Source organism: Teleopsis dalmanni, chromosome 2, assembly GCF_002237135.1.
Source record: "Teleopsis dalmanni isolate 2A chromosome 2, ASM223713v2, whole genome shotgun sequence".
Classification (NCBI taxonomy): Eukaryota; Metazoa; Arthropoda; class Insecta; order Diptera; family Diopsidae; genus Teleopsis; species Teleopsis dalmanni.
Genome location: NC_051847.1, coordinates 159,620,709 through 159,859,654, shown reverse-complemented (window position 1 = coordinate 159,859,654; position 238,946 = coordinate 159,620,709). Strand labels below are relative to the sequence as shown.

The following is a 238,946-nucleotide window of genomic DNA, read 5'->3' as shown; positions in this document are numbered from 1 at the left end:
CCAAAAATGGCAGTCACTACCCGTACGGGCGGTGAGCAGATCTTAGATCAGTCATCGAATAATCAGCGAAGCTTGTGAAGAATACATAAACTAGTCAAACAGAAGGAAGGGAATCTGTATAATTCCCCTAGCTAACAAAAAGTAAAAGTGCCCAGTTGCACTAACTTGAAAAATCTAAACCAAAGACAATAAAAATAAGAGACAAAATTAAAATTTTCAGCCTTACAAAAAAAAAATTACAATTATGCTATATGAATAGAATATTATGACACACTTAAACTAAATTGAACCGCTTTTATATTGTATAATCTACAAAAAGAACGAATTTTAGAAATGATAGTATAATATAACATTTATTATATTGTTGTGAATATACAATTTAAGTAACTTTTAATAATTTCTTATTATGTCAGTTTATTTAGAAAATAAGTTTTGGATATATATGGGATTTTTAGAATATATACTGTGTGTGTGTTTGATAAAAATACAGAGATAATAAACAGTTGCACTAAACTCAAATTACAATTTATATATCAGAATCCAGTGATCGCGAACGACCACGTAAATAGGGGAGACGCAACAATATAATAATTTTTCACATAATTGAATGTATACGAACATATTATATGATATATAAGAAATAAATAATTCATGCATAAGAGAAAACAAATATATATATATATATGTATATAAATTTATATATGTAAAATATATATATATAAAATATATATATATAAAATATATATATATAAAATATATATATATATAAATATATATATATACTAGCTGACCCGGCGAACGTTGTTTCCCCTTGCAATTAATTTTCCTAGTTCAGCTGAGTTATAATATTTGTTGTTATTCAACTTAACCTTTAGCATTTTAATGCTAAAATTATTTTGAATTGATTTTTTCTTTTGAACTACAAAAAGTCCACATGCATTACTTATGTTACAAATATTTTCATGTTACTTCAAATCCTTATAAGCACTACATTTTACATGAAAAAAGGTTTTTTAATATTATATTAACAGTTTTATTATGGGCTATAATGTTAATTTAAAGCTAAATCATGAACAATATTTTTTGTTAGGCCATTTTGTACGTATATATATAGATCAGAAGGCTTAGCTTGAATTTTGAAATTGATTTCATCGACATCTAAGTTCTTGGCAGCCAGAATCGCTCTACTTTGAAGCCATTGATGGTTCTGATAATTTTGATATATGTTAGGAAATACGTTTTCTATTAACTCCTCTTCCGAATTAACAATTTTATAAACATTTTTTGGCAATTTAGTAAAGTGCGTATTTTCATGAAAACTTACGTTTCCGTTACCAATATCCAGCAATTGTTTGGCAAACAGTTCTGCAGCTAAATCGCTCTATAGTCCAACACGCATATTTTCGCTAAGTCGCAATATATGGACACTTCGCCACAAAATGGATGATTTTAGGCAAGCATTGATTTTCAATTAAAGCGCCTCCAAAAAGTCTATAGTTGGCATTTAAATCTTTAAGTGTTCATTTAATGCTTCCAATGAATATTTATGTGACATTGTGCATTCATCCCAAACAATGATGTGACATTTTTGAAGTACTTGAGCATTATTTAAATGTTTTTTAATATTGCATACCCCATTTTCACATGAATGTATGTTTAGTGGCAAATTTAGTGTCGAATGGGCTGTTCTACTACCATCTAACAATGTCGCAACGATTCCAGATGATGCAAGTGCTAAAGCGATATTTCCTTGCATTGTAACCTTTGCAAGAATGACTGAAATTAAGAAAGTTTTTCCAGTTCCACCTGGTGCATACAAGAAAAAAAGCCGCCTTCTTTTGCCGCAATTGCGTTCGAAATCCGATCATAAATGACCTTTTGTTGATGCGTTAAGATTTGTTCGGTTCTTGTAACAAATTCAACCAAATCTTCAGAGCTATACTGAAATTCGCGCTGCATATCATTGTTTAATAGATCGGTTGCCAAACGATTTATAATGCGGAATTTAAATGCACTTAAGCTATGTAACGGCAGTTTTACGATTCATTTTAGAGATTTTAAACTTTTTAAACAAATCAAAGTAAGCATGAATAAATTTTAAATTTCTAATATAAAAGTATATGGATACCAAAAAATACAAAATTAATTAAAAAGACATTACCCAGTAGACCAAATTGTGAATCTAAACCTTCCTTGAATCCACTTGAACACACACAAAAAATTTCATCAAAATCGGTTCAGCCGTTTAGAAGGAGTTTACTGTCAACACACGTACAGAAGAATTATATATATAAGATATCGTATCCATAAATGTATATATATAGATATATAGATAAAAAGAAAAATAGAAGTTTTTTAGTTTAATACCAAATTAGTGAATCATTCACTTGTTGTATAATATATATAATACTAATTATGTATTATTATAAAATATACAAATATGTTGATATATAATACTTTTATACATCAAAAATATTTTATATGATATATAAAAAATATTTAATATTTATGCTATAATAGCATTGGGACCCAATGATGTGACGTTTTAAAGTTAAATTATATATTTTCTTTAAACCTAAGAAAGATTACTCTATGCTAAAAGAGTCTTTATCTAATGAAGAGTTCCTATGTTACAAATTTAATGAAATAGTGGTAGCTCTATGTAACATATGATAATGTTATGTTTCATATTCATTTCGTTTCGGGTTCTAACTCGAATAATTAATATAGAAATTGAATCAGTTCACAAATAATTTTTGGCCGTGGATTCAATTTCGAGTTGAGTTTTAAATTAATAAAAAACTGAAATTTGGGCACAATTATTATCAACATAAAAAAATTGCAAATTTTCACTTAAAAAAAATTAACAGTCGAGTGTTTTTGCATATATAAGTATCAATAATTGTGTTATTTTATATATACCACACATAAAATCATATAAAACAAGTAAGTCCTGTTACTAATATCTTAATTAAATCATATGCATATTATTTTTATTTTAATTATAATAAAACTTGTTTATGCTTACGTAAAGTACACATCCACCAATAATGCTCATATGTAAATCATATATTCATATTTTTCTCTTCATTCAATTTGCGTTGATTTCATAATGCATATTTAGTAGCTTCTAATGTTTTCTATAAAACATTTAATCAAAAAATTACTAATATAAAAATTACCTCAATTAAATATGGGTACATGCACACATGACTTAAAACTACGAAGTAATAAAATCAATATTAAAGTACTCATAATCATAAAGTAGCGATAAATGTTATTTTAAATGTTTCAATCATTGAAAAAAGTTTATAATATAATATAATAAACTATAATATAATATGCATTTCTATAAAACAAAAATTTTAAATATAAATAATTTACTTGTTATTATCTGTGTTTAAGTAAGAATGAACTTACTGGGTCGAGAACTACTATCCCCTTCTGAAATTGGGAGGTTCTCAACGGCCGACATTCTGGCTGTCATTCGAAGGCTGAATGTCTTCTGTTCGGTTAGGGGCTGTTGCAGTACATGGTTGCAGAGCAACCATGGTCACAGTGCTCCGCTTCGTTGGGAGCTAGTACCCCGTTTATTCCTATTCCTAAGAATGAATTTATTTCCAAATCTGTTATACACATAACCAAAGTATGTGAATGTAAAAAAACTCATTTTCGATATCAAAAAATAAATTAAAATTAAGCCTATTTATAAAAATTAATATTTACTATATGCTACAAATATATCCTTACTGAACTATACCATATGTAGATAAATATGGAACGCCGGCAAAAAACTATTTGTTTATTATCAAAACAAACTATTCGAAAAATAAAACTTTTTAGCAGATTTTAGTATATATTGATCCATCTATGAGCTATATATGTACATACATATATTTCTGATCAACTTATTACATATAAATATTTTAATTTCTGATGTTATCTAATATAACTATGTGTATAAACTTTGAACATTTGTCGGAATTGATGAAATAAAATGGTTATAATATAACGATTACACACAAATACTCAAATATATTTTTATTTAAAAGCCATGTTATCTGTTAGTTAGTTGCATTTAATATCTATATAATGGCTGTGTTAACGGTTCCAGATAAAACTTTTATTTATTTATTTATGTGAAATGTAACTGAAGTTAATATGTATGCAATATTTTGAGCTTCGACAGAGTTATAGCTAACTATTATCTTGTGATATTAGAAATTACCCAATAGCATTAATCTTATCTTATAATTATATTCATTCATTACCCAACAGATACCAGGTAGGTGCGAGGAAAAGATTTTAGCAGAACTGATTATATGTTACGTTTAGTAATTAGCTAATAAAAACTGTAATTTTTAAATTGCTAAACAAGGTAAAAACGAGTTGGATTTGTATAGATTTCTTCCTTGCAATTAATACTGGCAATGATGACTATGGTCATATAAAGAATTTAATGGGCACAAAATGGGTTTTGGCATTCAACAAGTTCATTGTAATAAAAGATTTCAATTCTTATAACAAATATATTTAAAGGTTTGATATGAAATCGGCTTTTGCAATTAATCTTACCACAGACAGTAAAATGCCAGGAAGATGGTCGTTATATCTTATTGGCGATTGATGGAACTATGAGGGAAGTAGACCTTCTTTTATGTTGACTACTGTTTGTCGATTTTTTTTCAATTTTAACATTTTATTAGATTAATTTTTTAGTTTGATGTGTCGAATCTTTGTTTTTATATTATTTAAAAATTAAATTGTAATTTTAAGATAAATTTCCTTAATATTAAAACATTAATAATGTTATAAATAATATTAAGGTCGTGTGCGAGTTAGGCTAAGTTGCGTTCTAAATGAGGGAAATTCTAAGTTGTGTCGATAATGTCTTGATGTGTCGATACGTGTTGATAAATGGCAAAATGTGTGCAGTGCAAAAAATCCCAAAAAATCTCCCATTTGGTTTAGCATCAACTTAGCCTAACTCGCACACGTCCTAAATATTTTATAACTAAAAAGTCTTGAATTAGTAGCAACAGTTGTGTCACTAGTTTTGCGAAAATTGAATTTCTGAACAGTTGGATCTTGGCCGTCGTGGATAATTCGCTTTTGGATACTTAATTCAGAATTAACATATCAATATGTCGAATGGTATGGAGAAATAATTATATGAGTTTTAGCTGTACTACTAGAATATATAGATAAATTAAACAACCTGTTGCTTAAGTTGGTCTTCTTAGACTCCTTTTATTATTTTTTCTAATTCTTAATTCTAGTCAACGGAATTGTCGAAAATGATGATGCGAACCTCTTTATTCAGCAGAACTCAGTGAACAAAGCATTCTCTCGAAAACTGCCAACTTGCAGTTTATTCCGTCAGAATGCATTGTACCCGAGTTGTACTTATGAGGTAGTCATATGATAAGTGTTGCACTGAGGTGCTACATATGACTATATAAGCTATTCATTGAACTAATAACCATTAATACGGATCAATGAAATAATATTTATGAGCAAATGATATCAGTTAGTCATTGGAACTACCCACAATAAAGTGAATGTGTTGTATGAGCACTTATTATATTGAATTGTTTTGATTTTAATTTGGTGACTTATTATTGCTTACATAAAATCATATTCCATTTTTCTTTACAACAATTTTTTAAAATCCTACTGTTTTTGGACTCTACCTTATATTCTTTTGAAGTCTATCATTTTTTAGCAAAGAATGATGTTTAAGATATCGCATTTATAAAACACTGAATGAGTTCTGCACTTTGTTCTGAGTTATAATTATTTATCTTTCTCGCAAACGATAAGTTTTAATCGTTCACATTTATTTATGGTAATTATTCTTATATCGCTCTAGAATTCATAATCAACACAGCGAACATAGTGGTTTCTAATCAGTTATAACTACTGATTAAGTTAAAGGTATTATCCAAAAGTTTAGTTTAAAAGTATGTGTTTATGTTATTTATCTAATTTTCGCACGATTTTGTGAAAGATATAATGTATTTGTTGATAACAATATAATTGTACAAAATTTAATTACAAGTAATAAAAATTATGCCAATTGTATCTGATATCTATCAAGTCATCAAGTCGCCTCATAAGCAATAGTATAAATTGTGCATTTTTTTGATCAATATTAATTCATGATTTAGTAGAAATGAATTCCAAAATTAAATTTTCTGCTGCTTGTTTTTAAAAGTTTTATATACAATAACTCTCAGTTCAGTTAGTAACAATCATGTTGTATGTTTTTTTGAGAGAATATTTTAACACATTTCATTCTAAAGGATTTTTCTTTGGTTTGTTTATACAACTAAATCGAAATGTACACGAACCTGCACTTGCCTTTTGTTCGTTTGAGTATCTAACAGATGAATAATTAATCGTGATTGAATATTTCATTCATTGCAAATATTATAAATGTTATTATTGTTTATTAACACTTAAAATGTAATTGTTAATGATTTATGAAATGTAGAACTTTCAATCTTTTATCTGCTATTTGTTGATTACAAAAGTAAACAAAAATATTATTACAATATAAGAGCATATATGAAAAAATATATGAACATTTTTTGTTACTGAATTCTATATTAAATAAGATTAAAAATTTTAAAATCAAAGTAATAAACATGCATGTGTATATGTATACACATATACAAAATGTTTATAATTTTAGTAATATATATTTGCATGAATGTTTTAATAATTTAGAATATTCGCTTTTTTATTTTTAGACGAATTTGTTTGTTTTCATTTTCTTCGCGACTTTTCATATTAAAAAGAAAGAAAATATAATTTTTTTTGTCATAAATTAATGTCAATAAACTTGATTAAAATTACGTATTTATCTGTTTTTTTATATAGAATTTAATCATAACTTATTAATGAATATTTAGGGTAATCTTAGGGTTAAATATTCAGATACTTGTATATTTTGCGATTTATAAGATTTTAATAAATGTATATAACACAACTGTATGTTAATAACATAATTAATACTAACAGTTTCTATAAGTATATTATTTCTTTTTCCTTAACAAATATTTTTTTTCTTTATTAATATGGAATATCTGTTCTGCGCAATTCTAAGTGTAAGTGCGTATAAAGTATTTGCCGTGATATCTAATTAGGACGATTGTTCTACTCTCTACTTGCATTTTCATTCAATGCCAGTTAATTAGTCTTTGATGAAAAATATTTTTAAATAAATGTGAATTTTCTTATACCTTACATGCGCGGCGGCCAAAGTTATAGAGCGGGAGATTTTCAATTCTTTATATGTTGAGTTAACTGCTGTATAAAATCAGCTTCCTAGATTGTTTCATAACCACTCAAACAGACTCAAATAGTCTGAGGAAATTGTTATAAAGTAGCACACTAAATCTACAAGAACCGCTAAAATATTCAATGCGGTTTGCAGGCACTGTACCAATATCTTCCTTGAAATAATATCGTCAAAGGCAAATATACAATTATTACGTACGCCTTTAGCATCACTAGTAGCTATCTACTACTATTTTAAACCGACGGTTTAAAAATAAAACTGAGAGTAACTTGACAACAGAAATCTTCTCGAAAATAAACGTATGGTTATTTTTTTGCCGTTGGGTGAAAAGCATCAAAAGGAACTCTATAAGAATTAAATTTACCAAAACATCTTTTAAGAATGCATAATAAAGATTGGAGTCATTGAACGTTAGAGTATATTGAACCTCATTCCGATAAAATTGTACGACATTCTCTTTTTTATTTTTACCGCAACATAAAAATCGTAATCAATAACAAAGTAAAAGTTAATAATGCTAACATTTAGAAATGTAAATTTAACTAATCCAAAGACCAAGGATAGTGTTGAAGAGAGACGGGTTAGATTAGTAAAGGGGGAATAGCAGGGACATTGCTAGGTATAAGTTCTCTAATCTGACAAAAACCGCGGTTATGAACCGTGAATATCAGAGTGCTGAGAGTGTCATCCAGTAGGGTAAAAGTAGCAGTTAATAGTTGATACTTATCTAAATCTAAATTTTTCTAAGCCGAAATGCGAAATAGGTGCCAAAGAGAAAAAGTCATATTAATGAGAGGACATAGTACGTAGGAATACAGCGAATATATTGGGGTATAAATGCTGTGATCACGAAGATGATGGAAGGATAAGATTGCATCTCACCACAAAAAAAATTAATTTTACAGAATGTAAATGTGTGTTGAACAACTAAATGTATTCCGTGGTTAGTTGAAAATACTTGCCTCGCCAACTTATATTACTGTGAGGAACTTTAATCATTATGTCAATATTAATAAAAGTAATATTGTTTACTTGTGCGCAATTTTTGTTACCAAGAAATACTTTAAAACCTACGTTGCATTTCATAGATGAGAAATGAATTTGTTGGTGGTAGATTGTATGGTTTTTTAAAAGATTTAGGATCGTATTTATCTGTGAACCCAATTACATGCCATTATTTTAATAGCTATTTGTAGTTGCTCGATTTAAATTTATACTGCTTTTAAATAACGGTTTAACTTTATGAACATTCTTCAATCAGATAGGGTTGTAAAGACATATATATATTACATTTTTAAATTAAAGAAATTATTTTTATAAATCACAGATGTATGAAATATTGTAACATCTATTTATTTTTCCAGTAAGATTAAATAATAAATATCCAATTCTTATTGATATAACTTAAATATCTTCGAAAATATATAATTGTTCTCCGCATTAATAATAAATTCAACGGAACATATAATGTATAATAATAAATTATATGTTATATGATTTTGTAACAAGAAAAATTATTGCATTGCGTTTACTGAACCTCAAAGCTCATTTTAAATACAATTTATTATCTGTTTACTTAACAAATTTTCCACAGAAATATGCTTAAATTTAATTAATATAAATTTGATGAAGTGCAACTCAGGCATTTTGTATTTTGTATCCGCTAATCAGTGTTACAAATGTGTGTATTATTTTTGAAATGAACTCCATAAAACCCCTACATTAACCTTATTTGCGTTTTTATACATTATTATTTAATTTAAATCTCATTTTCATCTGCCATTTATTTAATAATTTAATTAAAATCGTTATCATATAAGAATAACATATAGACATAAATAGTTATTATAAATATTTAATTTTAAATAATTTGTTTACATTGTTTAAGTGTATATAAATTCATAAATATCTTGTATATATTAAATGTTTATTATTTTCAATGAGAATTTATTTAATAGTCTCTTTCCACTCTTTTTTAAATTTTAACATATATGTTAATTCCTTTACTGTAAATAATATATAATTCTCTTAATCTGCTCTTCTAATATATTGTACACTTGTTATGTACTAATTTGTTTATGCTTCCTTTGGTTTTTGTTTCCAGAATGTCCTTACAACAACAATTACCACAAGCACCACAAACGATACCACAACAACAATTTCCGTAAGTTTAGTTATAGTGAAAAAGACTGGTAATATATAAAAATCGCAACAATTTTATATACGTAACTTGCCTGATCGTATAATTGCTTTATCGTAGACAACAATTCATATTGTCTTTTTATACTCGTTAGACTAATGATGAGTCTACTTACGCTAGCGGCTGCTTGACGCTTGAACCCGGTTACTGATGGAAAAACGTGTTTGACTTTATCTCTACAACAAAAATTGCTACATTTCCATGGCTTAATACAGATACATGCGTATTTAGAATAGTGCACCTATATGTCACTTTACAAGAACGTTTTATACGATTGCACAAAATAAAACCAATTTCAAAGCTATAAGCTTACGGTAGTGTAAACAGAACCGAAAACATTCTTAAGCGTCAAGCTGATGGAAGTGTGAAGAGGCTCAGTGACGGTCAAATTTATGTTTTGTACTGAAGACTTATTATGTTATTTAAATATTAAAAGTGCTCTATTATTACACTTTTTTTTAAAGAATTTATTAATAAGCATAGGGTTCTAAGAGATATTGTGAGACTGTGAAGATATTAAAGACTGTATGTATATATAGTTTTAAAAAAATTATAACAGTAAAGATACGATTAATTAATATTGTGAACCTTCTTATGGTTAACTTCTTTATTAATTAGATTGTTTTAGTACACATATGACAAGTTTATTATTGTGATACATAACTTTAAAAATGAACATTTAAAATTAAAAAAAATTTGTTATAACTAGGAGTTCTGCTACTATTCGATTTAGTCATCTATTGCATCCATCTAATTTAAAACACTCTTCATAATAACAACAATTACAATAATAACTACTAAAAAGTAAAATTAAAGATGGATTTTAACAAAAGAAATTTTTTATAAATAAATATAGAAGGTTTCAAAAAGTAGTGAACTACAACAACAAACATTTTTTAAAAAAATTTTAATTAATTAATATTAATTAATTGAATATTAAATATATTTAAAATATTCCGAAAGTTAATCTTTTATAGATGTCAAGTATAACCTGTCTCATATTGTAATACTAACCCAGAAAACTTTTAAAGTATGGTAGTTTGTGTATATAAGGAATTGTGTATAGAGATACCTTTATTCTAAACGAAGAATATGTGATGGGTGCATTAAATAACACATATTGAAAATGTTAAAAGAAAGTGGGGATCTATAAAGCATATTCGTTTTATGACGAGCTGGGGCAATGACAGAGTAAATGTGCAATATTTTTGTTTTTCTCTTCTATCCAACAGTTACGTTAATAGTCTATTAATATAAGTAGTAATAATTTATTTATTTTATGTTTCATATCAAAGCTTTATGACACTCACCCCCTTTTTTTAAAATGTTTAAAGTGTTTAAACAAACACTAAAGTAATATCTTAAATTAATGCCAAAATATATAATGCGCTGTCATGAGTATCTATAATACTAATATACATTGTGACCGAAAAGTTTCCGGTCATAAATAAATAAAACGCAAAATTCTTAATCTTCATCAATATTTATTTTATCTCCTTCAAAATATGCTCCATTAGAAGCGATACACAAATGCCAACGTTTCTTCCAATTATCAAAACATTTTTTATAGGCGCTTTCCGGTATGGCTTTGAGTTCCCTCTGCGAATTCTGTTTTACGTCTTCTATGGATTCAAAACGCGTTCCTCTGAGTGGTAATTTGAGTTTGGGAAACAGGAAAAAGTCCCACGGTGCAAGATCAGGTGAATACGGTGGCTGTTCGATGGTATTTATTGAATGTTTGGCCTTAAAATCGTTGATAATGTTGAACAAATTGAGGTGAATCGGAACAAGCCGAGCGTTGACACGTCGCATACACAAATTGTCCACCAAAATCAAACGAGCCATCTCACGACCGATGCCTAGCTCTCGTGCTATCTCTCTAACACTCACATGAGGATTTTGGAACACGATTTCCTTTGCCTTTTCAATGTTTTCGTCGGTGGTAGAGGTCGAAGGTCGTCCAGAACGCGGCATGTCTTCGACGGTCGTACGACCGTCCTGAAAGGCTTTGTACCACTCATAAACTTGAGTTTTCGATAAAACTGATTCCCCATAAGCCTTTTGTAGCATTCGCAACGATTCTGCACACGAAATTTCGTTCGAAACACAAAATTTGATGCAAACTCTTTGTTCAATATTTTTTTCCATTGTTTTTTTCGCAACGCACTACTGAGGTGAACTGGTTTCAACAGCTGCCGTAAACGAACTGTCTGACAGATCGCGCTCATTTTTGGCATAGTAATTGTCCTTAATTGCTGCCAAACTACATAAACTTAAAATATCGAAAAATATACAGCGCGCGAATTTTAAATGAGAACCTCCGAAAACCTTTCGGTCACAATGTATGTATATGAAGGTCATTTATAGTATAATTTTTTGTTTTTATATCATTTGCAAAATTATGTTGAATTATTTTTTTCAGTTTCGTATTAATTTCTTTAATTTCTAATAAAACAAATAAAAAATTTTATAATAAATACTAACGTAATTGGAGCAATTTAATCGATTAAAAATACAACTTGATAAATAATTTTCAATAACTGTGTTTTGTTTGTTAATTGATTTGATAAATTTTGTCGCATAGTAACTATTAATAAGTTCACATTCATTTGTTATGTGGTGTGTAATAAAATAAAAATTGAATGTAATTAACATTATAAATATCTAATAAACATTTATTTTAGAAATAGTATTGATAAAATGCAATAAGTTAATGAACAATAAGTTTGAGACATCACAACCATATCAACTTCTAAAACATTTGTATATGTGTTATCCTTGATCTAATGCTTCACAGATAAGTCAGTATTACAGAAAGACTATAAGAAATATAGCTGTCTTGTATTTAACCAAAAAGATCTTTATGAATTCCTTGAAGTGACAACTTAAAACATTTTGTTATATTATGTGGTTACGCCCCACATAAGAGTTTTTTAGTCTTTAATCCCCTATCGTATGTTAGCGAAATCTACAGATTTTTTTAATTTTTATTTATTTTTGCTTTCACGATGCAATTAAGCACTGATGATATTACTTATGGTAGCTAATAATAAATTTTTACAAAATTAACCCCTAAGTTAATATAATCTGTATTAATCATAATATTTTTAATAAATAATATATCTAATTGATTTTACTAAAACTAAGATGGGTAAATTTTTCAAATTTTTTAATAAATGTGGGAAATGTGCTACATGTGTGGTTACATTGGTTTAAAAATATATACTGCTATATTGCAAGCAGCAAATTTTTTTTGGAATGATAAAATGATTAATGCATACAATAGAGTTCGATACAAAACGATAGAGGAAGCCATATTCTTCACTGGGAGAAAAGGATAATAGAAGAAGAAAGAGAATATACTGGTCGCCTCGTGACCTTCAATGAATAAACACCTTAACCTTAACCGAAACAAATTCCGTTTGTAAAGATGTGGTTTTTTAGTACCTACAAATCACACCCCATTTGTCATCAATCAACTCTCATTAAACTAACAGCTATCCTCAGTCCTTAGTGGTTTAGCGTCTTAAATCTTTGTCAGAAAAATATTCAGAGGTATAGTAATATCAAGTCCATTATTTTTAACTGTTGGTAACACTGTGTAGTATGCATAAATATCATTAAAATTAGTTAATGTCTAAAAATTATTTTAATTATGTTTATTAAAATTTACTCTATGAAAATTAACGATGTAGCGTATAACGATTTGACATCAGCTTATAAAACTTCTTTCTATAACATTCATCATATCATAACATATCATCATAACATTCAAGATGATAACATTGTTGCACTGATGTTTTAAGCCGAAAAGTTTAAGAGAATAATTTCTTCCTTCTATCTTAAACACTTATAGACTTGTTTCCGTTTATTTATAAAAAATAGATTAACATTTGATTCGTCTTATCGATTTGATCAGGAATGTTTATACATATACTTTATACAATTTTTTATTCTCTTAAATTAAATTACATATCAAAGAAATCGAAATACATTTTGAATCAATTGCAAATACTTTATTCCCTTCATAACTTTTATTTTTTTATTTTGTTAATAATTGATGATAATTCATATTATTAAATAATACCATTTTTTTAAATATTTGTGCAACGCGATTTTATATTTATTGTGCGCTTATTTAGAAATAATAAATTGCATGAATAATGCGAAAGCACTGAACTTGGAATTAAATTTGTTACGTTTTTTCTGTGTAGTATTTTTTATTTAATTTCACAAATTTGAAAATATAAATTTAGATAATAAATTAGCGCAAAATTTCTTGAAATGTCGACCCCAATGCACTAGAAATCATACATATTTGTTTATGCGGGTCTTTATTAAATTAAAACATATTAAATTTAAAAATAGCGATAAATTCTTGATCTTAGAGTATTTGATATAAAATGAGAATAAATTCCTTTAATTACAATTTGACTTGTATGTGACTTAACAGTATTATTATTTATTATCATGAGGAAATCAAAGAGAGAATCATGGAGATTGAAAAACTTCCAGCGATTGCGAGAATCCAGAAATCTCTCAACAAAGACCAAACAAATGGCCTCTCTATACTAAAGAAGGCTGGCGGAAGCTTTACGGAAAGTCTGGAGAAAACGGGACAGTTATTGCTGGACATTCATTTTCCAGGCTGTGCCATGTATATTGAGTCTACGAAAACCACCGACGATACTCGTTTCTTATTGGTTACACGAAGAAAACTTTCAATGGCTCGTAAAATCTTCACAGTTAATAAAACTAAATGGGCCATTTCCACTTTTAGCCCGTTTACATATTTACGAACACGCCTTTTTATTCTTATTAGTTTGTATCTCAGGACTCAATTTATTTCCAATTGCTTGGAATCGAATGTTTCCGAAACATAACTGTCGAGCAATAAATAAAAAATGGTTTCAAAGTTTATGTTAAAGTTTAATACAATCTTTCGTTAAATATGAAGAAGCTGATAAAAAATATAATCAATTCGATTTAGTAAATGGAGCAAAAAAACTAATGTTGATTGAAATAAAGAAATTATTTTTTGTATTTTATTTCTAAATATACACTTGCATAATATAATTAAAAAGACTGCAGTACGTACATTTTTTTACAGAATGTGAAAGTTGCTGTGAGTCAAAATTCTTGAATTGTTGCCATTTTAACGAAAATGTATAGTATTTTCAATATACAAATTAGTTTCTTCATCTGTTCATCATCGTATATACATAATATATGTTAATTAAATCTCTCAATTTTATAAAACAGGCACGTGCCTCTTATTTTAAAATAATTTACCTATGTGTTCTTGAGATTATATTTAAATATTTTTTATCAGAGGCGATATCTCTTTGGCTATCGATTAAATTTAGGTTAATTTAAAAACAGCAAAATAAGTTTTATAGCTTAATTGTTAATGTATCAAAAGGTGACGTTTTCACATCACTATTCATTATTTTTAATGTAGCAGTGGCGTTGACATATCTCAACGATGTCAGAAACTGTATAATTTGCTAAGTTTTTAAGGGATTATCCATTTCGTCCTGATATCATTGCTGACAATGATAACATCATTCGGTATCATATGTTTAACAAAGCTGTTATACATGGTTTTTTTTGCTTAGTTGAGCATGTTAACATTAACTGCAGTGGCTATATTTCATATCAAAGCATACGGGTTCATTTTAGGTCTGGGTGATGTGTTAAGAAAGAAAATTCTCGCATCTGGGGCAGTGAATGTTTATTAGTAACTATCCGCTATCCATTTCATTCATTGTATGATGCGAAATTAGTTCTGAAGCTCTGATAGCTCTGATACCTTTGTTATAAGGTATTGAAGTGTTGTGGGGCACATGAGTATCAATTTTTGAAACATGAAATTAAAGAAAGGAATGCAAAGAATCATATTTATGCGAATAAATTGTTTGTGCACTTGATGCGAAAAGTAGTATAAGGAAAAAGTAGTATACGTTATAACATCATCATTTACGGCATAAGAGATAAACAATACTGAGAGAGCATCACCGTAGCTTCACTGTAGTAAAAAATCTGTACATGATAGTATGAACTTTCTTCACGCTAAACGTTCATACATTAATACTGAGTACCAAGACTACATCTTATTATATATGATTAGATAAAAACTATAAGTTATACTATTTTGTATTATAATATCAGATACATGTTACAATAATATCCATTAAGTACAATAATATATCAATAAACACTTTTAGATACATTTTATTTTTACACCATTTATAAGTATTTATTTTATTTTAGATTAATTCCAAAAATTATCAATGGTGGTATCGCTGGAATAATTGGAGTATCATGTGTATTTCCATTGGATTTAGTAAAAACACGATTGCAAAATCAACAAATTGGCCCCAATGGCGAGAAAATGTACAAGAATATGTAAGAATTTTTAAAATAAATAATAATTGTTGTGATTTTAATTATGATGTATATACATGTGTAGGTTCGACTGCTTCCGAAAAACATATCGAGCAGAAGGTTACTTTGGTATGTATCGAGGATCCGGCGTAAATATATTGCTAATAACACCAGAGAAGGCGATCAAATTAACTGCAAATGATTATTTCCGACACAAATTAACCACAAAAGATGGAAAATTACCTATAAGTAGCCAAATGATTGCTGGTGGATTAGCGGGAGCATTTCAAATAATAGTAACTACACCAATGGAATTATTAAAAATTCAAATGCAAGATGCTGGACGTATAGCTGCACAAGCTAAAACGGCAGGCAAAACTATAGAAAAAGTAAATATAAATATATTTTTAAATGAAAAAAAAACGATGTATAAATTGTAATTTTAAAGGTGTCAGCAACAAAACTGGCAAGTCAGTTAATAAAAGAAAAAGGCATTTTTGGATTATATAAGGGTATTGGTGCAACCGGCTTAAGAGATGTGACTTTCTCCGTAGTTTACTTCCCATTATTTGCTACACTAAATGCTTTAGGACCAAGAAGAAATGATGGATCCGGGGAAGCTGTGTTTTGGTTTGTTTAAATGACTATTTTTTTACTCGAATTATATTACTTTTATTTGTAATTAGGTGCTCATTCTTGTCTGGTTTAGCTGCAGGCTCATTCGCAGCGCTTTTTGTTAATCCATTTGACGTAGTTAAAACACGCTTACAAGCTATTAAAAAGGCTGATGGAGAGAAAGAATTTAAGGGCATAGGTGACTGTATAAAGTAAGTAAAATGTGTTTATTTATATTTTTAGTACTACTAAATATATTTATTAATATTATATATTTTTTATATATGTGTTAAAAGTTAAATAAATTCTTACAAAAGCTGTTATAAATATTTTAACAAAATAAGTTTAGTCAACAATCAGATAATATATTATCATATAAGATTAATTTTTTTTTTTTGAAAATAAAAAATTATTACAATTTTCCATATAACCACATATTGCTTTAAAAAAAATATATACTATATATATTAGATATAAAATTTTTCTATATTATGTTTTATTCTTTAAATTCTGTAATTAGCAAATAAAATTTATAGTCGACTATAATTTTAATATATGTATCTCAGATTCGTTCAAAAGTCGTGTATTGTAGAAATCATGTACTGAACTCAAAATTTAGTTTCGTAATGCATAAAGCAACTAATACATGTTAAACCATCTCTTTTAAATATATTATATATATAATATAATATATTTTATGGCATTATATAAACATAAAGAAATTCTAAAAACTAAAGTAGCTCGACAGTTCATTATACAAATCGACTTTCAAATAAACTGTTAATAAATAAAAAATTATTATATAATATATATAGATAAATACGAAACAAAATAAATTTAACGTTTTATCAAATTTTATTAAATATTTACAGAAAAACATTACAGTACGAAGGCCCTACAGCATTCTTTAAAGGTGGACTTTGCCGAATGATTGTTATAGCTCCATTATTTGGTATTGCACAAATGGTATATTTCCTTGGAGTAGCTGAAGGATTATTAGCAATGAGATCTAAGGAAGAAACAACATAATTTTTTTAACTCCATTCAGACTATTGAACAATTTCTGATTATATAAATGTTGAAGCATTTGTCTGTGTTATTGTTGAAAGTTACAAATTTAAGTCATTTTTGTGTTAGATGTATTAAAAATATATTATAAATATATATACAAATGCGTAACGTAATATCCGTCTAAATATATTTTGATTTGCAGAATTCACATATGCTTCAATTCTTCATTCTTAAAAAGAGCTAAAAAAAGTAAAGACAATAAATTCAAGAAAAAAGTATATATAAGTAAAAATTGTTATAATAATTAAATCTTTTGACAAATGTGTATATGTGTATGTATGTATCGATATAATTATTAAAACAATAAATACTAGTAAAATAAAAATATAATGTATTAAAAAAAATTGTTTTTTTTTTATTTTATATCCTTGTAAGTAGAGTTATATTAGATTTAAGTTAGGTTTTCATTAAGTATATATTATATTTGCAAAAGGCTGGTTTCAAATGTTTTCGTTTAAATATGTATAATATATTTTAAAAACATTTTTTAGTTATTGTTCGTAGAGCTCGCTTAGTTAAGATTATTAAACTATTTATACTTAATTGGCATACGATTAATAGCTAAATTTTTGGTACTCTATTAAAATCAAATGTTAATTGCAGTACATAATATTTAACCTTTTATCAATTAGGGAAATATTTATAAACGTGTAAATTATATATATATATATATATATATATATATATAGCAGTTCGGTTAAAACCGTTCAGGACAATCAAAAGCTGCGGCATCGAATCCCCATAAGCTATTACAATAAAATTGTCAATACTGTAGTGAAGTATAAAATATACATAATAAGGTAAATGGCATATCGCATATATTATAATGACATAAATTTAGAACACGACATCTCTCTTTAAATTTGCTTTTATGTATTAAAGACAAGACTAAATAACGATTACTTTGATCATAAATTGTATACAAACAAGTTTTAATTTTTATTTTGCTCAGCCAATATTAGAAAAAACACAGAACATGATATTTTAGAACGACTGCTTTACATTTGGATCCACAGCAACCTGCTCAATATTATATATCTTCAAACATTTAACTTATAAATAGTATTTATACAAATAGTAAGGAATAGGATACACTGCGACTTATAATATCTATTTTATTATAAATATGTTAATCATTTAAATTTGTAGTTTGGAAAATAAATAACAGATATCCGGAGTATTATAATTGCAATCGCAAAATATGTCAAACCTTAACTTATATAATTTTTACTAAAACATAAACTACATTGCAGATCGTACTAAAAATTGACTAGAAAGCAGTAAATTATTTTTTAGTTAGGTGAAGTATATTAAGAAAGTGTACGTAACATAATTATTTGAGTTAACAAAATAAATTAAATTTATAGAAAAAGAGAAACAAATTATGTCAATTCAAAAATGTTTGAATTTTTTTTATTAAACATTTTAAAATAATATATTAAACATTTAATATAGTTTCCGATTTAGTTCAATATTCGACTCAGTTCAATTTGAAAGTACAAACTTAAATTCAATATTATATGTATTAAAGCATATGTCTATTATTCCAATCAACCTTATACTTTCCAATTTATCACACCATAAAGTAGCAATACTTTACTTTTATATAATAACAATGTAAATTATTTAAGAGTATTCAAAATAAGAAACTTATATAACATCTGCAGAATGATTTACAGGTGCATTAGCTTCTCCGTGTTCAGTTGTTAAGTCTACGTAACGTCTTCGAGCAATATGCAAAACTAGCGAGCGATACCATTCCAAAAAAACTGCTCTACGATATGTAACAACGCCAATCTGAACAATTAGTATTCCAAGTAGCATCACTATATTTAAATATTCCCATTCCAATAATAAGACAATTATCCAAACAAACGAAATACTTAGACCTTCAGCCAAAAGTCGACTAAGGGTTGATTGCTTCAGTAATATCATTCCAGTATAATTATAGCAGGCACACGAAATAAAAAATAGCATCAATAGTGCAATTAAGAGTGGTCTGCTGTGGAGCTGTGTCAAAACATCACCAAAATCATCAAAAACGCTTCGAGAATTTTGATCAAATGGTGCTTTTGTAGGCATAAAATTCATGCAAATACCCAAAAATAGAGTTATTACTGTACCAAATACACCCTGCCAACCAACAGCTTGCATAGCTGGTATATCAGCTCCTTTAACAAATTTTTCTTCGTAAATAAATTGCGCTCCTCGGAACACTTGTGCACATATAATTAATAAATCACCAGTCAAAATCGCATTTACATCACTTGAGGATAACGACGCTTTATCATAATATACGCGTTGTGCATCAATTGATACAATCGCAATTACACCGCAACTTATCATAAATATTCCCATCCAATGTCTTGAGTGTAAGACATTATTCAAGTATATAGAACTAAAGATAGCAATAAAAATGATTAATGTCTCTGAAAATGATGGAGAAGAAACATTAATGAAAATAGTGCATTAAATAATTTTCTGATTACCTCTTATCACTTGAAAACTGCTTGCGTAAGTTAAATACAAGGCAGTAAACATAAGAATTGAAGCAATGGCGTCAAGAAGTGCTGGGAGTAATAAGGAAATCGGTGAAAACTCTCGTCCGCCCCTCGTAACCAAATGTTCGTTTTCTGATCCATCCTTAAAAGCAACAGGTTATTTTAAACTGAATTGTGTAAAGTTTGATTATTTTATGTCACCATACTCACCTCTCGTCGTTGCAACAAAAAGTAAACAAATTTAAAAACACCAAAACAGAGTAATTCACCCAGAAACATTATAAATGTTTGCAATATAGGATGCTGAAAAGGTCGAGACTGGCCATCCTTACATTCCGCTTTGAGAATATCCGTATATCTTTAAAAGAAAATTGATTTAATACCTCAGCAATATTTCTATATAAGGATTACTTTAGTAGTATAACATTTAGAGCTCCGGTAAAACTGTAAAGTAATACAAAATATTTGGTCGATTCCATATTGTCCAAAACTATTAACTTTCAAATATACATTCAATTTATTTTTTATTTTTTCTTAATTAAATTAATATACGTTCGTATACTACTTAGCCCAAATCAAAATTGCGAATATAATGTAATGCATTTCATATACCGAAAACAAAAACAAGAGCACAAAAATAGTGCTGCCAATCAGATTTTGTACACTTTAAAAAATTAGAAGAAAAATAAAACATTTGATAATTACATGCTGTCGCTGACTTTACTTTAGTCATTGCCGTAACATTTATCCTTATTGCTACGATTTGGGCTACTTTTACAGTTTTGCAAGTGATTTGACTATGAATTTTAGTAAAATCACCTATTCTGAAATTTTTTTTTGTAAATTCTTTTATACAAAACACCTAAAAAAAACTGGACGTGTTCGATGTTAATCGTCAAATGTGTAATCAATGTAAAAATGGTATACAATAATTACCGCTAAGTGGCTTTATTTTTTTTTTGTACTCAATTTAAAAATTTGCAAACTTAAGCCCTGATATTTGTAGTGCCATGCCATATCGGCAAATAGTGTAGTGCAAAAATTTAATTCATCAGAATAGTGAACTGTAGCAAACTTTATCATATAAGATTTGCTCTTGCAATATTTTTTAATAGCTCCTTCAGTCAGAATTGTAACTCATTTGTGAATATAAAAAACAATCTTTTTCTATCTTTCTTCACTTTCTTCACTTTCTTCATTTGTCTCACAGATAAGGTAAGAATTATTAAAGGGATTACTTAATCTCCTAGTTAGCATCTCTATTATAAGACTGAAATCCCTGCGGGTTATCTTAATTAGATCGCTAGATTTTTTTCGTCTTAAGTGCCAACGTGTTTATAGTCGGCCCTTCAAGTCTTGTTTTTAATCATTTTAGGCAAGAAGATTTCAACAACAATTGGGAATAAGCAATACTATTTTTATGCAAAACATTGAAGTTTCGATAAAGTCAAAGAAAGTTTTCACTTTTGTTTCACGTGAAGGTTTTGTTTTAAATTTCATAGCTACCCTTACGACGCGTTGCTAAGCATTTTTTATTTATGATTATACAAATATCTAAATAAAAAGGTATTTGTAAAATGTCTTGTATATGTCTTGGTCCAAAACGTTCTGGAAAAACCCATTTATTGAAAGCATTACAAGATCCAAATTCAATAGATGAGACTTCGTATTCAATGCCAACAATCGGAACAAATATTTTTACAATAAAGTTTCCAAAAGTTTATAGTACGAATGACAAGCCAATTGATGCAGAACTCACAGACGGAAATACCAAAGAAACTCAGCAATCCAAGGGTTCAACCCGTCAAATTCAAAAAAGTATACAAGTTTTGGAAATTGGGGGTACCATGGCTTCTTTGTGGCGTCAGTATTTTAATGATGTTCAAAAGTTAATCTATGTAGTAGATACTTCCAACTTATGCCAAATATCTGCAGCAGGTAAGCACCTTACAATTTCGAGAACCATGTAAAATTTTGAAGTAATATTTTTTGGAAGGTGTGCTTTTATATTCCATACTGGCTGAACCTCGCTTGCAAAAGGTAAAAATTCTTATTGTTTTAACTAAAATGGACTACGCATATCGCCAAATGCGTAATGAGGCTATATTGATGCTTCAAATGTCGAAGTTAAGGAAGCAAATACGTCAAAATGTGACCATTGTTGAAGCAAGCGCGGTGAGTGGTAAAGGATTTAATGTTATATATGATTGGTTACAGAATGCTCTATAGAACCAACGAATTAAATGTTCTATATATATATATAAAATTTATAATATAAATCAATTAAACACGAAAACAATTTTAAATAAAGAAAATAATTTGAAAATATAGTATGAACATAGTTTTCCTATGTTGAGCATGTTTTAAAAATTACGTCCGCTATAATGCTGTTCATATCATTTCGGATCAAGAACAGTCAAATATAATATGCTCGCCCAAACCGTTTACGCCGTGTGAGCAAAACGGCTTGTCTTCGTGTCTAAACTTAAAATATGTACTGCTTAAACGCCTACTTCCCTTGACTCTAGTACTGAATTCACACGAGAATCTTGTTTGTATTATAGCTGTCAAAAATTTTTATTTTGATTTAAAAACAACAACAATTGACAGCTAGAATTACAAACATGACTCCTACAATTACAAGCAAAACTTTCGTGAGAATCCAGTGTTAAATCTTTGCGCAGAAATAAAATAATTGTCTTAAAGCGTGTGCATATTTACGTGCACTATTATTCATTATTGCATAAAAGATTGTCTTACCGATTTCGTTAAAAGCAATAATATTAAAAAATCCCTATATCATTATAATTAAAATTACGGTTCACCAATTTCTAGATGTTTAAGGATACATTTTTGGGGTGCATATTTGTTTAAAAGGCTCGAACTATGGTTCTTTTGGTTCGTGTGAATCCAGTATAACATAAATTCTATATCTTCTATTATTGTAATTTAAGTGACTAATTATAACTTATTTAAAATAAAATTCAATGTATATTCGTGTCATGCTCGACTATCTCCCATCTGCGCAAAAAGCCTTGTATTTAATATAATAATCATAGAAAACCATAGATTTGGTGAATGTTTTCTTTGATGAAAGATAAAAAAGTTTGAAATGTATTAAATAAAACAATATTTTAACCAAAATACAACAAAAGGTTTTATTTTATTTAACCAAACTAATTCGATATCACAGGAAGGGATTTTTTAATTTTTCTTCTTTTTGAATTAAGAGAGATAGTGAAAAATCCATAAATACTGTCACATGCTCGTTTCAAGTGTAGTTCAAGATACCGTTGAGTTTTGTCCATTTTTCCTAGAATAGAAAATTTTCAAGTATTATAAATTTAATCCTTCTATAATGTTTTTACATAATAATCCAAATCCTTTAAGATGTGCAAGCTTATTAAGTTGATTTGTTCACCAAGTGATATTGTGATTATTATTATTTGTGTAATAAATTGTATTTTGTGTAAAATATTTTTGTATCTCTGTGCTTTAGTGTAATGAGCAACTTTCATAGTTCATCCTTTACTTCTTTTACCGAAACAAGTTGAATACTCTCCATTGTTCTATTACTTTTTGGTATATACTCTACTGTGTCTGTATTACTGTATACTGAAGTATCTGAACTGTCTGTAGACGCTGAAGGGTCTGGGCTTGTGAATGTTATCTTTGATCCCGTGGCAATTCTGTGTAAATTTAAATTTGGTTTTGAAGTTAGTGTTTAATGTTTTATAATTAATTGTTTTCATTTATTATTTTTGAACTTAAGAATAATGAATTTATGAGTGAGTTTTGTAGAAAGTAGTTTTAGCAAGCAATTTTGTAGTTGACATAATGCAATTTAAATTAGTTTGTTCTGTTCAATATGAAGCTCTTGTAAAGCAATGAAACAACTACTTTAAATAAATACAATATATAATTTACACGATAAACATAGAATACCTTATTTAATTACAATAATTGCAGAAGCTTTAATGTCGTTGTCGCGAAGATCCTCGCAATTTTTGTAGATGTCTAATATATTTAAATATTTAATTTTAAATTTACATTTGAATAATTTATGAATAAAAGAAAGAAAGCTTTATTGTTATTGAAATTTTAATTATATTTACCTTTCTCTTGTTTGCATGTTTGCCTCAACATTCAGTTCACGGGGCTGATTAAAATCACATTCGAGCGAAAATGCTGAGTCTCCAGGTGTTATGAGTTCTGGATCGTTTTGTATAACAACAACATTAGAATATAAATCGCCTTCCTTAAGGGTTTGACATTGGTCGAATTTGAATTGCATTTCCATTGAACGTGTATTTTTAACACTTGGTTTTACGAAACATGGAGCTGATTGTTTATAAAAGCTACCACGAGTGTACATTACTCCAGTAAATGGTTTTTCTGTTTCCAGTACTACATTCATTGAATTGGAACCACATTTTAAATTAACTTTTTGTATGCCTTGGTCTGATCCTCCAATTTCGAATGTATCTGTCAGGTCCTGTTCCCAAATTTCTAAAGGTTCAAAAATAAATAATTTGTTGATTTAATTATTGATAAATAAATTTTGGTTAGAATTTTGAAAAAGCTCCAAATTGATGAAAAAAAAAACAAGAACCAATTTTAAATAAGAAGAAATAGGTTGTGATTATTGGAAAAATGAATTTTACTAATACGAACGTACCAATTCAGAAGATTTAATATAACTAAAATGTATAAAAAGTATATACATAAAAGGTTAATCAATATTTATGTCGCATATGACAGATGATTATCCTACTAATGTTTCTACCTGTAAGCGTTTAAGAAGACTTCTAAACTTTATCATTTCTTGACTGCATTGTCTATCGTTTATGTTTGTGTGTTTTGCAACGTACAATGAACATACTACCTTTTCTAATATTTTGTTCGTTTGTGGACGTTTGTTGCGCATTTCATTGTCAGCATGTATAGACTTATTATAAATAATATATAAATATATAAAATATAATATATAAAATTGGGGTCTATTACGAACGACTGTATGATTTAGGCTTTTTCATTAAATAAAAATAAATAACTAAATTAAATAAAATTATTTTCCATTATTCCCATGGAGGCTAAAACGGTTGAAAAATTAATTTCCTGAAGGAAATATGGAAAATATTTTTTTATCGTTTCTAATGAAGTTTTTGGAACTAAACTTGACGAACCATAGAAAATTTTATGAAAATTTTATTATTTATTTATTTTATTTCCAACGCATGAGATCATCGGAAAGACACATGCTTTCAATTTTGAAGTGCATTGAACCTTTTTTGTAAATCGCGCTTTTTAAAAAAGAATTCTCCATCATTGCACATATTATTTCTTACTAAATAATATTTGGAGAACTTTCAAATATTGCATCTATATTTAATAACAATTTTTGTATAAAATTATTTCTTCATTAAGTAAAAAATATTTTGCATTAGAAAAGAATAAAAATTCCGGTTTTCACACTGAAAGAATTTTTTATAGGTACTTTTTCTACACTGTAGAAATATTTCACAGCTTTTGATCTCCGGCTTACCTTGTTGACTCTGTTCACTTTTAGCTTTGTTATTGTCATGACCACCGCAATAAACCGCTGCCACTAAATATAATATTCCAAAAACGACCGCGATTTGAGTTTTCGTTGACATGTTGCCGAAATATTAAGATATAAAAGTTAACTTATAGTTTATGGTTATTATTTTTAATAAACAATTTAAATATTTTTATTATTTGATAGGTTTCTTTTCACTTTACACTTTCCAGCTTAAATACAAATTCACAACTGATGACTTTCGTGCTAAACCTGGAGCATATAAAACAGCATTTAACCAATTGGTAAATACAGTCAAAAGAGAGACGGTATTACCGCATAAAAAGAAGACGGAGAGTGCTTAAGAGAGCGGCTTATGCAAATCTGTACATTTGCTCTACTCTCTTTAGAGTTAAGCGCAAACGGAACAAGTGCTGAAGTGTGTAGAAATTTCAAGATTACAAAAGATTAGTATTAAAGCGCATCAGCAACGTTGTAATATATGTTGCCTCTTTTCCTCTACTTACTGCACTTAACCATTTTCTTGAATATTTTAATGCTTCTACTGTCCATTTTTTTTAATTTTTCCGCAGTTTTCCGTCTTATTTGCTAAAATGATTGCTGCATAAACGTGGTTGCTTAAAGGCCAGTTTAGTTCACTAAAATAATTGTATTGATAATTAATTTTTTATGTGAATCAAAACACTTTTCCGCATTTGTGTGGCACTGTCTCTCTTTTCTTTTATTTTAATAGCGTTTTTGTTTCCTTTTTAAATCTAAATTTAATATGCGATCTAGTGTTTAACTTCCCGCATTAATTTTTGCAAAAACGCAAAACATGAAACGGTTTAGTTCGTTGATCGTTACATGTTGGTACACAATGGAACTGCTTAGCATCGATCACTTCTTATGCTGTTTACACATAATATTTTTTACTTCCGATATTGGTAAAAATAAATTTAAATATTAATTATTTATTTTTTTTCAAAAACAATTAAAATATAAATAATATACAATAGTTTTTTCACTTTTAAATTTTTAGCTTAAATAATAAAATGTGATCATGAAGAATGGTTTCCAGTGGAACAGAGCACTACGACCATAGCAGGTGTATTGTGCCATAGCGCAAATAATAAAATCCTTGAAAATTTTATTTACAAGTACATATTTCAATTTACAAATATTTCATACGTGTTCGTGCAAGCCTTTTTAAATATTCTTATATTGTTTTATGAAGTGAATAGTAAAAATAGTTCATAATATCTGACTACATATTTTCAATTGAAAAATTCTGTTGTAGCAATAAACTATAATGCATAACTTAAATCAGTAATGTGGCCCACTTAATACTGCAATTTTACATAATTTAAATAAATTCCACCTATCTAATACCTATTTTGACATTTGTCCCGCCTGGTTAGAACTTACTATATTTTTTGATTTTTATTTCTTCTTGATAATTACTTACAGTAGTCACATAAAAATCAGAATATAATATTTTTAGTGCATTTCTTAAAATAGTTTTATTCCTCAAATATTAACACGATTATCTAACAAGTTTAGTGCTAAATCGTATACCATATATGTATATACAAATATAATGGCTTTGTCATTAAACTCTATTGACGATCTAAGTAAATAGATTGTAGTTTTGTTGATTGATCTAATACACGTACATATGCCATTGCGATAACATGCAATTACATTTACAAAACTTTTCTTCACCTTCCTTCTTTCTAGAGGCATTTTGATACTTTGATGAATTCTATCAATTTATTTATTAAGACATTATTGGCACAATCTTTTGTATGTTGGGAACAGTGATATAATATATGAAGTGAGCGTTCTTCAACCCTTTACCTGCTATTTAGTCAATGAATACATATTTTCTTAAACATTATTTTAATCTGTTTCATTACTTTAATAAAATATTTAATATTTCTGAACAGTTATTAGGAGTTTGCAATTGAACAAATTTCAGGTTTTGCAAATTACTTTTTTCCCACCCCTTCCTGGTTTTTTGAACCATTATTTTCCTTTTTGCTGCTTTATTAATGCTATTAATAGCATTGAATTGAACATGATTAATATAAGAATATAATAATAGATGTATCAAAAATATAAGAGTTCGATTTGGTCTTATGTGAAGAAAATACTTTTAAATTTTGTTCTTTATTATATGACATAAATATTATGTAGATGGATCATGAAAGTGAATTTTAATTTCAAACAAAAGCAATAAGCATCAGAAACCGATAAACTAATTTGAATAGAAATAGTTTATATTCGATTCAAATAACTAATAGTTTTTTTATTAGTAATAATGTTGATATACTGTAGATGTTTTTCTTGTTGTCTTAACGCGTTAGGCCGAATCTTTCTCAAAAAGTCTGTTTCACATTTTATGCCAATGGTAAAATTCTAACGGGTGGTTTCGTTTCGATTTATATCAAACATATCTTTGATATTCACTATGTGTTTAACCAAATTACTTTCAAATTTTTATTGATTTAAATATTTTTTTTATTGTATTGTATATATATTTTCATTGTTTTCTTTACCTTCTGATTGTGGTATGGGTATTTTTGGTTCTATTTTTACTTTACAGAATATATTTAGGTTTCTGTTGATTATCTCCAGTGTATTTTTAATCAGCCTATATTGACTGATTGTTGTGACTTAAGTAAGTGCATTGTTTTTGGAGAACTTGTTCAGTTCTAAGAGAAGTTTCTACGGAAGTGGTGACTAATATATAAAGCCAATCTTATTAACGGACCTATTATTTTGCTTTATTAATAATTCTCGTATTATATCTGAAGTATAATATATATATATAAACAATTTTACAATTTTTACTATTTGGTTTAAATTATTTTTTTTTTTTTTGTAAATTTAAGTTCTATATTTCTTTATTCTACAGAATATTTTGAAATGAAACTAGAAGTTTAATTATTTTTATTCATAATGGTCCAGTATCGTTGCACTTCAATATTTTCCCAGTTTGTTGACTTTGTAAAAACACTGCAAAAGAAATTAAATTTTTGAAATTCAATATTCAAATAAAAATTTTTTTATCTCCAACAAAAATAAATTTTATATGTTAAAATGTAATTTTGATCTCTACTTTAACATTTTATGTACATTAGCAAAACTAATTATAATAATTGATTTCAATGACTTCAGTAATATCGTTTGAGTTTATGGTAAGTTCATTAGCTGGAAAAAAAACTATTTATTTTTATTTATATTTTATTTTGGTCTTGCACTATTAAATTTAATCAATTCTTATTAGAGGTGCAGATGATAATATAATAAACTGCTACCACTTAAGATTTTAGTTCCGTTTACCTGCTTTCGACTTTATATCACTGATGCTGTTCAACAAGTATCTACTGAACTAATTTAATACTTACTCTTTGCATAACATCTGCAAGATTTCCTGTTCCTTTTTTGTAATTCCATCGTAAAAGGCGCTCAAATTGATGTCTAATAATGTTCGTGTCTGCATACCGGTTAGGAAAGTTGTTGCACCATTAAACTGCATACAATAATACATGGCCAGTTTACCAAGTTCAACATTAGCTTCCTTACAGATATTAGCCGCCTTCCGGCATAACTGCTTTTGTTTATCATCAGCTGGGTGCCAAGCCTGTGGGCCAGCATTCGTTAGGAGACCAAGTGCATGGCCGGCAGCGCAAACAAGGCCTACCTTTTCCTTTTGAAAAAAGTTGACATATGAGTTTAATGTGTCGTCCATTAGAGTGTTGCGCGCGTATGATAAAACAATCTATTACAGAATTGCGGAGAGCGGGACAATTATTATATTACATTTAAGCTGTGTGTTAAAGAGTATGATTACATCAAATCGACCTGGAGCGCGTTCAATGCATTTTCTTAGGATATCTAATGGATAACCAGTCACACCAATAAATTTAGCTTTGCCTTCCCGGACAATTTTTTCCAATTCCGGCAAACATTCATCGACGATAACATCAAGATTTTTTGCAAATTCAATATCGTGTATCTAAGTGTAAAAAATATGCTTATATAAACTAAAAAATTAAATTTTAATTATTACTTAAAGTTTAATGTTTACCATTCTTTAAAAAAAATTAATTATCATTAAAATTTAAACACAATGCCAAAGTATCTAGTTTCTTATAAATATTTAATTGTGAGTAAAAACAAATTAAAAAACATTTAGAGATTAATCTCCATTGAAAACAATGGAGATTAATTTAACTAGAAATTTCAAGTTCATGATTGATAATTGTAAAATAAGATAACTGTAAAATATTTCAACAATCTGAGTCCGAAAATTTTATAAAACGAATTGTTCCACCATTCCGTGATCTACATGGATCACTATTCTTTCACTAATTGATTTTTCTATAAAAGTATTAAATGGCACTTAGCTTTTAAGAGAGAATTGCGACTCAACCTCGTCTAAAACTAAAAAGCACTATAATCATTAACTGACAGTTAAGACGATGTTAAATTAAGTTTTATTAATTCTTCATTTATTTATCTTTTACAATTCTATTAATATCAACATTATTAATATTAGTTCTTGTCAGACGCAAAATATTTTATGTTAGACTTATGGCACTGGTTTTTCGAACCGTTGCATAAAGAAATATATACTATGGTAAAGTCTTTGTCAATTAAGTTATTTAACATGAATTTAAACGTATTTAATTTAATTAACGTATTTAAAACATTCTTATTCATTTTTTTGGAATACCATAAATGTAAAATCATGTAATTTTATCAAAATATAACAAAAAAAAATTTGCTTAATTGTAATAGATTACAAACAAATGTAACACAAATTTTAGCCGCGGTCTGCATGAGGCTTGTGTGCTTGAGTTGGACAGCCCTGATCTAGATCATTGTGTCAATAAAATATAGAAAATCAGTATACAGTATTTTGAATGAAAAGAACAGACGCAATATTGTATGGTTAATATATATATCTTTATGAAAGGGCATTATTAAACAAAACTCTTACTGTATATACTGTGTTATGTAAATTTAACAAAAATCTTTGTTATTCAACCTATGTTGTTTTCGGATATCCAAAGATATATTTTTGGTAAAAAAAATGAAGTTAAATTTTTTAAACAGTAATATTTTTAATTCAAATTAAATTTTAAGCAATGCTTTAGGTTTGGCTTATTTTCAAAGAGCTATTCAGAACACTGAAAACTTTTTCGACCTCATATCATGTTTTGCCTATAACAGGTTGAAAAATTATCGACAAAAGTTTGTGACAGTGGTAATTCACAACTTATTCAAATATGTGGTAACCAAAAGTAAACCACAAATACCGCTAAAAATTAATATAGTAATAAATTGAAATGAGAGAAAAAATGTTCTGAAAATAACTCAAAGTACGTTACTCGAAAAAATGTTTTTTACTATATGAATAAATGGTTTTAAAAACTTGTTTAAATAGAAAAATTGAGAACACCTCTATAAGTATAATTTATTCCAGCCTGCTTATTTCGTTGAATTATCAAAACATATTTACATGGAGTAAAGTAATTTATCAAATAGTTTTTATAGATTTTGAATATTGAACATAAATTCAAAGAATAACAATGAAATAATACTGCCAAATTTTTACTTACTTGAATAACATCAATATAATCAAGACCCAATAGCTCCAAACTTTTATATATGCTTTCTCTAGTCTTCTTTGCTGAAAAATCGAACATAGTTTCATATTTTTTTGTGTAGCGGCCAACTTTTGTCGCTATGTAATAAGCTTGCCTTGGTATTTCTTTTAGAGCTAAACCCAACACTTCCTCTGAACGGCCTTGTCCATAATAAGGAGCAGTGTCAATGTAATTAATACCTGTTTTAATAGCCTTGTGAACAGTTTTAATAGCTTCATCTAAATCCAGTTCACTTGGTAGTTAATGATTTTAAAATATTATTTATTAATACTTTATTTATTTATTTGTAGAATTGCAAGCTATTTTAAACGAAATAATTCAGTATACCCATAAAAATCACTAAAAGTGCCACAGCCAAATGATAATTTAGACACCATCATGCCGGTTTTGCCCATTGCATTATATTCCATACGTTTGCACAATTCTTCATCATGAAATTCTTTAACATAGGTTTTGGGTAAATTTGACATTTTTTTATTGAAAACTTAATAATTCTCAGTTTTATTAAAAGTAAATTATTATTTAAAATAAATTATAAAACACTGCCCAACCACACTTAAGCAAAAACATCTACTCTTCTCGCTTAGACCGATAAAAGTCAACTGAGAACTCAGTAAATACAATATCACTGAAAATATTTCAATTTCAATTCTATACCCTTTAAGCACAGTGCAATATTAGTATATTAAGTTTATCATGATATTTGTAATGCAATAAAGAAGATTTTCGAAAAAAAATATAAATCAGATCTATTTATTTGTCCGTCTGTTTCAACTATTTCTCAGTTTTTAAGATGAATGCATAAATGTTTGTATATAGGGTTTAATATATAGATATTAAATATAGAGTCATTGAACTATATCATATAGCTATATATATTATAGTTAACTGTAATAACTATACTATAGTATAGTTAAAACTGGTTTTTCTTGATTTTTTATGACGCAATTTAGTTAAAAGTTTTGTGGCTGACGAATATAGATAGTATTTGATATACGTACGTTTATTTATTGGTTTGGATTTAAACATATTTACCATATTAACGAAAACTTTAGATAAATTTTATAATAAAAACTCATTGATTTATCAACATATTTCAACCAAATTTATATGTTAAGTATTATTTCTTGTCGTACCGTTTAAGATTTATGAGAACGAAGTAGGAATCAGCAGAAGAAAAGGGGGACAAAGAAAACGATAGAAAGACAGTGTGCAGCAGGACTTAGAAGAAAGGAACATAAGAAAATGGAAAAAAAACAAAAAAATAGAGAAGATTGAAAGACTGTTGTTAAACAGGTTTAGGTCTTACATGAACTGTGCAGTCACGGATCATGATGATTATTTCTTGTCATATATCTACTTTCTTTGCTAATATGATTTGAATTAAACTATGAAAATTTAATTTTAGTTATATAAACTGAATAGTAAAATAGAAATGCTTATATAAAATGTTCAGCACTCTTATACTTTCACTCTTAAAATTGAGCTGATCGTTTGAGCTACGGTTATGTTTCAGTAAATAGTTGATATACTGATATTCATACCTATAAGAAGAGTTTATTCATTTGTTTACATAATTTATTTGATGAAAACCTGACATTAATAGAAATATTGTTATTGTAACGTTAACGATATTTAATATGCCGCGATTTATCGACGAATTTTTGGTAAAATCGGTTATTTATAGCAATTTTTCCACTACGTTATATATCAATTAATATGTCTTGACTCTCAAGACACCAAGCTTAAAAGAAATTTTAGTTAAATTGTATATTCTGAGCACTTTTTTTTTACTAAAATATAAACTTTGCGAAAAACTTTTGTGAGTAAATCCTTAAAAAAACACTGTGTAGAGGGTATTTCAATGCCGGAAAAGCCGAAGCTAAGTATTTTAAGTGCTCTGTTAATAAATTTGCATGATAACAAATCAGGGAAAAAATAAATTGCAATAAAAAACAGATTTTGCAATAAAAGCAATGCAATATAAATACTCGATTGCAATTTATACAAAATAAAAATATTTATATTTATTTATACGAATATTTATATATGTATATTATCACTTTTTAATAAATCGGTTATACAAGCATCTATTGGAATATTATGTTTGCATATTAACAAATTAAAATTTTTTTTTTGGATTGATTTTGAAGTCATAATGTCAATTATGACTTCAAAACAATTTAAACTCAGTAATTCGATATTGATAAAATTTAAATAATATTTGGAATTTAAATTGATCTAAGCCAAAGTGAAAGGAGAAGGTAAACTGATAAATACGGTTAGGTGATTTTTAGAATCACAAGAACGTTTTTAGGTATACACTCTACCACCGCCGTGACAGAAGCAAAAAAAAAAATAAATCGTTCACAATGCAATATCTGTAATAAATTTGTATAAAAAATTTTTGAGAGCACAGAGAAAGTTTATAGGTTTAAACTGTGGGATGGGATTGTCTGATATTTCAGAATGCCTTATCTGTATTGAAGTGGATGAGACGTTTGTTCATAATTAGCGATAAATGCACAGATAAAATTAAGTTAAAAGGATTGAAAATTAAATCATATATTTATATATATATATATATATATATATATATATTATATATTATATATACATATACATATAATATATATTATATTTATTATATATACTCGTATATAACACATCAGTCAATAATACGGGTGACTAACTAAGAAAAACAAATTTTTTCTGCCAAAAATCGGTTTTATCATCAATATAATCTCCTTCAAGGGCAATACAATCAGTCCAACGCTTCTCTTACTTCTCGATGCCGTGCTTATAGAAGAATTTGTCTTTTACCTCAAAACAGGTTTTAGTTGCAGCAATTACTTCTTCATTTGAGATGAATTTCCTACCGGCGATTTTTTATTGAGATCAGCGAATAGCCAGTCGTCGCTGGGGGCCAGATCTGAACTATACGGTGAATGAGGAAATAATTCGAAGTGTAATTCGTTCAATTTTGCCATCGTTTTTATTGACTTGTGACATGGTGCATAGCCAGTCGTCGCTGGGGGCCAGATCTGAACTATACGGTGAATGAGGAAGTAATTCGAAGTGTAATTCGTTCAATTTTACCATCGTTTTTATTGACTTGTGACATGGTGCATTGCCTTGATGAAACAAAATTTTTTTCTTCGCCTTATACGGTCGGTTTTTCACAATTTCTGCTTTCAAATGATCCAGTAATGACGTGTAGTAGTTACTATTGATGGTTTTTCCCTTTTCGAGATAGTCAATGAAGATTATACCATGTGCATCCCAAAGTACTGAAGCCATAACCTTCCTAGCTGACTGCTGTGCCTTTGGACGCTTCGGACGTGGTTCACCGGCTACAGTCCACTCAGATGATGATCGTTTTGATTCCGAAGTGAAGTGATGGATTCATTGTCACATATCGACGCAAAAAATCTAATTTATTACTTGTAAACATGGCCAAACACTGCCTTGAATCGTCAACACATTGTTGTTTTTGATTGACTGTGAGTAAACGCGGCAACCCCTTTGAAAAGAGCTTTCTCATGGTCTTTCAGAGTAAAAAAAAAATACTTGCAAGTTTCGAAAGAAAACATGTGGAACAGCAACAATGCTCTTGAAATCTTTAGAGTACAATGCTCTTGAAATCTTCAGAGTTAAGTTTTACTCTCAAAAAATTTTACATCTTAAGATTTAGTGCTGCCAACTTCAAAAATCAATGTATTCTGAATGTTCACTCAAAATAAGTTGTAAGCTTCCAGTCATTCGTTAAAATCATATAAGCATTTTATATACTAATAAGTTCAAATGCATAAATAAATAAACATAATTTAATTAATTAATGTCCAAAAAACAATAATATAATAAAAGATTTAAGTATTTTATTTATTCATTACAGATTTAACAATACGTTTATTAAATACTTTTTATTTATTTAAAGAGAGCAAAGGATGGTGGATACCCTTAATCAACTCGAACTCGCATACTTTTATGAGGTAAATTGGAAAATAAGTGCAGTGCAAAAAATTCCTAGGAAATTTCTATTTACTTTACTTCAATTTACTCGAACTCGCACATAAATCATATTTAAAGGAAAAACATGTCCGTCTGAACAAAACTTAAGGAAATTATTTTTAATGAAAAAATAAAAACAGTGGCATCACCAGTCGTTAAATATTATATATCGTTAATTTTTCTTCGTTAGGTTTTTACAAGTATCCATCAGCTGTTGCTTTCATCGCTTTCAAAATTATAAACAACTTTGAATTCAAATGTTATTAAAACTGTCATTTTAAATGCTTACTATTTATATTAGAACTATATTTCCATCACGTTTAACACATTTTTTTAGATATTTTAAATAATGCAATGGTGAGACGAGAAAGCCATATTGGCTTTATTCATAAAATAACGTGAAATGTCAGTATTTTGTTACATTCGAAGAAATCGTTAGCGTTGATTACAAATTACTTTATATTGTATTTTTAGCTGCAAGATCAAGTACCCAAAGTTTTATTTGACTTTCAACTCAATTGAGTAATGAAGTCTACTGATGTAGAGTGTTGTATAAACGAGAAACCATAAGACCTATTCTTAAACATGTGACAAAAATGTTTCAGTAGTTGATATAGCTATACCCAAAAATACTCTATTTCATGTTATTGAATTTTCATATTTGCTACAATTTATTAAATAAGGGATAAAGAATAATAGACTGGTATTAAAAAATAATTTATACCATGATTATATAGTCTAAATCATGCATAAATTAATAAATAATTATTTCGCATTATAATCAGGGTGTTGATGTTTAAGCAAAAGATATCGCAAGAATAACTGGCACCCGGAGTTTACTCGTTTTGGGAACCATTTTTTCTTCTTCAGTAAAAACTCTTTTTAATCTCTTGCTACGCTAGAGATCTTTATTTCTTGATTAATATAACTTTTAACATTATTTTTAAAGTTTTAAAACCAATTAACCTTTGGACTCACACCATTGAAGTGGCCAGGTTTCTCCGCCTGGATCCAGGATGATGGTTTATATATACCTCTTCCCTACTCTTCCTCATCCTTCTCCCCCCTTCTCCTTCATTATCACCTAACTTTTATCCTATTTCCCTACGCATGTAATCGTCTTGTGTTTCCTTTCATGTTTATCTGCTTCATGTTACAGCAACAACATCAACAACAACATCAACAATAACAATTAACTTATGCGTGATTTATGATGAATGTTGACATTATTAAGTGTTAATTTTTGAATTATTAGGTCTGTTCCACGAGCTACTCATAGTAACTTTGAGTAAACACTGTGTATACACAAGCGCGTTCCACCAGCAAATATTCAAGTATTTTTGTGTAAATTTTACTTCTGTTTTACTCATGTGTTACTATAGGGGTATTCACTCTCTCTTGCAAACTCATTGCAAGGTGCACGAAATGCACAGATTGTACGAGAATGCAAATAACAACAACAAAATACACGCACAAAATTTCGTGCAATTGCGTGCAATCTTCCAATGCTGAAACCTATGTATATTTGCTTGCAACAAACCAGAAATGGCGGAAATCAGCTGTTTTGTCATTTGTTGCTTCTCATTTTTAAATTTGAATTGACTGTTAGTAAAATTTCGAGATATGTTAATCTATGGCTATGCTATATACATGCGTTTCGTTCAATAATTTAAATCGATGTGACCATTAATTAAGTTTTCACAAATATAATATTATATACATATACATTTGTGAATTAATTTATCTATTTATCAATTTCAGCGAAACTTACGAAAATTTGTTCACATTTTGAACTATTGAATGAAGTGTTTGGACGCATGTCTAATTTTGTACGGAAACATTGCCATAGCCACCAACTAGTTCTGCGCTAGGCAACGAAGTTTTTTTTATTGAATCGTCTGCAGACAACACATCATCCAGCTCTGCACCGAAAGTCGTGCGTTCTGCTGTGCAAAGCCCCACTACCCCCCTCGATAAAAAATATAACAAATAACAATAATAAATTAAGAATTAGTTATATTTTTATTATAACAATTATTTTTATATTATATTATTATTACATATATCTCCAACAACAAATAATGTAGCGACTTTACGAATAGCCGCATTTTCGCCTGATGAACCCAAACGATATAAAACAATAGTAATCCTTAATAGTTTATTAGTGAGACTATTAAGGAAAATACGTTCCAATTTACTCTAAGCGTCTGACAAAAACGGCCTTCATCAAATTCTTGAAGAATGGTAAATCTCCATTGAATAGATTTTGGTACGGGTTGGTGATTTCTGTGATGGTTTACTAAAGTAAACAAAAGGTCTTCATTTAATTGCTCCATTACTTCCCAGTAATTTGCATCATCTAACAAATAGAAACTATATAGTAGTGAAAACTACATTAACAACATGTTAATACCTTCAATCAGAATATTAAAAGCACTATTTTCAATAAAAAAATCTATACATTTTTGTATTTCACTTGTTCGCGGCATTGTTATACTTTTATTTTTCTTTGCTCAATTTGATACGGCTGCAAAACAGCTGATTCATTTTGATGATGCAATTCTGCAACAGAGGTGTTCTCGCAGTCTTGCAGTTTTTGTATAGCATTCTTGCATTTCGTGCTCCTTGCAATGAGTTTACAAGAGAGAGTGAATACCCCTTATGAGTAGCTCGTGGAACAGACCTATTATATGAATTTTGTTAATTGTTTGTCATAACATTAACTTTCCGAATTATTAACACATACTAATGTGACTCTCAGAAGACCTATTATGCTTTTCAAATGTATTTATTTATATTTTATAGAAATAAAATATTTTAACAGATTATTTGCTTACCGTCTTTTAACTGTTTAATTCTTCCACACCTAGTGCCACGTTGGCGCTAGCAAACAGGAAAACATTTGTTTTAAAGAATTCTTCTATATTCTCATTTGATACGCACAGTAAATACAAATCACAACAGGTGATTATTCATTATTATTAAAAAAAGAGACAATGATACACCGTGGCTTAAGGCAGCATATATTCATAGAATATATATTATTTTTAGAACTGAATATCTTGAAATTATTATTCTAAAACAATATTATTTGAACTGAATATCTTAAAGTTATTATTTGTATTTTATGATATTTTCAATATAAACTAAAATTTAATATTAAATTTTCTTTTATTTTATTTTGATACATATTATTTTCAAACAATAGTTCAATAAAATTAATGTATATTTTTATAAAAAATTTAAATACATTATGTAAACGTACTTATTCGAGTACCATAAAATTCGCAATATTACATAAATAATGATTTTATTATAGGTTTTAAATTAATTGATCGTACTTATTTTTATTTTAAAAGAATAAATCACCAAAATCTGAGCCAATGTTTTGTTGGAATACGTTTTGTTGTGGTCTTTGTGAACGTCGTGCAGGAACTATAATATCATTAATTTCGTGGACAATGCCATTCACAGCAACGGCATCGCATTTAGTAATACCTGCGTTCTCAACCTTTGGACGACGTTCACGAGTAATACGTAAATGTGCACCATTTAGAGCTTCAATAGAGCGTACAAAAGGCCAGTTTGTTGGCATTATACCAGCGCAACAAACAGCATCGTTTACAATGTGTGTCTTGACAAGGCTCTCCAATTGAGATTTGTCCTTAATAAGTGTTTTTTCCCAATCTTCAACCTCTTCGAAAACATCATTATTAGGTAAAAACAATGTGTATGTTTCTTCTTTATTAGTGAGCAAACTAGTTAAATTAGATGAACGTACAAGTTCTAAAAATTTACTGTATCTTGGATTTTTTTCTAAATATTCCAATAAATTCTATTAAAAATAAAAAAAAATTAATTTTAAATTAAAATGTTAGTATTAAAAAAATGAAATTACCATATTTGGTGGAGTGAGTGGCTTGTCAACTTGATGTAATACAGAACCACAACTCTCATCATCAAAATGTACTACGCGTGCACAGTTTACTGTAGCACGATTCATTACATTCGTAAAGAGTGCATGGGTGGAATATAAGTTAATACGAATACTTGAACCAGCAGCTGTTGGCATTAATTGTTCAGTCAAATCACAAGTTTTGGTCATAGGATGTACAATGTGGTAGTTTATGAAGTCAACCAATTCAGGATTATTCCTTAATTTTTCTGGAGTTTCAGTTAACATTTCTACCCACTTAGTACCCTGCAAAGCCTTATCAGTTGGTGCAAATAATGTTATATTGTCCATATCATCGATTTTATTATCTAACTCAGCTGCTTCAACAAGACGCTTGAAAAGTGTGACATTCTTGGTTTGCATAAGTGTAGAAAGTGGCAAAGCAGATTCTGTTGACAAAATTGTGTCAACAATATGAAGAACGCCGTTTGTGCCCATAACGTCTGGTTCAATAATTTTTGCTGCATTATTAATGGTGATATAACTTTCATTCACCAAATCAGCCACTTCAGATTTTTCTTGTGCAGACTTTGACTTATTGAAGCGCAACGGTTCACCCAATAAATTGAAAGCACTAGTTTTGGCACCAGCAATAGAAGCAGCCGAGCAGAAAGTTAAATCAAGAATATGATTTTTCAATATATCTGTAATAGAAGTGAAATATAAATTTTGTCTACACTCGCTTTCTAATTTATATTTATATGCTTACTTGCAGCGCATTTTTTTCCCTCCTTCAAAGTCCTGCGTAAATGTGGTTCCAATTTATCGAAAGCATCATCAGTTGGTACGAAAATAGTAACTGGCTTATCAGATTCAAGAATTTCACTGATTTTGGTTTTCTCCAAAACGGTACGCATAATTGACAAATCAGCACGGGAACGTATAATATCCATAACATTTGCTGTGACTGGTTTCATAACACCACTTATTGTATGCACTAAGCCTTGTTCTGAAAGCTTGTCGTGTTTTTCAATTGGAATGCAATTAGCTGTGTAATGAACTGGACCCAAGCTCAATGGCAGCTGGTACATGTTAATGCGTATGGTTTGACCTTCCATTTGTGTTTTCAAAATTTGCTCATTTGCAACATTATCCATATCATATTCACCATCGACTATGTGGCGCAAATAAAGTTTTTTTAAAACTTCACCAGACTTTTCAACCAAATTCTAAAATAAACCATAATAAAAAATAATTGTATTATAACATAATCAAGCTAGCCACAAAGTTTAATAATATATTACATTTTCGTTTTGTTGATCTTCGTTGTAGTTGGTGAAGGCACTGTCGATTGGCATGAAAATGGTTATGTTTTTGCGGTTGGTCAATAACTGATCAGCTAAGCCGTTAGCTTTAGCAATGTCGATGAACTCTTTGGCTCCCATATTTGCAGCGGTATCAGCAACGTTTTTAATATCTATTTTATCGCACGGTGTTGAATAACCTGCATCTCGTGGACGTCCATAACCATGGCAACATTGACGTGTTATGACTACAGTTTTCATTTTACCATTTTGATTAAAACTACAAAGAAAAATATTGTGTTTATACACTTATATATATTAAATTATTATTTAAAAATATTTAATACCTTCTTGAGCAGACGTATTTGTTTGGTTTATCAACGCAGGAGTGAAGGCTGAAATGGAATTGTCCGATAATCGGTTTGATGTCAATGCTTTCAGATATACCAGGAACCAGTTCTTCCTGTGATGGCTTTGAATTCTCTTTATCAGCTTCAGTGTCCTTTACAGTTTCTTCTTTATCTGTACAAACATTTGGTCTAATGTGAAGACACAATAATAATTAGAAGTTAAATAAAATTATTATATACTTATTTCAAAATAATAATAATAATACTGGTGATCGGATCGTTATGAACAATAGTATTTATATTCTTTAGTACTTCAGTAGTGTTTTTAATATACGTGATTACATATTTAAAAGTATTTAAATATTTAAATGTGCTACTAGCGTGTTGGTTAAATCGATGATGCAAATAGATGAAGAATATCTACGCACGTGAGGCCTCTCATTTTTGTACATAAATGTACGACTTTGACGTGTTTCGAGTCCTATTCTAAGGTCAACATGATTAACAGCTATGATTAAAGAAACGGTTCAAGAAGGTAAATTTGAGCGAAATCAAGAAAGATAAGATCGAACTCCAAATTCTAACGCTTAGATACTATTAGTAGAAGACTTCGAGGAAGACTTCCATAAACAAAGTTTAAGGACTGGATTGCTATAAAGAGCAGCATCTTATTCAGTCGTAGAAGGGACTAGGTATCAAACAAATGGGAAGCAGTAATTAAAGGAAACTGTGAGCAAGCATCGTAATGATCGTTAACATATATTTTTGTTAAATGTTATTGTTTTTGATTAAACAAATTAAAAATAAACAAAGCAACAATAATTGTACACAATAAATATAGATGTAGATATATAATTAATAAGCGATATATGTAAACAAAAAATTGACAGACAGTATTGAAATATAATATGTAAACACATATAGACAATATTTTTTTTTTAATATAAATTAATTGCAATTTTTAATTGTAGTATAAACAAATAAACATTTATATAATTATTATAAAATTTCATTATAAATATGCATTTGATCAGTTTGTAATTGAATACGTTATATATATATGAACACTTGATACGTTACTTGTAGATATTCTTAATAAAAAATTAAAAAGGGCGCAAAAAAGTAATAAAAATGTAGTTCATATTTTTATAAATAAATTAATTTAGTTTAATCATTCTAATTACAAATGTAAAAATAATTGAAATGAAAAAAAAATAGCAATTTCCTTAAACTTAATAAATAATAGATGTAAATGAGTAAGAAATGGTAAGTTAATCTTATTGTAATATATATAAATATATACATATATAAATATATATATATAAAATTTTTAAATATTAATGTGATGTGCTAACAAATCTATTATATAAATAATACTGTCTATTGAAATAGGGTAGACTTACGTGCGGTGCCACTTACTTATAGGCTTGAAAACTGGCAATAAATGCTAATTTTAACTAGGATAGATACCTATATACATACATAGTACTTATTCATACATACATAGCACATACCATAAATGTACTAATTTCAATTTGCAATAAATGCCATTAACGAAGTAAAGAGTTAAGCGATACAAATGGGGACAGAGAGAATGTTGACACAGTGCTTATATGTTATGCAAATATAAGTGAGCCAGTATATTTAATATTAAAAACAAGCGTAGTTTATGGAAAAATCTAGACTTTTGAATTGTGTACATTTACAATGTTCACAATTTTAGCTGTGTTTGTCTATCAGTTAAATGGCTACAATAAATAAATAAATTCAATTTAAAGACAAGTCAGTCTTTTATTTAATAATTTTTGTTTCTTTTTTGCAATACAAAAGAATATAAAGAATTAAACAAATTCATGCAAATTATATAAAACTAAAAAGAGACCATTACAATATACATAGGTACAACTCCAGATAGTCAAATGTTTTCACGAACTTCTTTTATTTTTTTTTTTTGAAAATATATTTCACGATATTAAACTCTACAGGGTGCAATATACTTATACTATAACGTGAGTCATTACTTCAACTGTATGTTAAAATAATTGTCATCTACAATAATATAAATAAGCACATACACAGTTATTAACAATAAATATCGTAAGAGTTATTTAGATGATTTTTATATGTGCTTTGAATCATCCTATCCAGCTTTACTGAGAACAACACTATCTGTTGCACATTTTGTTATCGGCATTCAGTGTTGTTTAGTTTATAAACACCTTGCTAAGTGATGAGCATACCCACACTTCTTTATAATTTAAGAATGTAATATATATATATATTAATTGTACTTAACAATTCCTGATGCAATATCATTTATCATTCCATTGAAGCCACACGTATTTAAATAAAATTATTTATTTTGATTTCTTTGTTTTTATCTCTAAACTTAAAAACAATAAGTATCCTTTATATAAATACAGCAAACTGCTATGGGGTGTAGACCTGTTTTAAACTATAATTTATAATTTAATTTATAATTTATCACATGGGTTAGGTATGTCTTTCTTATACAACGCTTCATATTTATAATGTAACGTTTTTATTAATATGTCATAGTTGTCTGATAAAAAATAGATCTTCATATGTTAGGGCGAAGACGATCTTTAGCGCCACATCAAACACGTTCAATATTCTTCCCTTAAAAATATATTTAAATTTGAGAAAGCAAATATTAAATCAAAAATGATAATGATAACATTTATCATAATAACAAAATGATAACAATAAAATCGATACTACAATTTGTGAACAATAATTGTGTACATTTTTCTAAACGCAAGTTTAAATTGCACTTCAGTTCGTATTCTTAGTTTAGCCGTACTGTCTCAATGACATTGATATATGTCATACCTATATGATATAATAAGAGTACTACCATCAGTTAGAAGATATGCTGATTAAATAGTTAAACAAAAGTGTTTATATCACGCTTTCTTAAAATTGTCGTATCAGAAGCAGTGATTATCTACTAGCAAAGACCAATAGATTCCAAAACCTTACTGTATTGTGTGTTATTTGGTTTTGGATTGTAATAGGCCCGAATCTTTCTTTTTTAAAATCAAGAATGTGGTTGTGACTGATTCCTACAGTCACAATAAGTAATTTTTTGTCACGAATTTGAATATATGACTGTGCAAGTTATGTGGTTTTAACACAGGGCGGTGCTAATAGTAACACAACATATCTTTTGTTGGCGTTGCTTTGTTAAAAATTTAATATTGTTCATTTCATCTATTGGTGATCTAAATTAACAATAAAGCTCATGCGATTTGTCATCCTTAAACTTTTTTTGAAGGGCTACGCAAAAGATCGTGTTTATGCAGAAAATCCTCAAACTATCGACACTTGACATTCAAAGAACATTAACTTATGACCGAACAGTCGCCAGCTATGTGTAGGCAAGTCGTCGAAGATGACCTAAAAAGGATTCAATCCTCCAGAACACCCTATGCAGGATATTTGAATTATTTTTTATTACGGAATTTAGCATCAGTATTAAAAATTATGATTAAATATGTTTCTCACATTATCGAGAAAGTTAAACTGATCGATCAATGGGAGTTCAATTTTTTTAGGGTATTAATTATTATTTTAAAATGCCATGTCTATTCCCAAAGTTGTTATCCTGCTGTCTAATTCGCTGTTTTCGTTGCACTGCTAAAAATTTAAAACGCTTTTTCGTTTAATAAATTTTTAAAGTGTAGGATTGGGGCGTGAGCGTTAAATTCAACATTTTTAATGTGTTGCGCTCGGCTAACTTTTCAAACTATATTCCAAAACTCTTTACTAACTTTTATTTACGTTAAGCTCAAGGCGAATCTTTTGTAATACTTTATTCTCTTCGTATTGCATATATCTTCAAAAGTTTTTATTGAAGATTTTATACTTGTACATAATCATCGCGTACCTATTGTCATTCTTTATTATTATTTTTTTTTTGTATATGCAGTTATTAACTGCTATCTTTATTATTTATTCTATTTAATTCTTGTTTTCCTATATAAAATTAATGACAAAAATAAATTATTTTTTGTTTCATATAATCATTATTAATTTTTCTAAATTTATAGATCGTGACTAATGTCGAATCGGGATGCTTTGTGGTAACGCCAAAATGTCAGTAAATCAAATTTCAAACATTTTCGACTAAACTAATTCTAATTTGTTTTTCAGCTTTTCGAATCTTATACGTTTTCAATTTTTTATTGTTTACCTTCTTCTCGTTGTCAATGGATACTACAATTGTTGGGTAATATGCTATAGTAATTTCGGTGATAGCTTAGTTAACAAGAAAATATTATGTTTAGGAAAAAATGCAAAACTTAAATTTGTCCTAGATCGATTGGAATACTGCACGGTTAAGTGACAGTTAGAGTAATTGCAGAACACAACTCAAGTCTGAGTATTTAAAAAATTACTTGACTTTAACTATTAACTTTTATTATTGTTTTTTATTATTCACTTACCCTTTCCACCATGGCTCTTGTTGTGGACCAAATCCAAAACCACCAAAGGAATTAAAGAAATCTGGTCCGAAAAATGGAAAAGATTGTTGACCAAAAACATTTGGAGAGTGATTTTCGTTAATTTCACCAGATATCACGTCAATATCTATAATATTAAAAATTAAATACAAGCAATTAGTGGATATAAACATTTTTTTTATGAGTGGCAACGTATTTTTTATAGTATTGTAATATATTATATACATAGGATTCAAAAATTGATTAATTTTAAAAACGCTAGTTTATATACACTACACTATTCCTATATAAAAGTGTAAAGGGATATCATTTTGAAATGTCGGTGAATACATATAGATTCATTATGTATGTATAGTACCGTGGAAACATAATTAAACCTTAATAAAAGAATTTGACATTTAATATTATTAAAAAAGAATTATTCAGCTTACCAAAAGGTTTTTCTTTTGTGGGTGGAGCTTGGGTCCGAGCTTGGAAATGTTGATTTTCCAAAGGCACGAAATCCGTGTCAACTGTTTCGAAATTGCTGTAAGGTAAACGGAAAGGTTTATTATCAAATTGTCCCCAAATTTGTGGATGGCCTTCTGATGCTTGTGGTTGTTGTTCTGATTGTGATGTTCTAAATGATGATCTGTATGACGGTATGGGTGAAAAAATGCTGTGTTCAAGGTGTGGTGTCAAATGCTGCATAAAACTGATTGATCAAATGCAACAAAAAATACATTGAACCAAGCAAAAACAAAAAACAGAATTAAGTTTTGGTGTGTAAAAATTTTGTTTAACTAATGCGGATTTATTTACAAGGAGCATGAATAATAGTTTCTAGTATAGATTAAGTTGTAAATGATAGTTATCAATGTTGTAAATATATGTAGCCTTGTTGTATTTATATATCATAATATATTTTTTATTATTATCTAACATGTAAATTATTACCAAAATAAGATATATTTAGCCTACGTATAATAATAGTATTGTATTACATATATAAATAAAATAGTATACGTAAATATTAAAATAATTAATATCTGTTAAAAACAGAATTATTGTTAGTACGATATTCAGGTTCAGTTGTAAATACAATAAATTTGATAAGTTAAATTTCTTTTATTTCTAAAAAATATAATAACATATACCTATAAAAAATAACACATATACCTACATACTCCTATATAAAATAATAACATTTTTTGTGTCATTTTAGCAAATCATAAATATTTAATAGAAAATCAGAAAGTTTAATTGAAAAAAATTTTCATAACGTTTATTAATTATATTAAAAATAACTCTATAAAACATATGATTAGATTAGAAACACAATAAAAACAACTCTAAGTTCATCACACGCTTCTTATTTTGAAGATGTTACTTAAATATTTACTGATCCATATAATTCTTTTGTTCTTGAGAAGAATAATTGAAGAAGAACTAAGAGAAGCGAACTATTCCTGGAGTGACATATGCCGTGAATCAAATAACCGAATACGATAAAAAAAGATAGAGGCCCTATGTCCACTGAGAGATAAGGATAAAAGAGAGAGAGATAATTCTTTTAATAACATTTGATCAAATTATAATGATTCATAGCCGAAGTTGTTATGAAAATAATATTAAATAAAAGAGATAACTTTTATCTGAATCAACACAGCATATATTACAGCTATATATATTTAAAATTGATTCATTCTGAATGAAATTAGATATTCATTTTTATATACACGTTTTTATCAATAACTATTTTTAATTTTATAGGGTTAACGTATAATGAATTAAGTTTAATGTCCTCTCGAATGATCTGATCTGAATTGTAAAGACGATCCAAAAACAAAAATACAAGATCTATCAAAAATGCATTTAAAACTGTCACTGCTGACAGTCAGAAAGAGTCTATGTGTAAGAACATAAATAAATCTGTGCTTATGAGAATGACGAAACGTAAGACGAAAGAAACTTTCCTCCAAGATGTATTCTGTTGTATTTTTCGTTATAAGTGATTTTATCTATCACGAATTTGTTTCAGAGAGACTGACGTTGAGAAAGAATAATGTATTGCTTTATTGAAGCGTTTGGTTAATAAAATCTTTCAGGAAATTTCTGGAACAACAATTCTTGTATTTGATAAAACACCATGATAGCGCGAATTCTGTATATGTCCCCGAAACTAATTTTGCAAATATATGAAACTTCTCTATTTCAATTAAATTAAAACCATAAAACAAACTGATTTGAATGAGTTAATGGTTACATTATATGAAAGCTATTGTGAAATTAGATGTTGATAAATTAATAAATGTCAGAAATATTTCCCAAATTTCAGTACCTTTCGACATAATACATATAATTTTTACCGATTTTTTATTTGATTATTTTTTGTTCAAAATAAATTATTAATAACATGAAAGTCTAATTAAAATAACACAATTTCATATAAAATCCCCATCTAAATGCTTTGTTTTGTCTAAATGCTTTTTTTCCTGTCTAAATGCTTTTTTTTTGTTGTCTAAATGTTCTTTTTTGTCTACAGAAATATATTTATACGTATAATTCCAAGAATTTATTTACTTCATAATTAATATAAAAATGATTTTGAATACTAAAAACTAAGCAGGATGGTCGAATATGGAGAATTCTGGCGTAAGATGGGGAACTATAATTTATAATTTTTTGATTTATTGTGTTTGCCTAGTTCAATATTATATTTTGTTGTAAAGATGATAATAATGACGGCCATTGCGATAAAGAGGTTAATGTATACGTAGAATTCTAATGATTAAAATTAAGTTAATTTCAGTGTTTACGTCAAGCTTCCGTATTTTAGGTTTTTTTGTACTTTTTGTAGGAATGATTTGTAAAAAGGTACATAGTAAAGAAACCTAGGTTTAAGAAATCGTAAATCTTCTGGTTTTACGCATTTAGCTTCAGCTTCACCGAAACTTGAATACCCTTCGCAAAGATAGTACAGGTTATAATACAAATTTTAAACTGATTTGTAACAATTATTTTGTTATGTTTAGCCTTTTCCGAGTTAGTGCATCTGGGCATTTTTACTATTTGATAGCTGGGGGGTTTCTGTAGACTCCCACCCATCTTACCAAATAATTTGTGTATTCCTCATAAGATTCGTGGTCGTCAATGACTATCTAAGATCTGCGTACCGCCCCGTGTGGTTAGTGATTATTCTAAGATTAGATAGTGGTAAGTAGGGATAGAAGAAAAAATTAAAAAAATTTTTCATTTTAAAGTAGGACCTCTCCTTTCCATCCACCGTGGCTACATTGTTTCTTAGCAATTTTATTGTTATTTTATCATTTATTGTTTAGTAACAAAATTGTCAGTAAAAAAATTTCAATAAAATAACAATTTACAGTTTTTGGCTACAATTTATGGTTAAAAATATTTAAAAATAAATATTTCATTGTAAACGGATCTCATTAGCAATAGTGATGTGAGAGATATAAATTTATCTTTTGAATATTGTACGATGTTAGAATATTTAAAAAATCTTAAAAATGTCAGATTTGAAATTTATTTATATTTTTAAACTACAAAACTTCAATTAAGTTTTAAAAATATTTTTTTGAATCGTCTTTGTAAAAATTTATACACAAAAACACTTTAGTGCCAAAAGCTTAGATCTCACATACAAATAAATATTTTATTTCCTTTGTTTTTGTTTTGACAAAAATACAATTAAACCTCAGTAATTTTCAATTCACGTATTCCGCCTGGCTACGTTTTACTAATTTTAAGGTCGTTTGTATGCTGATCAGTACAGATTTTTTTGGTAAAGCAAAAATAATTTTTTTCTGCATAAATGGGTTAAGAAAGTTTTTTACTTAAAAGCCTGAAGCTGCCGCTGTCGCATTATGAGTCAGACTGGCTCATCATTAACTTCTATATTTAAAAAAATTTGTTATACGTATTTTACGGATTTTTAAGCACAATAGAGTTTTTTAGAGCGATTCATCATAAAGATTTCTTTGGTGAAGTAGAGTAATCCTATACAAACAATATTTTTATACATACATATATTGTGATTTATATGTTTCATTGCGGTTTATATTCAACTGCAAATTATCGCAGTACCACCGATTGGTACAAGTATAAATCTCTTACTGGCATTAGAAGTTTTTTATAATTTTTTTTTTTCTCTAGTCTACTCAATTATAATAATTTTAAACCTGAATCTCTGCAACTTATATTCTCGATTACCATCGATTTCAGTAATAAGCAAGCTTTGAAAACAGCATTCTGAGCATTATTACAGTTCAGTTAAAAAAATATTGCCTCTACCTAAGCTGTTGCAACAACTAAGCAAATATGTTTGTTTATTTAAAAATAATAAAAATAAGCTCTAATCAAAGCAATTAAAAAATTCATTATCAAATACAGGTCAGAAAATCACTTTATATTCAGTGACATATGTACATACCTATAGTCTCAAACAGCTACAACGTTCACAAACTTTATATATAATTTGTATTTATATGAGTTATGATGCTTTTTAAAAATATACAAATTTATACGTTAATAACAGATGGACAAAATTAATGATCGTTACCCATCTTTTATTTCAAAGTCAAAAGAGACAAATACTGTAATGAACAAATTTATAAATGCCCAGCAAATTAATAGTGGTGCTTAGACAATTTTTTATACCCAAACTATCTTTCAGGAAATTATCTTCAAAAGTGTCCGAAAAGTGCGACCTCATCAGTAGACAATTACATAAATAATGACACAAATTAAATATACACAGTAAAGAAAAACAGAATAAAAATTATGCTAATAGTAAATATTTTCACTAAAACACGGACGTTAGCCAAGACATGGTAAGATCGATCCAGTCTTCAAGATACATACCCAAAATAGCTTTGAAAACATTTTACTCATTTGTCTTATTTCGAAAATTTCTTAATAGATCGCCCTACATTTTGATTGATTGGACTTCTAGATATCTTAGGTTCGTTTTGAAATTAGGAATATAGAAGACGTAGATTTTAATTGAAATGAAGTTATGGAGTTAATAATACGCCCGAACGCCGCCATAAAACAATTACAGTTAGCTTAAAGCCAGACCATAAGAGATCTATTTAAGATACCTTGGTAGGTAAAAACAGCAGACATACTCAGAGACCTGACGATCGAACCAGCCTTAAAGCTCTTCGCAAAAGTGAATACACTGCCTCATCCCTAGAAACCAAAGAGTAAAAGTACGCAACAGCACTAACTCAATTAACACCAACATCATCATATGGAGTTAAAAAAGTTAATGAAGTTAATAAAATATATAGTTAAATAAAAACAATAAAAATATTGAATTTTAATTATTTTCCTTCTACTACTGTGAAATGTTAAAATTTTGCAGAGTTATTTCTGCTTATTTACTCGGAGTACAAAATTTGTTATAAGATTTATTCATGATTTCACATGTAACACTTAGCTTACACACTCCAAACATATAGAGAAATAAATCCTATGATATCCAAAATTTATTGTTAGGCGAATACGTAGTAGTTGCAGCTATACATAAAGCATCAAGCATTATAAAAACAAATTGAAGCTGTACATTTCTACATCCATAAGGCAGCATCCCAGTAAAATAAATATTAATGTACACATTACTTCATCATTTGCGAGTACAATAACACTGAAATAGTATTTAACAAAAATAGAAAAAAACTAATCTTATTATTATCTTTGATTAAAGTCTATGCTTTTATTAAATAGACCAAATCCACAAAATTAGATGTTTTAGCAACAATTGGCGGTCAGTCTTGACGAACAGGTTAGGGACGTAAACCTAATTGCTATGGGAATAAATGACTAATGGTCAGCTAAAGCGTATGGATAGAAAATAAGAAAACTGTGTCCGCGGAAAAAGGTAAAAAATCTTTAACAGCATAAACAAAAGTATTTAAGTCATACAATAAAAATGTTGCACTTCGTATAAATTATACTTATTATTATTAAATTTATATTATATGCGAAGTAAGCCCTACACATCATTTCAACTCCTTTCGTCATAAAACCTTATCTATCTCAAAATTATCGTATATATTTTTTTTTATTTAACGTATTTCAGCGCTTTATTTTCTTGGGAATACTACTCATTGCTTTTCTCGAGAAAACTTCATGATGTATGATTAACAATAATTAATATTAAATAAGATTGTGTTGTTTTTAAACAATAATTAGATCGATTAAAAATTCGCAACTACCTTTATAAATTAATAGAGGAATGTGAGCGAAGCTGCGAGCAGTCGGTACTATATAGTATTGGGGCACGTAAAAAAACCATTAAAACCACCTATTTAATGTAAAATTAATTATTATTATAAATAAATACTTTCAATAAAATATGTTTTAGTATTAAAACTAATAATAAAACTTTCGTAAAATTATTTAACATATATAGGTGGCACTTTTTTAAGTTGCATGTTTTTGGTGCCGTTAGCTGATACTTCGGCTTATTTCAATATATATATCTCAGCTAAGTTAAGCACTGCAAGCGACAGTAAAGTGAAGTATTAATTAATGTGATAAATTTTATTAATACAGTTGAGGTTTGTTTCTCTAAGATAAAAACTTTTTAAACTTTTAAAACTTTTTAAACGTAAAAAGAAGCTAACTTATTTCAAAAATATATAATAAAAACAATTATAGTATAATCCACCAATTTATACATATTTTATGCTTATATTTCAATTTTGCATTAAATTATAAAGTACATTTTGTTAACATAAATGATTGAAGACTAACTTAGAGTGACCTATATTTCATCAAAATACCTAGAAGCAATATAAATTATTTTATTGCGTTTGTATGTATTGTTTTAAGCTTCGTAAAAAAAGTATACCTTTACATACAATGTAAATTTAAAGCAAAAACAATGTAAAACAATAAAGAGAGATACTCAGAAAACAAGATAAAATAATTAACATTAAAATGTTAATGCATTGCAGGCAGTTCGTTTGAAAAATGAATACAACTCAACTGTGAAAAAATCTATAACAAATTGTATCTCGAAATGATTCTTTGTGTAAATATCAAACATTCTGTAAAAGATTGCCTTCGTCTACAATGAATTAAGTGGTGACGTGGCGTAAGGTCTCTTTGCGCCCGAATGAGTTTGTAAATGAAACTTAAAAGATATTTAACATATTTTTCAATTTATCACTGAACTGTTGGTTTTGCCTAAGGATAATTATAACGAATTTGGCGTCCTTCTATTGATACGCCTAGGGCACGATCGATGTCTCGTTCTTCCTTACGTGGCCTCTGAATGTAAGAAGTGTGCTGTATATTAAATTTCTAGTCTGTTTAGACATATATAAATACAGTGTTTCCCAAACTCTTAAACATATAATGAAATTAATAAAAGAGTTTTTAGTTAAACACTTGGGTTCAGGAATTATTTTTATAATATATATTTTTAGTATGTTATTACTAGGTACATGTGCCAGACTTACTTAACTCAACTCTTCTACTTAAGTGAAATAAGTATTTTAATCAAAAAATAAATATGCTTTGAAGAAAAGTAAAATAAACTTTCAAAACTGAGGTATTTTATATATAATAATAAACAGAACAGAATTTATTTATTCAATGATTCAAAAAACTAGGTTTTAACAACAGTTCAGTTTATCACAATAGAAAATTCGTCTTAAATGGATCTCAATTTTTAAATTTAGCATGATCAAAAAAAAAATACAAGTCAAAAATATCTAAAACAGTAAGTTATAACACATATGGTTCTACAGGACTCGCAATATTATTGTATTATATCGCATTCTATTATTGTCTTATATCGCATAGTAACAATTTTTTTATTAAATATTTCTAGTTGCAAAAATCTCTTAAGTTTATATTAATAGATTAATCACTTGGGGTATGGATTAGCTGAGCAAAGTAACTGCTTATAGCTTGGACGTATCATATTTTCTTGAATAACAAGAAAAGATTTCAGCTAATTTGTTTTTTATTCAGTAATTATTAGAAATACAAAAAAAAACTTTCTATGAAGGAATTGTTTTAATAGATCTATACTTTTTGGAAAGATAGTTTTTATGTAAAATTAAATATGTCTGTGATATAAGCAACCAAATATGAATTTTATGGAAAAAATGCTTATTTTCCAATCTTTGGGACTCCAGACGCGCCATTTTCACTTATGCAATTGAACTAAAATTTTACACAGATTATTTTTTAGTAAAATGAACCGATCTAGGGGATGCCGCGTAAAATTCTCCGACTTTCGAAAATTAATGGCACCCTAATGTATTATATTTTTCTAACAAAATATGATATGAAAATATGAAAAAAGTTCATAATTTTAAAAATCGAATGAATTAGTCATCGTCTATTTGGAGCAAAAAAAAATGCCTAAGGAGTGGAATAAGTCTACATCTGTTCAATATTCAAGCAAGAAGATAAGATCGAGTGACACACGACAAATTTCTAACGAATAACTTGTATGAAACAGAGTAAATGCTATCACTGAAAATGATTTAGAGCAGTACAAGTGCGACTTTCGAAAAAGCAGGAGCACAACAGATCTACTATTCTTTATTACACATGTCGAAAAATAATTTTTATGACTTGTCCATAAATTTAAGCAAGTCTTTCAAGTTATAGAAAATGTCATAATGTAAAAATCACTGCTACTACTAAACCTACAAAGAGAACATATAATGATCTTTGTAATGACTTTTAGGAATTTTGACGTGAATATTTGTAAAACAAAACAAAAATAGAAAATTTGATATCTTTAGCATAAGCTTTGGTATAATACAAGACGATATACAGTTATACTTTATTTGGTATTAAACTTTGCACTTTTATAAAAAATGCACTGCGCTCATTTATCCGGTTTAGTGATGCAGGTAACGAACAAGTCGTTTTTGGGACAGAAATCATGGAAAATAAATAAATAAACGACAGAACATAAAATATAAGATATAACAAGTTATCTAAATTAATAAGGGAAAATATTTAATAAGTTACATTGACAGGAAAATGTTATAGATAAAATATTTCGCTAGAATGCCAGAGGATCAGTTACAACAAAATATTCACAATATCTTTCATAACTTAGATGAAACATAAAGCAATATTAATAATAAAATATTAACATTCATGAATAAAACTACACTAAAACGTTCTGCTATAATATTGTACTACAACAATATTTATATAACCGATAGAATTAATTCGTTTTTTTTTTTTGAAGAGGTTGCAGTCTTTAATTTTGTATCTTTAAACCAGAAGTTTAAAGTTGCAAACCTAGCACGATTTGTTTACTTTACCTTGTTTGCATATTTACTTAATTTTTTTTGTTTATAATTTCAAATTTTGCAAAACTGCTTAGTGTTGAACTTACTTGTGAACTAAAGAACTTACTGACAAAGCCAAAGTACTAAAATTACTTAATTATTTCAGCAAATTTAGGTCAACAGACTGCGCTTGAGTCTTGTCTTGTCTTGTCGTTTTGTTAAAATTAAATATACATTTTTCTCCTTTGTATTTTACGAGTATCTACATTAAAATTAAAATTTCACCAATTCGTCGAAATTACACAAAAAAGCAAAAGAGACAATGAAGAAAATTAGGAAAGAAAGTTGCTCAAGAAATTAAGTATATAAAAAAAACAAATAAACTAAATTATGAACTGGTACGACGAAGTTGGTTAGTTAGTCATGCTGATAGTTTTTTGTTCATCTAATAGGGTATCAACAAAACTGACATATGTCTGACAAGTGAATCATACAATCTAATTTTTAGAAAGCAAAATACAAAAAACTAATTAGAATATATATTAAAATCAATGCCTTAATTAATATTATCGTCGAATATTGATTTCGAATTTTGTGCATGAACTAATTGACCTTTTTACTATACTAACTTCAACTGATCAAGTTTATAAATATATTATATTATAATTATAAATATAATATATATTATATTCTATTTTTAAATTAGAATATTATTTATTACAATTGTATTTTAAATTTTTATAGTTAAGATAGTTTCGTTGGTCTTCAGCGCATTACGCAGTAATGCACCACTCAGAACTTCGGTACACCATTGTCTACCTGTACATAATCCCTAAGGTCCCTTAGGTTAAACTTTCTTAAATTTTAGATAATCAAGTTGTTTTATAAACATTACTCGTAGAGAATGAAGTTGATTTTATAACAGAACTCTGTACTGTAAATAATCTTGAATATTGGAAACTCCTTATAAGCACTGGAATAGTTGTTAGAATGAGAAAAGCGCGCCGCATTTTACCAGTGCCCCGTGCATGCCCAGCAGAATCATATCTGTTTTAATATATTTTTTGCCTCTTTGAATTATATAAACGTCATCATAAACAAATTTTTAAGCCTTTTTAAAAATTTCAAAACAGTTTTCTGACCTATAATATAGTAAATAAGTAGACCTAAGTGGATCGCAATCATTTAGAGTCGTTTTCTATATTAATCTAAAGAAAAGTTAACATTTGTGTAATAATATATAAAGATTTTGTACACTCCTTTTTGAGGAATACTTACTTCTTTTAATAAAAGTAATTTTTTTTGAAGAGTACACAAACAAATACCTACAAATAATAATATCACCAATTAAAGTAAACTCCCAGCCTCTCTTAAGTAATTAAAAATATGTTACCAAAATACTTAATACTCAGTTTGGTAAAGAATTTTTAATACAAAAACTTTTTGCTGTTATTACAATAATTGTATAAGTTACAGAAATGCACTTCATATTTATTCCAAAAAAAAAAGGATTGTTCTCATGTTAGTAGGATCCAATTAAAAATAATTGTTTTCATATGTTAATAGAATCTATTAAATATATGTACATATATGTAAAGATGTCACCGCCACGGAGCTTTGATTAATAATATCAAGATTCATATAAAATTAAATCAAGTTTGAAAGAATTTTTTGTTTCTATGGAAAGCACCACCTGCCAATTGTACCAATCTTGAAAAGTAATATCCATTACTGGACCGCACGTTTGATGACGTGAGCATACTGTTACATTACAGTACGCTGTATGCTGTACGGATAGGAGTAAAGGTATTCAGCTAGATGTATGGGCACTGCGTATAGTTTCCCTTTTTCTTTCAATATATGCATGTTTCTTTTATGAGAAACTCAATTATATTAAAATTAGAGCTGTGCATTCCCTTTGACATATTTAGTTTAAATTATAACAATTCTTTGGTAAAACTTGGAAACCTAGTAGTTGGATACCAAGAATATATAAAATTTATTTTCAATAAATTGATTTAGATTTGCCCAAACGTGGATTCAATTATTTGTTGTTACAAACAGTGCATACAGTTATCAAAAACGGAGCATTGCCAATGCAAAAATATTAATTGTAGTAACGAATTCCTCGTGAAACTAAATAATTTAATAGGATCTTAAATCATAGGGTACATATTAGTTTATTATAAAAAAAATTAAATTTATGTAGTGTGATAGTGATTACATACATTATTTACTGGTCATACATACGTTGCTGTTGATTTCAACTACCTAAAGTAGCCTGCATTACCCACATGACACACACACGTATAACAGCTTTAAAAAATTCAAACGGTATTTTACATTTGTTGGCATTGGGAGACATATTGACATTTTATGGAAATAAATTATTTGGGTGCCAAAAACTAGCAATATATCAATTGTTATAAGTGCATATATTGCAGTAAACTTAACAATGTCGAAGCAAATTGCTATTGATATAACTGCAAAAGATAAACCAAAAAAGATAAACTCTATAAACCAAATCTTAACTTGTGCAAAGTTAGTAAGTGCATCTGCAAATTCATTGCAGTCCACAAATAGTATACAGACTAATCCCAAATTTGAAACACAAAATATAAATAAAAACAAGGCAATAATTGTTACTGCTCCATTGACAAATAAAAATGACTGCGAAAAAGTATTTAATGATAATGATGATGCAGAAGAGACTGTTAAGACAAGGACTGGTAAATAGAAAATTTTTTAATACCACATATTTAATTAATATTTATTTAAATCCAATATAGACAAAAAAGAAAAGAGAGGTTGGTGTTTGGATGATTTTCAAATTAGTCGCCCATTAGGACGAGGTAAATTTGGCAAAGTTTACTTGGCACGTGAAAAAATGTCAAAATACGTAATAGCCTTAAAAGTACTATTTAAGTCCCAAATTCGAGAATCTAATATTGAACATCAAGTTCGTCGTGAAATTGAAATTCAATCACATGTAAGACATCCCAATATATTAAGACTGTATGGTTATTTCCATGATGGCGCTCGGATTTATTTGATATTAGAATATGCACCAGGTGGCACATTATACAATGAAATGCGTTCGCAGCCTTTAAAAAGATTTGGTGAATCAAAGTCCGCTTCATATATAAATTGCTTAGCATCTGCGCTCGAATACTTACATGAGCGTGATGTTATCCACAGAGATATTAAACCAGAAAATCTATTACTAGGACATAACGAAGAATTAAAAATAGCAGACTTTGGTTGGTCCATTCAGGAACCGATTTCAACGCGGCTTACTCTGTGTGGTACATTGGAATATTTACCACCAGAAATGGTAAAAGGTACACCTCATAACAAAAGTGTGGATCTGTGGAGTCTGGGTGTATTATGTTATGAGCTTGTAGTGGGATGTACACCTTTTTTAGGAACAAGTTATGATAAAACTTATAGAAAAATTGTAAAAGGTCAATATAAACTGCCTGATCATGTTTCACACGAAGCTGCAGACCTTATAGCAAAGTTATTAGTACCTGAACCAAACAATCGTCTAGCACTAAACAAAGTATGTCAGCATCCTTGGATAATAAGTCACACTAAACAACAAAACATAGAAATAAAAGAGAAAAAAATAATTTGATAATTTCAAATTTATTTTTTAGATTTCAAACATTTTAATTATTTTGTATCTCCTGTAGCAAATTTTGCATTTATTCATATTTGCTTTATTCTAATTTTATCGATCCTAAACCAAATAATAATTTATTGTAATCTTATAATATTAAATATTGTAATCTAATGAAAATTTCATATCAATTTATCACCAATTTTTATATAAGATTAAATTCATAACCATATATATATATCACAAACATTTAAATTGTTCTTGATTGAAGATCGTACTGAACGCTGTTTAGACGGAGCGTTAAAAGAATAATAAGTTTGCTAAGATGTTTACAAGACATTAGGATTAGAGACCATATGAAATATAAATATTCTTGATCAAGTCAACGATATAGAAAGAAATTTTGCGATTATATTGTTTTACAATACATAAATGTTTATAAAGATATTAAAATTGATTTTTGATACAAATATCTTTTATATATAATATACATATTTTTATTAATATATATGTATATATATTTAATTATAAAAACTAGTTTATGATAAACTATATTTATTATACTATATAATGTGTTTCAAAATATTTTTTATCAGTTAAGATTTGAATATAGCTGTCATATAGAAGCAATTAAGTTCATTATACTTAATATTAGATATTTCATATTAGAAATCATAAATCATATTAAAAATGATTTCATTTTTGAACATTTTACTACATTTGTTATTGATATAACAAATTAAGCCACATATTTATTATTTCTACAATCGAATTTAGTTATAAAATGCGAAATTATGATATTAATTTTTGGAATACCAAAAGAAAGTATCAATTTTAAAATTTTATCGATTCGAGATCTGATTTTAAATATCGTTCACAATAACTCTGAAAAAGACAAAGTCAAGGCTAATTTCCTTAATCTGTCAATGAAATCGCACAAATCTTATGTTTTGCCAAATGACCTGACTTTTACTAACGCTATTATTTAACTATTTAACTATCAAATAATATTATAAACATAATAATTATAAAGCCCTATTACGTAATACGTATATTGTATTCATTAGCTTATCATAGGAATTTCTTGAAATATGAATAGTATAAGGTACGTAGAAAGCTATCTTTTAATACTATATATTCTGATCCTGATGATGACACTCAAGGAGAGTCGAAATATAGACTATATTAAAAATATTAAAAAAACATTGAATTTTTTAACAAAAAGTGACCTATAGCCGAATAAAAAAATATATAAAAACCATTAAAAATAGTCAATTCTATTTCTTTAGTCGTACTGTTGCGGCATTTTGCGCTTGGAAAAGATCTTCTAAGAATCAAAATAAAAACAATAGTATGTAGGTACGTATATATTAAAATCCCTACAATGTTTACAATGCTTTAAACAATAATACTGACAAGAAAAAATTAAACTGACACTTGACTAAATATTTAAATAATAAAGGAAATAGTTTCAGTAATAAAAAAGTAAATAAATTCCTAAATGTTAATAATTTTATAATATTAGCTACAAAACAAAACATGTTATATGCCTACATATGTAAGCATATATATGTATATATATTTTCTATTTTTATTTAATTAAAATTTTTTCTAACAATAAAATTAATTTACAAATTCTAAATTTTAAATATGGTATTACAAATATTTGTAAGAAAACTTAATTAATTAAATGCATTATGATAATTGAAATTGAAAACTTTTAACCAAAATTTTGAATTAATTAAATTATTTGTAAAAACTTTTGGAATAATTAAAAAATTTTAATTTTATCAACTTACTTTTCATAAAATGGTACTGCATTGATGCAACCGAACATGACTAAAAATGTCAGCAACGTCAACTTGCCGCATTGCTGCATGTTCCGTTTTGAGTGCAACATCATTTTTTCTTTTTAACTTTTTGTTAGTTTTATTGTTGCTGCAGTGATGTGATTACTTTCAACTTTTTCAATTTGGTACTTAAATTATGCGCTTCACCTAAGTGAAATGTAGGAAAATTGTAATTAATATGAACACTTTCTATGAAACAGTTTAAGATATATTTTTGCACGTAGCAATATAATAAAATAAATCACTCTACACTCTCGCCACAAAAATAATTTTAATTCTTAAATTAAATATTAAGCTGAACTATTTATTAATTATAATAGTGATTGGGATATTCCTGGAATTAAGACCTAATTAAGATTGGTTGTTCCAAAATTTTAATACGAAATTTATTTCTGACAAAACAAAAAATAATTAAAAACGTATGGTCCGACACTTGTCTGCTTAAAACAATATTTATGCTTTTAAAATTAACTTCATTTCTTATACACTGCAAAACTTCACTTTACCATCCACTTCACACAAAACTACTCCCAACACAGTTTAAAACGAACTAATCGAAAGAACGGCTCGGTTGCTCTATTTATACCGTCTGCATAAAATGTATTTGGATTTTATTTCTGTTTTAGCTCTTTTGTTTTTAATTTTTTGCTCTATGAGCTGCTTATTCATTGCTCTGACTGTGCTGGCGCTACATTTTTCAGCCGCATATTTAGTGTAACAAAATGTTCAAGAAATTAGTAAATTTTTAATATATATATATAATACATTGTTCAATATATAACTTATAATACCTTTCATCGTAAATAACTTGTGAACAAAACATTAGAATAATTTTGTCGTTAATATTTTAATAAATTATAATACCCGTTTATTAAACTTTTTATAGTATATTAAGCAAATTGCCTTAAAAGAAAAAGGAATAGATATTTATGATTTCTGTATTAATGTTTAATATTTTCTTTATCCGGTGCTATTCTTCATTCTTTCATTATATGAAGAATAGCTATTAGTTACAGATTTATTAAGAAAACAAGTAACTACTATAGTATTTCTTGTATTTCCATAAAAAATAATTATGTGAAAATTTCATTTTTTTGCTATAACGCCCAAGCGCAGATATTAACTATATTTACCCGCAAAAGTATTTGTATTTATTAAATTATTGTAATTTATTAGTCGTAGCTAATATTAGGATCCATAATCGAAATGTAATGCTAATATAAAAGTAAAACAAAACTTTCTATGACAATTTTAAATACATATAACATAGTGTTTATGATGATTTATACCTTTTTTATTGTAATTTTAACCCTACTAATAATAACATATGTAAAAAATATTACTGAAAATATAATCCGTAACATATTACTTGTAAATTAAATTAATAAAATCTAAAAAAATAATATTTTCGATAATGTAAACGATAACGAAAGAATACATTACTTTGATTGACCTGTCTATATTAAAACGATGCATTATTTTATAAAAAAGTGCATTACCCTCCAGATTATATATAATCGATAATTTAGCTGGGGCATAATAGCACACTCACATAGCAATACGCACAGGTTTACATACAGAGAGTTGCCAATTCATTTTTTTTTCGTCATATAACTGTGATGACGTCACTTACGTGATTTATTTACACATTAAGTATCAAAACAAATTTTATATAAAATTATAATAAAATTTATGTATATATCTTTCAAACTATTGTAGGAAAATAAATTACTTGCATATTTGAAAAAATATGGGACACCAGATATGTATATGTTTATAATCAGCACTATGAAACAAATCTTTTCTAGAGCACTATATCGTATATATTCTTATTCATAATATCATGGTGAACTGATTTAGCGATGTCTATCTATTTATAAAGTCATTTTGAATCTCTACGGTTGCTGATCGATCCAATAGTAATGCATAGTGTTTTACTGGTAACGTCACTATAGCAAACTTAAATAAGTAAATAAGTATATCGAAGCCTACCAGAGTGACATTACAAATTGTTGCAAGAGCTATAACAATACATAGATTAAAGTGCAGTTATTACTCTAAGTCCGGTTATGAGACTTTGTAATTTAAAATTCAACAGCTAAAACAGCTTAGAAAAGGTAGATGTAATACTTTTTATAACTAAAGAGTGATGCATTCCAAGCTGCTTAAGTTTTAATATTTTAAAATAAAAAAATTCCACATACCTAATATTTTAAGAAACTTGACTAAATTGAAATTAAAAACGTGAAAATTGAGTGAGAAACTTCATTTACTTAAAGTTTCATATTCACAAGCTAGTCATAATATTTTCAATAATTAAATATTATATATTGTCTATTAGAAACAATTACGTACATTTAATAACAATACTATAATAAAATATTTCATTTGGTTTTAATTATTTCACATCACAAACATTTCATGTTCTTTTAAAATTAAGTGCTGGAATTATGTTGAAGACTTTGTTTAAATAATAAAATGAAAATAAGATTGCAAAAAGAAATCCAAGTAAACTGAGGCGATTTCGCCAATGCTGTTTACTTTCATTCATCAAATTCAAAATACGTAAGGCCTCAGCTCTAGTTTCAGCAATTGTTCCACAGTTATCAATAACAAAGTGCGATTTTTCACATTTTTTCTCTAATGGCATTTGTGATTCAATCCGTTTGCGTGCGTCTTCTGGATGTAGTTCATTGCGTATCAATAAACGGTTTAACTGAGTTTCAGAGTCACTAAATATAAGTATATGCAAACTTTAAACACGTTAAGTTCAATAATGATATCAAATAGTCTTACCAAGATACAGTAATTACTTTGTAAATAAAATCCATCAATATACCAGTCTCAAATAACAGAGGTAAATCGAGCACTATCCATGCTCGCCCGCTCATGAAATGTTTGCACACATCTTTTAAAATAGCACGGTGTATCACGGGATGCGTAATTTTGTTCAATTTCATGCGTAGATCCTTATCTGAGAATATAAGACGTCCTAACGCGGCACGATTTATTTCTTTATTTGGCAGAAGCATGTCGTCACCAAAAATCTCTCTAATTTTTTCCCAACATGGTTTTCCAGGCTGCACGACTGTTAATTCGAACCAATTAATTTTAATTAAAATTTATTGTATTAATAACAAGCCCACTCACTTTCGCGTGCAATTTTATCAGCATCTATTACTGGGATTCCATTTTCTTCGAAGACTTTGCTGACTGTGGTTTTACCAGTGGCAATGCCACCTGTAATGGCAACTATAAACATAATTTTGAAAAAATTAATTTTCTGGAATTCTAAAATCAAGATTGTTGACAAAATCAATGAACAACAATTAACCTCAACATGACAACAACAATTGAATTGTCCCAAAATTTGACTATACCGAAGCAGCACTTGAACCAAAGAATACAAAGGTATTCTTTGACTTGAACAATGAGCACAAAGGTATGAACAAAGAACATTTAACAAGAACAGAAACTCAATTCTGAACTAAAAATATTTTCAAAAAAATTTTAAATTTTATAATGCGATATGTAATCATTTGCTCAATATATTTATATTTATAAATTATATAGGATATTAAAAAATAAATGTAATAAAAAAAATGGCGTAGATTGAATTTATATCTTTTTTGAGGATCCTCATACAGTCAATCTTTATAAATAATTCCCTACAGTATTCCTTACAAATCAGTTTGTATTACAAATAAAATAGTTATATGTGTTTAAAATATAGGAAATGTTATATGAAGATGTTTGACCGAAAATATTGTGTTTACATTTTTATGCGGCATTTACACTGGCCGAAAATGGCTCATTTTGGTCTAAAATCGAAAATAAGAAGCGAATGGCTTATTCTTGCATAGAAAATTTCAAGCGCGAATGCGATCCATTTCATCACATTCTGTATGAATGCGTCCCAACGGCGTTCGAATTCGTTCCAAATACGTTTCAAATACAAGAGAATACATTGAACATACCCTATATTAAAACCTTTCATGCCATTTTGACAGTTTGAGAAAGCTGTTTTTGACATATTTACAAAAAAAGGTAAACAAATGTTTGGTAGTTGCATTTTATTGAAAACGTTTCACCTTTTTTTAGAACTTATACTTCCCAAAAAGTGTTTAATCGAAATTAAACATATGTTTTCAGTATATATTTCATTCAAAATGAGCCATTTGAAAGTGTTTACATTCGTTGTATTTAATTCGTTCACATTTTAAACAGCTGATTTTTCAACTTGCCTGTTGAATTGATATACCTTAAAATATAAACTTAAAACATATTTTTAACTTCGATTAAATACTTTTTGGGAAATAGAAGTTCTAATAAAAGGTGCATCGTTTTCCAGAAAATGCAACCACCAAGCATTTGTCATTTTCGATTTTTGACCAAAATGAGCCATTTTCAGCCAGTGTAAATGCCGTATAAGACTTATTGTATCTTTTTAAGAAATTTTTATATCAATTTTATATGAGATATGACGCATTTGTGTAGGAACATATACTCAGTTTTTAAAATTCTTTTTTTGTTGGTTGTTAGATTTGATTGCTATTATAATATTATAATTTAACAGACATGTAGCAAAGAAATGAGATATCAAAAGTTATAGATTTACTATTAAGCGACCGATAAATTTTTTGTGATAAATATGTTGTTGTTTTACAGAATTGCATAATTTTTATTTTTATTTGATTACCCGGATGTCATTGCATAAATTCTGTATAGATTTTTTATGGCGAAATTATCTAAACTCTATGCGCTTTACGAGTTAAACCTTAAAGCGATATTCGAAACATTTTTGAACTCATTTTTAATAGTACAAAATAAAAATGTAGAATTTGACGAAATTTATATACATTTTTTATTTTTTACATTCAGAAATTTAATTTTAAACAAAAAGAAAACGTTAAGCTTTTTAGAAACTTAAACTCGTAATTCAAAAATATAAATTTGATTGCATTATTGTGATTTGTCATTGGATTGTAATTTTAATTTCTAACAAAACGAACGCACTACCTTAATAAGTAAAATTACAATTCAAATTATGATTACCATTATCAATTTTTTAATTTGCATTGAAAATAACAACAATTTATATTTAATGATTTATAAACGCAAGTCCTTATATTGTATTTATAGGCTAATAACTACAATATATGAAATAAACAACTAGTCATCATACATGCGACCAACTTACCCCATTACTTACCACTCACTATCTATAAAACTGCTGAACTCTATTACACGTGGATTATAATGTTCAAATATTATTCATTTTCGAAAAATGTTCTTTGCTTTTAACCATTTGATTTTTGTGATGTTCTATTTTTTATAAGTTATGTGGCAACATTACATTTGCTTCGTTAGGGCACCATTTTGTCATTCGTGTTTTTCGCATCGACTGGTTGTGTTTAGAGTCTATCACAGTGCATCGCTAAATATTATATTTTAATTTCATAATATTACAAACAAAATTGCAAATAAATTAAACTCAAATATGGTTGATAAAATTGAAATGAGTTTGGATGAAATTATTAAAGCTAACCGAACTAATAAGACGACCAGGTCAAGAGGAGCAGGTGGAGCTCGTCGTGGTTTTGGGAATCGTACAAACGCAACTGGGAATAGGAAGACTGCTGTAAAAAAATCTGGTGTTGTACTAAAGGGACGTGGCCGTGGTGGTGGCATTCAAAAGTCTAAATTCGCAAGGGTAATAAAATTGAATAATATCGCTTTAAGAATATGGAGAACGATTACTAGATGGAATTCATTATACACCGGTTTTAGTTAATGTTAACTAATATGAAAAGGCATTTAACCAATTTTGATCAGGATGCAGAAGTTACAGTTACAAAATGGCCGGCAGATCTAAAATACAAATTCATTTTTCTGATCTTCGGTCAAGTTAATCAAAAAGAAAAATCGAAATATGGCGAAATAACAAAAACAGTAGAAGAACAGCAGAAGAAGTGAAACAGTTATTTTTGTGCCAAAATATTCAAGAGCATTGTCAAACTAATAAAAAAAGAACATTTTTAAAGTTATAAGATACTAAAAATAGTTTAAGTATTGTTTAATATTTTAACATCTCTTAATAATTAGATTTTGTTTAATTTAGAGGGTGTTTTTAGCCTATGAATTTAATTTGATTATATTTAATCAACTTGCCCGCGATAAAAATATATCGTACCTTTCGTTTATTCGCTGCACATTAGTGGAACGAGTTATATATTTATCCAAATACATATTCAAATTATAAACATTTATTACGTACCAATTAATATAATTCAACACTTCGAAAAGCATAATGCCTCAAGAATTGAAATCCGTAAATCGCAAACTCCAGTAAAATAAAACCCACAAACAAAAAAGAACTTCCTCCAACATACTACTCCTACTCCTTTAGGGTGATGTAAACAGTGCATGGAAACATGATATGTTCGATGGACCTAAACGTGGAGGTGCCTTAAGAGGATCTGATTCATCTAAACTGCTTGTTTCTAATCTAGATTTTGGCGTGTCGGACACAGATATACACGAGCTCTTTGCCGAGTTTGGACCTTTAAAGAAAGCAGCAGTGCATTATGATCGTTCTGGCCGGTCTTTAGGTAAAAATTCTCAATAAAAATTAAAGTTGGTTCATATGCAAACGTTTTTTTTTTTTAGGAACCGCTGATGTTATTTTTGAAAGGCTTTCAGATGCTTATAAAGCAATTAAACAATACAATGGAGTACCTTTAGATGGAAGGCCTATGAACATACAATTAGCTACGTCAGATGTTCCGGTATTAACACGCGGTCGTCTTGGCAATGGCGTAACTGCCGTAAGAAGACGTCAAGCATCTGCTCCAAAACAAGGAGGTATAAACAAGTACGATTGTTAATGTTCTAAATAATTCATATAGAAAATCTTAGCTGCAAATTCTCGTCGAGGAACAGCATTTAATAGAAGGCGTGGTGGTGGTGGAGGGCCTGCTGCTAGTGGCGGAAGACGTGGAAAAGGCGTAGCTCCAACAGCTGAAGAACTAGATGCAGAATTAGACGCTTACGTTAATGATATAAAAATATAAATAAATTGCTGCCAAAACACGAATAAAGCAGCAATTATTGTTTAAGGGATAACTTTAAACCATAAAAGCTTATGTCATTTTTAAATTATATTTATGTGTTAAATATATAATTATGCCTAATCAAAATCAATGTTTTTGCATATATTAAGCAAATTAAAAAAAAAAAAAGCAACTTATTAAACGAAATTATGTCTAATACTAGAAACACTGATATTTTTTTTAAGGATTAAATTAAGCCATTCAAAACATTTGTGTTTAAATTTAAGTAGCAATCCAAGCATTAAATAAAGTGACATAAATTTTGATTTATAAAATTTAATTAATTCTCATATAAAGAAATAAATTATATACTAATTTTTCTATTGGTATATGTACTCTAAAATAATTGTATTTTTACTACAAAGCAAAAATAAGTTGGTCAAAAAGGTAATTATTATTCGCAGAAGAACGTAGAGATTGCATTTTGTGTACAATTTTTAGAAACAATATTTAAAAAAAAATTTATTATCTTTTGCGTGGTTATAATCTTTTGCTTCAAATATAATTTTTTATTTGTAATACATTAATTGTCTATTGTAGAGATCGGCAATTCCATCATTATTATGATAGGGTTGAGTTTATTTTGTATACGCACACATCAGACCCAGTAATTTTATGTGGGTACGGCAATACCCCAGTAACAAAAATAAGAAGTTCAAAGTCCTTTTTTGTAGTAAGTAGCCCTTACACACTTTTACTAACTTTTTTCTGTTCTAGATGAGCTAAAATTAAAGGCCTTACATTCCCGCTGCGCTTAAAAAGCACTGCAGCACAAATTCTGAAAAAGGCATGTGATTAGGCCTTCTGAAATGCTTAAAACAAAGACCTTACATTCTCGCTGTGCAGAAAAGACCTCTAAAGGACTTTAAAAAAGCACATATTCGTAATTAATTATATTTATTTAAACTTCAATATATATTATTTTATAAAAAAAATAAATTACTTTGTTTTAGATTTAATTCTATTTACATTTTTTAAACTAATAAAATTATATAACTAACTATAATTGTTTGGAGGATTGTTTGTATAAGGCATAATTGTTTGGTCAAATTATGCTAAATATAAATTATTATTTATTAACATTGATGACATTTACATTAAATATTTTGATATTTATATATTTATGATATTTATATTAAACTACATTCAGTAAACCATATAAACTCCCTCAATAGCAAATCAATCTTTAATAGCGACTCCAATATTCGTTTGTCTTTTATTTATGATAATTTATCTTTAAACTCACAATACGCATTTATTTCGGGTATGACTTGAATCAAGTCACTTGATTGTTGTAGTTTATTCTCTTTGGCTAAAGCAACCTTTTGAAACCTTCGAGCAGAAAATCATTGGTGGGAAAAAATCTGTCCAATACGTTTGATACAGAAACAATTCGAAGTGTAATTCACTTAATTTGGTCTTCGTAACCAATGATATGTGATATGCTGCATTGTCTTGATGAAAGAGCACTTGTTCCTTCGTTATGTTGGGATGTGTTTAGATTTTTTTCTAATTACATACGAATAACCAAATATAACATTCGACATTAATGTTTTAACTTTTATCAAACAAATTCATGAATAATATACCTTAATATGTGGTTAAGGGCTGTTTAGTTGGTTTTCGTCGGTTTTTGTTCATCCAGCTTAATAGTTTAAAAATCACTTGAATATATCTGAATAGTGCTCAGAATTATTAACTTATTGCTACTTTTAAACATTTATCATGCAATATATCCTCACTTATCAAAAACTACCTCTCAAATAGAAGATTTGTTATAAAATAAACTTCTTTTATCTCCAATGCACTTCCCATTATGGCTTGCTCTACCTGATTTTCCCGGCAGATATGCCAACCAGTGACTGTACAACAACGTCAACATTTGCGGACGACACTGCCATTCTCAGCTATAGCGACGATTCATTCACAGCCACAAAATCAGTTCAAGATCACCTCAACAAACTGCAAAAATGGGTCGATCTCTGCAGAATAAAAGTTAAGTAATCGAAAAGTGCACACATGACCTTCGCTCTACGACGAGATACCTGCCCTGTCCTTCGTATTAATGGGAAAGTAATACCCCAATGCAATGACACAAAATACTTAGAAAAGCACCTCGACCGAAGGCTTACGTGGAAAAAGCGTATAGAAACCAAAGTAATCCAATTAAAACTCAAACAGCAAGAACTAAACTGGCTGATAAACAAAAATTGTAAACTTAATCTCACCCATAAAGTGCAAATTTACAATACAATGATAATACTCATATGGACCTACAGAATTGAACTCAGGGGCTCTGCTTTTCCATCAAACATTGAAAAATTCCAAAGAGCTTAATCAAAAATCCTTCGGCAAATAGTCGGTGCCCCCTGGTATATAAAATACGCGAATATTTATAGAGATCTTCGAATTAACACAGTCACAGATGTAATTGTCAGCAACACACAAAAGTACAAAATCAAACTCAGGAACCACCAAAACCCAGTTGCAAATAATCTTACCCAAATCAATGGAACCCAGCGACTCAAACGGAACTATGTAAACCCGACTATTCAAGAATAATGCCACACATAAAAATGAAATTAGATGAAACTTTGGCTAAGGACAATTAATTATCTGTTTTCTCTTCTAATACAGCAATTAGCAGCGATAGTTTATTGTTAGTAAGTTGAATTTTAGAAGATTCAATAAAAAGCAAAATAAAATTCAAAAAAAAAACTTTTAATCGATTATGCACGGCACCCATTTTGAATATACCTTTCGGAACATCAAATGTTGGTTGGTTGGTTGATTGGAGTGGCGGCCTTGTTTACCCAAGAAAGCCCACTTGAGCACAAATAATGGCCCGTAGTGGTACCACAAGGAAAAGCGATGTTCGTATATAGACAAAGTGATCAGTATACGACCAACGCCCCACAGAGGCAACGACTCCCCTATTAGGTGAAGGAGAACCAACCCGACAGTTCTATGAATCTAGCTAGGTCCTTCACATTGTAGGATGACAGATCAGTCAGATCGGTCAGAAAAGGGGCCCCCAAGATCTTTGATCTCTTTCTGGCTAAAGATGGGCACTGACACATGAGATGGAACACAGTTTCCTCCTCGTCCTCAGAACCACAACCGCGACAAAGGTCATTATAAGGAAGACCTAGTCTCATAGCATGCCTCCCTATTAAGCAATGACCCGTTAGCACCGATACCGTAGTACTGAGCAGATCTCTCTTTAGTTGGAGCAGTTGACTCGTACGCTTTTTATCCAAGCTAGACCAAATCGCCCTAGAAATGTGACAACTGGGCTCACTTGCCCATTGTTGCTGAGCAATGCTTAGATATTTTTGTTTAATTGCCAGTTTAACTGTTGCAAGTGGAACGCCAATTTCTAATAAATGAATATCAGGGAGAAGAGCCCCAGTCTTGGCAAGCTCATCCGCCCTACAGTTACCCGCAATATCCCTATGACCAGGAAAAATGTTGGTAAAGAATAGTGTAGCTTCCGATATGCTAAAGTAGTCAGCTATCTCCTTCAACTTCACCTCATTATCATTTAAAATTATTTTGTAGAGTTTGATATTTTTTGGAGTAAGTTATATACGCAAATATCCAAACTGTTCAGCACCATCAGTGTCTGTGCAAATGCGTTTAAACTCAACAATACACCAAGAAGTGCTTAGTTGCGACAGAGTAAATATTTTTTTAATTAATTAATCAAATTACAAAATTTTTTTTCGACCATCGTTTGGAATAATGCAAATATAGTATTACTTATACTGTTCTTATCCAAATTAAGAATGGACTGAGTTCTAATTCATTTGAACGTAACCGATTTTAAAATACAATGTTGATTTTGTATAAGTGGTGCTGTTTAATAATTAGTCATAAATTTAATATAGTGAAAATAAGTACAAGTTATAGTATGTTAACACTATGAGAATGAAAGTAAATTAAACGTATGCTATAACAGATGCGGTACAGTACGATATATGGTATTTATTACCAATTTAGTTTATGTACTATATGCATGCGCAAACTGATATTGTACATTACGATATGCGGTATAATCAACTACAGCGCAGCGGTATATGGGATTATACAAACAAGGTATAGCTTTATATTACGTTAAGAACTCTTACCACAATGCTGCTGTATTCCAAACAAGTGACCCATTATTATCATCCAATATTTGTTGTAATTGTCACTTAGATATTAGCAATTTAAAAACACATATGTATAATATTTGATGATATTGCCCTGTTATTCAAAGCCAGCTTAACGAATGTTTGTTTTTTCGCGTGTTGACATCTTTTGGTAGTTGTCTTTTGCACGACTTGTATTGTAGTTACCTTTTAATTTAATTATATCATTGAGATATATATATATATAGATATATATATTTAGTTATTTATTATTAAGATTACATTATGTCACAAATATATGAAGCCTAGTAGCATATTATAGCAGTACAAAAACAACGCGCATTTTGTTGATATTCTTTGGTCCCGTTATACTAATGTGTTAAAAATTATTATTGAATAAAGAAAAAGTCTGGTAGCATTAATCTTCAAAATATGCCGCTTGTTTTTTATTAAAGCAGCAAACTTCACTAAGAAAATTGGCTCGCTTGTGTGTTGGGGCTTGCGAATTGTTATAAATTTTTCCGGTAAAATTCTTTGGAGCCTAATCTATTCATGTATTTATATTTTCCATTTCGTAGTTGCCATAAGGAATATCTGAAATTTTAATAAAAGGTTTTTTTTTGTTGCCTTTAGCGATTTTGTCTACTTTTCGCATTTGTGTTGCAGAACTGCAGCTGTTAATTAGCGCCTTTTAATTGTAGAACAACAAACGGAAAATGGTTGATCGAAGCGATAATGGTAAGTGCATCCTTGTCGAAATACGAAAAAAAAAACTAAAAAGAATTTATTTTAAGCCGAATCCTTCGATGATGCCGTAGAGGAACGCGTTATAAATGAAGAATATAAGATCTGGAAAAAAAATACACCTTTTTTGTATGATTTGGTTATGACACATGCTCTTGAGTGGCCATCACTAACTGCGCAATGGTTACCCGATGTAACAAAACAGGATGGAAAAGATTATTCAGTGCATCGTCTAATTTTAGGCACTCATACATCAGATGAACAAAATCATTTGCTAATAGCTAGTGTTCAGTTGCCTAATGAAAATGCACAATTTGATGGTTCACATTATGATAATGAAAAAGGTGAATTTGGTGGCTTTGGATCAGTTTGTGGCAAAATTGAAATTGAGATAAAAATTAATCATGAGGGCGAAGTAAATCGTGCACGGTACATGCCACAAAATCCTTGTGTTATTGCTACAAAAACGCCGTCAAGTGATGTTCTTGTCTTTGATTATACCAAACATCCAAGTAAACCGGAGCCTTCAGGTGAATGTAATCCCGACTTACGTCTACGCGGTCATCAAAAAGAGGGTTATGGCTTATCTTGGAATCCAAATTTAAATGGTAACAGATTTTAACAAATTTAAATTTATTATTTATAATATCTTTGTTCTTCTTAATAGGATATTTACTTTCTGCTTCTGATGATCACACTATATGCTTATGGGATATAAATGCTACTCCTAAAGAACATCGTGTTATCGATGCTAAGAACATTTTCACTGGTCACACTGCTGTTGTGGAAGATGTAGCTTGGCATTTGTTGCACGAATCATTATTTGGGTCTGTAGCCGATGATCAGAAACTTATGATTTGGGATACTCGTAACAACAACACATCAAAACCATCTCACACTGTTGATGCACACACAGCAGAAGTAAATTGTTTAAGTTTTAATCCTTATTCAGAATTCATCTTAGCCACTGGTTCAGCTGATAAAACTGTAGCCTTATGGGACTTGCGTAATCTCAAATTAAAACTACATTCCTTTGAATCGCATAAAGATGAGATCTTTCAAGTTCAGTGGTCACCACATAATGAAACAATCTTGGCTTCGTCGGGCACTGATCGACGTCTTCATGTTTGGGATTTGTCTAAAATTGGGGAAGAACAAAGTACTGAGGATGCAGAGGATGGTCCGCCTGAATTACTTTTTATACATGGAGGTCACACTGCGAAAATATCAGATTTCTCTTGGAATCCAAACGAACCATGGATAATTTGCTCGGTATCAGAAGACAACATCATGCAAGTATGGCAAATGGCGGAAAATGTTTATAATGATGAGGAACCAGAAATTCCGCCTTCGGAATTGGAAACTTGTACCGCTTAATTCAATTCGAAAGTTTTTTTTTATAATTTATTCAACAATTAATGTAACAAAACACGTATGCTTGTATTCAAAAGGAAATTAAAGATATAAACTACAGAAATGATTTTTATTCTATATAACAACATAGGTACATGAAATTTTTTAAGATACGTAAAAGAAACATTTAGGTATTATAGTTTTTAATATTTATTTATACATATTCTTTTACATGCTAATCTAAATAATAAGTGTTAGTTTTACCAAATGCTTTTATTGTTATATCTAATGATCGAGTATTATTGCTGCTACGTTTACATGTTATACAGCCAGTCACCATATCTCCCGCTTTAATATTTTGTGGTTTTTCTAAGAAAAATACAACTTGTTTCCAATGGGTTGGTTTATCCGCAGGTGATGTACCAAACATTATTGGTACAGGTAATTCAAAGTAGGTAGTAAAATAGCCAACGAAAGCAGATAGTTTTCCACTTTTAGTGCATTTTAATTTTAGATTATATGAAAAGTTGGAATAATCAAGGTCAACTACAGCTAGATTTAAATTTGCTATTTCATTAGGTTCGGTTAAAATATATTTTGCTTCAACTATATCAATTAATGGTTCATGTAAAACCTCCTTTCGCATTGTCGACATATTTAAACCATATACATTATCCCAAAATTGTACATGTTGTTTAAATAGTGCATCACTACCGTAGCCAACTAAGCTCATAGTGCAACGGTTTGGTAGTAATATACCTCCTGGTTTTAGGTATTTATTTCTAGCATATATGATACTATCCAACATGCCTTCAAATAAAAGAAAATAGCCCATCCATTCCGATATAATTATATCAAACTTTTCTTGGGGTAGGGTGGTGTCTTCGAGGCGTCCTTTTATCAGTGTTACATTTGGGATTTTGTTTTTTCTGGAAAATTTAATTTACTTAAATAAATATATATAACAAACATTATTAATAATTTTAAAAATAATAATCACAATTAAAATATAATCAAATATATATAGAATTTGTTTTTAATACTTTATAATATCCATTGCATGGTAAATAATATTTGAATTATCTACTCCAACAACTGTTTTTGCGCCAGCTTGCGATGCAAATATTGATAAGATTGAGGTACCACAGCCTACATCAAGAACGGCTTTATTTTTTACGAATTCCTTATTTTTGAAAAGTGCATCACGGTATGTTGTTGTTCTAACGACATCCTAAAATGTAGAAAGACTCTTATTTAAAAAATTTATTAATTAAAAAAAAAAAGTAAACTAACAGATAACATTTCGTGGTGTATGCCAAAGTGTGCATAGCCACTAAAGTAGCTGTCATCAGGCTTAAGAGACGCTTTTTTCGCTCTGATATCATCATTAGATATATCATTTTCCGCAAAGATATTTTTGACGCCGGTACGCATTTTTTCCATATCTTCACTGGCTAATTCAAGTAACATATTTTGTTCACTTATTTTAGTTTTTAATGAGTTAATAATAGTGTACAATTCTTTTTTATTTTCGTTGTTTTGGTTATTTTTATTTGTTGGTAGCTCTAGTAGCTCATCATAATCATACGTTAACCAGGTTTCATAGTCCTTGGGCCTTAAATATTTTTCATCGTCCCATAAAACATCTTGTATCAATTCTAAGTCCTTGGGACTTACATTTTCAGCGCGTATATAATTTATTAATTTAATAAATGAATATTGATCCATTTTAAATTTAGATTTCAGATGTCGAAAGTTTACATTGTGTTCTTTTGTGATATGATCTATAGCTGCGTTTACACCTTTAAAAATCTTACTACAGAAAAGACAAGTTGTTTCATCTTCATCAAATTCCATTTCGGATGAATTACCTTCCGATCCTTCACTCGACGTTGTTGAACATAATTCTTCGTCATCGTAGTTGTCAGCTGAGGCTTCGCCTTAAATAATTTTATATTAACTATATTAAACCTTTCTTAATATATACAATGACAAGCTACCTGCTAAGTCCATAGTGAATTGTGATTTTTAAATGTAAACTAAAAATTTAAACAAACGCATGAATTTTGAAATCAATTGTGTTTTTATTTTGCACGTGTGATTTTATGGCTACTAGTGCTGCCAAACATATTGCTTTTCGCTGGAAATTAGCAATAATTGTTATAGCATATTAAAATGTAATATATTCCATTAATAAAATAATATTATTGACACATAAAAATTTGTTAGATTTTTAAAACATATTTGAAAATTTTATAAATAAATTAGGGCTACAAACAGGTTCTTATTTGCTTAAGTACTGTGATTAACAATACCACCCTGTATATGAAACAGCTGTTAAGCTAAACAATATTTTTCTTGTATAACCTTTCATAGAAGTATATAATCCATAATGTCGAGTGTATGTTTTTAATATCAGTAATAATAATTGTTTTCTAAAATATATTATTTTAGATTGTTAAAAATTTCCTAAAAATACCAGCGCCAAGGTTTATTGCACCATTAAGTACTAAAGCAACCAACACGTTAAATGAAGTCTCTACCAAAACAACACAATCTCCACCAGCATTGGCAGAGAAGGACCGTCTGTATAGTAAATTAGAGATTGAATTGAGAGGCATTGATCCAGCAGTATTAAAAAGTTATACAAAGTATGCCACAACTGCTGCTAATCATTTGGGACTGGAAGTTGGAAAATGGTAGATATAGCAAATTTGATAATCTATTAAACTCTCAATTAACATATGTGAATTTGTGTAGTTGGTCTCCACTAAAAGCCCATCATAGTCGCATGACACTATTAAAATCTGTGCATATTTACAAAAAGCACCGTGTTCAATATGAAGTTCGTACACACTTTCGATATATGAATTTCCATAAATTGACTGAGTCCACGCTAAGTACTTTTCTTGAGTACATTGAACGTAACCTACCTGAAGGGGTTGCACTAAATGCCACCAAGACTGAACTTCAGACTATACCCGAACATTTAAGGCAACCGCCAAGTGATGTCTAAAATATGTTGTAAATATTTATTCAATAATTATAATTTAATTGATTATTTTAATTATAATTAAATTAATAAATTAATTATTATTTAAAACATCTTATTTATGTAAAAAATTAAATATGTACATTTAGAAACTATTCAAAGATCCAAAAACGAACTATTTATGAATTTTCGCCGACTGTATTTTCTTTATTTAATTTTCAAATTTTTCTACATAATTTCCAGCACTCTAGGATGTTTGTAATTTTCACTTACTTAAAAAGGATTGATAAGTCAAACATCAAGACGGTTAATTATATATAATAAGGCTGCAATATTTTTTGGATCAGGATGTAAATGACATTGCATTCACATCATAATTATTTCAAAATACATTTAAAAATATTGGACATGAGAAAAATATGAGAAGACATAATATTCTACGTATTTTCGGATAAAATAATTCAGAAATATTCTTTTCATCAGAGTTATAATATGCACCATCAGAGTTGTATATCAATATTTTGGTACCGTTATACCAATTAAGCCCGATAAAGAAGACTGTTGCGGTTTTGATTTTAAAGCCACCAGTTAAAATATCACATTAATGATTTTAATTTCAATAAGTACTAATCTTTTAACTGTAATGCTGCACCCCTTAAGATTTGTATAGTCGATGTATGACATGTAAAAAAGTTCTTTAGATATATAACTTACTTTTCGTTTATTCTTGCTTAGCTTAACGATTTTTGCTGCATTCTACAGATTATTCAGTAACTATATCCGTAAATTATGGTATTCTCTCTTTTTTTAATTTTCTGGTAGTAGTAACATTTCAATTACTGTGACCGCAAATTTGTTGCCATATATTTAAGATGTTATTCTTCGTTCTATACGCTTGTGATAGTAGTATGAAATAGTATACCAGTATGAGTTTTTTCTTCCGAAGGTTTATTTTTAGACGCTATAGCTTATATTGTATATAATAATATAATAATATAATAATATAATTATATTGTATATATATATATTATATACCCTCCCAAATTTCTGGGAATAGCATATTGAAAAAATGAGAGCGATAGTTCATGGGATCACTAGTAGTAAGGATTGATAGATTGTATGGATATCAAAACAAAAAAGAATATTTGCATTAACAGAATGTATTGACGAAATTTGGATATATAGGTAGGATGCTCCAATTATAAGTTTTTTATTGAACAATATAGGTATATTTTTATATTTAGGTATATTTTTTATTTGGGTATATTTCATCCGTATCAATCTATTATTTAAGTTAATACTTATTGATGTTAATTTTTATTTTTTGTTAATATGATAACAATCGTAACGGTATTTAAAAAAAAATTCCCAAATTTTTTAACAATATTTTATTTATACTTGCAGGAAAGTGTGTTATCAAACTTCCTGGAAAAAAATCAAGAAAACAATGTTAACAATACTTTTTTTCTGACTTAAACTCACTGAATGTATTATGTACGTGCTCATATCAAACTCCATCCTTCGTACGTTAAAAGTGCAGTGGATATCTATGAATCAGAAGAACAGTTCATGACTGAAGCAAAAGAAAAGAAGCTAAGAATCTTCGGAATCTATATCTTAGCCCATTAAATACTTATAAGCATTAAATAGTTTTGGAATATTGAGCAGTAAAAAGATATTGTTTTCCAAATTTATTAGAAAACTTGGCAAATTACCAGCTACCAAGTTTTAAGGAAAACGGAAGTTAGAAAAGTTGAACTAATTTTTAAAACTTTTTACCAAATCTTCATAAGTTAACAGGATCAATTCACATAAAAAGGGGATTTAAAATTGCTTCCTTAACTATTAAATTGTGGAGTGTACGTCAGTTGTTAGGAAACACTGCTCTTGGGCCACAAAGTATATTTTTTTTTTTTTAAACTTCATTTTATTAAATACAATCTATTCTATTCATGAATAATAAGTACTACTTATGGCAATAACAATATATGATTGGCATGTACGGGACTACCCAGTGGTAATCACCGCCTTATGAAGAATTACAATTTCTAGATATGTATATGATATATACAAAGTATATGAAAGCAAAAATTTCACAAAGTATTTCTTCGTTTTTTTTTTGTTTTAATAATTTGCGAAATTTGTACTGTGTATTTCACAGAGAGTTTGGTTATTGATTATATTCAAAAAATTAAATATGAAATTGGATTGTGCTACTGCAGAATTTGCTTTTGCTGATTTGTAATAATAAGCAAGGAAGACTATAATGATAAATTTAGTTTTTTAAAAAATATAAAATTAAAATTTAAATATCCTTTAAAGTGAAAAAATTAAAATTCTATTTCTCTTCCAGAAAAATTTTTAAATTTCATCGTTGATATGCAAATTTGTTTAATCCCGAATTAAGTGGTTAAAATAAGCTCAGAACTTTTATTAATTACAAAAAAATTTTTTAGAGAGGCCAATTTATACAACGTTTCAATCATTTTGTATTGAGTGCTGTGTAATAAATAAAAATTCTATTATTGAAGACGATTAAATAAATATATCTCTGTATAACTGGAATAAAATTAAAAATATCCGTAATAAAAACTTTTAGAACATAAGAACCCCCTATCTACTTTGCTGCTACTCAATAAAGTTAAATACCACCACATTGGAAATGATTAGCTATCAAATTAGTTACGAGAAATAAATTTTTATTGGCAGATAATTAAAGGCATTATACACGACCCCCAAAGACATTAGAGTAAATATAAATATTCGTATTTATTATGAGTTATAACAGGTACGATTATCACATTTTTGATGATAATCGATTTATTTTAAAGATAACCCATTTGACGTATGTATTTTTTTTTTGTAAATGAACTATACATTCATAAAATATAAGTACATTTTATCATTTTCTTGATATAGATTTTATTTCGTGCAGTTTATTGGTTCAACAAACATATTTGTTTTTAAAATAAATAAATGTTTTCATAATCAAAAAGTTGTCCTTAACCTAAAAGTTAGTTATATCAAATATAAAGTGAATCCATTTGGATTAAAAAAATATACTGTAGTGTAAGAGAAACACTGAAATAATTTTTCACTTTTCGTGGTGCTACAAAAAATTTACAAAATTATTTTAAGAAAAGATGGTATAATTGGATATGTATATTCACTTTCGCCACATACGAATCAAGGTCCAGATTTATATTTTTTAAACAAAATTGTGCATTATCAAATTTAACAAAGGATATCTAAAAATACACTAATAAAATTGGAATTCATAACAATACTCCGCAAATAATATGTTTTATCTTCCTTTTATCTTATCTTTAGAAGTACATTCCATAATTCTTAAATAGTTTATTTTATTTTCTACATAATTGTACCTAAAATTAATCGATTTTTCTTATCTATTATACATATATACAAATTAAATAGTTAATTATATATCACTAAATGTTCAGTCATGTTTTATTGTAGTATCTTTACAATCAGCTGGTGGATCATCAGGCCCAAAGATTGGTCCATCACCACCACTACCAATCATTTTAATAACGTCAGCTAAAGTGTATTGTCCTATGAAACCATTAATTTTCTACAAATATACAAAGAGTTAATTTTAATTTAAAATTTTACAAAACTTAATATATACCTCTTCTGCAAATTCCTCCACACTTTCATTCTTCCATACCCAGGCGTCATTGAGCAATTCTATACTCATTTCATTAACCAATGCATGGAAGAAATCGTTAATACGATCTTCCTCTATCAGATTCTCGAAGTTAATATTAATATCGTTGATGGATATCTATAAATATAATTATGTATGTGTAATATTTTTTAATAGTTTCCTCTAAATATATATATCAAATACAATGATCTCACTATATATGTAGATTATATATATTTTTAAGAGTACTTACAAATAAAGATTTAAATATAGTACATACATATGATATAATTTTAAAACTACTCCAAACATATTGGTGAAGTTGGACTAAATATATGATAAGGCTATAATCTTTTCTAACTCAAAACACAGTAACGCTTTATGCTTAAACCATTAAAAAAGAAAATGTCATTGAATATGCCGTTAAATTTAAGGCGAGAGCAAAAATATTCAAAAAAGTAAATTACCACTTTATTTGGAACAAATTATAATAATTAAAACACAATATAAAACCATATGCATCATAACTTTTTATTTTGGAGCAGCATTGATGAAGTGTTACAAACATCAAAGACAAATTGGATAATTTTGATCTTTACTGATACTGGTAGTTAGGGAGATTTACTATTTCATCCAGATCGAACCAGATTTATGGTATTTATTAGTAATTACATAACTGTACATGTTTAATTTATTATTGTTATATCTATAAGCAAGTAATTGCTTATCTATTACTTCAAATTTTAATAATAAAAAAAGAAAACTTATATCTAAAGTGTCAGTTAAAAATATGATCGATAAGCTAATATTTAAATAAAGTTATGTGACATCGTTTCAATATTTAAAAATAATCTATTTATAAAATAAATCAAAGTGTGCCACTTTATAGTCTCACAAGGAAGATAAAAAATTCTTTAATATTGGTTAATTATTTTCTATAAGAATGGAAGGGTGTTGATAAACAGACTTAGGTCTTATATGGGCTGTGTAGTCACGGATAAATAATTTCCAATTACTAAAAAATATTTAGCTATTAGAAGTTTTACTACTCTTCGTTAGTTTTAAATCTCTAGGATAATCCATTTGTTAAATTAAAAACTTACCGTAAGTTTTAAACTGCGTATACCCAAATATATGCCAGTTTTAAAAATCCATGATGCAGAGAAACGTATTTTATCGACATAAGCTCTATAAAATCAAAACAAAATATCACAATTTAATATAAATACTTAATATTGAATTATGATTACTTACTCTGCATTTCCATCCCCAGCTAGATTAACAATATAAGCCAATGATCCTTTAGCTGTGTAAATTGATTTGAACGCAGTTAAAGGCATAGTAAAATCAATAGTCGATCGTCTTAATGGCACAGTCGTTATTTTAAAATCATTTATAATAAAATCTGAAAGCCCTGTCAAACGGAAATTAGTTACCGAACCCTTGAAACTGAAAAGCTACCGTTTGAATATTTACTCAATTAGAAAAATATTGATATACTTACTCAATTACGTATTCATTGTTCATTTGATATTCTGCATGCGATATTTGGAAAGGATCTAAAGCTGGTAGGCCAAATTTCGGGATTGGATGACACATACGTAATCTTAACTCCTCCAGAAAATCTAAAACTGCCGATTCTCCAATGGCATTAGTTAAGGATATTGTAGATACAATAATTAGGAAGAAGCTGTAATAGTTGATTTGTTTCATTTTTTTGCCTATTGATTTTATTATTTTATTCTATTTCACTCAATGCGAAGCACGCTACTAAATGTCTATTACCGCTTCTGTTGCTTTTTAATATTTGTGAAAATTATTTTAAATAACTGCGACAAAAGAGATTAAAGTAATGTAATCTTTGCGATCTTATCGTAAAAATATTTTTTCGTTTGCATAAAGTAATCATTGTTTTGCAGACCATTTTTTTTGACCTGAAGTAGTAATCTTAGTGCTATATATGGATTAACTATAGTAGATTATTGAATTCAAAAGTGAAGCGATTATCGTTAGGTGTAATAAGATAAATAAAATATTTAAATGGTTAAGTAAAATTCCTAATAATAACTTTTGTCCTTTGTAAAAAATAATTGCGAATAATAACAGAACTCTTAGTGTCCTTTCTTTGTAAAACAATGCATACCGATACTCTAGTAGTTCGAGTATATTCAAATTCGAACATTTGGAACGAACGTCTCAAAACTTCGAGCTGGTCGTATGTCGAAATTGCTTCATATGGCAAGCTTTTTTGTTTTGCAACTAATTTCATTTCACATTGCGCTATGTAATATCTATTAACTAGTTAACCAGAAACTTGCATGAATCTGTTCCAATTGATCGTATGATAGACGCTGTCTAAACGCAACTCATATCTGCACACTAGCAGCATACACCTGAAGAGCAACTATTCGCACAGTTTGATACAGTGTACTCTGATGTTTCATAAAAGACAACGAGTGGATGGTTGTCATTGATGCTATACAATATTTTCTGTGTTTTATATGTTTGCTATATATTTGCTATAAATAATGTATTTAGAAAGTGATGAGTACAATACATTAAAAATACAATATTCATAAAATTTTTTAGGATAATATTTGCATAAATTTTAATGTATGTTACGACACGTTTCTAAAAAACTAATTTGTACCATAGAATAGTTAACAACATGAATTAAATCTTCAGAAATGATTTCATTAGGTCGCAATAAAAAATGAATACTTAAATTTCTTCAAAAATCATTAAATTATATATTTAAAGGCATTATTTTTCACGTTAATATTAAATAATAAGTATTGATGCAGACTTTGAACGTCGGACTCCATTTTTTAATTAATGTAGTAAAAATAAATAATATAGATGTCACCTGTTCTGCACAGGTCATTTGCATTACAAATTATGAAAGAGGAAATTTATATAAGATTTATTCTATATAAGAACCATTACAAAACCAACTAACTATCTGTTAACAAGCATTAATTAACGAGCGAAAAGACATGCCATCACACGATTCGCAGTTGCTGTTGGTAAGAGAACACTCAAAAAAGTTGTTGGCAAATTAACGTGAACTATTCGCTTCACAACATTGTGCTCTACTATATAAAGATGTTGCTAAAAATTTTTGTAGTGGAAAGAAATTGAGTAATGTTTGTTTGGTATAATATCCTTATATAAATCTAGTAAATAACATGTTTTTACTCCTGACTGTTTGGTTTGATTGGAGAATAATTTTTTTATATTTTTTATATATATTGTATACATATATTTCTTTAAGTATGTATTTTACTTATAACTATTAATATTTTTATTCATATTTTGCAATATTATATTTAAAATAATCTTAGCATATTTAACATATAAGTAAAGAATTACAACTGATAATTATACTTTGAATCTTTTTTGAATTTTAGTTCAATAAATTTATTAAGTTAAGTTCAAGTAAATTATGTACAGTACGAAATGAAAGTTTGCTTTAACAAACACTGTTTTTTTATGAATATGAAAACACATTATAATAAAATTTGTGGTAAGTTTTTTATTTGAGATTCACTTTTAGTGCAGTGATCATGTTTTTATCAGAATTATCATAGTAGCAAGATAACCCTAAATTAACACCTGCTTTATATGACTTCACAAATGAAGTGTGGTGTGTTTCGATTTATGATATATATAAATGTCTACTAACACTACTACACAAATGTTTGATTACTCTAAAAGTATCCGAATGGGCAACAAAATTTAACAGATCGAGAGTAAATCTAGATTGAATCAAATTTACCAATCGAAAATGCCATTATAATGTATTCGTTACAATATTATGAATTGGTTTGTGTATATAATGAATTCACTTGTATACAGAATCAATTGCTTTGTTAATTATGAGTTCAACACAAAATTATCAAGAAAAAATTATTGTTTATTTCAATCAATATAAATAATAAATAAAATAATCAATAATAAATAATGTTTAGTTTGAGTACTTTGAAGAATAAAATTTGCTTAATTTATTATAATAGAGCTTGAAGACTCTATTATAATATATAATATATATTATATTTATATATATTATATATTATATTATAATCAGCATATAATTTCCTTGTGTGCAACTCTACCAATTCGATTTATATGTGCACTCTGCCTAAAAGATTTCTGAGCCAAAATATTGTAGTACAAAATGTGCTGAGTGGATATAAACAGAAGAACTAAGTCAGTGATTTTAGTAGCTTTTATTAAAAAAAAAAATTTAGTGGTTTTTCAAATAAATTGCAATTGATATGAAGGGAATAGTGCAACGTGTGTCAGCAGCAAAAGTGACAGGTAATTTTTTCTTTGCAATTTAATACTTCAAAGTGTAAATGAAGAATATATTTTATTTTGAAGAAAAGTTGGAGATGAACTTGTTAGTAGTATTGGACGTGGTTTGTGCGTTTTGATTGGAATAACGCACAACGATACGGAGGAAGATGTTGAATACTTGTAAGTATCAAATTAAATATCGTTGGGCAAATAAGAACAATTATAAAAAAATAATAAGTGTATTGATTTAATAATTACTTAAAAATGCCGACATGTCTTCCATAAATGCGGATAAAATTTGTTACACGTTTAGAGTAATATTATAAGATGACAGGCTTATGAGTATAAATACTATTAAAGTTTGCCGTTCGTAAGACAAAAACAATTTTTTTTTATTTGTTTGGGACTCAAGCCAGTGTTTTGAGGCTTTTCCATGAAATTTCTATCTAAATTTGTTCCCCATCAAGTGAAGAAAAAATTTTGTTACTCTTCAAAATTATTTTGGTGTCTATCAACGTTGGTAGACAATTTGAACTCGAACGATACGAAGATGATGGTGCCTGGATAATTTAAGGTAGATACCCACTTTTACTTTAAAGCCGTGTTTGGCACAAAAAATGTTCTTAGTAATGCAAATTCTAATCAGATAAGAAATATGTTAAATCATAACCAGGACGTAAATGAGAGAACAGCTGCTTAAAATCGGATGTTTTTGTGATAACCTTCCGCTTTTGCTAATGTTGAATATAAGAAGAAAATGGCCATCGAGTCTCAAGCCTATATACTTTTAGAACCCTCTAAATCACCTGCTTGAATGTGCAGCATCGTGTTAGAATACCAACGCAGAAAAACATAAATGTTATGATGTAATTCATTTTCGAATAAATTTTATGATTACCAAAAAACATGATTTTCGCTAGGATTGGCTTTAAAATATTCACAATCATAAACTATTGCTAACACTTCATTTTTTATGACAGTAATTAAATTGTATATGAGTATGAGTACCATGTATACTCCAATTTTGATGTACTGAATACAAATTTTAAAAATAAGTTTATATTTTTATTTATATTACTCGGACGTTTCCTTTTTCGGCGTTGGCTGTATACTGATTTATATCTATGTACGTACCAATGCTATTCCTGTGGTACCACAATGGGTCATCATTTCAGCTTAAGTGAGCTTTACCTACCTACCCTATGGCTCGGAAATATTTATTTGAAGTGAGAGAGAAACGTGAAATATATATATATATATATATATATATATATATATATATATATTTCACCAAAAGCTACGTCAATTCATGCTTTTTTTAATCTGTTGCAGCGATGTGAGATACCCATAATTTTTTATATATATGTGTAAGAAGCAGACACTCGATAAAATACTATTGAACACTAAATAATCATAATAATCCGACACGACAAAACGGATGTTATTGAAACACTAAAAGGTCTTCTCGTTTTAAACCCTCTTTTAAGTTAAACTGTAATTAATGTTTTTTAATTCATTGGAATTGAAAATTTTCTTCTAATTTTTGCAGATATGAATAAATTAATTTATTTTCTTTATTGTATTTAAACTATTAAACACAAAAATTACAATTTTTCATTTAATATATATTTAATAAATAAATAAATGTGAATGTGTATTCAATTTATTTGTAGAGTGCGCAAACTTTTATCTCTACGAATATTCGAGGATACATCTGGGAAACGATGGCAAAAGAGTGTCAAAGATGAAAAACTCGATATTCTTTGCGTCTCCCAATTTACGCTATACCATAGATTAAAGGGAAACAAGCCAGATTTTCATATGGCAATGCAAGGTGAATCAGCACAAAATCTATATAGTACGTTTATGCAGCGTCTGGGAAAAGAATATGATCCAAGCAAGATAAAAGGTAGTATTATTTATAACTTTGTATAGCATTGACAGTATAATTTTGTTGTATAGATGGAAAATTTGGAGCATATATGCAAGTACATATACAAAATGATGGTCCAGTCACTATCGAATTGGAGTCTCCCGTAAAGAAATCAAAGGAAAATAAAGAAGAAAGTTAGTTATTTTTGAACACTAAAAAAAAAAGAATAAACTATGAGTTTATAACAATCTGTGTGATTTAATTCGAACGCTTTTATTGTAAAAATGCTAGGACAAGATGTCAGCAGAGCTATATTAAAAACAAAAAAAAAACGAGTTTTTTGAGAAGTGTGTTACAAAGACACATAATATACAAAAATATTACTTTGTTACAAATATTTTACTATTATGCTGAGGCTAGTTGAGTCAGTGTTAACTGTAATTACATACATAACAATTATTTAAAAGTAAATCAAATTTTTTTTATCTTATATATATATGGATTGTACAATAGCAAATGATCTCAAACTTTTAGCTTTTAGTCTGCAAGCACAAGTGTACTTGAAAATCGCAATGGCCAATAATCGGGCAAAGTTCAAATAATACTTGAAGGACTAATGTATGTAAATACACTTTCAATTATAAATTTTTTGTAAATTCTAATGGTGAACATATAGGACAATAAAAATTATCTCAATTGTAATTGTTGGTACTTTGATTTTATAATTCTATAAGTTTTATGCCTGATAGTCAGGCTAGTGTATATTTGAATGTTGATTAATATACAACTGGAAAGTGAATATTTTTAGTTTAACATTGTATGGGAAAGAACCCTCATATACAAAAGAACTAACATTGATGGGCCAACAAGATTTACACCCCGGAATCACTAGTCTGCACAGACGTCTAAGTCTCGTTACTGCACCCATCAAGGACCCATACAGTCTATTGTGTGGTCTACGACATGTATAATGTTTGTAGTGACTTTAAAAACCCGATGTTAAAGATTTAAATAATAATTTGAAACATACCTTTAGCAGTAGCAATTGCAACATTAATTTTTGTTAGAAATTGTATCTATCATAATTTTAAATAAAAATCACTACAGATATATTTTGTAATAATGGTTTATTTGTGAATATGATGTATCCGGAATGATCTGGATAACTTGATGGCTTAGAATGGCAATTTTTTTATTGGAGTTTTATGTATATCAATGGTGGTAACAATGAAGCAATGATTATTTGTAATTTTATAAAAGTCTGGCTTTTGTAACGTTGTTCTATCTAGAGGATTACAAATTAAACGTTCGCGGAAGAGGCTCTTATATAAGTCGAAACCCTCAGCCTCTCAAATCCGCCTCTGCGCTTGGTTTCATTAACGACATAATCATGCGATATTATTCGATTGTCTGATTGCTACCAAATGAGACATTAATTTGTTTGTCTGAAAAAGTCTTGTTTGACTTTCGTTCAAACAACTCGTCAATTGAAGATCGTCCACTTCTTTAGGGTTATTGAAGTTGTTAAATATTATATTATATTATTATGTATAAATAATTTGTTTGTATTATTTTGTATGAATAATTTGTTGTAATAATTTCATTTCAAATATATTTTGTTGTAAAAAATAATTTTGTCAATGCAATGCCCAAAAACACGTTATACGCTTTGTTTGCTCATGAAAACAAAAGCGTCAAATTTCGTCTACAAGAAAATGCACTCTTGCAGTTTGTAACAAGTTCATTGTTTGGCATGCATGGTCAAGGTTATTTTAGTTCATTTATTTATTGTAAATTGATTATTAATTTTAAATAAAAGGCACAATTGTTGACAGTTCAATTGATGCGAAGCCACATTCGTTATTAATTCATTGCTTTATTTATCGCTTTGTAAATTTAGTTCAAGTGCTAAATTTACGTCACATAAGCGCCTATTCACTGGATTTAAGTGTTCAGTGACTAGGATAATTAGGACAATCGTAGAAATCTCTGGGTTCAAGTACTCAGTGGTTTTCTTGTTTAAATAGAATCAATATAAGTACTGGATTCAAGTGTTCAGTGCTTGCAAATAGTTGATTCCAACGTTGATCACACATTTTGATTTGATCGTACAGAAGTAACGACACATATATAAAATGTTTTATAAAAATAATTAACTTATATATATGTGATGCGATGTAGTGGAGGAAGATAAAGGAATGTTTAAGACACGCGTGGAGTTTACCAAAATAAGGTTGAGACCCATACAAGTTTTTTAAATAAAATATTTAAAGTGAGATGATTAAAACGCAGTCAATTTAATTTTAAGTTTATTTTATGAAATTAAACAAATTTATGTTTAGATTTTACATAAGTATGGGTAACATGTGTATGAAATTCATTTTATGTGTGTGTATACAAATTATATATTTGCTGAATATAATATAAAAATTATAATTTTAGAAGATATTATAAAATTAAATTATTCTGTAAGTTTCTAAATGTCGCACTAATTAATTATTATGCAACGAACATTTTAATTTACATTCGCTAGTATGAATGATTTTTTTTTTTAAATATAATATAATATAAAATATATGTTTAGATTAATATAAATATTAAATAAAATGAATCGATGCAGAAATTGTGATTAAAATAATTTTATGAATAATATTGATGCAAGCTTATTAGAGCTTATTAGATTTTTTTTGGAATTTTTAATATTTAAATATATTTTATAAGGAATATGATTTCATTTTGGTGACTGCTATTGTTTCGTATGTATTTCTTTTAAAATGTTTAACTCGTTTAAAATAATTTTTAAATGATTTTAGCAAATAAATTTAATCCAATTGGAAAGTATTGATTTTAAATAAATAAAAAAATTTTGCGCAAAACTTTTATAGTTTCTGAAATTTTGAGCCTTTTTAAATTTTTAAAAATATTTTAGCATATTCAAAATGAGTTACATAAAAAGAGCATCAGTCGAGTTAAATATATAATTTCTCTTATTAATTTTAATTAATAATTAAAACATTTTGAGGTTAAAATTAAATTACATAAAAATTAAATTTTATAAATAAATTTAACGTTTCATAATTGGATCGATCTTCAAAAATGTGGATTTATGCCTGCTGTACATAAAATTCATTTTTTCCATATATATTTTTTTTCGATTACTCAAAATATAACTTTATAGTTTAGTATTTTTGTGACGGTTTAGTGGATTTAGTTCTTCTTAGAAATGTAATGAGCTAATGTCGTATTTTCGGCTTGTTTATTCCTCCTCTGCTGATTTTGCTTTTGATTGTTGGTATTATTATGTCATTGTTTGTTTTTAAAAAATAATTTTGTTTCCTTCATTGGTGGAAGAAAAAACGCTTGCGCGCAATTTTTTTATTTTTTGTTTTTGCACTGTGATTTTTACCAGAGTCCGGATGAAAAACCACCTGGAGGAATACGATTTTTGTTGATCACTTCCCGTGCACCATTAAGACTCGGTGTTCCATCAAGAGATGGTTTATTGTATCCTTCACCAGTAACTGGGTTACCATCTGTGAAAAAAAAAACAAGTAAATAAAATATTTTCTAATTATTTTAAGTAAGGTTTTATGATTAGATATAGAGAAAAGGATAAAAATTGGATATGGGACTTTATGCGCCTGTAAAGAATACATTATGATTGAAATCAATGTATTTGTTTAAATACAGATAAAAAGATAAGTTGGTAAGAAATATTTTATTGTCGTTATTTTAAAAATATTGTCGATCATGAGTTCAGAGTTTCTACAAGTTATTTCTAACGTTTCTTTTTCATTTGAATGGTATTATGTGATTAAAAAGTCTTATAACACAAATCGATATACTTAATTAAGAATCTAACTTAATTTACTTGCAGAACTAACACAAATATTATATATACAACTACTATATGCAGTAGGTTGATGCTCGCTCCGGAGTTTCTGATTAATGACGTATATGTTGTCATATGTTGTTATGGGCAATCACATAAATAAATACATATAAGTCTATTCTAACCTCGACGACACTTTGGTGTTACTGGTTTTAAGCCTCCAACGCCATCACCATCCAACCCCATACCAGTGATTGGATTACGTGAAGATGATCTCTCATCTTCATTGCACGGTTTTTGGGGTTCTTGTATTATCTTTGGCGGAGACATATTTATTAGTGAATTGGGATTATCAGTGTTGCATCCAGTCTCATTATTTGTTTGTGATGCAGCATCCCCGGGACCACACACAGATATTGACGGTTGAATAACTTTATGTGTAGTTTCTGTTCCGCTTTTATCTGTTTTTTCAGGTATAACATCTTTTTCATTTATTGTTTGACTATCTTCTTTACAAGGAAAATCAATATCAAGTGGTTTGGGTGGCTCTGGTTCTGAACTCACCTCCGGTGGTGTAACTGGACAGGCTAGATCGGGAATAATGAGGGGTTTTGCAATGGCTTGGGTTGGTTCTTGATCTAGGAGGTGAAGAGGGAAAAGGATAAATAGGATTTAAGAATAATACTACAGATTTTGAACTTGCTTTACTTACTAATCATTTTGCGAAATGCTTTAATTGTGCCAGTTGAAAAGCAATTGCAGCGTGCAAATGAAATTAAAATGCCGAATATCAGAGTAGAGATTCTTTAATTTATTATTATATTTTAATTTCAATTTCAGAACTGGTGTAAACAGACTTGAAAAATTCTGTACTATTTAATATTTCTTATTCATTTTTTTTTTTAATATTTATTGTTGTTCTAAAATTTAAACGCAAATGTTGCTAAGGTTTTTTTTAGGAATATAAAAATATTTTATAATTGTTTTATAACTTATTTAAGAATGAATTTAAAAACTATAATACTAGATCGAATGATATTATAAAAATAAATAATAATTCTAATAATAGTGGAAAATTTGAATTCTTATTTCTTAGATGTAGCGTTTATTTTGTAAGAAAATGTATACATTTTTTTTTAAATAATTCACTTTTTGGGTTTTTCTTTTAAAATAATGATAATTTTTTTAGTCATCATTTCCCATTTAAAGCTACTAAAGGTATTTCAAAATTCCAGAAAACTATTTGCGAAAAGTAGATACTAATACTTGTCACAAACCATTTTAAGACTATTTAAATTTTATTAAATGTTATCAGGGCAGTGTTGTAGAGATCGGAAATCAAGTTAAATTGATGGTTTAATATCAGGACCGTATGATAAATATATCACTAGCAAAGGTCTCTCAAATTTTACCAGGTCGTTTAATTTAAATGGGCTAGCGTCTATATTATCGAACACCAGACCTTTCTTTTCATCGAATCCGGTTTTTTTTCTAAATTCTTGGGTAAATGACAACTGGCAGTAGAGATTCAAATTAATTTTCACATTTAAGTTTGCAGAAGGATAACAGAAATTGTTTGTGAAACTGTATTTTCATCAATAAAGGTTTTAACATAGCTAGAGACAGTAGCAGTTTACATTCCATTGAAACTTTCGTGTTTCGATCAATGGTTAATGCAATTTTAAGTGTCTAACGTTTTGAGAATATATGAGAATATATGAGAATGCACACATATTCCATTTTAAATGACTTGTTTATATTTTATTACATTGTTTTATTGAGCTCTTTGAATTTAATAGGAGAACAAGTTTATTTATTAATAGTGAATATAAGTTGATTTCATTCCGTTGAATTTGATAAGTTTGACAGTTCCCATTGAAGTTTTGAATGAATCTACGTTTGGAGAAGTATCTACTACTAAAGTGACTGTATAATCACCAAAGTTTCCATAAACAACTCTTTTATTATACATTTTGATTTAATCACAGTTACAAGATTATGATTAACTTTGGTTATGTCGAGAACTAGGTGACTGGTATTATGTTTTTTTGCTAGGATTAATTTTGATATTGTCGAGAACAAGGTGACTGGTGTTATGTTTTTTGCTAGAATTAATTTTGATATTATTTTTATTGATTTCCTTAAGTCAGTAAGCAGCTTGCATATACAAAGTGAAAAACATTTAAAGGTACTTATTTGTTTTAGTGTAATAAAAATCTCCTTACATAATTTATAAAATGCTTTGATCATAACTTTGAACAGTTAAAACGTGTTATCGATATTATATAATAATTATTGCCAAATATAAGTCGGTAAGCCAGCTTATATAAAGTAATAACCTTTTGCAGCTGCTAATATAATATTGAACGTAGTTCAATTAAAGTCTCTTTAGATAAAATATTTCATGCAGTTTAGGATAAACTTGCCAATAAATACTATTAAAAGTGTAATTCTTTAAGGTGAAGGAAAAGTACCATTTCAAGGGCACGACAAAAGTTCAAGAATAAGAAAGAACAGGGTACAAGCTCCCATTTGAGCAGACCACCGCGACCATGATTGATCTTTTGTGCCACAACAGACCCTAACTGAACAAAAGATATTCCGCCTTTCGAATGAAGGCCAAAATGTCGGTTGTTGAGGACCTCCTAATGTCGGAAGGTGCTAGCAATTCCCGACCCAGTGATCTCCTCCTGGCCCAGATCAAAGCTGGGCTGGACAGAACAAAAGTTCAATGTCTAAAGACATTATTTATTAAGTGTGTACTACATTTATTTCAGCTGGTCTACCATATTAATTTTCTTTATTCTTATTTTATCTAACCGTATTGGGAATTTACTTAAATCTTAATAACTATAGACAAATAAAAATACGGATATTTTAAATTATATTTAAATTGGAATCACTATATAAATGAAATGCATAAGCAATAAAGAAAAGTATAACAAATAAGTTTTATAATTATAACATTTCTAAAATCAAATATTAACAAAAAAAACATATTTAATAAATTTTATGGGTGCGTTTTGATTGAAAACAAAATGAGCAATTTATTCCGGAAGCGATATGGTAAATATACATATAATATTTTGTGTAAACATTTGAGCTGTGTAAAAAACATATTAAGCATATACAAAACAGAAGCTATAGTTTTATTTACCACATATGGTATAGGTATATGTACAGTATGGCCTCGATTAATGCAACCCCCAAATATCGCAACTCCTCGGTTATTGCAAACTTTTAAATTTTCCCTGTATTTTCCTCTTTGCATTCTTAATATTTTATTTGTCACTTATGTGTATTTATTTGGTCTCCTGTACTCAATCATAGGAATTTGCGAACACACTCTCGCTGCATAAGAATATTATGATATCATGAAAATATTTCAGATGGATTATCTATGGATAATGTCTCTCTTGCTGAACAATTTGACATCGATTCAGACTCTGAAACTGAGACCATGTAATTACACTTAAAATCAAAAATGGCGTGGCAATATATGCACTTAACACATGTATACAATGGGCTGAGGAAAATTCCATACCTCTTACAAAATTTGTAATACTTAATGATCTAAAAAATGAAGCATTTACAATGAATCTTAATTGCAATAAAAAGCAAGTTGAAATAACAAGTTATTATCATAAAGTATGATTGCAAATATGTTGTTATATATAAAAATAAGTAATCATATTATTTTCTAATAAACTTTGTTTTAATGTCTCTGTATTTGATTTAAAAATTTTATATGCACTTAATAAACTAAACTCGATTATTGCGACAGCCTCGATTATTGCAACACCCTCGCGTTCTATTAGTTGCATTAACCCATGTCATACTGTATATTGAAGCTCAATAATTCTCACCTAGTTATAAGAAGAGTAAACTTTAATGTAACTTCACTTCATATAAAACTTTTTTAAGAACTTATTTTTTAAAATCAAACAGTGGACTTTCCTACTACTATATAGACAAAACAAATGCATACATCTTCATTACTAACCTATTTTGGAGAAACCATTCATCTTTAAGTTTTCTGTGGAAGATGACACCGATGATGAAGCAGATGAAACAGAACCAGCTTTACCATTAACGTGATGATTCAGTCCGTTACCATTGACTAATATTTGTTGTGCTGCTTTCTTGTTTCCACCAAATGGAATGTTGCTTTTTAAGTGATTCTTTGCAGGCGTCATCGGACGTTCGGGTTCACCAAAGAGACGAGCGTAAGAGTCTACATTTTTTTGACCACGTCTTGGTTGATCGCCTAAAAGTTTAAAAAAGTTTTGTTTGTTTTTTTGGAGGTTAATTAAAAATTTCAAATTATAAAAAACAAAAAATTAAATAAAAATAATTATTTTTATGTTATATTTGTGTGTGTGCTTTATGCTTAAGTTTGTGAAAATAGTGATTAATAAACGTAAAATAATTTGCGATTGTGATTGTTTTTTTGTATTGATTGGGAAATTAAAATAATAGGTTTTGTTTTAATATAATTAAAAGAATATTTTGCAATTTTTTGTTATTGAACTATATAAAAATTAAGAATTTGAAAAACTAAACAAAATAAACTCTATACGTGAGTTAGTTTAATTTTATGCCAAATAAGTTATGCTAAAGCAGATTGATTAGGTCTTAGATCTTAAATTATTGGTAAGTGCATAAAACAAATGTCATCATGAAGTAAAAAATGTTTATTTACAAGTTTCAGCAACAACAAAACGCCGCACATTTTACAACTTAAATGACATGCGCAACTTACAAAACATTTTTTAAAAATGCAGATATTAAATCCAAATGCAGATACAAACTCCAAACGCGGTAATGGTAATATTCATATAATTGCTATCATTACTTGCTTCACTTTTCCGCAAATCTTTCAAGATTCGACTCAGAAATAATATCTTATCTACTAAAGAATTTACTTTGCTTCCCGTTGCAATTTGCTTAAACTCTATTAGGCAGAGAAGACAGACAACAACAAGAGGTTTTCGTCGAAGCTGCTTTACACAAATGATAGTGCTGCATATTTGTATACCCGTGAAGATATTATTTAGATATGTAGATAGATGTGTTTATTTTATGTTTACATATTCGTTAAAACTGGTTGGTAAATAAAGTAATTAAAAAGAAAGCTTTCACTGTTGAATTCTGAACATAATAACGCGCGCGACCACTATACTCCATACATCTAATATAAATCAGCTCTTAAACCCCACATACATTCGCTACATTTATGAAGTTAGTTTGTACATATCAGATAGGTATAAATATCAACGTGGCTTTCATCTAATAAGAACACCATAAGATTCTAGGAGAGATAGCAGAGCAATGAGTATACTTGTGTATACAGATGCAAACCTTACATTATACAAAAAGCTAAAAGTGTTAGAAAATAAACTAAAAAAAAGATATATAAATTAAGTTTAATACTCGTATAAATTTTACATAAATATTTAGAAGTGGAAAAGTGGAAGTTATATTTAATATATCAAGACTATAATCAAAATAAATAAAGATGTAAAGAAGTTCGTTAGCTATTCTTCTTTGAATTGACAACTTGCTTCAGTTTTAAAAGTCTTTTATTAGACGATCGTTTCATTTTAAAAATCATAATTAAGTTTTAAAATAACAAGCTTCTCTAACAAAAACTTCTGTCGGATTTGAGAGTTTATGTGTCAGCTATATCTAATTCTCTCATATAAACGGAGAAAACTCATATTCGATTGTTCAGTTTATATGATCGCTTTAAGATATAATGGTTCGATTTTGGCTAATCCAGCAAGTATGTCATTAGAAAAGCTAACTAATTAAAAGTGTAGTTGGGGATGAAACCGACAGATTAACAAAAATAAGATAACTTAGCTTGTCGAGCTGATCAAGTTACATAAAGTATATTGGGCCGATGAAGCCGTTTCCAACATCTTGACAAACCTAATATTGCCTTTTTACACTATTTTGTGTAAATGGTATTAAAATATACAATATTGGTTCTATGAGTGATATTTTGTAAAAGTAAATTTTGTAGCCACTCATAATTTACGACTTAGTACTGACCAGTCGAAATTTCAACGTTAATAAAGATTTGAGGTAAATAGGTTTTCTCTAAAAAAAAAAGAAACCACATGCGATGCCTAGAGTATTAACAGTATAAGACAATGATTTCAGGAATTGTAACGGTGTTTTACCGCTAACCAAAAACAAAAAAAAAGTAATGTGTCTTAGTCAAAACGAGGAAACTACTCTAACCGTTATAAAAACAATACACATAATTAGTTCTAGGAGGTTGCGAGTTTAAATATCGTATCCAATCTTCATCGAGAACTAAGTGGTGCTCATAATTTTAGTTCATGCCTTGCTGTGCACAAAGAACTTGAACTAAGTGGTGTTCCATAAAAACAAGGAAATTCAGATTTACAAATGTTGATCATAACAGCAAAAGGAGTTTCCATGTTCGCGAAAAAGACGAGCGCAGGAGGTTTCAAACGAGAGAACTGCACGCAGTTTAACAAAAACTATTGGTTTTAGTAGCGGCCGGGTTCATGTTTTATAGCAATCTATTATCGACGATCAACTGTTTATAAGCTTATTTCTTAATAAATAAAATTCAAATAATATAACAAATATTTCTTGAATTATGTTGAATTCAAAGAAACTGATGTAGATAAGCAAGAAATCTCTATACCAACGTCTAAAGAAAAGTCTGACTGAAGTTCTTTATAATATTGTATGAAATGATTTTGCAATAATAAATTAAATTAATTAATTAATTTTTAAAGGGTGTATTGTATTTAAATTGCAAATTAAAAACAAGAATATATAAAACTATAATTTCAATTGCAATACCAATGAAATAGAATCTGTGAGCTCCTTGTCGAACTGCAAAGATAAAAAAAGAAAGAGAAAAAGAAAATAATTCAAATTGAATTTTCTTTTCTTTTCTTATATAAACTATAGCAAATTAAAAACATCTTATATCAAAAATATATTTACAAGACCTTGAAGGCTTTGCCTTTAAATTTATAGTAATTTTATAATAATAAAAAGCTTGAAGCTATAAGACATATATTTACAATTGATAGAACTTGTTTTTATATTTACCAGTATTTTTCACAGCATTTTTCTCGCAAGAGAATATGTTCGATTGCATGTGATTCTTCACTGAACGCGGTGTTTGAGGCATTTCAGAGGCGAAAATATCACTTGATCCACCACCCGGAGGTCTCAAAACTCTGAAATGATAAAAAAAGCAATTTTAAAAAATAATTTTTAAACAAAAAAATTTAGTTTATATATGTTATATATATTTGTCATTAAATTGAATATTAATGTAGAAAATGAAAATGGAATTTCTTTTTTTGAATCCATGCTGATCAATTCGGGAATTATGCACAATTACGTTCTTAGAGCATACATTGCAATTAAGTTCTTAACATCCTTTATTTTTACTAAATGGTTACTTTTCACGCATAAACTTCACGTCTATTGCTAATGTAAGCCGAACTGCTGATTTACTGCATATGATGTAATTAATCTGTTCTATTGTATTTCCATCATACAAATTTTAACTCAATTGATTTTTGTTAACAATTAAAGCTACCACATTTCAAACAAATAAGAAATGGTAGGTGACCCTTCCGCTACCAATAAACTACGACGCTGTTTATTGAGATTTCAGAAGAATAAACTAAATTGAAAGGTCACCATTAATGGACGACCAGTAGAGATCAACAATTTTATTTCTAGAACTGGTTTAAATACTCTGGTTTTACTAAAGCAGTGCATACTTTGGCAAAACGAACTAAGAACAACACAATAATATAGAGTTCAGAAATAACCATTTGGTGGGACTCCCAGATAGTATGACTTCACATAAGAGGATTTAAAGTCATAGTTGTATTCGGCCACGAGAACAAAGATTTGTGTATTGAATCTCAACATTTAGAACGTTTTGAAAAATTGGCTTTAATTCCTGAAACGTTCTCATTGAGGTCACATGCCTGAATTAATTTTTCATGATTAATCTTAAGCAATTATTTATCGAATAAAAAAACATTTAGCTCATTTTCTCAACTTATAACTGTTATATTTCAATTTTAATTTTAATCAGTTTTAGGAAAAACAACCGATGTATACATATATGCATACTTACACATATGAAAGGTTGAAAAAATTTAGCTAAATATCATGCAGCGTAATTTCTCAATCACCTAATTGTCTTGAATGAAATCATTTAATGGTCTAAATGACTTTGAATTTGTAATTGACTAAGATTTTTTTCACGGCTCTGTAAATTTTATTCAGAATTAATAATCTTCTTCATGTTCCAGTATCAATTCAACATAGATACAGAAATAAGAAAAAAAAAAATTAAAAAGGTAAAAATATATTTCAAACCAAGCTGAAAACTTACTTCTTCAACAAAATGTAATTAAGTATAGAACAGAAGAATGGAACATAAGAAAAAATATGGCTTAAATCTCTCTTGTTGGTGGTGTTGAATTTGAGATTTTTGATGTTACTGGTGTTGGTGCTGGCAAAGATTGCAGTTGCACTTCTTACAGCGAACAGTAGAAGGGGAATGTGCGCAGTAACTCCAAACTGCATGAAATACGATTTTACTAACTTCTAATTTTGAAATAATTCCCTTTTGCTTTAAAGTAAATTTTATGGTTTTATGCAATTATGCAACAGTGCGAGACCACAAAGACAAACTTATAAGTAACCAACCAACACCGAAGCAGATGGGTAATTAGGTTTGTAATTGAATAATAATCTATCTTTAAAGAAAATCTTACTGAAAGTTTTAGCACAAAATGATAAAATATAATTAAAAATTTAATTTCTTAAACAAGAGTAAATCACCAACCGTTTAAAATAAATCCATAATAATTGTTGTAGATGTGGTAGTAAACTTTTAATTATAAATATCTGTATAGGTAAATCTTCAACATGCTAGTATTACTTAACCATCATTCTGTAAGTCCTGAGAGTGATAATCAAACAATGACACTTATTTATACTGTATAAATTTAATTTTTAGAAAGAACCAATTGCAAAATTGTAGTAGACAGACAGTTTACTTTTGTAAACACTATTTTTTAGAAATATTTCTTTATGTGAAAAGTGTATTTAATAAGATCATTTGATCAAGAACTACTATGTGTTGATGATGCCGAGTATTGTTTGGACCTTTTTAGGCATAATAAAAATACATATTTCTTTCGTTATGTAAGAGTGGATAAAACCTGGATCGACCGCTATACGGTAAAAATAAAAACGTCAGTTGACAAGACAATGGGTGATACCTGCTCATAATTGTACAGGAATTTGTTACACGTATTAGATGATTAACTGAAAAGATTTATTACAAATTTTAGTAAATGAGTTTACTATTTAATGGTTCAAAGAGAACAACTAATTAAAATATATAAAAAAGAGATTTTGGAAAAAAATATTTAAGAAAACGTTAGTTTAAGTTAGGTGAAGGGTAGTACTTTGATGGAAAAAATTGTATAGGGATCGAAAAATAAATGTTATACATAAAAAATTGTATAAAAACACACATTGGGAAGCCTTTTTAAACAGGAAGTAGAAATGTATTTTGGATATCGTTTACGTTTTAAATATCAAATGTCATTATACCTTGTTTTAAAAGTCTTCTTTTAATTTAAATATTACTTAGACATACAAACAAATATTGTAATGGCAATAATATGATATATATTATACAATGTATAACACAACAATAATTATGCTTCTAATTATTTCAACATAGTATAACACATCAGTCTTTCAACTTAGTAAAAAAATAATATTTATTTTGTAAAAGTCGTATTTATTTTTAATATAACTCAAGTCAATATTCATATCTATTACGACTTTTTTGTAGAATGATTTATCTTAGCCTGAAAGAAAGAGTTTCGTATATGGCTTTATTGTGACAGAAAAATGTTTTTCTAAAAGGATTCTTTTGGCATACAAACCGACAAATATGCAGGATGAAGTATAATTCATGGAATAAGTTCAATAAAATTATAACATCCGCCGCCGATAGTAAAAAGAGTAGAATGATATTGTTTGCATATGAATCATTTTTTAACAAAAAGGTAAAATCCACATTTTGCATATATAACACATACAATTGTGTATTACTTAAATCTCTATTTTAGCAGTTAAGGTCAGGCATGCACTCGTTCTATATATCACAACATAGGAGAAAGTGCGTAAATATACAGTCAAACTTCCATAACTTCTTTAACTTCGAGTTAAAGAATCTTTTTGTAATTTACTCATTAAATCTTGTTGCACTTTAGTTCGAGTTATGGAAGTTTGACTATATATATATTTTTAAATATTGAAGGATTTTGAGCGTTTAATGAAATCTATCTGTATACCAATTTTGATTTCGCCACTAAAATACTTTCAAACTGCTTGAACTTTTGAATTGATTTCTTGTTCAAAGAAAAGGAAAATATCATTTAAGAAGGGATCTATTTGAATATTCACAGATATATGGAGTGTTTAAGAAAAGTCTAATCGAAGTAAGCATGAAGCTTGAGTGATATACCAGTTTATAATTTATCAAACATCTTGCAACATTTTTAACATAAATAAAATATAATTTAAAAAAATAAAATATATTATGCCAACTGCCTATTTGTGAATTATATGGTAGAATAAAAGAATCTGGTGTATTGACTAAATTTAATTAAATAATCGCTAAAACTGTATAAGAAATAATAGAATTTTATTTATTCGTCTCGGCCGTTAAGCAAAGCAGCTTAAAACAATGCAATTAGCTTGGAAAATTTTAAAATTAGTGCCTTGACTCTAGGCGCAAATGTGCGCTTTAGACAATACTCTTCTTTTATACATCAACTAGCTTAGCTTAGAGTTTGATTATTTAGAATTATTTTAGAATTAGAACAGCTATGCTGCACTACATTTTTGTAATTTTTTACTCTATGCCAGTTCTTTATACTTTTCCACTATTGAAATTGCTGCATTTCCCAGTTCAAAGCATGATGCATGATGGCAGAATAAATAATTGGTTTCTGTTCTAATTTTGTTGCATGCAGAATAAATACCGTAAATAGCATTAAAAAAGCGCTACATACATCCAAGAATTAAGCCATCATTAATTATATTTGCAGAATTGTAGATAAATTCATAGAAGCATGGAAAGATTTGAATAAAAATAATTAATAAAGAAAATTATGATGGAAAATTTTAAATCACACAATATCTACTCTTATATTGGTGATCGTATACGAGTATCACAAGATTTTCATGATTTTTATTTAATTAAACTAAATTTGTAATTAAGTGATTTTTAAATTTGGGTTAGCTTGGGTTAGAGTACAAGTTGAAAAATTAATACTCTAGAAACTATAGTAAGTCCTTAAGATTTTTTAACTGTGTTGCGTATGCTATGGACATTGAAAAAGCAGAAGTGAAATAACTATGAGTTGTGGTAAAGAGATTTTTTAAACATGGAAACTATTTTTTAATTAGATTAATCTAATTAATTAGATAAGATTAAGAAAGAAAAAATTACTAAAAACTACTAACTTTTCTTTCAAACTTCATACTATTGCAAACTTTTTTAAATTTATGAAGATGAATTTTAAATATCATTGAATATAATTTTCTCTGTCGAGTAGCGCTTATATAAAATAACTGTTTGAAATGAACTTATACTGGCATTGGCTTTAACAATAAAAAACAAATTTGAAAATATTATTAAACAATTTAATTGCAGCAAGTTAATATTAAATAATAGATTTTGAATTACAACAATATTATTTGTAAAAATAAAATAAGTGTTTTTATTTTTTTTTACTATTTACTTTTTTATTTAAAATAGTTTTCTTCGTGATATTTGAGTTTATTATCTTATTTCCTTGACTTAAACCGATATGTGATTACTCTATTCAGTTATAATAGTTTAGCTGCATAACATAGGCCGTTTCCAATTGGTAAAAGAAGTTACTGATCTCAAAAACCAATTTATTGTTTACACTTCTGTACAGCAGAAGTCTGTTTAATATCCTCATAAGATTACAAGACTCTTCTGTTTATCTTTTAGGACCTTTTCATGTTTATGTTTTTAAGTGTATATAAAGAAAGAGATAGACAGAGAGAGTATTATCTACGTGTAGATTCTCTCTGTTACTTCTGGAGGAGTGTTATAAAAAGATGTAGCCATAAGCGAACGAAAATCGTAAATCGGATAAACTTAAAAGTACTACTTAAAAACTCTTGTAGATAGAAGCCTTAATCTAGAATTAGCTGCTCTTTAATTAATAACCTTATTAATAATTTGATGAGAATTAAAAATATTGATACTTGTACAATACATTTGATAAAAAAAGGTGAACAAATAACAGTTTGTATTAAATAAATTTAATCGAAAATATCTATAAAAATAATGTAATCCTATGTAATATGATGAAACATAGGATTACAAATTGATTTGAATTTCTACTAACGGTAATTAATGCAGTTTAAGCCAAAATATGAGAAAGAGCCATAATTAATCAAGAGAAAAGCGAAGTGTTTCAAATAACGTTAGATTATGGACTTTATTAATGACTTGGCAAAAATTAAATGACCGTGACTTGAAAATTTTAACGAATATTCTATATTGTTACCGTTGATATTGCACCGTTAATATTTTTTTGTAATGATCTTTACAAAATTTCCTTACCATTCGCCAAAAATTACTATTAAAAGTAATAAACAGTGAAAATGTTTTTACAAGAGTTCTTTCTTCAATATTTCTTTATATTTTTAGTGCTGTTGGATATTTTTAATTTTTGTGTCTGATACATAATATATGTCTATACGTATATTTAAGATAGTTTGAGTACTTGTTGCATGTGTAATTAAAGTGAATGATATTACTTTGTCACTAAAATGCATTCAATTTAGTAGAGCAATTTATATGCAGTGTGAATTTTTTAATATTCTAAGCAAAATCCTGATTTTGTATAAAAAATTAATATACGTTCAAGCCGAAAAATGATAAAAGGTTTAAAAAATAGTGCAATGTAGAAATTAAAGAAATAGTTTCAAAATATAATATAAAAATTTTTACTGAAAAAATTGATGGCTTAAAAAATAGTGGAATGTAGAAATTAATAAAATAGTTTCAAAAAATATATAAAAATTTTTACTGGTAAACGTTGAATAGTTTTTTCCCAGTTCAATATTATTATTAATCATTTTTTAACCAACTATAATCATTGTCAAATATTCGATTTATATTCATTAATAATTTCATATGTGAAGTATATTATTATAAAATAATAATGGATTTTTTAAATATATATTTAAAAAAAATGTGTATGCTTGAGTTCTTCATGAATATTTATTAATAGTAAAAAAAAAATTATCATTAAAACTTATAACATTTTTCAAAAGTTTTAATTTTGATTGCATGTAATGTTAATTAATGCAAGCTACTAATTAATAAATATTTTGTGTTCACATTAAGAAAAATATTATCTACATAAAAATTTGTTGATTGATGCTTATTTAACTTTTGATAAAAAGTCAGTTTTACAATTTGCTTTTTGATTAACAAACCAATCACTCAGTGGAACGAAATTCAATTTTTCGTTATACTAAACTTTAACTTCAGATGGATAGTAAATGGGAGTCATTTCCTCCAAAATGAAAAATAATTGAATTCATTGATTGATAGACAGGCCTGACCGGACAAAAGGTAAGTTTTAGTGAAAGTAAATTACAAAAAACAAAAAACTTCAAAAATAATATGCATGAAATAAAGTGCAATGAAATGTGAAAAAATCAGTAAACCGTATTTTAATTTTTTTGTTCGTTTTTTGTTTCGAAAATAAATAGACAACGACCACGAAAAAAAAATTTGTTTTCATGTTTAAATAAATTTTATGATTACTATTTGATTATTACAACAAATAAAAGAAAAACAATAAAAAAATATTTGATTCTAATAGAAACCATGATTTAACTAACAATCAACTAGTACCAAAAAAATTTGAATGTTAAAATAAAAAACTTATCAAGTTTAAAATAAATTAAGGTTCATAAAAAAATCGAACTATTTAAAAAAAAAACGGGGAACTATTGCAACACTGGCTGTGGTTGGCGCAGAACAGGTGCAATCTCAAACTTCAGTGATCCGTTGAAACCGAGCTATGGTCGAAGTGCATTAAATGCAACAGGTCTAATCTCGGTTACATTTTTCGTTTATTATAACTGTTGCCATGAGTTTTAAAGTATCTTTCACGCTGCGACTAAAAGGAACAAGTCATAAATCGTGGAAAGTATTAAAACTGCTAGTAATTTATGAAAAAATTATTATGCGCTTCATGACGTGAATATACTTTTTTTATATTTTTAAATTAGCTTTATTTAACCAAATGCATTTCTAAAGTTGGAAAGTATAGAACCTTCATATTGTTTTTGAAGTCTGTGAGAAAAGTTACATTATTATTATAAATTAATTACTTAATTAAGAAATAGGAGCATAAATTTCATTAATTTCTACCTTAGTGGTTAAAACTTGAAACTTGATTTTAATGTCAATATATCAGTAATGTCTATTTCTACTTTAATAGAAACTGTGCTATTTAATATAGGTTTCGAAAAGTTGTGAACTACAGCAATAAACAATTTTTTGTATAATTTTTTAATTAATTGAATTTTTGGTTGTTTCGAGTATTGCCAAATACCCATCAACATCGATCTTGGAAATTTATTCTAATTTTTTTTATTTGTAAAAATTTTTTTTTAAATTTCAAGTACCAAGTGTTAAACTCGCGCCCTGCCAAATTTGAAGCTCAGATTCAGCGTTAATTTGCCAACTGACTTGTATGTTCGAACTTGGAGTTTGTGTGTTAATTTGCTGTGAAAGTTCATTAACAAATTCACTTGCTGTGCTATATTTGAACGAAATCATAATTGAATTAATTTTAATTAATTATATTTTTATTTTTAATCGTTAAGTTTCAATTTAACTTGTTAAATAAAAATAATAATATATAAAAAATTTTTGTTGTTGCAGTTCACTACTTAATGAAACCTCTCGATTGGTTATATATTTGAAATATATGTACATTTTAAATATACATAATTTTTTTTTATTTCTTGTTTACATTACATCTTTCAATTGATTAGTCATATATTCAAATTTTCATGATGATTGTTTTGTATAATAACTAATTTGTAACTTTGAGCATTATTTCAGACTGTAAGCGATATTTTTTATTTTGTAATATAAACGTATCTATGGTTTTTTAGTCCCCAGATAGTGTTCAAGAGAACTCATGTATGTGACAGAACTAAACCGATTATGTCAAAAAATCACATGTTTTAACGATGACATCTCAGGCAACGGTTGATTCGGTCTTCTATTGTTTACATCTCAATTGTTTAAATAAAACAATCTAGGAAAAGCGACCAGTGTTCACTAACAGAACAGGAATTATGTTCCTCGCTAGGTCACATACAAATTTAATGACTCGAAACAAATTATCAGAACTTGGTTGGAAAGTTTTGAGGTATCTACTATATTGCCTGGATCTCGCACCTTCTGGGTGCAAGCTTATAAACAACCTTGTGTTATTCATGATAACACCAGATCACACACATCTTTAATGACTCGAAACAAATTAACAAAACTTGGTTGGAAAGTTTTGATGTATCCACTATATCGGTCGGACCTTGCACCGTTAGACTACCATATATTTGGGTGTTTACATAACTCTCCATTTTATTGCAGAATATTAGCCCACCGAAGAGCCAATGAGAATCACATGGTCAAGTTTTTTGCCGCTAAACCAAAAACAGTTCTGAAGCTATGAAATTATGAAGCTATCCGAAAAATGGAAGAGGTTATAAATAATAATGGTCAGCATATATTTCATTAAAATTGATTTTTAATAAAGAAAATTTTTGTTCAAAAATATATCAAAAACGGAATATATCACCCAGTAAAGTAAAATATGAAAGTATAAAAATATTATATTAAAGAATATTGTTTCTTTTTGAAGTCCAGATGAATCGATATATGAAATATATGCATGTGAAACTGGAATAAATTCACTTTTCAAGTATTTTACTTTTGCATTTGTTGTAATTAAAAATAAGCTACAATTATTTTAATATTTTAAACACCATTTAAAATATGTAATTATATTTTATAATGAAATAATAATAAAATTAATTGAGAAAATTAAAGTTTTAAATGAAATGAAACTTATTTCGTTTTCAGTGTAATAAATAATGAAGACGTTTTAATGAAAGTTTAATTCCTTTTTTTTATCTATTAAGATATTTAATATACATTATACGAACATTAATTAGTTTGGTAATTATTTTAAATTAGCAAGTGAAATTTATTTTTCATTTATTAATAAAATTTCAAGGTAAAACAGATTTTTTTTCGCTATAAACTAATTCACTACACTTTCTACAAATGTTTTTTTTTTTCACCAAAACAGTAAATGTTAAATTTGAGATTTCAATTAAAAAAAGTAGATATGTTTGTCTGTCTAAAGTTATCATTATCTCATCTAAATTAAATTTATTGCACATGTATTTGAAAAATCTCATATATACACAGGATGCGTTACAGTAGATATATTCGCCTGCATGAAACTATCTTTAACGTGACTAAAGAAAGGTTATTGCACTTCTACTTGCAAAATTATATATACAAATATATATATATATATATATATAATTGATCTTTTTCCAAAAAACGTTTATTATTATATTATATATCAGTTTTTATCACAATTTGGAAATTATGCAAAATCAAATTTAATTTTTTCAAAAAATCAAATTAAATGAACTTGAAATAAAATTGATCAAATTAAAAATCAAATAATGAATTAAATATCATTTCCTGACATTTTTTTTTATGTCTTCTCTAATATAATCTCGTTTTTTGTAGCGTTTTTGATTGGTAAATCTGCAGTCATTTTTTCAATCGAGATGCTCTTTTAATGCACTTTCAGTACAATTTTTAATTTCGAGTGGTAAATCTGTATAACACTCAAAATTAATTTAATTTAACACTCTAGATATTTTGCCAGAGTAGCAAGATTACCCTGAAATTAACAGCTGTTTGAAACTGTCATTGGAATCGATTCATGTATTTGTGCAAAATATAAATGTCTATTAACACGACTAAAAAATGTCAGATTACTCTAAAAGTGTTGATTGGACAGCAAAATTTGACAGAACATATTGTATACAACTAATATAAAATAATTGTTATGTGTTAGTATATAATAATTCAATAAAAAATTACAAACATAATTTGGCTTTTCAAAGGCGTTAATACCATTCAAACGTAGTATCGTTAAATATATATACGAAAACTTTTCAACTATATCTTTTTTAAGTAAAATTAAACGCTTGTATACATATATTTAAGAATACTTATATGTGTACAGTTATTTTACATGAGCAATACATTAAATATACAATGTTTAGTCGAATTGATTGGCGTGGATGCTTAAAAATACATTGTGCATAGTTTTATTCAAACATCTCAAAAATTGAGGGATTGGTTTGCAAATAAATAGACGAATATCACTTAATCAATTCATATTGTCGTGCTGATAAGAAGCAAGTCTGATTTATATAGTCTACAGCGTTTCCTTCGCTGTATCACATACAACTTGAGAAACTTAATATTCTTTTTGTACATAATACTGCGAAGAGTATAAAAAATAAAAACATTAGATATGCAAATGGCTTTCATTTACCAACAAATATCTTAAGATATATTAACAGATAAGTTATAAGTTGTGTTTGAGAAATGTATTAAACATGACAAAGACAACATTTACAGTACGAATCTTGACTATTAGTAGCACCAACGGATGCTGATGATTACTGCCTATTTTCCAGTTTGTTCAAATTAATCATAGTTGAAGATAGGTTTTGATCTAAGAGCAAGCTAAATGTTGTCTTATAGAATAGCGAAACAAATTTGAAATTAAAATTGAGAATTGCTGCAGCTCCAATTGTAATTCGTAATGCATTTACAATTTTTAGATGCATTTTTTTTATTATTTATACTGTCTGCTGTGACTGATATGTCGTTGAAACTATTATATTATATTATATGCAGATTATAAAAAAATTTTCCAATTATTCACAATTTCAAATTGATTGAATAAACTGAAATATCGTAAATTACATAGATAATCTGTAATTGGATTTTTATTTTATTATTTGTAGTGTTTTCATTATAATATGCGTAAAGTAATTTAAAAAAAATTTTTTTTATTGAAAAATAATGTCAGTGTAATCTATCAAGCGTCATCCAACAGAATTGTTCACTGTTTTTAGTATGTTAATTACTTTATTGTCAAATTTTTAGAACAAAAAAGTTTACATATAGTATAATTAATATATTTCCATAAATTGCAGACTGTATTAAATATCGTCACGAATTTACTTAGCGTAAAAAGCACTTGTTTTTGCTTATTTGTTTATTTATTTGATTTGTTTATTTGCATTTAAGTCGGTTAAACATTCACTCATTCGAAATATATTTATTTGCTTTTTATTCAAAATTTATATATAAAATGCAATAACTAAGTAAATAACATAAAACAAAAGTTACTTTTGTGTGGAATAATACCAATTGTGTTTTTAGTATTTAGATGGCTTATAAAAAAAATTAGAAAAATTCACAAAGGCAAGTCAGGGTCTGTCATATAACCAATTTGGCTTCAGACCTAAACGTTGTACTGTTGATGCTATACTACATGTGTGCAACATGGCAAAGAAAGATACTAAGGACTTAAGGTGGTACCAAAATATACTGTGCGGTAGTGACTTTAGATGTTAAAAATGCTTTCAACTCTGCTGAGTGGAATAGTATCTTAAATGCACTGATCAAAATAAGAGTACCAGAATATGACTCAGTTAAGTCATGGCACGAGCCATTTGTAAAAAAAAAAAACAAAAAAAAAAAGCTGCATGGATAGGATAAAATTACAGAATTGTATTTCCGAAAAAAACCTAGTATGCTATATAAGTTTCTATTCTGCTAATTTTGATTGTCAGATAGTAATAAAAGTTTTAAGAAAGTTTTTTGTAAAATATATTTCTGTAACACGGAAAATTTAATTTGAACAATTTTTAACGATAAAACTTGACTTCCGACGTAAGAAGATTTGTATTCTGTTATTTCATGTCTTTTTCTTTTCTGTTTCTATGTGTAAATAAAATATATATCAAAGTTTTCTTACAAGACAGTTATAAGATATTACAGAAAGGTTTATTTACTAAAGTTCCTATATTCATTAACTACATAGTTGACTGAATGTATATTATATACTGTAATTGAAGGCATTTTTCTTATTAATAAATATTGTCTTCATAAATATTTCTCTTATCCGTCTTGTTCAAACCCTAACTTTTTATGTCTATGTATGTTTTTTCTTTAATAGCATGAACACAATTTGATATTTTACTATTTTGAACTTGAAGTAATCATTTCTTTCTCACATCTTTATATTCAACTACAAAAATATTAATTTACTAAAACTACAATATTTTTTAAATAAAAATAATTGATTGAAGTAATTTTAATGAATGATAGTTTTAGTCTTTTTAGAGGTGATATATTCTTGATTTGGTTTAAGGAAAAAATATGATAAATACCCGATGTATAGTTCAGTTCATATAATGGTATTTAATTTAAATAAAGATCTTGACGATAAATTAACAATAAACTTATTATGATTCTTATTTAGTGGTTTTTAATTTAAATTAAAATCTTGTTGTTAAATTAACAATTAATTTATTATGATTAAGAGTTTTCATAAAAATTTCAAATTTATTGCCAATTTTCTATTGAATGCATCGATTAATCTGTTCATCTCTTTTAAAATAGATAACTGACAAATTCCAGTGTAACAAGTTGAGAAAAATAGAAATTGTTGACTTCATACTTGTTTAGTTAATTGTTTTTAAAAAACGAAAGGACTTTCTAAAATATGCAAAATGAATAAATTCTTTTTGATGTTGCGCTTTAATGACATTTTTTTAAAATATTTTAACAATCACTTACGACATTTTAATGTGCAAATTTAATTGTACAATAAAACTGACATTAACATTTCCAAAAAATAATAAATATTGCTTACCTGGAAACAGAAAAAAAATTTAAAATCAGTTAATTTATTTGAAAGCAAACAATATTAACATAAATGTTTTTATAATCCTTACAACTTAATAATAAAACATATTTTATACTTTAAAGACTTCAAGAGAAAATTAAACAATATTATTTTAAATTATTTTATAACTAAAATTTAATTTTTTAATAACATATATGTTAAATATTTTTATAACCAATAAATAAAACGAAAGGTGTAGTTCACTTAGATTTCTTTTATAATTTCGTAAAACTAACATAGTTTTGTTTGAAATTGAGCTGTAAATTATAATATTTTTCACCGGTTTTTAACACAGAGAAGTGTATTTCGGCAATATAATATATCCTAGGTTTAGTAGTAATTTAAAATGAAATCATTTATGAAATCATTTATGAAATCATTAACATTAGATATATCAAGTGAGATATTATGGGCTGCTATCGATATTCTCTTTTATAGGTTTGACATTAAATATATGGTTAAAACAAAATATATTTTAGTTACCAGTGGGACTATGGTCGCATTCGAACTGTTAGTTGGTAATTATAGATTCAGCAGATGATTAAGATACAGAACTCTTTCTAAATACAACATACATTTTTGTTTATTCTATATAAGTTTATAAAATGTACAGAATAATTGCTGTGCAGAAATTAATAAAATTGGTTTTTAATTAATTAGAAATTAATTTATTATTAATTAATAAATTTTACTTGGTAAAAATGTTTCGAAACATGTATTTTTAAACTGTTAGATGGCTCTAAAAGTAAGTTTGTGGTTAGAACGAAAAATACTTGTATAAATAGAAAACTAATTAATTGGAATTTTTTTAATATTATTGTTTAAATTAAAAATAAAATATGGGTTTTAAATATCTAATGCTCTCATAATAAATGTTGTTAAATCAAATTCTTATGATACTAATCAAATTATATTTATCTAACATCTTATAAACTTTCAACTTTACCAAAGCATGTCCTTTAAACAAAAGTTTGAAAAATAGCAAGGTAACCTTTGAAACTTAAACGTAATTAAGTTTTATGTTTACAAAAAGTTCAATAATTTTTTAATAGAAGGAAAAGGTGAGTCAGATGAGTAAACTTGAGTTGTTGAAAGCTCAGATAAAAAAAAGGAAAAATATTACATAAGTATTTCCTTCAATTAACCAAAACCAAAAAGAAAAACCGCTTGGACTTTCCTAATGCTTCAATGTCCTATATAATAATATATAATAAAATGTCCTATATATAATATCTATAAAAACTAGACTAATTTAATAATGCATAAACAGTAGTAGGAAATTTAAATCAAAATCAATAGTTTCAATTTTTGACAACTAGCATTGATGTCTGTTTTATAGCACAAAGATCAATCTTTGCAAAACCGCAGTGATAAAAAAATATTTTTCCTGATGATGACTTTAGACAGTCGAAATATCGATGAATAAAAATTATTGTAAAATAAATCGTGGTTTCTTTTTTTCATTTTTATTTTTAACAACAATAAAAAATTTAAACAATTAACCTACAAGAACATTTTATTAAAATCATAAAATAATAAATATTTAAAAAAATATTTGTAATTAAATATTTATATAAAATTTTTCAATTATATTTATAATTATCAATTATGTTTGTATTTATTTATAATTTAACAAAACTATATCGTTATATGCATTTAAAATGATGATGTATGTTTATACATCGTATGTTTATAACATAATATGATGTTACCACATTTTTAAACATACTCGAGCTTTAAAATGCTGGAAGGTTCGGACAGATCAAATAATATTTGTAACACTAGTTTTTGGGAATCACAGTTAATTGCATTGCTAAAATTTTAAAAAGTTTTTACGTTAAATATTTCATCTTTTCATCTATCACTCTCATGCAAAAGTAAAACTGTTACTGGAAAAATTTTAAACTGAAGTAAGATGTATTTAATCCGTCACAATATTAAAAGTAATCAGTTCATCATAAATCATAATACAGGCGAATTCAGTAAATGTAAAAGCTTTCTCCAACTGATGATAGAGTATAAGATTTGATTATTTTTTTACCATTTGCATATCTATAGTAAACACTAAAATAAAAAAAAAACCTAATTACACTAAATTATGAAATTTTTATATAAGTAAAACTACATAAAAAACTATACATATTTTGTTATATTATAATATATATATATATATATATATATATATATATATATAAATAAATAATATAATAATCTTATATATAAAATTAAGATTGTCAAAATGTTAGTTACCGTACTCCTCCGAAACGGCTTTACCGATTTTTACCAAATTTTATATGCGTATTCAGTAGGTCTGGGAATCGGCTACTATCTATTTTTCATACTGCTAAAGTGATTAGGGTGTCCCTATCCAGCAAAAATATCTTTATTGCTTTAACAAAAATTTTTTTATTTTTTTGACATAAATTTTTTCATATTTTTGAAAAAGAAAACTTGCTATGATATGAAAAGTTGTTGTCTATGAAAATACTGAATTCATAAAACTGCCACCTAATTTCTGCACTATCGTTGATTCCCAAAATGCTCTCATTGACCGTGTATTTCCAGATGTACACATACAATACATAAATCATGGGTGGCTGGCAGAAAGAGCCATTAGCAGCAAAAAAACATGGACGTTGATGAATTAAATTTCAAGATAAAACAGACATTGCCGGGCGACTTAATATCATACAAATCGATCGATACAGTTTGTGATAAAAACGAAGTTGTAAACTATCCAGCAAAGTTTTTAAACTCACTGGATTTGCCAGGCATGCCACCACACATTTTACGACTGAAAGTTGGATCACCGATTATTTTACTTCGGAATTTGAACCCACCACGGCTATGCAATAGTACGCGATTGGTAATTAAAAAATTGATGAAAAACATTATCGAAGCCACCATTTTGAATGGCAAGTTCCGAAACGAAAAAGTTTTATTTTAATTTAATTCAATTTAATTCAAATGTGTTCAATTTTCCATTAGATTGGCATTTGCAAAGACCATCAATAAGTCACAAGGCCAAACGATGTCTGTTTGCGGTCTTATATATAAAATGTCCATGTCACAATGTTAGTTACCGAACTCCTCCGAAACGGCTTTACCGATTTTTACCAAATTTTATTTGCGTATTCAGTAGGTCTGAGAATCGGCTACTATCTATTTTTCATACCACTAAAGTGATTAGGGAGTCCCTACCCAGCAAAAATATCCTTATTGCTTTAACAAAAAATTTTTTATTTTTTTGATATAAATTTACATCCACTTCGTTTCTTCGTCTTCGTCTTCGCCTTGCATGGTAGATGGAAAATGTACTAAAAATTTTTTTAAAGATTTCACTAATGATACTGTAACAAATACTGACGGATATCCAATATATCGTCGAAGAAATCCCGATAATGGGGGACAATGGCGGGTGGTGCCGGTTTCGCCTCTACTAAGCAAGACATACAATGCTCATATTAATGTTTAGTTTTGCAGTTCTGTGAAGAGCATCAAATATATAAGTATGTCCATAAAGGCAGTGATATGGCTGTGTTTAGAGTAGAAAATACATATGTAAATGCTCCTCCAAAACGGTGAAATTACGCTCTACCAAATTGGTCGGTACATCAGCTCCAATGAAGCTGCTTGGCGTGTCTTCGGTTTTCTAATTCATGAACGGAATCCAGCAGCTGTTCAGTTAGCCGTCCATCTTGAAAACGGTCAGCGTGTATTTTTCACGAACGAGATAGTGATTGATCGTGGTCCAAATCCACCTAAATCTACACTCACTGCATTTTTTGAATTGTGTAATAGTACGGATGATTTCGGTGCCTTTGCAAGAACAATGCTCTATTCACAAGTACCACGCTATTTCACATGGGCTCAAACAAAAAAATGGATGCCCCTCAAGCAAGTTTCACCAGTTGATGCATGTCTCAATTTATTTAAATCGAACGCTTATTTACAGTTAATCCAAGACACACTGAGTGCTTTTATCTTCGACTGTTGTTGGTTAATGTTACTGGCCCATTATCATTATTATTATTAACAGTCAATCCAAGACAATTTAAATTTGAAGATACAACAGTTGTTGCCAGGGAACTTGGTATCATACAAATCTATTGATTTTAAATTAATAATTTAATAAATAAACTATAATAACTTAAAAATAATATTGTTTGGAGTTTGTTATTTTTATTTTCCTTTTCGTTCATAGCGCTCCATGCCTATTTCATGCATATACCACACACACACACATATACTTACACACTTATAATAAGTAAGTTATTTTTTGTCTACACTAGAATTTATCTAGAAACTAGAAATAATTTATAAGGCAAAACAACGTTTGTCGGGTTATCTAGTAATATATATATTATAGTAATAGTAATATATAGTAAATTAATAGTAATATATAATATATATATATAATATATATAATATATAATAAATATATAATATATATATATGTATATAATTATATAAAATATATCATATTATAATTTATATCTGGATCTGATATAAATGTAATATATGGTAATGTTTAATCATATTTATAAGCAGTGAAGCCTAATTATTTATATAGACGTTACACAATTATAGCTATTAGTAATAAAAATCTAAATTTTCTTTTTATTTTGCATTGTGCAAAACTTTATTTGTGCTTTTAAGAAAAAACTAGGCCAAAAACCATATTAAATAAACTCTTATTGAATATGATAAAGTTTGCATTTATATTTGAAGTTTGTTTATTCGTTATCATGACAATATAAAATCAACAAAATATATTATTTTTTTTTTTTACATTTACATAAAGAATAAACGATATAACAATTATAATTCAAAAAGTTTATTACGGCACAATTTCGTATTAAATAATGAAAAAAAATTGATATAGAGATAGGTTCTTAGAATTTATTATATATTTAGATGTATGTATTAGTATATTTTAAGTAACGTTTATATTTTTCTGTATATCAGTTTATGCACTCTGATTTTCACATATAGTATGTCATACTATCCTAAGTTAATATGTCAGATATAACAAAAATAAATAATTAAATTTAATCAAATTATCAATTCTCGTTAAATCGTTTGTTGTAACATCAAAAGTGTAATAAACTTACCTTAGACATGTCAGCAGTATACGAGCTAATCTCTACTTGATAATAATTTAACATAGTCAAATTTTTTTACCATGCACTGGATAGTTGTTACTGTATAATACCTAGTCTTGAAGCATGTTAAAATTTATTCCATATTTACATGGAAAGATGCTTTCATGATTTTTTAAGTCCCATTAAAACTAGATGAACTTTATTTATGAACATGTCGTTCATCGAGTCCGACAATCATCTATTTTTTTTTTAAAACAAATTTTTTAGTATAATTTTCATTGTGATTTAAAATTTAAATGTTCTAAAATAATAGGTGCTTTTAGGGTTTAACATCTTCTATTTAGATGTCTAATCGCAATTGATTATTATGACTACAATCATAATATTAGTGTATTATTATTAAGTAAAACACAATTGGTTACTTCATTATACCTGTTTTAAAATATAATATAACAAAATATATGATACAATAAAATATATTATATAATAAAATACATAACATAATAAAATATATAATATGACAAAATATATAATATATTCAATTTGCGTAATGGATAATAAAAAGTACAAAGAATTTATTATATAATAATTTGTCATTGTTTATTGTATAATATATTGAACTAACTTTTTATAAATAAATAAAATAAATGTCCTTGTGATAATATATTTAGTTATATAATTGATTTTTGTGCTTAGCTACAATTAATCACAAGTTTGTATGAAAAATATCCGTACCAGTTTGTGTCAAATGCACAACAATTACATTCTAAAATAAAAATAAGTAAAAAAGTTAGTTCTGGTTTTGTTGAAGCTTAAATATCCTTTAGACAGAGCGATTGAGAATTTACTAACAAAAAGTATTTTAGATTAGAAACGTAGTTGTAAAATATCACATCGAAAAATTTTTGTTTGTCATGATTTTTGGTTGAATTTTAGTTTTCTCAACAACCAAATTTTGTTAAATAATGCTAATATAATGACTAGATTGTAGTAGTAGTAATGTATGCAAATTAGGAAGAGAATTTCTTGATTAATATAAAATTTATCCAAACAAGAATAATTATTGTTTTTTTCAAATTTTGGGTGAAGAATTCACTAATAAATAAAGAACTGGCCCATCAGTTCATACGCTTAGCACAGATAAATTTGTACATTTTGTCAAAAATCTGTCAATATTTTTAGTCAATCAAATATTGTTTAATTTGATGTTTAATTATGGGTTTGAAAATTATGAGGGTCAAAGTTAATGTTTTCCACATATTTGTTTTTTTTGAATTCCGGAATAATCAGCTTTATATAGAGCTGACGTTCATTAAATTAAATGGCTAATGTTTTAATTAAACGAGCAATCAGTCCACTCTATAATTAATATATAACATTTCGTTATAAATATAAATTATATTTAAAGCTGTCATTTAAATCTACAGTTCAAATATATGTATATAGTATATATTTTGTAGTTCGTCACACAAAGCTCAACAAAATTCTTTTATAAACAAATAAGAAAAATTAGTTTAGATTGATTACTAAGTCAAGAGAATAAAATAATGAGAATATATGTGTGTGTATACGTCATAATTTCGATATTTTATTTACTATGTTACAAACATCTTGACAAACTTTATCCTTTTTCAATTTTCTTTATAAAGGGTATATAAATTTGTTAAATCAATGACTTGTAGGAAAATATGCAAATATGATGTATATTTTTAATCAATATTATGAAATAATAATATAAAAATAGTTTCATTGTGTATTTTACTTTTGCAAAATTAATTTTTAAGTGTTTATGTACATATAAGAAGGAAATGAAAATAAAGTAGAAATTATTTTTGTTGTAAGATTACATTTATAGTTATAGTATATATGTACGGATTTAAAAATGTACGTTTTTTAGTCACAACGCCAAGATAAAGTTGCTCAAGAATATTTTGGTCCCGATAGTGAGGCTGGGGATAATTTAACTACACGGAAGCCTGAGACTGAGTATCGAAACTAAGAGCCACCTACAATAAATGACAGTCATTTTAGAATAAGAAATAGTAAAAGTTTAGTATGATGAATGAATTGAAGTAAACAGAAAAAAGCTAAATATAATAAACAAAGGAAGGAAATATACTACGGATTTGATTAAAATTATTAGAGACGACAGCATAAGAGCTACGAATTCTTAATTTATATGACACGACATATAATAAAAAAAAGGAGAATATAAAATCAATAAATGGAAAAGAAGTGCAATTAATTGAGAAAAATTATATATTATGAATTTATGGAATTTAAAATATAAATACTCGTTTTCTTAGTAATTCCCAATCAAATTAGAGGAAAAGAAAAAGTACACATTATTTTAGAGGATAACATTAATAACAAACATAAAACTGACTAAAGCTGAAGTCTAATTCAATCATACATTAAGACTGAAAAGTTTTCGGAAATTCTCATTTAAAATTCGCGCGCTGTATATTTTTCGATATTTTAAGTTTATGTAGTTTGGCAGCACTGTCCTTATTTACTATGCCAAAAATGAGCTCGATCTGTCAGACAGTTCGTTTACGGCAGCTGTTGAAACCAGTTCACCTCAGTAGTGCGTTGCGAAATGTCTTCGACGGTCGTACGACCGTCCTGGAAGGCTTTGTACCACTCATAAACTTGAGTTTTCGATAAAACTGATTCCCCATAAGCCTTTTGTAGCATTCGCAACGATTCTGCACACGAAATTTCGTTCGAAACACAAAATTTGATGCAAACTCTTTGTTCAATATTTTTTTCCATTGTTTTTTTCGCAACGCCCTACTGAGGTGAACTGGTTTCAACAGCTGCCGTAAACGAACTGTCTGACAGATCGCGCTCATTTTTGGCATAGTAATTAAGGACAGTGCTGCCAAACTACATAAACTTAAAATATCGAAAAATATACAGCGCGCGAATTTTAAATGAGAATTTCCGAAAACTTTTCGGTCTTAATGTATATCATAATTGAAGACGTTTTAATTGAAAATAAGGATATAAATTAAGATATGCCAATAAATTCTAATGTAAAAAAGAAAAGATTTTTACATATGATGAGTAACATAAATTTAAGAGTTTATCACTGTTGAAATTTATTCTTATACTATAATAAAAGAAAATCTGATTTCTTTAAATGCTTATTATAAACTTATTATAAACTATATTTAAAAGAAAAATATAAATGAGAATGTTCTTTGTAATATTTAAAAAATGTTGCCAACTTATACTTTTTAATATAAGAGTATACTTTTATTATTATTTTCAACAATAACAATTTAAAATAAGAATAAGAAGTGCTGAGACAATTTACTTTATAATTAATACTAAAAACATTGGACAACGCCTTATTGATTTCTGCGTTCACTTTGGAATTATACTGGGAAACACAATATGCAATCACAAAATAATTCATGCTCGAGGTAGTAGGAATTTGGTAAGTGCGATTGATTGTATTGGGCTTTTTAAAGAAATAAGAAGCAGTTTTAGATAATAACTTATGTTAAATAAATATTTTAATAATAAGTAAATATGTACGCAAAATAATAAACTTTTAAAAACTGATATAATGTATCGTATACCAAAGTTATAAAAGCTTAATACATAAAAAAAATGTGAGAAATTGAATAACATCGCGACAAAAACTAGCTAAAATTAAAAACATCATTTAAGACCCAGACAATTTATTGGAAAACCCAGTAATTTCAGTAGCGAAAAGTATTTTTCAATATAAATTGTCTTTTGCTAGAAAAGTAATATATTATTAGGTAAAAAAAATAATTGTAAAAAACACGATAGTTAAGTTGAATTCCTTTTCTAAAAACCCGGGCCACTGATAGATAATTTTTGTGCGCTAATAAAAGACAACAATATGATAGATATATTTTGAATTGTGGATCGAATTGAATAAGGGCGTTATATAAGATATTTTGCAGCATAATAACATTCACTTCGTTCCTCATGTTTCCGCCACTGTTTGAAATAAGTTATTGTCCCTTCTTTTATAGGAATTAAAAAAACTTTCTGTCTTATTTAAGTCTAAAAACATTCATAAGCGCTAATTATGATTTATGCAATACTTAACAAAAATAAGCTTTTAGAGGGGAACATTACAGAAATTTAAAAATCTTTTAAACTGGACAAGTGCAGAAGCTAATTTTAATAAGTTGATTATAATATAAACTTTAAAGAGTAATTAACTAAACTCATATGTAAATATAAACTCTCTATCCTGAAAATTTCTTTTATATTGCTCTGCTCTCTGACATTGTCATATTTTATTTAGCTGTGTAATTTCTTGACAACCGGTAACTTCAAAGCATTTTTGTGGCAATTAATAATAATATTTTATTATTTGAAAAACTGAAATATAAGTTTGCAAAAATAATTATTTTATGTTATTTATAAAAAAAATATAATAAAATAAATTTGCACTAAAAACTAACTAATTTTCAAAAAAAAAATTTAAATTATGAAATTAAAACTTGTTAAGCAGATTTAATTGGCATTAATTCTTTCTTAGAAAGAAAGCTTAGGTTAGCTTAACTTTTTATTTTTTTATTTTTTTTTACGTTTATATTATATATAATTACGTACTCACACAAGTAACTGGTGAAGTTTGTTGAAAAAATAATATATTTTTGACAGGTTAGTATAAGAAAAAAAAAAAACAAGTAAAAGTACTTAAATACACTGGTGACGCATTTAATTCAGTGTTATTTCAAGCTCAAAAGAAGTGAAATAATGGAAAGCAGCTTCAGAGAGGATTAAAACACAATCATTAAGCTTTGCTTAAATAACAGTACTTTCATGTTTATAATACTTCAGAAAGAATTATACGAACTAGTTCAGATCACTTAAAATGTTTTTATTTACCATAACAAGAACCAAATATCAATTAGTTGCGAAGCATGAGAAAAAGAAACTAAAAAGTCATGAACCAAAAATTGTGGCTCACAGATATTAAATTCGGTAAATATATTGAAAAAGTGGGCGTACCACCAAACATAGTATTAAATTAATTAAAACGTACGGCATAGCGCACTTATATGTAAACATTTTCATTAAATTCAATTAAAAGAAAGACTCGACCAAATTTAAATAATTCAAAGTATGTATATGCGGCCTAAGGTAAACTCTCGCGGTTCTTTTTCACAATTGTTCAATTTTTGAATTAAATAATTATGGGTTATTTGAGTTACATATTGGGAGGTAATTTAATGCCGATTACAATCTGCAAACTGCAAACTGCAAACTATCTCAATTTGCATGAGGGATAATCTATCTATTAATATGTGATTAGATTGGATTCGATTGATGCATATATATAGTTAGTGATTTAAATGCTTTAAGCTATTTTTTATTTTTGCTAATATATTGGGAGTGTATGTTAGTTAGAAAGATATGATTTTTAATACACAGCATAAATGGATTAAAAGATATTCAACATTAATATTATTCATACATATATAAATGAACATTCAATAAAATATATTTAAGATATTTACATCACAATATATAGTGAGTTGGTTATTCGTATAATAGTATTCAGTTTCCATAAAAACTTCCATAAATCATGTTCGTTCCGAATGCTAATTAGCTCAAAATTTATCTAAGCGAGGTTTGTTCTTTAAAATATGCTTATTGATTATGTGTATATATTAGATATTTATAAAAAAGATTTAATAAAAAAAATGAAAGACCTTTTGGTATATATAAAAATTATTTACGTGTAAGAACGCACATGAGACTGCAAAAAATTCGATCAAAGATCTTGGCTTCTTCTCCTTTTATCTTATATTACACTTGGAATCCAAAAAGGTGACTTGAAGTTCGCTATTATAAATATTTTGGAATGAGATATGCTACCTATGTAACGTCTCAAATTGTAAAATCCAAAGAACTCCAAAACCAAGATATTAAATATATATATAAATAAGATAGATATTAAATATATATATAAATAAAAATCGAAATAAGAATTTTACATTGTATATTTTGTTAATTTACCTGAAAATGACTATCGAAGATAGTCGAAATATCGGAAAAATATTTTGATTAAACATAATTTGTTTTTAAATATAAATAATTAATTATAGTTTTGTTATTTCTAATTAAATCGACCAATTAGTCTGCTAATAAATTATTATATAAAATTTTTGGTCACAAATAAAAGAAGAGAACCAACTAATTTCAAAAAAATTTTCTTTTTATTTTATATAAAAACTGAAATTAAGCTCTAATTAACTTTTATGACTTTAAATGTTTATTTATAAACAAATAATTCTACATTAGAATATATGTGCTAAATTAAGTATAACAATTATTTTTATTAACTCCATATTCAGTCTTAAATAGACAAAAAAAAAATGTTAAAATAATAAAAAGAAAAATAAATTACCTAAGCTCGTTGAACAAATAACAATCACCACCCACCCACTTCGGCTATCTATTATCCAGAAATAACAACAAAATTATTACGCCAACACACCCCTGTTCTAATATGGTATTGTATACAGATAATTAAAATTGTGTGTGAATTTAATTAACTAATTTAACATTAAGAAATTCATCAAATTTTAAGTTTAACTTTTTGACTATCATTTAATCGACTTTTTATGGTATTCCAACATATGGTTTTGTACATTCATTCCTAAATAAATGATATGTACTCAGAACATCCCTCGTCTTATTGCTTGCTTTATGGTTAACCATCTGGTAATCCAAAACACAAACATTTTTATATAAATATAATATGATCTATAATAGTTATTTTGTATGAGCATTATATGATATAACATAAGTATAACCAATTTAAGCATTTATATGGTATATTTCATTTAACTCTGGAATTATAACAGGATCGCTTCCAATTAGTTTAACAGTGAGAGACTAGACACAAACATTTTTATATAAATATAATATGATCTATAATAGATATTTTGTATGAGCATTATATGATATAACATAAGTAACCAAATTAAGTATTTATATATTTCATTTAACTCTGGAATAACAGAATCCCGGAAAAGGTACCTTCAAATCAGTTCAATAGTGAAAGACTAGTTTGAAATCGTTAAATCGATTCATCATATCATGTTGAATAAGATTATATAGCATTTGTTTGGTCTACAATATTTCTCTTACTTACCATGTTACAATCATATTGACAAATTTAATATACCCTTCTTTAACAATAGTGTTAAAGGTATAATAAAGAAAACAACTTTGTCATTTGGTTAAATAATTAATTAAATATTTGAAGACTACAAAGAAGACATAATTTCTGTTAAAAAAAGTATAAACGTTGTTTTATAGCTTTCTTTTTTCTTTAGGTTATTTATTTTTCAGATTAGATGCTTTAACATTGTAGTTTTCCTTATGTACGGAATTGACGATTAAAGCTTCCTCTTTTATCAAATAAAAAATCATATTCAATTAAACTTTTTATTACTTCAGGTAACATTTTTAAGCGCACTTGTCGTCATTGTGATTACGTACGGGTAGGGTATTTGTAGCTGTCACCCAAGGGCTTCATACAACGTAAATAACGTAATTTAGCGTGATTTTGTTTGGTCAGGCATTTTACATGCTCTTATAATCATGAAACTACATGTATATAAGTACGAGTTTCTTCTATAAATATAAATGTATTAAAATATTTATTAGTTTAGATTTATTTTCCTTTTTTAGTACATACTAGTATACTTAAATGAGCGCACAATGTAAAATTTTGATTTTGCATTCAAAAGTTTCCTTGTTTGTCTATAAGTATATTCTGTCCATTTTAAGTAAGAAACGAAGCTTTTCAATAAAAAAATTGAATTTTCCATTTTCTTCTTTCTCTGCTTATTAAGGTTCAACAACCTCGAAGTGTATTATTGAGCTGTGCAATATAGGGTAGTGTAAAACGTATTAGTGAAATTTCTTTTCGTTGCTTGTAAATGTGCTACCATCCACTAGTATGATTATGCAAATATGCCTTTCTTAGTACGTAGATACATTTAAGTACTTGCATAAATTTGTTTTCTTTTGCTAAAAAGCTTTGTATATGCCCAGTCTAGTATAATAGTTAAATTTAACTTTGTGTAGTGATTTCATGTTATACATATGGATTAAAAAGGATAATATAAGTATATGTATTGTATTGCACAGGCATTCCATATTTGAACACCCATATGTTAAAAACTATTTTTAACGTATAACGTACTTAATGTATGGTCACCAAAACACTTGTTCCTTTTCATGGACTATTGAGTACCACGAAAAGAATTTTTTAATTTACTTTATTTTTCAAAAATTTTTAAAATTCTTGTTTAAGTTCACTTTTATTTTTTAATCGACTGATTTCTTGGGCTGGCCATAAAGCTATTTTGGATACTACAAAGTATCCATCATCAGTGGTCATTCGACACATTTATTTGTTTATTTGTATCCGCCAAATTCATGATGTACTCAGCCTAGGAAATTTTATACGAACAATCAATAGATATTTCCAAACACTGCCAACGTTGAATATTAGGCGGTATCTAAAACAAGTTTACGGTCAGCTTAAGAATTTACTTCATTACAAAATAAAAGTTTTGGAATTGAAAATTTCCTAATTATTATTTTCCATTTTCTATTCCATTTCCATTTTCTATGTGTAGAATTCATGTCATAGAATAAAAAAAATTCTAATTGTATTCTTATAAAATCTTCACAATCTTAGAGCAAAATAGTTTATAAATCTTAAAACTTCTTACATACGCTTTATTAATATTAGTATAAGGTGTTTATAAATCTACAATATATATTATACACTAAAGATAAGGACTTACATACTACTAATCAGACTGAAATAAGCAATTTGTTATATTTCCTAATTACAAACTATTGTGCCAAAGGAAATGAAGAAATAGGCATGATTGATGGTAATATACGGGATGAGGCCTATAGAATCAGCCATATTTCTATTAGATATTAGTGATTTTTAAGCTATTTATAAAATTTTATACCGCTTTTATGTCGATATAAAGTTTAAATGTCTTTTGCCAATGCAGAGGTGAAATGGCAGTTGCTAATAGCAATATTAATAGGAATATGTAAATTGCAGCACAGGACGCTACCTAGTAGAACACCAATCTTTATAGATTAAATGTGGAATGTAAAGATAGTATTTTTAATAATAAAACCTATAATTTGTGAATAAGATTCCATTACTGAGTATATATTTGATAATATTATGGTTCGATTATATGAATAAGGCCGCCATACCATAATCTGTTGAAAACCAAGTTAATATATAGAAATAATGTGGAAAAGTATTTCACACTGTTTGAATACATATATTTTAAAATTTATTTTCCATATATTGACATATATAGTAAATAAAATAAGATAGCACGCTTTCAATATCATAACAACACATTATATTTTAAGATGAAGTTAGAGTGTTTGTAGACTATGTATCAATTATATCATGTATTATCATTAATTAAAGATGAGATTATAGATATTTAATAGTGTGAAAAATTTAATTCAGCTTTTAATAAATACTAAATTGATATATATATAACAATAAGTAAACATATTATTTATTTGAAAAAAAAAAAAAAACTAAAATTTTTTTTAGGATTTATATTTGGACTCTAAAGTTTGTATTAAAAACAAAAAAAATACAATTAGTCAGGAATTTAGTCAATAGATTATATTGTATAAATACTAATTCAATTCAACTCAGTTTACGCTTCTGATGCCAAAAGAAATTATTATTGCAGAATTTAATTAAGTCCTATTTTAATCTCTCATGAAAATATACTTATATAACTAAAAGATCTTATAAAACTGTTTTGATATTCAGATATGTTATGTTGCATTTTAGGACAATGACGCTATCCTTCTTGACATGTAATCTCAAATGGAACTTTACTTCTTGACATTCTAGATCATATAGTTGAATTTTGTTATATCACCTAAATTAAGTTAATGTAATAAATAATATTAATAATATAATGCATATATCTATAGATAATATAACTGCAAAACCATAGATATATATATCGTAAAACTATTGTTTGCTGCGGTCTTAAATGTAATAAGGATTTTCATGTCTTAGTAAAATTCGATTTTAAAGACTATAATATCTTATGTGTTGATAAAAATTCTATCTATATGTATAGTTTAAAGTCTCTATATATCGTTATAATTACTTTCTCTGTCTTTTTGGTTGCATAAAAATATAATTTTATGTGGACTCACTCACCTCTTTTTAGTCTTGCCAACATTGTAGAGTTCAACATGTTTAAATGCTGCATATGTGGCCATTTCTTATAATTTTTTTTGTTTTTTGTTGTGTTAAAACTTAAAATTCAGTTTGAATTTTTCGATTTTTTTTTATAAAAATCTACAGAACCAAAAAATAAAACATTACAATTTTATTATTTTAAATAATTAATTTATTGTGAAATATTTTAAATTATTTTTGAATCAACTCATCACTTTAATTTCCAAAAAACGGAGATAATCTTACAGAAATTCTGCTGCCACCCACCTAATATAATTAAAGTCTAAGTAGAATTGCAAAAAATGTTTCCTTTAAAAAATAATTTATATTTATTTAAAAAATTTGTCGGTTAACAAAAATTTGCTGATGGAAATAATAATAACGGAAGTCTTGAGAAGTTTATTTTAAGCTGCCAAACTGGGAAATAAAAAACCGCATGAGCAAATGTAAAAAGCTGCACACATCTTGCCCACGTCATAAACGCATACAGTTATAATATAAAGAAAAATGTACAATTAAAAATAATTTGGAAAGAAAATCAATAACAGTTTATAAAATATTAAACTGAACAGCACTGCATCCAACCGAATAGGGATCGGTTTGAGTCTTGCATGACTTTGGGGACTCTTCAAAATGTAGAGAAATTCTGGCAATGAGAACAGTTTCGCTGTTCGTTTGCAATGCACTAGAAATGACTTGAAATGCACACAGCGTGATGCACACACAGGATGCTGTAACAGCAGCATGGCAATTACATTAAAAACTTTTTACACAAATATTTTAGGTTCTAATTTTTATTTACATTGAAATTCAAATAAATTTTAAATATTTCACAATAAAATTGTAAATTTTTTTTTTTAATTATTTCAGCAAAATAATGAACTCACAACGAAACACAGTTTATCACTTCTTTAATAATTTATTTGCTTTGATATTTGCAACTTTTGAAGGATTTACTGCACTTTATAATTTTTATGAATTATAAAAACTATTTGCAATAATTTTAATAAAACTTTAACTTTTTATTCACTTTTTGGAATCTTTTTTTTATATATATATATATATATTTTTGTAGAATTAAGTTTCTTTCTACCCCAACAAAAATTTCAGTTGCAAACGTTTCGATATTAAACTTTCGACTGCATCAAAGTTGGAAAAGTGAAAAACGTTTTATACAAAAATCGATTCAAGCGGTGAAAAACCACTTCGCAACAAAAACATTGCTCTTGCAGCATAAAACTAACCATATACGTGGTAAAAGGAGAGTGGAGCATAAATACAACTTTCAAACATTGTAGCCGTTCCAACGCGATTAGGTTAGGTTAGGTTAGATGTTGAGTGTAATTCTTCTGTATAGCAATGGCACGGAACAAATGTACACGAACAATTACTACGGACATGTAGTCTCGAATGGTTGTAACGAGAGCTTTTCAAATATTTGTATATTTTGTTTGTTTAGTTTATACTACAAGTTATTTAAATTATTTATTATTTGTTTTAAGTCATTTATTATTTATTTAAAAATATTTATTCTAAGTTATTTATTTAAAATGCTTAATTTTAAATTAATTAAACAATTTTAATTAATTGTTTTAATGACAAACATTTTTTATATATTACTATTACTTTACTTTTAAAAATAGATACAATTTATTATTTTTTTAATAAGTGGTATAAACAATTAAATTTAACTTTTTTCATTTATTACTGTTACAAAATATTTTTAAATAATTTTAAAACTTATATCCTCAATATTTAAACATTAAATGAAATACAGTCAAACTCCCATAACTCGAAGTATTATTTTGTAAAGAAGAGGTTCGACTTATGGAGACTTCGAGTTAAGAATTTTTTTATTTTTTTTTTTTGAAAGAAACTAGAATTTCATTTTAAGATGTTTATTTATTTATTTGAAATCAAATACAGCACAGAAGTTATAGTGAAGTAAAATATTCAGAAATTAGGGTTTGGGATTTTAATTTTTTTTTTCTAATTTTCAGTAAAAAAATTTTTTGAGTTTATTCCAAGCTTTATAGTGATTATCAATTGTAGTATCATTCATTTGCAAATCAAAATTCAAAATTTTGAATGAGTCTCATATTTCATTTTTGAAAGACTGATGAACAATTTCATTGGTTTGGAAAAAGGAACTTCCCATAACAACATTCCCATTCATACTTAAAACAAAAATTCAACTTTTAGAATGCACTTTCCATATTCCTATTGGCACGTGACAATATTTTTATTCGAGTTATGAGTTATGAAGGAGAATTGTATGTAATTTGCTCTCTAAAACTCTGTTGCGTCTGTAATAGAAAATTCGAGTTATAAAACTTCGAATTATGGAAATTTGACTAGATATGAAAATATTTATAAAATATTAAATATACTAATTTTTAATTGGTAATTTTAGTTTTAAATTAAATTGTTTCAATAAATTTTAATATAAATTGAAACATCTAATCTTAACAATTCCTTAAGTATTAAATTACTTTTATTAAATTTACAAAATTTATATTATATACGCATTACAAGCATATATAATAATTATCGAATATATTTTTAAAAAAAAAAATATAAACAAATTCCAACGTTTGTGCCTTCAGTAAATTTTCGTGTTTTTACACAATACTTTTGGCGTATTTTTTTTTTTTTTTTGATATCTCAGTTTAAATCAGTCAAATTTTGTTGTTGATTTTTAAGAGAATGTAACTACAAGAAAATTTGAAGTTGCACAAGTAAAGGGAAAGTAAAGTGTGCAATGTGTTTGATACAAATGTTATTCACCACACCAAACGAAGAAAATTTTGAGCGAGTTGGTGTTTGAGTTTGATGCAAACCCAACATAAAATATGTACGGTTGAATGCGGTTGTAGTTAGTGTAAGCTCTACAACATGATTTTCTTATATGCATAATTTTATTATAGCCCATTCAATAATAAGGCCAACGGCAAAGAGATCAGCATAAATGCATTTAAAAGTATGATTACGACTTGCATTTAATTGATATTCATGCACTTGAGGGCAATACCAATATTATTCACAACCTATCCTAACGAGAAAAACAAGAAATTTAACTCTCCTCTGGTTTTTATTACATTTTACAACAAGATGGTAACTTCTTGGGATCACCGTTCTAAACTACAAATGTATTGTTGAGAATTCATTGACAAATTTTCATCAGAGAAAAAACCATATGTTTATATGGTTACTATAGTCAAAATATTGGGAACCAAAGCGTATTATTTTGTATTAATAATTGGTTAGGTGGTTCAAGGTGTTTTAGTTACTCAACAACTAAATTTGGCGTTAATATGTTTATTACCGAAAAAAGTTAAGCTTTTTTAAACATCGAAAATGGTTTTAATTCTAGACTTTTTCTTTTATACGTCGTTAATATTTATGTTCTATTTGCATTTCAATTTATATAAAACTTCTATTTCTTTATTCTGTAACTGCTGAAACAATCACTATTATCTTTTGTATTATTATAAAAAATTGTATTATATATATGTATAGAGTATGATAGAACATGGGACTCATTGGTATGTTTTTGTTATTGGTTTGAAGGATGGAAGAGTCAAGGCTGCGTTAAAACTCTTTCAAAAGCACTTTTATTACGATATAAATGAAGTGTTCTTAAGAAAATATGACTTTTATAAATATGATAACGAAAACTGTTGATAGTAAAACCGATTTCGATTTTATTCAAAATAGTGGCCCATATCGAATAAGTGTTTTTAATCATTCTATGGGATATCTTGAGGAAATTATATATTCCGAAAAGTTAACAATGGCATGATATCTGATAAGTACGGAGAACTGTGGACCTTTTTGACGTTTGTAATTGCATATCTATTGGCTTCAATACAATTATATATTTTTAAAACATAACATTATATCTATATAATTTTAAGTATATTGTTTTTTAAGTAGGTGTTATTATTTAAATAAAAATAAATTCATATAGTTTCTCGTTAGATGATATAGTTAAAACTACAATTATTCTATTAAACTTTATTCAACTAAAAAAAATTTTTATTTAAATCTACACTGGATGAGTTATTAATAGCTTTTTACCGTAATTCATAAGATACTAATAGTTTCAATTAAAAACTGCTTTTTCCTCATTAATTAAGAATGCGATTTCTTTAAATTAATATTTTATAATTTAAGTTAAATAATGTATAAACATCATTTTCTTATTTTTATTTGTTGTTTTGATTCTTTTCCATTAAAAAATCGCATTTAGATTTATACACAAACGTGTAGATACTTAAAACACTTAAGCAGAAAAGCTACCTTTGAGTATAAATAATACTAATTACTATACATATGTATGCAATCATTGTACGCTATTTGCTCACATATTTCTTTGTCACGCTCTGCTGAACATAGAGGCAAATTTTCCTCTAGCTGATTTTGGTATCATTATTAAGATACTATAAACAACGACTATAAACTGCGACAGCACAAAAACTGCAAGATATTTCTTAAATGTATTTTAGTTTACTTAATTTGTTTTTCCATGGAAATGCTAAATGCTAAATGCTAAATATACGTATGATAAGTATTAAAATTTTACATTTTTACAGCAAAAAAGCAAAAAAAAGTCCATGACAGAATGGAAAGTGTCTAAATTTAATGTTTTTCATAACTGTTCATGGAACACTATAATACTTATTGTACTTGTTGAGAGCTTATGCAGTTATTAATTGTTTTTTAATAAATATATGCATTTATATATGAATTAATTAATTAAAATTGTTTAAATAAAATGAATACAAATTAATTTATACAAAGAAATCTATAAAAAACAAAACCAAGATATTAAGTTAATCGAACTAATTTACAGCAACAAATTTAATACAACGAATATACTGATCTCACAGTTAAAATTTAGACAATCATACATATTTTAACACATAAACTACTTTCAATATCAGTACCGTTGTCAAAACAATCTCAACATACAAACTTGTTCATGTAAAAGTTGGGTTGATATTCGGTGCATAACTCCGCTACCATTGTTTTTATTTTTATTTTGAATATACATTTGTACACATTTGTATACATTTATGGTATCATTTATTTGGAATAAAAAATTCATAATAAAAAATAAATTAGCTCTTGTTTTGCCGTAGTTTCAACACCCTTTACACATACAGTTACTCTACAAAATGATTATATATTGAGAAAACGACAGGGTTCTGGGACCGTATCATTGTGATCATATATAGTAAACTGGATTCTTGTGATTATAGTAAACTTTAAGCTAATGATTGTAATAAGGAAATTACAAATTTGATCACCAACCAAATTTTTAACTATGCTTCTAAATGTATTTCTAAAGTTTCCGGACATATACTGGTACCGGTCCGTGCGATACCCACTACATTTAATCTTTTTGGTCGACAATATGTTTTGGGTGTGTTTCATCACTGCATCACAAACATTATGACAGACTTAGTATACCGTTTAGTCAGATGAGCGTAAAGGGTATAATAAATGAAGCAGCTAAGAAAAATGGCAAGAAATACAAACTTTTTATAATTATTTTATATGGCATACATTTACTTTGATAAGATGCAGTACATTTAACATTTAGTAGCAATAATCAAAAAAGACATATACAGTATTTTAAACGAAATAAAAAACCCAAATATTACAAAAGTAAAAATGGTGGATACTGTCCCCATTTTGAAGTAAAAATATATGTTTACTTACACTATGTTGACATTTAAAACTCTTAGAAATACAAACAATTTGCCACTTGACACCTAAATCTGCATCTAAAGTGCAGCAACTAATATACGACACTTTACGCCCAACAACAGATTTAACAGGCTTCCATGTGAAAGAAAAATAACAAGCACAAAGAAAAAAGTATGCGATCTTTTAGTGTACACTTTTTGTACTAATGTCATTCATCTAGGCTATTTTTATATAGAGCAAATTTTCATACCAGGAAGGAAAATTTCTATGGGACTTATATATTCTGGTAATGTACGCAGCACAAAATTTTATTCTCTACATTAAGACTGAAAAGTTTTCGGAAATTCTCATTTAAAATTCGCGCGCTGTATATTTTTCGATATTTTAAGTTTATGTAGTTTGGCAGCACTGTCCTTAATTACTATGCCAAAAATGAGCGCGATCTGTCAGACAGTTCGTTTACGGCAGCTGTTGAAACCAGTTCACCTCAGTAGTGCGGTGCGAAATGTCTTCGACGGTCGTACGGCCGTCCTGAAAGGCTTTGTACCACTCATAAACTTGAGTTTTCGATAAAACTGATTCCCCATAAGCCTTTTGTAGCATTCGCAACGATTCTGCACACGAAATTTCGTTCGAAACACAAAATTTGATGCAAACTCTTTGTTCAATATTTTTTTCCATTGTTTTTTTCGCAACGCACTACTGAGGTGAACTGGTTTCAACAGCTGCCGTAAACGAACTGTCTGACAGATCGCTCTCATTTTTTGCATAGTAATTGTCCTTAATTGCTGCCAAACTACATAAACTTAAAATATCGAAAAATATACAGCGCGCGAATTTTAAATGAGAATTTCCGAAAACTTTTCGGTCTTAATGTATACTCTATATTTTTAGTTGGTTACACCCAAAGCAGGAGTATAAATGTATCTCTATCAGTTCTTATATGAGTTTACATTAATGCATTGACCTATGTTAAACGGAATGCCAGTTTGTATTGGATTATAATAATCATAGAAATAATAATTATAATTAAAAAAAATTACTATATTGTTTATGTAAAATTATTTCATATATTTTAGTTTAAACAACTTATGATAAATTCATATTTTTATTAAATAAATTTTTATTATCGGTAGACTATATTCTATAAAAAGTATATATGTATTACATCAATAGAGCTGACATTATAATAGTTTTTAATAAAACGCTTTTTATAAATGCAATAGTTAATAAAGTATGTAATTATCATCTGTAAATTTTTATAATCTCCAGTTTATTATTACCATAGTTATTGGTCTAAATATTTTTAGACAATAAGAGACTCTGGATTACGTCAAGAATGAGGAGAAAAATTACTAAAACAAGTTTATCATTATTCTTTAATTTAAGAAAATGAATTATTGTTTAAGCTTTATTTAAATGAACGTTTTTCTTTAGCTACCATGTATTTCAGTAAACATGCGTTCATACGAATCATTTTCCGCATTAATATTGAATAAGGCGTATACACTCTGTATATATACCACCTGACTAAGAAGTATCTAAAATATATAGTTTAAAAAACGTACATTTGAGAGGTCGAATATGATTTTAATATAAATATGATGTTTCTTGTTGGCTACGGAACCCTTATAATATGTCCAACACTTGACATGACTCATGCTCTTAATTCAAAAATACGCATATTGAAGATGTAAAAATGTTTGTTGTTTTTTTTCCGTGTTTCAGAAAATATCTTTGGAGCGCAGAAACGTGTTTTATCTCCTTAAAATCATTTACAGTGCTTATTTTAAAGTTCTTAGTTTTGTGATACTGCAAGCAAATGCAGTGTTATATTTAGCAGGGAAAAGACAAATTCTATTCTAATTTGTTATGAAATAAGTGTAGAAAAAAATTTTATATTTTTAAATGATTATAAAACGATTTATTTTAGAATGAGGAAAAATATGTAAGCTATTCGTAGAGTTGTGACTCTAATAATTTATAAGTGGAGTATAAAAAGAGAAAAACATTATAAGCTAATAGAAGTCCAAATAAATTAAAAAAATTGGTTATCAACAAGTGCGGTCTTTATAATACAGTTTTTGATCGGATAAGATAAACAGTTTGTCTGAGCAATCAATCAGACTCACATTTTATGGGATATTTTTATGAGGAGACAGCTTTCTTACAACAATACTACGAATGATAACTAAGCTTGCATTGAAGAAGATTGGAGAAGTATTGTATCTCTTCTTTTTAAATTCACATCGACCAAGAAATGGATGTATCTTTATATGTATTAAATGACTTTAGCTTTAATCAGACCCCTTTCAGAAATACATTTATCGTTTTAGCTTTAAAAAATTTTCCAACTCTTTTAGTATATTTATCCGAGCTCTTTCTGTTGTAATTTAGTAATTAATCTTAGTAATTAAGTTTAAATTTCTTTGAATTATAGATCTTAATTATAGTTTAATGAAATAAATGAATGCTTCGCAAATTATTGTGTCTGATATTAGTTATTAATTTTAAGTCTTTGCTATATAAATGATAAAACGTATGGTTATGATATAATTGAGTTATATATTTGAACACATCCAAGTTCAAACTTTGTCATTAACAAAATCAATATCACAGTATAAAAGCTTTAAATTGATTAATTGTGAAGTTGAATGTCTTAATCAAAATTTTAGTTAGATTTACACAAACAACAACCGTTTAATATGGTGTATACCAAATATGGTATGTAGAAGGTAAAAAAAAAAAAAGAAAACATTCTTACTGTATTTTATTTAAAAACCTACTTAGGGTTTTTTTTTATTATTTTTCATATGTATATATATAAATCTAATTTCGATTTAACAACCATTTAATGAGTTTGACTTTATCCATCTACATGTACAAAATATAATTATGGAACGCATCGTTCGGTTAAGTCAGTAGATTGTCGAGTAAATTGCCAATAAACAGACACGGTATCTATATATCGATCATATGTTATAATACTAATTAACATCATTCATATGATTATTCTCGATAACTGTTCTAATGTTTAATTTCTTCTTGTGTGAAAAAATATTAAACTTACATGCTGTTATTGTTAGTGTTACTATTATTATTGTTGTAACTCTAGAAGTGACTTCTGCTGTTTTGAAACAGTAGTATCTAAACAGCTAGGAGTCGTGACTGTAATTTGACCAATGTAGACGAGTGAATCCAGAACGAAGACCCAGTCGCTTCTGTCTATTACAGTATCTTATTACGTTTACTAACTTCTGGACAAACTTAAAGTACGTTTATTCGCAATAATGGGAATGGTATACCAAAATAATTGAAACCACTGATCTACTTTATTAATTTTCTATTAATAAAAAAAAATAGATAACATTAATTCCTTTTTCTATGTTGAAAGTTACTGTTTCTTTCTTTTAGCTTTTTTTTTTACACAATACCGGTATAAACAAAATTTGCAATCAGATTCAGTTTTGGTGCCTATTGAAATTTTGCTACAAATTATTTATTCCTAATATCTAAATTACTGATTTATTAAACTTGGTTTTATGGTATTTGCAATTTGTGCTCTACCTTACTATATTCAATTTCAATAGCCTTTTCCTTTCATTTTCTATATGGATAATATCACGTCGAGTCGACACATAAGCAATTTTTTGTCTTGCATATGAAGTTATAAAAAAATAAAAATAAAAAAAAAATTAAAAGAAAATGAAAACAAAAACTTTATTTTAGACTTGTAGTTATTATTGTTAGATTGTAAGAGAGAAATATGAATGTGGCGGTCATCTGCGAGGAGCGCAACTCATAACATTGTATAACGCGATGTGGTTCTGGTATGAACTGGTCATTGCATGTATATTTAGTCGATTTTTGGTATAAATAAAATACATTTCAAGTGTATATTAATTAAAACCAAAAAAAAAATAAGTTACATATGTTTGATGACTATTTAAATTTTATAAAAAATGCATAAACTAAATTTTAATTCAATATATAAAATCATTTCTTAATTATCGCGAAAATAAAGGAACATAGGTGTTAAATGCAAGGTACAGGGATTTGATAACTTACAATAACAAAATGGATATAATAAACCTTTCCAAACATAATATGTACACGAGAGATTTTGAATAAAAACACAAACTATTGTAATTGTTATTGTTGTGTATATTATAAACCAATATATTCACTTATCTCGATTGACTTGCTTATACGATGTTCCAAATTCTTTACCCTTTTAAATTGTGTTTCAGCCCTATTATCTTCTATTTTTCAATCTATTTTTTTGATTATTTTATGGTCTCAAGAGTGTATTAGAATATCTAGAATTTATCAATATTTAGGAGTCTGGAAAAAAAATAATCTTGTTGTCTTAAAGAGTTCTAATAGAGCCCTAGAAACATTTAAGCGAATTCAATTTTAGTGAAATTTCAACAAACGCTTTATATTTTCATGACATAATTTTGAAATGCGATAAACCGAAACGTCTATACCATACACTTTATGAACTTTTTCGCTGATCTCAGTTTTTACTATCTGAGCTGAGTACGCAAGTGCTTCAAATAAGCAACCCACTTTTTTTACTGTTGCATAAAAAGGTACTAAGTCCCGGTAAACTTAAACAGATTTGGATTTAGAAATTTACACCGGCACATTGGGCTATTTATTCTCTGGCCTCGCTGGTATAATCTAATAAAACTTCACATTTCCGCTTAAAGTCAGCCAATCAAAAAAAAAAAAAATTGTAAAAAAATACATTTGACAGGATTCTAACACTTAAAGTCCAAAAATTTTTTCGAGTAATTGAAATAATTTTAGCTCAAAATCTTCATCAAAGAGGGCAGTAATTTTTTATATATTTTTGCATATTTAAAACTCTATTTCAATCAATTTGCTCAATTAATTAAGAAGTTGACTGTACCTGCACTCTTCATTTGTAAAAGTCTATATTTCGGTGCAAGCTTAACCATGTATGTAAGTTTATGACATAACTTGTAATTATATATTAATTTATTTCACTTATTTTGATTTCGTGACATACTGAAATGTTTTTGTGAACAAACTAATAATAATTAAGGTAGCGAAATACAAGAAATCGCATGACGAAATAGGCGTCATAGTATCTATGTAGCATCATATCATGTAATGATGTTGCGTCGATATCGCGACAAGCAAATAACTTGTGCGCTTCATGGAATGATGTTGAAAAGAAAGAACATGCGCTATAGCATTTTATACACCTGATGGTTAGATAGCCTGATATTAGTAATATAATGGAGAATATTCATTTATAATTGTTTTAAAAATGCTTCAAATAATTAAAGAAGAAGATTATCTAATAATAACAACTTATACCGAAGTAGGAATAACGTCTTCTAATAAATCAGTGCATTGTGATTTATATCTTTAATCAAATACCAAATATCTCTAATGGCTTTTGTCAAGTAGCGTCTACTTTTTGCGAAAGGTACGTAGAGAATTTCCTTTCTATCTCATAGAGAATCTCTATTATTTATTTTCAAATAAAGAAATTACATTTTTTCTAATTATTTATGTTTTTACCATAAAAAGTATTAATAACTCAAGTGCACTTAATTTTAAGCCATCGATCTTACACTAGAAATTTTACAATAGGTTTACTCCTAATAGCTTTTTAACAATATTTTAATAACTGCTGTTTTTTATTCCGTTTTGGGTTCAGTCGTGGATTCGTAATATTCGTACAAGATCAGAAAAATCAAGTTTTAGGATGGAGATTTTTATTTTTTTTTTAATGTGTTTCTAACAGTTAAAGAGTTATTTAAATCGAAGGGGACTTTTTTTGAAACTCCTTATAACATTTCAAAAGTTATGTTGTTCAGAAAAGCCATTATTTCAGTTTTTTTTCCATCATTTTATAGACTATAAAAATAAGTTTTTTTTTTGATTTTAAGTTCATATTTCATTGTTTATTGTTATTAATTTTTTATTCATTTAAAACAAAGTAATTATGAAGGGTTTTCACAACAACTTTTTCGCAACAAAACGTATCACGCTTTCCAAATCAATTACTATAACAATAATATTTTATGTTTATAACGGATTATAACCATAAAATATTAATTTTTAAAGTCAATGTAAGTAGAGAAAAGCAAAATATGTTTAATAAAAACTGCTATTTATCTGAAACTATTCCCTGCATCAATACAAGATTGAGAAATTCAAGACAGTAAACGTGGAAAATTGGAAAACTTGCTTTTTATAACCCTTAAATAGTACAATAACTAGTTTTAACATACTTAATAACTAATTACCCATAAATATAAATATCTGAAGGCAAAAATATTTGTAATATATAAAATTATTGTTTATGTATAAATAAAGTACTGGTACAAATATTTAGTTATAACTTACGTATCACTTCTTTCAGAAAGTAGCATACAAAGAAGAGAAAATGCGTTATTTAATTTAGTTTACAACATAAATTATTGATGTATTGTTAATGGACTTACCTAAAAAAAAGAGAAGAAAAAATGTTATATTTGACATTCATATTAAGTAATAAAAATTATAATTTAATGTACGATATAAAAATTAAATTAAATTAATTTTAAAATCATTTATTTAAAAGAAATTTTTTTTTATTAAAAATGTATGTTAAAACATTGTTGTATTTTTAAGATACCAATCTTATTTGCCGGGTTTATTATATAATAATAATATGCTCTAAAATTTTTTATCGAAATCGGTCGGATAACTCCCGAGTACATCAGTACCATACAACATAACTTCTTTTCATATAATATATACATAAACATATATATATATATATATATATATATATATCAGTACCCGAGTATATATATCTTCACCTCTGATATTGCTTTTACAATACTTAACAAGTCTTGTAATTTTTTTCAAGTCTTTTGTTCAAATCTTACAAATATGAATATGTCATTTTCTTTGATTTCATATTGTCTTTGTATCATATATTATTCTTTTATTTTATATTCCGAGTTTCTTTTTTAAATCTTGTTTTACTCTGTTTTTTTTGAGAGTCCAACAGTGGAAGCTTCAAATTTTCAAAAAGTTGAAACATAAAAAAAAAGATTTCAAGGCACTTTATAATCAAAAATGAAGTTAAAACCTAAAATCTTGTATATGTCTTACTTAAGATTTATCTCGATTACCTCGATTCCGATAGTGCCATTATATTATTTTCTCCGTTGAAAAAAAAAAATTGAAAATTTTTTTAATATTTTGAGCTATAACTTTTAGTGCTATGTTATTAAAAAAATCATATTATTAATTCAAATAATTGTTTATCGAAATTAATGATTAATCTAACAGAAATGTATGTCTTAAATTTAAAATTATGACAGGAATTTCAATAAAGTTCACGAAAAAAAAAGAAAAGAAACTATTTTAAAGGTTAGACGGATTTGAATAGCAAAGAAAATATAAGGACAAAAATTTTATTTAATTTTTTAAAATTTGGCAGACCATACAACGCTGTTTCGAGTATTGCCAAGTACTCATCATCAGTGGTCTTAGGAAATTTTGGAATTTCTTAATTAGTTTATAGACCTTTTGTAATTTGTTTGGACTGCAAGTGCCAGGTTTAGAACTCGTGCCTGCCAAATAAGAAGCGATGACTAATCGTGTTTTTCCACAAGTAGCCAAGGCTATATATAATAGTATAACAATATTATATTCCTTTATTTTAATTATTGAGCAATCGTTTATGAAAACATATTATTCATTAAAATTTAATCAAGCTGAATGTATAATTTATAATTTCATCAAACCTTTAACATTGTTGATGATAAATTAATATAATTTAGATCTACAGTTATTGAAGGAAATAAATTTTGAAGCAATTTACTTAAAACGAAAAAATTGTTTTTGTTTTCGGCATCAATTCAGAGTATCTTATGAACCCTAAAAGAGCTAAAGAAGAAGTTTATTGTACTTTGGCCAAAAAGTGGTGAAATGAAGGCATTCAACTTTGATTTAACATTTTTTATGCTTTAGTAAATGTCACAATTTTAATGCTTCAATAATTTTATCAAACGCTTTATAATGATAAACAAGAGAAAAGACAAATAACTACTTCAAACAATAATAATGTTTAAATATTTGTATTAAGCAAACATAAATTTTCACTTTTTAGTTTATATGTGTAATGTCAAATTGTTTTAAGAAAAGAAAAAAAAAAAAAACTCATATGAAAGTAAATTTAATTCGTGAATATAAATCAAGGCAATTGTTATATTATCATTTATATCAGACTTAAAATAAATGCAGTACTAGAAGAGTAAAAAACAATATTTAGGCAAACATTTAATTTAAATTTTATGAATAATAAAAATCCAATAAAGGATAAAATAATTTAACAATAAAAATAAAAATAATAAACAATAATCGTCCAATTAGGGAAATACGGTTTATAATTAAAATGAAAAAATTACTATACTCATTTATGAGTATTCCATTTCCAAAACTCATAATAATTCTGAATTTATGTCATTTAATGGATTATAGATACTAAGTAAAAAATGTGTAATCTGGTTCAATAGTATAAACGCATCATACAAAGCGAATTCGAAAGCCAACAACAAAATCAAGTGTGGAACATTCTTGGTTCACATGAGGTTTATGAGACGGTGTTATTTCGAGTCTAACTTGTTGCTTTGGTGTAAGATCTTGTGCCTTTTGGAACTTGTAAGGCTTTAACTTGAGCTCATTTTGGAATATGTGTTCGATGCTTCGCTGGGATATTTTCAGTTATTTGGCCATTTGATTACCACTACGACGTGGATTTCGTTCAAGTTGATCCTTTACTTTTCATCCTATTTCAGGTGATGTTGCTGTTTTTTTTTTCGTCGGCCACCATAGCGTTTCGCGTCACTCCTTATACTATTATGGTACGATACACAAACATTTTATTTACTTTGATATGTTTAAGCTTACGAACAATAGCTGGTTGTGATTTTCCAGCCAAATATAACGCAATCACACTATTACATTTGAATTCCATTTCAAATAACTTTTGTTCTATAAAACTTAGACGCAAATGCTTGTGGTAGCTCGTAAACTATATAAACAGTTGTCATTCGTATAAATTGCACGTAGTTGGCAATATCAGTTTCACAGATATACCCGTGTGTTATCAACTAACACTTTAATAGTCTTACCCTGTATATAGGCCATCTTATTAAGTTCAGTAGATTTATTTCCTATTTAAGAGGATTCAACTGATTACAGATATTTGTAGATCGTTAATCTATCTATATCATTAATTCTATATAGAAAGACTTCAACAATTGTTTGTCTATTCAGGTACCTTATCTACATACTTCAAATTTATATATATATAAACGTTTACACAATAAAAGAATAGAACTATTGAATAATTAGGTTGTATGAAAAAAGTATGTTTGAAGTTACCAAATAACTTTGGTTAACTTTGTTGTGCAGCAGGCATAAATAAGCCATAAATGGCTAGAAGTAATTAAACTCTGAGCTTGCTGCTTTAGCAGCTATGAACTTAAAACATAATGATATAATTTAAATTAGTCATGAAGATTTATTTAGCCAATAAAGAGTTTTTCGTTGTTACAAAGTTCGCACTTAGTATAATTAATCAGGAATCTTAGACCTATTCTCCAGTACATCAATCTTAAAAAAACAAAAGTATCTCAACTTAGTTTTGTAAAAAATTTGTTTTAATAAAAAAAAAAAAAACAAAAATATTAAAGAAGTTCAAGTTTTTCTAAAGTCAAATAAATGTAAATTCAAATAAAAGATGTAAAGATTACTGAAAAAGTTAGTTAAGTAATGTCAAAATATACATTGAAACCAAAATTTTTCTATTGCACCATAAGATTTTATATGCACAGAGGTTAGGCGCGAAGTCAGTGGAACAACACAAGCGCACAGCACGCATAGTTAGTGGTGGCCCTTATTGACGTGTCTTCCCATGATGGCAGCTAAAGAAACACATTAATTTCTTTAAATGAATTGCAGAAATAAAATCAGTAAACAGGAAAACAAAAATTTAGTAAGAAAAAATTATATAAAAGAAAAGAGTTAAACAACAATAAACGAAATTAAAAGTATTTTTCTTTAATCATTAGTTTAACGCCTATTTTATTATTTATACCAAACACTGACAAGCCTTAATGTTTCCTAAATTTTTCAAGTTTCACATTAGCGGAAAAGAGAGCAAATATCAAAGGTTAAAGTTGTAAATTTCATGTTTAAGAAAGTGTTCAACATAGGTAATTAAATTAATATTATGACTTTTTCTTTTGAAAATCATTAAGATGAAAAAAGAAAAGAAAAAAAGTAAATAAGTTAGCTTTGGATATGCCAAACCTTAAGTACCCTTCGCACTGACTTATTGTTATAACACCAACAAAAATTCTTAATATCAGAACCACATATTTTTGTGGCCGTACTATTTCACTCAAATCCTATCAATAAAATTTCTAATAGTTATATTTATTTTATATTTTAGGGCTATAATTTATAATATTTATATATAAATAGCACAATTTTAATTATAAAATATATACCAAACCATGAACTGGTATTACAATTATATTTACATCGTAAATGGAGCGTTTATGATCATCCGTGCTTTCATAACCAATAAGTTTAATTTTTGCCGATCTGATGCTACAACATATATACCAATTTTGTAAAGAAGACGTAATATTTTCGGCTAGGTTAGGTTGAGAAAAAGCGCGTGTTGACAGTTAGCAGCACTTCCACTCGGAGGCATATATAGTCCATTGTGGTGCCTTCAAAAATTTTGCCGATAGAGACGAGTTGCTAACCTTTGTTATCTTCTATATTCTATATTATTATCTTCTATATTCCATATTATTATCTTATATATTCCATATTATTATCTTCTATATTCTATATTATTATCTTCTACATTCTATCTTCTATACAGTCCATTTTTTTAAACTATATCTAGCACGCAACTATATCTAGCATACAAATTGATGTTACTGTAACTGCTTTTGTGATATAACGTACAAAATCTCATGGTTCACATCACAACTTCAAACATTTGAACCGATTTGATTGAAATACAACATAGTTATCAAACATCATACGATTTAAAATAGATAACGAAAAAATCAATTCGATTTGTAAGTTATATTGTAGTCAATACCAATCACTCCAACAAATTTTCAAAATCCGTTCCTAAAACAGCTTCTTTAGTCTTTTTAAATGCTGAGAGCCTAGTTCACGTCGAAACAGATAGATAAATGGATATGACTATGCATATCGATTCATCTCGTCAAACTAATATAAAACATAATATGTTTATAACTTCACTGTCTTCCAAACATTATTACAAACTTAATATACTCTTCCCTACACACTATAAGTGTAAAGTCACACAAAAAAAACACATTTCTTTCACATTAAGTTAGGTACTTACTTAAAAAATATAAATATCTTAATATAATAATCAGTGTGTTTTCTGCCTGTGGCGTAAAGACTTAACTCGATTATGATGAAACCTGTCTCAGTGATTGTTTATTTCTTTGGTATTAACCTGTCATGTATGGGAAATGTTAAAAAAGAATTCTACAGATTCTCTAAAAGACGAACTAATAACAACGGCTTTTCTTAAACCATACACCATAAATCCTAAGATGGTGATAATACTTAAATGAAAATTTAAGTATGAAAGAAAAGAGATTTAATGCATTTTCACTGACGCTTTATATCCCAAGTAACGATGCCGTTTAAATCTTGACGGGATATTGAGTTCTCTGATTTCATATCACTCACATTTGATTGTTCTCCATTATAGTACAAAGGAATCTATTTTAAGAGTGGATTGTACCATTGCATGTGTAAACATAATATGTCGATATTTAAGATTATTATTTTAGAAAACAGCGTTGGAGACCCGCATGGGAGAGGATTAGTAACTCCATTTGTTCAAAAATTATCAATATTGGAAGTTGTTATAGATTTAGTCAACTATTATTACCATTTATACTTGATAGGTACGAACATTATTCGGAATCGTGATGGCTATAACATACCTATTCGCAATCTTAAAATCCATGGAAAAAATTTGTAAATTTATGTGAAGATAATTTGTATCGTATATCTAACATATCTAATGCATTCTACAAAAATGTTTATAATCTTAGGTATTGCATGCACTTTCACTCGTCGTTCATTAAACACCTTTTTATGGACTTGCGGAATGATATGTATTTTGAGCAGTGGATCATCTTTGAGGTTCGAATGATCAGATTTAAAAACCGTCTCACATATCTTTAAAGTGGAAAGTAAAAGTGCTACAATTTCATACACTCGTTTCTTTCTAGACTCAAAACTACACAAATTAAAAATAAAAAAAAAAACAAGACAAAACATTTTAATAAACTGCATTCAAGCTGAGAGTTAATTAAAACGTCTGCATGTAAAAAACAGGAAAGCGCTACTTATTTAAATGGAACGTTTCAAAACGGTAAAATGCAGTCAGCTTAACTGATGTGAATTGCGAACTATTTTTATGAAAACCTTTCAATAAAATAATTTAAAAAAAAGAGGTTAGAATAATTAAAATAAGTTAACAATCCATTTTTAAAAATAAAATAAAAAACCAAGAATTATAAAATAAAAGTACATAAAAATAATAAGAGTGTACAACATATTGAGTCTTTATTGCAGTGCATGCGAAACAATGCATTAAAGCGATCGCATTTTTTTCTACATTTTCAAAATTGAGTTGAAACCACATTTTTAAAATGAATTATGTATTTTAATTCAAGTATCTATCTTTTAAGATGATATAGCATATGTGTGCATAAACAACGATTAGACCTTTTTGCTATCTTCTAGTACTAGATGTTAAGGCATCTAAACGATAAGCTATGCAAATGCTATGATTATTTTTCTATTATACTCGTACATTTCTTACGAATTCTTTTTAGTTGATAGTCGGCATGGAGCTGTTCTTAAGGTTTTACAACCATAAAGGAATATATCAATGAACGAAACCGATATTTCTGCACTATACTGTGTTTAAAAATTTTGGTATGAAAACGTAAGAATAGTCTAGGGAATTATTGAAGCCTCTTCTAAAAGATTTCAAAGTTTTGAAAAACCTTCTAAAAGATGATTGCAAAAAAACATGGTAACTACTGTGAAGAATGTTTATCTGGATAATAATAGAGTAATAAGATATGATAGAAAAACAAACAGCAATATATGTATATTAATATATGTTTTATTTCATCAGACAGACTGTATTTTAAATTTATACTATTTTATTATGGTTTTATAAAATAAAGTGACGTATTCTTATATGTCCGATGAGAAAAGCTAAGAGTAGAATACTTTTAAGATGCTGAAAGTTTAGATGTATGCACAGGTATAACAAAAAAAATATCCAAAAGTATAGCATTGAACGCCATTATCACGCAAGCATATTCTTGTCTCAATAGAAATTTTGTATGTTGAAATATATCTGACCAAATACGACTAGTGTTAAGGTTGCACTATCAAGGATAACGTCAAAGGAAAAATGTGAAGTGAATTACATCTGAAGAAATGCCAGCTAAGAAACACAAAGTATAATTCAGTAGAATAAAAAACAGTTCAAGTTTTAAAGGAATGTGATTCGATCTTAAGAGATCTGCCAAAAATACTAGATATTAGATATATATATTAGCTTTCTAATGCTTTCAGCAGCAGTTCTGTTCATTTAATTTAAATAATACATATAAAATATGATCGACCAATTTCAGCCATTCGGATTTATGTTAATGATTTAATTATAATTGAGAAGCACAGAGTAGGATTTGATATAAGAGCAGAATAGAATCTCTTTGTTAAATCAATGAAGAATATAATACTTGATTTTAGATATTATTTTTGCACATTTATTAAGACTAAGATAAAGATTGTTGTTTAATTTAGTTAATCGGTTTCAGATTTTCAGTCTCATGTTTAGGCATGATATAAAATTCTTTAATTTATTGTTAAAATTATAAAAATGTTTTCAAGAAGTACAACCGACTAGTTTATTGCCATACAAACTTATTGACTGAGATAAGTTATAGATTTTTAGATATGTAAACAAATATAATCAACTTAATTTGTCTCGTCAAACTTAACTTATTCCTGTCGTACAAATACGAGTATACTTATATACATTATATGATTTTTTACAATAACAGAGTAAGTCTTCAATGCTTCATTCCTGTCGTACAAATACGAGTATACTTATATGCATTATATGATTTTTTACAATATCAGAGTATTAACATTAGAAACCAAAGTAGTATTGTAATATTTAAACTACATATTGCCAAAACTTTCTTAAGTCATGAAGGTGTAGAAGTTTATATAATTATGCAGCAATCAACATTAAATATAAATATTAGCCTCACAACAACTGATGATGATTGTAAAAGCAGTATTTAGTAGTAGCATTTAAACAAATTTAGAAGAATTAGAGAAAGCAGCAGTATTGTTAAAAGTAGCTATGAAATATTTACAAATGATTTATAAATCGGTATTAATTTATAAAGAAAAGCTGAAATGATTTTTTTGCAGTTCTTACAAATACTGTCATAAAAGTAATCAAATTAATGAATGTAAGCTGAAGTTGGCTTTTGTAATTTTTAACAAAATTTCTTGTATTAAAACATTTTAATAATTGCTGCAATGGAATTGAACAAATAAGTTGAAGCTAAAATAAAGTCAAATGTATAAATTACTCTTAAATATAATTCAATATATTAATCTTTTAATGTTCATTTAAGTTGCCAGCTGTTACTGCTGCATATAAATCGATCTGGAAACAAAATAGAATCCAAAGATCAAAATAAAAGTTATCAATTTTTATAAATTATTATTAATTTTTCAACATTATTTATCGTATATTATTTCTACTGTTTCAAATATCAACCTTAAAGTTAAGAGAAAAAAATTGGATATTAATGGATTAAAGATATTTTAAGGTTCATTGTTGATGCATTATAGATACAGTCTTTGCATTGTTTTTTTTTTATTTGCTGTTCACTGCGATAGAAAAAGCATATTATTTAATAGTTTATTACTCTACACACAAAGCGAATCAAGCTCATTACATCTCTTAATTTAGTTAATCCTTTTGTATTTAATGCATAAAAATTACTTTGCGGATGAGTTGATGCATCTACGACTGAATGCAGTTCAGAAAACTGATGAAACTAATAACTGGTAAATAGTAAAGTGGAAATGATGCAAATAAAGTGTTGTAGCACGCCTTATAAGCTTACAATGGGTTGGTTATTATGAATTATTGAACGCACAACTGAGCTACTAAATGTTAGTAACACCGGCATATGGCTAATCTGAAGCACGAGCGATGCTGGAAAGGTACGATGAATAATAAATATGTTCAAAGATATAAATAGAGGAGCAAAAGTCGCTTGGCTGACTTAAAAAGCAATAATTTTAACTGCAAATTACTGCGGTCAATTATAGATGTTGTCGAACTGAAACAGTTTATTTAATGTTGTATTTGTAAATTATATTAAATTACCCCACTCTGTGTTATTAAATTTATATACATACATGTATACATGAGATACCGCCATAAAACTTTCATTGCAATAATAACAATAAAAAATATTAAATATTTATTATATAGCAACTATCGGAGCAATCCATTGATTCGTGCTAGGAGTCACAAATAAATAAAGTGTTTTCCATTTTAGTTGGTATTTTTGAGAGCAAAAAATCTTAATTCTCTTCCAAAAAAAAATTTATTCGTTTTGCAACCACCGAAAGAAACTTCGAAAGCGGGTTTGCACAACTTCTTTCCACAGCGTTCAAGTAAAATTTATTCGCAGCAGTAACGAAATGCGATATAGTCACACACACAAGCAATATTATCCATCCACATCTCCTTCACGGCATTACAAATATCTTAAATTTAACACTAGTATGAAGGGTATATATAAGTAAAATGTCTTCTTTTGTGCAACAATCACATATCTTTGGTTGCCTAAATTTTTCTCAAAATTAAACTTAACATAAATGTAAAAGCATTGTGGTTAGAGCAACATTCAAAGCATGTAACTAACAGTCTTAATTTTTTTTAATAAAAACTGCTTTGTTTCGGTTAATTTTTAATTCATTTATTATTTTTCATTTTTTTTATTTATTACACTTTCAGCTCGAAGGTAAGAGAAGGCCTCAGTCATTTTGTGGAGAACTTACTTGAAAAGGAACTATGCCAAGAAATGTAATCAATCATGTTTTGCTCACCGTTTTTTTTCATAAAGCATTTTTTCATTAGCCCAATACAATTTAAATAGAATTTTATAAAACCAAGAAAATCATAATGAAGAAGTCAAAGATGCGATGCGCTTTGATTTTAAGTCAGATTTTAAATCAACTAACTGAAGCAGCAGCAGCAGCAGCATTATAAACAGTAATACCATAGAAAATGTTATTAATAAAAAGATTGAATGCATAAATTTTATTATCTGCAACATCACTCCGTTGGAATGAGGAGAAACAGTGTAATGCGATGAACACAATATAACTTGATGTAGATATATTTCATCCAAGATTTTCCTCAACTCAGCTTTAAATTATAAGAAAAAGAAACAACTTTAATTTAATTTCGTGGTTAAAAAAAGATTAAAAAATGCTTTTGTTAGGGAACAGCAGTACATTTTGAAAATACTGATCAAGATTTTACCTATAAAATAAATAGGACACGGTAAGATACTCATAGGTATTGATCACATTTATGGCACAAGAAAAATTTTTTTTAGATAAATTAAGTTTGGGATAAAAGATATTCATATTACGAAAGTGGTTTCTAATTAATATTTCCTCTCTAAATTTATCCAAACATCTGTAAAAGCTTTAAAAATTGATAATGAAAACAATATTCACACTCATGCATAAAAAAGTCTTTTTTAATGGAACAATGAAGAAGTGTTTTGTATTAAATCACAACTATTGACTATTGATCTTTGTATTTATTCATTTGATAGGCTTTTAAATATAAAAGCAAAACAAATTGATTACACTGTTAAAATTAACGAAAAAATTATGTTTTAAAATACATCTTGTCTGACCAATTAGCTTTTAAAGCGTGCACTTATAATGAATGTATTAATAAAAACATATTTTTTTGCAATATTTTATTATAGATACGAGTTTATTACACTTTGATTTCATATATTTGATTAGGAGTCAAACTGTGAAGCGCAACTGTATATTGCAACATGTTATATTTAATTAATTTTAACATGTTATACTCTTAATTGCACATTGTCATAAGTCTGGACCTATCCCCGATATTTTGATTCAAACTTTTATACTATATATATTATAGTATATAGTTATACACTAACTAGTAACTATATTTTTATTTATTATTTATTTTATTAATTATTTATTTTTTAATTAATTAAATTAAATTAAATTTAATTTTAATATTTATATTTAATATATTTAAATAAATTCTATAGTAGGTTTTATAAACTCTCTATTACTGAAACATGTTATGCAGAGTGTTTCGGGCACGGCAAAATTCGCTCTTTCGGGCTATGCCGAAAATGCATGTTATGCTGAGTGTCACACCAGTATTGCCAATTTTATGTTTTTACTACTTCTTGGTACTTCTTGGTTGTTCCCAAATTTAAAAGGAAATTTAGATATGCTCACTTTCAATTTGCCACCAAAAATAACTAGCAAGAAAAAACTCATAGAGGCTGTAATAATGTTAATTTATTATTATACCATATAATTGTTAATAGTACTTACGCCTTTCTTTAAAATCGGAAAGTGTAATAAATATATGATTAGCGATTTATAGAAAGGCTGTGTTGTTTACTGCCATTTTTTTCTCCAAAACGTATTAGAATTGTAGTCATTTGCTCCTAAAAGGTACAAATTTTAAAATTTATTACTAAGCAACACTGTTTTGCCTTAGTGCCGTTTGGCTAAATGGTGTTATATTAAAATGGATGATACTCTAGCACTTCGACCAAGCATATAGCATCATTTTTCCTGCAAAAAATTTTGTTGTCGCTTTTTAAGCAAAACTGTTTTTGTACAATATTACTGGATAGGATTCATTTCTCACCATCTGTTACCAAATGCTTGAAAAATGGTTAAGTTCCACTCCATTTGAAGAGTGATTTGCAGATAGAAATTTGGGCCATTAAAATTTGTTTTTAATCATTTTGAGGGACACTTAAATATGAAGGCATGTATGTTAAACCAACTCAATGTAGGTAATGTAAAATAGTACTGCTGATTGATCAGTTGGTTAGAGATTTTGTTTTTGCTCATATATACATTGTGACCGAAATTTTTTCGGAAATTCTCATTTAAAATTCGCGCGCTGTATATTTTTCGATATTTTAAGTTTATGTAGTTTGGCAGCACTGTCCTTAATTACTATGCCAAAAATGAGCGCGATCTGTCAGACAGTTCGTTTACGGCAGCTGTTGAAACCAGTTCACCTCAGTAGTGCGTTGCGAAAAAAACAATGGAAAAAAATATTGAACAAAGAGTTTGCATCAAATTTTGTTTTTCGAACGAAATTTCGTGTGCAGAATCGTTGCGAATGCTACAAAAGGCTTATGGGGAATCAGTTTTATCGAAAACTCAAGTTTATGAGTGGTACAAAGCCTTTCAGGACTGTCGTACGACCGTCGAAGACATGCCGCGTTCTGGACGACCTTCGACCTCTACCACCGACGAAAACATTGAAAAGGCAAAGGAAATCGTGTTCAAAAATCCTCATGTGAGTGTTAGAGAGATAGCACGAGAGCTAGGCATCGGTCGTGAGATGGCTCGTTTGATTTTGGTGGACAATTTGTGTATGCGACGTGTCAACGCCCGGCTTGTTCCGATTCACCTCAATTTGTTCAACATTATCAACGATTTTAAGGCCAAACATTCAATAAATACCATCGAACAGCCACCGTATTCACCTGATCTTGCACCGTGTGACTTTTTCCTGTTTCCCAACCTCAAATTACCACTCAGAGGAACGCGTTTTGAATCCATAGAAGACGTAAAACAGAATTCGCAGAGGGAACTCAAAGCCATACCGGAAAGCGCCTATAAAAAATGTTTTGATGATTGGAAGAAACGTTGGCATTTGTGTATCGCTTCTAATGGAGCATATTTTGAAGGAGATAAAATAAATATTGATGAAGATTAAGAATTTTGCGTTTTATTTAAAATTTCCGGAAACTTTTCGGTCACAATGTAAGTATTATTCAACATCGGTGATCAGCTAACTAAACAGATATGTTATATATCTTTCCTAGAAAATGTGTCACCTAATTATTTTTCGGTAATTAATTTCAACATAAAAAACATATTATTATGTTTAGGCTAGTTGAGTCAGTGCACTTGAGCACTATTAACTACAAGGTTTCTTCATAACCCTTCTCTACGCCTTGACTGGATTATTCTGACCTCAAATCTGCATACCTTACCTGTAACTATTCAAAGATTCGATAATGCGGTGTTGGAAAGCCTGTCAGTTTTCGTAAAAAATTTCAGCGCTCAATCCTTTATATATTTTTTGATTGGATCATTGTTAAGTTAAGCTTTGCTTAATGACTTTAAAAATTAATTGGTTCAAATAAGGAAACACATATTCAATATTTAAAAAATTTGTTTAATATTATATTTAGTTCACACGCAGATCTGAAAATGCACTTCTAAATAACGAATGTAATTACAAGAAAATAGTTGCTAAAAATACCAAGACTTTAAATGAAAGTAGCTTAAATATGTTTAATGGAAAATGAGGAAAAGTCGAAGACAACACAAATCGAATTAACAAATTATTGAGTATAAAATAAAACAAAAATAAACAGAATTTAGTTTTTCACTAAACTTTATACTTAAAAGCGAAATGACATTTGGCATTTTGGAAAACTTTTAATTGCCGTAAGACACGTTAACCGTCACTACAATATGACAACACACATGTACGAAGCGACGAAATAAGATCTCTGCGTTTTGGTACGCGCATCAGCCTTAAGCGATTATCTGTCAGCGTACTTGGAGCTCAGGTACAAATGAGCCAGACACTAGTTAACACTAGATTTACATTAAAATGTTGGTTCAGTTTAACTGACCTCAAAAAAAAAAAAAAGAAAGAAAGAAATTAGAAATTGTTTGGAAATTTTTAAGAATAAGTAGCTCCAAAGTCGGCTAAGACCAAAGAGTAAACATACTAGAAGAGAATGGTAACTCGCTCGCTCAGCAAAAAAAACCATATTTCCGTGTTTATAATGTTGTTAATTAAAGTTGACAGTTTGCGAGCTTAAAACTAAAAAAATAAATGAGTGTAAAATTTCTTCAAATGTTAACCCTTTTGTAACTAAATTCATCTAAACTGCTTAAAGTAAGCATTTCTTATATTGAACTAATTTAAAAATTTTTGAAACTAAAAATAATAAAATAAGTAGAAGCAATTTTTTATATTCTTTAAATATATATTATGTATATGTATATTAGGTAATAAAACCGCATTTTTTTTAGAAAACTACATTTTATGCTTTAATATAGTCCCTCTACACACCAATCTTTCACCATTGGGTTACCTTCTAATAAATACGATTTATCAAGTCCTGCAAAATATACCTCAGCTAACTCTACTATATCATATGATGTAAATCTTTTTCCCTGGAGCTATGCGAGCCAAACCTGCAAAATACGGTGGGCGAGGATTATTGTGTGCATTATTCTGCAAAAACAAAATTGTTTCTTCTACAAATGTGGTAGTTTTTTCTTGATTTCCTCATTCTATTTAGCCAATAATGTGCTATATATAATAATATTATTCCACTTAAATCCCAAAATACAGAAGCCAAAACTTTTCTAGCCGATTGTTGAGTTCGTGGTCGTTTAGAAGCACTAGTCCTGGGCTCTACCCATTCTCTGGCGTATTGTTTTCCATCATGTGCGAAATAAAGGATCCATGTTTCATCAATTGTTACTACTCGACGCTCACAGTCAGCTAGATTGTGCATAAACATTTCCAAACAGTTTTTGGTCAATTGTTATCAAACCCAGCACCCATTTTGCCGAAATCTTTTTTATACCCAAATATTCATGTAAAATATTTGATAAACGTTTATATGATATGTTTGTCATCTCTGCTATCTCACGCAATTTAATTTTTTTGTATAATTTAACATAATATCGTAGAGATTTCCAATGTTTTTTTCAGTTGTGACCTCTTTGGAACGACTAACCCGAATGATTTTCATTAAAAACACTCGACAACGTTTACAACAACGTTTAAATTTAGGTTTCCAAAATTTTATTGTTGTTAACAATGGTGTAAGGTTGTCTTAAAGAGAATCCATTTCTAATTTGATTGCATCATTGTTCATTCCTTTCAAGTGGAGGAATTTTATTACTGAACGATATTCATTGTTTTTCATTTTATAAAAACTCACCAATTATCAATTATTTGCAAAAAAATAACGAAACATCTAATGAAGTCGAAACTTGTCAGATATACAAAATATAACTGATTTTGTTCTGGCGGTGCCACCTTTTGTGAATTCAAGTATTTATCAATCCATGTAGTATATAGATAAACATATTACTTAAATTATATTACTCATATTGGACAATTATTTTACAAATCATTTTCTAGTTGCATAGTTTTTTGGTTCTGTTCTTCAGTTTAAGTTATTGCGCAAAATAAGTGTGAGTTATGATATAAAATATGACTGAAATTCATTGGGCAATCGATATAATAAGATGTGTTTCACTTCGTCAATATATAAGCATAACAATATTTTTGCTCACAAAACTTAAAGGAAAAATAATACACTACAAGATAACTAAAAAATAGTATTAGCATGCAATTTTGAAGAGTTCGTCACTGAACAGTAAAACAAAGTTTTTTTTATCACACTGATCAGTTCCAATTCTAGTGAGAGCATTACAGAAACATTAGCAATAAAAAATTCATGAAAAATTTTTTTCAATGTTGCATTATTGCACTGGATTGTGCTTTTTTTAATCTAATGGTGTTAACAGCTCACATTCGAGATGTTACAATATTGCACTGGGGTGACGATATTTTGGAACGAGAAATGTGTGATCTTATTGTTGCTTATTAACATTTTTTGTAGTTTCTTGCTTTAAACCATAGCAATGGGAGATCATATGTTTTTTAACAGAAACACATTTGCTGTGTTTGTTTATTTGTTTATTTTGAAACTTATAAAGCAATAAATAAGAAAGTCATACTAAACGCACAGCATGTACAATAAAGCCCCATACTGGAGTTTACTCTAGCAACATATACATATATTCTTAATTTTTGTTATTACTAAACTTATACAGTCTTTTTTTTTCTTAAAGGGGCAATTAGAAGAGATGAACTGAAATATATTTATTGAATTGGTTATATACACAAAAGACTGAATCTCATAAATGATTGCTCAGTTTTTCAGGTTCTTTTGTAATTATTTTGTGTTAACTGATTAAATATCTACCAACTCAAGACAGAAAAATATGATTATTTAAAGGCATAGTTTTCTTTAAATGACCTAAAGAAATGATGGAAGTTGCAAGCGAAGATATGTGATAAAATTGCGATATATACGTGATATGTTGTCTTAAAGCATCTTTAATAACAAAATGCATCATATAAAATTATTATGTTGACTAAGAAGTTTAATGAAGCAAATTTAAATATTCGCGAAAATATTCATAAACTGTGATTTGAACTTCCATTCTGAAATGCGAATAGTTTTTAAGCATTTTTGGAACAAGATAAACATTCAAAAAGTACAAAAATTATTTACACAGTAAGCTAATTTGTTTGTAAACTATTCCTCTTTCCCCTTTCCATTGGAGCTACATAAAATGACTAACATACCTTGTTAGTAAACGAATAAATTTTAAATAAATAAATTATGGAATCTTAAAACAAGCGTGAACCTTCAACGACGAGCAAAAGTAATTGTGTGCCATCAGCTTACTTCTTTGCTTTTGTTGTTCCTATCAGGTACGTACAAATTTGCGAATGGTAAGCAAAGGAATACGTTTCGAATAAGTGAATATTTGCCTATATAAACACGACTTACAAACTACGCAAAAATTCTGGAACAAATAATATGAACATAAATAAATAAATATTATGCATTAAACGTAGTAAATTACTTTCAGAAGATATTTGCTCTTCGCTTGGATGAAACTTCATTAAAATAATTGTAAACTCTATAATTGTAAATAATGTATATAAAATACTGTGAAGTGGAAGGAAAGTAATAAAAAAAATATTTTTTTATTCAAATTCCTCAAGGTGTTTCGAAGTTGTTTGAACTTAATACTTTGGAATATCATTTCTATTAGTTCTTATAAATTTACGATGTTGCAGAAATTAAATAAATATGTATAATATTAAGTATGACATCAACTAATCTCTATTTTTTTTTTACAAAATATCAAGTGTTTTTTAAGCTGCATGAAATATTGTTGGAATAAAATTTTTTTTTATTATAATCTGGTAGATAATTTCATTGCACTTATTTTTTGAATATGATTTTCGGCATATGTCTGCGTTGCTACGAGTTACATGGTCCATTCGATCAAACCATTTTTTACTATTTTTTGCAAAAAATGTGGCCATATGCCGTCATACCCCACAAATTTAAAATCATATCCAACGACTTATCATACACCATAAAAAGTAATCGAGAGACGTTAATTCGTACGAACGAGGGGGCAAGTTAACACAGGCCAGACCACTTCTGGAAATAAAGAAATCCCCCAGCCATCATAAAGTAAAAGTGCCCAGATGCACTAACTCGGAAAAGGCTCAGCATAAGAAATAAGACAAAAGCATGTAATTACAGAGAGGATCTTTTCAGAAATAAAAGTTTAGAATTTTGCTAAGTAAACTCAATAACTCTATAGATCAAATTTTGGGTTCTTGGAACATATTTCTTAGTTAAAGCAGTTTATCAGAAAAAAGTGTTTAAGGAGAGAGTACGTTGTACCAACACGATTTTCAGTTAATCAGGTATTCCAAATTCAATACTTATACTTTTATGAATGGGTACAAATGGGTGAAATTTGATATAAATAAATGTTTAATAGAGAAACTTCAAAAAGTGGTGAACTACAACAAAAATTCTTTTTATATTATTTTTCGAGTATTGCCAAATATCCATCAACAGTGGTTTTGGAATTATTTCTTGTATTTAATTATTCGTAAATAATTTTTTGAGACTGCATGAAATAAAAAAAAACTTAAATGTTTATTTGATATATTTTTGATGTTTTTGTGTTCAGAATTTTACAAAATTACTGATAAAAAATTTATAGGAATGCAAAACATTTTAAATATACTTTAATGCCTTGTCTTCAAAAATTTATCTGGACTTTTTTCACAATTGGAAAATATTGCCACAAATAAAAAGTCTTATATTAAACGTCTAAGTTCAATTTTTTGGTTAGATAAGATAAACCGTTAGGAAATTTGTGGTTATTTTTATATAAGTTTCTAAGATAATTGTTATTGCAATACATATATACTTCCACTTAATAATATTATCTTGTAATGGAACTTCCTTCTTTTTTTTTTTTTGAATTGTGTTTTTATGTGTACATTTTTGCATTCAATTGTTTTAATTGATTTTAAAATTTTATACATTACTGTCCATAATAAATTTAAATCATATTCATTTCTTGGTTGTTTCGCATTTATACTTAAAACAAGAATTCGACTTACAGAATGCACTTTTCCATATTTCTATCGGCACGGAACAAAATTTTTGTTCAAGTTATAGAGGAATTCGCGTTATAGAAGTTCGAGTTATGGAAGCAGAATTGTATGTAATTTGCTCTCTAAAACCTTGCTGCACTGTTTTTGGTTCGAGTTATAGAAAAATTGAGTTATAGAAGTTCGATTTATGGAAGTTTGACTGTATTTACTTATACTATATATACTTCTGCAAATTTACATATTAATACATTAAAACACATATAACAGGAGATTACATACTCATAATGGTAATAAATTGTTGGTATGCTTAATGTTAAAAATAATGTCAGGCTTGCATCAAACATATTGTTTTTGATATAATATAATAATTTTATTTAGCAAAATTACTTAAAAAATCACGCTATTATTAATTATGCAAAAAATAATAGAAGAAAAAGTTTGTTAAACAATAAAAAAATGTTGAAAAATTACTATAAACAGAAAAATATAAAAATCTCTAAAAATTTTCACTATATTGGAAATATTTTCACACAAGCAGTTAAGTAGTAAATCAGTAATTAGATTAAAAATTTTCAATTTCAATTATTCATTTTATTATAGGAGTTTTTTATAGGGGTTTTTATTATAGGAGTTTTAACAAACTCCTATCATATACAAAATAATATTCTTGTTGAAACAAATTTGTTGTTTTTTATTTTGCAAAGTTTTTGCATTTGCATTGTTGCTTCTTGTTTTCTCTTCGCGTCACAAACTTCAACTCAACTCAAATGTGTACATTTTGCTGTGCAAAGGAATAGAAATGCAGAAGTAGAGAAAATAGAAAAGTAGAATAATAAATTAAAATAACAATGTCTTTAGATTTACATATTTTGATACTTAAACTTTCTATAAACGTTTTCCTGATCTTGATTTGTGATGTTTGAAAAAATTATTGCAAAAATAAATTAATCAGAAAATGCAATACCACTTGTCTGTATCACAAATGTATATGTCATTTGTGATATTTTTAATTATTATCATTTTAGATTTAATTATTTTGAATTATTTTATCTTAGTCAATATCAATTTCATACGTTTCTTTTTACAACCTATTCTTTTTTTATACATTTTAAGCACGGCATTAAAATTTTAATATGTACCGGCTTATTATTATTAAGTTACAATTAAAAAACTGCAAGTTGATTATCATTTGAAATACAATATTATGCTACAAAAACCGTAGTTCCATCGTACATACCATATATATCGTATATCAGTAGTGAGCCATTCTGGCAACTAATCGAAAAATAAAAAAGACTAAGCAGTTTGCTATTCTATACATATGCTTTTTATTATCAAATTAAAATAAATATTCTTTACAAAACAAAACTATTAAGAAAACTATATGATGTGATAAGGAAATAAAATATGGACTGCAAAAAGGAGATTGTAGTAAAAAGTGTCGGAAGAATTTACATCCGTTGCAAGCTTTACACAATAAAAACAGGATTCTCTTCTTTCACCCAAAAGTTTATAATGAAAAGTAATATTTATATTCATACAAACTCCGACTTTACCAAGATATTCAATAATCTTCAGGAACTTTAATTTTATTACATATCATGTGAGCCGCGTCGAGAATATTGCATGTAATGATCTACGCAATACCAACAAAAGCAACTCATTGTTTTAAAATAAATGCTCTAATAATAATTGTAGCAATGTTCTTACTTAATCACTTTCTTAAATGTCATCCAGAGACACCATCAAGTATGTGGTTATCTACGACCACATGACTTTGCGGTTATAAACGACCACATGTCTATGTGATTAAGTCATAGTTAATATAACTGAATATGGCAAACCTAAAATATTTAAATAGTGATACTTCCGTTTGTATTAGCAACAAAGTCATTACGATATGACAACGTAATTTAATTATCATCTCTTGAAATTAAATATTACTGAAAAATGCTGAGCAAATTAAGACCAAATCGCTCTTATACTGATCTTATCAGATCACTTAGTAAGTTCTAAGCTTTACTTACACGCATAGCCACTTACACAAAATATCTATCATTTCTAAAAACCGACAAGCTTTTAAATAATGTGTGAAAATTGATATTCTAACCATTAGTCATTGTGTTACAATGATTTAAATATGGCTACATTTGGTATCTGCAAAAAAATGCAACAAAAATAATTTAATATTTAAATTAAACAATGTTTCTTGTTATTCGAATCAAGCAGTGCAGCAATACAGTTTATGGATGTAGTTGTCCTTTTAAAGAGTAGTTGTAGTTATCTTATCTGAATACAGTATTATTATAACGTTAAAAAACAATTATGTGGAAAGCGGGTCAAAAACAGTTTTTTATTGACTCAGGAGTGCATTTTTTTAGGCTGTTTAAATATCTAGATATTGATATAGGATATGACTCACAAGCGTCGGGTTTACTTTGCCTACTTTGCAACAGAAAAATTCCGGCTCCACCAACACCGATGGTTGTCATTAAATGACTGCTCTTTTCCTGGTTAGTTTATCTGCGTATTCATTTCCGCGGCCAGTATGTTTCGGTATCCAGAGAATCGACACCTGATTTGATTCGCTGAGCAGGTTTAGCTTTTCAAAGCATCTTGCACCAATCTTGAAGTCACCTGATGCGAGTTTAGAGCCTTGATAGTCGCGTGACTACTGTCAGTATTGCAATATTTTTTTCTTGGTATTTCCGTCTAATATTAAAAAGTATACATTTGGATATTTCGCAAATTTACGTTTAGAAGATACTATTATTTTTTCCCAGCGCTTCCCAATGCTTCTTGCTCGGTCCAACTATGCCCGCTCCGGCACCTTCCTACGTAAGCGAACTGTCAGTGAATCATGCGATTATGTGTCCATTAGCTGATAGATTTGTTGGATGCCCTCCCATCTTTTTTTGTGGCTTAGTTCAGTTTTAAAAAGTTTTAAGACAATAAACATAGTTTTGGATGAATTAGAATCTATCAAGAAACAGTGGGCATCAAAATGCAAAAATATCTGGTTGTAGATATTAAAACTGTTCTACTAAGAAAGAGATTTTTCTCTTGAAATGAAGTCATATGTAAAACAGCCGTCCGTTTTGAAATAAAGATAAACCATTTTATAACAAATATAAACAGATATCTAGTTTTATGAAACGAGGAAATTTGTTACATATTGACAACGAATATTGGTTTGAAGCAAATCATTTCAGATCCAAAACAAAAAAGGATAAATATATATAATGTGTAATGTAAACACTATATCCACCATTTTTTACTGCTATACATATACTACTGTTACTATATTGAGTATCATTAACACAAATACAAATTAATTTTTTTAAGGTCCGAAAGAAGGAAAAGTACTACCCTGATTTAATCAAAAATATAGATTATCGTAATTTAGTGACGAATTTTATGGATATGTAAAATGCAATAAAAATCTTATTTAACTTGTTCTCTAACAGATCATGTATTACCTTCCTTCATACAACAGATCAAACCATCCAAAAAAAAAAAAAATCATTGTTTCCGGGATCGTTCTTCCGTTATTGAAGGCTGTTATGTTCGCTGTGCGAATGGTAAAGTATCTGGTTTATATTCTGAAGACACACAGTGATATTAATATTAAAAAGCTGGTAGTCTCGTTGAAAATTTACTGTTTATAAGAAAACGAATAAAGACCCAAGAATGACACAGTTATAATAACAACACACTATATCAGGAATCTAATAAGTTCAAACTGATACAATTAGTAACAAAAATTAAAGATAAAATTCATTTAATTTCATTACAGTTATAGGGAAGAGAGAGAAATTGCATACCATGTACTTGGGCAGTGCCCGGCACTGATGCACAAGCGGAAGAAACACCTAGGAAGGTGTTTCGTGGATCATAATTATTCAATACTATGAAAGATAGGCTCTATACTGTCTTTCATTAAAGAAATCGGACTTAGAGAAACACTTTAATCCGACTTAGGGGCAAAATAGATCTTTAAGTCACAGTGCACTATCCCTTCTTTTCAATAATAACAATAATAATATAGGTATATCATAATTTAAAAACAAGTGATAATGGATTTATAGAATGACTTATAAAGTGTCAAATGTTATATAAAGTTAAAAATAATATATTTTAAATGCACAATACAATTTTGAACTGTTCTATGTCAGTTAAAAGTTCAATTATTTTCAGCAAAACCTCATCTGCAATACAAATACTTATAAAAAATGAATTTGTAGTGAAAACTTTTCAGACTCAAATCTTAAAACATTCAGTTGCACTGAAAAATCCAGAAAACAATTTGGCACTTGTGATATTTTTAGCACTACGAAAAAAGCATGTTGTAGAGCCAAATGTATAGACAGGGAAAGTATCTATATTTGTCATACTATGAATTACTAAAAAAAAGAAAGAAAACATAAGATTATGAATTATGTTTATGACAAGAAATGTGTAAGTGTGCAGTATGTACTTTCTACTTAAAATTCTCGTTGTGAGTATATACTTGTAACATATATATATAATTACTAATTTGCAGTCTTACAATTGTAAATGGTACAACTATAAATCCAGAAACAGCTATAAAGAAAGGCGATTAGACTAGTGCCATTTGCTACTGCAGTCTGCAATAAAAACTCATGAACTCAAGTGAAAAGAAGCCCTAATTGATTTGCATGTGGGCTGCTGTTGCATTAGTTCACCAGTCATCAAAAGGAACACATATGGCCACTCGAATTACTTCAATATATATATATATATGTTTTATAAGCAAAATGAATCTGTAACTGCATTGCAAAATGGAAAATGTATTTTCAGTGCTGTTTTCTAAATTTTAATTCTGCAATTTTAAAGCTATATCAATAAAATTGTACATTGAAGCATTACTAAACTTTATGAACAACTTTTATTTCTTGAAAGTTATTTATTGTTTTAAGTTAAAAGAAGAGAATAATTATTACTATTTAAATTCCTTATTATGAAAGTTGATCAATAGCCGATAATCGATGTATTAAATATTTTTTTTTTTTTGGTATTTTTATCTTTCAATATTTTCAATGTATTTCTCTTTTAATATTTTTTAATGTCGAAATAACCATCAATCTGCTTTTTTAAGAATTTGCCATTACAGTAAATTCCAATTGTATTTTAAAAAATCAAATATCCGCTTAAACCAATTCTAAACACTTGAAAATAGTATTATGAGTTCATTGTGCCTAGTAGCAAAAATTACCTATTTTTGTTAATTATAGTCAATTGGAAAGTGTGATGAACTTTAAGGAATAATAAGAGAATATAAATAAAGCAAATTCAGGTTTTTACTATAAACACAGCTTGTATAGTCATTAAATTCTATTTATTTACTCGAGCAGCTTTCTCCCAATAATTCTTCTCTCACAATAGTTACCAGCAGTAGCAGTATCTGATGCTTCAACAATATAAATTTTGCCATAAATTAATAATTACGTTAAAAAAGTACACACAGATAAGATAATTATTTAAAACATTCTAAGGTTTGTTAAAATTTGTATACCTTACCTTTCGCATTATTAAAAGCAAAGGTGTATTAAGCTATTAAAGACTATTATAACACAGAGTACGAAATGACCATATAAATTATATATTTATATTTTTAATTAACATATTGACTAAGTCATAAATGCCTTTTTGTGTGTATAGTATGTTTTATTATTTTTATTTTACTATATAAACTACATATATTATGCTCACCATTAAAAAACAAATTGATCTAGTTTTGTCTGCATATATTTTGTCAATTTCCCCGCTAACAAAATTGATTTTAAGACAGCTTTAGTCAATTCTAAATCAATCGGGTTCTAACAATATTACAAGAATAGTAAATATTTAAATGCTGAACTTAGAAAAATATAAATTAAAATGTTTAATCTTTAGATATTCAAATGTATGTTAAAAATAAATGAATATTGTCTATAAATACATTTATTAAATGCAAGTTAATAAGATAACTATATCTAAGTTCGAACCGATTTAAATGAAATCTTGTGATTACATTAAATATTATTCACTAAAAAAGTGACATTAGTTTCTATTTCGATACATACAAAACTAAACTACTTCATATAACGTTTAATATCGATAAAGCACATACATCTATTACATACTCATATTAACTAAATACTTTTTAGAAGAGAAAAAAATAAATTTTGTTATTTTAATTTTTATACCAATCAATCCTTTCAATATATAGAGAAAAAAAAAATTTAAGACTATCTATCGATTTATGTTGTAGGTTTTATATATGTTTCATATCTCCAAAGTCTATTTTATTGAGTTACAAATATATCACGCTACTATATTTCATTTAATTTATACATGAGACAATGTTAAAAATGGCATTGATGTAATCCTATATACTATATATTTTAAATTAAGCTTTTATTCCACTAATTTATTACATATTTATTGAATATAAATACTGCATTTGATAACGTAATAATGTACTTTTAATATAAAAACTTACAGTTTTAATATTTATATAGTAAACAAATTACTTATTGATGTTTAATTTCGTACAAGGCAGATATTACGAAATTTAAGCATAATTACTTTTTATAACAATTTCTGATATTATAATACGTATCAGGGATTTTCATTAGAAATTATCTATTTTTTAATCATAGTTTTCAAAACCATTCATTGATTTGAAATTGATTCAAATGGTGCAATAACGTTGCACAATAACAAGGATGATAATAATATTAGTTGACAAATAAGTTCTCTATGTCAATACCCTTTTTATTTTCGAAAATTTGAGTTACTTATAAATTTCTTTAAAATCATTCATTATTGAACATAAAAAGTTCATATAATTCACAATTTGTAAAATCTTCAACTTGATTAATTGAGTGTCTACATTCGTACTTTCTTAAAAATTAATTTCATTAGAAATAATTGAATACATTACATACATTAGTAATAAATCAAATAAAATATTGGAATTATTGCTGTTATGATTATTTATAATTACCAATTATTTGCATAACAAAGATATACAACTTTGTAGCACTTACCTGGAAAGAAAGAAAAAGATACAATTAATTTTAAATTTATGTATAATATAAAAAATATTTAATAATAATATTTAAAAATTTCAATAATATGTTTGAAAAGGTTCGTAGAACTTGGATAAGAATCTTTAACTTACATCGTAGCTGTTTCCAAATATATGACTATTAGTGCAATGGTAGTGCATATAAAAAAATAACTTTAAAAGTTATAAAAGCTTTCAATAAAAAATTATCCTTTTTTATTATTTACTTATACTTTATTTACTACTTATTATGTTATTTACAGTTCAACTTTTATGACAGCTACCAAATATATTTAACCAATATCGGACAATTGTTATTTAATGGATAACAATGTTTAATATTTTTACTCTAGTTCAAAACGTAACATATTTATATATTTTATATGCTTTTCGAGATCTGGAGAGCCATGCTAGAAGACATTCGAGAAGATGAATTGATTGCAATGAAGATGACATAAGAACAAAAGCATAAAACTAAAAGAAAAATGCATAATCAGGTGGGTCATATCTAACTATAAATCTAACTAATAATATATTCTATATATTGTAAATTTCTTATTAAACTTAAAAGATAGACTTTGAACATCTTGTATATAAAGGATATATTATATTGAGTTTACGAAACTTATAACAATGACTGTATTTATATAGTATCTACTTAATTATGTGAACTCTAATTCAGACTAGATGTATTTAGTAAATTAATTTAATTAAGTACATATTTATTATAACAAGTTTAAGTTGTTATTAATGTATATTAAAGAAGTAAAATAATGTAACATATTTGCATGTATCATTTAATTTATGTTAAAAACAACATAAGTCAGAATCAATAAAATTATGAAGCAAATATATCTCTAAATCTGCATAGATCTATTTTATTTTAAGTGATAATATATAGTAGATTATAATTACACAAAAGTAACATTTAAGAAAAGTTCATTAATAAGTACAAAAATTTGCTATATATGTATATGTTTTTTACATCTTAACTTATATGGTAGTTATTTTGTTATCGGTCAGGCAAATTTTTTATATAAGTTTTAAAATTTAATTTCATTTGGTAAAATCAAATTTTAATTTGGTTCAACCAAATTTGTTGTAAAAGAATTAAAGTTTTTGTATAAAAATATGTATGTGAACCGTTATTTTGTAGGTAGATATGTCCAAATCTCAAGTGAAGAGAATTTGATTTTACATATGTAGCAATAGTAACATCATAGATGATGATCATCATTCATCCCGCATGTAGTTTCAATTAAATACTATAATAAATATTGAATAAAACTCATGGTTTACTTAATATGACAGGTGTAAGATATAGTTAACTGATTTTATTTACTTCGATATATGTTCATCATCCTTTTTTACGCAAAATTTAGTTTGTCTATGAAAATATGACGAGTGTTATTTGTCGTTGATTCGAACTTTTGAAGAATATATATGTTTATTATATAATTTCCGATATTTTCCATAACCCTTTACACATGTTACGGAAATAATTTTTTTTTTTCATAGCGTATTTCTTTCGCAACATCAAAATGTTACTAATTTTAAATTTCAACTCATAGGTAGACTTTATTTATAAATTTATTTTTCTCCTTATCATTCTTGATTTCTGATTTAGTACAAACACCTGCGATTAAATTACACCTATTATTCAGCGAATCCTAAAAAAGATAAAAAAAAATTTAATTACATACGAATCGAATAATTATATATAAATTTACTCACCTCAATCTCTAATGAAATTACTTGATTCCAGCTGGCACTCTAAATCATTTAAGTATTTTTTCCTTAAGATGCTGGCAGACGAAATCATCTTTCGAAATTTTCTGCATTTTCTGTATATTAATATTTTTCCAACCAAGTTTAATTTTTGGAACCAAGTTTGAAAAAACTTGGTTCCAAGTCAAACTTAAGTTTATTACTGTATTTTTTTTTTGTAGTTTTTTAAACTTTACAAAAGTTTTATCCTTTGTTAAGAAAATTGATGTCACCAAACATGATCTAGAAATTACTATTTTATTCGGATAACATGTTATGCATGTACATAATTAGTGTGCTTTCATTGAGTGATATACGAGTATGAACATAACTCGATTCCATTCAGTGTGCTTGAATCAAAGCTTTATCCAATGAAATTTATTTTTATCAGCATTATTTTTTTTTAGTTAAATATTTCGTTATTTATTCAGAGGAAATAGGAACATTTTAATACTTATTAGAGTTATTTATATCTCACTAGAATATTTAACACTAGAATATTTAACCGTTACCATTAATGTTAGCCAGCATTAAAAATTTTTGGCAAAAATAAATGATTACAAAATAATTTCAAGTTTAGATACAGAAATACTCCCACGGCTTACAATAAAAATATTGAAAAAATTAATTCCTTTATTTAAAGCAATAATACAACATTACTGTCAAGAATATTATTGAAATGTATTCTATATAAAAAAATATAATATTTTATAAAAAATAATATATGCAGATACGCTGGAAAGGCGTTTTTTATTTACTATTATTGTTAATATAGTCTGTGTATTCAAACTCTCTTTTTTAATATATTATAGCTCTTAGACTTGGCATATATACTTATATGATTTTTACTTTACATCTTTTCAAGAAAAAGGTAAAAAAGATATTCTATTACAAAACAATATACTACTTCTAAAAACATTCATAGAGCATTGCAGTCAACGAGTCTTAGTCTCTTCAACACAACTTATAAAAGTAAAATGATTTTATATTTCAAATGTCTTTAAGATCAAAAATGAAACAAATCATGAATCCAACACTAAAAATCAAATGATAATACACACAGGTTCGGATCAATCCCAATTCTAATGAACTTTAAGTTGTAACTGATCACTTTTAAAAATAATATCAAAAAACAAAAAGATTAAAAATAATATGAATTACCATATATAAAATATATAGTATAAAATATATGATGGAATAAATTTCGATATTTCACATACTATAAAACATTCTATAAATGTTATGGAATGGCTTCATATATACAATTACATTTAAAAATGGAATAAGTCCATTTACAATTTAAGAAGGTAAAATATTTTTAATACGAGTAAGTAATTTAATATTTATTATTGCATGAATAAATTTTACTTAAAATTGTTAAAAATATCATTTTATTTGGTTTCCGTTCATCAACATTTTTTTTAATTGAATGAAAAGCAAACCCTTAATTTTCTTTAAAGTTGAAAAATGGACTTATTCCGGTCTCATATGCGACGACGACTCATGTGGTAATTTAATCACTCAAAGTCTGATGGGCTAACTTTTAACCGGTGTAAAACAAAAAAATCGATTGTGTCATTGTCCCTTTATTTGCATGCATGAAAAAATCAATTAAAGAATTTAATTCTATTTAAATATGATTAGAAGCATTAATATATATATATATACTTTTGTAAACATACTCATATATGTATGTATGTTTGTATTTCATTCATAAAATCTAACAAGCAATAGTTTCTGTGTTGCAATAATAAATATGAGGGTCTTTGATACTATTTATATTTACTATATTATAATTCTACTATTTAGTTTACTTTTTATACATGCATTTACTTTTAGAATAGATTTTCGAAAGAAATAGATTTTTATGGAAGTACTACATTGATAGCTTGTTAGATTGATATTTGGCTTATCAGTAAGACGAAAATATCTGCTAAAATGGATAAACTTAAATAAATGTATCTAGTTTAATAAATGTAGTTTTAAAATGGCTAATAACTGCTATTTATGAGAGACGGTATGGTAACTGCCGATCAGGCAGGCACTGCAACGAACAACTATTATCATAGTCAATATTAATATATAATAATAAAATATATATATTTTGCGAATCTGTCTTTCGTATATAACTTATATAATATATATTCAAAATTATTACAATAGGTGGTCACAAAATTTTTTCTAAAAAAAAATGAAAATAAAATAAAAAATTTACTAACTACTGCAACAAAAGGTAAAAATAAAAATAAGCAATTTAAAACTTTAAAAACAATTTAAATAATTTTGTAATTTTCTTTTAAATTTTTTTTTAAGTTACGTCGTTGTTTTTCCACAATTCTTCTGATGAAGACAAAGAATTTGCCGAATTACCTATAGGAATATACTAAAAACAACGATCGAAATAAAAGTTAAAATTCTAAAAAACAAAACCGACTTTAAAAAATGAATAATTATTTCGACCTATATTTAATAAAATTTAATTTAACAGGGCTTAAGGTCGGATTTTGAACTCAAATTGTTCATAAATAACACTTACTAAGTTTTTATTTATTTTAAAAAATAAATTAACAATTTGAGTGTTCATTTAAGAGTATATTAAATTTTATTCAAAGAAATTAAAAATTAGAAAATAATATATTTTATATACAATTTTACAAAAAGTGTTTTTCATTAATGTTATAATATATGTAAGTACACTAGGCCAGCATTGTATATTTTGCTTGAAAACTATGCAATAACAAATTTATATGCATTTAATGCAATATTTTTTCTGGATTATACTTGCGTTATCGTTAAGTTCCACAAAATTCGAACTTTGTATATTGTCGAAGACCGTATTATTGAAATGACCAAAGACCGTATTATTGTAAAGACTATGCAACTAGCACGAATTTCCTACAATATAAAGTGCTTAGATACAGAGTTTAGAGAAAATGTTGCATAAACATTTATTGTTGCATAGTTTTAAAACAATATGTGTGTATTAAGCGAAATTAAGGTCTGCAGAAATGCATATACTCGTACAGAAAGACATGACAAAATAGAAAATTTTGCATATTCGATTTTATATATTCAAACTGTTCATAATGCACGTCCATACATGCTACCATTGCGTTTATTTTCGTTTTCTGAATAAAAAATAAGCAAAATGTTGAGCTGTCTCACATTTGCAGTGGGTGTGCGTCATGATTAAGACATTCTTTTCAGTTTTAAGCACTGCCGTGCGTTAACCTCTTCTATTCGAATACAGTGACAGTATCGCGTTATTGGTATGAGACAGAGTAATAAAACGATATAGTAATAAGACAAAGGCAATATGCACCCACAAAATAGAATATTAAAGCAAAAACTGTCGATGATTCAAGTTTGTTGTTAGGCTGGGAGAATGAACGTGCAAAAATGAGCAGAGCTTGAAGTCGAATTTTAAGAAACTGATTGGAAGACAGCTGTACGCATTAGCAGAACCATACATTTTTATACATTAACAACATAGTCAAGTAGGAATGCTCTTAAAATTAATTTATATACAAATACATAGACGAATATAATATTATATAATTTTGACTTTACAACCATATGCATATTTTTTAAAATAATTTTTGTTTTATATTATCAGACTTATACGATAATTGGGTTAACCATTGTTTGTTATTTTTTTTTTTTTTTTGACATCAAATCAACAAGGAAACAATAGTATAGTATGTAGTATTGTACAAAATGATAACATTTTTCTTATAGAAAAATAAAAAACATATATACGTACTTTTAATCACTTCATACAATGTTGGCATCTGAATGCAGATTTATAAAAAAAAAATGGATTTTCAGTTATCTTGATATATTTACTTACATTCATACTTTCTGATAGACTCACACATATAGTATATTAAAATAATAATAAAAACATTTACAACAGCACAAGCAGTTGAATAAGACATGGAAGGAAAATAAAAGTGTCATCAAAAGTGTGACATATAAAACTAAAATTATAAAATTTATAAACCAATTATTGCATCATTTTATGTGAAGGATATATGATAACAAAAAAAATATATTCTTAAAAGATATAAAAAGCTTGACCACATAATGAAGAAGTCTGCTGTATTTAAATGATTCAAAACCATAAGTTTCTTTGTGGTCATTATTATTATTATTGTTAGGGGATGTAGCACTGCGACCGTCGGGTCTATTGTGCCCCCTTCTGGGCTTAGAGTAGGTCTTTAAGTCCTGTTGTGTCAATAAAAGTAGTATAGAACCTACTTTACAGAGTTTTATTGTCTCTTCCGTAAGAATATACATTCCTAGGAGCCTATTTCGCATGAGCATTAGCGCAGGGCATTCTAACAGCACATGTGTGGCCGACTTCTCATTCTCTTCGCAGAATCTACAGTTTGCATCCGTAAGTATATCCAATTTTGTAAGGTGGTGTTTTTGTGGTCATATGAGCAGTAAAGATGCAGAACGTCCCGCACATGTCTGCATCCCTAAAGATGCAGAAATGAAATCGGTTAAGTTGCGTTACTGAGCAACTCACTTAGATACTACAAGGCCATTGTGATAGCACTTTTTGAAACTAATAAAGAACAGAATCTTTGTAATCTAAGAACTGAAGACTTCTGTGGAAGACTTAAGAGCGAAACTGCCCAAAAACTAGGCTGCGTTTTATTCTTGATCTGTGCAGCTACAGAAGAGCTGTGAGCTGTTTCTCTTCATATCCACAACTTCTACGATACATAGCCAATCAATATAATGAAACCTCAATTTAACTAATGTATAATTTAATTAACAAGAAAATTTTCATATATTTGTCATAATTTATGATGCATAAATTGTTAAATAAAATATTTAATGATTTAGCGAAGATTGTATGAAGCAAAAACTAATATGAAAGAAAAGTTGTCGCTAAGGTTGCGTAAAGGAAACTTCTAGGATAAGAACGTGTCTATCAAATAATTAGCCATAGGGGTTTATAAAAACCCCTACCTTCGATACGTATTGTATTGGTTACCAAATGAGGTAACAATTCCAATTATAGTGGATACTAACCATGAGCTAGTGATTGAAAATCGCTAAAAAAAGATACACAAGATTACTGATGTTGTAAAAATCTCAAGTGAAAGCATTCATAACATGACGCAATGTGTTAGACTCCTAGCCTAATTTTTATACCAAAATAATATCTTAGTCACATATTTAAAACAGGCCTTTTCTCTATGACGCCCCTTTTCTCGCTACAATTGTACACATCATGATTCATCAGAAATTGCAATAATAAAATTAATCTCATTAGATTAAGAAATGCCACCACATCTACCATATCCAACAGATTTGAATAAATTGGTTTAGTGAAAACACATTTTCATCCAAATCAGACCTTGAGGCTTTTAAGTTTTCGAAAAAATTCTTCTAACGACGAAAAAAAAAACTTTTTGTCCAAGTCATTTATAATACATATTTTATTTTACATTCAAAAGAACCGGCTGTTTAAGTGCTATAAGTCTGTTTCTATTCGCTCAAATATTATGTCAACACATCATAACACTCATCAGTTTTATTATAACGGCTAGCAGATGACTTCACTAAAAAAACTTATTTTTAAAAAGTCCTTTTTGCATTGCACTCCAACCTTATATTCTTAAATCAGTTCTGTATGAAAAATCTATTTAGCGAGTCTCAGACATAACCTATGTAAGATAATTTTGTTCTATAAAGGTTATATAAAGTGAAAAATCAGAATTAGTTTTTTATTATTGATTATAGAATGTAGTTAAAATTCAATTGGTCATTTGAATCTGTTTATATTTGCATAAAGTTGACATATAAATTGTCAAATCAGTTATAAGTTGTTATAAAAGGAATATATTTATTTGTTGTTGTGCTACTGGTATTTAAATTGTAGTTTTTAAAACTCATATTAGTTTTTTATTCTTATTTATTATTGATTCAAAGAAACTCGTACAGCACTTACAAAAAACTATAGAATTTTACTTAAAATCTAAATTGACAATAACATATTTGTTGTTTCTCAGATTGGCATACAAACTCATATTATGTATCGCTATTAAATATTAGTACGATCGTCAAACTATATCAATGATTTCTACCAATTACATATTATTACTAAAAATATGGCTAGCATATGTAACAACTAATACCTTCAATTTATGTTCTTGAAAAAAATATTGTTTATAATTTTTTCAGCAAAATGTAATTAAGTATTGTTCTGTCACTGTCAGGCACTCGCCAGAAAGTGTCTAACCGTTACAAACACAGTATCCGTGGTTCCTACAACCAATTATCGTACCTTAAAACTATTTTGTTTTATCACAAAATAGAATGGGGCGCATTTCTTAGGGGCTGACATTCAAACGTTACTATCTATTTATTCAGTTGTCAGTACGTTTGCAGTTCTTCTGTCATGTATCTTACTATGTACATATAATACTGAATCGCATCTGTACAGTAAAGCCTTACATCTGTATGAAAGGTACACTTTAGATCTGTATAAAGGGTATTAAAACATAAGAAAAGATAACCTTTTGGAAATTTTTCTGTTGAATTTTGCTTTTCCTTGTCAGATAAAGCCAAGCCATAATAAAAATAATTGACAAAGAACACGTACTGTTAATACTGTTAAGGAAATGCATGAAAAGTATCAAAGTATCATGAAAAGATCTACGCGGTTTCATATTGTTATCGAGATCGTCTTTAAAACAAAGGAGATTAGCTGTTTAAATTACTGGTCTCAATTCAGTGAAAAAAATAAACACAATCAAAGTGAATAATATTCCTTGTTTAATTAATTACTCATGGCAATTATCATTTTGAAAATGATAATCATAAAGTTATATATAATACATTTCAAAGAAAAATATTTTTACAAATGTATAAATGTTAGTCATTATTTTGTGCGTAAAGTATCGGCTATGTCTTGTTGTTGTGACATTCGAACTTTGCACATATAACAAAATGAATTTTGTTTGTACACATTTTTATATACATATTATTAGATCGTATTGACTTTTTGTCTACATATGTTGATCTATACTACTTGTTATCGTCGTTATAACTTATATGCAATTATATACACATACATAGGTATGTATATTTAGAAATTCTATTATTTAATTTTAACCCCATATTCTTTAAAACTATTTATTTACAAACTGGTTATAATTTCACATTTTTTACAATGATTGACAAAAGTACAAAAATTCAACATAATCAATAAGTTTTTTTATATTTCAGTGTCCCACATGCAGTTTGCAATTTTTTTTATTTAATTTTGTCGGTCTTTGTTAAACAAAGAAACTGTAATATTGTTAATATTTGGCGAAGCCATATCTCTTTTCGCTTAGCGTTGAAGGCGTATTCGCGGTGTTAAGAGAGAGCTGCCCACAAGGTTTACTTGTACTTCAGAAATCGAGAGCGCCAAACGAGGTTGAAGTAGTATTTATGTATGTTTGGCGTTAACTTTCTACTCTTCAGTTTAACTAGATGTAATCAAAAATCGTTTCTTGATTTTCAAACTTTCATTTGACATTTTCTTTTGTAAACAAACAACAGCTGACTTCGAATACCATACAAATAAGTTATTATATTTAAATTTTTAGTCTCAATAAAAGCGCCCTTGTCAAAGAACAAAATGCAAGAAATTTAAAAATAATTTCTCAATTATAGATGTAAGACAGAAGTAATAAGTATCATACATGAGATATAAATTTTTTAATACATATAAATTTTCTTAAAATTTATTTTTCAATAAATTTATTTATTTTTTTTTCTAACGCTCTATATCTTAATTGCAAGTATTAATATTTTTATATGTTCTAATTTTTATACACATTATTTACAATAAATTACTTTGTCACAGATAATAGTTCGAAAAATTATCAAATAAATTTTCGTAAATGACAAGTATTTACAAGAAAAAAAAACTCATTTCGAACAACTGCACTTCGTAACCCTAGCGCGATGCATTAAAAATTGGCCATTTCACAACACTACATGTGTGAGTTGATATCACGCACACCTACAAGAATGGTAAAAAAAGCAACAAAGTGCATGATTGGTCGAAGAATTAATTGTTCACATTTTTACTCAAATTTTGCTTTTGTATTATAATCCATCGGTAATGTATTTTATAATTTATTGCTAAATAATATAAAAGGCAATTGATTAAGTTAAACCGGCTTTCTCTGTAAACTTGCCGGTCTATTATAATGGCGTTGTATATAAATTATTAAGTGCAAATATACAATTTCCACCCAAGGTTTTAAAGAAAAGGAAAATGCAGCATGCATACATATGCTGCAAATAATGCACCCCTCAATAATAATTTTATCGATAATCTCTAACTACGTATAATACTTACTTGCTAGATGGTTTGTTGTTTTCAGTGATTCCAAAGAATGTAGACATTTCCGCTTATATTTTAAAAATTGTTTTAGGTAGAATTGTAGATTTTAAGAGCACTTAAAAAGTTTTTGTTATACTATAAATAAAATTCGAATATATTGAAAATGGTAATTCGCTTCAACAAACTAAGTTATAATATATACTGATAAGCCAAATTTATAAAAAACGCCCAGTATAACACAATAGCGTCTATTCTCAAACACAATCAAGATATATATGCGGCACTAAACCCCAAACAGAACTTCTTCCGATTATCAAGCCGACAAATTTAATTTGAAAATGACAGACATGCAATAAAATACATGAATTTGTGTAATATTTGAACCTTTGCTGTACTGTGGAATGTAAGTGTAACAAAATGTGTAGCATTGCCATGTCACCATTGAAATGTAGGAATTCATCACATGAATAGTGCATTTACATTTATACAAGTTCGAATGTTGGATTAATGTGTAATATAATATATTATTAAATTATTTTTTAAATTACGCAATTTTGTGATAGTATTAAATTTAATAACTGGTCTACGTGTGTCTTAAAATTTAAGTCAAAAAATATTCGATTTTAGTCTTGCGAAAGTATCCTAAAAGAATTATGCTTAAAGTTTAGCAAAACTAGTTTAACATCAGTTTTTGTAAGAAGCATAGGGTTTAATAGTAAAGTTAGGGGTTTGATTACAACGTATTATCTGATAGAACCTATAAAAGCACAAAATGTGAATAAACGCTGTTAAAAATAATTTCTAATTAAATATTTAAATTCGCACAAACATAGCAATTACTACTTATAATAATAAATAAAATTAGTTATTAATTTTGTGATTGTAGTATTTCAGGCACCATATGGTATGGTATATAAATACTGCCGTGCTTAACAAGTTTTGGAGTTTATCATGATATGGGTGTAGAGTTTAATCATATTTGCCATACATAACTAACACATGCATTGATTTAAGAGATAACACTGCATCCATATTTTTAGAAAATGCGGGATGAGAAATTTATTAATAAATACTTCATCGAAAACAGCATTCTAATGAAAATATTTATTTATATTTAACATTATTTTGGTAAATTGATTTCATATAATAACTTCAAAACAAAATGTCGAGGTGGATAAAATCTTATTAAATATTTTTTATTATTTAATTTAACACAAAATCTAAGACATTTACATTTTAACTAAAAATAATAAAAAAAATTGCGTAGCATATTAAATACACTACGTAGGAAATTTTTAAAATTGCAAATTTTATCAATGTTAAATTAAAAATAGGGGGAAACGTAAGAATCAGTTAAATTTTGGTTTTCGACGTAAACGTATGACAAATTTTATATAAGCTGATATCACATTGTGTGGTGTTTACTGTTTGTCGTTTTGCCTGTTACATTTTCTAAATTCGCTCCGTCTAAACTAAATTTGTCAACTAAACGTCAAATAAATTCATTTTTTAAAGTGGTGGTAAATCAATTCTTTACTATTACACAATGTTGTACAAACTGTTGCATTAACTGATGATGGCAACTTTGTTCGAAATAGTGTACAGACGTGCCATCAATTTTAGAGCTCGTTCCACATATACAAATACGCAGAGTTATAAAAAGATTTGTTTAGTTTAAGTTTTAAGTTAATTAAATGTTCTAATCGCTCTAGTTTGGATGCGTTATATATATTGGACTAAATTAATCGCGAACAACTTATTGTTCCAAATCTTTATGTAACGAAATTATGATAAACCCAGCAACCGAAGCAATACACTCGGCCACTTATGTGGATAACTACATAGATTCTGTGGAGAATCTTCCAGATGATATACAAAGGCACTTATCTAGAATACGAGACATAGATGTGCAATATAGAGGTATGTAAAATTTTTAAAATATAGTAATTTAACACTTAAACTTTTAAGTGAGAACCTAACCTTATTATGAAAAATTCAAAATTTTTTTAATAAATACAATTTGCTATACTTTAGGTCACTTACGAGAAGTTGATCATTACTATGATCTATGGAAATCAATGCAAAACGCAGCGGATATCTCTAATAATAGAAAAACCCGCGCTATACTTCGCATGCAACAAAACCTTATACAAGCACAAGAGCTTGGTGATGAAAAAATGCAAATTGTAAATATACTGCAGGAATTAATTGACCTTAAAACAAGACAACTAGATATAGATCAGAAAAATCTTGATATAAAAGAGGATTTGCAGCAACATCGAATCGATAGCAGCCAGCAAATGGACGATAGCAGTCCAATCCCTACCAAACAATTACGTACACATAGTCCAATACGTGGTGATTCCGCAATAACATCCAGCAGCAGTAATGAACGTCAAAATAGCAATACTTCTTCGAAAGATAATAATTCCAATACATTCTCTAATATCGGTCGTAATTTTAATGATGTCGGTAATATAGAAACTACGGCTAATTCAGGAATTAGTAACGGTGTGCTTATAACAAATGGTAACTCAACTGGTACCTTAAATAATAGTAATACAAATAAACGCTCACGTCGTCGACATGAAAGTCATGTAAATAATAACAATGGAGTTATGGAATTTGGTGGAAACGAATCTAATTCTGCCAACGAAGGTGGTAGCAATGGCGGTAGTGAGCGCCACTCTTCACAATTGCGCTCGACTATTATTAGCGGATCTACACAAAAGAAAAACTCCACACAAAATCAAATCGGTTCGGGCGGTGTGGGCTCTGCAAGCAGCACGAGTGGTACCGCCACCAATAGTTCTTCTTCAAACACTGGAAATGGTTCCGGTAAAAAGAAAAAACGTAAGGCACGTGGAACACAATCCACATCTGCTCAACTGGTTAATACACGTGAAGAAACGCCGCCCCCTGATCCAATAGATCCTGATGAGCCAACGTATTGTGTTTGTAATCAGGTAAATATAAATAAAATGTTTAATAAAATGAATAATTATATACGATCTCTTTATTATTTTTCATTAATTTAGATTTCCTTTGGTGAAATGATTCTTTGCGATAATGATCTTTGCCCCATTGAATGGTTCCACTTCTCATGTGTGTCCCTTGTGCTGAAGCCAAAAGGTAAATGGTATTGCCCTAATTGCCGTGGTGAAAGACAGAACATAATGAAGCCAAAAGCTCAATTTTTAAAAGAGCTTGAACGTTACAACAAAGAAAAAGAGGAAAAAACTTAATTTTAGTATTTTTAATTTTAATAAATATTAACGTCGCTTTGTACAAAGTAAAATAGTTTAGTAACAACATCGAGCCGTTAATGGTATTTTTTGTCCTTTAAAGTATCTCTTCTATTGCCAAAAGCATACCTTGGAGAAAACGAACATTAAAAATCAATGAAAGGAAAAAATATATTTTGAAATTAATATTTACATTTTTGTCGCATTAAATAATTAATGCTTATTAATTGTATATTTCACTTCATGTTACTTTTAATTATATGTTTTAGTTTAAATCCAGTTATATATAATAATGTCAGACATTTATTTTACTTGAATATAAATAATAAATTTGAATATTAATGTAGACGACGTTTTGTATACTTTTTGTGTACATAAAATTTAAATGGAACAGAGCAACAAAATTGTCAGCAGTTATGATAAGAACTTCAGCTGCACTGCGTTGTTTATTGGTATAGATTGCGTTTTATCGAAATGTAATTAATTTATAAATAATTTATTAAAATAATTGTACAATGTTCTATAGTTATATTTTGTAGTATAAAGTGTAATTAAATAATTTTTACATTTTAAATAATATACACTTTTAAAGTTATTAAAGAAATATTAATTATAATGAAAATGCTGTGAAAAGTTTAATATTATTTGTTAATGTTTGTGTTTAGGTATTGTACAAAAAATATAAGATTGCGATTAAAAGTCAGGCTGTAGCAATGTATTACTCCCGTGCTGTACGTCAGTATCCATTAAGTATATTATTCATAGTATTCATTGTTCCATGAGCGCTCTGATATAAGCTACTATTTTCATTACAAATTTACTATTATTAGGGAAAGTAAACCAAAGGATGATGAAAAGACAAGTGTTGAAACAGTAACACAATTTTATTTGCAGCCCAGCTTTCCCAATAATATGTAAATTGGTTACAATAAAAATAATCAATGATATCGTCAGCATCAGCAAATGTCTTTATTGTTAAAAACATTTTAAATTATGACGACTAAAAATTTGAAATTGTTAAAGTTACATATTTTTAAATTTAATGAGGAAAGTTGTATCTGATAAGAAACATACAAAGTTTTCATATACTTGTCTTAAAGCCTCGAAAAATCTCTCCAGTAACGGACGGTCAAACAAGCAGTAGACATTTTCTAACTTTTATGTTATCAAGAGTTAATCAAAAACATAGAAATATTTCTATGTTTTTGAGTTAATAGTATCAACAAGAACACTAAATACAAGAGGACTTCTCAACATCTTGAAGACATCTGGACTTAAAATTCTTGTCAATTCAATCAATCAAATCAGTTTGTGGATCATCCGCATAACATGACTCAAATACATGTAGTAGATGATAACTTCAAATCTAAAAATATCAAGAAAAACCGTTGTGGAAAAAGTTATTCAAATCTGCTGACTTTACTGTAATATTAATATACATAATATCCAAATCGCTATATAATTAAATATATATATATATATAATAGTTACATAATTGAATGTTAAAATTTATATACTTTTTTCACGGTTATAGATATCTTTTTTAATATGTTGGTTATAACTATTGTATCTGTTAAACTCAATCTGATAATTTTACTGTCATCAGTGAACTGAAAAGATCCTCAACTTCCCTAAGCGGATTGATCCAGTAAACATAACGGAATATATTAGACCACCTAAGTGGTGAGATTTGAAATGCAGCGGAATAAGAAATTAAAATTGAGGGGCGACAGAGTAAAGTGAATTGGATTATTTTAGGGACAAGCATTAATACAATATTTAAACTGTTTTGGATACTAGCTTAGGTAGATTTACAATATTATATGACATCATAGAAAACTCTTCGTTTTTACATTTTACTTTTACGTTATTAGATGCAATGATTTATGCAAATCTTTATTGCAAGTGGTATAATAAATAGGTCTGTATCATAAAACGGTATGTTAGGAAAAAGTGAAAAAATGTCTTCGTTATCTAATATGGAAAAGCTTTCAATATATAAAATTTATTACTCGTATTTTTTTTATATATACTTATTTATTATCACTTTTCTTAAGAACACATTCAGTTAGCTTGCAATGTTTCTCATAATTTTTTATATTTGTAAAAGTTCGTGGACATTTTTTACATCGATATCTTTGTTGTCTAGTGCTGCCTGGATTTTTATGTTCCTCTAGATGTAGTTTCATACCGTAATTTGTGGTAAAGGATTTCTCACACACTGGACAAGGAAAAGGTTTCGCTCCCGTATGCGTAATCATGTGCCTACGCAAATGAGACTTTGAGCGTAGCTTAAGTCCACATTGTTCACATTCAAATCGCCGGTGTTGTTCATCATGTGTCTGTTTGTGTTTGTTTAAAGCAATTTTGTGTACAAATCGTTTACTACATATCTCGCACTCAAATGGGGTTTCACCGGTGTGATAAGCCATATGCAATTTGAGATGATATTTGGCGCGGTAGCTTTCACCGCAAATTTTACACTTAAAATGTTTTATTGGATCATGTGTTCGACGATGATAAATAAAACCAGTGTATGAATGAAAAGATTTCCCACACTGATCACAAACAGAACCGAATTTCTTTGCCGGTTTATGAGTGGGTTTCTTATTATTCAGACTTTCATTTATACTTTTCTTTTCTTTAGTTTCCATTTCTTTTGGATTGCTAATGTCCAATCTACCAATACATTCACTTTCCGACTTTTTATCACATTGATCAAGTTCTGCTTCAAAATCTAAAATAAATATGTTTTCAAATATATATATATTATATATATACATATAATTTTTTGAACTATTATAACGTACCATTATATTTTTCATCAATTATTTCTTTTTTTATAACTTGAGAAAAATTATTAAAGATGCTACAGTTTTCATCAATTTTGACTTCTACAGAGGATTGAATATCATTTTCTATGTCGTTGTCGGTTTCATCTGAATCATAATCCTTTTGGGTTTCGACGTTTTTGTATAAATCTATCAGTTCCATTTGAATGCTTTGCATTTCTATTTTGGCTTTGTAATATTTTTGAATTTTTCCGTAGCATTTTTTACAAATTTTTTTATTTTCTTTTACTTTATAACTTGGACCAATGCATTCAATTACTATATCATAAATTACTACAGGTGGTTGTCCAAAGCGTACTTCGAAAATTTTGAACCCTATTTTAAAGTCATTTCCACATAAACAACACCCAGGCATCGTTTCTTAGTCCCAGTAAATTATAAAAAATATAATAAACAAGTCAATAAATAACATTACTGTTGACAGATAGAGACAAGATGCCAGACTTTTATTGCAAACAAATCACGAGCAAAGAATATTTCACAAAAAAGAAAATAAAGGCGCATCCGAACGAATATTCGCAGGTAATTGTGCCTGCATAAGTTACTACATTTGCTTTGGTGTGGATGCACCTTATCATAAATATTGCACATATTTCTTTACAAAAGTTAATAATCATTTTGTTAAAGTTCATGAATGCGTTTGTGCACAAATTGCACAAAAAAGAGCTTAAGTTATAAAAGATATTTATATCTTTCATATACATTTTCATATATGTGCTGATAACACAATTAGCATCAGAATAGACAAATATGATTTGATATTTGTATTTTATTTATTTGCAATAAATTAACTAAGAACCATACTTTCTATTATAATATCATTTATTGAAATATGTAAAGATTTTTCCTTTATTTTGAATCAGATCTAAGAAAATAAATTATAAATTCGTTAATTTTTGCATTTATGATTACAATTTGTTTGTGTTTGAAATGTATTTTGATTTCCATTTGTTTTTTGTCTGTGTTTGTCAAAATTTGTAGCTATTAATGCCACATTGGAATTTCTTGAAGTGGCATACACTGAGCTAATAGACTTAAGCAATAAATTCGTTTTTTAAGTTAAATCTAACTAAACACGTTAATAGAAATAAATCCGAAAATGAGTAAGTATAATAGTCTAAATATAACAAAATAACCTTATTTCATTATGCATAGCATACACTAAATGGGAAATTTTTTCGATTTTATTTGTGATTTTAAGCGTGGTCATACTCTAATTTACTTAATTAACAAATGTATATATGTATTTAATTAAAAATTTTTAAAATTTTATTTGTATTAATTGTTCTAAATACATCAATAAAGAAATGGATTAAAAAATATAATAAATATTTTGTTAAGTAAACTAAGTAATATAACACAGCCAGAATATAAAGTAATAAATATTATTCTAGATAGTGAGATATATCTGTAATAACATTAAATTAAATTGTTATATCAAATTTAATTATCAACAGTACTCCAACTCACTTTATCAAAATAAAATAAATTTTAAATAATATTTAAAAATATTTGCGCTTGTGTTGTAAAATTTTTCTTGTTTTTCAAAATGTGTTTTGCGCTGTTACTTTTTAATTTCCATTTGTACTCTTTTATTTTTCAAAAAACAGCTGTTTTCACCAGACTATTCCATAAACATTTGTGTAAAGAACGTAATCTGGTACTTTATTTATGTTACGCTCTTAGTTTGTGCTTGTGTTTTACTGAGTAGCTCACGGAACAGACCTATTATGTACATCTTCATGTAGTCGTATGTCAATATTATTTCTTATTTTTAATAGCCTTGATATTTTAAACAGTTCTTCAAAACTACTCAATTCATTTATCAAGTATTCTAAATTTCACGTTTAAAACTTTCAAGTCAATAGGCATTTGATTAATTGATTAGAGACTTCCTTAAATGTCGCAACTTTAGCGTTTACTAGTTTGGTTTTTAGAATTGTAACAGGTACTGAACTATTTGAAGTAATTTGAATGTATTTTGAAAGTAAATTATGCAGATTTTCTTAATAGCTTGAAATGGAAAAATTGCAAAATATAAAGCAAAATTTTAAATTCCTAACTTTTATTCGTCACTTGATTTTCGTAACACTGTTCATTTGTATTATCGTTTGTTACTTGAATGCAATCGTTTTGCTCACAATGTTTTTCATAATTTTTTATATTTGTAAAAGTTCGTGGACATTTTTTACATCGATATCTTTGCTGTCTAGTGCTGCCTGGATTTTTATGTTCCTCTAGATGTAGTTTCATACCGTAATTTGTAGTGAAGGATTTCTCACACACTGGACAAGGAAAAGGTTTCGCTCCCGTATGCGTAATCATGTGCCTGACTAAATGATACCTAGAGCGTAGTTTAAGTCCACATTGTTCACATTCAAATCGCCGGTGTCGCTCATCATGTGTCTGTTTGTGTTTGTTTAAAGCAATTTTGTGTACAAATCGTTTACTACATATCTCGCACTCAAATGGGGTTTCACCGGTGTGATAAGCCATATGCAATTTGAGATGATATTTGTCGCGATAGCTTTCACCGCAAATTTTACACTTAAAATGTTTTATTGGATCATGTGTTCGACGATGATAAATAAAACCAGTGTATGAATGAAAAGATTTCCCACACTGATCACAAACAGAACCGAATTTCTTTGCCGGTTTATGAGTGGGTTTCTTATTATTCAGACTTTCATTTATACTTTTCTTTTCTTTAGTTTCCATTTCTTTTGGATTGCCAATGTCCAATCTATCAACACATTCACTTTCCGATTTGTTATCAAATTGATTAAGATCTGCTTCAAAATCTATAAATAAATATATGTTTTCATATATTTATAAATAATTTTTTGAACTATTACAACGTACCATTATATTTTTCATCAATTATTTCGTTTTTCATAACTTGAGAAAAATTATTAAAATTGCTACAGTTTTCATCCATTTTGACTTCTACATATGATTGAATATCATTTTCTATGTCGTTGTCGGTTTCATCTGAATCATAATCCTTTTGGGTTTCGACGTTTTTGTATAAATCTATCAGTTCCATTTGAATGCTTTGCATTTCTATTTTGGCTTTGTAATATTTTTGAATTTTTCCGTAGCATTTTTTACAAATTTTTTTATTTTCTTTTACTTTATAACTTGGACCAATGCATTCAATTACAACATCGTGAATTACTACAGGTGGTTGTCCAAAGCGTACTTCGAAAATTTTGAACCCTATTTTAAAGTTATTTCCACATAAACAACACCCAGGCATCGTTTCTTAGTCCCAGCAAATTATAAAAAATATAATAAACAAGTCAATAAATAACATTACTGTTGACAGATAGAGACGAGATGCCAGACTTTTATTGCAAACAAATCACGAGCAAAGAATATTTCACAAAAAAGAAAATAAAAGTGCATCCGCACTAAGGCAAACGCTTGCGAACGAACGAATATTCGCAGGTAATCGTACCTGCAAAAGTTAGTACATTCGTTTTGGTGTGGATGCACTTTAACATTAATATTGTAGATATTTCTTTAGAAAAGTGGAGTCATGTTAATAATGATTTTGTTAAAGTTCATGAATGCGTTTGTGCACAAATTGCAAAAAAAAGAGCTTGATTTAGAAAAGTTATTTAGTTTTATTTTAAATATATTAAACTTATGAAAAGGTTAGTGTGTAATAATTTATTGTAAAAAAAGAATCATTACATTAGGCATCTTCAGTGGCTCGCAAGTGTGGCAAAAAACGCATGCTGGCCTATATTCGCTAAGCGAGACATTGGCATCACTGTTGCAATCTGTCCAGTGTTATGTTTTGGTAAATAGTAAATTTTGCATATGCGCACAAATTCCAAGCAAATTACATTTTGTATAAAAATAAATAAATAAAAAATTCAGAATTAAATGAGTTCAGAATTAAAAGGAATGATAAGAATGTTGTTCAAAATAAAGCACTGAATTTTTTTTCTTCTTTTCCAATTTTTAAATTTTGTTTGAATTTTTGTTTACATATGATTTCTGACATATGATTGCAATATTCGTTGGAATTCCGAATAAAGGTTCATAATAGTTCGTTTATTGCGTTGGCAACATTTTTTTCTTAATTGGCCGAAATATTTGGTCAGTAAACAACTACTGGCCTAGATAGAGAAAATAGTGTTGTTATTTTGTGTTCATTTCAACCAGTATAGGCCAGCAACTTGCTGTTTTTTGCCACACATGTGAGCCACCAAAAACGCCTTTTGTTTTTTGCGAATAAACAAATTACATTTACAACTTAAAACAATTGTTTGTTTTAATTAAAGTAAATATTATAAAGTTTTGTAATATTTTTTACGTTTTTTGAAAACACAATTAGCGCCAGAAGAGACAAATATCTTTCGCATTTTTGATTTGATATTTGTGTTTCTAGTATTGTTTGCAGTTTTGAGAATTCAATTTAAAGCAATAAATGAGTTCACATTTTTTGCAGTTAGTTAATCAAAATGATTAAAAATCAAATTGAGTTAAGCAACATAAGCATCAAACTAACCCTCGGGCAAAGTTTTAAGCCCGATCACATGCTTTAGCTGAATTTTTTTTATTTTTATTTTATGATTTTAAAAATAAAAAAAATAAAAATTTTAAAACGTTATTTCACCCTTTTTATTTCTGAAATTAAACATATGTCAAAATTTTTTTCTTATTTTTAATAACTTCAATATTCTAGGGAGTTTATTTCTCTCCTCAAACAATCCGAAATCCACGGTAATAACTCTCAAGCTAATAGACATTACATTGATTAGTGCCTTTCTTAAATTTTACAACCTTAGCGTTTACTAGTTTTGTTTTTTGAATTACAATTGGTACTGAATTATTTTAAGTAATTTGAATGTATTTTGAAAGTAAATTATGTAGAATATTTTCTCAATAGCTTTAAAAGGGAATATTGCCCTTGTTTAAAAGTAATATTCCTTACTATAATATGCAGTAGTATAATCCCGATTTCTTGGTTCAGTTCATCCTTATCCTTGTACACCGACATTCTTGCAAATTAAGATAATACCACTTTACTCACTTTTAATTATTTCAACAAATTGGATACTATAAAACTTATAATTGAAAATTTTTAATAATAACGCAAATTTTAATTTCTAACTTTTATTCGTCACTTGGTTTTCGTAACACTGTTTATTTGTATTATCGTTTGTTCCTTGAATGCAATCGTTTTGTTCACAATGTTTTTCATAATTTTTTTTATTTGTAAAAGTTCGTGGACACATTTTACATCGATATCTTTGTTGTCTAGTACTACCTGGATTTTGATGTTCTTTCAGATGTAATTTCATACCGTAATTTGTGGCAAAGCATTTGTCACACACTGGGCAAGGAAAAGGTCTTGCTCCTGTATGCGTAATCATATGTCGAAGTAAATGTGACTTTGAACGCACTTTAAACCCGCATTGTTCACATTCTACTCGTCGTGATCGTTCATCATGCGTTTGTTTGTGTTTATTTAAACCAATTTTGTGAACAAATCGTTTACTACAAATATCGCACTCGAATGGAGTTTCACCCGTGTGATAAGCCATGTGCAATTTAAGACGAAACTTGTTGCGATAACTTTCGCCGCAAATGCTGCACTTAAAATGTTTTACTGGATCATGTGTTCGACGATGATAAATAAAACCAGTGTATGAATGAAAAGTTTTCCCACACTGGTCACATATAGAACCAAACTTGTAAGCAGTTTTCGTCCGTTTCTTTACAGGCTTATGTGCTGTTTTATTACTGTTTAGACTCTCATTTATAGTTTTTTTTCCATCTGTTTCCGTTTTTTTAGCATTGCTAATGTCCAAACTATCAATACATTCACTTTCAGATTTGTTATCAAAATCAAAGTCGTTGAGACCCAGATCTGTATGAAAATCTATAAATAAATACAGCTATATTTATATATATTTCTATATAATTTTCTGAACTATTCTTATGCAACATACCAATGTATTTCTCATCAATTATTTCTTTTTTCATAACTGGGGAAAAATTACTATAATTTTCATCAAGTTTAACTTCTGAGAATGATTGAATTTCACTTCTTGTGTCGTTGTCGCTTTTATTTGAGTCATCATCCTTTTGGTTTTCGACGTTTTTGTATAAATTCATCAGTTCTTTTTGAATGCGTTGCATTTCTATTTTGGCTTTGTAATATTTTTGAATTTTTCCGTAGCATTTTTTACAAATTTTTTTATTTTCTTTTACTTTATAACTTGGACCAATGCATTCAATTACTATATCATGAATTACTACAGGTGGTTGTCCAAAGCGTACCTCGAAAATTTTGAATCCTATTTTAAAGTCATTTCCACATAAACAACACCCAGGCATCGTTTCGTAAATCCAGCAAATTGTAGAAAATATAATAAACAAGTCAATAAATAACATAACAGTTGACAGATGAAAGTGAGATGCCAGACTTTAAGTGCGAGTTTATACCAGCAAAGGATATACCACGAAAACGGACAAAATTTATTTTGAATAAAAGTGCAGTCATTTTAATAAAAATTTCTGTAAGTAAATTTTCATATAACAATCTAAATTGTTTGATTCAAAAATCGTATTATATTATAGCATTGACAGACGGACGCACTAAATTATCATTAAGCAGCCTTAAGTGATCATTTTAAAAATACCCTGACAGACGGTATAAATTATCATTATTATATATTATTATATAAATTATCATCGTTAGCAAAATAAAGAATTTTTCAATTCAAAACCAACCAAATAGCTTGAAATTTGTTCCATTTTTTATTTCGTTTCGCTTGCATATACAGTATTACCATTTCTAAAAACCTAAATGATGAATAAATTGGGTTAAATTCGGTCATTTAAAGACCATAAATGATCATTTAAAACTGCTAAATGAGCAAATAAATTATAATTTAGCCCTTTAATGATAATTTAGCTCCCGTCTGTCAATGCTATTATATTCAATAAATATATAATTTTTAAAATTCTGATTCGAACAGCTAATTCGAACGTTTGGATTTAGCAAATAATCTAATTTATTAATTATATATTTATTATTATATATTGAAATGAGTTCACATTATGATAATTAATTCACTAAATGTGCAGCAATATATAACATTACACAGTATAAACTTTTTCATACAACATCCACATAATATCTATGTAAAGAAACACCAAACAGGGTTGATAATTATAAGTGTAAAAAAACCTTCAGTACAAGTTAAAGCAACGTCACATCAACGTAAAGAATTAATTAAATGAAAATGTGTAAGTTAAAATTCATCTAATACTATGTTTACACCTACATTTATCAAAGCATTTCAGTACATTTTTGTATACATTTTGAATAATAAATGGCATGTACTGCTTAATATTTCTAGAGATAAGTGCACTAGTCTAAACTTAGCTCAACTGGTTATTTCACTGCATAAAATATACATATGTATATGTAACTTTACATGTTGTTCGAATTAAAGCTAATAAATGAGATTTTGATAAAGTTTTACCTATGATATACAAACAATATAATTAAAATTTTTTCTTCTTGCTGTCACTGAATATACTTTTGTTAAAATAATTTTAAGATAATAGGGAGGCATGGTTTGGTAAATCGGTATTCGGTAAAGCGATATAATAATGAACCTTTGAATGTCACGTTTACTTTTTTTATTTTTCGATAAAGTTGTAAATGAAATTGACCAAACAGCTGATTCTCTTTTTATTTATTTTGCTGCAATTTAAAGCAAGACAATGACAAGAAAAGTGAAATTTGTTCATTTATTTATTCCCATCACTATTTTTTTTTAATAATTTAATTAACTTGGAAATTTTGTCATTTCTCAAAAACAATTATATATGGACTATGCAGTGTTGTCGTCTGAATACTTCTACTATGTAAACAAAAAATCTGATGAAATACAAGGTTTTTCGAGTGTGACCGCTTCAAAGTAAGATAATTGCAAAATGATCAGTTAGATTCTTTGGTGTGACTAAAGTTGTAGGCGTTTTGAACAAATAAATAAAAGAAATTATAAAATCATAGAAAGTAAGTACTTCGTAATTTAATTATATATAGTTAATACAATACATAACAAAAAATTAAGAATTTTAATAAATGTTTATATTAATAAAATACATATTTATTAAAAAAACAACCCAGATCAAATAAAAATATATATATCCCATATATACATAGATATATACATAGATATAATTTAATACTATTGCTAATTTTTATCATTTAATACTCATTTTTTATCCTGGTAAGTTTTTGGTTAATTGTCTTGAATAGTTGAATATATTCATAAGATCGTTTTTAACGAAATCATCCATTAACTTTTGTACTTGATCTTTAAGTCCACTCGATATTTGTGAAACAATTCTAGAAGCGAACATATTTGTTAATGGACGTACCACCAAATCACCAAGTCGACTTATTATGTTTCCACCACTCAATTGTATATTCAAGTCGCTTAAGAATAAAGAAAATCAAGTAAAACTTTAAATATAATTTGTTTACGAATATACAATTCTCACCCATAATTTATAACGCGGAGTTCATTTAACTTGAATTGAGGCTGAGCTATATTCAATGTTAAGTCCGTAAAGATAATTGCGTCTTCCATCGAACCAACGACTGTGCCTTCAACATTTATACCCAAAACGCTAAGACTGAAGTCGTAATCAATCTAAATTTAGTATTAACAATTAGTATTAATTCTAAAATATATTTTCCTGTTCCTTAAATATTATTAAAATATCAAAGCTGGTTTAACTATCATTTATATCATTCCAATAATACGATGTTATATTATAATTTTTGTAGACAAAATTTTAATATCAAAATAATGCATAAAATGGAAAGGCAAAAGAAGGACTAGATAATTTTATAGGGATTTTAGCTGACAAAAATTAATCATTGGTATGTATGCTGAAATTAAATGCAGCCTACAGATCGTTACATCGGAACAAGTATTAATAAAAAATTTTAACTTATAGTTGACATCGTAAGTTACAATGGATTATATGAATGCTAACAATATACCATAGTTGATTACAAGCATCAATGAGTTGACAATTCTAAGCTTGTTTAAGTATATTGAGGCCATATATATTGGAATTTTTTATTCGATATGTAATTCTGAATGAAATGTGGCTCTATTGCTACATTCTGGACATAAATCGATGGTTAGCTGAGAAGATAGTAAAAGGTAAAATTATGCCAAAATAACCAAAAACGCAACATTCAGCTAAAAATATAATTTGTCTGCCTCTGCATTTTGGAATGTTTAGAGAACAATACTTATTGATTATCTTGAAAACATAAAAACCGCTAATAGTTAATAACTCAATATAATATTACTTACGTACTATTGGTATGTTTTAAAAATGAAATAGCGAAAAACAATCCTAATGTAGAAGAAGAAAATGCTTTTCCATAAACTCAATAAAATATATCACAAATGATAATAACGATTATGCGAAATTAATCGCTTTTACATTCGGTGTATTTTTGACATATAATATAAGAGGATATAAGAGGAGATATAAGAGATTTTGAAAATTATGTCAAAATTTAAAATAAAAGTTTTAATTGAGAACAATTTATTACATACAGTGTGAAATGGTCCGAACTATTTTCGGGGGAGTTTAAACTCCGAAATTTTACTGGAAAAGAGATTTTTATTAAAATGCAAAAGGGTTCGTCGAAACAAAGGTTCATTTAAAATATTTAAAAAAACCGGCTTATAATAAATCATATAAATTGCATAAAAACAAACAGAATAAAAAGAAACAGAATAAAAAGTTAATGAATAAAGCGGAATCTGGCCTAAATCTTATTATTTTTATACATTTTGTTATAATTAATGTTAAAAATTTGTATTAAATAAGAACTGTTTTAGAATATTATTTTATCATATATCAAAATCAGTTTTATATCAATATACTTACTTTTAATTCATTTATTTTTAAATAAAATCTGACAAGGAAACCATGTTTGGCGCTTGTCATAAAAGCGTTATCATATCTAGTGATATTATCAATGCTGTGTAAAATTCCATTCCTTAAAGATAATGTAGCAGGTACAGATAATATCTTTTGATCCTGAAATTGAAACAATAATATTATTTCATGAAAAGTTTAGAACTTTTTAAATTATTGTTCTTACCAATTCAATAACGTCGTCTATATCGGGTAAATTTAAGTACTCAAGTTCCAAATCTTTAAAATGATTTATTAAAGTTGGTATAACCATATCTACTTGTTCATTGATATTCGCCCAACTTAAATATTTCATTGAATTAAAATAATAAATTGTTTTTTTTTTTTTAAAATATATTTTATTGGCAAAAAAATTTGTTTTTTTAACATAATAGTTTTTTATGTTTAGGAGGGCATTTTTGCAGCCCATAAATAAATTTTCCTTTATATTATATTAAATTTATTTTAAAATGATGCTTGCCTTAAACACACATTACATAGCGTTTACACTGACTAGGTTGTGTTTTTCCTTTCGTTATTGGGTTATAACCTAAACTTTAAATAATATCCCCGGATAAAGTGGGTACTTAAGCATTTGCTGTTAAGCGTGTTTTACACGATCATTCCTTATCAACACTCAGCCCGTGTATGCGTGCTGTATTTCAGTCAATACACGTCATCAATCAAAGAATGATAATAGGCCTTTTCGGTGGCTCGCGAGTATGGCAAAAAATGGATGCGTATATTGGCTACGCGAAACATTGGCATCACTGTTGCTATCTGTCAAGTGTTATGTTTTGCAAATAGCAAATCTTGCACATATGTACATAATGAAAGCAAATTACAGGTTCATAATGGCTCGCTTATTGCGTTGGTAACATTTTTTTTACTAGCCGATACCCAGTAGAAAAAGTGGTCTTCGAAGACATTGTCTTCAAGACGGTCTTTGATACCGCGTCCGCATGTAAGCAAATTTGCAAAACAATTGCTCAAAACATGAATGTAAATACTCTTTCTTTGCTTTCTCTCTCATTTTTAGTATTCATAGCAACGTATTTGAATTTTGCCTCAGATGACGCTATGTTTTATAAATGAAGTGACGCAATAATTTTGAAGTGTAGTGAAATAAATATTAAAAAAATCAAAAAAAATAAAGAAACAAAATCATTAAACTACGAAATATTAAAAAAAAAGAAATTAAATCAAAACAAATTAAATAGTGACTTAGTTCCTGGAAAATTATTGATATTAATATTGAAGACAATAATTCCAGTGAAAGTTGTTTTAGAAACGAAACAAAGGATGTTGAAAATAAAAAAACTGAACACACTTGTGAAAAATTAGCTGTTTTATTTAAAAAACACAGGATTAACAGGCGTTGTAGTAATGCTATTTTAGAACTCTTAAGATCAGAATGTTTAATTGTACCAAAATCCTCTTCAACGCTTTTGAAAACATATAAAACTTCAACAATTGATGATAGCGAAATGCTTTAAATTATTTTATATTAGTTTTAGTTAATTTTAGATATGTTGAGTTATATTAAGTTAAATATTTAAATTAATTTTTACTATGTTTACTAGTTTTTACTAGTTTATTTTTAATATCTTAATAAAATTTATAATAATTTATAATAAAATTTATAATTTATTTTTAAAACTTTTAATTTTGAATGTAATTTAAGAAATTATTATATAAAATAAATAAAAGTACAAAATACAACAATTTCTTTCTACTTATTTAAAGAGAAAATTGAAATTCATTTAAAATTTAAAGAGCGCAATAAAAGAGTAAAAATAAAAAAAAGGGTGAAAAAATTATATGAGCACTCCACTAAGAGCGCACAACTTTCTGTCGAATGCGTCCGTTATGCAAGACATGGTCTTCGAGACGGTCTTCGAGACATGTACACAAAAATTCATTGAAGACATTTGGCTAATTTGTATGAAAGTGTCTTCGAAGACCGTCATACATTTGGATCGATCGGTCTTCATGTATGTATCCATGTCTTGAAGACGTCTTCGATGACGGATCGATCCGTTTTCTACTGGGTATGTTTGGCCAGTATACCTATACGCAGAGGCCGACGTAGAGAAAATAGTGTTGTTGTTTTGCTTACATTCCAGCCTGTATAGGCCAGCAACTTGCTGTTTTTTTCCGAATATGCCTAATAATTCTTAGGGCAATTAAGCTAAACATTAAAAATTTCATAGAATAGAGTAAGATTGCAGAAATGTAATTTACAATAGTTAAGTTAATTTATATAAATATGGGTTATGTGTTAGTTGTAAATATTATATCACATTACAAAAGTATATGTAAAGTTTTAATATTTATAAAAATATAAACAAAAGTAATTGCTGAAACTATAAATTTGAACAACGCTATTTAAGTCTACGTTGGATTTGTGTGTTAATATACGGTTCCATGATTCGAATTTCACAGGGTTTAATTTCTGGAATTTGCAGCCCAAAAATTAGATACGGACAATTAAACCAATAGATTTTTTGAGAGACCACTGATTATGGAAATTCAGTAATATCCGAAATAGATGTATGGTTACCCGCATAATTCTCGTCAATAAAAAATGTTTGAATTTGAACATTTCGTAAATACTTCCCGTTTTGTATTTGAAATAGAACTCTAATAATAACAATTGTTTTATTATTAATTATTATTTTTATTATTAACTATTTTATGTATTTAATTTATAAAATTAAATTAAAAATAATACATTTATTATATTTCTGACAAAGTTTTTTAGTCTCTGCTAAATATTTTTAGTTTTTTATATTATTAATAAATTAAACACGATCCAAATCATTAACTTGAATGCATCTACGTTTTGATATATTTCTTGTTATCAACTATTTTTAAAAGCGCTAAAAAATCGTATTACACAGTGCTTTACTATAGTATTATAACGCATTCTGGACAAAGAACGTTTTATTTTGTTATTAATGTGTTTAAGTTGTATTTGGAAATTTCATCACTTATTGTATCCACGCTACGGGTACTCTCATTTTTTTTATCGCGACATACTATGAAATTGAATTTTTCATATATAATGCTTCTAGTAAATAAGTATCTTATAATTTAAGATATTTTATTATCGTCAACGTATGCTTTTAAAATCTTCCGAGTTAAGTTTCATTCGAAAAATTTTTACGCCTTAAGTTTTAGTGCAGCCAAATTCATAAAATCCGCCTATTGTGAATGTTGACTGGAAATGTGTTGCAATATTCCAGTCATCCGTTAAAACAATATAAAAATTTCATTTACTAATAAATTTAAATATATAAATAAATAAATTAATTTAAATATATAAGATAAAAATGCTTAACCTTTGCCGTTCTAATATTCATTTTGTTGTCTTTTATTTAAATTAATTAGTTTTGAGTGTACGATTTATAGATATGTTATCATATTGTACGTAAGACAACAAAAAACATATGTCAAAAATAAATAATTAATATATTTTAAAAGTGATGCCAATTTGTTTTAACCAGACTTAATGCTGTTTTTTTCACAACTCTGAAAGAAAAATTACGGCTAGTATGTCACCTGTCCAAAAAACGAAAAGGATTGTATATTCCTAATATTCTATCTACATAATTTAAAATATATAAATAATTTTTAATTTATATTAGTATATAAATTAATATCGATTAAATACGATATATATCTGCATAATATATTAATATTATAATTATTATTGGTTTTTCTGAAATTTTTTTCCTTATCTAAAGCGGTGTTGTTAGACATAGAAAGTCATAAATGGAAATCCTTATCAAGCATTCAAGCTCAAAACTTTCATTTTTAGATGCCAATCATTAATTAATTCGAAATTAATTCGTTTGTTGGTTCTGTTTACTATACACGAATAACAAAAGATCGCAATCAATAATCGAAAGTAGAAAATTTTTATAATTTTTTTATTGTATATAAACAGAGTTTAAAGTTTCAATTAACAACAACTAGTCATATTGACTAACAAGAGGTTTTTTAAATTAATATTACAAGTTATGTTACTTATCCAAAGTGCGCATATAGATCTGAGCTAGTCATCTCCTTGCTGGTTGAAACGCCTCAATGCTAATTAAATAGTTCAGTTGCTAACAGACAGTTTTAGGTGTAAGTATTTGTCTATTCGAAATTAATTCGTCTGTTTGGCATTCATGTAATTTTTTTTATAAATTATTATGAACGTTAAGCTGAATTATTATGAACTTTAACTTATAGTTTATTGAATTTTTCATGCTTCCTATTGACTTTTCTCTACGATCCGCTCTTTCTCACAGCTTTCGAACTAAGCTTAAATGAAATAGTTAGCGATTTAATTACAAATGTAACTTTGTTATTATAAAACAAGTAGATACAAGTGGCAGTCCGTCTCGTAGATGAGTAATAAATCACAGCACGAGTAACAAATTTTCGATACTATTATATTACGCCGGTACTCGAGGAAAACGTTTGAAAAAAGTGTCGATTGTCTTACAAATGAAACTGTCGGAAGTAATGATTCGACTAGAAGTTTTACTTGGCATAAATTTATTTTTCAATTTATAATTTATTAATTGTATGTATTTCTTATACATGATATAAATATAGATATTTGTTAAGTTAATAACAGATTTGTATGTTTATATTGCGTAAGATCCGTAAACGTCATATGCATTAAATTGCTATTTATTTTGTATCATATGTTGTGAATGTTGTACATATAAATAATATATACGGTTAAATAACAAGTAGTCAAATAACAAGTAATTACACACGCACCTCAGTTGCTGAGAATTTTGCACTTTACTCGTAATTAAAAATAAGCAAATAAATAATGTAGTTACAAATTTGTTAAACTTAAATTTTATTGCACACATTTTGAACGACTGCACCGGAAGACTTCAGTATAAAAGTTTATATACTCTTAAGTCTAAGCCTATTGCTCTTGCTAAGAAAATTAAAAAAGCTTCAATAGACTCTCGGATTTAACTGATTTAATAATTTTGCACACCTACAAACTGATTTCAAAGTTCAACCATATTAGTAGCACAAATGAGTATCTAATACGCTAACATTTTAAAAATACTTTTATTTATTCATAAATAATTAAAAAACTTCAGTACTTTAATACTTCAATTTTCACTCTCAAATTTCTCTAAAATGAATTGAAGACGATTTTAAATAAATCTATCAAAGTTAAAGAGAGTAAATTTAGTAAAGTGTTCTATTATTGAATGATACAGAGGTGGGAAGAGAGGAAGTGGCTAGATGGTTTTTGATCTGGGCGCACCAATGAAAAGTATCTAAACTGTGTAATTGTTTTCAGGGCGCTATGCCAGATTATGTTCTAGTAGAAAATTATAATAAAGAAAAAGTATGGAAAGCTGACAATCTATGAACTACGAGTTTCATTTTTAGAAACGCGATCAGGGTTTCAAAAACGCTGTACTGTAGTGACTGATTTCTGTATATAAGATAAAAGTGCTTACCTTAGTCTCTTAGTTCTTTTTGTTTTCTTTAATTTAAATTAATTAATTTTTATGAATGTATTTTAATTTTTGAATTTAGCTGCACTGAAACTTAAGACGTAAAATTATTTGTGAATAAAACATAACTCTGAAGATTTTAAGAGCATTGATGTTGCTTCACATGGATTCTTTCGTAAATTGCGAGTATATTTTTGCTACTCTGAAAGAAAAAATTACGGCAATTGTTATATAAACGATATAAGCCCGGTAATAATCAAAAAAGTTATTGTAAATTAGTCATAATAACAATTAATTAAAAATATTTTGATAAAATTTATATATTTTCTATAATTTTTGGTGCGGTGTCTTGTGGAATTGAGTACATTTTTCATAACGTCAGCAATAATGCAATAATGCTGTTCCAGTTAAAGACCATTTTCGAAATTTGCCATTTGCTTTTAAATTAAATGTCCAAGTAAAGTTTGATTCTCTGATTCCAAAATGTTACTCTAAATAATATACTATACTAATGGATGTAATATATGGTAACTATTATTGGTATAAGTCCTATATACTATACTACTGCTACTAATATTATTTCTATTAGTAATATATACTACTATACTACTATATACTACTATATATACTACTATATACTATTATACTACCATTTCTTTAACAATTTCTTTTCATATTTCTTCATATTTGTAGGAATAATGCAACTCAAGTCAAAGGTCAAATTTTTTTTTCAGATTGGTCCTTTGTTTTTAAACTTAATATTCAGATAAAAGTGAAACCACGTGTTGTACTATTTACTACAATCCTAGATCATATTCCTGTAGAATATACAATATATTATATCCTGTAGACATAATGTCTACAGGTATTATTAATATTATTTCAATTTCTATCTTTTGTATTTGCATATAAATTGCTGCTCCATTCAAAGTCAATATCCCAGACTTGTCCTCTGTTTACAAATTATATTTTAAGACATTATCGGATCTACTACATATTTACTAATAAAATACTATCACTACTAACTATACTAATCTTTCCAAAACAATTTATGGTTATTGTTCTACAATTATTAATAAAATGACTAATGGCAATACTTCTTCATATTTTTAGCAATACTTATTCCTACTTCAAACAAGTGCCAGTTTTTATACTGATTTTTAATTTTCAAATTAAATTTTCTAATACAAGTGGGTCAACGTATTTAACTGTTTACTAATTAAACAATATCATTAATAGGCTATACCAATTGGCCAAACATAATTCCTACAATAATATGGGTATGACTTTTATATAACACACTATACTACTGTTATTAATATAATTTCTGTTGACAATAGTCCTTCATATTTGTAACAATAATGCAACTCCAGCTAAAGTCCATTTTCCAGGTTTGTCTTTTGTTTTCAAATTAAAAGTCCAAACATAAGTGGGTCCACGAGTTCGAGTTTTATACAGAGGGCATTCATATATATTTCGTAGGTCTTGTTTATCTTTCGTGACCGCCTGAAAAAGAAATAAACAAGTACACGTTTAGAATTAAATGGTAATATATATTATATAAGAGTATTATAGCTAAAAGTAAGTTATTTTTATTTATTTGTTGTATATTAATGTTTGTGAATGTTTTATTTATTATAATAGGATTTTTTAACTTCTTAGTTTTTAACTTTTTCAGATCCTACTTTCAGATCCTCTTAAAAAAAATTGATAAAATCAGTGCATTTAATTACTTTATTTAATTTTCTAATTATGGTCGAACCACGGTTGTGTTTAATTTCTAATAGTATTATGTACATATGTATCTATGTGTGTATATTATCTGTTAATACAGTCGATTTCAACTTACTCGTATATTTATAACCGGCATTGGTGGATAAAGTTCTTTTAGACGAGAATCCATTATAATTCCTTGTTGTAAGTCCCATCTTGCACCCTCCATAAATACACCGTGAATATACGCACCATCACGAGGTACACTTCTATTTATTTCAATTAAAAGATTAGAAAATTATTAGAACTGAAGCTTACTGGTTTTATAACTGATATTAATATAGGTCCTGTATTATATAATGTTTAAAGCTTTTTTTGATTATCTGATAAAACAATAAATTCCTCAGTATGAAAAAATACAAATAATCGGAATAAAGTAATTATTCATACATTTTCAATAAGAATAAGGCTCATCTACTTATTGAAGATGAGGCTAATGCTTCATTTTTTTGAAGATTAGCCTGGTGTAAAATAAACATAGAAAGCCTAATTCCCAAGTTCCCATGGGAATTATAGTGATCCTAGGCTAGAAACAATTAAGAACACAAAATCTTTATCAGCTTTTCATAAGTGCTTCAGAAGATCATAGACTAGCAACAATCTAGAAACAGTTACTGCAATTAGTAAGTATTTTTACTTACTTTAATTATTACAGACATTTTTCGGCAAAAGTCTAGTAAATATCATACCATTTCAGATAGAATAACGATTGTGAGATAAGAGATCAACTAGCACCAATATTTTGGAATAAATTAGAGACTTTTAAGATTTAGATAGTAGTCACATTATTACGTACAAGTTCCGTACGATATTATTTTAGTTTCATTGACCACATAAAGAAATTTAACGAGAACTGCAGGAATGCGTGGAAAATTACCGGCAAAGCGGGTTATATGGTAGGCTTATATATATTTTAAACATTTAAACATACAAGCACTTCTTGTCTGCATCAATGTCAATAGTATTTCTAGGAAGTAGAAGGAAGTAATATAGAAAGGCACAAGCAAGTAATAGTCAAAGTGGTTATGTTGATCGGACTGGGTGTAAGTCAAGACTATACATTGTGGTTTTTAACATTACCAGAAGAATTTGGTTACTAAGAATCTGCTGTAACTTTTGAACTATTTGTAATAAACCAGATAATACGTTAACTAGAATAATAAAAACTGCGTTTGTGACCGCAGAAGTAAAGCATTTTTAAAATATTTTTGGAAAGATAATTTCATGTTGTAAAAAATTCAATTTTTTGTAAATACAATTACAAAAGAAATGAGTACCTTTTCTATAATACAGAGGAGGCAATGAAATTATATCACATTAATAAGTTAATTGAAAAATTATAGAATAAATTATTTCAAAGTTCCTGCTAATCGTTTGTAGATTTTCTCAAATTATATATAATAATTAAATAATTAATGCATAAAATTATAACTACTTACGTAAATTCTTCTTTTTGCTTTTTAGTAACATCACACTGAAGACACATCTTATCTAAGGGCAATTCATTTCTACGCGCCGTACTTTGCATAATTGCTGTTAGTAAGGATTGCGGGTTGAAAAATCCAGCCAGCCATACACATGATGGAAGCTTTTAGAGATTTTAAAAGAATTTAGATTTCAACAAATTTTAATATTCAAAATAATATTTAAAATATATTTACCACAAAATCGGTAGACCAGGTTTCAAGTTCACGTATTCGTGCACATAAATCAATAAACCATGAATTTAAGCCCAGCAAGGAAGGGTAAGCTCGATTTGTCCAAATTTGCGGAACTTGATCCAAAAACAAAGAATTCTCTAACAATTCCATGTCAGAAGTAATAGTTAATTCACCCTTTAAACCCAAATCTAATTCTTTCAAACTACGTTTCATTTCAGATGTAAGATAGTTCATACGTTCACATTCCTGAAACGCTACAATCACATATGGTGTACGCTCTTCTACTTTATTCATTATTTCAATCATATTGAATTCTTCGGGTAACTTTTCAATTATTTCATCAACAATTTGTTTTACTTTATCTTCGCGGGTTACTGTAGCACCGCCACTAGCCCCAGCATCACGTGGCTGCATTTCAAATACGGTACGAAAAATGTGCTCAGCGCGCATAGTCAAAAAGCCTATTTCAGCATTTGGATGTAACCCATAGAGATATGGAGATTCTGCTGGCATATTTTCATCAATATAACCATGATATCCGGCGTAATCAGTATTAGGGGGTGCTGGAAAACTAGGTGCTAAAAATAGCTCTCCATCAACCAAATCTGGTTGCATATATTCTTCTAAATAATTAATACATAGTCGTCTATCCCATTCATCAGTTATGTGACCTCCGTACATTATTTCACCAAATAAATACCGCAAGTCTTCCCATGGTACTTTCGAATTTGCTTCAAGATAGTTATATAAAACTGAAACACTAATGTTTAGATCTCCTACATTAAAAGGATAAACTTTGTTCCAGCCTTGCGGTCCAAATTTTCGTCTTTCCGCAACAACAGCATGGAAATAGCAAAGTGAGAAGAGTATAGCTTTGAATTCTGCTTCTTTTCCAGACATTTCAAGCGTTTCCTGCGTAAAATTATCAAGTGCTTTGTGTAGATTGGCTAACATACCAGTTGGTGGTTCATTTGTTATTTTAATTGAAGATTCCAGTATACCCTAGATGAATATGTTAAAAAAGGAATATAAAAAATAAAAATTTATTAATGTTATGTAGAAGCTATTAACTTGTGGAATGGAATGGTTTGCAGGTGATGATGCTGGTTCCGCACTTAAAAACATTCGGTAATTGGCATGTGATGATTCAGAATAAAACTCCAGTTTCTTTTCTAATGTTGGTAGCCATTTTCGTACTAAATGTATATTTTGTAAGACAACCCAATGACCGTTTTTAGCAGCAACATCCATAGCAGATTCTGCAATTATTTCCTGGCCTTGTCCCAATGACACATTGTGGAAATTTCCTTCATCTATTGAAAAACCTAATTGTCTGCCTAGAGATTCTACATCTTTTAGTGGATTTACACCAGGTGAGAGAATAAAAAATATTGGAGTAGTTGGGCTTGCTTCTTCAAATGATTTTGCAAATTCCAAAGCACGATTTTCAATATATTTAGAGCCCAGTTTTTCTTCAATAAAATTTCTAGGTAAAAAATATATAATATAAAATAATTACTGTTTTAATATTTTCGCTGTTAATATTTACGCTAATGCATAAGTCATGCGATCTGGTCTTAAAGCCCTTATCATACATAAACGTTGTAGGGCTGTTTTATTTTTCCATTCTTGAGGGAATTTTTCATTTTCAGGTGCTTCCGACTCAACTAAATTTTTCCATCTTTTAGAGGAAGTTTCTATGTCTCGATCTAAATTTCGGAATTCATCTTTACATGCTAAGCTACATATTCCACCCCATGAATTATTTGATATGAAATCAACGGGACTTGTCACATGTGGTTTTATGGGGAAACGTAACAAAAAATCTAGCTCCGTTAAGGTAATTTCTTCACTACTGAGAAGTATCTGAAAAATAATAGTTAATATTATATTCTTTAGTTATTCTTTCATTAACCTGAAATGTCATTTGTGATGCAAATATTAGTTTATCACATTCAAATAGACCTCTTGAGGTGTACTGGAATACTGAATATGTTATACAGTCAATTAAATTAGCGACACGAATATTTAGGTTTTCCCCGGGTTCCGCTTTAAATATAGCATTTTGAAATACAACGCTGAAAGCCTTAAAAATAAAAACTTTTAAAATGTTTATAAATGTGAATTTTATTCTGATTACATACCTTTAACGAAAATTGGTATATCGGATTTATAGCATTTAATTCGTTAAGTATAAAATATAATAGACTGGCCCTTGCAGCAGCTGGTCTGTAATATTCTCGTGCTTTGTCTATTTCTTTCGAAGTTATTTTTGCTTCACTGACCTGTTAAATATAATTTAAATTGTGATTCTTATATTTTTAAAATAATATTTATATAACTTTTTCTTCAATTTCAGATGCTGTACACTTAGTTGTCTCCAAATTCTCAACTAGTGCAGTATCACCCAGAATGTTTTCTCCAGCAGATGAAAGACGTGACAACAAATCATCTTCCAATTGTTTTAACATTATTTTAAAATCATTTTGCTGTTTTGTTAGTTCAGCCTAAGGTTTGAAGTATTTATAAGTATTTGAAAAATTATTTTTTAAATCTATTTCTAATGCTCACTTTTAGATCTTCTAGATCTGGTCTCTCAGCTTTCACAACTTCAGCTAATAATTGATCTTCTAACCCATCCCGAGTTACGGTAAAATTAATTATTGTAGTTTGTGCTTGAGTTTCCGGTTTATAATGTGGGTTTGCTAATTTCGTATGTAGAATAAGTCGGAAATTAGTATTATATTCAACCTCTTTGTCTCCGATTTTAATAGCTCTGTCGGGAGTGAATATTTAAAATTAAATGGTATTACTTGAAATACAATAAATACGTACTTTCCTTTTTTTATTAAATTTCTTCCTAAAAGCGAGTCCAATACTGGATCAATATGTTCATCAATATTTTCAATTAAGACAATGAAGCCTCCACTTATTGCTTTCTCAATTACATCCAAGTAACTACGTTGTCCCATTCTTATTACCTTTAACTCGTCTCCGTATTTTTGCTTTATCCACTTCACACCTTGTAACTGCGGGTAAAATAATCATTGCAATAATAAATTGTTATTACCAATTTATTTCAAATACAAACCTGTGGATCTATCATAAGCGGCCAACGATCTGAATTTGATAATATAGTAGCATTCTCGATGGACATCCGATCGCTAGGTAGGCCTTCATTGGTCCATACAGCGATTGTTGTATCATCTGTTAGCAAGTTTAGCGTATCTAAGTTCTCAGTTATGGGTAAAGGTGGATCAATGGCTTTTAGGAAAGGTGTCCACATTTTTTGTAGCAGATCAAAACGAAATTGCTTTGTAAAGCAACCCACATATGAAATAAACGCTGTTATAAGTAATATATCACCTGGTAATGTAATGCCCTGTTTCACAAAACTAATAAACACAACTTATATTTTTATTATTCTTATTAAAATTAATATAAAAACTTACTTATTAACAGATTCAGCCCAACGTACGTTTTCACTAGCTAAACCGTTAACCAAACGATTAGCTAACCCAATTGTTGCTTGAGTTGCATCCGCTTCTTGTTGACAACGAAGCTTATCGTTTTTAGCTTTTTCATAATCATCCGTTAGGTTTTTAAGTCGTTCCTCCAAATCCTTTAATGATAAAACATGTACATAAAATGCATCTAAAATTCAACTAAAAAGATTTTATAAAATACTTACAGCGACTTTACGTTTTATGCCAGCTAAATTATCTTGTGCTGCTGCTAATTCTGCATTCGCGGCAGCTAGAGCTTTTCGTTTTGGTTCTACATCACAATAGACTTCATAAAATTTAATAATATTAATAACCCAAGCACATAAACCAGCAGCAGCACCTGATTTAGATCTAACGAACTCGGGTTCAAATTCTGGATCCTTTAAATATGGCTGAATTGCTTTAATAATTTCATGGTGTATATTTTCCTTATCATAATTTATGAGGGAGTCCAAGAAAGTGTCTACTTTAGCCATTGCGATTTTTGCCGCTTTCCATGAACGGTCTTTTGGCAACTTTCCCCCAGGTGCTAGCAAGACCATAACAGCTGCCGTTACATTTGTTACGGCTCCTGGTGGTGATCCAAATGATTTTAATTCTGTTAAATTTGCTTTATTTAAAGTATTTAAAGCTTCTTGTGCTGCAAGGAGCGCTGGTTCTGCCTTTAAAAGATCTTCTTCGCAGTCTTTTTGTTTTTTGGTTACTTCATCTGCTATCAATGCAACTTTCATTTCTTCTTCGTCTGCTACAGCCTTTTCCTTTTGTACCTTTTCCGTTTCAACTCCAACGATTTCAATTAATGCATCCGCAGCTTCATTTTTCTCTCGTAGCTCGATTTCTTGAACAGCTAATTTAACTTTTAAATTAGAGACTTGAACTGCCGTGGAACGTAACTTCTCAAGACCATTCTCCAAACGTACTATCTTACTTTGTAAATCTTCATGTTTTTGATGAAGTAACTTCAAGTAGAGACTTATTTGTTCAAGATAACTTTTCGGTGTAGTGTAGTTATAGCGTCTTTCATTTTGGAGGTACACTTTTGATATGGAATTCACTGAATTGTGCACATATGCCATAAACTTCGCCACTGAATCACTTTGACCCTCTGTTAATATTTTGTCTTCAAGCAAAAAGTTCAAAGCAACTGATATAAGTGCCTCCTGTGGCCATTCATGAAACCAACTGATTGATGTGCCATTTATTATAGCGGGAAACTTTCGTGAACGAATGCGAAGTGTTGACCCAACAGGTGAAAAGCAAAGAACTACTTTCAGTTGCTTGCGTACACGTTCTATAAAGAATTTCCAGCAATTGTCACGGGTGTCCGCAATACCAGCACCTTTGACTTCGTTTCGAACTCCAGCTATTATATTCTCAATTTCATCATCAGGAAATAAATCGGGTATTTCTCCTGTAGCTAGCATATCGTTTATTAAAACAAGAAAATCTTCATTTGGTATTTGAGCATCTGTCATAAGAAACATAATTCCAACATTTTTCAAACCTGCCTTAAGATAAAGTCCAATAAATTCATTCTAAAAAATAATTAAAATAGTTTTTTTTAATAATATGTACAATATGTCATTATGTATTTTATTAAGAAATTATAATCGCATTTGATTTCCATTTAATATTTCTTTTGGATGTATAAAACTATTTTATCTTTAATCGTAGCATGAATAAACTATTGCCTATATTTTTTTTCCAAAATAAACTAAAAATACAATTAAGACTTAAAAAGGGGGATTTATTGTAGAGTAATGCGTTCTAATACATAAGATATTTATATCAACACAGATTAGGTTAGATTCGGATATACCGGCGATCCCTAGAGGATCCACTTAAGCCTATTGGCGCATTGTGTTACCGTATATGGAGGAAACTTCAAGTTTAAAACCACTTAGAATCTTTGGTCAAGCTTAGTATGCTGCTTATTTAGAGGTTTTGTAAGTGACAAAGATCCTCAAGAAAGAGGGCTTCTAATGTTTTGAGTCTCCGCCGTGCATGAGCTGGACAAAGACAGACTAGATGAAAGGTACTTTCATTGTCTTCCCCATAGCTGCGACTGGTATGATTAAAAGGTAGTTTTAATCTTTTAGCATGGTTTTAAGTGACCTATGATTAAACTGACCATAAGACTGATATCTCTGCGGGGCATGATAATATTGGATTTCCTTTTAGTGGAAGGTGGCCAGATTATATACAGATGCCTACATATCGTTGAGTCTTTGAATCTTTTAATAAAAAAATATCAGCACAGAAAGAACTCAGTAATGATTTGCAAACAAAACCTGTACTATGGTACATCGGTACCACAGTTGAAGTTATGTTTAGGTTAATTGATTGAAAGAAGAGAGCAAATAAAATCTATGTTTCAATTTAGTTTTCAGTAGCTATATTGTTACATAATATGCTATATATACGAAACATGAATAACCGGAATAGCATAATGTTACATAATATGATATATATACGAATCATGAATAACCGCATAATGTTAAATAATATATATATAATATATACGAATCATGAATAACCGGAATAACATAATGCGGCAACTCTACGCGAACTGTTCCTACAAAGATGAGAGAATACCTGTTTTTTTTAAAGAAAATTCTCGAAGAACATTATTATAAGTGCACTTGTAATATAAAGTTGTGTTTCGGCAGATCAAAAAAAATAAAGTTTGAATAAAGAATTAAATAGAGTCTATAAAAAATATATGGAAAAACTTAGAGAAATAGAGAAATTGTAAAACCGTAGTGTATCGCAGTAACAAAAATCGCTACAACAAAACTGAGTAACGAAATTAAAGTGTGACTATATTTACAAAACATGTAACTTAAATATTTGAAAATAACCTTTAAGTCATTAACTCCATATCCTTTCTTAAGTTGTATTTGTACTACTTCTAAGCTCGATATGAAAGCAGCAAGACGGGCTAAAGACTGTTTACCACTGCCACCAACACCAACTAGAAGAGCGCTACCCCTGGGTGATTCTAGTATTCTGTTTATTCTATAATAGTTTAAAGAAAAAAAAACTATTAATTATCTACAATTATAAATATTATATCTTAATAATCACCTGCAAATATGCATCATTGCATCTTCGAACAAAACTAAATTTATAGCAGCGACGAGATCGTTATATGATGCCATTGCCTCTTGAAGGAGTTTGTGAAGCTCAGTCCAGCCCTTTACAGGCATATACTTAGGTTCACCAATTCCTCCAGCGAAATGACAATATATGTTTGGTTTGTCAAATATAACGGATTCGTCTATTTCTTCAAAAGATTTTTTTATAATATCATGTTGGATTTTTGTAAATATATCTATATCTTTTTCATCAATTAACTTGTCACCATACACACGCTGAGTTTCGTGCTGCCACAATCGTATGAAATCAGATGAGCAAGTCAAACATTCAGATGAGCTGAATAATAATCCCTGTAAACGAAATATTGCTAAAATAGTAATTCGATGAGTTTAGTATTTTACTTACTTGAAAGACATTACTGATATCTCTCAAATTAAATATGTAATGGGATTTAATAGCAGTCGGAAGAAAAATTTGCAATGCTTTGTTGTGCAGAGACAAAGTTGCAGCAACAATATTCGGTGTCATCCGTGTCACAATGATATTAAATTTTTGTTCCGCAATATTAAAATGTTGTGAGAGAATTGTGGAATATATGGATGTTATAGACTCAGCGCCCGGAAAACTGACGGCGAAAACACAAAAATGTCGCTGAAGTCTTGGATTAATGGTGAAACTACCAGATGTTGGGTTCATGCAGGCAAGATATTGACAGTTATGTATGTCCTTCAAAGATAATTTGTTGCGATCATACCAGTGACCATAGTCCAAATGTTGTCGTATTAATGTATGTGGTTGAACAGTACCATATTCGTCTACTTCTGGCATATTTAAGTCATCAATAAAATAAATTAACGTTTTATTGCCCGGTGGGCCGTAATTTCGACCAGCTTTTTTCTCTAGGGATTTTTCAAATATTTTTTGTAACATTTCGGAGGTAGTATAAAAATTTAATGGTATAGTTGTTAACGCATAACTTTCAGGAAGTGAATGTAGTTTTTCATTTATAAGTACAGTTTTTCCACTTCCCGCACTACCAACAAGCATTACAGGATGCTTTTTTTCCATTAAGAGATCAAGGAAAAATCGGAGACGTATAGATTCTGAGGTATGAACAATCGCAGATTGTAATGGCAGATCACAATCAAATTCTGTTTTTGGTATTTTTTCAACCCAAGGACAAAATTGTTTTGTTTCATTATCAAGGAAGTAATCAAAAACAGTGCCACCTATAAGAAATTTATTAATTTTTACATACCATACATAAAAAGATCAAATTTAAACTCACCCGGAGGAAACTTTACTGTTTTAAATTCGTTAACCCACCATTTACTGAATTCGATTCTATAATCAATTGCTTGATCCTGAAACATTGTTGATCCAAATGCCCATATGCAAGCAAAAACAAAATACAATTCATGCCATTCCTTAGGGCAATCTGTTGGTGTATTCGCTGGAGTAAAAAAGCATTCCAGTAAATAACAGAGCATTTGAATATGTGCCATTTCTGCTACTGGCGTAATCTTCTTAAACCTTGTCCTTATAGTCTCTAATGAGGCTGGAATATATTTGTCGAAAAGAATAACCAAATTTGATTTTTCAGATGGAATTTTCCGTGTTTCAACCCAACTCGATACACAACTGAAACAATTAATTATATAATAATTTATGCACAATAATTCATATAAACAACTACTCACGGATTCCAGCCTAAATCCTGTGGGTTAATGTATAAAATTCCTGCTCTCGATACAGTTGCTGGAGTAGCTGTTCTCAAATTTGAAATTTCAAATAGTAAACGCATTGATGGTGTCAAAGCAATGCGTTCGTTACTGGCTAAAGTTAAAACTTTATTGTCATCCATTACAGTATTTAAACTTTCAATCCACATCGGATCAATATCGCCATCCAAAATGATCCATTTCGGTTGATCACCAAGAATGTTCGCTTGATCTCTCATAATGACTGAAAAAAGACCATCTTTCCATTCACGTGTGGCTGGATTTATAATGCCAAATAATTCATCATTAGTTACTGCTTTTGGATTTAAATCATTAAAAATTGGTTTTCGCTTTATATTTTGATAAGTTCGTAGAAGTGTTTTCCAAACTTGTGTCTTTCCAGTGCCAGCATTACCAACAATGAAAACAGAATGGCGTACTTCTAGTAGTTCCTCTAATTGCACTACTTTCAAAATGAAATTATCTTCTGGTTGGAGTAAAAGATCTGATGCGGCTTGTTTAACAGTTCGTTCGAAATCTTGATCACGTTTACGTGGTACATCCAATGCGGGAAAGATATCACTTATTAATCCCATAAATACGAGCATGTCATCAGTAACAATTTTTGGAATATTAAAATCTCTTAATGCGCGCATAAGTACTTCCTCTTCAGGACGACCTGGATCACCACGCTTTTATAAAATATATTCTAATAAAATAAAGTTGTGGCTTAAATATTGTATTTCATTTACCTTTAATGAACCAGCAACTACCAACACAGATTTAATGGCCCTTAACCCCCAATCATAATGATCTTGTTTTGAAAGTAACTCTTTGCAAAGAGTGTATAGTGTGATAAATTTTCGCGCCAACGCCCTTGCATCTTGGAAGCCTTCTGCTACAAGCATAATTTCACAAATTAATTCAAAATCTGGTACTACCATAGCACATGGTCTAAAAAGTGCTTTTAAATTTTCTGGTAACTCCGTGCGACCAGCATATCCCGGATTCATAGTAATAAAAATACCAACTGTTGGAACGCAGCTAATAATTTCGCCCATGAAATTAAATTTCTCCTTCTTATCTCGAATTGCATCCTGAACAGATTTTACTTGAACAGCGACAACCGATAATACCTCCACCGTGATACGATTGAATTCATCGAAACAACCCCAGGCTCCTGTTTGTGCTAATCCCTTATAGATATTTCCACAGGACTGGTAGTCCATTTGTTCAGAGCAGTTAAATACATAAACCATTATACCAAGTGCTCGACCTAAATCTTTAGTGGTTTCAGTTTTACCAGTTCCAGCTGGTCCTGCTGGACCACCACCCATTACTAAATGTAAACTCTGAGTTAAAGTTATGTAGCATCTATCAGTTAGTGGAGTTATAACTAAGCGGGGAGTATTACCCAAATACTCATGACTGTATAGAAATTCTGCATCGCAAATGTTGGCATAACAATCTTTCTCTACATCATCAAAGCGATGGCGCAGTTGTGATTGCCACATGAACGCCTGGCCTGAATCCAACTTTGCTTGTATCATTTTTGCAACTACATCTCTGGAATGGACATCTATAGTACAAATGGTCATAATCTTTTGACGATCTCCTTTCGTTAATTCGCCAATAAGTAAAGTTATAAGTAAGCTCAATTGTGATATTTGTTTTTTATAAAAGTCTTTAATTGCATTATCGTATCCTTCTTCTAGACGACTGAAGGCAATATTTACCTCTGTAGACCACCATATTTGTGAACCACACAGTGAAACCTGAGCAGGATAATCTAGCAACCATTGTTCTCGTTGCTTTTCTTCATAAGCAACTACTGCTTCAGCTACATAAGAACGTAAAGTAACACGCATGGCAGCTTGAACACGATTTAACCAAACTTCTACTGGTCCTTTTATACTAGTTAAAGAATTAAACTCCACATACTCTCCATCTTTAGCATACATACCAGAAGCAGATTCGATTTTATTTTGCTCCTGAGTGTTAAATTTTAAGCGAGCAATGGAATCAAAAAGTTTTGTGAGGTGTTTAGTAACCATATCTGGCTGTATTCCATTACTAAGAATATCAAGTAAGTCAGCAGATGAGACAAAATAAAATCTGGGAAAAGATAAACGTTTCGTTTCCAAATATTCTGCTAAGGCTTTTTCGCACAATGTGAGATCTTTCTGTAGCATTTCTAAACGTTTTATGAGGTCTTTTCTATTCGTTGATGCCACTACATTCGAGGAAACAGACATTTCATTCATTAATATCCGAAACTCAGCATCAACGTGATCAAAACGATCAGAATCCAATGGTAATTGTTTACGAATATCTTCGGAACTCATAAATATACTTTCTAAGTGTGTCCAAGTTCGTTGTACCTCAAACCATACTGTAATTACTTGATCTGCAACCATTAACTTATTTTGCCATACTGACACCTCTTCAAGAAAATGGGCAATGTACTTTGATGTAATTAGATTTTGAAGACACACTTGATTATCTTCAAGAGTCTCTATAAGTTCTTCTGAAGCACGCAAAAGTGTACAGCCGGTACGTTGATGAACTTCATGATCAAATTCCATAGTTGACCACGTAGTATTGAGATCACGTAATATTTTCTCCATTGACATTTCTTTAACGGCTTTGTCAACAATATTTTTAACTTCTTCCTCACATTCATGCAAATTTAATCCAAGTAGTTCAGCCAGTGTTGTTTCATGGTCCATAATAAATTTAACCTAATGGAAACAAAATAATATTAAATGATATTCGCGTAATAAAACAAATTATTAATGAAATACTATACACATCTTTATTGCAGAATTAACTAAACTTACTGTCATCTCCTTAGGCAATGCTGCTAAACTCTGTAAAGATATTTTCTTGTATTTACATTTCGTTATGAAAACTGTGCTTTCGATTTGTAAGTATGATTTCATCGTATAAGCCGCTCATTTTATTTAATTAGAATAGCAAATTTTTTCATATTAAAGTGGTAATTTATTATTTGGAGCTGGTCAATAGCGATCAATAGAAATATAGTCTATCTAATAGTTTATGGGTTAGGTTAAAGCATTTATGCACTGCGACCAGCTTGATCTATTGTACACGTAGAGTCTCTCTAATATAAAGACTAAAAAGTTTTCATTGGTTTTATTAAGTTTTCACCTAAGATAGCCTATGTATTTTGAGTATGGCTCCTATGCTATATAAATCAATTTATTTGTCCTTTTTTATTAACTGCAGATATTTTATAAGCTCATTTTTAGGAGTATGCACGCGTACATACATTAGAAGTTCAATAATTTACTTGCTATTCAGAATCTATTCAAATATTTGAACAATAAATGTTTATGCGTGGCATAAAACAATTGCGGAAAAAGAAACACAATATACCAATACTCATTGTATGTTACCTATTAAATAAGCTTTTAATTTTATGCATATAATAGATAATGTATAAGTAGAAGAAAGGATTCTACATTATAATTCGCTGTCAAAATGGTTTTTGTGTATTCAAGTGAGTGTCTTATGGATTGGAAATGATTTGCTTTTAGCTTAATTCCTTCGAATAACTAATGTTTTGTAAATTAAATCACGGATGTTCAAATTCGATATAAAAAATAATATTGAAAACTGAATTATATGTATATTTAAGCTATATTTATTACGCCTTTACATTTACTTATAAAATAAGCGACTTATACTCATTCTTAATAAATATATACAATTATAGAATGAAAACTTTGAGTGATTACAAACCTTTATTATTTATATATAGTATTTTTAATATAAAAAATTTAGAAATATTATAGTAGATATATTAAAAAGAATAAGCTTTAAAGCTTTTTACAGCGGATTAATATATATGATGTATATTTGTGTGCCTCTACATGTTATTGAAAAAAATTTCTAAGAATTAATTTAGAATATTTAAAAAGAATTTACACTGTACAATTTCATATATTCCTTTATTATAGGTATACTTTACCTTAGTAGAGTTCATTAATTGATTCCAATGACGTTCACGTATAGCCGGATTTTGTAATTCACCAACAGCTCTAAGAGATGTTAACATATTTTTAACTGTGGACTCCAAATTTGTAAATATATCCCAGGCTCGCATTTCCTTGTCAAGTAAGCGTATATCTTTCGCAAATTTTTTGCATTCAATATCCATATTTTCAACATCAACTTTTCGCCATGGTGTGGTCTTCCAGTCTTCAATACAAGTTTGGACAATAAAAACGTAATCCCATAAATGCTTTCAGTTTAAATAAAAATGTAATAGAAATTGGTTAATAATACGATAATAATAATAATAATTAATATTTTATAGGTGTATTAATATGTGTGATAGATAAGTACGCTGGACTATACTACTGGCGTCTGAAGATGATGCCAGGTAAAGGTATTGAAGAAATGGTCAAGTACTTATTAAATCACAAAAAAAAAGTTAACTGCTTAGAAGAGTTTTGTTTTGAGGAATTAGAAGAGCTTAGTAATTTTTGGCCTAATGAAACTGTTAAGGAGTTTAGTGGTAAATGGATTCTTTCTGATTTGAGAAGTTGGGATAAAATACCCTTGTATATTTATTGACATTTATTTTAGTGCATTACAACAACACAAAAATCGAGTACTGAAAAAATAGATGCAGTAAATAAACAAAAAAAAAATTAAAAAAAAAAGAAAGCGCCATTAAAGTTACGTAAATTAGGAAATAATTTCTTTAGGAAACATATTGTAATGCTAAAGAGATAAAAATAATTACCTTCAAGAGTTTAAGCTCTTTTCTGCACTGTTTAAGAATTTTAAATTCTGGAGTACTAACTTCAAATAAACTTCCTGATTTTTGTATACTATGCATTTCATTTTCAATAATTGTTATGTCAAAGTTAAATTTGTCTAGTAATATATAAGGTTCCGGGCAGATATAACGGAAGAAGTTACAATATTTGAATACGTCACGAAATTCTAGGATATGTGCTTCAAAGACGCTTACTTTGTTTCTAATACTAACAACTTCAGTTGCTTGTAATGGCGACACCTGTTGTTTTACATTTGTGGCAATTTTCTTCGTATTTATCCACTGTTCTGGCAACTCTTGTAATAAAACATTCACTTCTTCCGGAATATCCATATCAAAATATTTTAAAAGTTGAATTATATCTTGCATTGGTTCAAACATTTCATCTGTGATAGCAGCTCTTTCTTTTACTTGCATTAAAATTGCCATTATATTAACTAAACCATCATAGTCTCCCTCCTTAACAGTTTGTAATAAACTTTCATCAGCTTTTCGTATGAAATTACTTAAGTCCACTAATTTCGTTGTTACTGTTGTAACTAGGTGTTCCTTAAACATATTTCCCCACTTGCAAGCTATATTCAGCAAGGCTTGCCTAAAAGGACGAACATCGACTTGAAACCAAGAGCTAAATATTTGAAAAGATGTGATATCTTCAATTTCATTAAATAAAGCTTCATAATTATCGATTTGCTCCCGAAATGCATCAATAGTTGGGGCGCATTCTTTGGGAGCATTTGAATCTTTTATAGATATTAATTCAATTTCATCTGCATCTAAAATTCTTCCATATTCTAAAAAGTATTCCATACATTCTTTGCGATCATAAATCCAAAGGTAAGAGTAGCGTTCAAATTGTCTACAAAATGAGGAAGCTTCTTCCATTACCTTTTCAACTCCATTTAATATTTCACGCCGCATATTAAAAATATCTTGATTGGTTTTTACCATTTCTCTATAGTCAGTCTTCTCGCTAGTTTTAATTCTTTTTACGAGAGTAGCCATTTTCAAAATATCTGTCATTAATTCTTTCAATATATTACTGAACCCTAAAGGATCATCTGGATTTAAAGAAGGAACAAATATTATACTTGGTTCAACTAGTTCCAATCGTGCTTCAAACAAAGGCGCATAGTAATTTTCTGGATCCATATTTTCTGCTATATACGCAATACTCACACCAACTGTTTTGAGTACATATTCATAAATGATATTATCCACAAAATCTATATAATTTAACCACATAGGATCACTTTGCTTATCTTCCATATGAAATTGCAACATATTTTCTTGCAAAAGACAGTGTATTTCTTCGGATGCAGCTTTAATATCAGCATAACGCTTGGAAGTCCGATCATGACGTTCATCAATTGAAAGTACAGTGTCTTTCTTCGAATCCTTACGTTCGAAAAGTGGTTGCTTTTGCCAAGCGGACATTATTTTTATAATGCGTTGTAGATTTCCTTGTGTACGATCCATGCGATTTTGTAGTGCTGCAATAGGCTCTCCTAACTTTTCCAAATAGGTCATAATATCTATCAATAAATCAAAAATTTTATTTATATGTTTATTTGTATACGGGTATACTCGTAGTATAGTAAGCATAGTGCTATACTCACCATTCGATTCCCAACATAATTCACTTATTCCGATTTCAATTAAGCCATCTATTATCTCAATTTCTGGTTCAATCAGTTTTAACTCAACTAATGAACTGTTTTCCTGTATAGAATTATACCAGTCAATGGTCTTTTCCAAGTTTAGGGTATACTTTCGATATATATCATTATGTAAAGCAAAATTGAGGGCAATTTCTGAAATTCCTTCAATTTCCATTTGTTTTAAGTAATAAACTTCTCTTAATATACAAAATAGTTCAGAGCTGAAATTGAGAATAAGTGTTTTTTTATTGGCATGACGCACAATAAGCGATTGCTTCAATCCTTTTTCGATTTGTGCTGCCAATTTTGTACTCCAGGTTTCAAACACATCCGATTTGGCAGCCTTGAGCTTTCGCACGAGACTGTGACAACGATACATTATTTCTGCAGCTTTTTTTATATTTGTAATACTAACAGAAATATATTAAAATCATAAGAAATACTTATACTATATATTTGATAATAAAATCTCACCTGTGTTGAAGCGTCTCAAAGTATTTCATTTGGTTTACTACGCGTAATTCCAACTGGGTGCACCATCGAATGTAAGCTACGGTAGGTGGGCAATAAAAGTCCGGGTAGAGAAAATTCTGTTCGGGGCTTATCTGTGACTGATTTTCAAAAATATTTTCACAGCTGGTAATTTCTTCTTCCAGCATGTTTAGAATTTCTGCATATCTTTGAGTGAATTCATCTCTAATTATAGGTCGTTGTAGCACACTGCCAACAATGCTAATAAGCTAAATATTTAGACAAACAGAAAGATTATTTTCTAAATTGTATAGCCACATAATTATAATACATAGTATTCAAATAAATCTCACTGCACTAAAAGCCAACATAAAGTTCTTTTTACGGTAAAAATACAATAGGACTTTTATCAAGAAATGTATTATATTACGAAAGAGTGTACAGTATTTCTATGGTATAGAGTTTTTGGGGAACACTTCTAAACATGTTTTGCATGCGAGGAACCAACAATTCTCTAATTAATGTAGGATATCTACTAGTGAAATATTATTTCACTAATACTCATAACTTATAATTTAGCGGACTTAACATATAATCTTCTATTCAATTCCATTATTCTTCAAATGGCGAACTATTAACCATTCTGTGTCTATGTATATGTTATAAAAAGTGGAACGACATTTTTAAATTCGACATTTAAGGGACATTAACGTTAAATCAAAATAGATGTGATCGAAAGCACTCATGTTCAGTCAAATTAATCTATTTATCCAAATCTATTCTATTCTATACTAATCTATTTATTTAAACTCTGGGTAAAGATTCATTAGAGTTGGTTATATATTTTTGGTTCATTACGAACTAACATATGATAAGCAAACAGTCACTCAATGATTTTTATATACATATAAAATGTGTTTTATGTAAAATAACTTTGTCTTCTTTTTTTAAGTTTAATAAAAATTTTACTTTCTTACGAGTCTTTTTATCGTTATATCTTAAAAGCATGTACTACTACTTACCTTAAAAATGCTTTCTAAATTATGGCAGTCATCAAAAGATTGACATAATATTCCAGCTAACTTTATATCCAGTTCCTGTATGCACGTTTGAAAATTTTTAAAATCAGCATTGAATTCATGATCGTCCGGGTCAAGAACGTCATAAGTTTTTGATGCGAAGCTAGTAAAGAATTGATTGAACTCAATGTAAACAGATGATATGCGAACACTAAGTTGTCGACCTCGTAGTCCACCAATTTCAACTTTTTCTAATTTTAAAAATTCAATCACTGTTAAAAAGAACCTGTAAAATTTTCGAAATTATATTTCAGGACTATAATTTTTTCATATTATTTTAAAAAACCATTGAATCGTTGTTAAACGTTCCAAAAAATTATTCAAACGACTAAACACGGAATTCGGATGAAAAGTCCAAAATATGGGTAGACGTACGTGCGGTTCTTCAAAATATTTTCCTAAATTTTCTTTAAAATGATCAAATAACTCTCGAAAAAATTTTAGTGTATGCATCGATAGAGTTAATCGTTGCATTGCTTCTTCAATATCTGTTCGAAATATTGATGATGGATCCAAATATCGTTTAGCCTAATAAGTGATATAAGTGCAGGCATTATTTAATTAATTAATTGTAATTAAATTTGCATACCTGATTAATAATTAAATTGCAAATTTGTTTAAGTAGACATGTTATTTTCGAGGAATTGCAGTAATATTGTGACCGTCCCCACATTATACACACAACGTGCATAAGAGAAAGTAATATGGGCTTGCATTCAGCAAAGTCAGTTTCCTCCAAATTTTGCAATGTTCGTCAAATAGGATTTAAATACAATGTTATGTCCTTAGCTTCTGCCAATGCTTTAATTTAAATGAAATGATTGAAACTTAAGCAAAATGAAGTTCTATTTTAATTTTTAATTGCACTAATTTACCTGTAATAACATTTTTGAACAACGTTTGAAAACATGGATGGTACGCACTGTAAGTACTTTCGAGTATAAGAGCCATTGCCCGGATGCGTTCATTTCGTAATTGGTTATAGACAAACAAAAGATTCTTAAGTCGATCATTCCAGAAGGTTATTTCTAAATATTATAAAATAAATTAAAATTATTTTTTGCTGAAATGACACAATAATTTGCATTAAATTTTTAAATAAAACATTTAATTTGTTTAGATTTATGGTATAATTTTCGGCACACCAATCATTTAATCTTTAATTATATGGTAAACAATAAGTATATAGAAATCTGAATATATTGGATTATAATTAATGCCGATAATAATTATTTAAATTTTTTTATAAATGTTGATTTTATTTCTCTGTACCAAAAATCGTCCTTAATCCATTTATCATAGATTTGCTTGACCATATTAAATTCATTAACTTTAAATTTCTTCATTGTTCCACATATTTAATATATAATTATTTGTTTGCTATTCAAAGTATATACAGAATTAATGTAATTACTAACATAAAACAATTACTTGCCGCTATATGACTTTGTAAAAATGGAAAAGGAGGATAGATGACACATAAGACAACTATTTTTGCCTATAAGTTTTATACTGACTTTTATTTTCCAACATTCATGAGTTTGATGGATAAAAATACTTAGGCACAAAATTAATTCATATTGTAAATTGAAATTTTATTTTTGTATGTTTGGTTGTCTATAAATTGTTGGAGAACTATTCTTTCATTTTTTTTTGTTTGCATGTTAAAACCATTTAGAAGTTTTATTCCACATTTGCTCTATTTAAGTTTTTAATAAGTACATACAGGTATTACATACGTATATATATTAATTATAAGCATTAATATCATTTAAAACTAGGACATTGAATTGGAACCGAACCGAACCGAAAACCGAAAAAAACCGTTATTTTTGTTGAAAAGAAAACCGGAACCGGAATAAAAAAAAATTTGAACAAGAAGTTCAAAAATATATCGTTATTTATAGAAGCAGAAATTTTGTTATTCTAAAAGAATGAATATGTATTTTAATTATGGGGAAAAAAAACAGCATACAAATACTTAAAAAATATTGACACGAAACCGAACCGAAAAAACCAATATTTGAAGCGGAACGAAAACCGGAACGGAAAAAATTCCGATTTGATACCCTGCTTAAAACAAAGATCATCTTTGAAAAATAATAGAAAGAATATGTTCAAGAAAAGGCATTCAGAAAAAAGCCTGTTACGGTTGTAAATATAGATCTAAAAATGTTGATGTAAGCATTTATAATGAAGGCGCGTATGAAAGAAATGCTTGGACGGATATAATAAAGAATAATTTGGTTCACACGGTACCATAATGGGAAGCGATGTGCAATTTAATGGCTGATCTTTTGAAATGACGCCTCACACCTATCACATGCAATCTCTTCATTTCGCCTGTGTAGTTATGCTCTAACTACACACTGGTTAATATATATATTGAGTTATTGAATCTCTTTTATAAGAAGATTTACAATAAGTCTTCAAATCTTAAATAACTAAAGCAATCAAAATTAACTGACAATCATAGTTGGAGTTAAATGATAATAATTTAAGTTGAAGCGTGATCTTGAAGAAGGTCGGGTAGATTCTTTGCCAGGTGATTCGGAAGAATTTCAAGTTTTTGCTTGTATTTGCATTTGATTTTAATGAGTTCATCTTTGATAAGTGGTGTTTTTAGATCTTTATGACTTCATGAATTGTATCGTTTCTTATATACCACGGAACTCCAGTAAGTTAACGAACTATTTTGGATTGAATACGTTGAATTAACTTTAAGTTTGAATGATCATGCATTGTCCTATAGCTCAGCGTCATAGTTTCGAATCAGCTTAAGTAAAGTATTATATGTAGAGCAGCACTTTGTAGTTTCCCGTAACTTGGAGTTTATGTTCAATAACCAATTATGTTCAATTTTTGTGTATTTAGCTTTATTTGACTTTGCTTATCCTCAAGATGTTTGCACCAAATTAGTCTTCTATCCAAATGAACATACGTGCTTTTACTTTCGTTTACGTGAATGCGTCGAGTAAGATCATTTTGACCTGAGTAGTTAAAATCTGATTAAACCAATAAAACAATAGACAAAGATATGCAAATAAAAATAATAAAAATAATTTTCTATTATTGAAAAAAAATCCGTTTTAAGATTTGAACTTATTTCATAGGTCAGTGCATTTCGCATTATCTTACCCATTGCTGATTGTAATTTCTTTGTACATAATATGTAATTATACTATAAACATTCAAGACAAAATAAAATATACAAATTGTTCATACAATATCAAATAGAACTGCTATCGTATTTCAGAATAAGATTTGGAAATTTGCATACTTAAGTCTATGAGTTCATTACAAAAATTAAATTGTTAATGACGGCTTTAAGAACTAAGGTAAGGTAAGGTGGAAAATTCTTACAAGTCCTTTTAAGTAGATTGTAACAGAAAGAAAAATAATTTTTTAGACAGAAAAAATATAGTTTTTACTTTTATATATGCATTAAAAAACCTGTAGAACTACAGAAGTTTGAGTAATAGCAGTAAAAAATTTGTAGATTTGAATGCTCTTTAGAACTGGATGTTTTTAATGAATCGACCTGCAACTGTTTTCTATTGAACTTTTTTTTTAAATAAAAATAGTAATCTGTTTAAACACTTATGTGCATAAATAGTTCTTCATTAAGTTAAATTTTCATACAAAATTAAATAATACGAGTAATCACGAACTTTCATAATCAATATTTTGTTTCAAATATTTCATATATATTAGTTTAGGTAGGTGTTATTTTTAATAGTTTATTCCTATTCCTATTTCTATTATTATTATTTTATATTTATTCCTAAAACTTCTCCTCATATAATTATTTAGCATAAATATTTATTACATACCTATTTTTGGAGTTGGATTTTGTCCATTATTGAATGCTTCTACAGAGCTTTCTTTGATGACATCATGCACTTGAGTTGCCCATTTAATGACTACTCCTTCAATTGCACTTTTTAAGTATAAATCAATTACACACTGATTGGTTTCAAATAAATTATTAGCCACTTTCATAATTTTACCAACCCCAACAGGCATTGCTAAAATAGTTTCTCCACTCACTTGACCTTTTACCTGGTGTACAGTGCTCTTCAAACTATGTACATGTTTCTGAACATCTTGAGATACCATGAATGGCCAAGTTACATAATTTTGTTCATTCGAAAGCAATGGTACTAGAACTTCCTCAACTAAAGTTGAAAGTTGATCAATAGTGGTAGTAGCTAAATCTCCAAAAATAATAATATTGTTTGGACATATGCGCGGTATGGATTGTGGATGTTTTTTTATAAAATAAACACCTTTACTTTTTAATTGCGAAAGTGGGAATGTAGATGAAGGAACTAGCTGAGCACTTTGTGTTAAAATAATAACTAGCACTACTGGTGTGGAACGATCTAAAAACTCTTTTATTATGCCTTTGTGTTCCTCGACAGATATTAGACGTGTCCATTTTTCTGGTTTCAATTTTAGTGATTTTATTACATAAGAACCCATTAAATCAAGGCGTGGGTCTCGACCAACGGCGACAGCTTCTTCATTTGTCGATGACTCCATTACTTGAGATATATTTAAATTAATAATAATAAATATTATTTTTAATTAAATCTTTTATTTGGATTCATAAATATTTTTGCTAAACTCACTTTATTTAATTATATAATAAACGTTAGGAGTGACTGACTCGGTATTATAGAGAGCGAAAAGAAAAAGTGAACTGAAAGAAAATTTAGCTTGCAAAATATTATATTCGCTTATCTGTTGTTTTGAATATATTACTTATATTATAATTTTAAGTTTTATTAATAAAAAAATATTTGATCAATAACGGAAATGTAGCTTAGATACTTAACTGTTTGTCACGTAAAGATTTCATTGAATTAACTAGAAGGTACTCTGTGCATGTTTTGTTTTTATTCAAAATATATTCAACAGTTTATGTCTATAAACACAAAAAAAAAATATATTAGCATGTATGAATATATAAACATAACAGTAATAATGATATATATATATGTATATGTTAATATATTTTGTAAATAGAATTACAACAGGTTCTACACCTGTTGTAATTGTTCTACTAAAAATATAAATATAAATTTTATTTCTTTTTATTTACTGACTTATTGTCATTCATCAAATCAAGAAGAAGCAACAAGTTTGGACTCAACGAAGTTTTTATATCCTGCACGCAAAAGGTATTCTAAAAATATATTCATTCACTAGATACTCTTTTCATTCATTCATAACTAATTCATTCTTAACTTATTTATTTATAAACTTACCATCCTTTTTGTTTTTAGTTATATTTATAAATTTCAACCCTTAATGCAGTTAAATATAGATAATATGTATAGCAGATATTTATGTTATATAACATATATATGGGTACCATATAGTAAACATACATTGTGACCGAAAAGTTTTCGGGAAATTTTAAATAAAACGCAAAATTCTTAATCTTCATCAATATTTATTTTATCTCCTTCAAAATATGCTCCATTAGAAGCGATACACAAATGCCAACGTTTCTTCCAATCATCAAAACATTTTTTATAGGCGCTTTCCGGTATGGCTTTGAGTTCCCTCTGCGAATTCTGTTTTACGTCTTCTATGGATTCAAAACGCGTTCCTCTGAGTGGTAATTTGAGGTTGGGAAACAGGAAAAAGTCACACGGTGCAAGATCAGGTGAATACGGTGGCTGTTCGATGGTATTTATTGAATGTTTGGCCTTAAAATCGTTGATAATGTTGAACAAATTGAGGTGAATCGGAACAAGCCGGGCGTTGACACGTCGCATACACAAATTGTCCACCAAAATCAAACGAGCCATCTCACGACCGATGCCTAGCTCTCGTGCTATCTCTCTAACACTCACATGAGGATTTTTGAACACGATTTCCTTTGCCTTTTCAATGTTTTCGTCGGTGGTAGAGGTCGAAGGTCGTCCAGAACGCGGCATGTCTTCGACGGTCGTACGACAGTCCTGAAAGGCTTTGTACCACTCATAAACTTGAGTTTTCGATAAAACTGATTCCCCATAAGCCTTTTGTAGCATTCGCAACGATTCTGCACACGAAATTTCGTTCGAAAAACAAAATTTGATGCAAACTCTTTGTTCAATATTTTTTTCCATTGTTTTTTTCGCAACGCACTACTGAGGTGAACTGGTTTCAACAGCTGCCGTAAACGAACTGTCCGACAGATCGCGCTCATTTTTGGCATAGTAAATGTAAGACAGTGCTGCCAAACTACATAAACTTAAAATATCGAAAAATATACAGCGCGCGAATTTTAAATGAGAATTTCCGAAAACTTTTCGGTCACAATGTATTTCTTATATTTTTATATTTATAAATGCATTAGGAGAAACTGATTTTTACACCTTATTCTATAGATTCTATATATACATAAAGAAATGATATAATATAAATATATTATCAACTGATTTAAAGTTATTTAAATAATTAAATTACAAACCTGGTAAAAAAACCCTTCAATTTGACCGGGAACTTAAATTCAAGACCAATATTAAGAAAATTCATGCATTAGTAATTTTTTTTTTAGTTCATTAGTAACAATAGAACTCTGCCCAGAATACTATTGGACTACCATGATTGCGGCCTATGTCGATAAGTGGATAGTTTCACTTCATCTTAGATGCAGATGTGGCGAGACATGAGCACTTGTAAACAGGCTAAACTCATAATACCAAAATCGATGGTCAGTGAAGAGATAAAAGTGCTTAGCTATCTGCGGCTGCCTCCATTGAATACTGGACATGGAAATTTGAAATATCACCTTAAAAAAATAGCTTCTGTTGAGGTAGACACTTGTAGTCTATGTATAGAAGAAAAGGTGACAACGGTGCATAAATTGTGCCAATGTCCCGCACTGGCAAACACTAGGATGACTGCGAACGGAAACGACTCAATAACGATATCCGAGAATCGCAGGACAAAAAAGAATCCAAAGTTTTGTGATCTACTTTGGCTGATCCTTCACTTCAGTGGGGTCACTTGATGGACGTTGCACTGACCCCACGTCCCACGATATATATACTTGTATTCTGGTCGTACTTGACAGTGTATTTAATATATCGACTGAAGGTTTTCTTTTTTTTTACAATCTATTATAAATATTTATAATAATAATTAAATTACAAATGTTACAAATTAAATACATAACATATCTATACAATAAACTAATCTTTATTAAAATTAATACAATATATATGTATGTAGAGTTAAAAATAAAATTAGAAATTTAAATAATTTACTTACTTACTTATGTGGCCATAACAACCCGTTACCGAGTTTCAGCCTAACGCAGCATGTCTCCCCAGGCGCCTCTGCTGCGTGCGCGCCTTTTCCAGTCTCGTATATCAAGTCCAGTTAGTGCTCCCTCAACTTGATCACTCCACCGGAGACACGGTCTACCTCTACGTCTTCTTCCGCCAACTACTGCTTCAAACACCTTTTTCGCCGGAGCGTCTTCATCCATGCTCACGACATGACCAAGCCAGCGAAGCCGCTGGATGTTAATGCGCTGAATTATATCAATGTCGTAATAAAGCTCGTACAGCTCGTGGTTCATTTTAATGCGGTAGTCGTCGCCAACTCGTAGAGGACCAAAGATCTTACGAAGAACTTTTTTCTCGAACACTCCCAGTGCTGCTTCATCATTCTGTGATAACGTCCATGCTTCTGCGCCATACAGAAGCACAGGGAGGATGAGCGACCTATAGAGCGTAAGTTTCGTTTGTAGAGAGAGAGCTCTACATCCCAATTGCCTACTGAGCCCATAGTAGCACCTATTAGCAATGGTGATTCTTCGTCTGATCTCCAGATTGACATCATTTGTATTCGTTAATAATTTATATTTTAATTATTATGTTGAGATGCAATAAATCTTATTTGCTAAAGGAGAAATCTAGTACTCAGTATCTTTTTTGTTGTGTGTATAAAGCAATATGATTCAATGATAACTTAATTAGATAGATGCTGTATTACTTTTATTGAGATCATTATTGAGGAATACCTTAAGAATTTAGAATTTAGTTTTGTTGAGGAAAAACAGAAATTTTCAAATTATAATATTCACCAGGTAAAGACAAGTTTTAATTTACGGTTTTAGTAGGTTTTGTGAAGTTTATACCTTTAAGTGTAAATATTTAAAAAGATTGAAACGGTTTTGTGCAAAATGTTTCTTTTTGTTTAAAAGCATCATCGTCTCTTCATCTCTTTCAGTAAGTAACCCACTCCTGCTGACAAATTCAATGAAGTGGCTTTTTAGAGTACGTCCAACGTGTTCTCATTCACGGCTGGTTTATTGCTACTTGTTTTTAAATCGCATCGCTGAAACAAATCATAGTTACTCTGTATCTATAAATATTTGGCTATAAAATATTTAGGAGGCGCCAAAGACATCTGCCAACAAATGCTTGTAATTTATGAAGGATTGTGTCTGTGGTCGACCAGGTTAAATTCGATTTAAATATCTAGATCTTTGTTATTATTGAGGTGAGGTTAAACTTGGCTTTCTACGTTATGCAAAGGTTGATTTGGCTTCACCCAATATAGTTTTTATATCTACTTCTGAGCCACCGTCTGTAGTAATTACACAGTTAAGACAGAAAAGGCAATTTATCTATTCAATGTGATTATTGTTGATAATAAAATCATGGATTCTCTGAAGTACACATGTAATTACTTCTTTAATCAGATCATTTAGTTTGTTTTGCATATTGTTATGATATAATAATAGCAAGCAGATATCGTTAGGATAGCCGTGATTTTCAAACAGCTCTGTAAACGTCCATGACATGTTCCTTTTGTTTATATATATAGTGGTATAGTGAATGTCATATTGTTATGATAAAATAATAGCAAGCAGATATCGTTAGGATAGCCGTGATTTTTAAACAGGTCCGTAAACGTCCATGGCATGTTCCTTTTGTCTACATATATAATGGTATAGTGAATGTCATCAATCAGTAGTAGTAATACCGGTAACTATTTTTTTATAATAAATTGCACTTAGTGTTTTCTTAATCTATAAGTTTTTTTAAGTAATTAAATTATTTCTATTATTTGTAATTTAACCTATTAATGAAATTAATTCGATAGAAAGGACGTTTTAGCGCGAAAAGTGGAAGAGACTTATAGACAACCTATGCCAACTATAAGAGGCTGCTCGAAATCATTGACGTCGAGCAAGGCTTATTATTTTTATTATTAATATTTATTAGCTATTTATATTTAATTTATTTCCTACTTAATATATATAAAATATTTAATTTAAAATGTGATACAGGAGTTCATAATTTTTTAATTATTAAAATTAAAATTAAATTATTAAATTTAAACATTTATAGTTAATATACATAACATGCTTGTTCTAAAAGTAATAGTATGGATATCATACGTATATGAAAATAATTTCTACAGATAAACGTATGTGTGATTCGATTCAGTTCAACTTGACACTGAACAACTTTAATCGCGAATTTGTATTTTTATTGAAAAAGAAATTTCAGTTTTAAAAAGCTTTTTGAAGGTTGAAATTTGTGAGAGTAAAAATATTGTACAATATAGCCGATGTTTTCGCACATAGTATGAAATTCTCACAGAAGAGTTCCACTATATTTGCAAACACACACTTTATACGTAAGCTTGCTCCAGCTTCATTTCAAATAAAAGCTTCAAAGGATATGGCATTGATATCTCGCAGGATGTTTGCATTGTGCTGAGTAGAAGGAAGATTAGTCGCATAAAGGCATCGCTTACGTATGAAGTTGTGTATTAAATTTTTCCGACCATTTAACTTGAGTTTATTTCGCGAACGTAAATGAAGAGTGTTTAAATGTTTAAGACGAATATTAAAAAAAATTTATTATGAAGAAATTAAATTAATTAATTTGTATTTTTTAAGCTATTGGTGTGATATAGCTACAAAAATAATTACATATAAGAAAACAGAGTGTTGCTTAAATTCTGTTGAATTTAAATATAAGCAAATAAATTTTTCGATTTATTATTTGTACTCGTAATATAATTAATTAAAAGATTAACTATAACGACTCTTAATTAATAGCCATTGTACAAATGATTGCTTTCGATTTTAATAAGTGGAATTTCTTTATAACCAAAAAAATGTTTGTTTGTGGAACAAGATTTTTAAGAGAAACATAAATAATGGTTCATTAATAAAAAATGATTATACTTAACCTATATAACAATATCATTACCAGAAGAATGTTGTTAATTTAAAATCGAGTCAAAGTTATTCGTTATATTAATTACAATGTAACTTGCAGTTAAAATTTTGTTATATGGCATAATATGAGAATTGTGAATAATAAATATATCCATACATCATAAATTAAAAATGAAATTTTTCAAATTAAATAATACTTTATATACATGCGATAATATAGTGCTTAAAAATTAATTATCATATTTAGATGTGAAAAATTAAAATCCTAAAGGATAATATATTATTACTGCAAATTTTAAACAATTAATTAAACTCTCATTTTTCTAAATAAATTAATACTTTTCATAAGTAAATGCGATAAATGATATAGTAAACATTATTGCAAATAATAAACAACAATTAAATATGAAATTTAAATTTAAATGTGAAAAATATTACAAAAAAATACTATATTACTATTAAAAACATAACTATTAATAATTAAAAACCAATTTTTCTAAATAAAAATAAATTATTAATTATTTTACTTAAATGTGAGAAACAAAAATTCTGAAGGATAATGTATTTCTACTAAAAACTGAAATACCGCTTCATGAATAAACAACAAAAAAAATAAAATTCCAAGTAATAAACAATAATTTTTATGATACTTAAATATGAAAATTAAAAATCTTTAAGGATAAAATATTGCTTTTAATGCTTAAATATTTAATCATCATAATTTCTATAAGCTATGTATAATATACTAATATATGGTAAGCGAAATTATTTTGCAAATTTTAATTAATTTAATTGAGCTTTTACCAGAAAAATATTTAACGTGTTTTAGGAGGACCTGTACAAATATCTTTCAAAACAATAATATCGGTAAAGTCGTAAATACCGGTGGCGGATCGAGGGTTAGGAAACCTTGGTCTGGTGTTATCAAGACTAAGGGTCAATTTTACAATGAACACTTAGGTCAAGTACAGCTTCAATTTATTTCATTATTAGTCACTTAAGTTTCAAATAAAATTCAAATAAATATCATTTTAATATTAAATTGACACGTAAGTGTGTATTGTGAAATTGGCCCTAAGTCTTGATGACTTTTGACAAAGCAATTATAAAGTGACATTTATGGTTATCAAGAAAATTAAGAAGTTCGAGGTAGAGAAAAGAAATTCCTTTTTATAAGTTCTTCTGTTTTTGAATTTGAACACAATGGCTGAGTGAGTACTGCGATTTTATTCTGACCTCAAAAAAAAAAAATTGAAAATATTTATGTCAATATTATGCAATCAAACTAAAATTATTTTCAGCTAGCTGTCTTACAATTGTAAGGTCAATTACTAGCCACTATATATTAGCAATAGCAATAATTTTATTCAAAAAAGTGTAAAATTCTTGTGTTTTAAATTAGTTTCAATTGAAACTTATTGAAATTATAACTAATATTAACTAAATAAATAATAATTTACTATAACTAATAATATACTTTAAAAGTTTTTTAATTTTCAGACATCGTATGAAATTTTAGTATTAGATTCAAAACTCAAACAAACCGGAACAAGTGTATGAACTTTGCCTGTTGATTTTATTCAAAATTATTACTTATTTTTCACAAAATAAATTACACATAATATTGGATATTAATTAAAATAATATCAGTTAATATTAAAAAGCCCTATAGCAAATTTTTCTTTTTTTTAATAAAAAGTGAAAAGTTTTGTTTATGTACAGTGAATAAAAAATTTATGTCGAAACAAGCTTTGTTTATTAAAAATTAATAATAACTAATGGATACTAAAATTTTAATAAGCGAAAATGGTATGGTTAAAGCATATAAGCTTATTGCTGATAAACAAAATTTAATTAAAATCAAAAACGATGTAGGAGGCGAGTCGAGACCATCACCCCAGGGCGCAAATGTGAAAGTTCACAAAATTATTACTATAATATTATATTAAATATGTATTTTCTTGCTAGAGACAATGCAAAAAAACAACAAGTCTCTTGCTAAAATCTGAAAAAAATGTATTATCACAAATGTTCATATCGGCTAAATAATATATTTTAAAACTTTTGCGTAATTTAGTATATATTAAAAATTCACCAAATATAAATATATGCACTAAAAGCTTTTTTGAGCGAATACTCATCGTCAGCCTACTTTTGTTATTTGAAGAGGAGTATTCGGTCAAAAGGGAGAAGTTGTTCCAAATAATGATAAAAACAAAATATGGTTTTAGAAAAATTGTTAATCCAAGTGGGGTGTTCATTGAATAGGAATGTTGTTTAGGAATATTTTGGTTGTATAAATAGTTTTTCTCTTTTTCCATTTTTTTCACAGTTTTTAAATTTGTGATTATCTATGATTAACTTTGCACTTTTTGTGTGTATTTTTGTCAATAACAAAATTTGATAGATGAGTGGAATTTTCAATGAAATTTCAAATACACCCTGGCAAGAGATTGCTTAAAGCCTTGGTGTTATTAAATTGTGTAAACTTTTATACTATGTTTATAAATATTTGCAATTATCTGATGTCAATAGTACAATTCTTGTATGGATTTTGTATGAGTGACAATTATTGCTGCACATTTGATGAGCTAATTGCATTGGTGTTAACGCACTTTTATTTGATTAAATTTTTTTTATGTAATCTCTAGTAGTATTGTTTTAGACTAGTATTGTTTTACGTGCTGTTTTGGACACTTTAACGAGATATTAGCTGTTTTGTTTACAGCAAAGAAGCTTCTTTGGTTTACAGTCCCCATCAAATAAATGCGCTTATTATTGCATTATGCGTTAAAAAAGTTTGTAAAAATAAAATTATATTTATAACCAATTAAAAAAGATTACAAATATGAGAAAATGAAATTTTGTTAAATTTTGTTTCAAGAAATTTTTTATAGAACTGTAGAAAATATTTTTTTTAAGAAAGACCTGATGAAAATACATTAACCAGAGGCTACAGATTTCATCATTATAATACTTTATATCTAATGTTTCCTATTTAATTTAATTATAAATAATAATAATTTCCAATGTGATATGAAAAGATTTATAATTAAGATAGGATCTAAGCACTGCAATGTAACAAGTAGACAAAAATAATTTTAATGTATAAAGTATTTTTTAATGCCAAACTTTCCGAATGCGTGTTGCACATAAAAAAAAATCATTGCGACATTTTTTGTGGAATAGGATTTAAAAGGCTTTAACATTTTACAAAATTGATCGAGAGTACAATACTTGTATCAAAGCCCAAATTGGTGTTCTAGAATGGTTATCTCTTACAGGCAAATAATTAAAAATTATCTTTCTCATATTTCAGAAAATTTTATCAATATATTAATTGATCTATGAAATTTCATCCCTTGGTTTTATCCCTTAAGTCTGAAAAAAGAGGTATAGATAATACTTGATATAGATGGCTAGAGAGATATGCTGATAACTGTTTTTTTTGACTGGTTTTATGAACTTTGACATTTATTTTGTTAAAATGAAGTTAGAGGTTAAACTTTTGTAAAATTTTATTTTTGTGTAAATAGCTCAGTTCATATGTAATTTGACTTAAAATTTTAACAATTTAATATTTTAACAACATATGGAACAATTATTATAAATTATTTTAATTAGAGTTTTAAGACTACTCTAAGAGCAAAACAAAACAACAGTATAAATATATATTATGTTGTAAGATATTAAAATCGAGATAAGCTGCATAATATAACCTTATTGATAAAAAATAAAATACATTAATTGATTAACTGCAAAGGCTATTTAAAACTTTGCAATATGACTTTGAAATTAAGTTAGGTTAGGTTACACCAGCGATTCCAAGGCATCTATGTTACTTAGGCCTGTAGGCCCATTGTGATACCGTATTATTAAAAACCCATGGGTTAAAAGCCTATGATGTTATTTAGATGGAGGTCCTGAAGTTCGGCAAGATCCTCAAAAAAAACCCTAAGGTGATCAGACTCTGAAATTAAGACTATTTAAAATATTTATATTAAGATGCATGAGTTATATTTTACATCCATATGTTTTTTTATAATTAAAATTCAGTATTTGATTCCTAAACATTAGTTTTTCTTTATTTTAAGCAAATAGGTTTGAAAATACAAAATAAAAAAATCTCCACAATAAGTACAGAGAATTCGAGTAGCGTGAATCGCTTGTAATGTGAACATATACCTAGATATTATGAACATCAGAATTTTTGCATTAGGTAGTTTGTAGCCTGAACGCCTTGAGTGAACGGTTGGTAATATGAACGGTAAAAAACTAAATATTTTTATCTCTTTTGAGTTACATAAAAATGTATGCGTTTTTTCTTTTAGTTCCTTTAGCTTTTAAGATAAATTATGTGTTGAAAAATGTGCAAAAATGTATTAGGTCTTAAAAAAAATTTTAACTTTTAAGATATTAAAATTTAAGGAAAAATATGAAACATTGCTTATAGTTTCGATGAACAAAATTTTGATGAACACTTCTCTAAAGAGTATAATTGTCTATTTAACATAACATGATATTATTCATTATTTTACATTTCTAAAGTACGAGGGCGGTTTAATAAGTCAGTGACTTTTTGAATTTCCCGCGCAGTTACTTCAAATGCAGTGGTGCTGCCGTCAGCTGTAATCTACCAGTGGTCAACTTTTTAATTTTGAGCAAGGTACGTCGTTCAGTTGGTGTTTGATAGCCGTTCAAAGCAGAGAACCTCTTGAATTTTTACGAAAATGCAAAAAAGTGAATACAATTCTTTTCACTTGTTGGATCCAAATACTATCTCAAGACTGAAGGGCAATACAAATAGCTTCAATTATTAACCAATAATAAGAAGCTTTGCAATGGAACCTTTTAAATATATTTATATATAACATAAATATGCTAATATTTTTAAAGAAATATAGATACATCCATAAAAAAAAGTTTTTAATTTTTCTATTTATTCCTTCTGTATATTTATTAAAATTGAAATTACATAGAATTTTTTCAGTTATCGTTAAAAGTGAATTTTTAACTTCTTTATTGTTAATAAAATTGTATGTTATAAATAGATTGATTATATTTAGAGAACTCAAAAACCTATAAGCAATTTCTTTTATGAAATTCGAAATAACCGATGCAGGATACCACTGTGGTTTTAGATAGTTTTGTAATTTAATTTTTAAAATTAATTCATATTTTAATGATTAATTTTTATTTATTATATTTCGTTTTTTTTTATTATTTTTGTTTGTTTTTCAGTTATATATAGCTGACTCTGAGTATCAAGTTTGGCAGGGCATGAGTTCAATCCCTGGTACTTACAGTCTAAAATATTATTTATGATTAATTAAATACAGGAAATAATTCCAAGTCCAGTGATGATGGGTATCTAGCATTACTCGAGACAGATGTATAGTCAATAAATTAAAATAATATAAAATGATTTTTTGTTGTGTAGTAAACTTTACGAAACCTCTCTATAACTGTGAATATAATTTCACCAGTTATTGAGAACGATATTGTTGGATATTCCAGTAGCCCTCTGAGTAATAAAAGAAAATATTCTAGATCATTGGAATATTATTGTTATAATTATTATAAATATTTTGAATTATTGACAGTCAGGTATTAACATATTTCGGGCTAAGGTTTTACACCCTTAGCCGATTATTTCCCTTATTATGTTCACCGTGCTCAACAAGACCGTTTTCTGCATTTGGGCTATGATTAATGGTATTAAATTTAAATGTGTAAGTGAAATTATTGTTGTTTTCGGGACTAGCCCTGTGTAGCTTATTATTATTGGTAGTATTTTTACTGCACCTATGTCTTGTGAATTTTTAATATATTGCGCTAATTGTTGATATTTGCTTATTTTATTGTTGTATATGTCTAAAATGTTGCTATTAAGGGGAACTGCAAAGTCTTTTATGTGTGCTGTTTTATTCTGTTTATTTATTATGATTTATCAGGTCTGTTGTGTATTTGCATGCTTTGTATTATATTTGTAAGAATGACCGGTCCCAGTATATTGTGATTTGATTAACACTTATCACAGGTTCCGGGTTGTATTTGTAATAAAGTGTCTCAACATCAACTATTTTTAGATATCCTACGAGCTCTAATAATGTGCAATATTTTTCCCATATTATTATTATTATTTTTATTTTTTTTATTAATTATTACTATTATTATTATTATTATTGACAAATTCAAAAATATAAAGTCAAGAACTTAGTCTAATTACATAAGGTTTTCAACTATTCTTATCACGCGCTATAGCTATTAAATCACCTAAAGGTTTGTTCGACTCTCCGTTATTGTTCTTCTACATGTATTCTTTGGTCTACCGACTGGTATAGCATACTAGTATAATACATCTCGTATCTTTTTTGAATAACATAATTTTGCTGATAATTTTTCCTACATGTAAAACTATCACTTTTAACCGCATATATTTGGCATAAATGAACCAAATCCATTTTCTTTCGAAATTATTCCTTTTCGAAATAATTTATTTGTTCGCACAATTATTATTGCCGCACCTGATGCTCTAGTTGATTACAATCTATGTATATGAATATCCAACCACAAAAAAATTTCTGGTTACAAAATGTTTAAATTCCAATAACAAGGATATTACATACGAGCTTATATATTTTGTATTACAAATATTTATAGTTCCTTTTTTTATTGGTTAGTGAAATTGTACACTCAGCTTTAGAGTGTACAATTTTCCACAAGGTAGAATGAATCGTGGACGGCCGAAAACTACATGGAGAAGATCGATAAACAGGGAAACTAACAAATCATTCAGCGAGCTTAGAGCATTAGCGCGTAATGGGGGTGTCTGGAAAGCATATGTGAATATACTAAGTTCTTGAATTGTGATTATAATTAATAGAACATGTCATAATAATAATAATTGTATAAAAAAGCTAAACACAATGGCTTATATTGAATAATAGAAATAAAAACAAATTAAACAAATGCAATAAATTTCAGAATTTGCGCCTTTTAGGAAAAAATTACTCCAATTTCAATACATTTTGGAGAAAAAAAGGCAGTAAGCAACCCAGCCTATTTTATAAATCGCCAATAATTTAATTATTACAATTTCCGATTTTAAGGAAAGGCGTATAATTTTATAAGTACTGTTAACAATTATTATAAGGTAATATTATAATTGAAAGTGAACATATCTGCATTTCTTTTTAAATTTAAGCACAACCAGAAAGTATCAAAATATTGTAAAAATACGTAATTGGCAATATTGATGTGATAGTCTACATAACTTGTATTTTCGGCATAGCCCGAAAGAACCAATTTTGCCATTTTGCCGTGCCCGAGATGCGCTACATAACACAGTCCTTAGAAAATAAAAGTCACAAAACGAAAAAAATTATAGATGGAAGGGGAAATACAGAATAATTTTAAAGATTATTCCTTGGCATATTCGTTTTTTTAATTAAATATTATTGTAATGTTTATTTTTTTTAGATATTTTATATATCAGAGTCTAATTATCTTAAAATCTTAACGGATAACCATATTCAGTTTCTATCGAGAAGAATTGAAGTACATATTTGGATACTACATACACCAAGTATACATACCTATCTTCATAAGTAATATCAAGCAAAATTAATTATATAAACATATATATAATAGATACAATTGAGGTGCATTTTTAACTACTTCTATATAGCTTAATATATTTTGTTCATGAAGATAAAAGGTCAGACGAGGGAAATGCAAAAGAATTTTTAAGTTTATTCCTTGGCATATTCGTTGTTTTTAATTAAATATTATTGTAATGTTTATTTTTTTTTAGATTTTTTATATATCAGAGTCTAATTATCTTAAAATCTTAACAGATAACCATTTTAAGTTTCTATCTAGAAGTATTGAAATACATATTTGGACACTAAGTACACTTTCGATACTATTTATTAAAGAGGTAGCCATCAGTATCGTCAGAATTTTTATCGTTTTTTTTCTGAAATTATTAAGGTAATTAATAATAATATCTTTAAATTAATAAAGTTAGAAATAACCTGTAAATTTTATAAATTTTGTGTATTAACTTTTAGCCTATATTAAACACAATTTTAAAGTGACCTTAATTTTTGGCAAACTAAATAAAAATATTCTAATTAAGTCTCTCTAAACTGTTTACATTAAAGTTTCATAACTTTTTGAAATATATTTTAGTTTTCATTTTTACATTGTGTAAATAAATATTAGTAGTTCATAAAACACCAAGCAACTTTCAAAAAAGTTTAGTAGATTAATGTCAATGTAAATTAATTGCAGAAATAAATACAGTTATTTTTGAAATATTTTTGTAATGAATAAACTAAATACTTTTATATTTATTCATTTAACAAAATATGTGAATAAATTTACCAGCCAAAGGGCTTTGAACTAACCGTTTATAATTAATATTTATTTGTTTAGAAAATTTAGTAATAAAATGATTTAAAAATGAAAATTTGTGTAAAAAAATGAAAATTTGTAGTGTTATTTTCAAAAATTGCAGTTTTACCCGCGGAGCTAAAGCGATTATAGCTCTGGGCCTCCAATTGCGGTGGGCAGACATGTTGCACTTGTAAAATTATAAATAAATGAATACGAACGAACGGTTTTCAGGATTGAATGGAATTGAAAATATTTTATTGTTTCCGTTATGTGTTTAAATGAATTGTATTAAAAAAAATTATTATATTTCTTGATTTTTATTCTCCTTTTTTATATTTATTTATTTACACAACAAGAGGCTATCAGAATCGTTTCTATCTCTTATTACCTACATGATTAGCCTGTTATTGACACACCAACTCACACTATCTATTGGATTGGCTAATAACCTATTAGACAACAGGCTCTTGAACATATTTTATTATTTTGTTAAATTTTATTTAATGTTTTATTTTTACACACGTATATTATCGATAACTTTGTTTTTGAGATACGTTTACAGAATATAGCAGAATATAGTCATAGAAGTGAATTTCTGTTGAGTTCATAAAAAACTACAAATATAACAAACTACAGTTAGATTGATTATGAATTATAATTATGAATTATTTATTAAACTATCAATTGTGAATAAAACACTTTGTAATTGCAACCATAAATTGTTTTAGATACTTCAGATGCTGGGAAATTGCAAAATTTTTTCAACATTATTCTGTATGAATATATAGTAGGTACATGAAATATACAAGTATAACAAGAATTGACTTGATACAATGGAGTATGCATCATGTTCTAACTTAAAAATGTATAATTATACATCTCACTCACATCTTCTGTCTTGAACATGACAAAGTGATAGAAGAATAATAACATTTATGACCGTCGGTTAATTAAAACAGAAAATCCATTAGATGAAAATTATACCAAATCTTCTCGGTGGCTTCAGATAATATGCATAAATTTCTTATAATTGACTGTAGATCGTGACTGAATTTTGAATAAAAGATAAATACATTACTAAAGATTTACAATCGATACATAAATTCTTTAATTTTCAGAATATCATCTGAGTACATCAAGCAAAAATATTTGTCATTTTAATAGTCTGTTTTCTCGTTGCGAATGTTGATTGTCAGGCTAATCACAAAGCAGTTTTAGAGGCTTATATCAGGTCCTCCAAAGTACAAATAAAAACATTTAAAATAACATTTTTTGTTTGTTTTGCTCTTAATTAAATCTTTAAACTGACCAGCACGTGTTCATCATCATTAATGGTGCAACGATTATAGTTGAATCTTGGCCTCCCTTTTTAATTGCCTCCATGTATCTCTGTCGCTTGCTAAAATTCTCCAGTTTCTTCTTCGAAGCAGCTCCGTCGTTTGCTCAATGTTGTCTATCCAGTGTAAGTTGGTCGACCACTATTTCTTCTTCCTTCTGGTGCAGATAAGAATATTTTCTTTGTTGGGTTATCTATGTTCATTCTTTGGTCATATTTAGCCCATTGCAGTTGCTTTAATTTTACTTGTTTGCTTATTGTTGGTTCACCTAACTCTTTTTGACATTCGTCATTATATCTCAGCCAATAGAAGTCGCGTTCTCTCACTGGACACGAAGTATATTGTTTGAGTTTCTGCGCTCAAAGATATCTAACTTGTTTTCGTCAGATTTTTTCTTAATCCAGATTTCTGCCCCATACATTAAGATTGGTGATATTAGTATTTTATTTAATCGCAACTTCGATTTCTTAGTGAGCTTATTTGAGCCCAGACGTTTATATAGTCTACCAAAGGTTTGCTAACTTTATTCTTTCGACAATCTCTTGATTGCAGTTGTTGATTAGGTTCATTACTGATCCAAGATATTTGAAGGAATCAACTTGCTTGAAACTGCTGTCCTCAATTTGAAAAGTATAATTCGCGAATTTTGGTTCTCACTTAAGTATTTTCTTTTTCATTATTTATGTCTAAGCTTTCAACACGTATAAAGAGTAAATTGGATTGTATTAAAGTTTGGTTGGCTCTGCCTAATCGCAATTTCTCTAGAACATCGCAAATCACGAGATCATTTATGATTTAGTTGGTGTGATTCTATTATGACTTGTAAATTAATCTTTTATATTACTTTATTTTAGTAATATAATTTAAAAATGAATAGTTACTGTAAAACAAAGAATTGTAAAATGGAAGAGTGTAGATATATGTCTTCAACATTAGTTATTCCTTAAAAAAATATTTTGGTGTTCTTTCAAATATTCTTTCAAATAAATCGAATAATAAATATTTGGTTTTTAAGTTTGGTCTTTTGATTTTTTTTATAGATCTTTACAAAATCTTTGGTGGCGAACATGTAGTTAACATTATTGCGAACAAATTTTGCAAGTATGAATGATACTTATCAATAGGTTCTATAAGTCCAGATGATTTTATCAATGTTTATTATATTGGAGCATATGAAGCTTTCTGCGTTCTTCAATGTATCTCATAAACTTTGAGTGTTCTCAAATTTGTAAATGAGTTTAGACCTTTTGTAAAGTGCGTTTTCTATTATTAGTATGGCATATTTAGATATAATATCTAACCATGATAATTTGAGTAACTTTTATCCGTGTTAATGGACTTTTTGATGTATTATTCTACGTGTAATACTTTCACAGTTTTACGTATAATACAATATAATACACAATTTTTTATATAATGCAAAATAAATTTTCTTGACACAAAAAATAAAACTCTTTCAACAGAATTTACTTTAAGCAGTGATTATGTTAGGTTACCATTCTTAAAATTCAGTATAAAGGATTATACTGATATTGTATTGCAAATTGTTATAACAAAATTATTTATAATGTTCTAAAATTTAAAAATACAAATTTTAATATTTCCTAAGGTGCAATTTGATTGTTGACAATTCGTATTGTATCTTTATGTTTGTGAATCTTAAATAAATTGTATTGCTTTGCGCTTTTTATAAAACTTGCAAATGATTTTATATCTAAAATTTATATAACCACATTTTATTTGTTATTTTCTTTCAGATACAATATATTAAAAGCGCTGAAAATACATTGCGAAGTTCAATACCGCAAGGGATTGTACGATAATGAAAGCGAGCAACAACTGAGAAATTTCAAGTATCTTCCGTAATGTGTACTTATGTAACGTTTAATAAAAAATTAAAAAAAATTAAAAAAAATTCAACATTTATTATGCTTTTAAGTCCCAAATTGGAACAATTAATAATCGAATTTTTAAAATGTGAAAAATATAAAAAACTTTTAAATATTATAAAGATGCAGTAAATAAGAAAACAAGACTTTAAGTATTTTTTAAAAAATAATACTTAGACAATAGACAAAGTCATCAGAAGCAGTTTTATAAATATCACAGTGATATTTTTTTTTTCTTGGATTAAAGGAAGGAATAATGGAAGCTGCTAGAAAGAAGCATATAGTTTTGTATTTATTGGTGATCATTTTTACCCGTCAAATCCTCTGTGGCGAAAAATTAGGTAAGTGTTTGTTAACTGCAATTGTTTATATTGCGGTATACTATATTAATTTTAGAATATTTTAAAAATATATATAATTAATTAGTAATTTAAAAATTTTATTGTAATTATCTTATATATTAATTGAAAGTTATAAAACAATTACTATAAATGCCACCAATTTAATATTTAGATAAATGTTTAAAAATTTTCATATAGATTGAGTTATCTAGTTACGATGCATTGATGCGAAATTGTTTTTTGTTTTTAAAAAATTTTATTTAAACCGACATTTCGACGATTATCTATGGTCATCATCAGGGTACTATATAATGCGAGTATTAATACAATAGTATACAATAGTATTATTATCTTCTATATATATGTAATTCATGTTTAAATGTTAATGTATTCTATAATTATTTTTTTGTGATATATACTAAAATATTGTTACATTGTAATAATATTGTATAGTATCATGATGATGACTATAAATTATGGTCGAAATATCCGTTTAAATACAATTTTTTAAAAACCAAAAATAATTTTTTAAAAAATGTATTATTTCACTACTGACCAGTTAGTCCAAAAAAAAAATTAAATTATTATTAAAAACATTTGGTCATTAAAACAATTCAAAATATAAATAAATATTTTATATTTACATAAATATAAATATATTAAAATTAATAATTAGTATGTTTGTCAAGATTTTGTAAATATTTTATATCAAAAAAATATCTGTAGATATAAACACAATTTTAAGAATGTAGATGGTAAATGATAGATCGCAGGAGGAAATCTTCCTATATGAGATTGGGTTTCATAAGTCTTAAATGTAGTGCTTTTGAAATATTAAAGAAAAATTTTAAATCACATTTTAAAGACCTTAAAGTACAATGACTATATTCTTTCCATTGTGTATTCATAACAGAGGAAAATTTTTTGTAATTTAATGTAATGAGTGCCTCTCTAAATATATTAAGTAAATAATTATATGAAAAAAATATAACAAACGAATTTTGGGATAACATCTATTATTATCGTTTAGCTTGATTAAATTAACTAGATTATTCTCTTTTATTATTTATTTATGTATTATATTTAATTATTTTATTTATATAAATCAACAACTTGAACTGGATTTGGTAACATTTTCAGGATATGAGAGGAAATATAAATTAGAAATATTTTTTATTTAGTGATTCTATTAAAAGTGGTTTAAATAAAATGTTCCCAGCCTGGAACTATGGCATTAAAATTGTCGATTAATTAAAAAACTCTTCAGTACCACTTTAATCGTAAAACCGCTTGGCTTTAATGCAATTGATGTAGATTGATTGCAATGAAGTTTAAAACTTTCAACTATTATAAGTACTGAGACTGCAGATATTTCTATAAAATGTGCAGTAAATCAAAACTAGTTTCATCTATATAAAAAAAATGCGACTAATAGTGAAAACTATAAGAAGATAAAATAAGAAAGAACGGGATACTAGCTCCCATTTGAGAAGACCACTGCGACCATGATTGATCTTTTGTGCTACAACAGACCCTAACTGAACAGAAGACATTCCGCCTTCCGGATAAAGGCTAAAATTTTAGCCGTTGAGGACCTCCTAATGACGAAAAGGGAGAGCAATTCCCGACTCAGTGACCTCCTCCTGGCCCAAATCAAGGCTGGGCAGTGACATTGAATGTGACTGGTTATCTCCTCTGCTTCTAAGCAGAGTCTACAATCTATCTCTTCGGACAGGCCCATTTTGTTGAGATGGTAACGTAACCCGTGGTGACCCGTTAGATATCCCACCAGCAACCTCAAGTCTGTTCTGCTGAAGAAGGATATCTAGTGAAAACTATAGTTGTAAAATAAAATAATTTTATTTATTGTCATTTAGAATAGGTTTAACTTCATTTAAAATTTATTAACGTAAAGCATAAACATAGTCTAAATTAATTATGCAAAAAAAGTTAGAAATTGAATATAATAGATTTGATTTTATAAATCCTCAAAAATAAAACTTCAAAGTACCCCAATAAATGAATATTATGCAAAAATTAAATGAGAAAGCTTATATCAGACGG

General features: G+C 28.0%; 20 protein-coding genes across 41 annotated transcripts; 8 read left to right on the top strand and 12 right to left on the bottom strand.

Annotated features, from left to right (window-relative positions):
- The first annotated feature begins 2,913 nt into the window (after positions 1 to 2,913).
- LOC119683779 (mitochondrial glutamate carrier 1-like) lies at positions 2,914 to 17,791 on the top strand. The gene is made up of 7 exons (XM_038097641.1): positions 2,914 to 2,946; positions 9,411 to 9,470; positions 15,780 to 15,914; positions 15,979 to 16,282; positions 16,342 to 16,523; positions 16,580 to 16,720; positions 17,381 to 17,791. Exons 2-7 carry the CDS (start codon positions 9,412 to 9,414, stop codon positions 17,535 to 17,537), a joined length of 978 nt encoding a protein of 325 aa, XP_037953569.1. The 5' UTR covers positions 2,914 to 2,946; position 9,411; the 3' UTR covers positions 17,538 to 17,791.
- A 1,227-nt stretch (positions 17,792 to 19,018) lies between these two features.
- Positions 19,019 to 20,673, bottom strand: LOC119683057 (solute carrier family 35 member F6). The gene is made up of 4 exons (XM_038096659.1): positions 20,492 to 20,673; positions 20,291 to 20,438; positions 20,069 to 20,222; positions 19,019 to 20,008 (listed from the first exon to the last, which is right to left on the bottom strand). The coding sequence occupies exons 1-4, from the start codon at positions 20,557 to 20,559 to the stop codon at positions 19,230 to 19,232; spliced, it is 1,149 nt and encodes a 382-aa protein (XP_037952587.1). The 5' UTR covers positions 20,560 to 20,673; the 3' UTR covers positions 19,019 to 19,229.
- Positions 20,674 to 21,657: 984 nt separating this feature from the next.
- On the top strand, positions 21,658 to 22,309 carry LOC119676024 (ADP-ribosylation factor 1-like 1). Its single transcript, XM_038087246.1, has 2 exons — positions 21,658 to 22,018; positions 22,077 to 22,309. The coding sequence occupies exons 1-2, from the start codon at positions 21,658 to 21,660 to the stop codon at positions 22,307 to 22,309; spliced, it is 594 nt and encodes a 197-aa protein (XP_037943174.1).
- Positions 22,310 to 23,231: 922 nt separating this feature from the next.
- LOC119680411 lies at positions 23,232 to 26,579 on the bottom strand. 4 transcript variants are annotated; one of them, XM_038093213.1, is made up of 5 exons: positions 25,956 to 26,578; positions 25,626 to 25,892; positions 24,196 to 24,589; positions 23,449 to 23,769; positions 23,234 to 23,393 (listed from the first exon to the last, which is right to left on the bottom strand). In XM_038093213.1, exons 2-4 carry the CDS (start codon positions 25,735 to 25,737, stop codon positions 23,595 to 23,597), a joined length of 681 nt encoding a protein of 226 aa, XP_037949141.1. In that variant the 5' UTR covers positions 25,738 to 25,892; positions 25,956 to 26,578; the 3' UTR covers positions 23,234 to 23,393; positions 23,449 to 23,594. The 4 variants fall into 4 exon arrangements, with proteins under 4 accessions (XP_037949143.1, XP_037949141.1, XP_037949142.1 ...); XM_038093215.1 differs by lacking the exon at positions 23,449 to 23,769 and adding an exon at positions 24,026 to 24,097 and having other exon boundaries at positions 23,232 to 23,393; positions 25,626 to 26,579; XM_038093214.1 differs by lacking the exon at positions 23,234 to 23,393 and adding an exon at positions 24,026 to 24,097 and having other exon boundaries at positions 23,681 to 23,769; positions 25,626 to 26,579.
- A 1,931-nt stretch (positions 26,580 to 28,510) lies between these two features.
- Positions 28,511 to 31,892, bottom strand: LOC119680410 (L-galactose dehydrogenase-like). The gene is made up of 5 exons (XM_038093212.1): positions 31,628 to 31,892; positions 31,253 to 31,532; positions 29,479 to 29,643; positions 29,033 to 29,406; positions 28,511 to 28,640 (listed from the first exon to the last, which is right to left on the bottom strand). The coding sequence occupies exons 1-5, from the start codon at positions 31,768 to 31,770 to the stop codon at positions 28,565 to 28,567; spliced, it is 1,038 nt and encodes a 345-aa protein (XP_037949140.1). The 5' UTR covers positions 31,771 to 31,892; the 3' UTR covers positions 28,511 to 28,564.
- Positions 31,893 to 38,551: 6,659 nt separating this feature from the next.
- Positions 38,552 to 60,675, bottom strand: LOC119680407 (transforming growth factor-beta-induced protein ig-h3). Of its 2 annotated transcripts, none has more exons than XM_038093208.1 (9): positions 60,601 to 60,675; positions 60,044 to 60,241; positions 45,779 to 46,041; positions 45,330 to 45,474; positions 40,858 to 41,049; positions 40,511 to 40,790; positions 39,976 to 40,435; positions 39,210 to 39,910; positions 38,552 to 39,146 (listed from the first exon to the last, which is right to left on the bottom strand). In XM_038093208.1, exons 2-9 carry the CDS (start codon positions 60,145 to 60,147, stop codon positions 38,664 to 38,666), a joined length of 2,628 nt encoding a protein of 875 aa, XP_037949136.1. In that variant the 5' UTR covers positions 60,148 to 60,241; positions 60,601 to 60,675; the 3' UTR covers positions 38,552 to 38,663. The 2 variants fall into 2 exon arrangements, with proteins under 2 accessions (XP_037949136.1, XP_037949137.1); XM_038093209.1 differs by having other exon boundaries at positions 45,779 to 45,873.
- On the top strand, positions 56,812 to 58,299 carry LOC119680408 (aurora kinase C-like). Its single transcript, XM_038093210.1, has 2 exons — positions 56,812 to 57,351; positions 57,412 to 58,299. Exons 1-2 carry the CDS (start codon positions 57,078 to 57,080, stop codon positions 58,257 to 58,259), a joined length of 1,122 nt encoding a protein of 373 aa, XP_037949138.1. The 5' UTR covers positions 56,812 to 57,077; the 3' UTR covers positions 58,260 to 58,299.
- A 1,676-nt stretch (positions 60,676 to 62,351) lies between the features above and the next one.
- On the bottom strand, positions 62,352 to 63,517 carry LOC119680409 (dephospho-CoA kinase). The gene is made up of 3 exons (XM_038093211.1): positions 63,245 to 63,517; positions 62,891 to 63,182; positions 62,352 to 62,826 (listed from the first exon to the last, which is right to left on the bottom strand). The coding sequence occupies exons 1-3, from the start codon at positions 63,354 to 63,356 to the stop codon at positions 62,514 to 62,516; spliced, it is 717 nt and encodes a 238-aa protein (XP_037949139.1). The 5' UTR covers positions 63,357 to 63,517; the 3' UTR covers positions 62,352 to 62,513.
- Positions 63,518 to 65,477: 1,960 nt separating this feature from the next.
- Positions 65,478 to 67,539, top strand: LOC119677987 (THO complex subunit 4). The gene is made up of 4 exons (XM_038089593.1): positions 65,478 to 65,807; positions 66,504 to 66,705; positions 66,764 to 66,958; positions 67,013 to 67,539. The coding sequence occupies exons 1-4, from the start codon at positions 65,595 to 65,597 to the stop codon at positions 67,165 to 67,167; spliced, it is 765 nt and encodes a 254-aa protein (XP_037945521.1). The 5' UTR covers positions 65,478 to 65,594; the 3' UTR covers positions 67,168 to 67,539.
- A 35-nt stretch (positions 67,540 to 67,574) lies between these two features.
- LOC119677986 (chromatin assembly factor 1 p55 subunit) lies at positions 67,575 to 73,554 on the top strand. 5 transcript variants are annotated; one of them, XM_038089592.1, is made up of 4 exons: positions 67,575 to 67,593; positions 71,973 to 72,077; positions 72,134 to 72,691; positions 72,751 to 73,554. In XM_038089592.1, the coding sequence occupies exons 2-4, from the start codon at positions 72,056 to 72,058 to the stop codon at positions 73,458 to 73,460; spliced, it is 1,290 nt and encodes a 429-aa protein (XP_037945520.1). In that variant the 5' UTR covers positions 67,575 to 67,593; positions 71,973 to 72,055; the 3' UTR covers positions 73,461 to 73,554. The 5 variants fall into 5 exon arrangements, with proteins under 5 accessions (XP_037945520.1, XP_037945517.1, XP_037945516.1 ...); XM_038089589.1 differs by lacking the exon at positions 67,575 to 67,593 and adding an exon at positions 71,759 to 71,863; XM_038089588.1 differs by lacking the exon at positions 67,575 to 67,593 and adding an exon at positions 71,785 to 71,863 and having other exon boundaries at positions 71,918 to 72,077.
- A 68-nt stretch (positions 73,555 to 73,622) lies between these two features.
- Positions 73,623 to 76,590, bottom strand: LOC119680334 (protein arginine N-methyltransferase 1). 2 transcript variants are annotated; one of them, XM_038093100.1, is made up of 5 exons: positions 76,572 to 76,590; positions 75,437 to 75,576; positions 74,730 to 75,376; positions 74,480 to 74,667; positions 73,623 to 74,365 (listed from the first exon to the last, which is right to left on the bottom strand). In XM_038093100.1, the coding sequence occupies exons 2-5, from the start codon at positions 75,447 to 75,449 to the stop codon at positions 73,672 to 73,674; spliced, it is 1,542 nt and encodes a 513-aa protein (XP_037949028.1). In that variant the 5' UTR covers positions 75,450 to 75,576; positions 76,572 to 76,590; the 3' UTR covers positions 73,623 to 73,671. The 2 variants fall into 2 exon arrangements, with proteins under 2 accessions (XP_037949028.1, XP_037949027.1); XM_038093099.1 differs by lacking the exon at positions 76,572 to 76,590 and having other exon boundaries at positions 75,437 to 75,630.
- LOC119680336 (28S ribosomal protein S10, mitochondrial) lies at positions 75,742 to 78,359 on the top strand. Its single transcript, XM_038093101.1, has 4 exons — positions 75,742 to 75,837; positions 75,891 to 76,135; positions 76,197 to 76,460; positions 77,833 to 78,359. The coding sequence occupies exons 1-3, from the start codon at positions 75,829 to 75,831 to the stop codon at positions 76,450 to 76,452; spliced, it is 510 nt and encodes a 169-aa protein (XP_037949029.1). The 5' UTR covers positions 75,742 to 75,828; the 3' UTR covers positions 76,453 to 76,460; positions 77,833 to 78,359.
- A 1,201-nt stretch (positions 78,360 to 79,560) lies between these two features.
- Positions 79,561 to 81,865, bottom strand: LOC119679350. Its single transcript, XM_038091655.1, has 5 exons — positions 81,600 to 81,865; positions 81,350 to 81,544; positions 81,199 to 81,283; positions 80,078 to 80,233; positions 79,561 to 80,020 (listed from the first exon to the last, which is right to left on the bottom strand). Exons 1-5 carry the CDS (start codon positions 81,806 to 81,808, stop codon positions 79,886 to 79,888), a joined length of 780 nt encoding a protein of 259 aa, XP_037947583.1. The 5' UTR covers positions 81,809 to 81,865; the 3' UTR covers positions 79,561 to 79,885.
- A 2,326-nt stretch (positions 81,866 to 84,191) lies between these two features.
- On the top strand, positions 84,192 to 86,706 carry LOC119679349 (D-aminoacyl-tRNA deacylase). Its single transcript, XM_038091654.1, has 4 exons — positions 84,192 to 84,415; positions 84,484 to 84,574; positions 86,068 to 86,303; positions 86,357 to 86,706. The coding sequence occupies exons 1-4, from the start codon at positions 84,373 to 84,375 to the stop codon at positions 86,464 to 86,466; spliced, it is 480 nt and encodes a 159-aa protein (XP_037947582.1). The 5' UTR covers positions 84,192 to 84,372; the 3' UTR covers positions 86,467 to 86,706.
- A 2,939-nt stretch (positions 86,707 to 89,645) lies between these two features.
- Positions 89,646 to 173,698, bottom strand: LOC119679347 (microtubule-associated protein Jupiter). Of its 12 annotated transcripts, none has more exons than XM_038091642.1 (8): positions 173,367 to 173,698; positions 137,781 to 137,789; positions 97,201 to 97,331; positions 96,946 to 96,978; positions 94,103 to 94,366; positions 90,812 to 90,829; positions 90,285 to 90,737; positions 89,646 to 89,800 (listed from the first exon to the last, which is right to left on the bottom strand). In XM_038091642.1, exons 1-8 carry the CDS (start codon positions 173,411 to 173,413, stop codon positions 89,670 to 89,672), a joined length of 1,086 nt encoding a protein of 361 aa, XP_037947570.1. In that variant the 5' UTR covers positions 173,414 to 173,698; the 3' UTR covers positions 89,646 to 89,669. The 12 variants fall into 12 exon arrangements, with proteins under 12 accessions (XP_037947570.1, XP_037947571.1, XP_037947569.1 ...); XM_038091643.1 differs by having other exon boundaries at positions 137,781 to 137,786; XM_038091641.1 differs by lacking the exons at positions 137,781 to 137,789; positions 173,367 to 173,698 and adding exons at positions 125,655 to 125,795; positions 126,563 to 126,818.
- Positions 173,699 to 174,601: 903 nt separating this feature from the next.
- LOC119679346 (inhibitor of growth protein 1) lies at positions 174,602 to 176,797 on the top strand. 2 transcript variants are annotated; one of them, XM_038091640.1, is made up of 4 exons: positions 174,602 to 174,693; positions 175,064 to 175,271; positions 175,386 to 176,317; positions 176,390 to 176,797. In XM_038091640.1, exons 2-4 carry the CDS (start codon positions 175,139 to 175,141, stop codon positions 176,594 to 176,596), a joined length of 1,272 nt encoding a protein of 423 aa, XP_037947568.1. In that variant the 5' UTR covers positions 174,602 to 174,693; positions 175,064 to 175,138; the 3' UTR covers positions 176,597 to 176,797. The 2 variants fall into 2 exon arrangements, with proteins under 2 accessions (XP_037947568.1, XP_037947567.1); XM_038091639.1 differs by lacking the exon at positions 174,602 to 174,693 and having other exon boundaries at positions 174,878 to 175,271.
- Positions 176,798 to 178,613: 1,816 nt separating this feature from the next.
- On the bottom strand, positions 178,614 to 182,792 carry LOC119676023 (zinc finger protein 37-like). The gene is made up of 5 exons (XM_038087245.1): positions 182,311 to 182,792; positions 181,510 to 182,249; positions 181,371 to 181,404; positions 179,407 to 179,808; positions 178,614 to 179,333 (listed from the first exon to the last, which is right to left on the bottom strand). The coding sequence occupies exons 1-5, from the start codon at positions 182,705 to 182,707 to the stop codon at positions 178,630 to 178,632; spliced, it is 2,277 nt and encodes a 758-aa protein (XP_037943173.1). The 5' UTR covers positions 182,708 to 182,792; the 3' UTR covers positions 178,614 to 178,629.
- A 1,770-nt stretch (positions 182,793 to 184,562) lies between these two features.
- On the bottom strand, positions 184,563 to 185,963 carry LOC119679344 (zinc finger protein 248-like). Its single transcript, XM_038091637.1, has 2 exons — positions 185,418 to 185,963; positions 184,563 to 185,347 (listed from the first exon to the last, which is right to left on the bottom strand). Exons 1-2 carry the CDS (start codon positions 185,860 to 185,862, stop codon positions 184,572 to 184,574), a joined length of 1,221 nt encoding a protein of 406 aa, XP_037947565.1. The 5' UTR covers positions 185,863 to 185,963; the 3' UTR covers positions 184,563 to 184,571.
- Positions 185,964 to 187,648: 1,685 nt separating this feature from the next.
- Positions 187,649 to 194,497, bottom strand: LOC119679345. The gene is made up of 5 exons (XM_038091638.1): positions 194,218 to 194,497; positions 189,623 to 189,737; positions 189,406 to 189,558; positions 187,990 to 188,141; positions 187,649 to 187,924 (listed from the first exon to the last, which is right to left on the bottom strand). Exons 1-5 carry the CDS (start codon positions 194,313 to 194,315, stop codon positions 187,708 to 187,710), a joined length of 735 nt encoding a protein of 244 aa, XP_037947566.1. The 5' UTR covers positions 194,316 to 194,497; the 3' UTR covers positions 187,649 to 187,707.
- A 1,118-nt stretch (positions 194,498 to 195,615) lies between these two features.
- On the bottom strand, positions 195,616 to 219,250 carry LOC119677692 (dynein beta chain, ciliary). The gene is given in 30 exon segments (XM_038089145.1): positions 195,616 to 196,430; positions 196,774 to 196,906; positions 198,137 to 198,285; positions 198,359 to 199,360; positions 199,430 to 199,844; positions 199,908 to 200,224; positions 200,274 to 200,444; positions 200,503 to 200,643; positions 200,701 to 200,865; positions 200,930 to 201,134; positions 201,194 to 201,387; positions 201,450 to 201,753; positions 201,811 to 201,980; positions 202,050 to 203,399; positions 204,726 to 204,882; positions 204,952 to 205,313; positions 205,369 to 206,192; positions 206,252 to 206,604; positions 206,664 to 207,376; positions 207,437 to 209,425; positions 209,525 to 209,554; positions 210,679 to 210,951; positions 211,459 to 213,029; positions 213,114 to 213,565; positions 213,630 to 213,895; positions 214,649 to 214,931; positions 214,992 to 215,233; positions 215,295 to 215,506; positions 215,581 to 215,733; positions 218,539 to 219,250. Coding segments are annotated over 30 exon segments (13,470 nt in total). The 3' UTR covers positions 195,616 to 196,268.
- Positions 219,251 to 238,946: the final 19,696 nt, after the last annotated feature.

Bases quoted from the DNA above. Each gene is read 5' to 3' on its own strand.
- LOC119680334 (XM_038093100.1), bottom strand. The intron at 74,668-74,729 runs GTTAGTTTACTT...TCTACATTTTAG, and splicing joins TACACCACGAAATGTTATCT to GATGTCGTTAGAACAACAAC. The intron at 74,366-74,479 runs GTATTAAAAACA...TAAATTTTCCAG, and splicing joins CATGCAATGGATATTATAAA to AAAAAACAAAATCCCAAATG.
- LOC119680336 (XM_038093101.1), top strand. The intron at 76,136-76,196 runs GTAGATATAGCA...GAATTTGTGTAG, and splicing joins GGACTGGAAGTTGGAAAATG to TTGGTCTCCACTAAAAGCCC.
- LOC119683057 (XM_038096659.1), bottom strand. From the start codon at position 20,559: ATGGAATCGACCAAATATTTTGTATTACTTTACAGTTTTACCGGAGCT. The intron at 20,439-20,491 runs GTAATCCTTATA...TTTCTTTTAAAG, and splicing joins CTAAATGTTATACTACTAAA to ATATACGGATATTCTCAAAG. The intron at 20,223-20,290 runs GTGAGTATGGTG...GTTGCTTTTAAG, and splicing joins TTTTGTTGCAACGACGAGAG to GATGGATCAGAAAACGAACA.
- LOC119677987 (XM_038089593.1), top strand. From the start codon at position 65,595: ATGGTTGATAAAATTGAAATGAGTTTGGATGAAATTATTAAAGCTAAC. The intron at 65,808-66,503 runs GTAATAAAATTG...CTACTCCTTTAG, and splicing joins AAAAGTCTAAATTCGCAAGG to GGTGATGTAAACAGTGCATG. The intron at 66,959-67,012 runs GTATAAACAAGT...AGAAAATCTTAG, and splicing joins ATCTGCTCCAAAACAAGGAG to CTGCAAATTCTCGTCGAGGA.
- LOC119680408 (XM_038093210.1), top strand. From the start codon at position 57,078: ATGTCGAAGCAAATTGCTATTGATATAACTGCAAAAGATAAACCAAAA. The intron at 57,352-57,411 runs GTAAATAGAAAA...AATCCAATATAG, and splicing joins GACTGTTAAGACAAGGACTG to ACAAAAAAGAAAAGAGAGGT.
- LOC119679349 (XM_038091654.1), top strand. From the start codon at position 84,373: ATGAAGGGAATAGTGCAACGTGTGTCAGCAGCAAAAGTGACAG. The intron at 84,416-84,483 runs GTAATTTTTTCT...TTTGAAGAAAAG, and splicing joins GTCAGCAGCAAAAGTGACAG to TTGGAGATGAACTTGTTAGT. The intron at 84,575-86,067 runs GTAAGTATCAAA...ATTTATTTGTAG, and splicing joins GAGGAAGATGTTGAATACTT to AGTGCGCAAACTTTTATCTC.
- LOC119680411 (XM_038093213.1), bottom strand. From the start codon at position 25,737: ATGTCAACGAAAACTCAAATCGCGGTCGTTTTTGGAATATTATATTTA. The intron at 24,590-25,625 runs GTAAGCCGGAGA...TTGAACCTTTAG, and splicing joins AAGTGAACAGAGTCAACAAG to AAATTTGGGAACAGGACCTG. The intron at 23,770-24,195 runs GTAAATATAATT...AAATTTACACAG, and splicing joins AACATGCAAACAAGAGAAAG to AATTGCCACGGGATCAAAGA.
- LOC119683779 (XM_038097641.1), top strand. From the start codon at position 9,412: ATGTCCTTACAACAACAATTACCACAAGCACCACAAACGATACCACAA. The intron at 15,915-15,978 runs GTAAGAATTTTT...ATACATGTGTAG, and splicing joins GAGAAAATGTACAAGAATAT to GTTCGACTGCTTCCGAAAAA. The intron at 16,721-17,380 runs GTAAGTAAAATG...AAATATTTACAG, and splicing joins GGCATAGGTGACTGTATAAA to AAAAACATTACAGTACGAAG.
- LOC119679345 (XM_038091638.1), bottom strand. From the start codon at position 194,315: ATGTGTGCAATAAAATTTAAGTTTAACAAATTTGTAACTACATTATTT. The intron at 188,142-189,405 runs GTAAGTATATTG...TACTAAATTTAG, and splicing joins TAAAAATAAATGAATTAAAA to ATTGATTACGACTTCAGTCT. The intron at 187,925-187,989 runs GTGAGAATTGTA...TTTATTCTTAAG, and splicing joins CTCCGCGTTATAAATTATGG to CGACTTGAATATACAATTGA.
- LOC119680410 (XM_038093212.1), bottom strand. From the start codon at position 31,770: ATGTCAAATTTACCCAAAACCTATGTTAAAGAATTTCATGATGAAGAA. The intron at 29,644-31,252 runs GTAAGTAAAAAT...TTTTACACTTAG, and splicing joins ATTATATTGATGTTATTCAA to ATACACGATATTGAATTTGC. The intron at 29,407-29,478 runs GTAATCATACTC...ATTCTGTAATAG, and splicing joins GCGCTCCAGGTCGATTTGAT to ATTGTTTTATCATACGCGCG.
- LOC119676024 (XM_038087246.1), top strand. From the start codon at position 21,658: ATGTCTTGTATATGTCTTGGTCCAAAACGTTCTGGAAAAACCCATTTA. The intron at 22,019-22,076 runs GTAAGCACCTTA...ATTTTTTGGAAG, and splicing joins ATGCCAAATATCTGCAGCAG to GTGTGCTTTTATATTCCATA.
- LOC119679347 (XM_038091641.1), bottom strand. From the start codon at position 125,716: ATGGCCACATATGCAGCATTTAAACATGTTGAACTCTACAATGTTGGC. The intron at 94,367-96,945 runs GTATTGCAATTG...TTAAACTTTTAG, and splicing joins TCACAGATTCTATTTCATTG to GCGATCAACCAAGACGTGGT. The intron at 89,801-90,284 runs GTTAGAATAGAC...TTTTTTTCACAG, and splicing joins AACACCAAAGTGTCGTCGAG to ATGGTAACCCAGTTACTGGT.
- LOC119679346 (XM_038091640.1), top strand. From the start codon at position 175,139: ATGATAAACCCAGCAACCGAAGCAATACACTCGGCCACTTATGTGGAT. The intron at 175,272-175,385 runs GTATGTAAAATT...GCTATACTTTAG, and splicing joins CATAGATGTGCAATATAGAG to GTCACTTACGAGAAGTTGAT. The intron at 176,318-176,389 runs GTAAATATAAAT...TCATTAATTTAG, and splicing joins CGTATTGTGTTTGTAATCAG to ATTTCCTTTGGTGAAATGAT.
- LOC119680407 (XM_038093208.1), bottom strand. From the start codon at position 60,147: ATGATGTTGCACTCAAAACGGAACATGCAGCAATGCGGCAAGTTGACG. The intron at 46,042-60,043 runs GTAAGTTGATAA...TTGATCAATCAG, and splicing joins GCAGTACCATTTTATGAAAA to TTTTATGCAGCATTTGACAC. The intron at 40,436-40,510 runs GTAATATATTAT...GGTTTATTTTAG, and splicing joins AAGATCAACAAAACGAAAAT to AATTTGGTTGAAAAGTCTGG.
- LOC119680409 (XM_038093211.1), bottom strand. From the start codon at position 63,356: ATGTTTATAGTTGCCATTACAGGTGGCATTGCCACTGGTAAAACCACA. The intron at 63,183-63,244 runs GTGAGTGGGCTT...TCGAATTAACAG, and splicing joins TGATAAAATTGCACGCGAAA to TCGTGCAGCCTGGAAAACCA. The intron at 62,827-62,890 runs GTAAGACTATTT...ACTTATATTTAG, and splicing joins AAAGTAATTACTGTATCTTG to TGACTCTGAAACTCAGTTAA.
- LOC119677986 (XM_038089592.1), top strand. From the start codon at position 72,056: ATGGTTGATCGAAGCGATAATG. The intron at 72,078-72,133 runs GTAAGTGCATCC...ATTTATTTTAAG, and splicing joins GGTTGATCGAAGCGATAATG to CCGAATCCTTCGATGATGCC. The intron at 72,692-72,750 runs GTAACAGATTTT...TCTTCTTAATAG, and splicing joins TTGGAATCCAAATTTAAATG to GATATTTACTTTCTGCTTCT.
- LOC119676023 (XM_038087245.1), bottom strand. From the start codon at position 182,707: ATGCCTGGGTGTTGTTTATGTGGAAATAACTTTAAAATAGGGTTCAAA. The intron at 182,250-182,310 runs GTACGTTGTAAT...ATTTATTTATAG, and splicing joins AATTGATGAAAAATATAATG to ATTTTGAAGCAGATCTTAAT. The intron at 181,405-181,509 runs TAGGAATTTAAA...TACTTCAAATAG, and splicing joins ATCAAGTGACGAATAAAAGT to TTCAGTACCTGTTACAATTC.
- LOC119679344 (XM_038091637.1), bottom strand. From the start codon at position 185,862: ATGTTATTTATTGACTTGTTTATTATATTTTCTACAATTTGCTGGATT. The intron at 185,348-185,417 runs GTATGTTGCATA...ATTTATTTATAG, and splicing joins AATTGATGAGAAATACATTG to ATTTTCATACAGATCTGGGT.
- LOC119679350 (XM_038091655.1), bottom strand. From the start codon at position 81,808: ATGAAACAAATCAACTATTACAGCTTCTTCCTAATTATTGTATCTACA. The intron at 81,284-81,349 runs GTAAGTAATCAT...TTGATTTTATAG, and splicing joins GCTGGGGATGGAAATGCAGA to AGCTTATGTCGATAAAATAC. The intron at 80,234-81,198 runs GTAAGTTTTTAA...TTATATTTATAG, and splicing joins TACGCAGTTTAAAACTTACG to ATATCCATCAACGATATTAA.